Genomic DNA, 215,953 nt, shown 5'->3' with positions numbered 1-215,953 from the left:
TTTCCTCACTAGGAGGACCTGTTAGTAGGCAGAGATAAAATAGAAATTATCCCTTTAAAAACGCAGTGACATCAAAAAACGACTCTTTGTATATTTGAAAATTAGGACTTTCTTTATCAATACAACATAGGTCATTATCAAATAGAATTTTTCAACAACCCGTAGTCAATTATAAAAAACAAACAAGAATACTTTTTTTTATGAATATCAAAAACTAAACTCCAGGCAACTTTCCAATTCAAAAAATCTTCGAAAACAAGTAAGTATTTAAAGTACCTAAGCAACGACATCAAACAAACAGTATTTACCATATAAGGCTAGTCAGAATCAAAGAGAGTTGTACAATAACAACGCAGTAATAGCTTAACCTCTCGAGCGCCCCAACGTCAAAATTCAAATATACCGTTAAGCGTCCGGGCCAAAAATGGCGCGCGAAATTGAATTGGCGGTTGGCGTTTAAGCGTCGATTCCGTCATATTTTAATACTAACACCCTAGACATACCTTATATATTTGAAATCTACATAAAATTTGCTATAGATTAAAACAATAAACCACAAATAATATTTGATAGTGCTAGCACAATAGTCGGTTTAATCTGAATATTATGTGCTTTAGGCATGTGTTTGAAGAAAGTCTAATAAATATTTTTAGGCAAAAAAAATAATACGACGAAAGGTCTTATCGTGTAGTTAATGAATAATGACATTAAAATCCAACTGTAAAATATACTTAAATCTTTAAAATTAGTTAAAAAAAGTATTTACAATATTGGTCATAAAGGAACATGTCGTTGGGTCAGATGTTGTTTATGGTGCTCTCTGGCCTATATCAACCACTTATTCAAGTGTGTGCATTAGATCGTCGTCTCGTTTCATCAGCTTCAATGTCAAATATGTTTAAAAGGGATAAAGATAGTTTTAGTATTTCATTTCTACGTTTTTTAAATGTAAGATCGTTTTGCCGTACCACGGTGGCGGGGCGCTTGACGGGGGTAGAACATTCAACCGTGACACGGTGGCCGGGCGCTTGAGAGGTTAAGGCAATAGCGAATTAACAAGTCAAGTGAATTACAATTAATAGCCGACTGGTTTGCAGTTCTACGTCATACCGTCACTCAACCTTTGCATTCACTTGAAAACGTCTTTGTTGTAATAAATTAGTCAAATGATAAACGGTGTTGCAGACTTGTAACATGTCGAGAAAATTCAGAGTAGGTAATATGACCTAAAAATGACGAAAAAAAAGGTATCTCGGTTAAGCAACAGACACGATATTTTATTGATGGTTTAAACTTTACATAATTTATTGATACAGAGTAGATGAAGTTCTTTTGGTGGTTTACATGCAACAAAAGGGTATGCAAGGGATAAATTTTATCTAGGACAAAACTATTTGTTCCTTAGCAGTTAGGCATTTGTTCTAATCAGAAGAAGCCAAATACAAGATTTCCATGAAACGTCGAAACACATCGAAAATAATTATAGTAAGTCTATCTACTCATAGAGCACTACATCTAACCATTAGACCAAAATGATGCAACAGCTAACAAAATACAAGAAGATGACTAAAAATAATACAAATATAGCTCGCACTTGACCGCTGGCAATTGTCGTCAATTCCCAAACTGGTAAGACACATCCTTATTGTGTCCCAATCATCGTAATAGCCTCGTCGAGTGGTGATCGGCTTTTGGGAACATTATTTAATCTAGCACGTTTACGGTAACTACAATGATCTATAAATGGACACACCTACACCACTTATGGTTTGTTTACAAAAGAGTTTAGTAGAAGTATGTATTAGAAAACACTAAAAAAGAGCTAGACTTTTTTGAGTAGACTTCATGAAAACACATATTATGTCAAAGTAAACGTTATATCTATAGATACTTATAATAAATCTGTAGAGAGGTAAATTCTGAACATTAAATATTTAAAAAAAAAACAGTGGGTCATGTTAAGGAACAGATACTGATACTGATATTTTCTGTCTGTCGTTCGTCTGTATGTTATACATAAAAGTAAGTAATTATATTATTATAATTCACCAATTTAGTGGAAAGCCTCGGCATAATAATTTATCTAGATTTTCTACATTATAATTATAAGCAAGAATTAATTGTAGTAGGTATTTCCTAAATAAAGTTTCTGTGTCAGACAACCCGCCGCGCGCGTCGACGCGTCGGACCATTGATGTTCTAAATTCTGAATTTAGTACACCTCCGGCAGTAGATAACTTTGCATACAAGACTCTCTACTAATTTGTTGAACTATAACAGTTATAACATTGAGCATGTGGTCATTATTTTGACTCCTAATACACATAATATAGCTTCCAATCACATACATAATTCGATAATCCACAAGATATATGAATGTATAATATACTATTCAAAACTGGAAATACTATTACTAAACTACTATTTAAGTAAGTAGAAAAAATAAGGTATTATTAATTAATTTTCCTGTACAAAATTGAGGTTTGTTCAGTAGATGTGAGTCACGTTTAGAACAATAAAAACAATTGCAAAGGTACAAGTATATAATAGGTATGAGTATGTCATTTGTCATGCAGGAAGATGACTAAAGTAGATTAGCAATCGTTAATTCATTAAACGTTAGTAATGTAACCGCTAGAATTTATTGATGGTTCAATACTGTCATATACTAATATTATAAAGCTGAAGAGTTTGTTTGTTTATTTGTTTGTTTGTTTGTTTGAACGCACTAATCTTAGGAACTACTGGTCCGATTTGATAAATTCTTTCAGTGTTAGATAGCCCATTTATCGTGGGAGGCTATATATTATCACGCTACGGTCATTAGGAGCAGAGTACCAGTAAAAAAAATGACAAAAACGGGGAAAATTATGATCCATTCTCTCTTATGTGACGCAAGCGAAGTTGCGCGGGCTAGCTAGTACAAGATAAAATAATTTAGATGGTTTAGGAGGCTAGGCAGCAAAGAGAACATAGTATGATACCGTCGGCTTAATTTCAAAGACAGTCTACTCTTCGCAGTCATGATTCCTCAGAAATTATAACCAGTTGCCATCATCAGGTAAGTAGTTGTTATTGATGAGTATACTCTATTATTTGTATTAGAGAGCAGTGATAGCCGAGTGGTATAAGTTGACACCTTCCACTCAAGTGGTCGCAGGTTCGAACCCGAGGCAACACACCAATGACTTTTCGAAGTTATGTGTGTATTAGCAATAATTATCACAGTCATGCTCCAACGGTGAAGGAAAACATCGTGAGGAAACCTTGCATGCCTTAAATTTGTTTAATACATTTATTAAGGTCATGCAAAGTCCTCAACCCGCACTTGGCCAGCGTGGTGGACTTAAGGCCTAACCCCTCCCTCATTACGGGAGGAGACTCTTGCCCAGCAGTGGGACATAAATGGGTTAAATTTATTTATTATACTCTATTATGTACGGATAGATAACAGGGGTAAAATGATACGCCTTGCCTGTTATAACCATCAGCTTTTCGTGCCTTCGTGTTATAGGAGGTAACCCCTTTGCCCTTCTTGGCCGTAATACACTACAGTTTAGACCCCCGGTGCAGTCAATATAGGCGGATGAAATATAGCAGCTTAAGGTAGATTAATTGACCTATTAAACTCATAGGAGAGTAAGTAATAAAATCAAAATATAACCAGACATCTTATGAATAATGGTCAACGCGTAATGTAAACTAACTCATACAAGCAAGTAATGCCAACAATTTGAGCTCTACAAAACTTTGTAGATAAAGATATTTAATAAAAAGTATGTACTCAGATGGATGTCTTTAACGTACGTCGCTAAATTCGGCCTAGTTATAGAAAAATATTTTATCTATACTATTTACTTCATTTTTATAGTAAGAATAATGTAAAAGAAGGAAGAATAGGTTACTCTTGTTGTCAATAGAGACAGCAGCAGCCAGAATTATTCCGGGAAGTTAAATAGCAAAGGTTTCGACTCTACCTACGATTGATTGGTTGCCAATCACAACAAACGAAATATCACTGACCTCTTTAATAACTTTTCTCAAAATCTAAATGTAATCGAAACTTGAATTGTTTCAATTTGAAGTTGAGTTTGAAGTTTTTGATATTTTTCAAGTTTAATAGAATTTTGTTACAAGCCAATTTGTTTAATTCCCTTTTATTACACGACCATTTATTTCATTTTTGTAAATGTAGTTAATTCATTTAAATAACAATATGATTTTAGAAGTATATAAGTATGTATGTCAGTTATCTGGTTACCATAATACATGCATGCTTAGTTTGGGTTTGGTGACCGTATGTGAGTGGTCCAACGATATTTTTTATTAAGTCTTTTGCATGATCAATTAAATTATCTAATAATCCAGTCGTATAATTACTATACCTATACATAACTTTGAAACGTACACAAACAGATTAACTACCAAATAACTCAAGTAAACAGCATTGATAATTTCTCCATTAATGAAATGTGTCCTCCCAAATCACTAAAGTGGTCACGTCGCCGCGGTCACGTGTCGGTCACTCCGGTATTCCTTACGACTCATTTAGACGGTCATCTAGTTAATCCGGTGTAGTGGCCGAAGGTTTATTAACTGGCTCATACAATATTTAACCTCATAACTTGTATACGCTATGATAAAATAAGATGTAGGGGTACCATGACTGTCACTTTATTTAGGATCTTAATAAGCATAAAATAAAGCCTGTTTTGCTATTAATTACTGCTCATATAAATATGCAGAAGCAATGGAACTTTTACATTTAAACTCAAAAGTATTGAAACAATGGTATTTCATAGAAATGTATAAACTACTTCTAAAGCAAACCGTTGAGTGTAAGTAGAGCTGTGTTAAGGATTTTGTATCTCACAATTTTCTTTATACCTAAAAATCAACATTATTATGCTACTTTAGACTTAAACTGGCCGAGAAACCACGTTCAAAACGATTTTTTTTAATGTAGATTTTTTATTTATATTATTAGCGGCCAGGTTACATTTACAATAAATATATGAAAAAATATGTCAAGATTTGTCGAGAACAAGATTCTTTGTTATGCTATCCAGTAGTTGTTCAGGTGTAAATATTATAATCGCTTTTAGTATTTACAATCGGTAAAATAAGTTTAAATGCTTTAGTCTATAGCTTGCCTTCTAAATAAGGATTGTCGATAGAGACCTGTTACGAGAAACACCCCGGCTTTCACGAAAGCCTGGCGTTACAGCTATGAAGGAGCTTACAATATCTGCCTATACCAGTAGTGGTCAGGATTAAAATGTTATCTTACTGCTGACGGCCGATTTTAGTGTTTCAATATGTTAATCCTGGATTCTACTTTAAGCCAATAATAATAGGATTTATCTGTATTATTATGTGATATTATACCTTTATTTTGAACTTGGTTTCTTGTGGGACCTCTTGGAAGTGATTCAGTAAACGTATTACAAAAATTATTCATGTGCACTTTCTCTTATCAAGGTTGAGTTAAGATCCCTTATTTATAACGCATTAACGTAAGCTGTGGTTGTCCCAAAAATAATTTTATTCTTCTAAACACTGTTTTGTCATAAATAAAGTTCTAATTAAAGATTTAATTGTCTTAATGCTTAAGAAAAACATAAAAACAAATTGTAACAAACAATTACTAAGACACAAAGTGATTAACGTAATTAATTTACTAATTATGTCATAAAAGCAATTAAGTATTAATTTCTTTGACATTCAGTTTGAAAACAGAAATTAATGAGAAGTCTACATAAATACGTGTTTAACTTACAGGTGAAGTTAGAGAGAGATTTAAATCAAAAATGTGCTTACAAAATAATTCCTACGGCACCCGCTAGGGGCGCTGATCCGGTTTAGTACAATCTATACTAATATTATATAGTCAATATGTAGCAAGAAGTTCCTCCTCTATCCAAAATCATGGTGCAACCAGTATCAAAAATAGACGATGTCTAATAACACGCTTACACGGCTGTAAACCGGCCACTTGTTGTCTTAGGACGCAGGTACCCAGGCGCCATCTTGGCAACATATACGTATGTCCGATAATTGAATTATGACGACACCCTGACCGTGTTTTGAAATAGCTTTATGGGGTTAGATAAAACGTGGGGATGTTTTATGATTAGTAAGTGTAGGGTTAAAGGAATTGCAAAATGCAGGTTAAAGTCGTCCTCAGAACGCAAAGGTAGTGGTAATTTTAAGTGGCTTGGAGACATCTTTTGAAATAATGTCGAAAAATATTTTTATTTATTCAAAAGAACTAACAAATGTACACATTTTAAGGTGGACTAATTAATAATTAGGGCTACCTAAGTTATCATTTTTGTATGGATTCAAGCCGAAAAAGATAGAGCTTTGGAAAATTATTTATCATTCAGCAAATGTTAAATAACTGAAAATATGAAGTTAATAATCACCAATACAAAGTATTTATCAAAATCATTTTGTGAATCCTGCCATACAGGTCTTTTTTTTATATATTGTACCTAGAGTTTATCTTATTACGAAAAGTGGTAGTAGTGTACCGGTGTTCATAGACTATAATTTGTCTTTCGACTAAACTAAAGCAAAATATGTAGAAAAAGTCTTAGAAAATACCTAGGAAAGAAAATATTGAAGCTAGATCGACAGACTCATATCTCTGTATAGTTTTACGTAGTGTATCTGTTGCCAACTCATATATTATGTATAGAATAACCCTATATTACCTTTAGGAACGAAAAAGCAACATTTTTGGGAGCTAGCTTTTTTATTTTAGAAGTATACAGTTCCGACATGCAAACACTGACACAGACTTTCTGTTTACAATTTTTTATTTCTTAAATTGTGTGCATGTATCCTGTAAGTTGGTACTGTACCTAATTTTATGGTAACTTGTTCCAAACTTGCTTAATTATTGACAGCGGCTGAAAATTAAATGTTCTTGTTGTTTTATGATTTACAATTACGTAACACCTATGCTCTATGCTATATTTCTGTTTAAGAAATTTACCTTTTTAATAAATCAGTAAAACCACCAGTTTACAGTCGATAGTACCAGTTTCATGAACAAACATTCATTTTTTTAAATTTCAGCTCTTTAGTCTTAAACTATAACATATCTACTAAGAACCAAATTCACGATTTCCAAAGTATCATCATCTCTATATTTACCCCAAATAATTGTACCAAACACGCAAATACAACTAGACGTCTAATATAGAAGTAATATACTAAGTCCCATTGTTGAAGACCTCCTGCCGCGTCCATTGTACCTTTATAACGCCGTTATAATAATATTACTGCAAATTTAAATTATATTTAACACAACAAAAGCATTTTAGGGTTTATAAATGTCGTAAGTAATGAGTGAAAATTGACATTTGGTAAAAAGTCCTAGTAGTTTTTAAATGGAGATCAACGAAATATTAAACCAATTTTTTAAATTTCAATTCTTCTACCTCGTATTTTGAGAAAACCTTCCCTAAATTTGTCTTGCATACGTCAATTATAAATGTATTTGTTCTCTATCATATAAAAGTCTTAATTATAAATAAAGGTTTAGGTTAGCTTTTACTGACCACATAATCTCGTAACTTGTCTAAATTATTATCTTATCAACTTTGCCTGTAACATACATAATTTTAAATCAACAACTGTAAAATAACGTGTGCTATGTTTAAAAAAATCCTACGTTTTTGTAGCTAAGTGTATGAGTATGTAAAAAAGCAACTGTTTTGTTTCAATTAACTCTGTTACTTAATGCGTTTCCTAAAGCTTTTGTAATTAAATATTTTTAAAATTACACTTCTCACTTTACCCTTCCGCCTACGTAACGATATATTATATAATACCTAATATAATATCCTTTGTGTTAATCTAGGTAATAAACTATCTGTTGTCTGTGTACATTCATTTTCACAAACCTTTATAATATTAGTAGGGTATAAAAAGAAATGGATAATATTTTAGAATTGTTTCTATCAGAGCTTTAAATCTTTTTGAAAAGTCGTCTTGGCATAAAACAGACCCCGCTGAAAGCTTTCTGACACCCATATTGCACTTACAGGTTACATTTTAATTGTGTAAGTGCGACTGCGACGTTACCTAGAACATATACAATAAATAAGCTACGTACCTAAACAACCGATGGTTTGACCATACGTACCTACATACAATGAAGACTTTTTCCCATAAGGACAGGCAGACCCAAGAACACCACTTGCTACGATCCCTTCAATAATTTATGGCACTACATTTGCCCGCATGGCTTACCCAGAAATCTTAGTGCTCCTCCACACTTCCTCAGGAATCTTCATACCAAATTTAAACTTTCTACGATTCAGCTGTGCGTTGACCATAAGTCTGTCAGTCACTCAGTAATGAAAGAGTTTTATAAACATAGAAGATTGATTGATGATTACAGATATACACAGCATTAAGAAAAATACTCGCTCTAGGTATTTACAAAAGACCGATTTCATGTGAACAAAACCTAACACACTCTAGACCTCCGAACGGAATGCCTCATAATTGGAATCTAGTAATGCGATAATTGGTCAGTGCAATTAAGCGGGGCCTTCGACATCATGTCAAATGTTTCGCGATCGGTTAAAGCCACGGGAAAGCTAATAATCCCGGGAATAACCGAACACGGTCAAAGAGCATTTATGCATCGGTATTTCGTTTGTCTAACGTAATTCTGACTCATGGAATGCTTTGAAATGAGTTTTAAGTCGTAATACTAGTTACCGAGCGAAGAGCTGTGGTTTCTGATATGAATGATATGTTTAAGTATCGAAAACGTAACAAAACAGATTAATACAAATCAGGATTACGAAAAAAAAATTTTTTTTTCTGATATATATGATTTGACTCTCGTTACTTTAAACTTTAAATCATAACGTTAATTAGATACTTAATCCTCTGCTAAAATGATTTTGAATCACATGGACCCATAAATTAGGTTTCCATAATACATATTTTATTAGGATTCGTTAGTAGAGAACTTCGAAGAAATAATACCTATATTATGTGCAATTACGTACTAATGCGAGATATAAATGCTTTTTTTAATCCGTTACTGTTATACTGCTGGTCTAAGATCTCCTCCCAAACAAAATCTAAATTAATCGTATTTGCTTTTATTACAGTTTTTAAACGTAAACCACACCCTTAAGATCTTCTAAATGTATAGTTACTAATTTCAGTTAAAAACTGACTAACACTCATTTTATATAACGTCAAATACAAGTATTTTTAAGAAAAACGCCAGTGTAGATTACAATGTACCATAGTTTCCGGGGTAATTGAGAATATTATGCAACTGTCATCAAATACGTTATCATTATTATAATAATATCACGAAATTATGACGTCTTTCGGCAAGATTAGATCGACATAAACGCTGCTTTATCTAACCAAAAGAAATATAAATCTATTATAGTCTTGACCAGTAGTAAGACTTTTTCTTACTACTGGTCAAGGGTCTCCTCCCAGAATGCATTCCTTCAAGACCAGTTTAAAAAACTCTCGGGAGATGTTTAAGAATTTTCTTTTAAGTTAGAACTATTAATGACTAGCTGACCCGCGCAACTTCGCTCACGTAACCTAAGAGAATAAGTCAACATTTTCCCCGTTTTTGTAACATTTTTCTTTGCTACTCCGCTCCTAATGACCGTAGCGTGATGTTATATATCCCTAGGCCTATAGCCTTCCTCGATAAATGGGCTATCTAACATTGAAAGAATTTTTCAAATCTGACTAGTAGTTCCTGAGATTAGCGCGTTCAAACAAACAAACTCTTCAGTTTTATAATATTAGTATAGATTGTGTCTTATAGACACATAACTTCATCAAGTGGTAACTGAATGCGTATACTACTCGGTTATAATGGCTGACTTACTTAAGCTTGTAATAACAATATTATCATCTCTCGTAATCTGCAAGTGAAATGAGTATTAATGTGTGTAATTACATAATTTATTAATAACCTTTTCCCATTTAATTTAATCTACCAAATAATTTGTACATAAATCCCAAATAACAATGCCCAAATCCCACGTAACAATAATTTACAGGCCCAAAATAATGCAATATTTCAGTGTTCACAACTAAAACGACAAAGCGAAGAGGTAGGCTGTGTGTAGGTGTTTTTAAATCACTATTTACACCATAATGTCACTGGGAGCTGATAATACACCCTATTGTGATAAAACCTGTAGGTAGACTCGTGGGAGTAACACCTGGATATTAAAAGATGGCAGTATAATACAGTAAGAATGCGTTTGTAGAATGTTCAAAGCTTTGAGAAGCAACTGCAAGAGGGATTCAACATTTTGTCATGTCCTGCACCGATTGTACGTGTCGAAGAGGTGATATTTGATCTTTTAATATATAACTTTGGATATTACCTGCCTACGCTAATAGTCGTAGCTTTGACGAAGTAAAGAAAGATTTACATCGAAGAAAAAACAGATGGTACCGAAAAATCTGTACTAGATTGCAACCCAAAAAAACTGTTTTCAGAAAGAGTCAGCACCTAAATAGACAAGTATGCTACGGTAAAAGTCGTTGCTTAGAACTTATTCTAGATCCAGACTATGCAGTGCCGAGAAAAATCAGCATTACAATGCTGCCAAAAAAACTGGTTTTGAAAAAGGATTAACCAATAAATATAGAGATACTGTACATATACTTTTATACATGCTATTGTCATTTTTACATGCATATATTTATACGTCTCGCAGTGCAGTTAATTTTCATAGACATAAATAAAAAAGTAACTTGTATCTTTAAAGTACTGGTTAATTTTTTGCAATAAAGCTTGTTTACTTTGTGTTGTTACAAATATTCCCTTTGACTATCCATTGCAGTCATTAAAAAGAAGAGTCACATTTTAAAACGTACAAAAGATCATAAAAATAGAAGTAAGTTGATCACACACAGTCATTAACCGCAAACGTTGGAAGCGTCAGACCGCAACACCAATTACACAACACACTGCGATTTAAAAATCGCAATTGATTCTATTGAATAGTCTACTGGATATTACTAGAATATGTCTTTAACACGTCTGCAATCATGCGTAGAGATATTATGATTCAATTTAGATTAGCGTAACTGTAACCAATTTTTTCCATAGATATTTTCTTCTTGTACGGAACTAACGAAACTTTTCGATCTTCGTTGTAATATTATATTTCAGTACAAGTAAAGTTTTTTGGCGACATATTTCTTTAATTTTATAGATAACTAACTCCAACACCTTCAACCTGTAAGTAAATAAGTCTTCCCCAGTTATAAAGAATTTAGTAATGAAAATATACTTAAAGAAATACCCAATTTTTTTAAACAAACGAACTACTTCGACCCATTTTAGATGAACTTCTCTTCATAGTTCGCCATCTTCAACACCCTATCTATAAAAAACCGCATCAAAATACGTTGCATAGTTTAAAAAATCTAAGCATACAGACATAGGGACAGACGCGGGAAGCGACTTTGCTTTATACTATGTAGTGATAGAGTCCTATGACCCTAACTCCTGTATATCTATAAACTCAAACGACACTTATAATCCCATCGTTCAACGAGTAACAGCTCTGCCGAGCCCCGTAGTGATACAGCGTAATGGCACGCATCACGGCGATGTTTCTCAAGACCGGCCCATTGTCGCATTAACGTTGGATGACTTATAAACGCCGGCTTCCTGCGATCCTTGTTAGTACAAGGTATGAACGGAAAACGGAATATTTGTGGCGTAATTTATTGTATTACTGATTAGCAATTGTAATTGTTTAGAGGTATATAATTGTCTCATTATCCCTATTAAGTAGTTAAGTAAGGATTAAAACTTCTCTTTCTAAAAGTGATAGAAAAGACATTTATTGTATTCGTTAGGCAATTCCTGGATTCAGTTTCACTAATACCTAATGGTGATGTGTACACTACTGGTCGAAATTCGGCGATGGCTAGTTTCAATAAAACCAGGTAACTGTGCAGATCTTTGTTTAAAATGTGCACAATATACACAGGTCTCTATTCCCTTAATCTCATAGACCGAGGGACGGTTAAACTGATACGACCAATGACAGATGAGGTGTAGGACCGACGGCTTTAGGTGCTCTACGACACACATAATTATAAATGTGAAAGTTTGTATAGACGTTTGTTACAAAATCACCCCAAAATTACAGAACGGATTAAAATCAGAGACTGGAAGCCGACTCCAACATCGTTTGGAAGAAAGGCTAAACTGAGTTAGGTTATAGCCTGAAAAAAAATATCCTACGTGTTAACGTTGGATCCTCTTTACAACTGTTTAAAAGTCCCCGAGAAGGCCAAATTTTACCAATCACGGCCTAAAATTCCCATAATTTTAATTCCCGCTATATCTTAAAACTTAGTCCTTCCTAGTGACCGCGTGTCAGCCCACGTGTGTTATCTCATGCGTCGTGAATGTACCCGACACAGCACAATGTACACATCGACACCGGTCATTTCATTCACTCATCTGCTGCAATTAGCGTTCACTTTCAGTTGCCAGACAATTGGGGTAAACGAACTTAATTGCCGTTAACGAGATTATCTGATCAAAGATTGTTCTTGGGGTGAGTTGAGTTGCTTTTTGCTTTTTTGCGACGTGTGTGTCCAACTGCTGGTGTGAGTACTAAGTAAAAGATTGATTGATTCTTTTCCATTACTGAGTAGGTCTGCAAAGATTTATTAAAATTCTTAGTAGGGCAAAAACTTTAGCATTGTTTTTTAATATTTTTTTGCGGTACTTTATGGTTATTATTGTGACGACTTTGCACTTCGCATCAATTAGGCAATTGACAATTAAATAAATGTCGATTGATTCAGAAGACCCCGATGTCAAATACTCGATACCAAAGCGATACAGTCACAATTCGTAAACACGTTGTTTCCAAATTCATTCTTAGTCAAAGTGTTGTTGGGTTTTTCTGGTTAGGAAGTTCCCCAATATAAAAATTCATTAAAATTGATATGTTCGACCTCCGTTGCCTCTTACATTCTCAACTATGACGAATTCCCAACATCAGTTAACACTTTAAATGTGTTATAAATAAAGAACTTCGCACTTTCCTTGATAAAAAGAATAAAGGTATATTTATGGAATGTCTACTGGACTTCAGCTATCAGTCAAAAATTCAACCGTAATTTTAAGCAATACATTAAAATATCACAAAAGCCATAAAGATTACATATCATGAATAATTATAGAAAATATTTCTATAAAAATTAATAGCTAAAAAATAACTCTACGTAATCGTGTTTATTAAAATACGTGTGTACGTTTTTAAAGCGTAATCACCGAAACCTTTGTTTATTGTGCACGCACACACGCATGGACACGCACACAAACGCATGCCGTATGTAAGGTTTTCCTGAAACATGCGAGTGGCCCGATGCTCTTCCGGTCACGCGCAAAGAATATCTAATTGGAATTATCGTAGAAAGGCAGTTGCTTTGAATGTAATGTTTTGTTTTGAAATATTATTATACTTGTTATATCCATACCTCTTAAGTATTATACTGAGTCATCTAACTTTAGGTTATTTATTATTTTTATATAAACGTACATAATAAACCATGATCTTAATGTTAGTGTAATTTTTTTCATAAAAAAAATAATAATTACAGAGTAATAATAACAAAAATCTAATAATTTTATACCAAAGGAAGTAGAAAAATTTGCCTTCGAATCGCTCTCCTGTAAAATTCCTATTATTTCAGTTGACTCGAGTTAGGAGGTATCGATACATGGGCTACGCAATAGTGAGATTGCTCATTACTTGTCTTATTTTAAATCATAAATCTGTATTCGATCTGTTTCTATTTCTAGACATTACTTACAGATAGTATTTTCCTTTCTTTTGTTCTTATATTCAATGCCTTACAAATGATTCATTTAAATTAGTTATTATAGATGATACTGGTAATTTGACGCCACTTTTCACTAATGCTTGAAAATAACTACTGACCTACTATTAAAAGCCTCCGTGGCGCAGTGGTTTAAGTGGCCTCTCCGCTAACATTGCGTCGGGATGTCGTGGTTTCGATATCCACACGGTACCATTATTTATACCATCCACAAAAATTGTTTCGGGTCCGGTTGTACTTAGTGTCCATTGTTTTTATGTTTGTTAAAGTCCCCGCGGCTCAAGAACAATTCATAGTGCGGGAATCGTCTCTTTAAGAAGTAAAGAAAAATTATTTGTAAATAAAGTACTCTTTATTGTCAAAAGTACGCAAAGTTTTAAAAAAATACCTGGGCAACAAGCTTTTGTATTTCACACACGAATTGATTGACGTTCTAAAATTATTTTTTCGTTCAAAGTTTGTACCACGTGTCCAAATACACAATGTTTTCAATACAATAAGCTATTAAAACGATATATTTGGTCGTATAACCAATTTATCATCATTAGTCACCTTTTATCACTGAATTGACATTGTCGCAATACTTTAAAGAGGATTCGATTCGGTCAATGAGCTTCAGATTTAGCTAGAGTTAGTAGTTACACCGTAATATCTAATTTAATAACCATATTTTGACAACAACACTTAAGTAGTCATAGTTTTCGTATGAGAAATCAGACAATCTGTGATTAATTATTGAACAATTATATTTTTTTTTGTGATTAGGAAAGCGTGAGCCAGAATGTTATCCTCTTGCCAGATCCCGTTCTCGCTAGTAAAAAACCCAGGTAGGATCTAATGTGTAAATTAACGTCTTGAATTAGTCATAACATTTTACCTTATATTTATTTTTGCTCTTATCACAAACATTCGAAAAAGACTGATGAATAAAATCATCAAAAGAACTGTATCATTTTCCTAGATGGTCTCATACTCTACATTCAGTGCGTCATTCTGATGAATCAGTTGTCCCCCCCTCAAGCCTGCCTACTCTATGACCGGCGCCGGCGCGTTTTATAAACCAACAAAAGGTCGACACAATAGCTCATCCGTTCGGTCAGTCAGCCACAGACGCGCGAGTCGAGAACACGTTAGCGCGCGTTTTAAAACGAAACAAAAATCTTTTAATCTTCTAAAATGTTGTTCTACATTACTTTAACAGTGCTGCTGGCCAGTTCACAAGCCAAATTTTGGACGGATTGTGGTAATTATTTCATTTTTGTTATAATTTTAGGTGTTTGGTAACCACGTTATCTGAGAAGCGTTTAAGTTTTATTAGTAAATTGCGTATTGTATTACGGTAGGATTGTTCCTGTGCATGCTCCTGTATTGAGGTCGAAATCACTTCCTGGGAAGTTTTTTTTGGCTATATTAACTTTGCTGTGCTTATTGCTCTATTGTATTTGTAGAGGAGATATGGAGAAATATATAGACCCAAAATATCGTAATTTTCAGAACAAAAATATACATGAGTCCTACAAAATATGTCCCTCTATCATTCAGATATTAAAATCTAAGCGAAAGCAAGTAAATGGAAGTCTATAATACAAAGAGCGTACATAGTAATTTCAAAAATTGTAAAACTAATATTACAACCACTAAACTTAATAAAAAATAACATGCAAAATAAAATATTGCTTAATAAACACGTAGTTTACTAAAGTAAGCTCCATTTTACAAAACTACGTTCAGTATTAGACTTTAAATAAATCATTTATCTACAAGTAACAACAAAATGCCTACTATGTTATCGTATTTAAAACAATGACATTCTCTAAACTGTCATTAACAATAATAACAAACTATCTATCATTGTTAATACATGTAGTACCTAAGTAATAATACATATGTACGCACGTGCACATAGTAAAGACGACTATTGTTTACAACTACTACCAATACTATCTCGTTGAAATGCCATTCTAATAATATAACAATAGTCAGTTGACTATCGAGTGACTATCCAGAAATTTTATTGTGAACTTTGAAGATTACTCAACATTTGGTTGCAAGATATTTTAATATTTTTCGATTTTCGAGGAAAATATTTGCCTGCCCAAATATTGTTCTTTGAATAAATATCCGACATAACTCACTTTTGACGATAAGAAGTATCGGAGTTTATTACGATAGTCTAGTCTTTTTAAATACCTTTGATAATCTTATTTTACAAACTTGAAACTAGATGTTTCAGTTTAGTTAAATAGTTTTGTCCAATTAAATTACTTATGTACTCATTTTCATCGAATTAAAAGTTTTATTCACTTTTATACTAGGTCAGTAAAATTGGGGCTGGTTGATAAACGCGAAGAATTCAAATCTAATATATAAAATTCTAGCGTCACAGTTTTCGTTGCCATACTCCTCCGAAACGGCTTGACCGATTTTGATAAAATTTTTTGTGCTTATCTGGTATCTATGAGAATCGGCCAACATCTATTTTTCATACCCCTAAGTGACTCTATTTTTTTATTTATATGGCAAAACAACGTCTGCCGGGTCAGCTATTAAATTGTAAATATCGCTATCGTATGAAAGAACATTCGATACTTTTATGCTTTGTGTATATTTTCATATCATAACTGTTTATTAGCAATATCTAGTGGACCTCGGACCGTTAATAACGCAATCTGTATCAAAGTTCAACGAACTTTATCACCTCTATTATAACTACCCCACGTATCAACTCACTGCTAAATAAAACAGACGCTTCTTGAAGATAATAGTTTGGTTTATTACTTTAGAGTGAGAATAGAAGAATTGACATATGACAGATGACAAATTTCGTTTGAAGGGTGTCAATTTCCGACTAAAAGTTTCAACCTTACATATATATTTTTTGTTTTACATATAAACCCTTGCACCCTTTGCCATGTCGAAGTGAAACCAATAGCGATAATTATCAAAATTTCTCGAGGTAACTCAAGAGTATTTTTCGATCATTCAAATAAGAATACTGAAAATGCTTATCACAGTACGTTTGTGTAGATACTAAACTGTACACAGCAGTTATTACTTTTATAAGAATTGGTCTTATTTGTCTAAAATCAATTAAACAATGACTCCTTCCAATTTATAATTCTCTCGTTTTCCGCCCACGGTTATGCTCGCGTGGAAATTTATCTCCGATAAGAAATTTCCAAAAATCCTCTACACAGTATACACTTTCTAAGGAATATTCATGCCAAATTTCAGCTTCTCGCGTTTAGTAGTTTCGGCTGAACGTTGTCTGTCAGTTAGTAACTGTAGAATTTTATAAATAACATGTCTTTTTTGTACCAAATCAACATTTCAAACGAAAACAAAACTACGTAAATATGACTCAGTTACCAACAAATAAAGCACGTGCACAAATTACGTTACAAGCAATAAAATAGTTTATATAAGCAATAACTAGTAACAAGGCTGTTTAATACACTATTACAGCATTATTTATACTTCTTATATACTTGTCATTAAAATTTTACACGCGCAAAATTTTGAATCGATTTCCTACACTCCAAATCGAAAGTGGAAAAATTGGTTCCGTTAAATGAGGTGCATGTGGTTTCCGTTTTTCAAATAAAATGACTACATAGTTAGGTACTCGATATTTGTTAGTGGTATAGAATAATAACAAAGGTCTTGAAGCATGTAGTGTCTACTGCACTATATTTTTGCAAACTTTGCAATGATTAAGAACCCACTGAAGTGACCACGAAGATGTCTTTCTGTCTCGGGAAATGTTTACTAACGTTTTGTATAGTTATCAGGATATTGAAAATTGACACCTCTCTATTTCACTACTACATTTTTTTATTGTAAAAATACTCTGTCGGTTTACTCCCGTCTTATGAGCCCGTTTTAATAATTTCAATCTGACGTACCCTGTCGGCTTACACACGTCATAAGAGCCCGTTTTAACAATTTCAATCTCAACAAATACAATCGCACTCTAATAGTAGTAAGCCTACAGAACAGCGCCATTACATGCGCCTTTAAAAGCATACTAACACAATTAAAAGTCAGTGTTTGATAAATTTTATATCGGAGATATATCATACGCTTATGGGTCTCAGCACACATATGGGATCGGAAAGGGATCGTCATCGTATCGCCTCGAGCCGTTCAGAATGGTTTGTATTAAACTCCCTACTGCAACGCACACTAATCGGAATAATAACGTAATCGCCTCGCCTCGGAACAGGCTCCGAACTTGAATTCCCGCGCTTACGGCTCATCGTCCCCGCGCTTACGTTTCTCCGTCCCCGCGCTTACGTCTCTCCGTACCCGAGCTCACATCTCTTCGTCCACCCTTTCCCCTTTCCCCTCCCGCGACTTGCCTGCTAAAGACGCCGCCAAGTGCTATATGGCTATGATAGCCAACTCACGTATTGTAAACCAAGACATAACAGTGCGCTACACTTAACGTTTGGATTCAAACTGATCTGGTGCCAACCAGGTCAGCCAGGGGGCGGCGAGGCGTAAGCGCGGTGTCGCCTAGCCGTAGCCGAGTTGACGTACAGGCGCTGCTGATACGCTTTCGTTACGTGCATACGGTAGGTTGACGCCTGGTTGACACCGAGGCGAAAGGCGTTACGGTTACGATCCCTTTCCGATCCCATATGTGTGCGGAGACCCTATTTCTCCTTCGAGTTAAATAAGAATGAAGTAACCAACCACTCGCTGGCTCTACCTTTTAAATAGCTAATTGGATAAACAAATACTGCACATAACGTGTGCTCCATTCATATATAGTCTTATTTATCATAACTTTGTATCACAGACACAATCGTAGATTCCTAGTCATAACTGCTGTTACACCGCCCATTCATAATTCTACTTATACTTATCTACTTATGTAGCTCTTATTGTATGACGCAATGCATCTAGCTACTTTAACAGTACTACACAGTTAGATGATTATGAGTTATTTTACATTTGCATATAAGTGTAGGAGAACGAAGTCTCGATTGATAAATGTTAGATACCTAACTTATCCGAAACTGGTCATTAGCCACGAAATCTTGCGAGATGACGAAACTGAGCGGGGCAGTATAATAATGCATTACTTACCCCCAGTTTCTGAGGTACATTTAGCGGTAGTTTATCTATTTGATAGCGTTGAAACTCATATAAAAAACACTATGGAATAGATAAATTATTACCGCTAAATATACTTAGAAACCGGGGGTTAGTATAGCATAATATTGAATAATGAGTATTATATAAGAAAAGAACCTATTGCAGGTAATAATTATTAACACTGCAATTAGCGTGTTAAGTATTAGCATTTTGTAATGGCGGCAATATGGCGATAACCAAAATGAGATTGATGTGTGTGCAGAATTCTTGAGCCATTTTTTTTAATTAGTAATAGAATCGACGCTAGAAATGAAATTAAAATTAGACGTTTTTAGTTACAAAATTATTTAATTGTTATTATTCACAAATATTATGCATATTTCTGGGTATTTTGTCATGTAAGCTAGATTGTTGACAGGATAAAGTTTATTATTTTTAAATTATTTGAAATCCTTCCTTAATATGTATCGCAAAATTATAATTATCGTTATTGTTATTATATAGAACCAACATTGCTGAAATGTTATGATTATAATTTTTGAAATACACTGTACTATTAAGCATGTTCATTGCTCCAGTCACCAATATCTTCATATTCATAAGACAACATATTTATGTAGGTATATAACTATTTTTCAATGCGTTATGCTTTTGGCCATCGATGTATAACGAGTTGCATGGAGAAAACGTTTACGTACGTTTTTAGAAAAAAGCGATGTTTTATAGATTATGTATAAAATATATGTATGCATATAGGTTATAATAATATGCTATGATAGCAGCTAACTCTCTTAAACTTCACCATACATATAAAATAGTTATCACGCATAGATTAATAAAAAAATCTACATCATTTCCCAAAACCAGATTTCCGTAAATCATTTTACATTAAACAACGATGTTTTCCGTAACTCTACATTCGTAATCCATAGTATATAATAAGTATAATAACTATATTACCGCGGCTCATTAGTTTTTACCCAATAATAATGTATATTTAATAGTTTGTGCGACAAACAACTACAATCACGTTATTAAGCTGATACGAGATAACAAACATTTGAAATAATACTTTATGTTTAAATAATAACTGCTGGGTTTCGTTTTTGTATTATGATATATTTACTACGCTACGCAGTAAAATTAGAACTTGTTTGTCTGATTTCAGTCTTTATAAGACAAAATAATCTACAATCGATGTGTCGTATAAAATAGTAATAATGAATTTAGAAGTTTATTTTACCTACAAAAAAATCTAGACTATTTATACAAATTGATGAGTTATTATAGTAATAATGTATCGTCTGAAGAATTATAATATATATAAGAATGTAGTGCTACAAAATCGACTCTGCTCAAAGTCTGTTACTCCCAAATTATAGAAATAATTTGCTCACTTCAAATACCTGTAAATGTTTCATGAAACGTGTAGGCTACAATCTTACGATCAAGACAAAACAAGGACTTGTTCAACCAACTACGTTTATTGTTTACCAACAGTCTATGAAAACATGAGGTAGTAGACATCAAAACTGGTACATTTGTCGTGTTTACTACGATTTACGAACAAACTTTAGTCATCTGGATTTATGCTAAACCAAATTAACAAACCAACTCAAACTAAATATCATTATTTCATAGCCAGTTTCACGGTAGGGACACCTAGCTGACCACAAACAAGCTCTTGTATAGGTAAAGTGCCTATACAAGAGATAATTGAAAAAAGCAATAATATTTTCCAGACTACCTGTGTTTTAGGTCTAGGCAGTGGTTTAGGTCACCACGCCAACACCACTGCGTAGGGAGGTCGTGGGTTCGACTCCCACACGGAGCAATTATTTGTGCGATCCACAAATAATTGTTTCGGGTCTGGGTGTGCTTTGTGTCCGTTGTTTGTATGTTTGTAAAAGTCTCCGTGACACAAGAGCAATTCTTAGGGCGTGAATTGTCTATAAAACAATTAAAAAAAGTGTTGTTCTTTGCTTAGCTAGGAAGACTGTATTATCTAAATAGTCCTGTGAATTCTTTTTTCACGACTTTCACTTTTTTCTTTTTTCAAGACATGCATTTGACTTGCACAACAGATCAGACATCTGAAAGTTGGCATCAGGAAACTGGAGTAATGCACTCGACGTGATATTATACACACATTCGTAAAACCACGACTAACTCCCATAGGGGTAGGTAGAGACCAAACAATACCGCTTGGTACGATCCTTACAAACTTCCCTTGCTTCATCCACATCGATACATTTTGCCATACTTTATTGAAAAAGACAACAATTGAAAAAGCCTTAGCTAATAACAACAACACAAGATTGACAGCAAAAAGACTCTGTTTTTTAGATGATCATATTATATTTCTTTATTTCGCCATACAAGCTTTAAAAACCAGTGCAACAATACAGCAAGGCCCATTAACCTGTCGATGACCTTGCACGAGGGGTCGATGTCGATCACACAATGACCGTGCTTGATTGCACCTGTTTGTTTTCTACATCCGTCGCCCAATCTTTATGTATAATCTGATGCAAACGGACGGGACAATATCCCTGCTTTCAATATCATTGTTAATGTGGCGTTTAGGTCAAAAATGCAGTTCAAACCATCAATTGTCTTGAAAAGGTCTTGTCATACCTACTCTATATCGGAAGGTCGGCAAGGACTTGCTAGTATGGGTATCCAAGATCACCCCCAAATATAATAATAAGCCTTATCACAAAACGAGTTAAAAAGATAACAAATGTTAATGAGCACTGTTTTTCACAGTTGTTGAGAAGGTCATAATTTTCAATTACAACCTGATTTCAACTAACAAAGACTACAGCTCACCTTATCTCTTTTACTCGACTGCACGATGCAAAGGAGGGTGATGTGTTTAATAAGGATCCGTACCCAAAGAGCAAAAACAGGTCCCTAGAACTGAGACTTCACTGTCTGTATGTTTAACTTTTAATTAGTCTATTTCACTCTATTATTGTGCAATAATCAATTACTTAACCTCATATTATTTTTCTTGCAGGTTCAAAACTAGCGAGTGTACAAAGTGTGGGCGTGAGCGGGTGTGCCGAAGATGCCAAGGAGTGTGTACTCAAGAGAAACACTAATGCCACCATCAGTATTGACTTTACACCATGTAAGTATTAGAAAAGATCTTTATAATTGGTATCTAACGAGTAAATAGACACTAAGTGAAAATAATACAACGGATGTTGAATTTTGGAAAAAACTATTTTACCTGTTTATGATTTCGATTGTTTTAGTTTTACGATTGTTGTTAAAGTTTAATGTGTGTGTTAAGGAATCTCGGGCATCTCAATATCGTAATTTTTCTGAGTCATCATTTTAATATTATTTTACTAAATATTCAACAATAAATTATTGTTATTCAATTAATTATTAACAGTACCATACTTATTAATTCAGCTAACGTTTTATCAGAAACTTGTCCGCAACCTAGTTTTCCTGTTTTTAATTGCATACAATACATACTTACATTGCGTTAACGAATATATATTGAAACAGAATTACATAAAAAAATTACAATCACTGGCTTATTTCAGGGATTAGTCTATGTAGTTCAACGGTTATAAAAAAAACTATTAAGTTGATGTGCCTATTTTTTCGTATAGCTAATGTTACAATATTCCTTTAGATACAACTTATTAAGTTAATCAAAAACATACCTACACTGACATTAATTATATCAACGTGTAGAACGAAAAGGTAACTCAAAAACCTACCATAGAACGACGACCCATCTTTAAATTATCCGCGTCAAAGGTTCTAACCACAAATTATCAGCTGATCAGTGATCGCAACAAACATTTTATACTTCAAAATCTTAATTCTAATCAATACTATTTGTAATTCCAGCTCAAGACGTGAAAGGTCTTCAGACCATCGTCCATGGTGTGATCATGAACCTGCCTGTGCCGTTCCCCATGCCTCAGCCTGATGCCTGCAAAGACAACAACCTCTCCTGTCCGTTGCCTGTAAGTATCTTAACACTTATAGCAGATCTAGAGTAATTCGGTAGTGTATGCGACTGCCACGCAAAAATTTCGGGTTCGAATCCTGGGGGCGATGATCAGGGTAATAGAAAGTGTGCCTGTGTAATGTGTACCTATGTATTTGGACACTAAAACAGAGGTTTCTACAGTTTGCTGGTTTCAGTCAAACTGGCTGCCGTAGCCAGATATAAGCCAGGAGAACGTTAATACGTGCTTTCACTCAGTACCCAGTTCAAAACCAGAAGTATTTAAAGGTCAAAATTCGGCAATCATATAAAAAGCAGTCAAAGAATTGCAGTCAGACTCGTAGCAATTCGTAGCCAAATTTTGCTACGACGTAGAGGGTCTACGCAATTAATTTAAATCTTAGATATTGTTTGATAAAAGGCTTTTATTTTATTACGCATAGGATTACGAACTAACTAAGATAAATACATATATTATGACAGATACAAGTGCTTGCTTTAATGTTGCATAGTGCCACTCTCAGTATTGTCATTATTTTAAAACCTGTTTAGTAAACAAATAGGCTTGTTGTTTCACCCCTCGCCTGGAAGGTTGAACGAAAATTACCCTTCTAAAATACAGATCATTATTCACCCGATATTCTTCATAGCTAACGAGTACAATTTGTAACCAAACACCTTCTTTTTCAGGCGGGTAAAGAGGCCAGTTATAGAACCACCATGCCTGTCTTGAAATCTTACCCGAAAGTGAAAGTCGATGTCAAATGGGAACTTAAAAATGATGAAGAAGAAGACCTCGTCTGCGTCATGATCCCAGCAAGAATTAACTAATAACAAAAATACGTAAAAGCACTTACTTTTCCTCATATTTATTTTAATATTTTTCTTTTATACCAAAAACTATGGATGCTAGAGATGGGAAATTGATTTACGGTTTTTTACGAACGATAATCGATATCGATCTAAAATAACTACGAACGAATCAATTGTCATTATCGATTAGTGGAAACTAATTACTTACATAAAGATCTGTTGTATTTTACCCACTTTTAATTTCTCATACTTAAATTATCAGATTTCTCTTTAGTAGCCCATAAAAAAACGTATTTTTCTAAACTTTTATTGTCATTGCTGGGCTATTTGAGGCTGTGTTTTTTATATCATTTTTTCAATTGTTTTTCTAAAATGTTTTGCATAGATCTTAAGCAATATTACAAAGCAACAAAAAATCATTTGTTTACGATATTTCTTTGATTTATTTGAACACTTCGTTTTGTGACACGTTTTTTTTACACATTTTGTAAACTTTTTTCTTTTGTTCACATGTTTTCGTGAAACACATCTGTGCATCACCTTGTGATTTCCTTAATTTATAATAATTGTTTCAATTAAACATAATAATGTAGGTTAAGGATTGTGGTTTTGTACATTATAATAATTATGTAATTATTTGTTGTTTTATTTTTTACGTAGGTAGATACTTTTGAAACAAAAATCCTTTTTCATCCTTACGGTTGTGAAAATGTAATAGCAAAATAGGAACCTTAAATAGTAAAATATTCACCTACTGAATCAATGCTTCGCAGATAATAGCTTAGCCACGAAAAGTAAAATATTTAAGTTATTGCTGGCTAAGTCGTCAAAATTAAAACTTTAGCGGCTGATTTTTGTGTCTAACCAATGAAATAGATAAGACTAGAATAAAGAGCTTTACCTCTATACAATGAACATAGGTACCTATTTATAACGTAACACGAAGAGTTAAAGAGGCTGACATAGGTTAATGACCTGTGTCACTCTCGTATTATATAACCACTTCTTTAATACTGTGTGTAGGTACTGTTTATGTTCCTACAACTAGCATACAAATACATAATATTAAAATTAATTTAGGCCAGTTTTGTTTATTGTTGCTACCCAATTACGACTGCTAGTAGTCTTATTTATTTTGTCTTTACCAGCCGTCTGTAGACTTTGCTACCCTTTCAAGCCCGTCAGAAATGACTTATTGGACTAATAACTTAAGTTCGACTATCGGTGAGTTACACAGTTATATTTAGACGCTTATTATTTTACCAAATTAATAGCCTGTTTGAAAACTTCTGTATAACCATTAGTAAGCTACGAATCTGACTATACCATAATTTTAAATGCATTTAAGGGGACAAATGCAGTTTTAACGATAAAGACATCCTAGAATCGAATCTGAAACTTCTGCTATCATAAGTAATTGCACTCTACCACATTACTACTATAAACTTAGCATTCAATAATTTACTAGATGGCGTTACTATCAAGTAATGAGATTTAGGGAAAAGAAAATGAAACAAGTTTTTATCAAATCTATAAAAAATATTACTGTTACAAAAATATACATATCTTCATTGCTATATATTCAGACTGAAGTTTAAAATGTGGTCAAACGTATCAGTCTTGCGCGGTTTCAGCAGCTCCAGATAAGTGCCTACAACCTAATGGTTAGGTAATCAAAGATTTTAACTATGGTTTTCATAGTATTTGCTTCTTTAATTATCCAATAGACGGCACTTATCCAACCCGTGAAATCGGACTTCAAACTTAGAAAAACTGTTTTTTCTTGACTAGCATAAAGTTTTATTACTTTTGATTCAATCTTCTACATAAGCCATTGCAAATGCATCAGCTGTCATGATATTTGTCAGACTCTCTTGCTCGCACTTACATACAATATGTAAGGGGGCGGCTAAGGGAGTTTGATACATTCCTATGATTGGCCATAATTAGAAATAATCGACTTCATATTTCGCTGGACCCTATTCGTACTTCGTTCTTATTGAAGTGACTTTTTGCATAATTGCGATACACTCACTATTTAAGTTTACCTAGTAGGACGGTAGATCCCTCGACCAGCGAGAAGGCAAGCGTGCATCGAAATTATAAATTGGAATGCTACCTTTATCTTCCCTAGTGGCGCAAGTCATTGCCATATATGTAACTCTACTCAAAATACTGATTTAGTATAACAAAATTAAATTCTGTAAACATTGACATTTAATTTTGCACCGACATTTATTCTAAACTCATTATTTCTTCTTAATAGTCTCCTTACATCTATCACACAACTGAGATTCAGTTTTAACCTTTCTAAAACATATATTAAATTCAGTATTCACTATTTTTCTATACATCGATTCTTTTACAGGCACTGAATTCTCCCTACTACACTCACTTACATACATATTGTACATTTGTACCTTACTTAAACTTGGATCTAAGTACTGCTTTTTCTTACAATGTTGTATGATCGGTTTAGAGTCTACCGTAGTGAATGAACATATGTGTTTCCGAACTCTGTCTTTTACTTCTATTGGTAAGGCATGCGTACTGGCTTTGTTATGACCTCTGCCATCTGGTTTAGGAGTATTCACATCAGTTTTCTTCATATGAACGTTGTAAATAGGTTTCTGAGATATAGCTAACGTTCCTAGATAAAATTTCTTGCATACCGTATGTCTATCAGACTTTAATTGGAAGAAATATTTGAAACAATACTTTCTTTTGTGTATATCGCACCTATTCCGTCTAGTGTAGTATCGTTCTGTTGTACTGAGGAGGAAAAATCGTTTCTCATTGGCATTTAATGAGTAGAAAGCTTTGAATATCTGTTCTCTGTCGGCATCAGATATCTTTTCACTGCATTTATACTTGCAGCTCTTCAAGCAGTCTTTTGTCGTTCTTATTTGTCTCTCCGGGACGAACTTCCCGCGTCTGCTAATGTATGCCTCGCCTCGTTGATGTTGTAACTTGCGAACGTTTGACACCCATGCTGTCGGGTTGGCGGTTCGTCTACGCGTACCTTTTGTCTTTTTGATTTTCTCTGTGCTGTTTGTGTTGCAACTGGAATTAGAAATTAAACACATTATTATAAAATCAATTGCACCCATGCAAATTGTAATTTGTTACAATTATGAAGAGGGGTTGTGAATTCAATGCCCAAATGTATCAAACATTTAGTATAGGTAGTACTGGTTACTGAACCAATAAAATTCTTTTAATAATTCAGGTTCTAGACTAACCTGGAGACTAACTGCTAGTGCGATTTTTTTTGGTTCACAGTAAAAATTTGAGTAATAAAATAGAAAAGAATTACAGTACATTACTTACTTCATTTCTTTTTCAACTAACTGCATCTCAGGCTCAAGCTTAGCTAGCAGACTGTGTTCTTTCTGACTCTCACCCAAATGTTCTTTAGGATACTCATACTGTTTATAATACGGCGACATCCCATTCACAAGCATATGCTGCGGCAAGAGCACATGAGAAGCTATCTGTAAAGACTGCGTCATGTCCGAACTTTGTAAAATCTGAGACTGGTTTTGCAACGGTTGTAAGTTCTGCAAACCTTGTTGACAAGACATAACGATTTGATTCTGCGATATTTGTATTTGCGTTTGTATTTCTGTCACATGGTGGGAAGATACTGGTAGTGTGAGAGAGTCTGTCATTGACTGCTGGTAAGTCAGCTTGCCTTGAGAAGACGGTAACGGTGGATGAGATATGTGAATCGTATTTGATACAGATGGCTGGTAGACTTGTACTAAATGTGGTATGGCAGGCTGTTGCTGTAGTTGCTCCATTTTTAACTGGAAATTAATAAATTATTTATCAATTATATGCTGAGTAAAAAAGAATATTTGCTGTAATTGAATATTTTTGTTTTATATATTTTAGTTAGGTACATATTGTTAGCTTAATTAACTCCTCTCTTATTCTGTGAGGGAAGGGCATTAATGATACTTTTTTTAAATTTCCAGTACCTACCTATCCAGCTTTGAATTATGTCATAAAATGTATTCTTCGCAATTCAGGTGACAACTTTAAATTAAATTCAGATTTAGGTCTAATTATGCGGATGTTCGTGTTAAAAATAGCACAAATCTTTATTTGAAGATAAACTTACAAGAATTAAAACGTAAGTCGGTAATCAAATTAGATTTAAAAGGAAAACAAAAGCAGATTGTAAGCAGATCGTTAAAATGATAAATGATACATTATACAATGTAATACTAACTTTTTTTACCTTAAATATAATACAGATAAGAAACAAATAAATTTCAAAACTTGCGCGCACTTTGGTTAATTTATCCAAGTAGATAAATAAAATAACTATGACAGAGTTCTATCTTATTTTGAATTTTACGTAAACAACAACAAAATTAAATAGTTAGCCGATGCAACTTCGGCACACTAGGATAAACGTTCAAGCGTCAAGCGTAGCGTCTTTTTGTACTTTTGTTACGTCAAAACGAATAACTGATAGTGTTTTCTCCTTCACGCACATTATTAAAATTAGAGACAACAAATATTTTTTCTTATGCTGCAAATATAAAATAATACAGAGCAAGATGCCGTGGAACGCACGTAGTGCTGTACCCAAACGTAAATAAGTTACGGTAATTTTTAACCGTTTATTTTTAATCGAATTATTAAGTATTTTATTACGTACTGTCTTTAACTAAATTTGTTTAAAAATTGCAGAAACATCTGATCAGGTAAAAAAACATATCAAGAAATATACAATTTTTATTTTTCAAGTAACCTATTGTCCTAATCAGATGAGAATGTAGGTACTTCAATCGTTTAAAATATTTCCAATTTAATTATCCGGTGTAATGTTCATAGCGACGAAATGTAATCATAATCATCAGATAAATATTTAAAGTTATAAGTTCAGTCAACACACTCAACACTCATTAGTTTTATTTCTTGCGGACGAGTCTTGTGGTATCGAAATTATTGTGTAATTGCGTACCTATATAGCTGTTATGTCTCCTCTTTTTAGATATATCTACGTCATGTAGATTATTAAAGATAGGTATTCTTACTAGTCATCAGACATTTGCAAACTTCCATTCTGTTGGCTGCAGTTGAATAGAAACTGAATTTCACACTGCCAACATCGTTTTTTTGGTAGGTATAGTAAAACGAAAAGTAGAAGATCAATTTTTATTATAATAATTACTCGTTTATTTCTTTCATAACAAAAATAACATATGACCTTATAAAACTATTTAACAAAATTTATAAACGGCTCGCAAAATTATTATATTATACATGGTTTTTTATTAATTGTAAATAAGTAAATGCTTCTGCAATGTTTTACGTTTATATAGTTCTATTCTTACTACAATGTGCGTCAACAATTATATAAAATATATAAATGCTATATACTATGATATTCCGATATACGAATAACAATTCTTAAATACTCTTTAGTTCAAACTTTTTAGGCACTATGTTATCACAACAAGATTTATATTGGTAATACAAAAATACTAGTCACCAGTGCAATAGAATAATGAAATAACAAGTAAATATATCAAATAATTTACATTAATAGGTATATGGTATTATTACTAATCGTAATTATTTATTTTTAAAAATCTGATCGATGACAAGAACTCTTAAAACAAATTGGTATTAGGTCTCAAAACTATAGAAATGTACAAAAAATTGCGTAATTGTAGTTTTGCGCAAATGCATTCATGTAATATGCATTACCTTACTTGCGCAAAAAGTCTGTAAAATACTTAATAATTGTATATGAAAATAAACCATCAATGAAATATTAATAACAAATTTTAAAATGCTGAAAAAATTATATCAAATGCGTAACTCGATGAACGATTTAAAACGTTATCAGCATAAAACAAATTTTTGTGAAGTATTTTTTATATTATTTGCGTGTCATACATAATCATAAAATAAATGCAAGATATTTACTATCAACGAAAATGTATATAAAAGTGTAAATCAATATCCAATTATACTTAGGTATAATTAAAATACACTTATACTTCTACTTTGTGTTATAAATTCGTTTCATTGTGCGTAAGGGCTACACACATATTGGGTTCGACACGCTCGGTTCGACAATATTTATCGAAGAACAAAACCGACTCGACTCACGTGTTCGGCTTGTGCCGATCGGGTTCATCTACACGTATTCGGTTTTGCCACCCGGCTAAGCCGATTAATGCCGAACCGAGTTTGTGAGTAGCAAGCCTAACAACACTATTTTTTCTTTTAAAAATGCGTTGATTTCGTTTATTTTTGGACGTTATAATAAAGGCAGCTTATTTAAACTTATTTTCTAAGAAATGATACACGTAGTCGTAGACCACCAACATGATAGCACCGCCGGGACCTAACCGGAGAACTTTGGGTAATAAACCTTTGTATAGTGCCCGGAATCTGTAAATAAAAAAAACATATATAGTTCTTTTTCTCTCACCCTTCCATGCTTTGAAGCACATGTGGTAGTGGGGTCAGCCTTCCTGGTCTAAAAAAATTAGTTAACTCTCAGAAATCATTTTAACACTTAGGTATATGTACCTATCCGCTATACTCGTAACCGGTGGTTTCTTATATCGAGAGAAGTATGGATGTGAGTGAAGCATAGGAAGTTTGTAAGGATCGTACCAAGTGGCGTTCTTTAGTCTCAGCCTACCCATAAGGGGAAAAGACGTGGTTTTATGTATGTATGTATCCGTAAAATTAAAAACAAAACGAAGAGTGCTTTTTCTGTCCAAAAAAAGTTAAAAAAAAAGCTTAGCTAACTATTGTACTTAAAGAGGTTGGAGAATATCTATGAAACGATTAAACTAACCAATGCATAATCGTTCGTGAAGGGTTAATGTTCATGTGGATAATAAACCACATGGTTTACCTTAACATGAAATATTCACTATTGTTAGATGAAGGCTTCGAATCGGTTGTATCGGTCGAGGTCGAAGTCTTAGATATACCTACTGCATAATCGATTTAATTCCTTTGCTATAATAATTTATCATAGCCTTTATATTGTGTGTTCAATACCTATTTATTTGAATAAGAATCATGGATTTGCGAAAATCTATTAGCAAAGACATTAAATGACCAAGGATCTTCGGAACTTACAAATCATGGATATCAACGACCCCGCATCAAACAACATCCTATTAGAGCAGTGGTTCCCAAGCAGTGGTCCGCGGAAATCAAAATATGGTAATCGAATGATATTAAAATTTATAATGACTAGGACTTTTAGGATGACTATTACACTTTATTTTTAATATACTGACATAGTGGTCCCTCCTAAAAAGAATCGTATAAAAGTGGTCCCGGACTAAGAAAAGGTTGGGAACCCCCGTATTAGAGCAATCACGGTAAAGGCGGACAAAATCAAATGGCACAACTAGTAACATACATAAACTGAATGCACCATACGCATCATTTCTATTATAACCTAACCATGACTAAACTGACTGAACTAAATGAGGATAATTTGTAAGGCAAACAGTTACATACAAACACTAGCGACCGTCATTCATAGTTCAATGTGTAACAAACTCATTCATAATTTCATAACCCAACTAATTGTGCACGCAATTAAAATGGGAGATAATGACATTATGCATTCGTTGTATGAATGGACAGACACGGATTGAAGAGAACATTTTATGTATGATGTGAATTTAAAATTGTTGGAACCGTGCCAAAATATGTTGGTTACAAGACACTTGGACTTTTACTTTCTATACAAGGCTTTTTTTTAACCAATAACATCGTTTTTATAGGATATGTTCATTTTACGTTTGGATAACCCCCGGTTTCTGAGTACATTTAGCGGTAATTATCTATTCAATAGCGTTTTTTTTTGTATGAGTTTTAACGCTATTGAATAGATAAACTACGGCTAAATGTACCTCAGAAACCGGGGGTAAGACAAGTTAGTAAGCAAACGGACTAGGATTTGAAGTTGTCGCCGTGGCCTCAAGTTATCATCATCATCTGACTCAAATATTTAAAAGGATCGTACCAAGTGGCGTTCTTTTCTTTGGTTGCTGTCTACCTACATACGTACATACGTATTTACAATACAAGTTTTTCGGAGAAAGTAAGTAGGTATATTAAGAAATACCCAATTCAATTCTACTAATATAATAAATGCGATAGTTTGTGAGTACGTATGGATGTTTGTTACTCTTTCACGCAAATACTACTGAATCGATTACGATGAAGTTTGGTATGTAGGTCGCGGAAAACCCAGAATAACACATAGGCTAATTTTTATCTCAGTTTTCGAGGGATCGGGATTTACACGGGAAGGGTTTCCACGCGGACGAAGTCGCGGGCGGCCTCTAGTACGAGTACTAAATGAAGTAATTAATTTATACAGTTTAAAGCCGTCCATCTGAAAGTTTGGATGCAGTCCAGGTAAGATATAAGTATACGTTGAAAGCTTTCGAGTACACGTAATTCATGATGTTCGAGTAAAATTAAATTAGGTCAACCAACTGCAGAATCAGATGCATTTAGATCGAAAATAACTGAATGCCAAATATAATTTAAATTCAATACAGTTTTAAGAGCCTGGGTTTTGGTTTTGATGGAGCTAGTAATGTAAGTATAAAATATGGTACACTGCCATACTAGCCATACCATGGTACTGTAGTCTTTCTCGGAAGATTGTAATAAATAAAAAATAATTAAATAAGAGTGGATAATTCTTTTGGAGGAAGGATCTCCTTAACTGTTCTCGTTATGAAAACAGCAGCAAAGAACCGGTGTATTTTGTAGTCTGGTTGACGAATGGTTGGGGTCTGAAAAAGGTACGAATGCTGATATAATAACAGCGAAATTTCGAAATTCCTGTTTAATACTCGGCCGACTATGTCAGTACAACTGGAAACTAGTGGAAACCCGACCCAAATAGCTTTAAAATATCTCGTCAGTCGCGAATACTGTTTCGGAGAAATGCTCGCGAACAATGGACCGCAAATTATTCTTTGTTCCTTATTATCAACTTTCCTTGGCTTGGTGCCCGCTTGCTGCCCGTTTTGCGTGAACAGACAAAGTAAGAGAATATTAATAGATGTACTGGATTTAAAGTATTTGCTGTACGCTGGTTAATAATGAGGAAATATGTGGATTACAGAAATATTTATAAGACAGTCTATGCCTGTTACTACTGCCTTAAGTAATAAACTTGTTTTCAGGAGAGATTTTGTAAACGAGTGCATAATATTTACAAAAAACATGAGGCAATATTTGCACGTAACGAGCTATCAGGCAAACAATTTCAACTCAGATATACAACTCTGTATAATTATAAGCAACTCAGAGCCACAAATTTCATTTCATGGATGTCATCACCTAGGTATGCCCGGAAGAACTGATAGGTACAGGAAAACAAATATGCACTTTAAAAAAGTAACAAATAATGTTTACATAGCTTTCGTTAAGCAAATTAAATAGGTATAACATCTGATTAACTGGCTTCCAAAATATATTTTTCAGGTACAAAATTTATATTTAATCGGGGAAAAAGTCTTTTCGCATTATAGTATGTATGAACTTGTAATAAAATCTCTTTGGCTTTAAAAATCACAAATGAGTACGCGGTTCATTAGGTTTCTTTCAGTGAGCTGGGTACCTCACGTACCCAAATATCGAGCTTTTTTGTGTAGAGAAAAGATTTTATTACAAGTAGGTACATACATACTATAATGCGAAAAGACTTTTTCCCCGACCTAATATTTAAATTCAACATGAAGTGACTTACCCTTCTTCCTTATACACCAACACAATAGCTCCCGTAGTGGAACTGTACTTGACCACACCAGGCGTTGGTTGAGGACCCTGGATGCGACTCTTCGCCACATCAAACGGTATATTTACACAGGAGCCTAGCACGCCTGATGTGAATCCTATCGCCACTTTACGAGCGAACTCTAGGAAAGGATCCTGAAAGAAAAATGTGCTTTTTTGTTACTAGAGCCTGCTTTGGCTTTAGCTTTGTAGAAAGATTTTGCGGGGAGTAACCCTCTTATTCATAAAAATACATGAAGTTATGAAAGGCTTATAAAGGGATTTGTTCTTTTCACTCCTTAGCGAAATAAAAAAAGAGAAAACATATGACCTATAGCAGTTTTTTGACTAAAATAGGCTTATACTGTGTTTATGAATAAGAGGGTAAATGTTTTATTCCACGTTATAAAATATTCTGTATGTCTATATTTCTTCAAAACTTTTCAGCCATTTCTGTGTAAAATTGTATTAAATACAATCTTCACGAATTTTAGTATTATAGTATAGTACCTATATGTTAATTATTATCTTGAGACTTGTGAGTTTGAATGAAATAATGAAACAGGGGGGTCGAATAAGGCAACTAGCAGACATCCCATGCAGTACAATATTAATACTGGATTTGGCAAACAGTTCTGTAAAATTCTCGACCGAATTTCAAAGTTTGTTATCTATGTTATATAATTAATCCGTCTTAAAATATAACGGAAATGTATAATCACCGCCAATTGCTTTCCTCTCGATATTTATCGACAATTAGGTAATGAGTTCTTTTATACTTTTGAGTATCAGATACAAGCTGTATCTATGTGTGTCCTGATAAAAGAAGTGTGTTTCTTGTGTCAAGACAAAACTTATCTTTGATAATATTTATCAAATAAAAATATGTGCAAACAAAACAAACGGAAACATATCTATCTGATTGCAAAAGGAAAAATACTTAAGATACATCACAGTTCGCAAATTAGCGTAACAAAAATGCTTCAGTAGTTATTGAGATTATGGTGAAAATATAAACGAACAATCTTTTTGATGCAAAAAATATACTTCTTGGGCATAATAGGTACAAAATAACTTTATGCGCCTGAATCGAGGAGCTCGTGGCTTAGTTTACAACAGCCGCACGGATCGATCTCTGAGGTTAAGCTACGCTTGCCGAGGTTGTTCCGTGGATGGGTGACCATCCTAAACATATCGAGTTTCTCCGTGTTTCGGAAGGCACGTTAAATTGTGGGTCCCGGCTGTCATTTTCGAAGATCTTTGACAGTCGTTAACAGTAGTCAGAAGCTTGAAAGTCTGACAACCAGTCTTACCGAAGGGTATCGTGTTAATACCTAAGTAACTGGGTTGTGGAGGTCAGATAGGCAGTCGCTCCATGTAAAACACTGGTATTCAGCTGCATCCGGTGAGACTGGAAGCCGACTCCAACATAGTTTGGAACAAAGGCTAAGCGAATATATATATATAACTTTATGCGCCTGAATACAGCAGCTAACCGATGCGAGGGATCAAAAAAAAAGCAAGGAAACAGGAGAGCGGGTGGTGGAAACGGAACAACGACAGTATCCAAACGTTCCGGCTCGCTGCTATATTCAGGCACTTAAAGTAATATGACGCATTGGTACTAACCTCGTATTCAGGAACAATGCCTTTAACACTATGATAGAAGCCAAAGTACACCATATTGAAGACGCCATTCCTCATAATCGTTGCTGTCAGACCTTTATTGAGTCCTCTAGACCCCAGGCCATTTTCTCTCACAATTTCTCTAGTCACTGACCAAGTGCTCGGTATTTGTTTTGCTAAAGCCTTGTTGGACTGTAAAGTCACTTTGACGACTTCAAATGGATTGACTAAAATGGCTTCTGTTATACCTGCGCCTAGACCAGCTAGGGAGAATGTCTGGAAAAGAAGATGAAGAATAGATAAGGGTGTTAAGTTTGTTTTTTATATGAAACGAATGTTTGTGTATGAATGGTTAGCAGAGTAGGCATATTATGGATGTGAAATTTCGGATTAGGATACGGATTTCGTAATGTTTTGGACAAGATATTACTTCGGATTGTCTGTAATTTTTGGACAGTTTTGTTACAAGATATGACAATTTTATAATGAACTAGCTGACCCGCGCAACTTCGCTTGCGTCACCTAAGAGAATGGGTCATAATTTTTCCCCGTTTTTGTAACATTTTTCGTTGCTACTCGGCTCCTAATGGCCGTAGCGTGATGTTATATAGCCTATAACCTTCCTCAATAAATGGACTATCTAACACTGAAAGAATTTTTCAAATGCGACCAGTAGTTCCTGAGGTTAGCGCGTTCAAACAAACAAACAAACTCTTCAGCTTTATAATATTAGTATAGATTGTTCAAAAACGATTTAGACTCCGTCGCTATCTGCAATTTGTCCGATTTTATTATATCAGTTACGGTTAGGAGACCGCATTGACAAGTGTTAGCGATATTGTTTATGCCTGGAAATTGATTGATTTAGAAACAAAAAACAAAAGTAGAATGATGACTATGTAAATTGTAAACAGTTTGAAATATAATGATTAGCTGATTTGTAAAGCGATTTATTTAATCATGCGCCGTTTTGGCCATGCGTAATTTAATCGATTTTGGGCAAAGATATTATATGCAGTTTAAAATTTTTGGTTTGTTTAAATTCTTTTGAGATTAAATCTACCTACATGATTCTGGTAAACTACTATGAGGTGATCCAAGTGACCATGAATATCTTTCTATTTATACCAACATGAATCTTATTACATTTACTGATGCCAATATAGTATCATAAAATTGTAAGTATAAGTACATGTTTCCTTAGGGAAATGTTTCATATTAATATATTAATACACATATATACACATACACAGGTGTATATATTACATTACTCATATTATAGCAATTAATGACACAGTTTTTCCATGTTTATGTTATTTTACAAAACTATTTTATTGAAGTTTTTCCTGAGACAAGTTCTCAACAACACAAACTTCTTTTAATACTTATATGTGTACCACTACTGACCATAAGCCTGATTATTTATAAATGTCTTTTATTAAATCTAAAGAACTACCTACAGCAAAAATAAAATTTTCTTAAAGGTATTTATGCCATAAGTGATGATAAGACCTTAAAAATCTACATGCAATATTAGTTAGTTAAGTATCAAGGGCCATTCAGTTACATAAGTGTACCCAATTTAAATTTTCCCACTTAGTGATAAATGCAATTTGTATTGTTGCATGTTTGGTGCCACTTAGATATTCAGTTAGTTATAAATGTGTGTGTGTGAATTGAGTGAGCACCCTAAATAAAATTTAATAATATATACTAGTCATTTAGTAAAAGGTGTGAAACAATTGTAAAAACAATCTTACAATTTGTAAAAAGATAAAACATGAGATATATCAGTTAATGAATGCTCACTCAGTTCGCACATACGACCACCCTGAATCTCAGAACGTATGAAGAATTCATGTAAGATTTATGTACTAATCTTTAGTAAAACCTTTATAAAGTTGTCGTTTTAGATATCAATCGCCAAGGGCCGTATAAAAAAAAATTACAAATACTTTCATATGCTCACTCAATTCACACACTTTGAAAGGACCCGATTTCTTATGAACAAACCATAATTTCATTTTGTTATAAATCTTGTTTTATTAAAAGGTATACACGTGATTTTGTAAAATACAAAGCGAACCATAAATGTAGCTCGTTTTGTAATAGTTAATTAATATAAGTGCTCACTCAATCCACACAATTCTGAAAAGTTATAAACGTTAATATCTTTGAATTTATAAGGATTAGAAAGCTATAAATTGTGCTAGTTTTAGTAAAGAAAAGTTACTAAAGATTTGCCATTTTACATTTAGTACTCTCAGTTTACTCTAAAAGATATTCAACTGTTTGTGTTTCAATGAAAATCTGCCATACTGTAGGGTTGTCACGCTGGACATTTTTGCTGAACTAAAATTTTATTTATTTTATAATGACCTTTATCTACGAGGTCAGCAGTAGGACCTAACATGGGATGTTACAGTAAGGTCAATGATACACGAATTTGATTGAAACCATTTATTTACATAATGTAGTTTAATTAAAAAAATTACAAATTTAGATTTTTGGGTTAACAATCGTTGTCGATCAGGATGTAGCTTAAAGAGTGCAACAGAATATTTTGATCAGTACTTTCGTGGATATTAGTACAGTTGTCGTCGTAGCAAAAATATTTCTCGTTTGATAAATAATGACTCTTATAATGACCAATGCCTGTTAAATCTAAAGGTGCTACGAATTCGACCGCACCAATACTTCTATACAATTTATTTTTAAGTACAATTGTACGGGGCACTTTACTTAGCGCTACTGCGTTGGTGCCATTCAAATCAAAAGAAATCACATTTGAAATAATATAATAACTAGTTTCTACTCCCTCACATGACGCACATTTTGATTCACCTTCCGACAAAGAAATAGCTGTTTCTAATAGGCTGATATCAAAAATATTAATCATATCTATATTTAAAGGTAAGAACACGTTATTTCTCTTAATTACGTTTGCTGAACACAATACATTGGTACACGTTTTTGTAAAAATTGAGCTAGTGAAATAATCCAGAAGAAAATGTTCATAGATACGAGCAACATTACAGGCGACATCGTAAGTGCTAGTGGTTATTGGCTTTTGAACATATTTTATAATTATTTTTGCTCTTAGGCTATTTAAATCATCATCTTTGAAATTGGTGTCACTTAGACATTTTACATAATAGAGTAGCAACTAGTTATTATATTATTTCAAATGTGATTTCTTTTGATTTGAATGGCACCAACGCAGTAGCGCTAAGTAAAGTGCCCCGTACAATTATACTTAAAAATAAATTGTATAGAAGTATTGGTGCGGTCGAATTCGTAGCACCTTTAGATTTAACAGGCATTGGTCATTATAAGAGTCATTATTTATCAAACGAGAAATATTTTTGCTACGACGACAACTGTACTAATATCCACGAAAGTACTGATCAAAATATTCTGTTGCACTCTTTAAGCTACATCCTGATCGACAACGATTGTTAACCCAAAAATCTAAATTTGTAATTTTTTTAATTAAACTACATTATGTAAATAAATGGTTTCAATCAAATTCGTGTATCATTGACCTTACTGTAACATCCCATGTTAGGTCCTACTGCTGACCTCGTAGATAAAGGTCATTATAAAATAAATAAAATTTTAGTTCAGCAAAAATGTCCAGCGTGACAACCCTACAGTATGGCAGATTTTCATTGAAACACAAACAGTTGAATATCTTTTAGAGTAAACTGAGAGTACTAAATGTAAAATGGCAAATCTTTAGTAACTTTTCTTTACTAAAACTAGCACAATTTATAGCTTTCTAATCCTTATAAATTCAAAGATATTAACGTTTATAACTTTTCAGAATTGTGTGGATTGAGTGAGCACTTATATTAATTAACTATTACAAAACGAGCTACATTTATGGTTCGCTTTGTATTTTACAAAATCACGTGTATACCTTTTAATAAAACAAGATTTATAACAAAATGAAATTATGGTTTGTTCATAAGAAATCGGGTCCTTTCAAAGTGTGTGAATTGAGTGAGCATATGAAAGTATTTGTAATTTTTTTTTATACGGCCCTTGGCGATTGATATCTAAAACGACAACTTTATAAAGGTTTTACTAAAGATTAGTACATAAATCTTACATGAATTCTTCATACGTTCTGAGATTCAGGGTGGTCGTATGTGCGAACTGAGTGAGCATTCATTAACTGATATATCTCATGTTTTATCTTTTTACAAATTGTAAGATTGTTTTTACAATTGTTTCACACCTTTTACTAAATGACTAGTATATATTATTAAATTTTATTTAGGGTGCTCACTCAATTCACACACACACTTATAAATAGGTATTATTTATCTATGAGAATAATGCCAGGTGGAGACAAGAGTAAGGTAAATAGGTAGTTTGTAATATATGTTAAGTAGGTATATTATGGATTCCAAGCAACTATATTTTTTATTTGTTATCTGAATTATATTTTAATAAGATATTAAAGATGTATTTTTTATATGCAAAATACCTTTATGTCAGAATAAATAGATTTTTTTAATCAGGATATAATACGCTTTTATTGTATAGTTTCTATTTTAAAACACTGGTCAATTCATCAATAAAAACTATTAGGAAAGTAATGGCTCTGACTAGTTTAAGGTTAAAAGGTATTTTATTTTTCTATATATAAGTACTGCATGTTTAAAGTAATATCCATGGTTTAATTTAATTAAATAATATAATCCCAAGAAAAATAACTATATAATCATAATAAATATATGAATCTTATTAGAAAATGTGATAAGAAATTATGTGTGTATGTATGCTATTAGAAAATGTCTAGGTGGAATGCAAAAGGTATAGGTACTACTTAATAGGCTATTTGTTATAAATAACCCATTTATATAAAAAGGTAGTGTATAAATTATAGTCACATGTACAATTCAAATATTAGATAAAGTTTAACTGCAGAAGTATTGATAACAACTCTTATCAGTCACTTGACTTATTTGTTTATACAAATAGTACCTATACAGATAGGGAGATCAAGTTATAGGTAGAGCATATTTTTTTATTTAAACATTGTGTAATGTATTACGGTAATTTGAATTTATGACTCAATTACGTAAATGTTAATTTAAAAAACCGGTACAATGAGGTTCTATAGCTATGTCATCAATGAGTGATTAAATATTACTGAAATATTCTCACTAAAGGCGTCGGAGTGTCGGAGCCAAACATAAACAGCTTTTTGTACTGTTCAAACGTCGCAAATTTCACCGCTCTCTTAGGAGTTTCAGCAAGAATAGGCGGGAGAATACCCTTCCAAAATGATGTGAACCCTTCATACTTGTGCATTTTCTTCATACAGTCCACTATCCCCGTATAGTAGTGAGGATCAGAGCTAACGAGCGTTTTCCTGGTCGCTTGAAGCTGCAACCTCGTCTTCACAAGATCCAAGGGATGCATAATACACACTTCCACAAAACCAGCACTGCCTCCAGCTCCTATCTGCATAGCAGCCTGCTTTAATAGCCTCTCGACGTCACTCATATTGTCAACGCACTGTTCACGGAATATTAATAGCACACACCAGTTATGTACGAAGGTTTAATTGAGAATAACAACTTGTCGCCCCATTACCGGGTCCGACGTAAATAAATAATGACAGTACAGACAAAACAATTGTATTGCCAGATTTGACGTGATTGCGAATCGATGACAGTAGACGGTTTTTAATAATGTATACAACAATATCACTATCCAAGTCCACATGGCAACCCAGCCGTTTGCTGTCAAAGAGTCCCGATGGAAAGTGTTGTTTCGCTGATTTCATCCAAGTTTGTTAACTCAAATTAATGAATTTGTGTGTCCATTATTTAATTAGGCTAGTCCAACTGTTATTTACAAATGTTTCTTAAGATAAGGACTCGTTGCTAATGTAAGAAGAGTAGTGAATTCAACAAACAATCGATGTCTCTAAAGTCCATTTTCGCGTGTAATCTATCATTCAAAATGGCAGTGGTATTAACAATTTGCAGATGTGAAAAATGATTTCGTGAGTTATAAACAGTGTCGGTGTGGGTGGAAGGTGAATTAAACGCGGAAATGTGGACATAAAGTGTAAAATGGGTTCGCAGACACTAGAGATATTACGCCAAGGTGTTTGGGCGTCGTTAACAGGGGGTTGGTTTTATGATCCTCACCAAAATTTGTTTTGCAACACAGTGCACCTGTATGTGTGGTTGTTCCTGCTATGTTTGCCGTTTTCTATATATCTGGTGAGTTAAAGCGTGGAGCTGCATTCATAGTTTTTGAATTATTGTTTATGATGTGTTGGTAATAAAAAGCAGGTCAGTAGTAGTTGGGATCATTGTTATGCAGCATTGTGGCTTGAGTCATTATGGTCATTGCCCTTACGAAGCCTTACCAATAGTGTGAGGTTAATCTATTAAAGATATTGCACTTTAAAAAAGGTTTCATGTTTTGTTGAAAGTAGGACAAGTGTTTCTTTGAGTTGAAAATGAGTTCACTTATCAGGGCCACTTATCTTATTATAAATAAATTACGCCATAATTGGCTGTGATTATACACATGTATGGAATATTTGTTACTTTGTTTGTGAGTAAACAATATTGAAACTATTAATTCATACCTAGGTATTTCTTATTCCTTACAATACTATTTACAATATTTTATAACCCAATAATGGCCCCAGTAATCACCCTGGCTGTTTCCTCACTCAAGTCCTTGCTACTTTACTAACCAGTGTGCTAAACTTTAAATCCTGGCACCCATACATTTAATGCAGATAAAATAAGTTCATGATGTCCGAGTGGTTGTCATAATCCAATAATCAAAGGCTGGAGTTTAGTCCAGTTCTTTCTGTAGATTCAAATCCATACTAACATACTTACTGAGATAAACTTAGAAGCACAGTTTTAAAACCTAGCTAGGTATCTACTTAATTATGGGTTTAATTAGGCTCTTAAAACAATGTTTTTAAATTGATATCAGTTATTGTTGATATCATCCTATTAACATAGGATTAAGTAAGCATGTATATTCAAATGACAGATATAAATCAGTAAAATATATTAAATAAATTAAAATATGTGTTGTTTTACTGCAAAATTTATTACCACAATAGTTAATTTGATTCTATTTTAGGTATTTGTTTTAGAAACTGTGATTTCCTGTTTGTATAATAATATTAGGCATTTCCTATTGCAATAATATAAAGCATTTGCTTTTGTTATTTCACAAATTTGTATTATAGAAGTTTCTAATAGTAATAAACAAGCAACTATTATTTAGCCTTGATCAATCTTAATTGGTTTCCATTCACATGTTTCTAAGGCACAATAAAATTCTTAACTGTGTCTAAATTGAAACAATATGGCTAAACATGATTTAACCACTTTGGCAATCTTTTAGTTAATATTTTATGATCACAGGCAGGCAGAATAGGCATAGTACAATTAAACTGAATAAGGAATTAGCAAAGTACTTACCTATTTAACTTAAGTTTGCTTTAAGAGTGGCTACAGTAATAAGTAAATAAGTTTGGTTACAATTTGTGTATCTGGAAATTCCACTGTTATGTCTTGATGTTTCCTATGTTACTAGAAGTCTTTGTAGAATAATAGGGGAATTTCTATACTTTATATTAAAACAACATCAAATAGTCTTTCAAAAGATCTAAATATTAGTCATAATATGTTGATTATTGTGAGACTAGATATTACTGTTAATATTAGGTACAATGACTTATTTGTCATTACTAGGCCTTTTGATATATATAAGACTGAAATCTGTATTTTTTGCTACCAAGATAAGCGTTTTACTTAACTTAGATTGTATATTATTGAAAGAAGCTTGAAAGATATTATTGATCTTAGGAAGTAGTATTCTTAGGTCTCTGTCTACCCCTTGGGAAAAAGGCATGATTTTATGCATTTTATTATAACAATTGTTTTGCCAAACAGATAGTTCCTGTTTATAGATGATTCATAATAAATGATACTGTTTTTGCTGCAATATGTTAAATGTACTGAGTATGAAGTGTGAACACATGCATTTAAAATCACTGTTTTAATACATATTGGATTTTATATATCTAATACCTACTTATATGTAGCTTGTAGGTCATGTGTTTACTCAAAACAGTATTGGAATCAACAGGTTATCCTTAACCTAAATCTAAAACCTAGTTTTGGATATGTGGAACAGTATAGGTAGGTTATGGGTATTTAAAATAAACAATATGTAGGTTATTTTGATAGCTTTTGCCAATAAGTTCATCTTTTGTTGAGAATTTTTCAATATTTCTTTATCAGTCTATTATATCATTTAATCTAAAAGAAATACTTCTAATCTAGAAACCTGTAGTTTTTGGTACAGCTGACTAGATAGGTAGACTGTGGGACTAGGGTAACTGTGTTTATGTTGTGGTATTTTAGATATGCCTTTGTTAACACATGCTAAAGGGTCATCCAGTTCTTAAGGTTGTGTACCTAGTCTTATGAGAAGAGCCAGTTGGTAACTTATGACCATATTTTCATTTCTTCCTATGGTCTGACCATAAATACTATTCCTATTTATTCTTGCTACTCCTTGCTATGTGATTGTACAGGCTTCTCTTGTAATTGTTCATGATTAAAAAGCATAACTAAATTCTTAAAATCCTAGCAGCCATACTTACAATATACCAAGGTCCCTTAGAAGTTCGTATTTGTATTATTTATTTTTATTTATTGCTATTATTTAGTTAAAAGCTGTACAACAATTAAATCTCTGCAATATCCTGTTTACACCAAGTACTTAACTACCTACCTAAATGAATGCCAAATATTTTTACAATTTGCAATAAGATCATAATACTTAATAATGGAATAAGGAAAAAGATGTGTATCTTTTTATTAGTCTATCTATTTAAATCTGGTTATAATCCAAACACCTTTAAAGCATTATAGACCTTGCATACTGAGAAATACAGTCAAAATCACACTGCCTTCTAAAATTCTTACCTGTATCAAATGCCTTTTGAACTGGTTTCATATTGTGTGTGATTTTAAATTTAAATGTAACAAATATTTTGTAAAAACATTGAATGTTTTTGTATAAAATAACATGTGTGATAAACAAGTGTTATCTGATGCATTTATAAACAATATTCACCTTGAACTTCGATAGACTTGTCTTGAGTTAGTGCTTTGTAGGAAAATGTATCAAGTTTATTATGGTCACAACTACAAAAATATGTCTACTAGCTGTTTCTGCATTTTTGGCTTGTGTCGCGACATAAGTACCTAGATAATACAGTGCACAAAATGAGATACCATTTTGCAGACTCCAGTCTTGTAGCTAAGCAATGCCAAGCGTTGTTGGTCCGTTGTCAACTGTACATACTCCAGTTTATTGAATAGGATGCCTTTGCAAGTCAACTGATCATCCTCATACACTGTAACCGCATGCATTAGTGTGTATGTGTGTAATGGATGGTCAGTCAAACAGACTGAAGTTTTTTTTTTTGCACTGGCTGCCTGCACCTGTAGGATTCTCTGATATTTCTAAGTGTGTATGAACACCTCTATAAATAATGCTGAGAATAGGTAAACTTAACGTTTCAATTAATAATTTTGTTAAATGTATATGAGATAGAGGTTTATTTATTTAATTTGCATAGAAAATACAAATTCAATACCTGTTCAACAGCCTTTCTATCACTCAATCATAATTAGTAAACTATATTGTGCTATAAGTATCTTGTTATCAGTATAATCTAATATGCATGACTTGCAAATGTAATTAAAAATAAACCTTGTTGCATACAATGATGGATAAGACTTGCCTTATAAATAATTCAAAAGATGTCAGTACCAATCTCTCATTGATTTCTACCTGCACCATATTTATATTCATATTATAAACCTTTAGCATTGAGGATGTGTTTGACCAGAATAAGATTATATGTACTCACAAATTTAAACATTTGCAAGGGTCAGTATATGCAATGACTATATAAAACTACAAATAGACCTGGGAAAGCTCTAGTCGTTTATATCTGTTAAATTATATTTTATTATATTCTTTTACCAAAATACATGTACATTGAGCTTGCATATAAAATATTCTGATGAAAGCATATTTTTGAAAAAATACAATTTTCTTAGATCCCTACATGATTACTTAGTTTTACCAAGCGAATTAGAAACAAATACCTATTAATAAATCATAAAATAAGAACCAGTGGAAATAGAGCCATTTAAACACATTCACCATTAATACCATTATCTTTTTCTTCCAGTACTTTCCACCGGCAAGTCTCGGCTGGATAATATACTGTGGTCTGGTGGCGCTGGTGTTCACTGCGCTGAAGATGCTCAACCACAGGCTGCACCACATGTACGACACCACCGAGTGCATCATCGTGCAACCGCCGACTAGCCCCAATAACGCTAATGAGAACGCTGCGTGAGTGTTATTTAACTTTCATAATTATAATTATAAAAATTAAAGTAACTGGTCGTTTGTCGTGAAATTACGAACTGAGCCCTACAGCCTGTTCCGGTTCTTGTATAGGCATATACGGCCTGTTCCTCTGAGTATCTAGCTTAGAGGAACAGCCTGTATATGCCAGCCAATTTTCCTATTCCTATAACACAAAAGTGATTTTAAAAAGTGATTGTTTTAATTTCAAAGATTTGCATATTCAAACAATAAATATACTCACAAGTTTTTACACCACCACCATGGTCAAAATACATTGATTGTATATTTTGTTTTTCTTGTCCTATCCTTGATATGATATGATGATTGTCTTTTCACCAGACCTGACGAAGGTATGGAGATGCAAATGCTAAAACTCGGCGGCATGCCAGCCGCTGGGAGCGACAACGAGTCGGTCACCTCTTTGGAGTACCACAAGCCTAACAACAGCACCATAGGTAAGACAACTAAATTTTATTGAACCCCGTTACACCTTAAAAAAAATTTCCAAAGTCCTATTGGAGGATCGTTGTTCCCATTTTATTATAATACATACAATAAAAAAATAAGTAGTTACTTATTTTACTAAACATGGATCTACTAGTTTTTAAGCATTTTCACTTCAAAAATGCGTAAAAACTCATGGCTTTCGCAGTTTTTTTCGCTATTGTATCTGCTATATTCTAAATAATTTCTAATTCTACTGTCTTGGCCACGAAAGCTTATACCACTCACTTAATGAATGTCGTACAAAAAAGTAAATTTTAAAGCAATCTGATAGTCAAACATAAAATATTGTTCCAGATTTAAAGGTAGACGTCCACCGTAAGAACAGCTCTGAATCGAGCATAGAAGACAGCGCTATGTCTGCTAAGCAGGCAGAAGCTGTAGCCACAACCAAGTCTGACCTGTGCGTGGCGCAGACCACGGAGATGCCTGGGCCTTCCTTCCGTCCAGCCACCAGGAGCCGGTCCAAGTCCGGCCACAGAAGGGAACATAGGACTTCAAAACGTAGAACACATGGTACACGTATCGATGAGCTCATAGTAGAAGCTTCTAGAACGCCAAGGGCAGAGAACAACTTGCCCGGACATATGATGGTGGAAGACGGGCCGTTTGCGAAAGTCAGTAGGCGGTATCACGAATGTCCGCACCGTCGGGGCTCCAGTAATAAGGACTTTTTCAAGGAATGGCTGTATTTAGATGGGACGGAAGCTGCTGGGGAACCTTATCAATCTAAATTCGCAAGACAACTCAGTTCAGATTCGAGGGATAACTCCGAGCCTAGTGTAGGACCTCCGTCTCCTAAGAAGCGTCCAGCTCATCGCAGGAGATACGCTAACTATCCAGATGAAAGCTGTACCAAATCAGCTATGGCGTTAGCAACAGCCCAGTCTTCAAATATGAGGAGGAATTCGAACTCCACTATGTCGACGATACAGTTGCCGCTACTAAATTCAACCGCCCAATTAGTCTCTCATATGAGGCGACATTCAAACAACGCTGATACCGGTTTCTTTGCCAGTGTGGAACTCGGAGAGTACATGATGGTGAAGGCCGAAGCTCCTACAGGCGACGCAGACAAGAGCAAAGGAAAAAGCTCAGGGTTCAGGCGGATAAAAAGTGCCGCGCTTGAAATAGGCTGTCCACCTCCAAGTGTATCGAATTTATCCCCTCATCCAAACAGCGCGGAGACCATCGGTGGGCAAATGCTGAAAAACCCTAAAAATGCAGTCATTCCACCCCCTAGCAAAAGTTTAACACGTGGTCCCCATTTGAATCTGTACCCTAAGAATGACTCAGGGGAAGGGTGTAGCTACCCTTATTTAACTTATGGGTCGGAAATCGTATACCCAATAGCAGAAATATCGGATGAAATGCAAACATCGCAGAAAGAAACGGATTTGGATTCCAGTGGTGAAAGTTGCAGTGATTATGACGATGAGAAGCAGTTCCGGGGGTTTGACTGGGACGCGGAACAGTCGCCAGCGATGAGGTCCAGTGATTCTGATTACGAGAACAACGGTTCAAGGTCACCATTACTTGATAGACCTTCAGACGTTCGAGTGGTCCGTAGCAAGACTCACGATTGTAAAAACAAGTACTGCTGCGAAAGACACTCCAGCAAACACAACCCAGACTGTCCAAACGACAAAAGCAAACCTGTAAGACTGAAAAAGCTTAAACATGACCCTCAATTTGAAGCGAAACGCCCCGAAAGGCAGCCGCCCTCGTGTGAATGTAAACTAACTCCCAACGGTGATTACTTTGACAAGGCTAGTGCGAGTTCCAAAGATTTACTCATAGAAAAATCTAGTTTGGAATCTAACGAGAATCAGGAGCAGATGGAAAAGAAGCCGGAAGAGAAGAAAGTATTGGAGAAGAAACTTTGGGACCACGATATATCTAATTCTAGCAGTAGTAGTGACACTAACATTGACAAGCCAGTGGAAGAAGACAAGGATGACAAAGTCATAGCCGTAGATACAGAGGAATCACAACTGACGGGTGATAGTAAGAGCGCTGATGAACGAAGCGTGTACAGCTTAGACTGGCTGTTCGAAGAAAATGAACTGAACCGTGAAGACTTCAACAAAGAGGCAGGTGCCTGCGCTCTCCCCGAAGAAGTGTGTCAAAAGCTAGCCAACGCCCTCGGAGAATCGTCATCAAACGTTCCAAAAAACTTGGGCGCTATACCAAAGCAGATAAAAAACTTAGCACGTTCAAGAGCTTCCTCGCAGAAGGAGAACAAGAAGAGAGATTCTAAGAAGGAGAAGGACGAGAATCAGAACGAAGAAGGGATCCTCTTCGATGCGGTGGAAGCTCAGGCTGCTTTGGTACAAGGCTTGGAGTGCTTATTTGCGGCGACGAATGCGAACACTGTGGTCATGCCCCCTCCCAACAGAGAGGAGAGGTCTCGCAGTCAAAGACAAAGTATTAGAGGAGAGCGGGAGAATTCGCACAAAACGAGGAAACGATCTATAGAGGAAGTAGCACAAACATCGACTAACACCTTGCTCCCGACGTCGATGCCGTTGTTAGCGGCATTCTTGAACTCGAGAGTCGACTTCGGTCCTTGCTGCGTACCGGCCTATGTCGCGAACAACGAAGCGGTCTCTCCACAGAACACGCAAGCAGTGGAAGAGACGCCACGACTCAGGCCACTAATGGACCGAAACCACAGGAATCGAGTTAGGAAAATAAAACGCTCCACCCGCCAACGAAACAATCCTTCATTACAAAACAATACTGAGAAGAAAGATAAAACGCCGGTCCCTGATAGCTCAAACAGTTCAACTAGCGTTCATTTCGCCACGTCATTCGATGACACTACTGATGGAGCGATACATTGCTTCATGGACGAATATGGGAATTGGATGTCGTACACGTTCGATAAGAACAGTTCGGGACGCGCGCAGGCCCAACCGATACCCTTGCCAGAAAAAGAGGACGGAATGCGCATCAATAGGGTTAAACCCATTGACAATAACCCAGATAATTCGCAAGAAACAGCCGGAGAAGGAAGCTGTGGCTCTCTAGAATCGGAAGCAGGGAACAGTGAAAGTATAGCGAAAACGAAACGCGGAGACAGCATCGACCAAAGCTCCTCTAACCAAGGAAGCAATAACCCTCTTTTGTCGAGTAATAACAATGTATCGACAGTCGTTCCTATTAATATTAGTAATGCTAATAAACGGTTCTATGTGTTTGACGGTGGGACCGGCACTCACACTGACCAACCGAGATCTCCTGTAGCTTACGTGACTGATAGTTTGTTAGAGCAAATAGAGGCTGAGAGGCAGTCGAGAATGGGACTGCCTAGTATGCATATTAACTTCTTAATGAACCAACAGAGGGCGCAACAGTTGGCACAGCAACAAGTGGAAAATACTTACGCGAACATACCCAGTTTGATGCCCTCGATAGGAGAAGAGAGTGTAGAAATAAATATAAGGAGTAAATTCTCTAAACTCATGGACGAAATGGAGAAGGCGAATCAACCGAAACCAAAGAGCTATTACAAGTTTAAATTGTCTAAATGCTTCGAGTTGAAAGTGACTATGGATCGACTGCAGCTGATGGCTTTGTTTGATAGAAACTTGACGTGTAAGGAGACGTTTATAACTATCGTATTAGCTGTGATGGTGGCTGTGTTAGGGTCTATGGTGTTAAACCTTGGGTTCTATAGAGATATCTATGCGTTTTGGTTCTGTTTCATCATGGCGGGCAGTCAGTATTCGTTGCTGAAGAGTGTCCAACCGGATTCGGCGTCACCTGTACACGGTTTTAACAAAATGGTGGTATTTTCCCGACCAGTGTATTTTTGTCTATGTACAGCGATACTATGTGGGGTTCATAGTTACCTAGAACAGACAACGCCAGTGGCTGATGAACTACACACGCGACGAAAACGTAGTTTCGACGTTAGTAAACCTATAACAATATACGGATTTGAAATGAACGAGCGAGATTTTTTATACATCATTCAAGAAATATTATCAAAATTCTTGTTATTTTTCCCTTTGGCGTTCAGCTTGGGATTGTTTCCGCAAGTGAATACGTTTCTTATGTACTTGCTTGAACAGATTGACATGCATGTGTTCGGTGGGAATGCTACAAGCAGTTTAAGTGCTGCGGTTTACTGTGTAGTGCGTTCGTTAGCTGCTATAGGAGTGCTATACGGGTTTGCCTACAGCGGCCTCGTCGAAGGGAAGAAATCCCAACATCAGAAGCATAATATTCTATTCTCAATATTCTGTGGCCTCCTCGTTCCTATCGCGTATCATCTCAGTCGTAGTGCGAGTGATTACACGTTAATATGGAATCTAATCAAAAAGCACTTACTACCACCGGAATTATACGTCATACACAATCCAGAATGTTCGCCGGAGCTTGAGAAAGGAGACCCTAATACCTTAAGCGAGGAAAAGAAAAACAATTCGGAAAGTAACATTTCTAAGCAAAATTCCATAGGAAGTTCGGCCTCGAAGATAAACTTTAGCTCTGAGACGAACATCGCTAAGCAAAAGCGATCTCAGACTTCGAGTGTCAGTTCTTTGAAGATGGACCCTAGGGGCGGAGACACTATGAATTCAACAACTTCTCTAAAAGACCCTCCTACGGAAGAAGATAAGACCCAGGACACAAATACAAACGCATCGAATGCTAATGTAAAGTCTGAGTCGGAAAAGCCGGATGAGGATATGGAAGACCCATTGCCGAAGAAACTGCAAGCGACGGTGAATGCTAGGCTTAAGAATGACGTCATAGTGTGCACGTTTCTCGGTCTGTTCGTGTTCGGATTGCATTGTACTACTGTGTTCACGACGCTACGGCCGCAGTTGAATACGGTGAGTTGAATTTGTTGATTTTTCTTATAGATAGTATAGAAATATTGAACTTGTGCTTATAAATATGGCCATGATTCTACCCGAGACTTTAAAATCAAAATCAAAATCAAATCATTTATTCATTTAGGTCAAATATTGACACTTATGATAGTCGTTACAATTACTGAATCTACCACTAGCTCGGAAAGGGGGTAGAGCCTTATGAGAAGAGCTAGCGAGAAACTCACGGCCACTCTTTTCAATCGCCAAAAAGTTTTACAATGTGGTTGATACAATAATTGATCATGCGAGGAGCTGCCAACAATCAGCGATATAGACTAAACGTCAATTAAGTTAAATGAACATAGCTAGGTTATTTATTAGTCTCTGATCATACCGTATGTTGGGAGCACCTACTAGCATGTGATAATAAGAATATGGGCAGCAAGTGAGCACACTGGTTGTGAACATTATAAAAGAAAAAAGTGACAGTTTTATGAATAACATCAAATTGTACGTAACATCACCTATTTGCATCATTAATTGCCCATATTTTACAATATTTAGACCTACTGCTACTGAGTTTATACAATTTATAGCAAAGTTCCCTAATTTCAAAGAATCCTAATCAAGCGAGCGACTAATCCCAAGAGCTATTGTCGTTTAGATACTCATCAATTCTGTAATAGGCTTTCCTAACGAGATGTTCCTTAACAGCAACTTTGAATTTTGGCAGGGGTAAATCCATGATGTGCTTTGGAAGCTTGTTGAAGAAACGAATGCCGAGACCTACAAACGAATTGTGCACCTTGTGTAAACGATGATGGGGACCTACTAATTTGTGTCTGTTTCTAGTGTTGTAATTGTGTCTATCGCTATTTGTTGCGAAAGTCCCTAAATTTTGTTTTATATACAACAAGTTTGCAAGCACATACTGTGATGACACCGTCAGTATCCCTATCTGCCCAAAAAGCTCTCTCAAGGAGTCTCGCGCTCCTAAACTATAAATTGCACGGATAGCTCTTTTTTGAAGGACAAAAATAACATCTATATCAGCAGCCTTACCCCACAGTAATATACCGTAAGACATGACGCTGTGAAAATAACTAAAGTAAACCAGTCTTGCCGCATCCACACCAGCAAACTGTCTTACTTTTCTGATTGCGTACGCGGCGGAGCTGAGTCTCCCCGAGAGATGCGCTATCTGAGTGCCCCATTGGAGCTTGCTATCCAGACTGATACCTAAAAAAGTTGCCGAATCTACCAAATCGATAGTTTGCCCATTTACGACTATGTTAGTACCTGAATTCCTCGCGTTGGGCATAGTGAACCTAATGCACTTAGTTTTGTTAGAATTTAATAACAGATTATTACAAGTGAACCAGTTGTGGACCTGTTCAAGAATACTATTGATATCAATAAAACAAGACTTCGAACGATCTACTTTAAAAATGAGTGAAGTGTCATCTGCAAATAATATAATATCACATAAGCCCTGCACCTGAAAGGGGAGATCGTTTATATATACGAGAAAAAGAAACGGACCGAGTATCGAACCCTGAGGCACGCCGAGAGAAACAGCTGAACCTGAAGACCTTACACCATTGATATCTACTCGTTGAATCCTATTACTCAAATATGACGCAAGTAAATCGAGCGCTGTATCCCTAATTCCATAGTGGTTTAGTTTCCTAAGGAGCGTATTATGTTGGACACAGTCAAATGCTTTGGAGAGATCGCAGAACACCCCAATGGCGTCCTGGGATGTCTCCCAAGCATCATAGATATGCTTGATGAGCGAAATACCTGCATCGATTGTTGACCTACCCTTTGTGAAACCATACTGTTTACCATGAAATAGCTGATTCGAGTTAAAGTGACTTTCGAGCTGCTCTAAGATGACCTTTTCGAAGATTTTGCTAACCGCAGGCAAGATGGAAATGGGCCTGAAATTGCTGGGCTCACTCTTAGATCCCTTCTTAAAGAGTGGTACTACTTTACTGTGTTTCATTAAGTCCGGAAACACACCAGCATCTACGCACCTGTTAAATATTAAAGCCAAATGGGGGGCTATTTCCAGGATGATACTTTCTACTAATTTAACAGAGATGCCCCAGAGGTCAGGTGTTTTTTTGGAGTTGAGCGACCTAAAAGCCTTAACTACATCATTAGAGTTGATATGTTTGAAGAAAAAAACACTACCACACTCTTCTACACTATTTCGAAGTAAACATTCTGCCTTGGCAGGACAGGAATTCAAGGAGCTAGTTGTAGCTGTGGGAATATCAGCGAAGAAAGTATTAAACGTCTGAGCAACCTCTAAGTTGTTGGTGATAATCATGTCATTTACTTTCAGTTCAAAATTATTTTCGCGCTGGATAGCACGACCTGTTTCGTTGTTAATGATATTCCATGTGGTTTTGATCGTATTGTCTGAGCTTTTAATTTTGTTGCTTAAGTGTAAGGATTTAGCAGCAACACAAGTTCTCTTAAAAATTTTTGAATAGTTCCTAACGTATTCAAGAAATTTAGGATTAAAATTGAACTGTTTCATGGAATAAAGCTCATACAGCCTAGCTCTACTTTTATAAATACCTGCTGTCGCCCAATCGCAAAATTTGAGTTTCCTATTGTTATCTAGTATGGTTTTCTCTTTGAAGATAGTTTTGAACTTGGATTCAATAATGTTGAATAACGATGTGTAAAGGTTATCCGGGTGTTCTTCGGTGTCGTCTAACTTTGTCATAGCACTAGCTATCTCACTATTAAATAATACTAAACGATCCCTAGTAATAGGCCTACAAGTAATTTTCTTTAACCTATTATCTACCCTAACAGGAAATATAGCCTTCTGTCCACAATGGTCCGATGTTAATTCACTTAACATTTCCCTACCTAAGCATTCGCAGTTGCAGAATATATTGTCCAAGCATGTAGCAGAATGTGCAGTGATTCTAGTGGGCTCATTAAATAAAAAAACTAAATTAAATGATTTAAATAATGACTTAAGTCTCGTACTAGTCGAAGATTGCTCAAGTAAATTTACATTAAAATCACCACACACTACTACATACTTGTTGCTTATACTTAAATGCTTTAATATGTCCTCCATTATCGACTCAAATAAAGTAAACTCACTATTTGGTGGTCTATATATACAAACTACTATGTGTCGCTCTAACTCGACACAGGAAACCTCAGCCGTGCGTTCTATTGACAAATTAACTATGTCCCTACGTTCTTTACATTTAATACTGTTAGCTACCATAATCAGTGAACCACCATGTCTAGCTTTGTTCCTAATATACGCACTAATAATTGTATAAAACTCATTGTTTATTGCTATTTGTTCCGTGTGTAGCCAATGCTCAGTCACACAGAAAATACCTACATTATGTTTTTGTAAAAACAATTCTACTTCTAATTCCTTGCTGGATAAACCTTGTATGTTTTGATGAACTAAATTTAATGAGCCTAGCTGTTTGTTGCTGAAGAAGACATTCCTAATCTTTAAAACCTAATATATACGCTCAAAAAAAATATCTTACAAACCTCATATAATCGCGAGGTATAAAGTTTGCTAGTTTTTGAGTAGTATATTAGACTTTCTCACTAGATATGGCTTGATATTCTTATAAGAAAAAGCATATGCTATCGCTAAAGACAATACTTATAAAATTATTTATAAAAAATGGATTGTCTCCTACCAGGTGCTATGGATAATCGCTGGTATCCTAGGCTGGGTGCTCCACTACCTGACTCCTCAGCTACGCAAGCAACAGCCGTGGCTGTGTCTCGCCGGGCCCGTGTTGAAGCAGCACGAACACGCGCAGTACGAGGTCACTGAACCCGCCAGACTTATGTGCTTTGAAAAGGTAATGATTTTTTTTATACTAGCTGTGCTATGTGATTGATAAGGATTTTGTACATTTTAGACAGGTAGAACTAATTAAGGACTTATTCCGTATTTATGCAAAATGGGTTCACAATTTTTACTTTTTAGCGGAATACTAATATAAAAGTGGTCTAAAACCTTAAACAAAAAAGAACCACGCGATTTTCGCCTAAGAAATAGGATTTACAAAATGCAAAACCAAACCAACTGCTGAGCTGAACATGTTTTTGTAAAACCTTTGATATGTGGTTCATTTTTCCATAAATACGGTAATTTTTGTTGTATATTTAATTTTTGCTATTTTAAAATAACATTTGAATATTTTGTTACTCACATTGTTTTTATATGCGCCTTTACGAAATAGCTTAGAATGCAGATATTTATCTTTTGAAATAAAAGTATATTCCCATTCCGGGAAATAAAGTATCTTCAATGTGTCATTATTATTTCCCATGCCCATCCTTCTTTATACAAAAGAAAAGGCTAGATTCCTGTTACTTCTGAGTATTTAAAAATTAAAATTTCACTAAACCTGAACTACTTTGTGTAATACTTGAAATAACGTAATTGTTCAGTAATGTATGTGTTTGTGGTACAGATGTTCGTGTACCTATGTTTCGTGGAGCGCAACGTGCTGTACCCGGGCGTGGTGATCGCGGCCACGACGCAGGACGCGCCCGCCATCGCCGCCAAGTACGGAGACGCTATCGGCGCACTCATTATATGCGTGTGCGCACTTAAGTGTAAGTATGCCTCTATTTTTTAACCCCTTAAATTATGCTTTAAGACTTGTTTAAAAGCGAAATTTATTTGCTTATTATTAGTGCTAGTCCCTTAAATTATCTTACTTATTATAAATACATATCTTAATAATGATTAAAAAAAAATCGATTGAAAATTGAGTCTACTGAGTAGGTTATCGCGAGATAATGAATACATTAATAAGAACATGCTGAGATCTCACTAATGAAACTAAAACGAATATGTCAATATTGACGACCTCCGTGGCGCAGTGGTTAAGGTGATCGCCACGCTACTACAATATCGCGTATCAAGGTCGTGGGCTCTATTCTCATTCGGAGCAATTATTTGTGCGGTCCACAAATAGTTGTACGTTTGTAAAATTCCCCGCGACACAGAAGCGATTCATGGCGCATTTAAAAAAAGCCGGAACACAACTAAAAAAAATTACGTCGTCCTGAACTCTTGCAATTTCTGAATATTTATAAAACTTATTTAAAAGCGCATTTTTAATTCATTATTAGCAATTAAATAGACACTAATTTTATTTTATTTCCTCCAGGTCTAAGGAACGCATACTCGGAGCCCGACTCGCAGTACTTGATCCTGGTGTTCGCCGTGCTGCTGTTCCAACGTGACCTGAGCACTCAGAAGATATCGGAGACCTTCCTCGTGGACTACTTCATCACCGCCATCATATTCAGCAAGGTCTACGAGTTTCTACTCAAGGTATGAATGTTACGAATAGTCATTAGCTTAGCATTGTCATTTTGCGAGTACATTAACTAACGCACACACTTCTACATACATTAGCGGCGATTCAAAACCGAGAAGCGAGAAATTTTATAAATAGGCCTTGGTGGGACATAGGCCTTATGGGTTCACCCACCTTATGTAAGATTCTGGGCCCAGGGTTGTGAAAACTAAAACTGAGATTTGATCATTGGGTGTAAATTGACCCCCAATGCTTAAAAATATTCACCATTCATTCACGAAATGGTTACTAAGTTGAGATTTCAATAATTGAACTAGGTAAAGAAAAATATTCGCTGAAAGCTAGCTAAAATTGATTTTATTTGAGGTCCAGTTGCGTAACTTTACAAATGTACGTTCGTAGTTCTAAATAATGGCTACGCTGTAGACATTTTGTAGCACTAACCAAACACGTAGACTCTACGAAAATTACTCCGCCCACAAAACTACTAAGAGATAGTAATGGGTATAAGAATTAACCCGTTACGATCAAGTTACGATCAATATTTTGGTGTTTACATCAAATACTGTCTCTCCGGAATGAGGGAATTGGTGATTCCACCACGTTGATCAGGAGCTGTTTAGAGACGTCGCCGAAAATATATTAAAATTAGATCTAAACCGGACATCGCTCGGGTTAAATGTGACTGTCAATACATACATACTCATTGTTATCGCAATCGTCCAATCTCAAGTTTATAGAAAAAAATAAATAAAAAAAGGTCTTATACAATATTTTCACGAAACGTCAACGATTGAAGAAGCCAAGATGGAGACTGCGATTTGTTTGTCAGTGCTATTAGAATTTAACGAAATTCTCCATAATCGGATTTTTTTTTTGTTTTGTTACTCATATGTATATTGTTTGTATTGATATTGTTATTAATCACTACTATGACATTGTTATTAATTTGGAAATATTGACATTTAAATATAGCAAGCCGTGAGTTTCTTGCCGTTTCTTCTCACGAGCAACAGCTTTTCCGAAGCGGTGGTAGATAAAAAATATTTTGACGATTTTAAATACTTGTTAAAGTTTATGAAATAAAGAATATTTGACTTTGACATATAAGGTTTCGATCGAGTCTACCGTACTCCTTGACGAAATGATTAATATAAATACTGTTTCCCCGTGCAGATCCAGTTCGTGGTGACGTACATCGCGCCGTGGCAGATCACGTGGGGCAGCGCGTTCCACGCCTTCGCGCAGCCCTTCTCCGTGCCGCACAGCGCCATGCTGTTCCTGCAGGCCGCCGTGTCCGCGCTGCTCTCGTCGCCGCTCACGCCCGCGCTCGGTGAGTAGTTAAAGTAAAACTGAGACATTTTAACCCTGGGGTTGCCTTAAAAACTACTGATGAATAAGTCTATTTTCCATTTGAGATGTTTTGATTGCATCCATGTGGCTTAAATTACCTGTAAGAACGATTTTTATCTATCTCAGAAATTGCAACGTTCGAAGTTATTTTTTCATTGTTTTAAACCCTCAGTAATGTTCAAAGTATTATAACTGTTGTTGAAATTTGTAAAAAAAATAGGGCCTACTTCACTGGTAATGAAAAAGTACCGCATAACCTATCCAATAGATAAAATGACAGTAAATTAATGACAACAACTGCAAAAATTTTACCTGATAATATAACTAATTTTAATTAGAAAGTAAAGAAACCTGAGTTCAGTATTTCGAAATATTCAAGGTGAATACTAATTCAATCTTTGACGACAGGTAGTGCAATATTCATGACGTCGTACGTGCGCCCGGTCAAGTTCTGGGAGCGGGACTACAACACGAAGCGTGTGGATCAAAGCAACACTAGATTATCTTCACAACTTGAGAGAAACTTGGGAGCCGGTGAGTACACATTAGCCACAAATTAATTAAATAAAAAGTGTTTTATTTGGGATTCGAAAGTGTAGTCAGGATAATTCAGATCAATTGTATAAATTATAGCTAACCCGCGCAACTTCGCTTGCGTCACATAAGAGAGAATGGGTCATAATTATCCCCGTTTTTGTAACATTTTTCTCTGGTACTCGCCTCCTATTGGTCGTAGCGTGATGATATACAGGGTGTAAACGACGGTTAACCGAAAACTTCAGTGTTAATTTTGTGACACTAAATGCGCGAAATTTACTTCAACCATTTTTCTCGGAAATGATTGGTTCCCGAGTTAGTCATTTTTGAGCATTCAATGTATAGTGAACAACGCGATATATCTCCGCGCATGCCTACGAGATTTCTGGCGGCGGCGGCGCGCTGAGCGACGACATGTCGCGACGCGTCGTAGGTATCAAAATCAAAATCAAATCATTTATTCATTTAGGTCAAATGTTGACACTTACGATAGTCGTTACAATTACTGAATCTACCACTAGCTCGGAAAGGGGGTAGAGCCTTATGAGAAGAGCTAGCGAGAAACTCACGGCCACTCTTTTCAATCGCCAAAAGTTTTACAATGTGGTTGATACAATAATTGATCATGCGAGGAGCTGCCAACAATCAGCGGTACGTACGCGTACCACCACGTCTATGCGCTCACTAGTATGTATTATTAGATAACAATCTCATGTATCGTTTATGGTAGGTATCGTAAGTACGCTCGTATGTTACAATAGCTCATAGTAAAATTGTAAGTAGGTAGATACCTACTTGGCTTACGTGAAATCAAACAATAATAGCAAAATGTAACCAATAATAAGAAAGTGCTAAAACGAATTGTTATCAATGTCTATCAACACGCAATTACCTGGTGTATGGCGAGAGTTTGAGTAGGTACCTTTGGATCCGGACGTACAGGTGCAGAGCACGCCGTGCACTTCCACGTGCTTCACCATACATAGCACATCAACATTTCTTCCTATTTACGAACACAACTGCACTTCGAAAACAATAACAACAAAAATAATAACAATAAAAACACTAACAGCTCAAAACCGAAACAATAACAAGTAATAATAAACAACAGTTCACACACGACACGACGAATAGGACATAACGAACGACACCGGTGAAGAGCTTCCGTCTTCCGCGAGCGAATTGCTCGAACTATCAAATAGAGCCGCCGGCGCGGGCGCCTCTCCGCTCACTCGCGCCGCCCCTCGCCCGCGCCACCCGCTCCCTCCGCGCCGTCCGTGCGCGCGCCGCCGATTTGGTGACGAGCGACGAGTTAGGATCCCAGCGAGAGATTAGATTGAATAAAATATTGATGTGGCATTAGGTACTATTTTTACTTGTCACAGTTGTTACTCGTTGCATTGTAGTTTTATTCAAATACCGAATAACATTACAAACATTATTGATGTAAGTTTAAAATACCTACTTTGATATTTAATAACATAAAATCAGATTAAAGTAAATAAAATAAACACGAAACGTTTATTTAATTAAACCATAAAAAATGTAGGTACATAACAATGATAACAATCAATATCCATTAATATTCTTATCAGAGAAACTAACTTATCATAATTCATTATCCCCGGAGAATTACTTAGCATTCATTTTGTCGCATCCCATCTATGTAACATCCACGCGCGGTCGCGGCGTCACGCGTCACTACCGCCATCTACTTTTCGAGTCGCACCGCGCTTGTATGAATGAGCGTGTAAATATCGAATAGAATAATAAGTTTGCAAGAACAAATAGAACAAAGCGACAATACTTGTTAAATTGTTTATTAGAGATTTTTATAGCGCTAAAGAATATCAATAGTATTTTTTGTCGTTCTGTATGTATTTGTACGTGTAATAATAATAAGATATCACACATTTTAAATCTTATTAATGTACCTTTTATCGGAGAGCGGGATAATTATGTCATTTTCATTTTTAACATAGAAGAACAAATACTAAGTAACGCTGCATACTAGTGAGAGTGAGGCTGACAGCTGTGTGCGTAATCGTGTCTGTGTGGCGCGCGTAGGTACGTCGACCGTCGCGGCCGGCCGCCGCCGGCGCGGTGTCGTTGGCCGCGGACAGCTGATAGCGAATTTATACGTTGTTTTAATCCATTGCTGTTTTTTGTGAAAAACAGTAATATGACGGATTTTTTCTCATATTCATGTTGCACTGTGTAGTATTAACGAAATAATACCGAAAAAAAATAAAAAAAACGCATAAAAATTCGGAAAAATCAAGAAAAAAGCGATGAAAATTTTCAGCGCCATAAGCACCAGAATCGTGTCTAGAATCATTTTTTTTTCGTTTTCGGTAGGCTGTCATTTACACCCTGTATAGCCTATAGCCTTCCTCGATAAATGGGCTATCTAACAATGAAATAATTTTTCAAATTGGACCAGTAGTTCCTGAGATTAGCGCGTTCAAACAACCAAACAAACTCTTCAGCTTTATAATATTAGTATAGATTTATTTGTTTTCATATTGTATGTGTTTTCAGATGACAACAACTTGAACTCGATATTCTACGAGCATCTGACGCGGTCGTTACAACACTATCTGTGCGGTGATCTCATGTTAGGACGGTGGGGACAAGTGCAGCAAGGAGATTGTTTTGGTGAGTGTATGAACGTAATAAAAATGTACTGTTAACTAAAAAAACTACAATACAAATAGCTGTTTATATTAGGTCCGGGAAAAAGTCTTTTCGTTCCATAGTATGTATGAACTTGTAATAAAATCTTTTCTCTACATAAAAAAAAGCTCGATATTTATGTACTATCGAACCAACTGAATCATGACCCATTTTGCCGACAATTCGCTTGAAACCGTCAAAACAGTAAGAATATCATCTCTATTGTCATAGTTGCACTTAGGACGTTTTAAACATAAATACGACTGTGTTATGATGTATCTACGAGTACAGACAACTTTGACCTTAGTTAGCACAGTACTAGATACGTTTTCGATAAATCACTCTTAATTTGAATCTAGAATGTTAATAGTCTAAACTCTTTTCACAAAGAAAAAATATATTTGTGTCAAATGTCAAATAGCACGTCATTTAGAAATCTGTGAAACGTTTCGATTAGGGTAACCACTATAGTCATTGCCCAGCATACAGTGATTGCCAACGTTCAGCAATAATACGTTTATTTTAATTTCTACAGTAACCAGTTCAAATTAATTGCAATATATCTATATCACTTTTAGAATACTGGTTACTTCTTTCGTTAAGTTTTAAAATTAGGTGGACAATTACTGTGATTTAAGAAGTCGTTTTTTATTAGTAATTTATTTATATGTTTACAAAGTTATTGAAACAAATGATTGATGTTCCTTTAGAAAGAATATTTAAGTTGCGTTTATAAAAGAGTACTATTAGAATATTACTATTGACCATAATGGTGTATAAATTCCATAATCGGGTAATAACTATACTGGTTACCCTATATTATTTTAATTTTTATAGTTACTTTATTTCCTATAATGGACGCCCAAAGCTTTGTCGCAATAATGAGAGATAACAAATTAATTACCAAGGAAACGTAGGTTCAAGCGAATCTCGACCTACGTGTATATAGACGTATTTTAGAAAATGAGCACATGGTGGGTCATGATTCAGTTTGTTCGATAGTACCTCACGAGCTCACTGAAAGAACCTAATGAACCGTGTACTCACTTGTGATTCTTGAAGCCAAAGAGATTTGATTACAAGTTCATACATATAATAATGCGAAAAGTCTTTTTCCCCGATCTAATATTAATTTCTCTGCCTCTGGAGCCTCCGCCTCTTAATTAGAAATGTAAATAATATAATTCCGGTCTAGTGTCGCTTTTAATGTTTTCTAAAAAGAGTCTTGAAGGCCTTTGACATGGCTTAACGACTGATATCTTAGTAGATAACAGCCGGGACCGACTTTTCACATGCCCTCCGAAGCACGGAGACGCCTAGCTCAAATACCACTATGCGGTCACCCATCTATGGAATGACCGCGCCAACGGTTGCTTAACTCGCAGATCGTTTACCGACCAGTGAGCGCAACTGGGTGCCTCCGAACACTTGTTTAATAAATTTTCCTTCTTCAACAGTGCTAGCATCGGACTATCTAAACTGCCTAGTACACATAGTGGAGATGGGCAATGGTTTAGTGTCTTTCCAACTGCGAGGTCTCGAGTTCAGAGGCACGTATTGCCAGCAGAGGGAAGTGGAGGCCATCTCTGAAGGACCCGAGGAGAGTAGCGGTAAGTCTTTATATTTATTTAAACTAGCTTTTACCCGCGACTTCGTCCGCCAAACAGACTTTCGTGTTTATACGGATGATAAATTTGCGGACTGCCAAACATTATTCCGTCATTGTTCTTAAGTTTCTCGCGAATAAACCTATGATTCCAACTTCTTTTGTTCTCACTTCTTTCGCAAATATTTGTCAAGAAAGTGAGGCTCGATTTAAGTTGCATATCCGAGACCTTGAAAGGACTTAATTTGGGGTAGTCAAGCAACACGTGTTCATGAGACTGTGCCCCCCCCCCCCAGAGGGCGTGTGCACGGGCGTGTGGTGGTGCGGCGGGCGCGTGCTGGCGCCGGGCGCGGCGTGGGCGCTGCGCTGGCTGGCGTGGCAGCTGGTGGCGGCGCGCTACGTGCTGGAGGGGTACTCCGTGTCCGACAACAGCGCCGTGTCCATGCTGCAGGCCTTCGACTTCCGCAAGGTGCTGCTCACCTACTACGTCAAGGTACGACATACTTTAATACTTGGGCGCTGCGCTGGCTGGCGTGGCAGCTGGTGGCGGCGCGCTACGTGCTGGAGGGGTACTCCGTGTCCGACAACAGCGCCGTGTCCATGCTGCAGGCCTTCGACTTCCGCAAGGTGCTGCTCACCTACTACGTCAAGGTACGACATACTTTAATACTTGGGCGCTGCGCTGGCTGGCGTGGCAGCTGGTGGCGGCGCGCTACGTGCTGGAGGGGTACTCCGTGTCCGACAACAGCGCCGTGTCCATGCTGCAGGCCTTCGACTTCCGCAAGGTGCTGCTCACCTACTACGTCAAGGTACGACATACTTTAATACTTGGGCGCTGCGCTGGCTGGCGTGGCAGCTGGTGGCGGCGCGCTACGTGCTGGAGGGGTACTCCGTGTCCGACAACAGCGCCGTGTCCATGCTGCAGGCCTTCGACTTCCGCAAGGTGCTGCTCACCTACTACGTCAAGGTACGACATACTTTAATACTTGGGCGCTGCGCTGGCTGGCGTGGCAGCTGGTGGCGGCGCGCTACGTGCTGGAGGGGTACTCCGTGTCCGACAACAGCGCCGTGTCCATGCTGCAGGCCTTCGACTTCCGCAAGGTGCTGCTCACCTACTACGTCAAGGTACGACATACTTTAATACTTGGGCGCTGCGCTGGCTGGCGTGGCAGCTGGTGGCGGCGCGCTACGTGCTGGAGGGGTACTCCGTGTCCGACAACAGCGCCGTGTCCATGCTGCAGGCCTTCGACTTCCGCAAGGTGCTGCTCACCTACTACGTCAAGGTACGACATACTTTAATACTTGGGCGCTGCGCTGGCTGGCGTGGCAGCTGGTGGCGGCGCGCTACGTGCTGGAGGGGTACTCCGTGTCCGACAACAGCGCCGTGTCCATGCTGCAGGCCTTCGACTTCCGCAAGGTGCTGCTCACCTACTACGTCAAGGTACGACATACTTTAATACTTGGGCGCTGCGCTGGCTGGCGTGGCAGCTGGTGGCGGCGCGCTACGTGCTGGAGGGGTACTCCGTGTCCGACAACAGCGCCGTGTCCATGCTGCAGGCCTTCGACTTCCGCAAGGTGCTGCTCACCTACTACGTCAAGGTACGACATACTTTAATACTTGGGCGCTGCGCTGGCTGGCGTGGCAGCTGGTGGCGGCGCGCTACGTGCTGGAGGGGTACTCCGTGTCCGACAACAGCGCCGTGTCCATGCTGCAGGCCTTCGACTTCCGCAAGGTGCTGCTCACCTACTACGTCAAGGTACGACATACTTTAATACTTGGGCGCTGCGCTGGCTGGCGTGGCAGCTGGTGGCGGCGCGCTACGTGCTGGAGGGGTACTCCGTGTCCGACAACAGCGCCGTGTCCATGCTGCAGGCCTTCGACTTCCGCAAGGTGCTGCTCACCTACTACGTCAAGGTACGACATACTTTAATACTTGGGCGCTGCGCTGGCTGGCGTGGCAGCTGGTGGCGGCGCGCTACGTGCTGGAGGGGTACTCCGTGTCCGACAACAGCGCCGTGTCCATGCTGCAGGCCTTCGACTTCCGCAAGGTGCTGCTCACCTACTACGTCAAGGTACGACATACTTTAATACTTGGGCGCTGCGCTGGCTGGCGTGGCAGCTGGTGGCGGCGCGCTACGTGCTGGAGGGGTACTCCGTGTCCGACAACAGCGCCGTGTCCATGCTGCAGGCCTTCGACTTCCGCAAGGTGCTGCTCACCTACTACGTCAAGGTACGACATACTTTAATACTTGGGCGCTGCGCTGGCTGGCGTGGCAGCTGGTGGCGGCGCGCTACGTGCTGGAGGGGTACTCCGTGTCCGACAACAGCGCCGTGTCCATGCTGCAGGCCTTCGACTTCCGCAAGGTGCTGCTCACCTACTACGTCAAGGTACGACATACTTTAATACTTGGGCGCTGCGCTGGCTGGCGTGGCAGCTGGTGGCGGCGCGCTACGTGCTGGAGGGGTACTCCGTGTCCGACAACAGCGCCGTGTCCATGCTGCAGGCCTTCGACTTCCGCAAGGTGCTGCTCACCTACTACGTCAAGGTACGACATACTTTAATACTTGGGCGCTGCGCTGGCTGGCGTGGCAGCTGGTGGCGGCGCGCTACGTGCTGGAGGGGTACTCCGTGTCCGACAACAGCGCCGTGTCCATGCTGCAGGCCTTCGACTTCCGCAAGGTGCTGCTCACCTACTACGTCAAGGTACGACATACTTTAATACTTGGGCGCTGCGCTGGCTGGCGTGGCAGCTGGTGGCGGCGCGCTACGTGCTGGAGGGGTACTCCGTGTCCGACAACAGCGCCGTGTCCATGCTGCAGGCCTTCGACTTCCGCAAGGTGCTGCTCACCTACTACGTCAAGGTACGACATACTTTAATACTTGGGCGCTGCGCTGGCTGGCGTGGCAGCTGGTGGCGGCGCGCTACGTGCTGGAGGGGTACTCCGTGTCCGACAACAGCGCCGTGTCCATGCTGCAGGCCTTCGACTTCCGCAAGGTGCTGCTCACCTACTACGTCAAGGTACGACATACTTTAATACTTGGGCGCTGCGCTGGCTGGCGTGGCAGCTGGTGGCGGCGCGCTACGTGCTGGAGGGGTACTCCGTGTCCGACAACAGCGCCGTGTCCATGCTGCAGGCCTTCGACTTCCGCAAGGTGCTGCTCACCTACTACGTCAAGGTACGACATACTTTAATACTTGGGCGCTGCGCTGGCTGGCGTGGCAGCTGGTGGCGGCGCGCTACGTGCTGGAGGGGTACTCCGTGTCCGACAACAGCGCCGTGTCCATGCTGCAGGCCTTCGACTTCCGCAAGGTGCTGCTCACCTACTACGTCAAGGTACGCCACACTTTAATACTAGCTGACCCGAACTTCGTTCCGCCTAACAGTTGTCTATTTAATATCTTGTTGCATTTTTTAAAATTATTCTCTCCAGGTAAACCATCCTCGTACTTCAACAAATATTATAACAAATAATTACTGAAATCTTTTCAGTCGTTCTTAAGTTTAGAGCTTTTTTTTGTTTACGTTGTTAAAATTGTTAGATGTAATGATACATTCTGGTACGTCTTTCGATTATTGAATTTTTCTTACTAAAAATATTTTGTGTATTAATGAAATCAGCCAAAGATAAAAATTACTCTCAAATTAAGGCCTTATTATCAAAGCAGTGAAGTCAATCGATTACGACTAATACCTATATCCGCGTCCTCTAATCTCTTTTAAGATCTAGATATTATTTAGCCGCAATCGAGCAATAATTGAGCACCACTCTAAACCTTTCCTTTTCTCGCAGAGCATCATCTACTACACGATACAATCAAACAAGCTGGAAGAATGGCTAGCTTCCAGCACGATAGCCGAAGCGCTGAAGCCTATGAACGAGAAAAACTTTGTGGACCTCGATCCTATATTCAACGTGAATTTAGACGAAGATTACGACTTTAGAGCTTCGGGGATTACTAGGTTAGTCTTACAGTATTATTGTTGACTAGCTGACCCGCTCAGTGTTTCTTGTTTTTATTTAATACCGCGCATCTTCTTTATTCACTATTTTTCACATTTCCAGAACTAATTCAAGACTAAAATTAACCAATACAGTCCAGCTGTTCACGAGTTTTAGCAAGACTAACGGACAGCAATTCATTTTTATATACATACATAGATACTCCACTCGTTTCTGACGACCGTTATTTTGTTAAGGTTATAGCGTGAAATTTAAATATAACCTCAAAAAATGTAGCTATCTTACAAAAAATACTATTCATATGAGAAAAACCTTACCGTTAAAATTGTTTTTTTTTTAAAGTTTAGACATTAACGTGCGCAGTAGATCGTTGAAGATAAAGATACATTTATTGCATAACTGTGTTTATAGGATGTTATAATTAGTCGATAAACTCTTCATGAAATTCTAAAGACGGCTTCAATGGCGCAGTGGTTAGGTGGTCGCCACGCCACTACCATTGGGTCGGGGAGGTGCTTATAGGTCTTATAGGTCAGTTGTGGTCACCGGTCGGTTAAGCAACCGTTGGCACGGTCATTCTATAGGTGAGTGACCGCATAGTGGTATTTGAACTAAGCATCTCCGTGCTTCGGAGGGCATGTAAAAAGTCGGTCCCGGTTGTTGTCAATTAAGATAACAGTCGTTAAGCCACGTCAAAGGCCTTCGAGCGGCTTGAACAACTTTGACACTAGGTTGACAACTAACCATATGATAAGAAGAAGAAGAAGGTGGCTTTTAGATGTCGAACCAACAGTATATACATAGCGGGTAAGCTGCTGATTCAATTGCCAGTTGTTTATATGTGTGTGTGTCCGTGCAGGAGTCGTTTCTGCGCCACGTACGGCGAGTGGATCTTCCACTGCGGGGCGCGGCGCGGCGCCAGCTGGCGGCGGCTGGCGGCGCACTCGTCGTCGCCGCTCACCACGCTGTGCTTCGCGCTCAGCCTGCTGGGCCGCCGCGCGCTGGCTGCTGCACAGCACCTATCAGCTTCCAGGTATGTAGTCTTTACACGGGAAATTTTATTGATCTTATAGTTCACTGCAAGGTTTACTGCTCCCAAAGTTCTTTAATGCAAAAAAGACTTGGTGGTTTTGACGCATCCACCTTCATTTCATGTCATACGCTTTGGGGACTACAACGTTTAGATATTTACTTTAGTAAAAGGAACTAGTAATCTAAATATCGATTTCATAGAAAACTATCATTTTTAAATACACACTACCAAAGAATGCCACTCGTTACAAACCCTACAAACTTCCCTTTCATCATTGCATCCATACATCTTGTCACATAGAACCGCCGGTTACGAGTTCTACGAACCTGGCTGTTTTTACAAGACATCAATGATATAGCCGAGTGGTATAAGTTGACACCTCCCACGCCAGTGGCCGCAGGTTCGAATCCGAGGCAACATACCAATGACTTTTCGAAGTTATGTGTGTATTAGAAATAATTATCACATGCTCCAACGGTGAAGGAAAACATCGTGAGGAAACCTTGCATGCCTAAAATTTGTTTAATACATTTATTGAGGGCATGCAAAGTCCCCAACCCGCACTTGGCCAGCGTGGTGGACTTAAGGCCTAACCCCTCCCTCATTACGGGAGGAGACCCTTGCCCAGCAGTGGGACAGTAATGGGTTATTTTTTTTTTATTTATCACTGTTATCGTATGTTATTTTATTATCAGTTCAATAATAATTCATGTATTCTAGCGTGGAGTTCTTCCTGTACGGGCTGCACTCGCTGTTCAAGGGCGACTTCCGCATCACGTGCGCGCGCGACGAGTGGGTGTTCACCGACATGTCGCTGCTGCACGCCGTGCTCGCGCCCGCCATCCGCATGGCGCTCAAGCTGCACCAGGTGTGTAGCCATTCATACACGATATAATATTATTATTTACTCTTACTAAGGTCAATTTGGTTAACTTTGAATCATTTGGGTAACTTTCAATCATTTGGGTAACTTTCAATCAATTGGGTAACTTTCAATCATTTGGGTAACTTTCAATAATTTGGGTAACATTGACAGTGAGAATATGAACTAGTTTCGATAATTTCTTCATATGAAACCAACACAATTGATAAAAGTTTGTAAAACTAAAATAAACCTTTATTGCAAATCTAAAATAATATTTAATTTTATTAGCGTATTCTTCAATTTGTATAGCTTTGTCTCCTTGTTTTATAAAAAACTAGCTAATCCGCGCAACTGCGCTTGCGTCATATAAGAGAGAATGGGTCAAAATTTTCCCCGTTTTTGTATATTTTTTTACTGTTAGTCTGCTGTTGGTAGTAGCGTGATGATATATAGCCTACAGCCTACCTCGATAAATGGACTATCTAACACTGAAAGATTTTTTCAAATCGGACCAGTAGTTCCTGAGATTAGCGCGTTCAAACAAACAAACAATCAAACAAACAAACTCTTTAGCTTTATAATATTAGTATAGATTGTTAGTAAAACCTTTTTTTACATTTTGAAATTTTGCAGTTGTTGACTCTCACCATTCTACTCGTTAACTAACTTATTGCAGAAAAGCTGTGGGACAGTAATAAGCTTAAATAAATTTATTACAATCTTGTTTTTTTTGTGCAGGATCACTTCATGTTCCCGGAAGAATACTGCAGCAGTTCAGCTCTGTACTGCGCTATCGCGTCCCACGCTCAGCGACTAGTCATCTGTCACGAGGCAGCGCCCGCCTGGAGATATAACGTGTTGAGAGGAGCACCGCATTTATTGGCACTTAGGTAAGAAATACATTTATACAGATTTACTGTACTGAAGTTTATTGTAAAGAAAGTATATTTAAGAAAAGATTTTTGATCTAAAAATTTGAAACCTAAAAATTAGTTTAATACAATTATTGAGGGCACGCAAAGTCCCCAACCCGCACTTGGCCAGCGTGGTGAACTCAAGGCCTAACCCCTCCCCCTTTGTTTGGGAGGAGACCCTTGCCCTGCAGTACAGGGACAGTAACGGGTTAAAAAAACATTATAACATAGTCTAACATGAATTTAGAACTTAATTTACCCTTTGCTAAAACACACAAAGTCTACAACCACCCATATTCTCCACTCTCCATTCGTAAATTTTATTTTTGTTTTCCAGGCACGTGATGGACGAAGGTACGGACGACTACAAGATAATAATGTTGAACAAGCGTCACCTGGGCTTCCGAGTGATCAAGTTGAACCGCGAGTGTGTGCGCGGACTGTGGGCGGGCCAGCAGCAAGAACTTGTCTATCTAAGGAATAGGAACCCTGAGAGAGGCTCTATACAGAATGCTAAACAGGTAGGCGAAAAGTGCAATAATAAATAATATCGTTGGACAATTCACATACGATCATTTGATTCCAAACTAAGCAGAGCTTGTATTAAGACAAACAAATGGCTGACAAACATACTTATATACTTCTAAATACATAGTAATATGGATAAATTACCAAACACCAACCAGACTCAGAACAGATACTCATGACACTAATATGGAACCTACGAGTATCGACAATCGGTTAGCTAGCGAGACATTTTGTACAAAAAAATTATCAGCGCCCCTAGCGTATTTTTGCTTGAACTCTGTATTCAAATTTTAATTTTCTATCAAACACTAAAATAAATTAAATCTATCTATGCAGCTCATTTCTACCCGCTGTTGAGTATAAGCCTCCCCCTCAGTACGCCATTTTTAACGATATTACTATACATTTTACGATGTCATCAGACCTTCTAGATGGTGGCCTTCCTAAAAATGAATAAAAAAAAAATATATATTTCTTTGGAGCGCACTTTGGCGCAACTCGAAATTCAAATTTTGGAATGAAATATTAAAAAAGAAAATAGTTATTTAAATAATCCCTGTTGGATATCTTAGGAAGATGAGGCTGTATGAATATTGTTTCCTTTGCCTGCTTCAAAGAAGGCAAAAGAAATTGAAAGATTCTATTTTTGAGCTTAAGATTTCGTCGAACAATTTATGAGATTTTCATGTAATTCATGTATTTTTATTTTTACTAATACGGTTTTACGTAGATTCTTTTGCAATAAAGAGTTGCCATCACGTGTTGACTAGTCAAAAACTTCGATGTTTAGAGGCCAATGGCTATTAGTCTGTGGAGGGACGAGGTTTTATGTTCCTCCAACACATAGGGAGGATCCTCCGCCCAGGCGAGGTGATCATGCCTGGTGGCCCTAGGCCGCCCGTTCTAGTCAGGAACTTGTATACATAGTGAATTGAAGTGCAAACTTCGATAGCGCGATTCAGGACTTGTGACGTCAGTCACTCTGCGAGTAGTTGGTTGTGCGTTCGCTCCATTAAATGTCGCCGTATGCAGCTATCCGCTACAAGTCTCTATAGCAAATTGCTACATTTTTTGTATTTGTACAGGCTTTAAGGAACATAATCAACTCGTCGTGCGACCAGCCCATCGGCTACCCCATCTACGTGTCGCCGCTCACCACGTCGTACGCCGACACGTCGCCGGCGCTGGGCGCGCTGCTGGGCGGCGCGCTCACCGTGCCCGCCATCCGCGCGCGCCTGTCCGACCTGTGGCGCCGGTCAGTACCCTACCTAATGTAGCTCATGTACATACATGTACGTGTCGCCGCTCACCGTGCCCGCCATCCGCGCGCGCCTCTCCGACCTGTGGCGCCGGTCAGTACACCACCTAATGTAGCTCATGTACATACATGTACGTGTCGCCGCTCACCGTGCCCGCCATCCGCGCGCGCCTGTCCGACCTGTGGCGCCGGTCAGTACCCTACCTAATGTAGCTCATGTACATACATGTACGTGTCGCCGCTCACCGTGCCCGCCATCCGCGCGCGCCTCTCCGACCTGTGGCGCCGGTCAGTACACCACCTAATGTAGCTCATGTACATACATGTACGTGTCGCCGCTCACCGTGCCCGCCATCCGCGCGCGCCTGTCCGACCTGTGGCGCCGGTCAGTACCCTACCTAATGTAGCTCATGTACATACATGTACGTGTCGCCGCTCACCGTGCCCGCCATCCGCGCGCGCCTCTCCGACCTGTGGCGCCGGTCAGTACACCACCTAATGTAGCTCATGTACATACATGTACGTGTCGCCGCTCACCGTGCCCGCCATCCGCGCGCGCCTGTCCGACCTGTGGCGCCGGTCAGTACCCTACCTAATGTAGCTATGTACATACATGTACGTGTCGCCGCTCACCGTGCCCGCCATCCGCGCGCGCCTGTCCGACCTGTGGCGCCGGTCAGTACCCTACCTAATGTAGCTATGTACATACATGTACGTGTCGCCGCTCACCGTGCCCGCCATCCGCGCGCGCCTGTCCGACCTGTGGCGCCGGTCAGTACCCTACCTAATGTAGCTATGTACATACATGTACGTGTCGCCGCTCACCGTGCCCGCCATCCGCGCGCGCCTGTCCGACCTGTGGCGCCGGTCAGTACCCTACCTAATGTAGCTATGTACATACATGTACGTGTCGCCGCTCACCGTGCCCGCCATCCGCGCGCGCCTGTCCGACCTGTGGCGCCGGTCAGTCGCTAAAACTAACTTAAACTGACTGACACTAAAACCTTCCTCGAGAATTGCTCTTTTTATCGGTGAAAACCGCATAGAAATATCTTTAAATATGCAATTTCGGGGATATGGAGACTATAATTCAACAAAACACTCAGCACTCGCACATATGTTAGGATGACATTTTGACATCGGATTCATATCATGATTCCTTTCTTTTCAAATGATTTTGTCGAAAACAACATGAAAAAAAAAGCTATTTTATGCTCTTGATTGTTGACTGTCGAAATTGGCAACGAAATTTCGAATTGAAGACACATAACTTGAAACAACAAACTCGATTAGAATTAATATTAAACCTATTTTTTGTTTTTCAAATTGTTAACTTCTGATTTCGCATTGTATTATATGTATATCGTATTTCTTGCGCCAGAGATGTTTTTCAACTGAGATTTGGTATGTTGTTCAAACTTTCGTACACGGACATTCAAAAGTGGACAAAAAGATACTGAAACTCGACCCTTTGTAAATAAGTTATACATTCGATTAAAAAAATATTTACACGTACTCATAAGAACAACCGAAATATATTTTTTACAATGACTAAGTTAAATATGTAATTGCAGTATTCGTCGTCGTTGCGGCGAGGGTTGCTCGAGCGGCGGCGGCGGCGGGGCGCAGTGCTCGGCCGCCGCCGCTGAGGCGGGCGCCGCCAGGAACAACACGCCCCGCCATAACGCGCTGCATCTGTCCAGGACTTCACTGGGTTAGTCAACATTTTAGCTATAGTATTATATAAGCTTACAAACAGTATGGAAATTTAGAACGGACGTTTGAATCGTCACATACATATTGCACGTAAATTGTCGTTAATAAGAATCCAAACCAGTTTTGTGACTAACAGTTAAAGTTAAGGACCTTACGAAGTATTTATACTGATCTCCGTTTCTTGACTTCAAATCCTACATAAAGTATGTGTTTCTGTGATTTACACGAAAATAGTATTTATTTTATAAAATCTATAGATTTTTCTTGTCTGAAATGCCGTGGGTAAAATGACTTCTGTAAGTTGTATTGTTTATTCTCACCTTAAAAAACAACCAATTTGTAAAGTCTCATAAAGTAACAATTCGTAATAGTAACCTTAACTAAATTATTTTGTCTTGCACAGCGGGTACTCGCGGCAGTCTGGCGAGTGCTGGCAAGCCGACGTCGTCAACACTAGCGTCTCTAGCGGGACTACTGCGGGAACACTCACACGAACGTACCACTCACGAGGAAACCGGTAAGTGATACAATAATATATATTACTTTGCGAATTCCTTCACTTTACTAAACGATTCATTGAAAAGAAAATCTATTAGAAGTATTTCTATTATGACTAAAATTGAAAATCGTGCCAATCTTTACACTTAATCAATAGATCGTACACTGTTGTAAACTAAATTATTTTGAAAATAACACTTAAAGTTATCTTTATCTTTATTCAAAGGATAAAGATTGTGTCTTAAAAATGCTGCACTCACTTGTAAAACAAACTTTCAAAAACTTTATAATTATGTTGTCGGCCAGTCTATATAGCTATCCTATCTAGCTATACGGAATTATGTCGTATGAAATGCCTAAAGCATGCATAATAGACATATTTATACATAGAAATGTCTTGAAAATTACTCTTAAGTTTAGAATATTGTTATCCCTATAGGTTGAAGGGGTCATCGCAGTCGCGTCGTTGCACAATCTCGTACTGAACTTAAACTACACTAAACATTAGCGAATAGAAGAGAAATCTTTTTGACAAACAATTTGAGCATACACCGGGCGTATTTTACTATACAATATAATCTATACTTTATATTTTAAAGTGTAGTACTATTTACATAGTGAACATACAAACAATCATACAAAAAACGCAACGAATGCGGTAAATGAGTAACAAACTTTCCGAATGCAATATAAGTGGTTTTCGGTGTTCTCGGTTTTTAGTAAGGCGATAAATTTTTAATAATTCGGTCGTGAAAAAGGCTTTTCGCATTATAGTATGTATGAACTTGTAGTAATATCTATTTGGCTTCGAGAATCACAAATGAGTACACGGTTCATTAGGTTTCTTTCAGTGAGCTCGTGAGGTACCCAAATATCGAGCTTTTTTGTGTAGAGAAAAGATTTTATTACAAGTTCATACATATTGTAATGCGAAAAGACTTTTACCCCGACCTAATATTTTAAAAGTAACGTATACGGACTTATACGCTCTTACGTGTACGAATCTCAAAAATACGCTCGGTGTTTCCCTCCTAGTAATATTGTTACCACTCAATAAAAATAATGTATTAGTGATTCAATTTTAGTTTAATCTGCCTAACTTATTACTTTTGATAATGTTGTACCTCTTGTGTTTTTATTTTTGTTACGATTTTTTTTTTATTTTCAAATAAATTTATGACTTTTTTTCATTTTTTGTTTGATTTTTTATTACTTAAATGTATAAATATTAGTAAATTATGTATATTAATATGTATTAGTAATGTATTAACTGATTGGCTTTTCTACTTTTCCGCTCAAACGAAAGGATTAGACGTATTGAAGATATACAACTGTGAGTGGAATTATATATTTATTAGTGTTATCTATACTAATATTATAAAGCTGAAGAGTTTGTTTGTTTGTTTGTTTGTTTGTTTGTTTGTTTGTTTGAACGCGCTAATCTCAGGAACTACGGGTCCGATTCGAAAACTTCTTTCAGTGTTAGATAGCCCATTTATCGAGGAAGGTTATAGGCTATATATCATCACGCTACGACCAATAGGAGCAGAGCAGCAGTAAGAAATGTTACAAAAACGGGGAAAATGTTGACCCATTCTCTCTTATGTGACGCAAGCGAAGTTGCGCGGGTCGGCTAGTTGTAGAATATAGAACATTTTAGTAATTTTTTTTTAAAAAAAGGTCATCATTTTTAGTTTGGATTTCTTCCTAAGCTAACGTCGGTCAAGCGTACAAATAAAAATATTACTTTGGGAAATCAGTAGATGAAAAACATGCAACGGACTATGCCCTTGACGTAGCCGACCTTAGCGTAGGAAGAAATCATGTCTGAGTAATACAGAAAGGTTATTCAGATGAATTATTGTTATTTATTTTAAATTAGATTATACTGTTTGTGATAGATGTAGGTATTTTTTCTAGGGTAAGACAATGGTCTCTATGCCGCCACTACTGTAGGCACGGTACCTAGTGATTGTGTTTTTAAATCATTGTTTTAAAACGTCACTAGAGATAAGTGTTACATACAATGCCATTTCCTTACCCTGGAGATAGAATAGTGATGTTATTATTTTTTATAGAACTTGGTTAATATGCTTTACATATTATGATATGTATATACCTACCTAAAGTCATTATAATGTTTTATTGATCGACGACAAGTGAAAATCGATTTTGAACGGTCGGTAGACGGCCGAAGGTAAGGTAAGCGTTAAAGGCCCCGACCTTTTCATGCATAATAATATAGTTCATATAATGATTATGCATACAAAGGAATTCAGCTCCATATTTCTGATAACTGTCCTTTCTCATAGCTGTTACTTATACATAGATTGGAAACGAATAAATATATTGACTTGGGTTCGAGTCTCAGTTAAGACAATGTACTGCAAACTTATCTTATATCTACTAAAGTATTCGTGTATTGAACGGAAGTCAAAGTTATCCAAACACACGTCAGTTCGAGTTCATATAGTTTATTACTAAAGTAAAAGTTTGTTGGATGACATTTACAATCAGATATTTTGACAATATAAATTACTATTTAATTCTTAAAGTACAGCCGATTTTGACTGTACTATTGGTGCAGTGGTTAATGTGCTCGCTATAAACGCTGCCTCCGTATGGTTGGTTCAAATCCCACCGAGGATGTAATAAATATAAGTTTATATTGTAATATATTTGAGATGTTTGAATTAGATTATCGGTTACCTGTTTACCATAGTACAAGCTCTGCTCAAAATTAGGAATAAGACTACAGTGAGTGAACTGTCAAAAGCAAAAACAAAATATCGTTAGTATTCTAGTAGGCGCGTTATTTCACATAGCGTGTTGTTCCGCAGCGTGTGGCGGGTCGGACACGGGCGCGGTGCGGAGACGGAGCGAGGAGCGCGGGGCCACTGCCAGCGGGGCCGCCGCGCCTACCAGCGGACGACGGGAGAGGGGTGCGAGGGCACGGACGCCTGCTAAAGAGCCCGGGAGACAGGTACGGAAGTTATTTGTGTTTTAATATTTTTTATGATTCTGTCCCAATTCTCCTCTCAGTGTGAAATATGTCTATCATAATCCACGAAATGAAGAATAGTATAACACGGAATAATACATCTGGGAACATCAACGAGTAATATTAAGTTTCTTAAATAGGACCGGATAGGCTGGAAAATATGTTTCTAAATATTTTAATTTTTGTATTTTGCTAACTATATTAAAAGTAATGTCTTTAAATTTCGTGTCAACTTAAAATTCTGTCCAGTCATCAAAATACTATATGATAAAAAGTCATCTTAAATCTACAATTGAGATTTACATCAATGAATCTTTGTTTCAGGGTGGTAATCGCAGTCGTATGCGTCGCGCGGCGCCCGCGTCTTTCCGTCTACTAGCTGCATCAGACAACATGCGGTTAGAACCCACTGTGTGCGCTTCACATCCCGGTGACGATACTCAGGCATGTATTAAAATTTGAAAATTAATTATATTAGAAGCAATTCAAATTGAACAAGAATGGTTCTGTACCCTACTAAGGTACATATGGCTGATTTAATGAATATTTAGCAATCATTTTGACGTTATTTAGTTAATTTCTATCAATTTAACAACATTGTTCGCCGACCTCATGAAATATGTTTTGTTATCAGAGTGCGGCGGGTAGTGGATGGGAATGCGCGTGGCGGGACCAGCCCAGAAGAGCTGCCAGCGCAAAGGTAATTTTTAAACCTATTTCATTATTATTTTTCATAAAAGACAACTCCCACACTAAGAATTGCTCTTGTGTTGCGAGGACTTTTACAAACATACAAACAACGAACACTAAAGCACAACCAGAACCGAAACAATTATTTGTGGATCGCACAAATAATAATGAATTGTTCCGTGTGGCGATCAAAACCACTGCACCACGGAGACACTAAGTTTTTAAGAATATTATTTTCTTCTAGTATTCTTATTATAAGGTAATGCCACTCCTGTTAAAGTCGTCGGTTAGATTTTCACACGCAACAAAACAATTCCTAATTCGATGATTAGTGTCATTACTTTATTCTATTAAAAATTTAATTTGTTTATTTTGTCCTATACCGTGTAACAGTCGGTAGCCCCCTTTACACACACGCTCTATCGCTCAAGAAACAACAATCGCGCGTGTAAGGGGAGAGGATATAGCACGCGCCGCGCTCATCTGTCAAACCCGCGAAGAAAATCGCGAGTGAAGACCGCGCTGCCTTCCTATACGCTCCTAAGAACGTGCATAAAGTGTGTGTGTAAAGGCGACCATTGAATTTACCGCAAGTGTATCTGTACCTAGTATCCATTTTGTAGGCACATCATAAAACATAATACTACAATAAACATTTATATAACTAAACAATACACCTCTCCCATAACAAAACAATAAGAAATCACAAACAACCTACAATACCACACTATTTTTCCTTCAGGTGTCGAGTAGCCGCGGCGGTCCGAGCGCGGAATCCTCGCTCGAAGACCTGACGCTGACTCCCAGCGGGCTGGACCTCTCGCTGCCGGACTGCAAGATCATAGCCAATAGGAACGCCAGGCAAGACAGAGACTTTAAAAGGTACCCCCTACACCCTGCATCTCATTCATTATCCATATTTTGATTTGATGGTAATTTTACTTGTGTAGTGTTCGGTTGTAAAAAGAATTTGAAGATATTTTATTTGTGTAAAGTATTGTGTACAAGCTGCGATAGTTTAAAAAAGTTAATATTTTAGTTTGAAATCTTTACGATAAATATTTACATTATAAAGATTTAGAGAAGATTTAAAAAAACTTATATTAATAGCTGTATTTTGTGGCAAAAAAAGGAAAAAGAAATATGCTTCATCACCAAACGTTAAACCTGCTGAATATATTTCTTTTTTTTTTATTAAATGGTTTAAAGTTTCGCCTCTTACATCTCATAACAGTCCAATCATATAACTATCCCCTCAAAACTAAACATCATTAACTTACTTTACTAGAACCACAGGATACTCAAAAAAAAATCTGTAAATATTTTAATTTGAGGGAAAATACTTTTTGTTTATTATATTTTAGTCCGCTCAAAGAATACTCCAAAAGCGGGTGTAGAGTGCGTGAGAGGGATCCTAAGCAATTTCTCCAGAAATTGGTTCAGGATGCTTAGAGGATAACGCTGAAAATTTAGTTATCCAGTAAGCGACAACCACATAATTAAAATCCAAAATTTCAAGTCTGTAGGTCATTTAGTTCCGAAGTTAAGCGAAAGCAAAGTTTCGCATTTATGACACTCACTCACGATCTGAAAAACGTTCATATTAACTATTTCGGAGCGTGATGCTCGAAAACTGATGAGAATTTTGGTAAAGTGTGTAAAACAAAAGTTGTAGACAATTTTATCATCTTTCATTATGTAGAAGACACTTTTTCTCTACGACGAACCATTTTAAAGATATTAGTGAAAAACTAAAAAATGGGAACTTTAACCCCCTCCCCCCACTTCGGCGCCCGCCTTAGAGGTGGGGATTTTTAGTATGTTTATTCTCTAAGCATCCTGAACCAATTTCTGAAGAAATGGCTTAGGATCCCGCTCACGCACTCTACACTTGCTTTTTTGAGTGGACTATTTTGTGACATAAAAATTGTAAAGTTCGTTATTACTTTATTAGTGTTTATTCTAATAATCAATGTGATAATAATAATTGTTTCGATTTAAATATAATAATGTATTTATGTACATTTTTAAGCGTTATATATATGCGTTGGTAACACTGCTAAACTGTGGTTCTAGTAACACTAAACCATCCGAACTTTAATTAAAACATCATACTCTTTACAGGTACTACGTGAACGAGATGGCACCGAAGGACTTATCAAAGTTAAGCAAAGAGATACGTCACGAGCGAGAAAGTTACCGGGAGCTAACAGGCCGATACATAGAAAAGCCTGAAGCAATTCCCTTAAAAGAAACACACTACTCAGACCTGTCTAACAAAGAGTCTATACTCAAAAAAGAGAAAAAGGACGCTAAGAATAAGGAAATAAAGACTAAAATCAAACGGTCAGATTCTGGTCGTAGTGAGTTAAAAGTGAATGTGAGTGTTGGGAGTAAAGTACTGATTATTGAACCGCTAGGAGTGTATGATTGTATCAATTTGGGGAGGAGGATCGATGTGCAGTGGCCCTCGGAGTACGAGAGGGAGAGGGGCGGGAGGAACTTCTGGGGTAGTTGGGTACCTCAAGCTGGGATGGATGGATTGGTAAGTAAATTATTTTTTAATTGGGTTGTTTGTAGTTTAAATGCGATAGCGAAGTGTATACACATATTTTTTTAACTTATTACTGTCCCACTGCTGGCCAAGGTTCCGTAACGAGGGAGGGGTTAGGCCTTGTGTCCACCACGCTGGCCGAGTGCGGGTTGAGGACTTCGCATGCCCTCAATCATTTAAGATTAAGAATAAATATTTTCGTGATATACCTTTTTAATTGTTACATTAAGTCATTGAGTTACGCAAGCATTAAAGCTATGCGCTGCATTTATATTAATGCGAATTCTATTTAATGAAATATCGTTAATATAGTTAGTCTTTCACATTATAACGTTTACACTTTAAACTAAGTTTTGTACTATTTTCATCAGACTTTTTTGCTAATTGCTGCAAGTTTCAAATACATAAAAATACTTTTTACCAAAACTGTTTACCAAATATTTTCTATTACATATTCATATCGCATGCACATTAGAAACAATATAATATTACCTTACCTTCTTAATAAATAAAGCATATTTCCATCTTTTCACCCAGGTGGTACACAAATGGACACCAAACCACCGCGACCCGAAACTGCGATCGCACGTCGACAAAAGTATACTTCTCATACAAATTGATGATAAATTTGTACCAATAGCTGAGAACTGCGTGCAAGACCTCGGCGATGAAGTGTAAGCCTTATATCTATGTAGTTAGAGCTCATATTCGTAGAACATATAAAACTGAATTATTAATATAAAGCCTTGATATCATGAATTTAAGGTTGGAAATTAAAGGTTATTCGACTTTTGCTTGTTCCCGTGGAACAAATATTTGTATAATAAGAAAAACATATGGGAGTCTTTTGGATAGACATTTAACATCTTCATAGTCACTTACTCTCAGGTGAAAGGGGTGACAAATGCCTAAAACAAAAATTAGAAAGAAATGTTGTGTCGAGTCACTATGTGTATTGTGTTCGCAACTAGTGTACGTAGTTTTGATAGTTTCGCAGTGTATTGCTGCTTCGAAATGAAGTAATAATTATCATCAGTTTAGAGAAGAGGCAATGTATAGTCCCTATCAAATATTTGTCAACTAAGATACGCAATACACATGCTGGTGGTACCTGTTTTTGCTAAAAAGACGACTATTTCTGCGAACGGAGTTGTCTTTTAAAGAAAAATATCGTATATTGGAATCTAAAGTGTTTGTGTAAAGTCGGAAATTCAATGTACGAATAGCTAAAGGAATTTAAACCTTATGTCGATTTATTAAAGTCGATAACAATATCCTTTATAATTTAAGAATACTTAGTTCCTTAGCACACGTAAACGAAATGAATGAAATTGTCTCAGTTAATGTCCAAAGTCACAAAATGTGTAATACTTATGTTATCTAATAGCTGGAAAATGAAAAGAAAATTGAGATTTTAATAAAGTCGCCCGCACATTGGATACGTAGCTGTGCGCCGCAATTTGCGTGCACGTATCTTATGTGCAGTTGTCTTTATTAAAAACTATGTCTATTCAGCTAAAGTTACAAAATATTTAACAAAGATTTTTGTACGTTTGTTTTCTATGTTTGTTTGTTTGCGGTGGAACAAGGCAGGGAATTTTATTATCTTTGTTACATATTAATTAACGTGTCAGAAAATATAATGATTTTATACATTGCAAATTGTTTTGGAAGATAAAAGTTTAGTATGGTTTTCAAATAATTCCGATTTTCGATTGAAAAATATTTTGTAACTCTTGCTAAATAGAATAAACTAAGAATTTCAAAGCCGTTATCTCATGACAATCTTATGCGAATACTTATGAAATATAAACCTTATATGCCAATAAGGTTCAATATACAGTGGCAAAACAATGAAAACAAAAAAACGACTTTTGGAAATAAAATAAAAAGCCCTATAAATCAAGATCTCTCTTTGATACAATTAAGATATCACTATGTAGGATGCGTACACATCTACGTAATGAAAAAGCTATGCTGAATTTCAGGCGTATTAACTGATCAGTGATTCTTATAGTACTCACCGTTAATCTTTTTGTCTCGGAATATAGCAACAAGCCGTTTAGGCCAAAATTAAAAACAAAAGACACGCGAATCGTATAATATGAATCTTTTTACTTTGTGTGCCTGAATATAGCAACAAGCCGCAGCATAAATAATAAAAGCAATAGACGTACATACACAGCGTAGGGGGTAGAACACAGACGTGGTCGTTATTATGTCTCTGTTACCCGCACTAATTGTTTTTGTTTCTACATTCTGTGCAAAGACTTGTTGCTATGTTCAAATACACAAAGCTAGGCGCGTTGTATAAAGTCAACAAAGCGAGTGTTCGAACTATAGAAATTTGGGTACATTCAATGATGAGTTACTATCAATCAGGATAAAAGTTTTGCATTGCGTAAATCTGTACCATTATACAAGGAGTTAAAGATTTCGACGAATTGAGAACCTCCTTTTCGAAGTCGGTTAATAAAGTAAATAATAAAATTGTCTAAAATATATAAATAAGCTTATGTTTTACACAAATACATATAATTTGCACTTGGCCTTTTCATTTAGTTGTAATTTATAAATGTAACATAAATATTGTAATGTAACGTATTATTAATATAAGTTGCGGTTTGAAAGTTATGTAAATATTGTGAGTTTTGTGGAAGTATCGTTTGATGACAATCTCCGAGAAATATGTAGGAGAATAAGAATATAATATAATATCAGTATATAAATACGAAACTAATCTACGACACATGTGGCCCAATGGATAATCACAACTGCTATTTAAAGTCGTAGATTCGATTTCTTCTTGAAAATATTTAATACAAATATAGTCGTAATAAAGTGAAATAACGAAAAATACTGAAAATGTTTGATCTATGTAAAAGCATTTACATAATAAACAACATAATAAAATTCAAAACGTTAGTAATAAATAACGCTATTATACTGATTTGTTTCAAGTTCTATCTGCACCAACGCCATCTATGGCTGAAATTCGGAGTTGACATCAAACGTTTCACAAACAAGCTTCGTTGAATGGGTAGCTTTATTCTAGCTTTACTATGTAAATAAATGTAAATAATGTAAAAAACATATTACATAAAAACAAGTGTATATTCGTCTTTTTAATATATAAATAAACAACTTATAACAGTACATTCATAAGTAGAAAAAAACCTTTTTTTATTTTTGTTATTTTGTAATTTTTTTTCGTCCAAATTTTCTTAAGGTCGCTGTACACTTTAGTCTGACACCAAATGAACAATGTGTATTTAAATTATTTATTATAATATAATTATTGTGTTAGTCGATGTTTGTTATGTGTGGAGTCGATTATTCTTTGAATTTAGTACGAAATTTACTTATTTCTGTTGTAGAAAACTTGTTTTTCTAAAGGTTTTTTAAGGTCCTAATCAGTAGTTTGGATATTGAAGAATGTGCCTGATTAAATCCAGTTTACTAAAGTTAAAAATATTTGAAATTAAATAACCCATAAAATACCCACAAGCCATCTTGCTTATGGCAAAAATAATAGACTTTTACCTCCTTGAATACCAAGCTAAAAAAAAACACGTTTCAGTGCCAGTTTTGTTTAAAAGCTTACTATAAAACGAGATAAAAAATATCTGATCATTTCAAATAAATTCTAACAGTAGATTTTTTTATTTTGGCTTTGAAAAGAATTAGAAATGGTTTACAAAATACAGGTACATATTCTCAATAACTTTACTACTGAATAAGGTCCATTTAAATTCGGTCTTATACTCTCATAGGATTCTCGACTCTTTAACATTCACAATAAACATATGTTCACTGTTGTTATATACTAGTGCGTTTATATATAACTGTATATGTATTGTTTATTCATATTATAAGAACGTTGTGTTTTGCGAATTTAACGGGAGTGAAACTATCAATGTTGATCATTAATGTTGAATCATTTCTTGTATAAATGTATTTAGAAATAATACTGTGATTTATTTGTTTGGTACAGTCTAGTGAATATGAATTAGTAACGAAATCTTCGCGTCAAAGTCGCCAACAAGCTTACACCTGTCGGTGAGTTATGTTGGCGGTTTATTTGTTTTAAATTTAGTAGCGGATATAAAAGGCTTTTTAAATAAAAAGTCGCCTACATCAAGTTGCCAACGTCGGCGGGTCAGTGAACTCGTGATTGGTTAAAAGAAATTGAGATTCCGTGTACGGGTACGTATACGTAGTTTAATTGCGTATACGTGTAATGACATCATTATGTGATAACATATATTATGGGTGTAAAAATTGATTGTGGCGAAAAATTAAACATTTTCGAAATTATGGATTTAAAATATATTTAGTAGTAAAGTCAGAATAGATTTTTGTTGCTCTTTAAGCAAAGTATGATATAACAAAATATCGAAATTTTATTTGTAAATAAATAAATCACAGTGTTATTGAATATAATAAATTATATTTAAACAATAAAATGTTTGTAATCAGTATAATGAATTTCACGTAATCCCCGAAGCGTTGAAATAATTTAATATATTATAATCCGTTAGTTCACCTTCTATAACGCCACTATTTTAGTACTATTTGCTGATAAACAAACACTTTCACAGTCATTATTTTTTATATCGAATGTTGAAACCTTATTATATACCACTATGTCATAGATCCATAAAAAAAAATAAAAAAAAAGTTGGGAATTCCCAACTAAGGATAACTTAACCATTTTTTTTTTTATATTTTCGAATAATTTGTTTTTAAAGGTATGCAAGGAACGATAATTGATAATTTTATTTTCAACTTTTTAAACATTTTTTTTCCAATTCGTGGTACTGGTTGGACATAGGGACATAGACACTTTTCTCTTTGTGATGTGTTTTATTATCAGCAAATAGTATGAAATATGTTGTGTGGTTCTATACACTTTGCACTTAGACACTCTTAGTGTCCTTGTGGGGTCCGGTTGCGTTTTCCAACTTAATTATCTTATAATCTCATTAATATACTAGCCCTCTTAAAAACAAACACTATAAACCTATTTTAGTAAAAAAACTACTACTATATGTTTTCTCTTTTTCATTTCGCTAAGGAGTGAAATAAATAAAACTCTTTAAAAACCTTTCTTAACTTCATATATTTTTTTGAATATGGCGACAATTATTTAGGTTTCCTGTTTGGTCAATGATATTATCCTGCTAAATGTAATTTCTTGTCAAATACATAATACTCATTACGTATAAGATCTTTAGATCTGGATCTCAATAATTATGTGAAAGGTATTCATTTAAAGGTTGTTTTTCACAAAATAAAGACAGGTTTATTTATGATACTTTTTTTCACTTGGAGTGCAATCTACTCTACACTGTTATTTGCACCGAAGTATAACTTACATTATAATATAACTTGCGCTAAAATATTACTGGAAATGGATTTAATAATAAAAACCTGTCGAAATTTTAGATTTGAATGTCAAAAAAACTATTTTATTTGTTTCCATTGTTTTAATGAGAACGCAATCGGACATCACAAATATATGAATATATATTATATTCTCAAGTTGCCTTAATATATTTTAGACTGATTTTTTATAAAGTGCGTGTGTGTAAGCCGATATATAATATAATAATTGTTAAGGTGTCGTGTTGCTAAATCATTTAACTTTAAGAACAAAACGCAGTGTACTTAGTTGAACGTTTAACGGCGGTTTTACACTTTACGTTCGGTTATAATGATGTGAGCGGATATTTGTCGTATGGACACTCATATTTTGACACTATTTTGGTGTGAAAACTTAGTAACGTTGGGCATTGTTAAAAAAAATATTCACTAGACGGACATGCCCAGAGGCAAGTCTGCAGTCATGCCCGCCGGCTAATAATAACTATGTCCTAGCCGATATCCGGCTACGGTGGTCAGTTTCATTGAAACTGATCAACGGCGCAGGACTTTGTTTATAGTTTCATATTATTTTCCACGGTTTACTAACTACTCAAATCGGTGATTACAAATGCGAACTACATATTATGTCATAATCAAAAGAATAAAAATGTACCAGTGTTTAAGTGCAAGATAGTCCGATGAAATGACGTGACGTAGTTCGCACGTCTGTAATGACTCGAGAGAGATTGCAAAGTGGAGGTATCCTTGACGTAGATTTTGACACCAAAAAAGTGCTACAAAGTTTTATATTACGTGTTACAACTTTCGGAAGTATTATAGGGATTCCTTAAAATACGAGTATATTCAGTTTGTAAATATTAAACTATGTTTTAGATCATCTGGAATCCCTGAATTTGATCAACATGTTGGTAATTTGGTAATATTTTATTTGAATAATATAAAATTGATGAATACAGTACGACAGATATCTGCGTAAAAGAAAAAAATCCGAATTTATATTTGTTACTTTGCGGAAACGGTAGGATTTGTTTGAAAGCTTCGTGTCTATGTGTGTTTAGTCTAAATTGGACTCTATTGCAATGTAACATAGTAGATATTTGTACAGTAGGAAGGCACAATCCGTCCACATGTAATGCTTGCTGCATATGCAAACATCTTTTGTTATTGAGTCTATACTAGTTATTGTTCATTTCGACGTCGAACAAAATAAAAAAATATAATAAACAAAAAACAAACATTCCAGTTAATGCCAGTTATTATTCAAAACAATAGCACAAACCGAAATTTAAGTAAAACAGTTATTCATCCTTTGATGAACATTCCAATCAAAAAATAGTCCTGATGCATTTTGCACTTTTAGTGTAAGCTGCATATAAGTGTAATTTAATTTTCAATGTAAGTTGCATTTGCAATGTAACTTGCACTGCTTTCACTTAAATGTTGCATTTTCAGTTTAAGCGGCACTTGAGTGTAACTTTCAGTGTAAGCTACACTTAAATGTAACTGCACTTAAATGTAGCTTGCCCTTCAGTGTAATCTCTATATATTCTAAAATGTTTCTTACAGAAATTGTAACTAACTAACATTAAAATGTAACTACTTTCAGTAGTCGAAATAAACAATAGTTAGTTATTATTTGGCATATGCAGACAAGACGTTGTATGTATAGTGACGCTACAGAGTGTAAGCCGCCGCCGGGACCTCTATCTTGATTTGTGTCACATTTCCATATCTCAATAAATACTGAATTAAAATGGTACATGGATATAAATATTTGATTGTTTTATTTATTCCCTTTATTTGTCAAATAAATATAATTTTATTACCTCAAACCATCGCGATGAAACCTTGCATGCCTAAAAAATGTGTAATACATTTTTCGAGGGTGGGCAAAGTCCCTAACCCGCACTTGGCCAGCGTGGTGAACTGAAGGCCTAACCCCCTCCCTCTTTCGGAAGACTCTGCAGTGGGACAGTAACGTCTTAAAAAAGTGAAACTTGGAAAATTTGCCTAAAGAACTGTAACGTAAAATTTTGCACCTAAAAGAATGGACGTGCCTTTACACTTTCTTCAGAAAATATAAATTAAAAAAAATGTTAAATCAAACAAAATAATTATAAAAAAATCTACGCAAATCGAAGAAATTATACATAATGAAGGAATTGAGCCTGAAGCGATAATTTTATATAATTATTGACTATTAAAAATGCTGTGCTATTATTTCAACCTGAAGTTAAGTAATTATCTCAATTTGTACGCTAATTTATGTAGAAAGTTCAGCAAGTATTTCACTAAAGAATTTCGTGGACACAAGTCCCCTACCTTATTTAAACTAAAATTAATTAACATCCCCATCCCGCACTATCATCTACTATATACCATCCCTCATTACAGGAGGAGATCTTGGCCTAGCAGTTTGACATTAGAGGGTTAAAGTTGTTATAAATTAGACATTTTACCCTTCTGATCGAAGCAGAAAACCACAACCTTTATCTTCTTCATACTATATTCCTGTTACTTTACACCCATAACTCTTACTTTTTCGATCAAAAGAATCTTTATTCATTGTGTTTTAAGCAATCCCTAGTTCAAGATGTCGTGGTCCGAACTCCCATCAACTTACAAAAAGACGTTTAACCACTACCTAACATTATTTAAAATCGTTGGTATAGACTTCTTTGACAATTCTCCTACTTATTTAACTTGGAATAACACGAAGCATTTTCTTTTTCTCGTCTCTTTTTTCCCGTTTATCACTGGACAGTTTTATTTGGTGTCCAAAATCAGGCCTGACAATTTTCTGGAGACTGTCCGCCCGGTGCCTACTGATGTTATGTTCTTTATTGGTAAGTAGATAGTATAAAATTATGGAAAGTTTGCTTCTGCTTGCGATTTGTCCGCGTGAGAAGGTTTCTCGGGGTAAAAAGTTTCGTGTGCGTTAATTTGGGTTATAAGCTATTGGTGCATTTTATTATAATCCCTCCGGTAGATGTTTGTGAAATGGTAGCAAACATACATTCATCCGATAGATAGACAGATAGTCTGGATTGCATACAATACTGCAAACAGTAGTCATTACGCTAAAATCTTATTGATATCTCAGAAATCTTTCAGACTATGCTATTGGTGTCTAGCAAAGAGTTTGAAATCTATTTGTTTCTTATTCGCTTTCAGTAATTTCATGTTTGCACACTTTTATTACTAATTTGGCATTTTTTCTGATTAAAAGTATTTTTCCAGATCTTGTGAAGCTACTCACGTATATTCGGAAAAAGTCTGAAATAAGAGACATGTTTTTAGAGATCGGTGAACTGTGGCCAAAGGGACTGGGCAGTGATGACAAGAAGAATGTAATACTGAAAGCGTATCTCCGTCGGATCCGGCTACCTTCAGATAGTACACATACATATTTATTGCATTTATAACATTCCATAAATATTTTTTACAAAAACATACCTCTCAGTTTAGGAGCTAGCTATAATTACCGAATTTCATACATAAACCCCTGAATCTGAGGTTATTTTGCAAACGGTAAAATACCAAATACGCCTAAAATACCTCCTCCAGGGTGCTTTTGCTGCGGTTAAGGCAATTACGATGTGTTTTGGTATTTTCCCTGCTCTGAGTACTGGTCTATAATTGCCAAAATGAAATATGAATTTAGTGGATACCTACGCACCTAGCAGTAGCTACTTGTTATTGATCAAATTCGGATGTCAACCTGAACTCTGTCCAAACATTAGGTTTTCTGAAGCACAATTTAGTTTTAAACCGACCTATAAGAAATTTATCTTCTCATACAGAAATTTTATGAATTACCTTTTCCAGTATTCCTAGCCTTCAACTACGCAAACCTGACAATATTTGAGGTGATGCCGTTCATAATAACTGCTTACAACCTGATCACGGGCACCAACGAGTACGTGTTCCCTTTCCCTGCGATCAATGCGTGGGCACATTACAATATTGTGACATTTCTACTGACGTATATTGGGCAAGTTATTTGCAGTAAGTATATTTTAGAATTCTCAAGTTTCTAGTGAGGTGTCGTGAGGCTAAGTTAGTACCATTGGGAGTGCGTATCAACCGCTTACATGCCTAAAATTTGTGTAATACATTTATTGAGGGCATGCAAAGTCCTCAACCCGCACTTGGTGGACTCAAGGCCTAACCCCTCCACCTCGTTTGGGAGGAGACCCTTGCCCTGCGGTAGGACAGTAATGGGTTAAAAAAAAACAAATATACAATCTTTTAAGATGGATACTGCATGCCAGTGCATGCGCAATTAATGAGCAAGAAGAAAATGCAACTTATTTTGAATCGAAATAATAGGTTTAGAAACAAGTATGTACTTAATGAAAAAAAAAACAAAATAGAATGCAAGTGCTTGCCTCTAAGAGTGAGGGTAGACGTAAAAACTCACGCTACAAAGAGACGACGCTTGGCAGCCACATCAGTCAGTCCGTGACCACGGTCGATGACGTTCGATCGAAACGTTGGGTAGTAGATAAATAAGGTATCATAACATATAATTTCCAATCGCGTTTAAAACCCGTTGAAATATAATATTATGTTAATAATTCGCGAGAGTTTAAAATCTTCATTTTAGAGATATTTTTGATGAGCTTTGGTTTCAAGTAAGTATCATTATCACAATTATATTATGCACAAGTAGGTCGGTATACTTATGTTTTGTTTTGTCTTTTTTTTTTACAACTCCCGCACTAAGAATTGCTCTTGTGTCGCGGGGACTTTCACAAACATACAAACAGCGGACACAAAGCACAACCAGACCCGAAACAATTATTTGTGGATCGCACAAATAATTGCTCCGTGTGGGAATCGAACCCACGACCTCCCGGTGCAGTGGTATCGGCGTGGTGACCTAAACCACTGCGCCACGGAGGCAGTCTGTGATGTGAAATGTATAAATGTGAATGGAGCAAAAGAAGTTTATAATTTTCGGGAAGAAGCGTTTTGATTGCTGCCTATTCCCTTGTGCACAACGCGTGTTTTTATATGTGTATGTAAAGATGCTAAACTAACAGAGGGTAGTTAACTTTAGTATGGGGTAGCTGTCATCCCATCACGTACCACATTGTGCGAAAAACGCCATTAAGGACCGCTTCGGGGACGAGACGAAGCAATTATTTATGTACTTAATCTATAATTAGAACCGCTGGTTTTTGGGTCACGTTGGGCATTTTGTATTCGTATTTATTCAGTTCCACCCAACAGTAGCATAGATCTGATGGGAAAATTGTTTCTAACGTAAAAAGTGATTACCAGTCAAATCAGCTACTCTTTATGAAATGTCAAATACTTTTTAATAGAAATATGATGTAGTGACGTCACGTTTAAGTATTTTCGTTGGAATTAAACGAGTGCCTAATAAAATCTTTCAGTTTGCAACAATTATAATTTCAACATTATTTACGAAAAAAATAAAAGCCTGAGCATTTTAGATGAATCTTCTACGAGTACCTAGGTATAAGTTTAATATTTTTTTGTAAACCTCAACTACCAAATTCATAAATACTTGCGTTATGATTAAATCGTATTTGCAATGTAAATGTCTATTGTTAAAGAACGCAATTACAAAATATAAACCATGGATACAACTTACTGGATATAATTAATAATTCATGTCCCCAAAACCCTTTCTATTTTTGTCATTTCAGCGGTCCCAAGCCAGGCAGGTTTCTACCTACCTTTCGACCTAACTATAGCGACAATGACATCCAACGTGAGCGCTCTCCTTCACTTGCTACAAGAAGACTTGAAACACGCCATTAAAACACACGACACGAACAAAATAATGAAACAAAATATACATGAATGTGACTCGGAGAGTTATGAAGAGATTAAAAGAATTGTCGATGTCCATCAGAAACTGTTAAGGTAAGTTTTGTAAGTGTTATATTAGGTCGGGAAAAAGTCTTTTCGCATTATAGTATGTATGAACTTGTAATCAAATCTCCTTGGCTTCAAGAATCACAAATGAATACACGGTTCATTAGGTTTCTTTCAGTGAGCTCGTGAGGTACTCAAATATCGAGCTTTTTTTGTGTAGAGAGAAGATTTTATTACAAGTTCATACATAGGTACTATAATGCGAAAAGACTTTTCCCCAACCTAATATTAAGTCTTGGACCACAAGGACATATTTTCATAATGAAAAAATGATGAAGCTATGTTTTGAGAGAAAAAGTTTTCAGTGAACAGGTGTAGGAAATTATGTCTGGGAGTCATTTGAGCGTCTTACTTTCAGTGACCACAAAAGTAGCATAACAACTTTATATTTTTAAAATCTCTTTATTACGAAATCTTATTAATTTAAACGTATCTTAACAAAATCTAGTTCAACTTTCAATCGATGTCAAATGTTTTTTAGAAGTTATATGCTTAAGAATCATCTTTGAAAAAACATGTTAAGCGACTTTTGGAGCTGACTGTACCTAAAAGCTAGACGAAAAAGGTTAGTTAGGTTTCTAATATTACTTTGTCTTAATACTCTTAATTAATTATTAATGAATCCGTGCCTCGGAGAGCACGTAAAGCCGTCGGTCCTGCACCTGACCTCTCACTGGTCGTGTCGGTTATCCGTCCCACCAGACTATGAGAGTGATGGAATAGAGAGTGTAGCTGTGTATTGTGCACACACTTTTACACTATAAACAAAGTCCTGCACAGATGGCCAGTTTCAATGAAACTGACGGCCGTAGCCGTATATCGGCTAGGAGGACATTATAATGAAATCTAAAGAAATATGTTCTCATACTTATTATACGCCAGATATATCATGAGGCCGCATAAGATGTAGGTACATAAATAAAATAAAAAAGTTGCTGACTGTATCTTATATTTTCAGACTAGCAGACAAACTGAGCGATATCTTCGGGCTAGTGATATTCATTCATATGGCGTTTGCTTCTGTCGAAATATGCTTCTTCGGATTCTTAACACTGGTGAGTATCCAAAGCGTTACCTTAAAATACTTAGTTAAGTGGTTTAGGAGTCACGCCGCTACTATTGCGTTAAGAGGTCATGGGTTCGATTCCCACACGAAAAAAATATTTGTGCGATCCACAAATGTTTCGGGTTCGGTCGTACTTTGTGTCCGTTGTTTGTTTGTTTGTAAAAATCTTCAACACAAGAGCAATTCTTAGTGCGGGAGTTGTCTTTTTAAATAAGGAAATTGAGTGATTGGTTGTCAAAACTTTATCTACTAACGAAAGCAAGATAATAGAAATGATTTGAAGCGAGTAGATAAAGCGATAACCTTTCCCATTTAGCTGTGACCTTACGGAACAAACTTTCATTTCCGCTAATCCATTTTCCCCTCACTAGAGGAAATTGACCTATATTTTCGGCGTGAGTGACTTGTTCATAATTCAATAACAATCGCAATACGTACTAATGTACCTACGTATTGCGATATCACGCTTATTATACCCGAAGGTGTAAGCAGAAGTGTATGAAATACGCGTGCGTTACGCCATTGACAATGATAGTCCCATGTAATATGGGACGAGGTTATTGCCATATAGGTTAGGTACCTGCCGGTTACGATACCAAGCTCAGGACTACTTACTATTAAAAATAATCTATATATAAGATTGAGAGAGACCTGGGATTAGAACCCGGGACCTCGTGGTCAGCAGTTGGATACAATACCGACCACGTCACAGAGCCAGTCAATAGAATATCACAATTTTTATAGTTTGTTCATTTGTCAGGTTATTTTTAGCAATTGACGTTCTTTGTTCTTTGCCTACTTTTTTAGGTATGTGAAGGCTTAGCAGATACAGTAGCAAACCTGCTGACGGCTATGAGTGCGGTGGGGACTATCTTTCTGCTGTCACTCTCTGGACAGTGCCTTTATGATACGGTAATTATCTTAGTTTTTAACTCTTAATTTGGCACCGAGAAAAAGTGCATAGCTATTTTTGTATATGCATGTATGTATAGACCATGAAGAGCTATATAAATGAATTGCGCCGCTGTAAATAAATATGAGCAGTAACGATATAATTTTCCTTAATTTTTTTAATTAGTCTAGCGCTGTACCGGTACCGATCTAGCTATTTAATTATTATTGTTTTGCATATTATTTGAAACAAGCTTTGCCCGCGTGGAATTTCACCGTCTTCGGGATGGAATTTTTAAAAATCCTCTCAGTGCTTCCTCGACACTTCCTCAGGAATCTTCATACCATATTTCAACTTACTACGCTCAGTAGTTTCGCCTGCGCGATGTCCATCAGTCAGTCACTCAGTAACGGAAAAGTTTCATATGTATTGGTGATGATTATTTATTCTAGAGAGAATTTTAATACAATGCAGTAGCATTGTATTAAACTATACGAGGTAGTACTGATATGTATAAATCTTGAGGATTTGGACAGCAATATTCATATGATGTTATTCATAGATGCTATGTGTTTTCAGAGCTCTGAAGTAGCAGACGCGGCCTACCAAAGTTTATGGTATGAGAGCGACAACAACGTGAGAAAGTTGATGTTATACATCATAGTACGGTAAGATTTAATATTTATATCGAGTCGGAATTGAGTCCATAGCACTCTATACTTATAGCTGAATAACGACAGTGAGTCAAAAAAACCACTTTATTGCTAAACATAGGTTACCTACATAATGTTAGGCCTGTTATATCTGAAGGTGTAAGCTGATGTGTATGAAATACACCCGCGTCTCGCCATGGACAATGTTAATTTTATTAATCCCATGTAATCGGAAGCGAGCCTTTTGTGCACGTTACTTTTGAGAAATATACTAATGTAAATTAGAAAAGACCAATAGCTACTTTTCCCGACCGGGTAATCGAACTCGAGACAATATGATCAGCCTACACGCCATAAACATTACTTTAATAAATTATTATTTCAGTGCTCAGCAACCCAGTTATTTATCTGCGCTAGGATTCTCTCAACTTACACTAAAATCTTTTTCCAAGGTAACTCTTCTATGTATTTGTACCGTGTCGATTTAATTATCTGATTTGGTTATATGACTATATTTAGACAACATAATTTGATTCTTCTTTCAGATTATGAGTACTGCGTGGACGTATTTTTCCTTGTTAATTCAAATGTATGGAGACACATAAGTTTTGTAGGTACATTAGCACGATTTGCTACTGTTTGTAACATACTTAAAAATAATAAAACACCCTACACTATTTTAAGATATCAGTAAGCACAAGTTTCTGAGCATGCTTAATAATTTGTTTTGTTTGTAATTGTACCTACTTAATAAAATTGTACTTGATGCAAGGCAGTTTGTCTTATCTTCAATATGGTTGAAAAATTGCCAGTGAAAGTAGAGTTGCCAAATGCAGGCTGATCATTGCCTGGACATTTCTGGGGCCAATCTGGAATCAGAGTTTTTGGTCTCCGATTTAAGACTACATTAAGTAGGAATGGCCAAAAAAAACCGTCATTGCATCAAAGCTTAGTAAAAACAAGTATATATTTTTTTCGGGACAGCAAAGTAAAATTACGGGACATGGGACAGCTCGTAAAATTCCGGGACAATCCCGGAAATCTCAGCCATCTGGCAACCCAAAATGAGGGGTGCCCTTAGTTTGCATTTAAACTGAATCGGCGACTGGAATCCTATGACGGCATATTCTTCAGTTAAGTCTTGTAACGCAGCACTCACCTAACAATGAAAGGACAATCATGATTTAAATAACTACAATACTTAATAATTCATAATACTAAAGCTTGCGCTTTCGCTTCGCTTGTTTATAATATATTTAACTAACGACTAGGCATGTTATTTATCTACTTAACTAGTATTCATCTAAAGATTATATATTTTATTTGCCCAGAAGTCTTAAAAGCTATGCTCAAAACTACTAATATAAAAATTAAATAATGGCTAGATTTACTTGATACAGGGCCCCCGAGCTCAGGAAGTCCCAGGACTCCGAATATCAAGGCATTTTTTGGAAAAAGTGTCTTGTAGATTAGGTGTAGAGGGCCTGAGTTTAATTGCAATCTACCTAGCTACTCCATTGCATGGATGATCAGAAGAGCGGGGTTAATAAGAAAAACAAAATCAACATTATTCAAGAAAATATATTTCATTCTATAAACAACTCAGAATTGTTGTGTCGCTGTATATTTATTAAAATTTCAATTCCATATTCTATGACATTTAGGTACATGAATGAATACTGAACAATTATATTAAATTTTGGACGAGTTGGGGTTTACTAGCCACATAGACTATAACACTATGACCTTACCCAGAAGGGGCGAATTCGCCGCGAATCGATTTGCGCGTTTCTAAGATACTAGACGCCAATATATCGCGTCCACAAGCTTCGCGCGACTTCAAAATCCGCGCGAAGCTCACGCTCCTTGTGGACAGAACGTTCGCGCGAAATAATTGCGGCGAACTCACCTCTTTTAGACAAGGTTTATATTATGAACTTCTCTATAACGCTAATCGCCAATTACACAGCTTATGTCCAAGTCTCAGATAACCAATCTGCTAAATGTGACAGCTAATGTAATAACTGTCAAAACCAGCTGATAAGCTATCTAATGGTTATCCAGAAGCTGTATAACTGAGTTTAATTATCCTAGGGGTAGAGTATTAAAAGGGGTAAACTAATGGGGACGCGATAGAAATGACAGAGGCCACAGGTGCTCCCCTATTTTCCCATTGGTCATGTAAGATAAAATTCCTTCCTGATTGGTCCTTCGTGCAAATATTTAGTAACTGGTTCCAGCAATCGACAACGGATAGTTTGATTTCACTATCTAAGTTAGGTCCCTTGTAGAAATCTTATTACTGTTGACGTGTATTGAAATCCGGATAACTACATATTGTGTGTAAGGTATGACCATGTGCTTATGCCACTGGTAAATAAAGTTACGAAAACAGGCTGTTTATCATATACCATGTATTTACCAAATAATTTGATTAAATCCCTAGTAAGATTCATCCGAAAACCACACGGTAGGCTTGCCTTGCGAATAATTCCTAGAGAATTTAATACAATTCACATTCTTGTTAAAGAATGGCTGCCAAATTAAACATTCCATTCCAACGTTATATTAATTTTGATGCTGGACCCAGTTACAGTGCTTATTTATCATCCGATTTACGGCTATCATGCCTTCACCTGTTTCTATCACTAACTCTGGTCCTATCAGAGCTTGGCTACTTCGGTTACCAAATATATTTGGCCCTTACTACTTAATAAAAGTTGCCTGTTTTGATCCTAAAGTTACACTATTGAGGATTCTTTTGGCGAATTGTTGAGATGACCAAAAAACTTAATAGCTATTTTACACCAGACGTAAATTCAATGAAAATTAATAATCTAATGTTTCGTTTTAATTTTCCCTTTGTGACATTACGTACACGAGCGTGCACGCACGTTCGTTCCCGTACACGCAACGATTACAACAAGGGCTACGAAATAGACTGGTCATAAATTACACTTTACTAAGTATACAGTCAAAATTATGTAGATTTTGTTTTTCATTTTAGTAATTTATTTACCGAGAACTAGGTCTAGTCTAAGTCTTATCAAGTTTGAAAGTAACGATTGTAGTCAAATGACGTAGCAAATTTTAAATTACAGTTTTGTTTATTACTTTTATCGTGTCGCATGGAAGCGACCCAACGCTCGCATCGTACAAGGGTTAAGATTACTCAAAAAACGTTTTTTTCTGAGCTGAAAATATGTCTGGTGTAAAATAGCTTATTAATACTAGCAAATACAGTTTCTATTCTATAGAATGGACCCGATTGTGGTCTGTTATAATATCTAAGCTCGACATTTTAGCTACTATAATATGCGTATACGGGGTCAAAGCTCTGTGGACAGACCGTCGTACTAATGTTTACCGCTCATGTTTTAAGCTTTACTGCAAATATACTTAGAAAAGGTCACTTTACCCTTTTAAGTTTCTTACTCAATTATAAGGGACTATCCATTTAAGCTATCTGAAGAAAACTTGTGAGATACGTTCATTAACTTATGTAGGGCATGTCACAAGAAACGATAAAACGTTTATGAAAAAAGCTTGACTGGTAGAGAATGCCTTTAGTATCAAGTCCGAATTAATACAACTTTTGTATATTAATGAAAAAAAGGATATTTTTTATGTATCCCACATATGGAAGGAAGAATTCCCGAGAACATTTTATGTATTAAATAACTCACTATGATCATAAAACGTAGGTACCTTTAGTCCATACACAAGAACTATAGTACCTTTTACTACCTCTATCAAAGATCTTTTATCCCTAAGCCCATATTTTCTTCGTACAAGTACTTGATATTCATTCGGTACGCATTCCTCGGGTACCCAGAGAGATCTCACAAAGCCGCGTGTTTAAGGCGGTATTCGTGATCCAAATTTACCTTGACATCATAAATAATTTAGGATAAAATCAAGGTAACGTTCTATTTAAGGAAATAGAAAATACGTCGGCTTTTCTTCGTGAACTAATCACACTTTTAAGCCACAGTGCTTACTGACAATCACCGGTCGGTAAAAGATTAGTTAAGTAAAGCAACCTTTTATGCGGCTTGCCCATAGATGGGTAGACGATAGAACTATTTGGGGGAAGGAATTTTTGATTGAGAGTATACGTATAATTGTCTGTTTCTACAAAAATTGTTTTTAATTGTAACAACAGTCTTTAAGCATACTCAAAGACCATCAGATGACTTGAACAACTTTAATATCAAGTTGATTTATAAACGGTCTTAGATGTAGGCCAATCCTGCGGTAAACATTGTACTGCACGGCTGATTCCACATTTTAATATAACTAGGGGTCTAGGCATTAATAAAAAGCCTAAATGAACTAGGGATGGACTCACGAAGCTCCTAGGATAATCTACGTTCTACGGCTACAACTACAAATACTATTTAGTTCCAAAATTTGCCAAATTTTACGTATCTACGTTATTATTTTGTATTTTATAAGAAAATTGTAGTTTATAATCTTTACCAAACTTGAAGTAATCTATCGAAATGTTAAATTTTTTAGGCCTTCGCTTGCGTCTTATCTGCCGGCCCTTATTTTTCCAAAATGGCGGCCGGGGGACAACGGTTAAAACCGAAATGTATCTTTTCAATGGACTAAAGATTAGCCCATGAGATATTTTGGGTAACTATTTCAACATTTTGTAAGGAATTTTTCGGAGGCCGTCTTCATGAAAGTAAGACGGATTATTCCTTAATGACTTTCGGAGAAAATTCTTTACTATAGTTCAAGAAGGAATTCGGGGTTTTCAAACCGTACTTATAGCAAGCGTGGTAGGCTCAAGGTCTAACCTCTCCCTCCCTAGAGACCCTTGCTCAGCAGTGGGACAGTAATGGGTTACATTTTCTTTTACTATATTTGCTTGGATTTTTTAAGCGTTTTTTTTAGTTTTCTTTACAAAGTTGCCGAATCAAGTTCACATTTTTATAAATATTGACTAATGCAGTTGCAGCCGAAAACTACGGAATTATAAAAAGCTTAGGCGTTTAAGCGAAGTCTTTGTAAGCTAAGCAGTCAAGCGTGCGACAGTACAAATACTCGTTCAATTAAAAAAGGGCTTATGTATATACAAAGTTACGTCACTTAAGCCTTTTTTTAAATTGAAAATGTAATGCTAGGGAGGAAAATTAAGCATCTTCAGTAGAAAAAGGGCATAAGATCAACGATTCTTGAGTCGATTTTTGCCATTTTTATACTGAAAGTGCTTTCGAAAAATAGGTAGATTATTTCACATTTATATAGTACAAAATATATATTTTTATAAGGGACACAGTGGTAGAAATATTACATACAAAAGTTTCTAAGTGAAAAGTGAATCGTAAAAATAGTTATATTACTTTTAGTATGATAGGCGGTAGTTTTTGAGGTTATAGATAGAATGGGATAATTGTTACATTTATTATGATAGATAGAGCTGTATAGAGTTTGTATTTGATATGCAAGATTCTTTAATTAACTGTGTAGTAACTTTGGGCAGCATTGGAAATCCTGAATTTAAGATTATTTCGAATAATTTTTAGTTAGGCTTTTCTTTTGACCTGTGAGTAACGGGGAATGACAATATTTTGTTATTTCGAAAAATTACTAAAAGATGGATAAGGTTTTATTATCGTACCTTTGTTTGATCAATAATTCGGCATTTTTTGGCAAATAATATATGGATCAACTATCATACATATTAATATCACGCCTTATTCTCATAGGGGTAGGTAGCCATAAAATAATCCAAAATAAATACATTGACTAAAGGAGAGGTCGACAGGGTTCGCGATATTACAATTTCCAAACTATTACTTCGAAATTTCTGTTTTTCCAATATTACCCAAGTTATTTTATTATACCGGTCCGATAGTAACAGTGAATTCAGTGGACGCTACAGGCTTAAGGCGGGCTTAGAACGCGAAGCCAAGATATGTATAGTTGCTGAGAGAAAGCCACAACATTACACTTATATTACATTAACTGCCGGTTTTACCACTAACGGATACGCTATCTAGCAGATAAAGTAACGTATTATCTGTTAAAACTAGAATTCTACGATGGTTAAAGTAACATCGTATCAATTGTATGAACCTGTCGAATTATACTTTAGCACATTATACACTCAGCGGCAGAAAAAGTGGCCCAAAGCAAAACTACGATAAAACTTTTTAGAATATCAATATATGGTTATTATTTTGGCTATTACTATTAGTTAAACAGTTTATACACAAGTTTAGTTACAATTTACACTAAATAGTCGTAATTTTTAATCGAAAATGGGAAAAATTAAAAAATACAGCTTTTGTCGAAATCGCTTATTGAAAGTTTTTGCAAAAAACTAATTCTGCACCAAAGAAAAAATCTAGTTTATACCGTGTGTTAACTCCTCTAGCATTTATGGTGCTTTGGAGGATGTTTTAATTACTTCTTGAAGAACTTTATCCCACACTCGGACTAGAGCGGTTCTTCGCTCACCAAGTGATTCTGGTGGGTTGGGCAGTGCACATACACTGTTTTTTAGCATGTGCCAGACATGTGCTATGGGGTTGATGTCTGGACTGCGAGCAGGCTAAGCCAGTTTTTGAATCCCGATATCAGCAAGGTGCGATTCCACAACGCGGGCGCTATGAGCGCGCGCATTAAACTGCATTAGAGTTAATCCTCCCGACCAATGAAATCCATAAGTGGTACAACATGGTCTTGGAAGATTTCTTCAATGTACCCGGCTGCTGTTAGGCTCTGATCTACGATGACAAGCTCCGTACGTGCCTCCAAACATACACCTCTCCATACCATAACAGACCTACCTTTGTAACTGACCGTCTGACGTGTTGTGTTGGGAAAAAACCGTCCTTAATGGCGTCTTTACACTCTCTCACGACCATTTGGTGCTCTTAATGCTACTCAGCACTCATCGGTTAACAAGAACTTGCTCCATTGGTCGATAGCCAATTCACATGTTTACGAGCAAATCGTAATCGGGCAACTCGATGGTGTCTCTCGAGTTCTGGTACTCGGGTTGGTCTTCCTGCCCGTAAATTACGTTCTTTTATCCTTCGCCTAATGTTCCGTTCACTAAAAATGACTCCGCGTGCCGCTTGAAGCCTCTAGTGAATCTCAAACGCTGTCAGAAAGCGGTTTCTCAGCACCTCGAGGTTAACAAATCGGTCATCTCTTGCGGATGTACATCGTGTTCGTCCAATTCCTGGTCGCCGCGTGTAGAGACCAGTCTCACGATACCTCCTAATCGCAGACCTTAAAGTGGTACGCGATACATTGAAAAATGCAGCCACCTCTCAATGGTAATGGCCCTGATCGGACAACAAGACCACCTAAGCCACTTGTTCAGCAGTAAGTGGCATCTTCAAATCTTTTCTAAAATCTAAATAGACCAATAATCAATAAAAATCATAAAGAAAATCGTTTCCGTGCAGCAATATTTCAAAATACAGAATTCAACTGACCTCTCGAATCAACACTGAATTCAGTTCTAACACACATTGTTAGAAAAAGTCATCCGTCACTTAAATTAATCTGAAATTCAACACTTCATAACACTAAACAGATCACTTCGCAACTACTTACAACAATATATCTTTCATATATTACTTAATTTGTTTACAAATTCACGATAAGCGCTTGGGCCACTTTTTCTGCCGCTGAGTGTATATTATGTTAAAGTTATTTAAATTATTGCAATTTTCAGTTTGTGACTACGGCCAGTAAAACCTGCGCCGAAACGTCAAGCAATCCAATGTGGGTTCACGACTCACGTTAATTCTCTTATCTACATAATAACGTAACTGGTACGAAATGTAATAGCTATCAGGCAGTGTTGGGTCAATCAACTAATTTTTTCAATCAATTGATTAGTCATGACTAATTTAGTCATGAATTATTTAGTCATGATTGAATTAATCATGAGTAAAAATAATAATCATAATCATGATTAAATAAATTAGTCATCAATCATTTAATGATTAAATGACTGATGACTAATTTATTGTATTTTTGTATGATGATTAAACTAAAAAAATAATTCAGGTGACATAATTTTAGTTTAATTGAACACATCTATAAAACTTTAACGAATCACCACGTAAGTTGACTGAAAGTAGATAATTCCATTATTTATAAAATTTGATTTTCAAAACGCGTAGTTTTAAAAAGCAATTTAAATTATTTTAAACTAAATTAGCCCGAACTTATTTTTGCAAATGTGTACCTGTGTAAATTAAAAAAAAAATTAACTGATTCTGTTGTAAAACTAGCTTTAATTAAAAACCTGTGATTAACAAATCAACAGTCATGGAACGTAGACTTGAAAAGCTTAGTTTTATTTAACTATTATTTTTAGTCATTAAAATTTTAGTCATGATTGAATAACTAACACTAACACTAATTAATCATCAATCACGACTCATGATTGAATTTTTTTAGTCATTATTCATTAGTCATGATTAAATAATTTAATCTTAATCATCAATCATCAATCAAACTAAATTTTGCCCAACACTGCTATCAGGTGGTTAACCGATAGTTATCCAAAAGTGGTACAACTGGTGTAAATATTATATAATATATATTTATATACTTACACGAACATTGACAAAGGAAAACGTGAAAGAAGAACAGCGACAGTGACAAAAAAAACAATTTCATAGAAAAAATATATTTTTTAGACATACAAAATAAATCAGACAGAAAGACTAGGCCTATTTTAAACAATCAAATAAGCAAATAAACGTTAAAATAAAAACTCTTATTTTAATTTATTTACTAAGTTTTACATTTTTATAATTTGTTAGGTTGAGGCATATGTTGGCAACACTCGTAAAATTTTTAACTCACAACACTTTTTAGAGAATATTATTCGATCTTTTAGAGTCGCAGTGATATGATGAAATTGGAGTTTTGACAAATTACCACAATAGCTGCCAGGCAAGAGCTGATAAATCGAAAGTAATTATTTTGTGCAGTATTTTACATTGATTCCGATGTATCAGACATTATGTATCTTTAAATTTACTATTTTAATAACCTAGATGTGATAATCATCATAAAACTTTTCTAATATTCCTAGACGTTTTAGCAAACTCCCAAATTTTTCATATTACAGCGACATAATTCATAGCATCTGCAAATAGCTTTATTCATATCCAAGCAACGATATGCCGCAACCCTTTTACTAAATTAACGAGTGAATAAATATAACAGTGATTAACTAACATAGGAACGATAACACGTAGCCTTACAACTTAGTTTAAAGATTCAAAATATATTTGCTATTACACACTATTGGACATCTCTTCAAAACAATAACTTTTCACTTTAGCTGTAGCATACATTTTAGTTAATATAAAACTTTTGGTACAAAAAAAAAAAAAAAAAAAAAAAAAAAAAAAAAAAAAAAAAAAAAAAAAAAAAAAAAAAAAAAAAAGTACATAGAAATTTAGAAAATATATGTAGAAAATTAATTTATGTTTAGCTAGAAATTCTACAAACATACAAATCTTGCAAAAAGCGAATAGTTTTAATATAATGAGAATAATACAGATTACATCAAACTGAGAGTTATTAGAAAATAAATTATCAATGAAAAAATTAAGAAATGTATTTAACGAAATTAACTAAAATGTAGTTTTAGTTAATTTCGTTATTAATTCGCTGCAGTTAGTATGTAGTTTTCCGTATCTCGAAGAAATGCCTAGTTTTATCAGAGGTAAATATACAGTAACCTCGAAAATATATTTTTCGGAAATTTTCTAGATGTTTTTTCTTCAAAATGTCAAAATGGCACAATATTAAGGTACCTTTACAAACGTTGCGCTCATTTTTTTATACATTTTTAGATTTTTTACACAGAGTACATTTATTTATGTAAAATGTTGGTATAAAACTGATAACTTTACAAATTCCTGTTCTTGCAATAAACAAAATAAAATATTGATATTCGCGAACTTAAAAATAAAACATATTATTTTAAATACAGGCGCCATAACACTTCAAAAGTACCGCCATCTAGTTCTAAGATCGCGAATATCAAAAACAAAATTTTAAACTTGTAACACCAAACAAAATTATTGCTTCGGTCGTCAGTATTGCTATAGTAAAAAATAATTAATAAAAATACACATAAAAACGGATATTTACTAGTTATTATTTACAACTGAGATGTCAGCGAGTGTAATCTTTCCTTATGCCTAGGCACCGGTTTAACACCTTACTGATAAGTATCGGATAGCATATATTACAGATATTGACACAATAAGGACCAATTTTACGTCTTCTAGGAAAATGACCAATAAGCGAGCTTGTGGTAGACTCAATAATTGTAACGACTATCATAAGTGTCAATATTTGACCTAAATTAATAAATGATTTGTTTTTTTATTATGATAAAGATAACATAATATATATGAAAACCCTGCCAGTATTCCACTGGATATGATCTATGCTATACTTATTTAACCCCCGGTTTCTGAGGTACATTTGGCGGTAGTTTATCTATTCAATAGCATTTATAAACTAAATGTGCCTCAGAAACCTGGCATAAGAATAGTTAAACTTGGCATAAATCTCTCAACATCTCTTCAATAAACTAACCACTACTTATCTGGAGGTTAAAACCGTAGTCTTTCGATACCACAATACATTAGCGAACTATAAACTAAATCAATTACTTGGAGCACTTTTGAGCTAGTGTGTGAGATAAGTGAGATAATTGCTTCACGTTAAGAAAATTGAGAGCATTCTGAATATCTTTGATGTCTTGTGAAACCAACTTTGTTAATTTGCCAACTTCATTTATGAGTAACGGTCGAATACTGAAGGTCTCTTAACTTTTGAGTTATATCCTGTGTTTGTCACTTTGACGTTCTTGACCGAAATAATGAGTATGACTTAAAATCTATTGATGACTAACTAGCTTTTACCCGGGACTTCGTCCGCTACCTGGATTTTCTCATGGGAATGCGTCATTTTCCCAGGGTAAAAAGTAACCTATGTCCTTTCTCGGGTATCAAAATATCTCCATACCAAATTTCATGCAATTTGGTCCAGTAGTTTAGGCGTGATTGAGTAACAGATAGACAGACAGAGAGACAGACAGACAGAGTTACTTTCGCATTTATAATATTATTATGCGTATAATAATAGATTCTGCGTAAGATTTGTACGAGTGCTGGCTAAGGCCGTCTTAAACATAAACGTGCACATATACGTATAAATACGCAAAAACATGCTTAGTGTATTTATGCGTTCAAAAAGATTTGTGTTAAGTTCAAATCGTTCGCAAAAAATATCAAATGGACCATCATATCATTATGTTTCTTCCTATTGTTGATGATTGTTCAGTCAACAAAATATTCAGAAGCAATTTTATGATAATCACAATACTTAAATATCATTAAGACTTCAACCCGACCTTAAGCCTAGTTCACACTGCAGTATGTTAACAATTTTATTTACGTAATACACTGCAGTGTTTGTTAGACTCGACACACAAAACACCCATTCTTAATAAGAATTATATTCCTTTTAAAACAAAGAATATAAGTTTATATCCTACTTTTTCCGAAATATTATGTGGATTTTGAAAAATAGTCTTGAGAGACTGTATAGTAATTGTTATAATGCTTTCATGACGATAACACAACAATAGTTTAAACACAGATACGCCGTACGTAAAAAATATGGTCTCTTACGGCCGTTTGCTATAACCTATCAACAGTAAGAGATAAGCCTACCGTAGTTTAAAAAGCAGGACACAGCTACTATTTTAAAACGAACAAGAATATCCACACTAATAAACTATAGTATACCTATACCTTACTAAAGAAACGCTATAAAAACCGTTCATAGAAGCACTAAATTTTAAATTTTCTCAATACCCACATACTTTCCGAGTTTGAGCCTCCCACACAAGCTGACATCTCAAAACTAATTTAACTATGGTAGTATATTTACGCTCCCTCCTTCTTCTTACCGGACATACGGTCTATGAGACCGGTGATCATATCCGCGTCCACGAGACCAATGAATTTGTCTACTATTAAACCGTTCTTTATCGCTATTACTGCTGGCACTGCTTTTACCTGCGAAACAAGAATTCATTTAAGCTTTTGACAAATGGTTGACGGTACAATCCCAATGACTTTTTGAACTAATGTGTATTGGAAATAATGATCACTTATTTTAACGGTGAAGGAAATCGTGAATCAAACTTGCATTTGAGAGTTCTTTAGAACAGTCCTTGAAGGTGTATACAAATGCCTAACCCGCACTTGGCCATCGCAGTGGACTCAAGGATTAACCCTTCCCTCATAACGGGAGGAGTCCTAATATAAGTCCGTTGTTACCAATTTCCGGGAATTACCAGATCACAGGACAATAATTTTAGTTACAAAATTACATTCAGTTACATACATACTCCTTAGAGAAGAGAAGTATGATACAGATCGTGACTATCAATTCCCTAAGGACCTTCGTGGTTCCATACGAATTGCATGTGACTTCGCATCGTATTTCAATATTTGTCCCTTGCTACTGTAGAGGTTTCTAACTTTTTAGGGTAGTTATAATAGTGAAATGTATCCACTTCTATGCATTAACCATTTAGCAATTTAACATAGCATATGAGTTATTATTAATGAAACAAAATAAATATTAATCGAGAATACTAACATGAATTGAGAGAAAGTTCTGATACAATATGCATTTACATCTACTTGATCATAAGATTTTTATCTTTGTACAAGGGACTATATCTTCCACGCAATTGGCAACTTAATGGCGCGGAAAACGAATGAATATTTTCAGACCAGAATACAAGAGGATTAAAGTAAGCTACGTAAAATTGGCGCCACGAAGAAACTGCTTAGGCTACGTGGCCATTATGACGTAATGTTTTAATTTGTTATTGAACTATTATAACATATTATCGTATCAAAATGTCTAATTATAGTTTGTGCTTCTAGCTCATGTTATGTGTAGTGTTGCCTAGTTTTTAGTTAAATATTCTTGAAAATAATCTGAAGTATAAAAAATTATATACAACATGGAATGTCCACATAATTCGGTCTTTAGTTATGACAATTGACAATATGCATGCGTTTTACGTATCAGTTGAAAACTAGTACATCAAATTGGCGGTCTATTCAATACATTGCTGCTTAATCACTATAATCTTAGAGAGAAAACAATGTATAGCATCGTGATATCCAAAAATGTGTCAACTGAGATACATAACTGCACGTTTGGCGCAGTGGTTTAAGCGGTCACCTCGCCGCAACAACCGTAGCGCCGCGTGTGGTGGGTTCGAATCCCACCCGGAACAAAACTTTGTGTGATGAGCACGAGTATTTGTTCTGAGCCTGGATGTCAATTTATCTATATAAGTATGTATTTAGAAGTATATAAGTATGTTTATCAGTTATTTGGTTACCATAGTACAAGCTCTGCTTAGTTTGGAATCAAATGACCGTGTGTGAGTTGTCCAATGATATTTATTTATTTATTTATAATAGCCCTTCTTGTACTTTCCTTGACAACCACTATATGAACACAAAAATTACAAATGTTCACAATGAATTAGAAACGATTTAAATTATCCATCATCTATACAAAAGTAACAGCAAAAAGTGATTACCTCAAAGGTATGCACAAGATCAGCATTGTCCTCAACATCAACGACAGCCAGGTCCAAGTTGTTGAGCGGCTCGATCAGCTCCTTCAGCTTCGGAGTGAGGATCTTGCACGGCTCGCACCACTCCGCGTGGAAATTCACTATCACTGGCTTGTCGTTGTTCATTACCTGGGAAAATAAACCTTCATAAAGCAACAATATTGTATAATGAAGCGTATTTTTTATGTTTCATATTTCATGTTACATCGGAGTAAAATTTCTGTCATAATTTGCTTGAAAATATATCCGGTTATTAATTATTATAATTATTAAAAACCAGCTGACCCAGCGAACTAAGTCCAACTTTGCCTAGCAGTGGAGTCTGCAATTATGTATTCTTTTCTTAAAATTTTCTCTTTAAAATATTAAAAAAGAAAAAAATCAACTAAAGAAATCAGCTCAGCTGTTCTCGAGATCTAATCAGTAGTTTTTAGGACAACAATACAAAAAACTACTTATTTTATAAAGTGTTAAGGCAAAAACATCAACCTCATCAAAATAAGGCGTAATTTAATCCCTTTGTAATATTAAATATTCATATCTAACGCGAAGCGAAAATTCCATACATTTGAAGATGGCAAGAAACACGCCATACATTACGGTCTGAAAACACCCTTATATCCCGTGCAAGAGAGCGATTTTAATGACTATATTTAAGTTGTTATATTTTATCCATACTAATATTATAAATGCGAAAGTAACTCTGTCTGTCTGTCTGTCTGTCTGCTACTCAATCACGCCTAAACTACTGAACCAATTTGCATGAAATTTGGTATGGAGATATTTTGATACCCGAGAAAGGACATAGGCTACTTTTTACCCCGGGAAAATTACGCATTTCCCGGGAAAATTCAGGTGGTGAACGAAGTCGTGAATAATCAATATTATAATGACATTGAATTAACAAAATTCCGTTGTCATGGCAACTGTTTTAATGGCGTATATGCCTTAGCGCGACTTCGTTATATTAAGAGATATAAATAATTTTGAGAATATTTTTCGTGAAAAAAGAAAACATATTTTATATCATCACGCTACGACCAATAGGAGCAGAGTAACAGTAAAAAGTGTTACAAAAACGTGAAATATTCTGACCCATTCTCTCTTATGTGACGCAAGCGAAGTTGCGCGGGTCAGCTAGTTATTCATAAAACAATTATGATGTATAGTTTGTCGCGGACATAAAATATCATTATTAGTCATAACTTACGACTTTATGACTATTTATGAGTGATGTAGTACGAAGGACATTGTAGAGATTTTATTAAAACCGAACAATTGAAACTAAGTAGGTAGATAATCTTACTAAAATTGTTAATGCGAAAGTTTCTAGGTATGGATGTTTGTAACTCTTTCACGTTAACACTAGGTAAGGTAGGAAATTTGGTACACTGATAACTTAAAACCTGCATTAACACAGTATACTTTTTACCCCGGGGTTTTTCTTCACGCGTTCGATATCTTGGGCAGAAGCTAGTAATACAATAAATAGAGCGCCAATTGATTTTTCATGTCTGAATATTTCTACAAATCGCTACGCTGAACGTGAAAATAAATATAAGAGATGTAGGCAAGGGTAATAAAAAGGAAAGCCGCTGTTGTTAGCTGTCACCCTGCGCAGCTTGTTGCTATATTCCGACCGACAGAGAGAAGTGACACGCACTTCAGCGTTATTTAATTAAATACTTATCACTCCTTATCTATACGATATCTATGTAAAATGATTTTGTTTGAATTAACAATATGCCGACTGTTGTGTATTAGAAATAGTATAGCATTTTAGTACATACAAAAAATTGGCCTGATTCCAAAAAAATTGGAACATTTTCGACACGTGTATATCAACAAAGAAATTTCAATTTTGTTTGTCTTATAGCTAATTGTATCACCGTCTCATTGATTATGAAACTGGTACAACGGTAGCAATCTTCTTTAATATGAACGTACGTACGTGTTCGGTACCTAACCTTGCGGGCGTAAAACTACCGTTCACGTTACCCAAAAAATGTATATAAAAGACATTTGTTATATGTGATGTTGTGACTCAAAGCTTTCGAACACATCCTAACCACATCGAATGACCGAGTTTTTATTTTGACAACTAGCGGAAGAAAAAACACAATCTTAAGGTAATTGTTTGTTTGGTACGTGTGTTTGTTACTTCATTCCTAAACGGCAGGACCGATTTGGATCAAAATCTGTGTGTATATTCTAATGAGATTCTTTCTAGATGGTTTGATTGAATACACGATTGAATTTGATAGATGGCCCTGATATCACAATGAATTAGTTTTTCGGGTTTTAATAACTACAAAAATCCTACCTTTATCAAGACTGCATTATTATCTAAGGCTACAAATGGCAATATAACGTACAAAAAGATTATAGCTATTAGTTAAACGTTGTTGATAGGCTGTTATCAATATAATATACTACGGCAGCACAACTAAGATGTTAATCTAACTGAAAGATAAAAACGTACGTGATATATTCCCTTCCTTACTTATCAGTTGCGAATTGTATCAAATAACTACCTATATATGAATTTAACAGCTAGGCTTCTGTTACGTGAATAAGTAAAATCTATAGCCTCTCTATACTAATATTTGTTTGTAGCGAACTGGTTCAAAAAGTACTGGGCCGATTAAAAAAAATCTTTCACAAATTGAATGAAATATTACCACTGATTTACATAGAATAAATGATAGATACATTTTCAGAACACGTTTACAAAGATCTTTACATCAAGAAATCGGGCTTCAAAAGTAGCGTAGGTCTACTTGGAAACGGATTTTTATCGTGTCACCATGTCGACACGGCTCAACTACTGGTTTACGAATAGCCGTCAATAAAAGGCCGGTTATATGAGGCGACTAGCTGACCCGCGCAACTTCGCTTGCTTCACTTAAGAGAGAATGGGTCAAAATTTTCCCCGTTTTTGTAACATTTTTTGCTGCTACTCTGCTCCTATTGGTCTTAGCGTGATGATATATAGCCTATAGTCTTCCTCGATAAATGGACTATCTAACACTGAAAGATTTTTTTAAATCGGACCAGTAGTTCCTGAGATTAGCGCGTTCAAACAAACAAACAAACAAACTCTTCAGCTTTATAATATTAGTATAGATAGGTAGAATTACTACGCGGATTCCAAACCTTGTTTTTTACTAAGGACTCACTAGTATGTCTTAATGGACGTTTCTTGCTAAGAATAGCAAACTCGAGGTGAAGCGAAGACAATGTGTTAAACGTGCCGTAAATTTGCACGATCGATGTTTCAATTTTCAGCATTCAGTAGTTAACTGGGTTAACGCAATATAATTAATCTTGAACAAGTTTCATCTCAAATGCTCAGGCTTTGTAATATTTTCATTAAATTCGGTTTAAATTGTAATTATTAAAGACTGAAAAAAATTATCAGGCACTCATTTCATACTAACGAAAATACGAAACTGTGACGTCACTACCCCGTATTTCTATACTGTGTTTTTAACATACTGGTAGTCAAGTACTCAATTGGACTTACGAATATAAAGCCATAATTATTTACCTAGTATTTAAAGTTGCGTGAGTCTTGAATGACGTCACTAGTGAGGTCAGAATTCTTAATAGCATTATTTGTTTTTTTATGAGATCACTGTTATCATAACCCAAACAAGTTATTAGTAATGACGGTATAAATAGATAACTATGTATTGTGACTCATTGACAAAAAACAATACTGTCTGATCTTTCACGCGAACTAGTTAGGTCAACTCAAATATATTAATGAATTATCGAAATATACTTACGCGCATAACTTTTGAATGGCTTAATTAAAGTGGATATTTTTTTTTATAAGTTTGTAATTATCATAACATGGTTTGTATGGGATCGTTGCGATCTAAATTCCCACGGGATAAAATTGTTCTATAGTCCGCTAGTATTCTTATTAAAATAATTAATTAAAGCCAAATAGGATCAGTATCTTTTGACAAAATTGCAAACATAGACATAAGATCAAAAACAGAATTATCATATTTCTGACTTAGGTTGAAATAAAAATATAGCTTCTACGAAAATTAAAACGAATGCCGTATTTATAAAACCAGTGCAAATACTAACAGAACAGTTTTTAGTCACGTTTAAAGAATGCCTACAAAATAACTAGCACAGACTCATGTTTTATTCACGTTAATGACTCATAAAACTGAATAAAAAAAATTGGTGTTACTTCAAACATTTGGTTAGAGTTTTCATACCACACTACTCCCGACAGAATCGACTATGAATTAAATTGAATCAGCTTCAAGCTACTATTGGTGTAAGATTTTAAGACATAAGGAAAATAATAACAATCTACATTAAACAATCTAATTAGTTTTACACTAAACATGTGTTCAATCATGCCCGAGAAATTTGAGAGTTCCATTTTACAATAGCAAATTCTGATTCAGTCCACTTCGATTTTGATCCCGTGGGGAGAAAACTAACTGCATTATGTATCTCAGCTGGCAATAAGAGTATGTCAATCTTATAGATCATACATTGCTGCTTTGATGTTTCAAAGTAGAACACACACGAAACATTTATTTGCACGTTGATCGCACAAATAATTATTCCGTGTGCGAATCGAACACACGACCTCGCCGTCGCAATGGTAGCAGTAGCGTGGCGACTTAAACCCGGTGGTTTAAGTTAGTGGTTAATTTGACTGTCTCCATGAAGTACTGACCCCATGGAGATAGTCATACAAATTAATCACTGTCATTGTGAGAAAAAACAATGCATTGCAAAGTGGGTATAACTGTTATCAACTGAGATACATAATACACCTGCAGATTCTTATGTAGTAAGGGTGAATACATACCTTGTTAACAAATTCGTCATTATTTTTCACTAATATAGTTTCATTGTGTACTATTGATGTAGATATAGGATGTGCCCGTTTCAGACTGACCAGTCTTCTGATTGGTGACCGCAAACTTTGACATATTGCGTTCGACATTTTGACTGCAATAGAAAAATACAGTTAACATCTATCTCCTTTTAATGAAAAATATAATATTATGAATTTTAATACAATATTGTCAGTTTGTTCAACAATGTTCGACATTTATTCGAATATTATTATAATATTGTATTAGAGAGAGAAGAGAAATAACCCATTACTGTCCCACTGCTGGGCAAGGGTCTCCTCCCGTCATGAGGGAGGGGTTAGGCCTTGAGTCCACCACGCTGGCCAAGTGCGGGTTGGGGACTTTGCATGCCCTCAATAAATGTATTAAACAAATTTTTAGGCATGCAAGGTTTCCTCACGATGTTTTCCTTCACCGTTGGAGCACGTGACAATTATTTCTAATACACACATAACTTCGAAAAGTCATTGGTGTGTTGCCTCGGGTTCGAACCTGCGACCACTTGCGTAGGAGGTGTCAACTTATACCACTCGGCTGTCATAGAATTTTATAAAATTTATTTTGACATTTAACCTGATGTAGATACCCAAAAAGGTGGGTTTTAAGCCATAATATGGTGATTGCTCATAAAATACTGAAGCAAAATGGACTTGACTAATTTGTAAATAATAAATTTTTATACATCAAACTAGGCATCAATCAAAAATATTACTGTTTCATATCTTAACTTCAAGAACCAACAACAGAATTGATTAATTTTTTAGACGTTCTTTGCATGTGCTTTAAATATCAAGATATTATAGACATTTTTAGTAAAATGTTAAATCTTAAAAGACAAAACTTAATCAGTATTTTAGCAAACATACACATATTATAAGCTATAACAATTACGTTATTACAATAGGATGAGTAATTGAAGGCAAGCGTTGTATGTTCAGATAATGATAGTGAATGATAACATGCTGTTATGTAATATATGAAGTATGTGACATGAATTATGAAGAGGTGGATATTGTTTTATGATTGATCGGTACTAACCACTTGTATTTACGGTAATGGTTTTCTTAATAGGGTTTTTTTTATTGCGGTAGATGTGTTTATGAAAGATTTAAAATTGGAATGATAATAGAAGGGAAATTTATTATTACATTTTCTTGTTAGGTAGTCTGTCTAAAATGGAAGATAACTAACTAAAACTACAAACTTAACTAGGTAGGTATATGACCCTTTGTGGGACTTAACCTGTATATTATTAGGGCCAATTCGGAATAATCTTACCAATGCTTTATTTATCTACTTTTTTTAACAATCAACAGGATTTAGGAATCTACCTATGAGGGAGACAATGTCACCTGTCCATTTCATAAAAATACTATAATAAGAATTGAATTACAAGTACAATTTACATGAGATAAAGTAAGAAAAGGACTGTAGCAACTGAAGATAGAACTTACCGAAGCGATTAATTTACTGTACCGAAACTTCTAACTTTGCGGGTCTCAATCGGCGCCAGGCAAACGTGAACGAAACAGAATATACCACCCACTGCCGCACTTACTAACAAAAATGCAAGAATAACGTAACGAGGGATGTATAATCTGTCGTAAAAATTGGCACTCTCTGGACCGTACGTCTCGCCTTTTGGCAAAGACACCAACACCACAGTCAGTAATGAAGTTACGATCACCGAGATCTTACCGATACTATGACCCGTACGCACCGATACCCAACACAACATCAATGTTATAAACCATAGGACCGTCAAGAAATACACCCCCACACCGAAACTACTCATTTCTGTACGAATAAACAAAGCGGATAGTCGATAACCAGTAAAAATAGTTCAATGATCATGCATGTATGGGTAATGAAATTACTGTTGTCACAGAAGACGCCACATATATGTTAGTTACGATAGCTCTCCACAAAGCGGTTTAAACTCGTTTTTCTGTAAAAATAACAGCAATATAAACCTTGATAACTATTATAATGTTCACTATCACAACCACTCGCTACAACTGTTTGTCATGACATGACGTACGGCAAGCAGTCCATTGTCGGCCTGACAGCTCGTTTGACATTTGATGTCATAGTGTTGCACCCTCACGTCAGCAATGACGATTATAGAGCTAAGCGTTGGTGGATTTGACGTTTTGTTTAAATAGCAGGTGTAGATTATAACTTTTGAGTGTTTTTGGGCCCATTTATCTTAATTTTTACTCTAATATTTAACGAAGTGTAAGTTTAAAAAAAAAATGTTTAAAGATGAATAACTGTCGGTGTCTAAACTTTTGTACATTATTCATTACTTTGCTCTTTTCGGCAAATACTTGTAGCATTTAGAATCGAAGCTACATAAAGAGCAGATAAACTCAAATTCTTCAGACGCAGTAGTTAAAGCGTCGTGGGCCGAGACATAAACATTGACAGATAACGGAGCAAAATAACCAAGTTATGCATGGATTGGTGATCTTGAATTTCTAAATTCTAATAGTGTTGTACTTTCAAGTCATCATTTGCGTTTAGTTTATACATTAGTACAATCATGACACATTATTGTATCAATTGATCCATAAAAATAATAAATTAAAGGTTCACACAGAATGCTAAAATAAAATTAATAGTAATTTATTTCATTATAAATATCATAAAGGAAAGCTTGATTTCGAAACTTCGCATCTAATAGAGCACGTCACAATAAAACGTACACAAGCTTGCAACATAGAATTTTAATCATTGAGCTTGTAATGGTGGTAACATTGATAACAGTGAATTTTCTAGTGCTGTGTATTGCTGTCAATTATTAGAAAGGTGAGTGATTTTTATTCAATTTTCTAATCTATTTCCTATGATATTAGGATTTTCTACGAGTCTAATTCGTTGGCAACATAAATGTGTAAAATTTACACCGTTTAGGAGGAAGAAAACAACGATATAACCGTAAATTTGTAACGCCATTTTCCGCTTCGGAGATCTATTCTAATGTATTTTTTTGTAATGAGTCGCCGTGACTGAGCTATTCATTTTTATTGGTTCAAGTCAGTGTCACGAAGAGGTTTTATTTTCGCTTTGTAATAAGTTATGCAGTTTCCGGGGTTTGCAATATTTTGATTACTTATTCATTTCTGATGACTAATCTTTGCTAACAAGGTCCAATTTCGCGAGGGCATCAAAACGGCAGACCGCGTTTACATTGTAGTTACTGACCTACTATTGATTAGTGTTAATTATCCAGCCCTTTCGCAAATGCCAATTAGTTTTACGCCCTTTTCAAGTTAATAGTTCACAGCTTGTATATTTTGTTATTGTCGTTCCTGCATTGTTTTATGCCAGATTTGTTGCTAAATCAAAGGCGAAAGAGCTAAAAATATAATTTATTGCGTTTTATGAATATAAATATGTGAGGGTAATGAGGGTAATAAAAATAATTATAATTTCTAAATCTATAGACCAACATCAGAGGTGATCATTTTTATTTCACTTATATAGCAATCTACTTATTCTTATAAGATTCTTGAGTTCAATATACACACTCACAAAGGCACATTGTCAAACTTTTTACTTCTGTCGTTAAAATAAACTGTTACTAGGCTTGAGCCAGTTATAACTCATTAAAAACTTTCTAGTCATAATGGTTTATGTAGTTCCATAACTAACAAAGTAAGTGTAAAATAGGTTATTGTAGGTATATACACTTGGACAGTTTAAATTTCATTAAATACAATACATCAAAAAAATAATTTAGGTTCATTCCAATGGTCACATGTCTATTCTAAATGCATTTTTTTGTAAAAAAATATCGATGGATTAATATACATTACTAATTCATAGTACTGTACTAACATAAGATGTATTATGGCAACAATTAAAACATAATTAACATATCAGTTACTTTTATACAATAATTCTTTCCATGTATATTAAGTCTCTATGACAAGTTATTTCAAGCCAATTTAATCCACAACCATTGGTTTCTAAGTAAAAGTCCTTGAATGAGTTCCTAAGACTATTGCGTAGGTATTAACGGACCCATACGGATCTTCTTACATAAAAACAGTTTATACTGTAATCCAATGAGCCGGATAATGGTATTATCCTGTTACATTATTCTTGAATACTTAGTGTTTGATAACATTGTTGAATATAACTGTTTAAGGTGGCTTTTGTAGGTATTTCTTGTAATACTAAAAATTGGTAACAGATTGTACTTAATTTGCAATGAATATGTGCCCTAAAAAAGGCTTTCATCGAATATGTAAGATAATGTACAGTCATGATGGCTCGCACAGCAGTGTATGATTATAATAGAAAAGACTATTCTGTTACGGTTTGACACTTTTAAGCTTAAAATAAGAGTGTAAAGCCTAATTTAATATTGCAATAAGTAAACCTTTTATTAGCTTTCTCTTTGTCTCTGTGTATGAATTAGAATGAAGCAAGGAAAAGTTTGTGTTGATTGTAACATGGGTCTTTCTTTGGTCACTGCCTATCTCTATGGGGATAACGCAAGAGCTATTATATATGGAAAGAACTAAGTAAATCTGTAATTCAGCCAAGTATTATTTGCAAGAGAACTTATGATAAAACATGACATCATTAGGGGTGTGTCATGTGAAGGTCATATACATGTACATATATGTTTTAGGGTTCATGCTTGAGTTAACATAATGCAGATAGACATTATAGTCTAGGTGGAGTCTGTCTAGGAATAAACAGTACTAGTTTAGGTAAGATTCACGGTCAAATATGGTACTTAACAGTTTAAGTTTCAAGTGTTTGTTTTTTTCTTTAATCGTAGCTGTCCCATTACTGGGCTCATGTCTCCAAACTCTTTTACTGGGGCCCTTTCTATGGCTGTTAGTGGTTATTTCCTGCCACCGGTCCAGATAGATGTCCAAATGACACCTGTTATATAAATTGTTTTATTTTTGAAATGGTTTTATATTCAGATGAAATCACAACTCCTTATTATGTACCTACCTACTCTCTGAAATATTTATTTACTGATAGCTGATATTGGTTTATGCACTTGAGTCTGGGTCAAGGTCAAGGTCAAAGTCAAATGTTTGTAGTTAAATTAGTATTACATAATTAAACATGATGGTTAGATGTTTTTCCTAAGAAAAGTTTCATAAAAGCCTTTTTGTGTTCTTATAGATGTATTTTATAAATTATAATAATCTGCTAACGAATTTTTATGATAATAGTAGTATATCTTGTACCTACTAGCTTTCGCCTGTGACCTTAGTCTTAAAATTATTTGGACTGAAATCTGTTAAATCAGGTTATAAACTATCTATGTACATATCTAAATCTGTTTAGTAGGTTTTGCTTATAAGAGCTACAAGCATAACACACATCCTCACAAACTATCTTCGCAACATTAGTAAAGTAGAAAGTACAGCACTAGGCCCTGTCTGACATCACGCTACAACTCTCAGGAGCAGAGTAGTTTTTATAAGTTGACCTTGACCGAGTAACTAGATACTTACATATAAGGTCACATTTTATATCTCATTGCACATGGCTTTGATGTGGTAATATGATGACTCATTTATGTTATTACTACTTGTTTAATGGTTTTTTATTTGTTCCGCGTACGGTAGGAATCTAAACAACGTAATTGTTATAAATTATCTTTGAGATAGATTTTTTATAAATGCTGTAATTTGCCATCTGTTAAGGCGTGTTTCATAGCCTTTGGATAAGTGTTAGATTGCGTATTCGGTAGATATAGTGACAGCAAATGTCCTTATGAAAAAACTGCCATAATTCCTCCTTAAAAATGATCCGATACTATTTTAGAAGTGGTGAAACTGATCGTAATTGTTCGTTATTCATCTTATTTCTATGAATGTTTAATGGTTTGAATGAAGCAAGGGAAGTTTATAAGAATCGTAACAAGTTGCGTTCTCTGGTCGCTGCCTACCCCTAATGAAAGAAGCAGTGATTTTGTGTATATGAGTTTTTAATGCTATATTTTTAAGCGATTTTACCAAAAGGTCAACCAGACACGACGTTGTTAATATGACTAGAGCTTCATAAATACACCAATACGTTTTATTTGCGTCAAAAATTGTGGGAAAATAAAAACGAACAATGGTTTTGCAAAAATATATTTTTAGTGCTTATTATACTCAACGAAATTTAAATGCATCAACTAATTGTATTGTTTGTGGTGTATTTGTGAAGGAACACATTGTACTGCACATTGCAACGTTTGAAATATATTATGACCCAGTTACTTTTGTTATGTGTTATATTAGTATTGATTGGTTTATTGAACTTTATTGTGTAGAGGTAATGTCCGTTATTCAATGACTCAATGATTGCAAGGTATACATTATGTTCGATTAAAGTTGTTTGTATTTAAATACATTATATGTATCTGCATAGTACTTGTAACTGGTCCTATATAAAATGTATGAATGTGAACGATGCAAAAAGAGATTGGTTTTCTTGGGTCTCTACCTACCCTTATCGGAAAAAGGTGTGATTCTTTTGTATCTGAATGTATACTTTTATATTTGACACAAATTGCAATTGAAAAATTTGTGTTACGGAACACATATATTACATCATGGACTTATCTTCTATCCCTCTCTAATCTTCTTTAAATCGAGAGGGACGTACAGGAACATAAAACGATTGTTCTATAAACTAAATCGTTTCTATTTTTACAACACAACAGAATGATGTAGTACTGTATTTACCATTACATATATACAAATTAAAAACGTCAACACGTATTGTTACAACTGGCATGATATGAACTGCGCATAATACTTGTCATGTAATTTGTTTATGGACATAACAGAAAAACATATCTCTTACTCCCTTACTCGTATGCCCATATGTACTGAGAGAAAAAGATAATGTTTGTTTGTTAGTGTTTGACCAAAAAGACGTAGTTGCAACATTTTGTTCCCTTGCCCTTCCATCACTAAAGTAGAAGAAAATTTTCAGGTAAGCTGTCGAGAGGTCTTTGAAACAGTTCTTTATGGGTTTTCATTGTTTAAATTCAAAACCCTTTGTACATTGCCCTGTACATTGACTGAATTTAACTCCAGTGCAATTTGATCAGGATTCGCTAGTGTTGACGAGTTGTATCATTTTAGTTTGGTTGGTTGTTGGTACTAAATGTATATTTGGTCGTGAATAGTCACGATCCTTTTTAATAAGTTTCCCGGTACCTCATTTTAGAGTATCTATGCCCGGCTGTAGAACAATAATGGCTTGAATATACATCGATATAACACATGATGTTATGGCGTGCCAATATCCGCAAGTAATCAATAAGACGCAACACTACTTAACTCCGATAATCTTAGCCACGTAATACAAAAGGTCTATCGTGACCAATGTTTGATACGTGAAAACATTCTCGCAATGCACCACGACCTTGTGAAAAAACCTTTTATAAAATTGTTTTACATTGAAATAAGTGATGTCAATGTCGCTTTATTCTGCACCATTTCTAGTTTTTTGTTGAACTAATGCAGGGTATTGGTCTCTTTCGATTTACGTCAATCTTTTATGTTCTTTAACAATCTTAGTATTGCTTTTTGGAAATTTTCGTAAACATCACTGAACTTGCTTTTTCTAGCTAAATTAAACACAAAACGATCGCAAGCTGGATAGAGAAGTGACGCATGTTTTTACATACATACATAAAATCACGCCTTCTTCCCATAGGGGTAGGCGACCAGAGAACGCCACTTGGTACGATCCTTACAAACTTCTTTTGCTTCATTTACATCTATGCATCTTGTCATACAGAACCGCGACATGTTTTTCTGAAGATGTCTGCCCTTGGATACCAATTAATAGTCTTTTTACTTATGTATTATACAATCAATGACACGCATAATCAACTCCAAGGTTCATCATTCTTACTAAAACTCAATATTTTCGACAAAACTGACAAGTAAAACGGTTACTCGATAATAAAATGTAAAGTCTTGGATCATTGCCAATGTTTTTGGTTACCCAGTATACCTGAGTCATAGGCTCACTAGATTACCTAACAGCTGATGTACAGAAACTAAAACATTATGTAAATACGTATTTAAAATTTCGCCTTGACTTTGTTTAACATCGGGGACATGAAATAGGTTAATGTTCTGGCTAAAAAATCTTTAGAAATTGAAGTAGGAAAAATAACGATCTAATTAGACACATTCGCTCGAAAAGTTTGCTGAAAGAAGTAGATATTATAAAACCTTTGACATTGCTCTGCAATCAATTTGTTCCGTCTGTTACCGTCGATTCGTTATCGTTGTAATCGGCGCCATGACACTCTTTCACCTGCTACAAAACTAGTCTTAGCTTGTTCCTTTTTTATAGCTATTTACCGAAGTCCGTCAATAGCTTAGTATTCATAAAAACAGAAAATTATATTTTTTGGTTTCATGAATTCGACGTTTCATTAAAGCTATAACAAACATATTAGAACCAGCGCTACCTAGTTCCTTCCTCTATATTAGCAAATGGAAAGAAAGGCTATTAACCCGATTTGACATCTGTCAAACGCCTCCCAATTTTTTCATTATCGTCAGCCAATTCTATGTCCAAAATACCTTTTTACAAGCTTCTTCGTCATTCATAAGTAAGGCAGACTACTAGCATAGCACTTCTGATTTAATCTATAACACACCGTGAACTATAGACGCTGAAAAACTCGTTGCGATTTGATTTGCGATTTGTCGCGGGTGCAGCAGACAAAAGAATACCAACCGTTTTTATTACATAAAATTTTGATATGGTAAGGAACTTTTAAGGAACTAACGTCACTGTCAAAAGGGTAATTTCTCTATTAGTTCTGTTTGGATTCGTAGGATGGAAAGCTTTTTTGTCTTCTTGTCTTTCAACATGACTGGTTCATCCGTACAACTGCATTTGGGTCTTTACTTTGGTAAAGTTCCGCCTATGTTTGACACTACTGAAACATGGACATTGTGACAGAATAAAATCACTTATTAAAATACAAAAATACTTTTCTTTTGCGGGGGAAATATCCTTTCTGAGACTCGATTTTCCTGAGGAGGAAATCTTGGGTTATGTGGTGATTCCACAAAAAAACCACTGATGTAAAGGCCCTGGGTCCTTAAACTTCACCAGTGCAAAATAAAGCAATACCTCCCTGTTATTTCTTTAAGGAACTGTCCCGTATTAATATTCTCTTCTAGTACCGTAGTAAGTACTTTAAAATACAATCAGAATTCCAAAAAAGCGTTCGTTAAAACGCCACAATGGCGCCGACATAATATTTGCCTTGTAAATGTGCCCGTCTGCCATTGATTTTAACCTCTACCCTTGTTGTGTTGTTTCTGACAGCTTTTGTTGTCCGCCCCGGGCACTCGTACAATAGATGGACATAATACAATGACATGTTCACGTACCTACTTGATTAGAATTTCATTGGTTTGAATATTTTCTTCAACTTATCCCAAAATAACTGTTCCCTGTAGATTATTTTTCGGTTATGGTGATTTTTCTGATCTCGATAATTAGCGAGCCTGATGTTAACTTAAAGCATTCTTTATTAGTGTGACTACATATACACAACAGTAATTTAAATCGAACTGATCGTTCCAGAGCTACATTCAAACAAACTTTTCAGCTTTATATTTGTTTAGAAGATTCAAATTTGATAGATTCTAGACTCTATTATGATAATAGGGTCTAAAATCCTATCAAATCTTGATATTCCATGTCACATTTTTTTACTAAACCACATTTTAAGGGAGCTAGTCATATTACCTAAAACAGTATTTTACCTAAGTACTCCATTGTTGAAACTATACCTGCCGAAACTCCTATTAGTTAGGCTCTAGTAAGCTAGGATTATCAGCAAGGACATTGCAATCATTATGACTGTCGCTAACGTAATGCCTAGGGATTTCTAGATTACGTAAGAATTTATAGCTACGCTAAGTTACCTAGATTTTAGGACTTCAATCTTAGGTAAAATGGTATTAATTTATTTAAGTAAGTATGCGAATATTCCAAATATTACCTCCTGCGGTAAGTGCGAATATAGGTGTGTCTCACTGCAGAGTACCGAAGAATAAACCGAAAGTATTCTTTTTTGTTGTAATGAGAGTCAATTTCCTATAGGTACAGTTAAAATTTATAATTATACATTGATATTAAATATTTTTATATTTTTGCGTTAGATGAATTTAAATAGAGATTTCTGAGTGAAATTAGGTGATAAGTAAGATTTTCACCTATTAGCACTTTGTTCATTCCTATAGATATCGGTGATTATATACCACAGTTAAACAATTACAAGTTTATTGAATAATTTAACGTGACTCAAGCCTGGTGAGAAATAAAGCAAAAAATAAAAATGATGTAATTTGTTGAACGTACTTGAGTCATTTGCTGTCCACAGTTAACAGGTATTGACAAGAAATGAGACAAGAAATTTTAATATAAGAGCGGTACTTGCTCTTGGGAGTTTGTAGGAAATTAAAAAACGTGAGTGTATTTATACACGTAAATAATTTTAGGAAGTAACGAGTAGTTAAGGTCTGTTTTTGATGGTTAACTCGATGTTAACACGTCCTTTAATTGAAGGAACAAGCTTTTTACCAATTAATTTCGTTGTTATTCCAGTTACGAGTCGACTTAATAAGGGTTATATTAAAACTCATTAATTTAGATTTCTAAACCTTCAATAGTCGTTATTAAAGAAATTTTATTGCCCTGCCTCTTGTGATTAGGCCTTCTTTTCAACGGGACCAAATAGCAGAAAACTTCAAGCATATTGAAACTAAGACATTTCATAAAGTATGCGCAATTGTAACATAAATCAAGGCAGTTGAAATTACCATAGTATCCAATGAAGCGTGTTCCGTATCATAGGAACAATGCATATAGGCACAGTCGGTGCGCCGGCGCAGGGCCGCGGTGCCCTCGCGGCGAGTTCACGGTCGTGCGCGCATTGCCATCGTAACTTGTCGCGCGACAAGTGAACTAGATTGCTGATCAATGAATTGTGTTCATTAATCTTTTGTTATTCAAAACTTAATTTTAGTTTTGAGTTACTTTTGTTAGAAGAGAGCAAGTGATAGAGTAGAAATTATTGCCTAGCTATGGAACAGATATGTTGATTGGTCTTTTCTGACTATCTTTTATACAGTAGCCAGGAAAAGCCAACTAAAATAAACAAATAGGCCAAAGCATATAATAATTAAAAGCTTTAATTTATGCGAAGTGGTCCAAACATCTGTTAGGAAGTTGGTTGTTCTAGTTTTTCTGATTGTAATACCTTATGAGGTAGATTTTTGATTATTTTGATGACACTTGCAAACGTTTTTCTAATGACACATGACTTCGTGCGGAATAAAAATAAGTCATAGGTATTCAATTGGTTAGTAGAAGTAACAAACTACCCACGTGCCAAGTCTCATTAAAACGCATTCAATATTTTTTCGTGAACAAATAACAAACATCCTTACAAACTTTCGCTTTTAATATACAATAATAGTTTCGAACTATATTTTTAAAACACTTCCTATAATTAATTCTACAATAAATAATAACTATCTATTAGACTTTAATCAATAAAACTAAAACCAATTACTCATTTTAATAGCAAACTAATTGCTTACTGCAAAAACTAGACAGTTTGTTTGATACAGTTTGATACATAACTACATACTGAAGGGGGTATGTTGGGTTTAAATAATCTATACTAATATTATAAAGCTGAAGAGTTTGTTTGTTTGTTTGTTTGAACGCGCTAATCTCAGGAACTACGGGTCCGGTTTGAAAAAATCTTTCAGTGTTAGATAGCCTATTTATCGAGGAAGGCTATAGGCTATATAACATCACGCTACGGTCATTAGGAGCGGAGTAGCAACGAAAAATGTTACGAAAACGGGGAAAATTTTGACCCATTCTCTTCAGTGACGCAAGCGAAGTTGCGCGGGTCAGCTAGTGTGCTATAAAAACGCCATTAACGTCACCTTTAATTTATGGTGTAATGCATTGCGGTGTGCAGTGTTCACATAGAGAGAGAAGGGTACATAATGGAACATTATTCTTAATAATGAAGTTGTTTTTAGAAAGATTGATGGTATTTTTCAGTAATTAAGTATCTATGTATTGTATTTATTATGTAGGTAACTACCCAACCCGCACTTGGCCATCGTGGTAGACTCAAGGCCTAACCCCTCTTTTGTTTGGGAGGAGACCCTTGCCCAGCAGTGGGACAGTAATAGGTAAAAAAAACTACTTCATTTAAGTTGTAGGCAAGAAGCGACCTTAAAATGGGCAGAAGTTTAGCAAGATAGTTTTTTTTATATTTTGGGACAACTCACACACAGTTATCAGATTCCAATCTAAACAGAGCTTGTACTATTGTAACCAGATAACTGATAAACTACTCTAAATGCATACATTTACAACCAGACTCAGAACAAATACTCGTGCTCATCACACAAAATTGTGCCGGATGGGATTCGAACCCGCCACACACGGCACTACGGAGCAGATGATTGAAACAGAATCAGTTGCATGTATTTAACTTGCTATGTTAAATTTAATGTTGAAAAATGTACAAAAGTGCGCACACGACTCAAGCAATGCTATTTACGACCACAGACAATATTCTTCTTATTATCCCCGTCTGGCGCGGAGGGTCAGCCGCGTTCAGCCTATTGATCCGTTTTAAATTCGCAATTGTTATCGGCCTTGGGCGCTTCCAGTAGCAAAGGATACAGGGTATTGACTTAACTGTACATTTTCTTGTTTTTTTTTTAATAAATATAATGTACCGGAAATTTTTATTGGTTATTTATTTGTTTCAAATGATTTGTTAAGGAAGCTATTGTACGATTTATTTGTGCTGCTTTTGCGGTATTAGTTTATTATTTATGAATTTACACTTTTTGTACACGAAGAAGTAGACAGGGTGTATGAATGTCAACAGTCCCATACCGTTCAGACGGACAACAGAGGCAACTATAACTATGGTTGTTGGTTAAACCATGTTCTAGACTTCTAGAAAAGATCTGCATTACTTTATGTTAAACACTTCGTACCAATACATTATTTTTCTTATTGGACTTGTTTTAAACGCAATGTGAAAAGTAATATCGCTATATAATTACACTGGACGCCGGACACCTTCACCTTTGCACAATTGCATTTGGAAAATTACAATGCACTGCCATTTTGCTTTTAGCCAATTGTTTCATCTGAACTTTCTGCCAATTTGCGGCTAAGTACGACTTATTAGACTTTCAGATAAACGAGAAAGTTATGCCCCGTTTTAGTTTGACTCCAGTTGGCTGTACAAACTTTTATATTACTTAAATTAATATAATTTTCATGAGTTATGAGCCTGTGTTATAACGCTGCGTAACTAAAATGAGTAGGGAAAACTGCTATAAACTTAGAATATTAATTACTACAGAAATTTTGTAATTCTTACACTCATTTCATGACCTGAAATAATCTACTTATGTATCAAAGGACTTTTTTATTAACACGATGAGTTTTTTGCCTCCTGCAGTTTAAGTATCTTCCATAACATTTTTCGGCACCCCATTTGTCTATCTCCTTTGAGTAGCACCTGCTGTAAAGCTAATTCATGTAAACAATCTCCATAGAATTTCCGCTACATGTTTCCAAATATTTTCATAAACTTTCAAATAATAAGCCTTCTTTATTCCACTCGTATATCCCTTTATTCAGCAGTACACGATAAATAAAACTCATGCGGCAGTACTTATGTAAACTACACGAAACATGTTTTTGCCGCATACGACATTCCCGCGCCATTTGCGTTAATTCGCTCCCTCCGAGGAATGCTGCTCCATTCTTTTAGTTCCAGCTTTTGTTCCGTGACCTTGACATTAAGAAATCCCTAGTGGGTGGAATTTATCAGGAATTGTTTCGGATAATTCCGTACTTTTGCTGGAAATGGAATGTGACGCCGTCTGCTATTTCCAGGTGTTGTTTTGTGAAGAATAACTGGAATAAGTATGACAAAACTTCGTGTTTCTTAAAGGTCAGAAATTTGTGACCTTATGTAGGTACACCTGAAATGCTTGTGTAGGTAAAAATATGGAGCTGGAATTAATGTAAAGATAAGCATTTCCTTCGTGCTTCACTTATTTAAATAATTATACCACTCAGCTTGTTATCTCTTGATCGGTGACTTACTCTGAAATGATGATAATAAAGTAACTACTAGATACAAGATCAAAGCACTTACGGCTTGAAATAATTCCATTGTCACCTCTAAGACATTATACTACCTAAAATCTAAGTGCTTACACATTAGTAACAAAGCAAAGTCTAAAAGCTTATTTAAAAGGGAAAGTAATATCAAGATGGAATAGAAAGCCTTCAGCCTTCCAACCTCATTTACTCAGTGAGCCTCTAATTCAATTATTTTGTCCATTGGGGCCACCTGCCGCGTTGATTTAGCGAGATATATGGTAGACGAAAGTAAACTTTGATTGAATCATTGAACATTTGAATATGGTGAGAAGCAAAACGATTGTAAACTTTGGAAAAAATAGAGTGTGTATCAATAAGCAGAAGATTTTCATGGCGTATCACAATTAAGAATCGAATGCATAGAGATTAATTTCATGTGATAAAAAGAAAAACTGTTTAAAATCTCATTTCTTGTAAATTCAGTTCTTTATACAGTGTTAAATGTGTTTTTCAGTTGGATTCAATAAACCTTTGAAAGTTTTAAATTGAAAACACTTCAACTACTGTATAAAGATTCCCGTTTCATTTCAAAAATATACTCAATATTCGTCTAGGTTTTTGCTAAAATATAATCCTTCAAAGAGTTTCATTTCGAAGCATATTTCGTCGGTAATCCAACGTCGATGAATAAATTGAAGTCTTTTTTAAGTCTCTTTTTAATGGAAGTTTTCGATTCACATTAAGATTTAAAGCTCACGCTTCTTTGATATTTATGACTGAAAGAAATGAATCGAACGTCTTATTAAGTTGTTAAGTACTAGGGAAACCGCGTGGTTCCGTTCGCGTGAAATTTACTCTTTACTTAAATAAAATAAAATATAATATTTGGGGATAACATTTAAGAAACTAGCCCGTGTTTGATCCCGGGTGTTCTTTTTGCAAAATTTCTCCAAAATTGGTTTAGGTTATTTAGCCTTGAAAGCATCTCAGACGAACAGACTTTCGTATTTATAAGTGTCCTACGTATTGATTCGCAATTGAACTTAATGCTTGTATTAAAGTTTTAGACAGACGTATCATTATTTATTCGTGCAATAATTTTACTTCACTTTTATACCACTCGATATAATCTCTTCGCTTTTGTTCTCTTGACATTTTGTTATTATATTACTTTCTTACACTTTCAACATTGACATAGTATTGATAGAGTTAATGGCTCTATCCATATTGAGAGCTTGAACGATTCGAGACAATATGATTGCTTGAGAAATCTCGAGAGAATGCGCTAAAGCAAATTATACGTAATTTTTTCAAATATATTTTTTTCTTGTACTTGATTTCTTTGTAACTGTTTTATTAGCTTACTTTTTTGTTGACACATTGTTATTATTTTAGAACTGAACAGTTGTGGTTGTTATACGAAAAGGATTGTCTTAATTCTCACATGTTTGTTTGAACCATTGATAGTTATTTCTGATCTTGATGTACTCATTTGAGAATTGTATGTCTGTAAAGTCATTACGTATTATACTGAAACGCGGGAGTTTAACAAAAATACCAAGGTTTATTATCAGTTCTGTTTTTTATGAAATAACAAAAGTAATCTGAAAACAGTAACAAAATTATCTCAAGATAACAAAGTAGGTCGAATCACATTAGCTAATATGTTTAAACAATACGCACAATATGCTTGTGTTTATAAATAATTGAATGAAGTCCATGACCGCTTCAGCTATGACTCAGCTCAGTAAAGAAGCAAGATTCGCGAACGAACGGTACATTTTGTTATAAGAAAAAAACTTAGAAACGTGCATATTGTTGCTCTGTATTGAACTAGTGTGGAATTTTGACTGAAATGCAGGTTTTTGTTAGTGTTGAGTTTCGTTTTGTTACAAATTTTATAGAGTTTTAGGTACATTTTATTTTAAATTAAATGTTGCTCTAACTTTGATTTGTCATCAATAAAGTTAAGTTTACATATGTTAAATTAAGTGTATACTTCAACGTTTTCGTCTTTATGTGAATTTACGACTACAATAAATATTAGAAATATACATACAAACGTTTATGTACCTAAGTACCTAATATTTGGTCAAGGTTTTCATACAAATGCAATGATTATAGTAGCATTGCTTGTATAGAAAACATTCGTACCTCAATGTGGGATTCAATCTTAGAATCGTATACTTAAAATATTTAAGGGAACCCTTATATCTATAGAGCAAAAGTATTCCTTTTAACAGAGGGGTCTTATCTGTTGTCTGATTTGACCGAACAAGAGCGTTCAATAACCTGTGCTTCATTTAAACTGTCATTAAATTACTTTGACTTTGACACAGATCATAGTCGTTTGAAGTCCCCTGTACATGCGTTAACGCATTTAGCCCAAGAGATTTAACAAGTATTTGTTATCTTGTTATGAATTGCTTACTGTCTGTACCCTATGAGCCAGTTGCGCTCACCAGTTGGTAGACAATCTGCGGGTAAAGCAACCTTTGGCACGGTCATTCCATCAATGGGTCCCTACGTAGTGGTATTTTAATTGAGCGTGTTCGTGCTCCGGAGGGTTCGTAAAAAATCCTGATTCTGATTGTTGTAGCAGTAGTCAAAAGTATTTAGAGCGGCTTGAACAAACTTTGACACTAGGTTGACTGCTAACCATACGATACAATAAAATATTATACAGTACTTGCACGAACTTTCCTATGTCTGCTTTAACATTGTAAATTAAAGATAAGGATGGCAAAGTAGCCAACCTGCATATAGCCATAAGTACAGTAGACCTAAACAACTGTCTCATTCCGGTAGAAGACCAATGCCTAGCAGCGTTGCAGAAGACAGTTGAATTCACTTTGAAAGTCACAATCAACTTGTTCATCTCAAATATTCTGCACAGTAATGCAGAACAGCTACTCTGTACTTACCGAAATGAACGATTTCCGTTTTCACGAGACTAAGTGGATTTTTAATACATCTTTTGTACGGTCATTAAAATATGCGGTTGCTCTTATTTAGTACACTTGTACAGTTTTTATGTACATGCGACAAGAAATCTATTGAAGATTGTAGAAAATTTATTTACTTTTTAATTAATTAGAAGAATGTTATTTATAGCTATCATACTTATATTTATATTATATCGTTTTAATTTGCTGCCTTTAAACCTGAGTTTATAAATATTGTGATCGACAGATAGTTACTAAAAAAAAATTGACTGGATATGAAATTCTGCAGCCAAAATGTATGTCTATTTTCATTAACTTCTTCTCTCATCACTTCTCAGTCTCATTGTTTCAACGAAAGTTTATGCCAAAGTTATCCAGCTGCCATTAATTAAATTGTTGAGGCATCGAAAATAATGCCCTTTTTCACAATTGAACCAACTTATATATCATTATGATTTTTTCAAATAAAACAATGAAAAAGTTGATAAAGACTTACCCCCCCCTATATTTTACTTGTTTCAACGTCAATTTGAAAGGTAATAAACGAAGCAGCGGCACAAATTAAGTCTCATAAACGTTTGCTTTACGAGCTGCCTGAGTTTATTCCTAGTGATGTAGCATGCTGCATGCGAAATGGGGTTTAGACTGCAAAGTCAGAATAATGACGCCCCGGTATTAAGAGAATATTGAGGACAAACGATTACTATTAGTAGGTTTCTTTTTTTAAAACCGTTTATGTATGATACAGTTAGAAGAGAAGTGACGTCTTTGAAATGTGGATTGTCTAAAAACAGAAATGTAGATAGCCAATTGATTGGATGTTTTAAGATTACTAAATCTTAAAACATCCAATCAATTGTTCTTATTCGTTTCTTTGTCCTATTTGGGAGATCGACGAGAGCGTATCTCACTTAGTAAAAAAACGCTGTATTTTCTCTTGCCTAAATTGACGCTCATAACACAGAAAAATAGGGATCTTATTATGTATTTAGCGAAAGAAAAACAAAGAAAACGAGGTCTTTGTTTCCTCCCGTTTATTTAAGCAAAACCTCACAAAATATAACAAGAAACTAGGTCGAAATACGCTTCAAATTTCCTTTCGCATTGCCCTTAATTTGCAAATCGTCGATTTGCGTTGAGTTTATTCGATTTAGTTCTCGATTTGCTCATCACTAGTTTGATATTAGCAGATCGGAGGCAATCGTCGAGTGGAGCAAACTCAATCTGGTCGTATTATCGGTTTTTGCTATGAGTTTGTACTTGTTTATCTGAGATGTGAAGGTTTAGATAAGAGATTGTTCTTATTGGCTTAGTAATCTTACGATGATGTTGGTTTTTGTTGAAATCTGTGTAGTTAATAAATTTCAGTTCAGAAAATAATATTGCTGATACTGATAATCATCTATATCCCACTGATGGCCAGAACTCCAGTTATTTTTCTACTTCTTAAAATATAAATACTTAAGTTATATAAAGTTCTTGTGTTCGGCGTCGATTCGATTTCGAATACACACGTCACTAAATTGAAATCGGTATGTACCAGTAGTCGCTATCGCAGGTAATCTAATTGGGTTGTACAGGTCAGTGTGGAACTAGTGAAACCTGGATTACTCTATGGATCAATACACACTTGCTTTGAGGTATCACATAGTTCAAGCTGAACTATTTCACGTGTTGTATCTGTTTGAGGCAGTGTCATTTTTTATTTAGCTTATATCGACCCGTTACTATACTAAAATACCTCATATGCCTTCTGAACCTCCTTATCACCTAACATTAGCGACAGTTCGTCTGTTTTGAGACAAGCAAAAAAAATAAATTTGCGAAAAAAGTACATTTAAGGCAGCGAAATTTTACACCTTACACCTTTAGAATAGTATACAAATCTACTCTGTAGTAGGCGTTAATCGATATTATCTAATAGATAAATGTACAAATAATAAAAGTATTAAAGAAATTCAGTTTAAAAGGAAAGTGTTCTCACAGAAACGACGTAGCGAGTGAAACCAGTGTATCAGTCGGGCAGAACAATCACAATTTCATCTCCGATGAATAATCTATCTTATAATTACTTATTGTAATCGCACACGTTGTGTATTAAAAGGGAAAGCGGCGCTAACTTGATCGATATTGTAGATCTTGCGTATCATGGTGAAAGAACTGATTTTTGAAGAAGTTTTGTGTATCTTTTCGCTTTTTAAAGCAGTAGGTTTTGCCCGCGATTTCGTTGACATAAAAAAATCCCAGGTATATAAAGTTCTAGGTGTTAATGCATGTTATAAACTGTCTGTGTTCCAAATGTTTACGAAATCGATACAATAGTTCTTTTATGAAAAAGAATAAGCAAAAACCATGCTCATACGTCCATCCCTACGAACTTTCACATTTGTAACAATAAGTAGTAGAGTACGGGCCTTTTATGATTAAAATTCATGCAAAGACAAAAAGTATGCTGTAATAAATCAGGTATGCCAATTATTTTTTAAATCATATAAGCCGTTTTGACTAAAAAAAGTACAAACATCCATTTATACATTTTGCATCCATGGCAATCCAATTTTTCGTGCTTATTGCTTGCCATTTTTCTACCTACCTAAAAATTGCTACATAGTATTTTCTGATCAGGAAATTGTCAATAGTTAGCGAGTTGTTCAAATAGGGTTATTGACTGTTTGACTGTCTGTGACCTGATTCGGTGCAGCAGGATACTTTCATTTTAAAATGCGCAAGTCGAGAGGGGAGCCAATATGTTAACCCGGTTTGAATGACAGTTTGCGTCACTAAATTATTTCTGTTGCATTGTGGGCTTACGCTATCGAATTTTCAGGATAATGTGTTAAGATAAACAGTATTTTTTACTAATAAACAAATAAAAATACGTTAAAATTGAGAGAATATAAAAACTGCATTTGGTAGTCCCAAAAGGATCCACTAAAGAAAAATTGTTTTAACCCATTCTTGTCCCACTGCTGTGCAAGAGTCTCCTCCCACCACGAGGGAGGAGTTTGGCCTTAAGAACTTACCAACCTGCAAATTATGTTGTTCCCAATCATTTTGACGAAGAAACTTTTTCCAGCTTGAATAGGGGTTAAACGAAATCCGATACTCTCTATGATCGCAAGAAACTGATAAAGATAATGCGATTTCCTCATGCACGGTCCCTACCGCAGGGAAATGTTCTTACTAGGTCATTTTTATATGGAAAAATTTATTTTTGCAGCATATTTTCAAAACTATAAGAAACTAAAATTTGTTTAGTCTGGTACACATACATATCATTAAGTCTACGTAGAAACAAAACATAACCTGCCAAGTTATTATGAAGGAGAACCTTATTATTTATTCTGTATGTTATTTCTTTATTACAAATACGTTAATTAATTAAGTTAATTATAATAAAAGTAATAAAATAAAAACAAAATTACAGTAGGGGTCACTGCAGTCACTATTATTTGATAACAACTTTATTTACGGAAACAATTAAGATAAAACAAAAACTGTTGGTCTTAGAAGTATTCTATTGTTATCTACATACGCTCAGACAACGATCATCTGTCTACCGAATAAGTATGAGTCATTAGGATATACTTTATTACGGAACTCAGCGACCTTTTTACTTATACCGATTATACTTAATAAAAATTAAAGACCACAAACCTCTTCTATGATAATATAATAATATTTTAAATATGAAAGTAACTCTCTCTGTCTGTTACGCTTTCAAGTCTAAACTACTGAACCGATTTTAATGAAATTTAGTAAAGAGATAGAGCTGACTTTTAGAAAGAACATGGCTACTTTTATCGCAAAAAAGTGTTAGGAAGGAGATGAATGTTTGTATGGAAATTCTGTCTGTAACTAACGCGGACGAAGTCGCGGATATAAGCTAGTCTATTAATACTTAGTTTAAAAATATTCTACGAATATTCAGCTTACACCAATTCCTATCTTATCTCGTCATATTTCGAAATTTCGTTCTACCCTCACTTTCGGAAATAAGTTTCATATACATGTCTGGAGCGAGTGACGCAATTTCCCACGAAATGGCTGAACATAAAGATGTAACACGATACGAAGAACAATTAGCATATCATCTATAAAGACTGGGGTTTCGTTACAATTAGCTCTTATTACTTTCTCTGAAGAAGTACACTGTGGTTCTTTCATTACACAATTAGATAGATGACTGGGTTAACGAAAAAATATTATACTTGTACTTATAAAAGGTTTATCTAAAATGCTCAGGCTATGTAACTTTTAATAATGTTTAATTGTAAATTGTAATTATTTCAGACTGAAATAAGTTATTAGGTAGGTACACATTTGATACCAAAAAAATATGCAACTGTGACGTCACGACACCGTTTTTCTCAAAATTTGGTTTTGACGTTTTATAAAGAGTAGCTGATTTGACTGTAGTCAAGTACATAATTTATTTGTACGGTTGGTATTGAATTTGTTAGTAGTGGTAGGTCTTATGCTTAATGTATAGATTGTCCTTTAGCGATGGTAAAGGGTTAGGGAGAGTTGAATTACGACGCAATATCGCCCCTAGTTATATCAGTTTAATGAATTTGCAGATACTGATGAGGCGTATAACTTGCAACCACGATATTTCACGCAAATTGCTTCATAGATACTTAGTTTAATAATTTGATTGAGGTTTATATTTAAGGTTACATTATTAAGTTTCTATGAAGATAATTCGAAAAACAAACAAATTAAATAACCACATTATAATGAATTAAGGTGACAATACTTTTCTGTGTCTCGATTTTACAACCTAATTACATTGCAGTGTGTGTTTGCGACGTGATTTCTAACTACGTTTAAAATAAAACACATTTCTCTGAAGCTACATTGACTTTATATAAACACAACACACTAGAGAGAGATTAAGGCATCTAGACTACTAATTCCCGTCAAATTGCTCCATTTCAATCTATCAAATCGTCTGTAAATGATGTCCATTCACAACCTACGTCCACGGTATTGCGTAATCAACGGCTAATTACTACGGCTATACACTGATATACATCCTTGTGGTATACCGTGTTCTTATTGCCCCAGGTGCTAGCTTATTAAATGCAGCTCGCATATTGCCTTAACACTTTACGACCTCACCGGGAAATGTTATATCGTTTAAAGCTACAAGATTAAACTATAAACTTTCTTTTATGAAGTTTTTTAGTGCATAGTTCCTTTTAACATGCACTAAATTGCTGAATTTTCGTTTACCTGGATGCAATATTCTGCTTTGACGAGCCACTGCGTCGAATTGCGGTATCAGAATTACACGTTTCGCTGATCACACTGCATCGATATTTTGCTTCTGAAAAGCGACTAGGTCCCCGTGGTTTGAGTTTCAATGAGCTTGTAAATTGTCAATCGCTATGCGGTCGATATAAAGTACTATACTTGTGATTTCGAGAACCTTTTGGCTAAAATATTCATTAAAAAAAAACGGTCAAATTGAGAACCTCTTTGAATTCTGATAAAAAAGCATTTTCCTTTACTGAAATAACTTAAAGTTGCACACTGTTAGCCTTTATTGTACAGTGCACTTTTAGTACCACATTCCTTGCACAATATTAGAGTCTAAAAAGCAGGATTAAGGCCACAAGAAATGTTTTGGTAAAAGCTCTAATACTAGTGCAAAATTCACTAGAGTATAAAAGAAACATCTGGGTCTCTGGAAAACTAACTAGATTGCTCCTGGCGGAACATGTGCTTCTAATTCTACTTAACTCTAAGGTTCGTATTCATAAGTTGACCTTTTCTGCAAGACAATAATTCGTAGGCAGACCAATTCCAGTTCGTTCTGCTACAAATTTTACAATGTGCCAATCTGAAAGGTACCATTACATAACCTGGATGAGTGAAAGCCTTTTGGCATGTACAAGGGAATTTAATCAGCTGTTTGAGTTTAATTAAAATTTGTATCGAGCCTTTGTTCGATAGCTGTTTGTTGTGTAATTTTGTGATAGGTGGGCGTTCACAAAGAGATGGGATCTGTAATTGATTTTATTGAGAGGAACTGGTGAAAGAGAGAGGCTTAATCTGTAATACTTTGGGAAAGGGCTAATCGAAGTATTAATACAGTTTTAGTTGAAGTGAAAGGGTGGATTGTTTGTTTCAATATACAGCATTTTGTGTCATGTACCTTTTTCTATGAAATGGATGTTATTCTTGAAAGTCATTCGATGCAATTGAGTCACTATGGATATGTCTCATCTGATTCACAGGCTGTCTTAGCCGCTAGCTTCAGTCGGTGGCGACTGCAGGTTTTATAGTTTTATTGAGTGTCTACGCACGATGTCGCCAGTCAGTTTTCTAGGCGATTCACGTACCGCTTGACTCATCGAGACTCTGAGGCGACTGTCTATTATGCGTAATGATTATTTATTCTCTATAAGCGAATTATCGTAGTCATTTCATCCCCCAAGGTTTGGAGGGAGACCCTTGCCCAGCAATGGGATAGTAATGCGTAAAAAAAGTAATCTCAAAGTTAAAAACAAGAGCAAAGAAAAAAGAAAAATATGTTTCATATTTCAACGTACGTAAATCAATTTGCCTCGCCACGTAAACGTTCGTATTGCTACATCCACGCATGGAAAGGATTAGGTTTTCAATTTCCTACATGAATATTCACAACAATATTTCACCAAGGGCTTATATTAACATTTTAATTTGCAACATTCCTTCACTGAGAGATTGAAGCCGAGGTTTCCAGACGTAATTAATTTTTAAAAGAATAATTAGCATATTATTCACTTTCTTCGACAGATATATTTCACTCTGTATTCGTTCTACGCTCTAAATATTTTATGAACTGTGAATATGTGAACGGTTTTTACTTAGCTCATTGCAATTTGGATCGTAGTAAATGGTGAAATGTTGAATTTTCTCCCGTATGAACTGAAATATTTTTGATTCTGTTTTGCTCATGTAAATATGCTGTTAATGCATGTTTGCGGTCCGCGTTTGCTCTATGGTCCATTTGCTCTCATAATATATCATGCAATGAACCTTAAAACCACATTATGAACAACCACATTATACAGCCATGCGTTTGAATTAATCAGGGTTTCAAAAAGCTGTTTCTAGATTTTCCTAGAATTTATTCTGCCATCTGTCTTATCAGTGGTTTTCTCAAAACCTACTTTCCTCGCAGTAGGTAGTGGGGACAAAATTGCGCTGTCGTAGCTCTAATCTAGTTTATGGCACTAGAGATTACAGGAGGCTTCTGGAGGACGAAACACCCCCTTCCACCCTTCCCCCTCCTTCATGTAAATACTAATTAATCAGTCTCATTAGTCCGAAGTTAATGTATTTGGGGAATGGGACGGTACACTTAGTATATATTATGTAGGTGGTTATCATTTGTTCACGTCAAAAGGTAGTCTTTACTTTATAAGGGTTGAAAGTAGTGACGTCATTGTTTTGACGTTTTGTAATGTCACATTGGTATTGTCTTTGTGTAAAAACACGCCATAATCTAGAATAATTTAAAAATGTTGCTTTTTCCAAATGCATAAATCTAAAACGATAAACAAACATATTGCGTTAAGAGAGTGCTTTCATGTTTGCACCCAAGAGCCAAGATTCCAACATTTCAGTTGCGGTTTTCATCCAAGATTTCAGTTTGCTAATAAAAAGAGCGAGCATTTACCTTATAAATGTCATCTAGACATTTATTTTTGTCCATCAGTTTGATCGACGTCAATGTCACCATAATATAAAAAGAAAATATCAACCATACCTTTTGAAGAGGATTTCTTAACAAAATATCCACCCATAGCCAATCACTGCCTTTTCAAATAAAATTTCTATACAACGATTTCAAATAACGCAGTATAGAAATCCATACAACCAGTTATCGTATTAAACCATTAGTTTTGTAAAAAAGCCTAGGGTTTACACAGAAATTGGTGTTCGTATAATGGGTAAACAGAACCGCGGTATATGCACAAAGTGCTACCGGCCGCAAGGGGTGGCCATCATGTAGGTTTTTGCTGAACTACAAATAACTTTGAAGCAGAATAACTTCATACTTTTTGTACTGCTTTTTGCAGTCGTATTTTGAAATTGGCTTCATTAGTTGAAGCTTTTTTGTGTGTGGGGAAAAGTAGAAAAGAGATACTGTGTGGTTTTTTATTTTGGCGACATGTGAACATTTTCCCCGTCATTTTTTTAGTGCTGGAATGAAATAGAGACTTGCAGACTGAAAAATAGGACGTGTCTGAATTTGGGCTTATAAATAGCTTGTGGATTTTTGATCATAGTTCTCGAAATTATTTGAAATTGTTAACCTTTTTTCTAAGCTTATTGTTGTTCAAAATAATGAAGTCTTGAAAGAGAATAGACTTAATTCGTCAAGTCGAAATAACAAAGTTTCAAATTACATTTTCTATGAGATACCAAGAATTGTTTGTCATCCAAAGACAATTAAATGAAAATGAACCCCTTCTTTTACAAGGGCACTTTACAAATTCCCCGAAAATGTTAATATAGCTGAAATCATTTGAATTCTCCAACAAAATAAATCTGAGATAAGCACTTCAATTTAAATACAGATAAACGTCTACAAATTGCAGTGCGTTTTGGCGAATGTTTACTCGCAGACAATTCGGCGTCTCCGTATTGATTCTCGTGACCTTGGCTTATGTAACTCTTCATTCGAAGGTCTACCATCCCGCTCCTGGCCTGTTAAGTCTGCCAGTGGTTTTAGTGGGAATGTGTGTCAGATTCAGCAAGGTCATAGGGAGGGAAGAAGCGAATAACACTTATATAATAATATACGAACATTGACAGGTGATCTGATATTTCGGAATATTTCGATTGAAAATAGGATAGTAACTGAGAATGCTATATTTACGATGTTGAATAAATAAATTAAACTTAAAAAGACTCGTATTAACGTTAACTTCGTTAAATACGTAAATCGTTGTGTAATTTGTTTTGTGTATTTATTTATCTTTTGTTTGTTCACCAGGTACTTTTTTAAAGAAAGCTGCAGATCCGTTTAATAGTAAGTACTTATCTTTAAGATACACTAATACTTTTAATTTACATAATGATAAGATAGTTGATATAATGTGTTAATTTGGATACAAGTAATATATTAAATTGTAAAAAGTATACTAATGAAATAAAATGAAGCACTATACAAAATTAAAAAGATAGCGATCATAGTTTTATCATCCCATTGTTATTTATCCCTTTAGTTCACTCCCCATGATTCATGGTAACCCTGCATCGAACGCGTTTGTGTGCGTGTGTGTGTAAATGCATACGCGTAACTTGCACAAACTGTTCATGTAGTAGTGCGGGGCGTGGGTAGGGGTGCCCACCCTCCCTAACGCGATTGGAAAACTTTAGGGCGGTGCAATCGCTCGAAAAACGAGTATTTTTTTTACTCGTCTTCGTTTTTTACTTGAATTTGATTGTGGATGGAAGCGGCAGTCGAAGATTAAGAAAACTGTAGGGATGGTGTAGAGTAGTTCGTTTTATAGATATAGCATAAATTGGGTGGCTTTTTCTAACCCTGAAATAACATCAAAATTATTACAACTTGTATTCGAATTATTCCAAGTGTTTTGGTATAAAATATTTTTGTTGAATCAGACAAATTTTGTACTATGTGTTTGACATATCTGAAAACGCAAACGCAAACAAGTTGTAGGATCACGTAGCAGGACAATAAGCCGGAATCGTTTAGCAGACATTGAATCGATACGTCTTTAACGCATGTAACACATGTGACAGCACTCGCGTTTATTATCTTTATAGACCATAGTGGTGTAATCCACTTGTCATTATTTTTCTACATCTATCGACTCGATAATGCTAATCGAGTGGCGCCTGGCTGCGTGCGCCACACTACACTCGGCCACCATTCGATTTAGTTCAGTACGCGAAGAGCGACCGACGCGGACGTACGTCGCGACGCTCGCAACGTGCCGGCTTTATTATAAAAGCACTTTTCAAAAACATTCACGCGTCCTTCGGAACCGTCCTCAGTTTTCTACTGTAATTATTCAGTGTCAGTGTTTTTATGTTTATCAACACACCTTGGAAGGACTTTCCACACAAAATATGCCGGGAATCCCGCCGGCTTTCATACAATATTTTTACCCCTTTTTCCTATTATTACGTTCGCTATTTGTGCCCTATCGGTTTATTATTGGATTTGAATGTTAAAAATCGCGTGTTCGCTAACTAGGTCTCGTGTGTTTATTGATTAGTTTACGTGTTGTAACGTTTTCACATTTGTGATTTTTCGCTGTCTATTTTAAATTTAATCGCATTATTTTTCATAGTTGACGTTAATATTTCCTGAACATGGAACTCGTTTAGAAATGTGTTGTAACAGATGCGACTGAAGAGTGGTTTTTAATTGGTGTAGAAAACTTCAGTTTGATACAATTAAAATTCCAGACGACGCTTCGTTATTCACTTTGTATTACTCACTTTCTACCTGTGATTGATTGTCATTATCATTTATGTCTTGGTAATCAACAGGTCGGTTATCTATGTGACCCAATATTGAAATATGACCGTATCTATAGCGTTCATAATGAACGTATAAAGTAAGTTTATCGTCGCCATTTTATCACCAAGTTATTACTGCACTAGTGGTCGCTCGTTCAATGCATCGTCTAGAGCACCTTTTGAAAATCTATACTGAACTCTATGTTTATCAACCAAAAGTTGAAAATTGAACGTTAATTTACCAAATTGCGGTTAGTATTATTTATGGCCATACGTTTTAATGTTCTGAAAGAATGTTCACGCTTCGACTTGATGTCATTTTTGATATAGAAAATGGACGTAAAAGCTTGTACAGTCATTAGAAAGTTTTAAGGATTAATGTTTAGAGTTGGTACAAGTGGTCCGTTATTTGTCCATTATCTTGACTGGTGGGACGAATTGCTGAAGTTCATTGAATGCGATAACGTGACGTCTGTTGGGACGGCGAGAAATGAATTGCCGACTGTTGACCTATTTAACAAGAGACTCTTTTAGATATGATTGCAGATCTAACAGATGTGCACAGAGCACGAATTAATACCCCGGACTGCTCCACAGCAGCTATTTCTTTTTTGGAATGAGCGCTAATTTACTGCTCTTTGACACTACATGGCCTTTTCATCTGATTAATCTACTAATGCGTTCTCTAGTTGCCAGTTTTTCCCGAGGGATAAACGCTTTAATGGTTTTATCTCGCTAATCTCTCTGAAATACCTAAAGAACTAACTTTGATCAAAGAGCAAGAAAGCTCGAGTTCAAACACAAAGTTCAATAACTTTCCTAATTAACTGAATCAGCGTAATTTTAACATAAATATTTGCATGTAAATAGAAAGGCGAAGTTATCATACAATGAAGATTATTTATTCAAGGAGTGTCATCGAACCGGCACTCGATTTGAATTCATAATATCAAAGCGATCCTTTTTCTGCCACCTTTTCAAAGGCTCTTTTGCGTTCCTTGAGATTTCCCACAGGGATTACGTTGAGAAGTTGAGCGCACTTGATAGAGCTGTCAGGGAACTCTACCTAGGACTTGAGATACTAGGATTCAAGACTTTTATTGGAGAGAGAGGATACGTAAAGCCTTGGATTTTCTTTGCATATTTTTAAAGACTATCTTAAGTTTTTTAAGGACTGAAGTTGTGAAAATTCAAACATAGTTGAACAAAAGTATTTCTTAGGTCTTGGATCGTGACGGTAGTTGAAAGGTCTTCATTAAAACTTCTTTTATCTTGTCTGAGCCAGGATCGCCGGCGGCTACGTTATATTATTTCTTGTTCAGATGTTATTGTTATGTTCTGTATCTTGTAACTTAATTAAGTAGAACATGATACTTGCCTTAGGGACTAACATCACTAACAGGAGATAATGTAGGGTCCATAACAAACTTGAGAATAAGCGCGATGTATTCATAGTTTTCGAATTTAATTGCAGTATTTAATAGATTTAAAGTGTTAAAAATCGTAACATTTTATTTTATTTGTATTTTCGTCAATTACAGTCCCCATTTTAGCTGGTATACTAGTACTCTGAAGCCGATTATCCCGCTCAGTAATAGAACGACTTTCACAAATATGCGGCTCTAAATCACGAATATAATAAGGTAATAATTTCAAGTAACGTCAATTATTTCACAGATGTAGTATGACAAAAAGTAAATTCTAATAAGTTAATTATCGCAATCCTAGCGGTGAAAACATCGCATATTTCCTCATATAATTGATTTATTAACGTGCTATAACGGTTAGATGAGAGCTGTTACTTGCGTTACCGGAATCGCTTGCAGAACGCATCGCAATGCAATGATTGTTTTCGGTAACGCCTCAAAGATAATTACAATCTCGTTGTTAACAAACAATTTATAAATTGCCGTTTATTGTTGTAATTACTGCATTCAATGCAAAGATTTCTGTCGACTTTTTATTATTTTTCATTCGCGTAGTAAAATTGGGAGTAAAATATGACAAATATAGTATCTAACTTTACTTCTTTCGATTCTTGAAATAGTGATATAGTTAAATTCGAAGTAAAATATGACAATATCTAACTTAACTTCATTCGAGTATTAAAGTTTAAAGTAGTTGTTATTAGGGTTGAATTAATTCGAAAATAAGCAAATATCTAATGAAATGAGAAGAAACAAATATGAATACGCTTTAAAAACATGTCGTAGTCTAAAATACATACCTTTTCTTAAACTTAACAAGATAAAAACCACGAAAAAAGTAACAATCTTGAACAGTATTTACATAACAAATTTTCCTCAACATCACCTTACATTGTGGCAAGTCCTTCACGTGGATCGATACTCAAGCAGGACAAGCTGTTTCATATTGGCCATCTAAAAGTCGTTTGGCTCCGTACTCTGGTGTCCTTTGTGCCAAAACATGGACTTATGACAGCAAGAATTCTGATTTAAGAAGTAGGACAAAGTGGGTTTTGAAGAGCTGCTTTAGTAGCAACTGCTGGGTGGATCGATGTCTCAAGTCAAGCTACGACTATGGTAGTGTAGTATAGTAGTGATCAGTAGACCATAATAATATACATGCCATCAAAAACATTCTGTAAAAACCTCAAGTCTCGCCGTAAAAAGTTGTAAGATCTATATAATACCAAGTCGATTAATCTATTTAGTCTCTACTTAAAGGACCTTCTGTCTTAAGTTATTACGTATGTTATTATCATGCCAATTTAAAAAAAATACCTCTAAAACCAATAGACCGACCCGGCCATCGCATGATTTGATCATTATTAGTATGTATCACACTACACAGCATGGCGAGAAGTTAATGCTCCTGAAATGTTAATGGCGAATTTGTATTTTCTTGCGATGACCAAGTCGATCTATTTGTTTGAGTCAGTGAATCAGTGAGTGACAAAATTCAAAATTTTAACAAGTTGTCAATCTTAAACTACTGGTTCAAATTGACTGAAATTTGAAATATACCGTGTTTATACAATGACTGATTAGTTGCTGAAAATCCAGGCTTCTTGTTTTATCCACAACGAAATTACAGGGGTGTCAAAAATAGCCCGAATTGCTTCGAGAAAAGGATGTTACGGCCGTGCCGCTTTTTTTTTGCTCGACTTGCGGGGGCACTTCCGTGCCCCCAGATATAACATACAGAGGTCCGTGTTTCGGAAGGCACGTTAAATTGTGAGTCCCGGCAGATCTTTGACAGTCGTAACGAGTAGTCGGAAGCTTGAAAATCTGACAACCGATTCCAACATAGTTGGAGGAAAGGCTAGGCTTATGTATGATGAGATCTCTTTCCATTTGATGATCTTTTTCTAAAAGTCTGATAGAGACCGGAGGAACATTATAGCGACTAAATACTGTCACTCATAAGCATTGCTTACCCCCGGTTTCTGAGGTACATTTAGCAGCAGTTTATCTATTAAATAGCGTTAAAACTCATATAAAAAAAAAACTTGAAATCGAATAGATATACATATAGAATCGATAAACTACCGCTAAATGTACTCAGAAACCGAGTAAGTTACAGTAAGTTACGAGTAAGTTACAGTATCGAACATGTTTCACCTTGTTGAATATTGCAGTAGCGATAGAAAATGACTGCCTATTATGTGATAATTGCTTGCAACGACTGTATATTGCAATGACTGGACATTTTGATGTCACTATGATAAATAACAACATGCATACTGAATTCTACATTCGTTTCGAGACAATGTAATACAATAAGAAAATGAATCATCAATCAATACAATTATATAAAACTGTTCCATTACTGAATGGCTGATGGACAACGCACAGCCAAAACTACTGGGCGTAGAAAGTTGAAATTTGGTATGAAGATTTCTTAGAACATGTAGAGGAGCACTAAGAAGGGATTTTCCAATGTTCAGTAATTAAGTAGATAAACTTTTGATAAAAAGTATACAAGTAATTTAATTAATCAATAGGTAACCGATATACAATTAATTGGAGACAATACATTATCTGAACAATTCGTTGCCTTTGTTCTATTCCTATCTGGTAAAAGTAATCAACAATTAAAAGCTATTGGACTAAAACACTTCCTCAACCCTTTAGGTTGTTGACAAATACAAACTAAATGCTTTCAAGTAAATTAGCTTTTCGTCGTGCTCATTATTTTTTCTACAAAGCAACACTTTCTTGAGTTACATTTATTAAATATTCAAATAGTAGTTGCGCATTGCGGCCTTTTAATGAACTTTCTGAAACGTGCTTCTTTAATTTGTCTTCAGAATTTTCTTTTAAAATTTCGACTCCCGTGATATGAACTGTAATTAGTTCAGTCTTGTCAATGTCGCCATTTTCTTTAATTGATCGCTTTAAGACCTAGACAGACGTAAAGATATCAATGTCCTTGGCAACATCACAAATATTTTTATCATTATCGAAGCTGTAGACAGCGTTGATAGCTACGAAAACAAACAAAGGAAGCGATCCGAAGGGATCAACGACACAAACCCGACTCGCCGGGTTGCGTAGGAGTCTTCTATTTTCATCGTTCAGTTTGTATATCCATCTCGTTCTAACCTCTTACAAACGTCTTCTTCATATCTTGTGCAACAATTGGCAACATATTTATTTTTCCCACTTCTTCTGTGCCAAAAACACACGTGGATGACCCGAGCTAGATAGATAATATAATTTTGTGAGTGTGTTTCGTGCGTGAAGAGCGATTTGAAAAGTTAATCCGTTATAAATAAGCCGTATGTTTTAGTTACGCTCTGTAAATGTATACTGCAACTGCGTTTCGTAATTTGAACATTTTTATTCTACGAATTGCTGAAGAGTTTGTTTAGTAATGTCTGTGTTGGTCAAACAAGGGCTATTAAAGTAACTTTTATTTTGAGGTTAATAAATCCGGCAAGTATCGATAACGACTACTTTCGCGTCAATTTCAAGCAAAGTATCGGCAAAGATGTTAAATTATTTTTTATCAATGTGTATTCAAATAAAAATTGCATTAGCGTGTCAGATGTTGAAGAAATAAATATATATATTCCGTGTAGGTTTACATCATTTATATAGCGAAAGCCATTCTTATTCATAATAACATTACGTATTCCTTCCATGTCTCTATGAATATGAAAGAAATATGAAATATGTCAGGCCCAGACGCCGAGAGTCACTGCAAGGATTCTTTTAAAATTTTACTTGAAACAATGCCTTCCCTTTGCATATTTTCCGCTGCGAATTTTTACTCTCTAAAACTTTAATTCTTTTTCATATTTAAATGTAATGAATACTGAATAATAGCTGCCTCATATGTTATTCTTAAAACGCTTTCATTGCGGTTTTGACACGCAAATTGAACGATTTTACCATAATTATTATCGTCCATGTTTTATTTCACTTTTCATACAATGTTGCATTTCATTTTTTACACTATGGTTTTTAATATGACTCATTGATTCAACGTGAAATCGTCCATTTTCATTTTCTTTGTATTTTCTAATTAAAATCGAAAAGTCTGCAACGTTAATATTTGTGTCGTTGTGCCGATATCGGTCATCGTATCTCTATGCCGCGATAGGCCATCGATAGCGTAGTTGTAGATATTTATAAACAGTAAGGCCTCTCGGATACACACGTTTTTTACGCGGTGAAAATCTACATCTATTTGCTGTGTTTGCCGTAGTATTGCATGGATAACTTAAGCACCTTCTTAATTGTACGGAGCGGAAAAAACGTGCATGTAGATGAAGAGGTTTCACATGATTTCTACAAATTAATCAAAATCAAATTATTTATTCATATAGGTTGAATATTGACACTTATGATAGTCGTTAATGCTTCTTAACTTGATGGTATGATACAAATTTAGACATCAATATCTAAATATCACACGTCTCCTTTTAGCATTACTACACATTAGCAATTGTCAATAATATTGACAATTTCAATTAAGCTTCAGAACCTAACCTTACACCAACGTCCTTCCAAGGTCATATAAACATATCGTGACGAAACCAATTGTATTTCAGTGTTCAGTATTACGTAAAACTTTGCTTAGTATTTTTCTATACGTTTTATTCGACGTGTGTGATATGATTGCGTTGTGCTAGTGCTGTGTTATGAGTTCCAACTGTTAGTACATTAATCGTTGTATAATGTCGAAGACGCTCAACGCCTACAGAATGTAAGTATACATTGCGTGCCTTTTTGTTTTGTCGTATGGTTAGTGGTCAACCTAGTGTCAAAGTTGTTCAAGCGGTTCGAAAGGCCTTTGACATGGCTCAACAACTGTTATCTTAGTAGACAACAACAGGGATCGACTTTTTATGTGCCCGAAGCAGCTCAAATACCACCCATCTATGAAATAACCGCGCGAAAGGTTGCTTAACCCACAGATCGTTTACCGTGCGTGCCTAATTGTGCAGTTGTCTTAAAAGTCTATTTGTCTACCCTGAGTCGATTAACATTTGCGTGTATTTTTTTTTAAATATGTTACGATTTTTGTCATCGAGATGATTAAAAACTTAATTTCTCATTTTTTTATGCTTCTTGATTAGATCAAACTTAGCGAAAGTCTGTGATTTATAGCCTGATCGTTTAATAAAACGAAATTATTGTGTTCGAGGTAAACTTAATAGCAGATATTATTTTCATAAAGTATACTTAAAATTATACATTATGTCTGGTTAAGTAAGTCCAAAATTACCTTCGTAAAAACCGCTTATTACCCATAAATGCTATTATATAGACGAAACTTTGTACAAACATTACTTATCGATTGTAACTTTACGAGTCTACCAACTTCTTTGGTTCTCCTTTGAGATTTGTAGCAATTTTACAAGGTATTAAATAAATTACAATCTCTTTTTACATCCAGATTTTTAAAATAGTACTTGAGAGTATTGACTGTCTATCGGATGAAGCTAGTAAACTATCATTAGTTAGAGATAGTCTAACCATAGTTCCGTCGTAAGACATTTGCAGTGAATTGTACAGAACAAAAATATTCTTTGCAATCAACCTTTAGTAGTCCCTTACCGACGATTATGTTAACGCAACCGGTAATACGTTACAGAAAATAGGCAGACGTTTTAACTACAGTTCTAAAGAAAAATATAACAACTACTGGCTTACTGTTAAAAGCCAAATAAGCTATTATAAAAAATGATTGGAAGTGACAAAACTGTGTGTATACCAAATCAAGTGTAAGGTAAGGATAAAAAAATAAGACAGGGATGTTTTTTAAACCCACTGTCCCACTGCTGGGCAAGGGTCTCCTCCCAAACGAGGGAGAGGTTAGGCCTTGATTCTACACAGTAAGGATACACAAATAAATAATTGAACAAAAATCAATCCTCAACTTGAAGAAATAGGACAAAACAGTGTAGAATATCGCAATCTTCGGATGATGTTCTTCATTCTAGGTCGCGTGCAAAAGCTAAGTCATTATAATTTTCTCTCGTTCTATATAGTTTTTCTTCAACAGCTTTCTTTAATGGTATATAATATTGTAAAATCCTCGGTTTTCTATCGCTGCGGTGTTGTTAGAACTCGTAGGACTGGTTCTGTGTCGATGGAGTAAAAATGTGTCATTTTGTTTTTTGTCAGACGACAGATGATGCGTGTTGTGTTGTGGTTTATTACTTGATTTTGTGTTCAGTTTTGATATTTTTACGCATTTGTTCACAGTGATTGTTTGGATTAAAAATTAAGGTAAGATAGTAAGGCTATTCTTCTTTTTTTGCCAAATAAAAATCGGTTTTATGTAATTTACTACGATCTATTCAATCTTCTTTTGCTACTTCAATATTGATACTGGTTGTTATGACGTCAGAATGTTTAATTAAATTGTTACTCTAAGGTCATAGTTCTTTAGCTTCCTTAGTAACATTCATGACATTAAAAATCATACGTGTATCTTTTGTTTTCACATTCACCGTATTTTTTATGAAGTAAACAAAACCCTGCAAGGCCAATTCCTAATAATCTCCTCATCTTGAATCACTCTCAGACTACTTAATCAAGATCAGTCCCATCAAATAGCCTCGCTCAATAAACAAACTGTCACAGACTGAAACGACACAGTACTAATTAATTACTGTGAAAGCAACATGAATCTACCCTTAAATAACTATCAACTGATTTATAGACATGTTATGACTTGTTTCATGGTTTTGCTGTTGTTATTAACTACGGATTGGATGCATTTCGAATGTGAAATAACAACAAATTTGATTTATATTGGCGATTTCTTACTAGATAGTTCCTTGCCTGCCAAGGTATGTGATTGTAAAGCTAACATTTAAAATTGAATTGTTTTTTCAAATAATAAGTCGCTGAAAAAATCAACGCTGTAAAACCAATTTTTATTAGAAAAAGGATCAGATTTCATTTCGTAGTTTACTGATTATTTTATACATTGACATTCACTAACACACAAAATTCTTGCTGTCTATTTATAATAGTAATACAGGCGTGAAGATTACCTATCTAAGCACACGTTTAAATTAACGACTCGATAAATTCTCTTTACCTAACACGTTCATTACGCTGAAGTAAAAAATATTTCAATGATTAAAATCAAGATTATCTACTTATAACTAAAGCAATCTAGTATATAAATCAATATGCTTTCTAAGATCTATAATTACAATTCTATCCATCCACTCGTTACTTAAAAGCCTCTCAAGAATCGGATTCTTTACAATATAATGAAAGTACTTCAGTGAACAGCCACTTCAAACTGCGAGTGTTTCAGAACCAATTACATTTTGAAGCCGATTAATTGTCCGAAATTTTATGAGAGAATTTTCTAAGAGTATTAAATATTTTAGCGAATACGTTAAGCTTTTAGACGTGACCAAATTTTGACGGTCCATTTCCTCATTTCTATTTCATTATGATTTTTATTCGATCGAAGAATTTCCTTGTAGCGCTGCCGTCTTGAACAGTGAAAGAAAATTGTATTTCTTTTCGTATGTTGTTATTTACACTGAAACTGCCGAATTCAAATGTGCCTGGTTTAGTGACAGCTGGTATCTTTTGCTATCTAAATTTTATTTTAATATTCATACTGTTTGAATATAGTTTGCATCCAATTTTTAAAACTACCCACAATTTAGAATATTGACTTCTTCTCATTTTCTACTATACACAAAAAGAGATAGCATTAAGTACATAATTATCTTTTAAAATACGAAGAGAGCATCTCATTTATCACCTGGATAACGGTATTTGTAATAAACATAAAGTATGATTACCCTCATCAACATTCTTAGCTCAACGGACTGTTGACAAGTATAATCGTGACAAGTGCAAAGATATGAATAATTATTTGAAGAATGTAAATAATGTAATGAGTAACAAGAAACTCACATTTTACTTGTTAGAATCAGCGAGAAACCGGATGATAATCAATCATATAATGTTCTTATAATAATATGGTCAAAATTTCGCAGCCTTTTTCAGGCATTGCAATTTTTACAAGATAGGTAAAATTCCCTAACGTGCACTTAGGCAGCGCGTTGGACTCAAAGACTGACCCTGAAAGTAGACCCTTACCCAACAGTGGGACAAATGAGTTAAATTTATATTATAGTATAGTTAAAATTAGTTAGTTATAGGTAGTGTAACTTAGTATAATAGTTGTACTGAAATTCTAGTTTCCTATATATACAATTGATATCAATATTATTAGATCATTGAAACATTTACGGCTAGTTTGTAGTTCCTTTGACCTATCCAAAGGTACAATATAGACAGGATATTATAATAGAATAGGTGTTATTACCATTTGAATAGCCCTTAGACCATATAAAACTGTTCGCGATCGTTATAAGATGAAAATTTACACAAATCTTACATTTAAATGAAGCCAAATAAATCTTATCAAATGGCTTTATAGTGAAAGTAAAGCCATAAATTAGGTCGCAGTTGGTTTATACGGCTTAGGCCGAGAGACCTTAGCCGAGACTGGCTTAAGACAGGCTAGTCAAACAATCTTGTAGGTATTAGAGAATTATATTAGTTTGAAGTGGATGCTCTGTTCTTTAGATATTTTGTAAAGCAATATTCTATACATAATGTTACGTTTGTTATAATCGAAGGAGTAACCAGAGGTGTTTTTTGCCTACGTTTCACGTTTAAGAATGTTAGTCCCTTGTAATGCGAGGCGAGTCCTAATTACCGGCCACGTTACCAAAGTCTGGGGTACTATTGAGAAATATTCTAGTACTAGAGGCCGCCTGCGACTTCGTCCGCGTGGAAACCCTTCCGGTGTAAATCCCGATCCCTCGAAAACTCCGGAATAATCTGTTATTCTGGGTCTTCAGCTACCTACATACCAAATTACATTACAATCGGATCAGTCGTATTTGCGTGATTGAGTAACAAACATCCATACATACATATTCACAAACTTTCGCATTTATAATATTAGTAGGATAAATAAGAAAAGACCAGTAGTACTTTACCCGACCTGGAACACAGACCCGAGAATTAATATTCAACAGTAGGATTACTACCAACCGCACCTCAGAAGCAGTCAAAATTATAAAGGAATAGTCTGTCCTAAATCAGTTTTACATAGGTCTGCGTTCAGCCTACATAAATCCAAACAATCTGTACTAGTAACTTAGATCATATTTATTGCTATACTGACACTGCACATAAAATATTTATAACTGGAGATAAAACCGAGGCTAATGAATATTTAGTACTAGGTCGTATTATTGACAATATGGCTGTCACTGAATTAGGATCTTGTAATGTGATGGTTCTATTTTCTGTGTGTAATGAATCACTGTCGTTAATTTACTAATTGGGTTGAGATGGGATTCGGGGAAATGGATTACCAGCCTCGTGTGTATTGGACCATGAATTATAATTTAGAGGTTGGTAATGGTGTTCACCACTTTTTATTGCTTTTATGGTTTCAGCAGTTTGCTAAAAATCATAGAGTCATAAAGATCTAAGACCTCTTTTTTATAAATATAGAGTAAATAGATCTAAGACTTCTTTTTTACAATTGTTACAAATTAAAAGAGATCATTTTGAATGAAAGAAAAGAAAAATACAGCATCATTTTGTTTTTAGTATTTTGCTGTCATTGATCTACAAAAGATTTCTAAATAAATTGGTACCAAAATACTTACTTTTCATATTTTTAGCCTTAGATAATAATCTATTACAGTTCAAGTCAAGATAAATTGTCTTGGTAGTTCTAAAGTTAGTACTAACGTATTAGGTATTAAACTCACCGCACGCCGTGTCCAAAGTTCAACTAGTTTATTCTCAAGACGACTTGAACCTTGTTTGTTCTATAAAAGTTAGTACCTGCTGAATACTTTGTAACTCTAGCAATGTTCAGCTATAAGGCTTAGGAGGAGTTTTATAGGCGTGAATTTTAAGGTAGAGATAAATCCTTGTGATACTCTCTATCTATATAAGACGACATACTAAAACGAGTAAAGCTTCGGTTATGTTTTGCTACGCTGTGTATTTTATATAAAATATTTTGGATCACAAAATATCACCAACAGAAAATTGAAACATTCCATCCAGAATATACAAACTCAGCGATACCTATTCAATTTTCTCAGGCAAAGTTAGATATCATATTTATGTTGTTGTTCCGAGCCTTCGTCAAATATTGTCTTGTTCTCGCTTACATTGACAAATTCACAATCCTGCCGTCCTTCAGCAAACAATGGCCGCCCTTGACCTTTTCATCCTCAGCCGAGCTCATCTGGGCCCGGTGTCCTTGGTCCTTCAAATTGAACTTTAGGAAATATTTCATCCGTATTAAATAATCCCACCTACGCTCATTTCTGCCTGTGAAATTTCCTTTTTGTTCAGTGGAAAGGAACGTTATGTTTTGACGGTTTGTTTGAAGGCACTGTTTCTTCTGTAAATGCTTCAGTGTTATTTTTAGCCAAGGTTTCGTAAAGCTGTTGAGAAAATACGCAGTACTAAATTACCCAATTAGCTTTTTCCCTTTTTTCGACGGCAGTTAAGTATATTGACTTATGTTACCTTAAACGTTCCTAAGTAAATTGAAATTTTACTTTTATTTGCTGCACTCTGTACCAAGCCGGTGAGAGAACTGAGATGAGTAAGTCACTTGGGAGATAAAGGTCAGCAAAGCTCTATCATTTATGTATCATAACGCTCTTTTACCAACACGAAACTTCCTAACTTAGAATTCAGCTAATCCCCTAAGAGAAAACTGCTACAATAAATAAAATTGCAACCAGACACCCCTGTTCCCGACTGAGCACTAAAATATTTTACAATTTAAGTCTGAACCGTCGCGTCTGCATTACTTATTCGGTGGTCTGACTACACGGTGACATAAAACCTGAACGTAGAAGCTCGTTACATTTGGTCTTTGAACTACTCACGACAATGAAATCCACGTATGTCTGCCGTGTCTTGATTTGGATCAGGCTTTTGACTCAGTCATTCGAGTTAAAAGTTAGACTTTGTTCGATCAAAGCGTGTTAAATATAGAGCCTACAGGCTTAATCACCAGTTGACATAAGCGAAATGTTATATCCGTGTGTGCAGAAATTTTTAATGCCTTCACTGGCGCCCCCTAGCCGTTGTCTAGACGCATCGATTGCTAGGCTTTGTGTGGACGACAGTAATTGCATTATGGCCACGTAGCCCTTTGTTTTCATAGCCATTAGTGAAGGTGCGATGCATTTTTGGTCTTTCAAGAAACATTATATTCTTTGAAGCTTTAATATTTTTTCTTTTCTGTAGTCTTGTAGTTTGAATTTTAAATTTGAATGAGCAATGTATGGAAGTAGAACGTCGAATATATTACCTTTCAAACAAAGAGTCCATGTTTTTCTTTGCTTTTGACGCCGGTGTGATGAATTATTCAGCGGAGGAAATTGTCCACTTTCGTAGAATAGGAAAGCCTATCGGAAATTCAAAGTAAACGACGAACCGACTGTCATATTCTGTGAAATGATTGACTGTTCGTATTGCGAAATCTATACTTAGACTGGTATTTTCCATCATAAATATATACCTATTAATAAATGGATAGAGATTTAAAACGTTGTGCATATTCAATTGAATATCTTTATTACATTTACTGACAGATATTATGCAAATAAACTACTCTGAAACTGTGCATTTAATTTATGAAACGAAAAGGCATATTACAAACATTCAGCGGTTGGCTACTGTCCAAACAAGCCTGTTCGCAAGCACCCCTGTACCGACCGCAGTTTTACGCCATTTCATGTTAAGGAATTTACTTAAGAACTGTGCAGACTTCAGACTGAATTATGCGACTGTTTTGTCGCACTAATTTGCAGCTGTTCAGTCGATACTTCGTAATTGGATAACAAGAGATCGATAGTTATTGTATAATAGGGATGGAGAGAAAACATCGTGTGCATTGTGTGTTTTACATAGCGTAAATATGTAGTCAGGCGACACCTTGTTCAGAGCAAAGATTTCTGATTGTTCTGAATTTTCTTCTTTCTTTTGATAATTGGATGTCGTGTTGAATTTGAATACCAATTGGGTTAGAAACAAAATAAATATGATCTTGTTTGTTTCTGAACTTACCGTATTACCAATAGTGTCTTAAAAATCCGGAATAATCTGTGTCTGTTGCATTCACAACTAATAGCTGAACCGATTTTGTTGATAGGAACTTGGAATTGAGGGTTTTAAAAAAAGGATACCTTAAACCTTTTCTTATTATGTTTACCAGTGATTAATTTAAGATCGACTTTCTCACTTCCCAAATCGTAAGCCGTCAGACTGTACGGGCTTAAGTCTGACGACTACAAAATTAAAGTACTTGTGGCTTTTTATTATTGCTGGTGGGGCCCAAGCCGCACATAAAACCGTGTGTTGTGCGGTTCCTACTTTATGGACGGAAGTAAACCTCTAATTGGTGGTACTTTATTGCTGGGCATGGTTATTAAGATGGTGGATTTGGCTTGAGTTATCTGCATCTGATGTGAAGGTTTTGTTATGACGTCTTTTAAGTTAACTCTAGTAAGTAGTTAATCTGTATTTTATTGCTATATTATCATGATTATGGCTTTGTAAAAAGAATGTGAGCAACCTCCTTTGCGGTTCTCTAGTTTCAATTAGATTTTATTTGGATATATGAAAAAACGCGGCGAATTGAGAACCTCTTTCTTTTTTTTAATACAGTTAAACATACACATTGCTTTACGTCATAGCCACTGGTTAATAAATTCACAGAGATACAAATTCATAAATGATTAATTATTTGTTTGTATGTTCTGAAATACGTTTATTCATATTTGTATACAATTATTTCCATCAAATTACTAAAACATCAAAGAACACGTTTTATATACCGTAATTACGCGAAACATCACATAATAAAATTCCAATACATTTCCATTAGGCAAACATTTATTTGAATCATATCGACTCTCGTAATAACTCTAAAGCCCTTCTCCCATTACGATACGCCCGCGCGACTCTAGTCTCGGAGACTAGTCGCCACGAAGTATCTCACATACATTTGTATGGAGACTACCAGTATCGTAATGTGAGAGTCTCCATACAAATGTATGTGAGATACTTCGTGGCGACTAGTCTCCGAGACTAGAGTCGCGCGGGCGTATCGTAATGGGAGAAGGGCTTAACGGTAATTAGTTTCATAATAATCAGTCAAGTGGATTACGTTTCATTGAAGTATTTGTTACACATGTTTTCTTGTGTTATTATTTACTATGCTTTTATCAGGCGATAGATTGTGTTTTATCGAAGTTCAATAAACATGACTAACGGCTTGTCTCACGGGTTATAAATAACTGTCGGGTAACCTAGTCAATAGATAAGGATGCAGTAAGGACCAGTTTTACAGTTTACAAATAAGTAAAAGGTAACCAATCTGCTTGATGAAGTTATCGCTTCGCTATGCTAACTATCTAAGCTAAGAAGGTGATATTGAGGCTAAAATTAATGATTATTAGATGATACTATCACAATTTACATGTACATAAATCATACATTAGGTATGACATCACTGTTTTGGTCCGAAAACGCAGCAAAGAGTCTTGTGTGCAAGGATTGCGACTGGCGGTGGTACATAAAATTTAGAATAACAGTGACCTACATATATACCTATATACAGGGTGTCCCAAAACTCAACGATAATCTGTGACCGGAAGAAAGGCCCAGTTATACCAGTTCTGGGAAAAATAAAAAAAAAATTCCATATCACTTAGTTCAGCAATAATAGACATTTTTCAAAAAAGTTGAAATTCCCCACCCTTGGTCGCATTTTCAAGTCCTGTGACCACCAATGTCACAATTTGGCTGCGTTTTTTTAAATTTCGTTATCTTTATTAAATATGCTATCAATCGTAAAACAAATTATTGCACAAAACATTGTTAAATTACTAAAAAAAGTTAGGTTTTAGTGATTCATGTTTCACAAAAATATCGTTAGTTAACTTTAACGCTTCATACTGAAAAAAAAATGAACTACACTACCCTTGGCAAGTTATTTCAAAAGTTGGCGCATTTAATCAAGATGTCAAAATAGTGCAACACTTGCCACTTTTCTTGCCATTAAAAATGTTATTTTTATTTGAACGAAGTATATCCTCGCAGAGGGATCGGACGCAGTGGTTCTATTTTATGGCCTCCTCGTTCCCCCGATCTAAATCAAGCAGATATTTTTGACTGGGAATGCATAAAAGATAAGGTCTATTCGAAATCAATATAAAATCTATCAGAACTTCGCCAGAAAATTGACACAGCGTCAGAAAAAATTTTGCACTACTGGTAAAAGGTCTTAATTTTGTAAGGCGTTGAGAGCCTGTACTCGTGCCACAGGAAAACAATTCGGAATTGCTTTAGTTTATGGAGAAAAATTAAATAAGAACGATGGGTCGTTAATTTTTTTTTTTATTATTATTACCTATTATGTTTAATACATTAAATATTGGTTATGGACTAATTCAATTACCTCTTTACTAAAAATAATTGCTTTTCTCTGGCACGACTATAGGCTCTGTAACGCCTTACAAAAGACCTTTTCACCAGTCGTGCAAAATTCCTTGCATTTATTTTTTCTGACGCTGTGTCAATTTTCTGGCGAAGTTCTGATAGATTTTATATTGATTTCGAATAGACCTTATCTTTTATGCATTCCCAGTCAAAAATATCTACTTGATTTAGATCGAGGGAACGAGGAGGCCATAAAATAGAACCACTGCGTCCGATCCCTCTGCGAGGATATGCTTCGTTCAAATAAAAATAACATTTTTAATGGCAAGAAAAGTGGCAAGTGTTGCACCATTTTGAAATCTTGATTAAATGCGCCAACTTTTGAAATAACTTGCCAAGGGTAGTGTAGTACATTTTTTTTTCAGTATGAAGCGTTAAAGTTAACTAACGATATTTTTGTGAAACATGACTCACTAAAACCTAACTTTTTTTAGTAATTTAACAATGTTTTGTGCAATAATTTGTTTTACGATTGATAGCATATTTAATAAAGATAACGAAATTTAAAAAAACGCAGCCAAATTGTGACATTGGTGGTCACAGGACTTGAAAATGCGACCAAGGGTGGGGAATTTCAACTTTTTTGATAAATGTCTATTATTGCTGAACTAAGTGATATGGAATTTTTTTTTTATTTTTCCCAGAACTGGTATAACTGGGCCTTTCTTCCGGTCGCAGATTATCGTTGAGTTTTGGGACACCCTGTATACTATACGGATACTTTATTTTGGAAAAAACACAAAATTATTTATTATTATAATAATCTAGACAAATCGTGAACACCAGGCTCTACTAAGTTGTCACACTATAGAAATATTGTCATATTATAAGATTTCTATGCTGTTATCAATAGGCAATAGATAATATTTTATCTATCTAACTTCAATAAACAAGGCTTAAGTAAATAGGTCTTCGATATACAATTTACGTATGTATCAATCTATCCATACATATGACGTCACTCTTCTCTCCCTTGAGGTTACACAGCACGGAAATATTCAACCTATAATATAAAAAGAATATCATTGTATGAACATTCCCACACGCAAATCATTTCTTTTCGTAATACGTAAATGTGAACGATAATAATTGTTTTGTTACAGCTGTAATAATGCATTATGCATGTAAATTCATATTTATGACATGTGACAGTTGATGCATATGCATATATGACTACCATGCGAATGTTAGTTCCGTTGACGTCAAGCTATTAATCAAAGGGAGGGTTTCCTTAACAACTGTCTCAAAAAAAAGGACAAGTTTTTTATATGTAAAGTTTGATGGTGATCCTGACTTTAAGTCAAATTCTACCAATAACACAGTAAATAAAAAAATACAGCTAAAAAACTATGCTGAAACAAAAGTTCAGTGATGAAAAATGTCAATTAATCGAAATTAGATTTCATACGTCGTTCGTAGCATTGTTCGATACATTTTTGTTATTGTATAGAAACTAAGGCCACAAAATATTTTGGCTATTTTTAATTACGATAAAGTAGTCCTGATTCGTATCAACAACAGTATCAAAATCACTTAAATCAACTGAACATTGAACAGGCTCATGTCTTACAGGATTTCCTAATTTTCTCTGCAAACATTGCGTGGCTACGTTTCACCGGAGGGTTGTCGCCCTTGGTTGTCATGGCAACGGGTGTTTTATGCGCCCCACGTTGCCTTCCACCCGACTGGGGGCGATATGAATTTGGCAAGGTTACCCTCCCCAACACCCCCTTAGGGTCTACCAACCAATGAGTTGGACTTTATCGTTGTATATGTTATTCGTATTCGATTCTCCCGATCTGTCGTTTCGTGTTTATTATTTCGCGAGGTCTACCTCTTCGTATAACTATTTTGATTTCCTCCTTTCGCGATTGTTCTTTGATCGACTGTAGCTTGAAATTTTGAAACAAACTATTTATTTAAAAAGAAATCGTCACCTTAAAGCTTTATCCCTTCCCCTAACAAGCAAAGCAAAACAAGCTCACACTACAAAAACAGCTACACCTTCATAGAAACGAGATGTCGTGTCGCAGCCGCCTCAGGGATCAATTTGCCGACTTTAAAGGACTCCTGTAATTATGAATGGCTCCCTCTCTCTTAATACGTCTAAGTGCTCAGAGTTCCCCACGTATCCCCTTTTTCTCCTACAAATTCAACATTTTGCTTGTAAATTTTCCCTTTTTATAGTCTCTACGTGTTAAATGGATGTTTCCTTGTATGTATGTATGTTTGTGTTATGTTTGGATGTCTGTCGTGTGCTAATCAAGTTTGAAATGGCCTTCCTCAACGCGCAGCTGGTTGTGACTACTTTTTTAATTTATTCCGTATTTGACTTGATCTTGTAAACCTTGTTTTTGTACAGTGCAGGGTTATTTTGTCATGTGACGATTTTGTTGACCAACTGTCTAATATTAATTGCACATTTGCAATTTATTTTCCAGTACTAAGATAAAGCTAGAAGATTTGTGAACCAATACAAGAAACCCTGAAATAAGTCGATATTTCATTTCCCTTTATGGATAGCTATAACAAAAAACACCCAACTTTGATAAAATATCTCTTCAATTTAAAAATAACGGAGTAGATACCTCGTAAAACACAATAAAACGTAAAACTAGACGAGACGGGGATAAAATGGAAGGGGCGAATGAAATAATATCATCTTCCAAATTGACCTGTCTGCGGGACACTGTATGAATACCGATGGTACTCCTGTGACACTCGGAATATAAAAGAAATATACATTAGAGTTCTTTGTTTGTGACAGATTATTGATCTATGAAGGCAGGTCCCTTCTGACCCAGCGAATAGCGATGTAAGAATTTTCGTCTCTAATGTGTGTTTCATTGGCCAAGAAAACAAACGAATAGTGAATGCGAGAAGGTACACGATGTGATTGTACGCCTTTCGTAGAATAGCGTCAAGTGAAAAGGCTTTACATTTCAGTGTAACATTCGTTCACCTGTCTATTCGGTAAAGAATCAGTCGTTATTCTACCATGAACGACACCGTCGTATTTTGTGACAAATGTTGGAATATCATACGAATTTGGATCATGAAATACAGTCCAGATATTCTATTACTAACAAATGCTCCTATGTGTCCGCACCTGCTCGAGCTCGCAACCTAATACGCGGTAATAATTCAGTATTTCTAGACACGTACCCGACCCTCAGTCTGACTAGAATTGCTAGACAATACCTATAAATGAGGGTATAAAGATCAACTCGAGAACTGTTTTAACGGAGTGAGGGTAGATGGAAGTTTTTATTAGGAGTTTATTGGATAGCTCTGATTGGCTTGTTAATTCTTTGATTGATGAGTTTCTTGGCTTTGTTGATGAGTCACTTTATTAAGCAGCTATTTAATGTGTGACTGTGTGCAACGCATTGTTTTGGAATAGCAATTTTCCTAAAGTGTTAAGAAGTAGTCTTGAGTTCGTGATAAGGTTACACGTATTTAATTTAATCCTTTTTGTTTAAATATGACGTTAAAGTACGCAAAGCAATAACATATAAACACCACTCCCACATGAAAAACAGAATATTCCTATTTCAGCACCATTAACCTGTTTTAGTACCTTAGGCTTTAAGAAGGAAAGAAGAAATTGGTCAGGTGCTTAAAAAAATGGGGCTGACAGAAGAATACTTTTGAAGAACTGCTTATTACATGAAACGAATTACAATAACCGATTTTTTTATTGTATTTGTATCTGTCCATGAAAAATCACCACACTTAACTTACTTAACACAATGTATTATTACCATCTTAAAAGCCTACGAACGCTGTATTATTAAAATCAATCTTCTTTATTAGCGTTTCAAAACATGTGGTTAGTTTCTGACAGCCATTTACTTTACTAACTCGACGCGACAAGGCCGTAACGTTTAGACAATGTGGAATAACATTTTACACACATATTTAACAAGACAAACAAAGAACTCCAGTTTTGGATATTTTATCAGCAGATGAACTTATAAGGTAGTTTTGCGGTTTTGAGGGGCCTTTATAAAGATTTACCTAATATCTATGTACATACTTTTGGCTCCCTCCCTAAGATATAAATGCTAAACAAAATTGAAAACAAATATTATTTGATGCAACCATTGGCAATTGTAACACAATTGCCAATATTGTAATCTTTGTAAAACTGTTTTCACGACTGGCAATTCGCACAATTAACAACAAACAGATAAATAAAACTATTTATTCTGTTAAAATACAGAAGCAGTACTTTTGAAGCGAAAATTTAATTACAAAATGCGTAATGGAGATAGAATTTTTCGTTTTATCTCTGAACGCTACGATCCAATTAAGTAAACAAGCGACCCCAGACAGTGATGGGGAGATATCAAAACGTAAAAAAGAAAGAAAATGGTTTCCCATTGAAAAAGGCTTCGCGGAAAAAGAGAGTAATGTCAAACTGTCTGTCTGTAGTTTTTAATGCGTCGCACTTAGAGTTATGGAAATTACAGCGAAAATTTTATGAAACTGAATTAGTTGGATGAAAATCGTAATGCCAAGAAACAGTAGATAATGTTTTCTGAGTTATAAGCTAAATATTAAATTATAAATATTTTAGCCGTTTTGTAGACAGACTTTTTAATTACAGCAGGTCTTTCGCTTGGGGTGCCTCAGCGGTAAAGTTTCTGAACTGGAGTTATTTATATTATAATATTCTCTGCCGTCTTAAGACTGCAAAACGAATACATTATTATCATAGCATGAAACACCTAGACAACACACTTACTATAGAAATTCTGGAGTTGGAGACCTAAGGCTCTTCCATACACGTATCATAATATTAGTGATGCTTATTATTAGTGGACACACCACATATTTCACGAAATTTGTCGCCTTGGAAAATTGAGTATTCGAAGAGGTTCTTCCCACCAGAAAGAAAGATAACATAGTTTATTCTACGTACATTTTAAACAAGAGTTATATGATGATAGTTATCAATATCCCCATTGCTCTACAAATGCTTCCGTTAGATCCGCCTCGTCCTGAAGCCGTACCCTTGCTTCCGCATACATTGCATGCGTTCACTTGCTCACTTGTTTGTAATTGTGTTATCCGCATTGCGCCATTGTTGTCATTCATACCTTTTAAATAGCATTTTTCAACACGGCAGTTTATGTTCAAATTAGTCATATGTAGGGGGAATCCGGGAGACTTGCCCAGGTGGGAGAGTTGAACCACATTTAAAAATTCGATTTAAATTACACGCTAATGAAACGTCATTTCGGTCATTGGTAGCACACGTGAGACCATTGACAACCACGCAACCATTTTTTACAATAGTCTGTTTGTTTGGCTATCAGGTTCGAAAAGGTGTTTTAGTTATTGCAAAGTGGTTTTTACTTATTTTTAGCGTTTTGAGATTACGGAGGTGTTTATAGAGGTATGTATTGTGTATTGCTACTATAATGTGGCCTGATTATTATAGTTTGACGCACGCTTAGTGTTTTTTCGCTAAGATTTCATAGTTTTTTTATGAAACAAGATTTATGTCGATGTAGTATATGCGGGAGAGTTGCACCATGGTGAGGCAGGGAGACATGCTCAGGGGTTCTTTCATTCATCAAGTTTTTGCGTGAAAAGCGTATTTAAATCATATTTTTGGCTTCTCTTGGTTGTATGAAGATTCGTCTTAGTTTTTCTTTAATATCTATAATGTACAGACATGAGGTTGTTATAATTTTATTATATGTATAGATTAGGCAGTAAAGTGCATTGCGGCCTGACTAGAAAGCAAGCGATGCAATTAGCTTCTGATTTCGCCACAGTAAATTCAAAAAAGTTTCCTGAAAGCTGGTCAAGAAACCATGCCGCTGGAAAAGACTGGTTTTGTGGTTTTCTTTCCTGAAATCCAGGAGTTATCTTAAGAACACCTGAAGCCACCAAGCTTATCTCGTGCTAATAAAAGGATACAATACAATTATTATTTTGTCTTGAATTGTTTAAGAAGAAGTTTTTCTGTTAAATACACAGTAGATAACTGTGTTTCTTTATAATTTTAGTTTTATTTTGTTGTTTATTGAAATAAATATGCGATTTAAGCTGTTTATTTCTTATTATCTCCTATAAAAATCCATGATCAACTCTCCCCATACCCCTGGTCAAGTGTCCCTTGGGGTGGGGAGACTTGACTCATATTCCATTTTTCATTGAAGTATGTATAACATATTACAGTATTATAAAAGCCATAAAACTACTACGCGTAAGTAAACCCAAATAAATAAGCAAATTTTTAATACTATAATGGAATCCCTAAGTCTTATTTAAAGAAAATTACGATACTTTAAACAAAAAGTGGTTCAACTCTCCCGGACTTCCCCTACTGTTGAAATTTGACGAGAATTTATAAGACGAAATACTGATGGTTCATCTACAAAAGTATTTTGGAATAAAATCACACCAAAACATAACAACAGTTAGTCAAGAAGATTCTACTTACCGTAGTTAATTACTTTTATATACCACAGTTAAAATTGATATTAATGTTAGTAATTATAATAACGAAAACGAGACAAAACTTCATCTCTTTGTCAACTTAAATATCCAAGTTTCAACATGCACAAATAAAACCAAGTTACATATAAGTAGGTACTACAAAAGTATGATATAAGTACACGCAAAGTCCATTTCAACATTTTCAACTCTTCGCGTGTTCAATCTCTCACCTCTATTTCGCAAATTGCAAACATTCCCCAAATCGTCGACCTCTGGGGTCTGCAGAAGAAAAAGCACCCATTGTTTATTTTCCAACTGAATGAATTACATTGGGTTGCGTTCTTTACAAAGGTTTGGGTACTGAAACCCTTTTGTCCTGTTTTCATGGGTGAGTGAACTTGATTTTTAAAGGTTTTAAGTGTTAAATCCGTTGTTTGTCAACCCACAGTTAGTTGTTATGGTTAAACTATGTCCTATAAAACATTTACGCTTCATTTGTTGCAGAAAATGCATATTATTTGCCCATTCATTGTTTTTCTATTAATAAGAATTTTATAAAGACGGCAAAGATCAATTATGGCGTGCTTTACAGACCAAAATTTCCAAGTATCTAACATGATGTTTAAAAAAACCGCTTGTCAATCAGAAAATCCTTAAAAAGAGATATCATTGTCTCTAAATATAGAAGAAGAATATTTTTCACTGAGTAAAAATCTTACGAATTCTTTACAGAGTGAAAATATGCTACCAAAAGCAATTTTTAAGATATACGTAGATATTCTTTAATATAAAATATCTTATAATACAATGTGCTTTTGGATAGATATTTTAGCTTCAGAAATTCCATTTCTGGCACCCTTTGTGTCTGAACAAAACGACGTGTAAAACAAAGATTTATTATTGCGTCACTATTTTCAGGTCGGTCGCATTGCTTTCTGCATGGTAGCGAATTTATAGCTCCAAGTCTCGTTTTTACTCCAAATCAACTGTAGTACGGGAATTGAAATAAATTGTCTCGCTTGAATAGCCGTGACTCGGAGAAATTGAGAAATTAGATGTGCCTGCTTATTTTGCGTAGGATAATGGTGTTCAATCTTTCTTTTGTCGTGATTAGATTTTGTTGTAATAACTTTTAAACTTTCGCGTTGTATGATTTATTATCTAATTTTACACTAGGATAATCGCGATCACGCATTTTTATCCAAATTTTCTTGACATTTCGGTACAAGCGACAGTAGTCGTAACCGCATAGCTATTCAAGAGCTTTAAAAGTATTTTAACTTCATTAATTCTTTTTTATAAAGCTTGAATATGGCTTTTAAATCCGACTTGTAGTAGCGATCAATGCATTCACTCAAATAGAAAACTTCAGCTTTTCTCATAGATTCTATTCAATCATAAAGTTGATTCATAACCTAGTCATACATAACATGTAAGATCCTTTCAACCTTGTCAACCTATGCCAAGCTATACCGTGCTTAGAATCATAAACCCCACATTCCACACTCGATTACATACGGATGTTCCTCCATTAATATTCCTGTATCATCCTTTAATATACACAATACCATATAAGATATAGGTTTGTAGAATTAGTGCCCACTTCCTCTCACGAATTGCATTGGTCTTATCGGTGTTGTAGCCTAATTCTTTACGTGACTAGATTGAAAAGAATTAAAAGTAGGTGTTTGATTTTGTAATCAATAAGTATTGTTATTATTTACGTGATTTAGCGCTCATACTTACTTTTTATTGATCCATAGATTATTGGGAATGTGAAGCAACTTTTGGTATGACCGTTGCATTTACGTGTGAGACATTTCTTCCATTTCTCTAGACCATACATAAACACGAAAAATCAAGCCTTTTCCCCAACGGGCTAGCCAGACTCTAGATTCTCTTGGGCAGAAAATGCGGAACAACACAGAAAGAAAGAAAGAAAATATTTTATTTAAGGAGCAACGAGAGGCTATACAACAATATGTAACATCAAAACCGAAAAAGAAAAACAACATTTTAGCCAACGACTTTCAAAAAGTGCAGGCTATTGCCTGCTGGACATATTTCTTCTACGAGTCTTAAGGGAAGAATCATATAATTAAACGTATTTTATGATAAACAGATAGTTATTGTTCACTACTCTATCTGTGACAATCGTTAGGCACGTAATACAAATATTTTGTCGGAAAATTCTACAATGATATTTTATATTGCTTTTGTTACGTGCGAATTGTTCGAAGTTTTGTTCGTAACTGTTACTCTGATAATAAAATGTAATGTTATTGATAAATATTATGAGTTTTTGTATACTATGTTATTTTAATGGTTATTTCTCTTTGAAAACTGTTAGAACTACTATACCTACTGACATAATTTACCAGAATATTTTTGGATAGAAATTGCTTTAAAATAACCGATTACTTGGGTCACTGGGTTATCAAATATACTACTAATATTATAAATGCGATAGATTTATCAAAACGCTAATACTACTAAACGGATTTTCATGAAATTTGTAATACTGGCTAAGAGTAAGCAAACTAACTAAGATAAATACGACAGGGATAACCAAGTATTACTTAGGAATAAATATCAAATATAACACACCCTTCAATCAAGCCTAGCACAGACACGAGCCGAACTTACTAACAAGTCAGTCATTAGAATTCTAGTCAGTTTTCCATTAACTGTACTACGGGAAGGCCGTCTGTTTCGCCTGCCACCAAATTGGCTTAAGGACGGTCACGTAATAGCAAATAGGTCGTTGTACTGCTATATTTCAACGCTTTTAGATTTATGAAGACGTTTTTATTAAAAGCCTAAGTTATTGCGTTATAGAAATTATACTTAACTCTCTATTCCTCTTAGTAAGCAGCTCAAGGACTCTCTTTTTAGATTCCTATTTTATTCTAGCTTCGTAACCTATGCACTAAGCCAGCCCGAGGCTCTGCACAGACATGATACTCCAACCTCCGTAGCTTAAGGTTGCAGTAAAAGTCCATTAATCAATACGGTGAAAGGATGTTGGTAACATTTGGTCACGGCACTTGAGGCTTGAGGGATTACCCATACATTGTTTTCTTAACCATCTACATAGCAGTAATTTTAAACGTCGAATTCTATATATTATATAACTATTTTCTTCTTACAAAAGTTTTCGCTTTTCTTTTATAATCCTAGTTTCTGTAATTCTCCATGTAAGTTAGCACTGCTGAAAGACCTGCTCCAAAGTTCGTTAGTTATGTAAAAGCTAAGATATTCATTTCACACTGAGCTCCTTATATTTGTTAATCTTGTTTTCAAGTACTCGTAACGAGGAAATCTGAGCCAACTCTTATTAGATTATAATGGCACTTCCGAATTTCTGTTAGCTTTGTAAGGTTTCTGAAGCCTGTGCAATTTCGACTTTGAGCCACTCCAGATATTGCGTAATATTCTTTGATTCGCAATTCGTCTTAATTAGTACTTTTGATTTTGAGATTGCCGTTTTTCTGAAGATCAGAATTTTTATTCGTCATTGTTTCTTAAGATAAATTTCATTTTCCTTCTGCTAGCTTTCAAGGAAATTCAACTTCTAATACTGTTCTTTGGATCAGTTTTCTCTTATATATAATGAAGCTGATCGTATCCCTAGTTCGTTAATCACAAACTGATCCAATAAATCCACTCTACCCTTGTCCCATTTCTCAAGAACTCGACTGAAACAACTATTCATCATAGGGGATTCCAGACCACATCTTTTCTCCAAATCCACAAAGGATTTCTGGATCCAGTCCGACAAAATCTCTTCTATACCCAAGTAAGCTTCCTTAACGCATACCTCCGTCTAAAGAATAACACAAGGTGAATAACGAACAGTACAGAACATAGTTTACAAGGGTTATATTGCTACTATTTTACACTCAACGTGCTACTAGTTTCACTCGCGTTTTGGTGATTATTTTGCTTCAAAAAGACGTAACGTAATGATGACAGTCCACACCATTCCAGAAGAACGTGGTTAACCGTTATCACATAAACGCTTTTTTTAAAATTCACTGGCAGTTGTAGAGATCAGCACGGTAAAACAAACAATAAATTTCTTCACATTATAATCATGTAGATTCGCTGCTTGTTAGTTTAGAGGCAAATTACAGGCGGCACATTACCAAACTAGTATGGCATACAAACCTTAAGCTTCGACTCTTTGCCCGTAAACATAGACGAAAAAGATAGCAGAACCACTTTGCGAACTTGCAGCCGGTCCATCGTCCACTTTACATACTACAGTCACAAAGTAACTTTTATCTTTGAGTCTGAAATGCAAAACAACGCTTCAACAACGTTGGCAAGCGTAGTCACTTATTTAAACGCTAACTTATATACCGTCAACTAGTTTCCCGACCTTAGTAGAAGTCTCTTAACGCATACGTCTCGACCGCATAAAGACCTATATAAACTTAATGCTAACACTAACAGCGGCCCGCGACTTTGCCTGCGTAGGTCTTTTGATTCGTATTTTTTCGGTTTTTACATTTTTTTTCTATTTCTGCTCCAGTTCTTTTAGTCATAGCCGGATTTTATATGAGCCTATAGCCTTGTAAACATATAATTTACTTTGCTGAGTGACTGACTGACTGAGGGACAACGCACAGCCGAAACTACTGAGCGTAGAAAGCTTAAATTTGGTATGAAGATTCCTTAAGAATTGTACAAAAACACTACGAAAGGATTTTTGGAAATTTCCCTTGAAAGGATATTCTATGCGAGCAAAGCCTCGAGCTGTGAATAAATAGACTAAACCCATTTTTTTTCAATTCGAACTAGCTCTGGAGATACACACGTTCAAACACACAAACTCTTCAGCTTCATATTATTAGAATACACGTATATTTTCTTTAAAGAAAAGCGTTGGACGTGTGAATCGTCACGGTTTTATAGCCTCTACGTGGGCAAGTTAAAATCCTTACGGCACGGCACATACACCAGTAATGGGTCTTGTTCCCCGGATCATATTTCAACGGAATTGCGCGAGGAAAACCTTTTTACTTTATTCGATTTATTTAGGAAAAGCTTTGCATGTTATTTGTACGGTAATACGTACTTTTGTGAAGAATATTTTGTTATATGATTTGCTGATGCCGTGACTAGGGTCTTATGAGTGGCATTAGGATGAAATAAGATAGAAAAAAGATTTATTTTCGTCCTAAAATCAGTTTGCGAGAAAGACAGCTGCCTTATCTTAAATGGATAAACAATCATAGATTTTCGATTTTATTTTGCAAAGCTCGTAGCTCTATCATAAATTAGTATGACCGTGTTTTGTAAGTAAGACCATAATTTAGGTGAACTTTGAAACCAATTACTAAAAAATAAGGACTAATAAGTTTGTTGCAACTTTCTAATAAATTAAAACAATCTGCAAGACGTAAATCATTTCGTCGTAAAATGTTTTAAACAAGGACACATAAGAGTAGACAGTGACCTCAGAACGCCACCTTCCCTTGCCTTATTCACATCCATACTTCTTGCCATATAGTAACGCCTACTACGCACCTGTCCTAAGTTCCAATTATTTTTATTAATAACATGGAAAAGCATTCTACTTTTAGTACGAAAAATAAAGTTGTAAGTCTCACAAATTGGCGCGCCAGTTAATTTATTTACATACGAACTCATCGCCTACGGTAATAGTGAACGTTACTTAATTGAGAATACTACTCGCGTGGGATTTACTATGCGATTTTCATTGAGTGACGTCACTTCCGTTATACCAGACTGTTAGAACCATTATCGCAATTGATTATGATACAAAGAGATCTTTGGAAGGCGTATTTATACGACTTTATACGTCTTCAAATGAGTATTATAAAAGACTGCTATGCACCGTTTTATATCAGAGAAGAACGCGTGCATTCGTCGAATTACAGAGGCCATGTACAATTATACGTACGGGCCATGATACGTCTGAAGTGGATATTTTTGTTGATATAATGTCATAACATAAATTTATTATTGTGTATATCAATTTATAGCATTACTACTACTTATATCCCCAATATTAGAGCAACAGATGATCTTATAAGCTCATAATATCATCAATTTCCCATATTTCCTCATTATTGCACGATCCGTTTCTCGCATTGTTCCGGCAGGATCCCTTATTTCAACAGTACGTACATTTCGAAGTTGTGTTGAAACTGGGTGTGGTAATGTGACGTTTCCGTTCTGATAGCGAACATTGAAAAATCGTTTGGACGGAAAATTGTGTCGAGTATTCTTTAGGCTTGCTACACACATATTCGATAGATGAGAATATGTGTAGCACCGAATATGTGTAGGCACAAGCTGAAAAAGAGAGTCTAGTCGGTTTAGTTGTTTAATAAATATTGTACTGTTGAGTATCGAGAGTTTGAAATTTAAAATGTACTGCCGAAATAGTTCCAACGGAGCACGTTAGAGGCGCTGATTAGATTTTCGTGCAATATTTTTCGATAGCTAGCCGGTTGTCGGTAGTCGATAGAGGTAGAAAATCGATCTACAGACTGTACCGTGTGTAGCAAGCCTTAGTTTGTTGTATCCAGAATTGAACAGTTTTGTGTGTGGGTGTGTCTGTGTGTTTTTGGGTGGCGTTTTTTTGTTGTATTTGTTACGTTTGAATAGTGATAGGTTTTGTGGTTTGGTTATCAATTGTATAGTTTGGTTTGTTTACTGACTGACTATGCGTTTTCCACTCGCGGTCATTTTCGATCATGGTCCTACCTGAGACTATATGTTATGATGAAAAATACTAATAATATTTTATTTAATTGACGATTTAAATGAAGGCTGTCTATAATCTGTATTTACTTCCTTGCCGTTTATTTATTACATATACAAATGACAGTTACCTGATATTAGTGTCAATCAAATCCAACTGCAAACAATTATTAGTATTTTTATTATTTTTACCAAGTACGAATTTATCAAAGTAAATAAATATTGTAGTAATGTATCTTGATTACTGTCTTTGAAATATTTAATACTTATCCATAAATCAACAATTCGTTCTCATACTTTCACATTTCTTTCAAGCTGAATGCCTAAGATCAACGAACTCGGTACACGAGCGAAATGAGACATTTGAACAATATTTATATGCTCAATTAAGTTAATATTCAATGTAATAATGTACTATTCATACTTGTGAAACTATTATAAAGACAGCACCAATCAGCCTTTCGCTGTTAGGCTTTCTCGTGTCATATTATGCACTTCTTTTATTTTGCAATCTCATGGTGTTAACAATTTGATTTGAAATTATAATTGGAGAGCTCACTTTTATACGAGGTTATGTTTCTGGGTTTGATCTTCCCTTGTTTTACTCATGACTGTCCCTCTGCTCGGCAAGGATGTCCTCCCGAATGCCCTGTTATTAATACCACGAAAACGAAATAGTATAAGTCACGTAATAAAATAAAAATGTACTTAATTGTTTCATTTTCAAGTTCCGAAGTAAATACACAACTAAAACTATATTTTTATATCCCCAACCTTATCAAAATGCGTGACCATATACCACAAATGACCTTGAACAAAAGCTCAATGTTTACTAAACGCCATTCTATTAGAAGCATACAACTATGAATAATTTTAACACCCCACTGGGTAGCTTCATAGGTTAGTTTAACTACAAACTATATTTAGTTAAATCAATACGTCATTTCAAGTGAACTGTAGTCAGTAGTATTTGCGTGAAAGGGTTACAAACATCCATACATACATACTCACAAACTTTCGCATTCATAATATTAGTAGGATGCATGTTATGAATATTTCATAAATCAAGGTCCTCTACTGATGATCCCTGTACATATAATCTTGAGTCTATCACTCCTTTTACGTCCTTTTACTCAATCAAGGAAAACGGCTTAACGAACTTTAATTAAATATATTATCTTATAGGAAACGTTTTAACACGGGAAATGTAATCATAATTCTAATTTCCCCTACAGATAATCTTCATCAATTGATACTGCTAGGCTTCCAACTGATCCCACTGCTGGACAAAGACCTCCGCTCCCCAAGATCACTGTTTTTCTCGATCTTGGTCAACATAGTGATTGGATGAAATAGCTTTAAATAAAAACGTATTTTGTTGCATATTATCGTGTATTTTTTGCCCAAAATGTGAGTGAAATCGCAGGCTAGAACTAGCAAAAACCAATTATTCCTAAAAAAATATTATTTCATTTCTCCAGATAAAATATACAGCTAGGGTAAAATAAACGTAGTATTCTCTTGTAAAAATAACTCTTAAAAAAGTATTATACTCCGGGCTTCAAAAAATATACAAGGCTCGTTACTTTGTACGGTTGTTAGAAAAACACGTAGCCTTCCAAAAGAAAAGATAAGTTTTACAAATAAAAAAGCTTATCTACTAGGTATCAAAGTTGTACCGCCTGGGAAAGATAGTTTTGTTTTAGAAAAGTCTCGAAAATTTTCTTTTTGGTCCCTATAGTTCTTAGATAATATTTTATTTTGACCTATTTTTTTCATAGAAGTAGCCTTTGTCTGCGTCTCCCCCTGCCTGATAGACATTCTACATATAAATTCCATTAAAGCAATTTTAAAATGCTTTTAATTTATTATGTCATTCCATAGATGGGTGACCGCATAGTGGTATTTGAGCTGAGCTTCTCCGTGCTTCGGAAGGCACGTAAAAAGTCGGTCCCGGCTGTTGTCTATTAAGATAACAGTCGTTAAGCCATGTCAAAGGCGTCTCGGGCGGCTTGAACAATTTTGACACTAGGTTGACCAGTAACCACACGACAAACAAACATCGTTGTCTAGGAAACCTATTTTGTAAGATACTTAGGTATGCTGACTTGATTGAACAATACATACGTAAAATGACATTAAAAGTTTTGCAAAATTGCTTCATTACTTGTTTCAATTTCAACAATCAATTCAACATCACTACCCTCAGACACTCCCAAAAATTGATAAACACGGTTACGAAATTTCAATCTTGCTCATATTTGCCTAAAGACTCTCTGATATAATAAGGTCACATATGAGAGCGTTTTGATTGAATCAGTGCCATTGTGACATGTTCATTTACATGATTACTTTGTGAAATGTCATTGTTTATATGTAAGGCTTGCTACACACATATTCGGTGCGGCAAAACCGGATATATGTAGATGAATGTTCGGAAAAAATGCCGCTCGACATCGCTACGCCTGAACAAAAACCGAATTATGAGGATCCGACCTAAACGTCTCGACTCCAACTACCCGATTGACACAAGCCGAACTCAGTAATTGCTTAAAATCAGTTGGTTGTTCGGTAAATACTGCCGAAACGAACATTCCGAACCGAATATGTTTGAAGCAAGCCTTATATCACAACCTTTGTTATGAATGACTAAACAATTGAATTAGTTGTTTCAATGATCGGTTTGTTTGTTGACTAGTTAGGCAATATTTGATTACAAAGATGTATACACATTGTGTCGATTGATACAGTGTTGAGAAGACATTTTTGATCTAATAGATTGTGACGCATTACTGATTGCGACTTATTTGAAAGTAGAGCGTAATATGAAGGCAACGAACACTTCTCGTGCTAATACTTAATTTGAAACGAGTTAATTTACTACCTAATTAAGTGGTAAGAACTAAAAATTATATTTAAATCTCAAATATTTTACCAAGAATACAATCGGTGGAGTCTAAATATAAACAGTTAGTAATTGTACCATCTATATGGTCCTAGGGTTTGGAAGTTATGTGTGTAATAGAAATAATTATCACATGTTCCAACGGTGAAGGAAAACATCGTGATGTAACCTTGCCTTCCTGAGAGTTCTTTAGAACAGTTCTTGAAGGAATGCAAAGTCCCCAACCCGCAGTTGGCCAGCGTGGTGAACTCTAGGCCTAACCCCTCCCTAATACGGGAGGAGACCCTTGCCCAGCAATAGGACATTATTGGCTTATATTTATTTATTAATTCGTTTCTTTTTCTTTGTCAACAGAAAGAAGATCGAATCCCTAGGCAGGATGACGGCGATGACGCAGGAGGAAATGGTGGCGGGCGCGAGGACCGTCGCCGCGGGCCTCGAGGCACTGAGGGCGGAGCACGCGCAGCTCCTTGCGGGGCTCGCGGCCAACACCGAGCATGAACACGAGAAGGCCGCCCTCGTCAGAAAGAGTATTGATGCCATCGAACTCGGCCTGGGAGAAGCACAGGTTAGTACTTACCTACATTAATACATACATAGTATTAGGATCACGCCTATTTGATAGGGTTAAGCAGAGAATAAGGAACGCCACTCGGTACAATCCTTACAAACTTCCTTTGCCTTCCTCACAACCATATGTATCTTGTCTTACAGGACCGCCGCCGGTTACTAGGCAACTAACTTTATAATTGAATCATATTTTTGAATCTTGAAGTATTGTGAGAGGAACGCGTGATAGTGAAATTATATGATTGTTATTTGTTATTTTTTTAGTTTATTGTAAAGATTTATTACTGTAGGTTTTGAATTTTTGTTTTATAATAATTTTTATGTACATTGTTTATTTTTATTTTTTTTGTTTTTAGTATTACTTTGTAATTAGTGTAATTGGCCTGGCCGTTCTAATTATATAAATAAATAATAAATAAATAAAATCTGATGATACATAACTTGCTGATATAAAAGTAGATAAAAATGATTTGACGAAACCTTATTTATAAAACAAAGTAAAACTGACAAAGTATCGTTACGTAAATTTGGATAAGGCTACATTGAAATATCTTATACACAGTTGGGAAGACAGCTTTCGCTCTGTGAGAATAAGTTATATTCGGCTTAATCTTGATAGACTAGACGACGTCAAACCTGAATGTTTTTTAAATAATTCCATCCTTCATGTTTTGGTAAGAAAATAGAAAAAGATATAATTTACTCCATAGAATTATTTAGCGATAAAAAAGATTCTTATTCAGGAAGTAAAATAAGTGCAAAACAGATACTCAACAGCATTCACAAAGACCCAAAAGTGTTTTCATAATGTTCTTATAAATATTTCATCTCCTTTTTATCTGAATGTTGAGAGCCTCTTTCCTGTTTGTCCTTTTTCAATTCTTTGACATTCTTGAATTTTATATCGCCTTTCGTGATACATTATTCACAATTTAACATGAATATTTTAATTGCTGGATCTTTGATAATATTAAATACTGCTTAATGATCTGTCTCAGAATATGTCAAGCTTAGCTGACATGATCCTCGTCATGTGGTTTTGGCTTGACATTTTGTATTGTTGTTTTATCCCTTACATAATATCTCAGTAGCAGTTAAAATATGTCATTTTTCAGTACCCAAAACTTTACGTACCTCGACGAAAACTAGTTTGTATTCAGTATGAATCCTGTAAAGCATTTCTTTATGCCATTCATCAATAATATTTGTATAACACAGTATGTCCAACAAACTCAGTAGTAATTTGAACACATGTCGGTCATTCAAGCGAAACCATACGTAAATTGAACCTGTGAGCTTGAACACCGAAACGTTCCACGTGTATAAAGTTATAAACAAAACGTGATCGACAAGGGCTTCGGGTTCCCAAGCACATGCCGAGGCACGGAGACATGGTTGAGGTTTTGCGGTCTGTGGCGAACGTGTGTACGTACTTGTACAAACATCTGCGCCGCGTATGGAGTTACTCTGAATTTATGATTGATGCTGTCGAAAGCCTTTGACTGATCGACGAGTTTGGTGGCGAGATTTTGGAATATTTCACGTTGTTGATGCTTTTAGTGGTGGGATTATTTATTAATTGATTATGCAAGGAGAATGGTTGCGTGAAAATGCGAATTAATTTCTTGATATAGGAAAACTGTAATTATTGCAATGACCAGCAAATATACCGGTCTAGTCTTGACGTAATTCATTAGGAATGATTAGAAAGTAAGGCATTTCAGGTAAAAGCCAATGAACCTATTTAATTAGTCTATCCACTGAACCATCTAAATTTACGATGAAGTGAACAACCTATCCGACAATTGTTTTAGTGACTAATCTAATAAAATTCTTATAAGTGTTAGCATTTTACGTAGATAAGAAACACGCCTTCACGGCAGGTCGACACGCGATGCTTAAGGTGAAGAACTATTGATCAAACTTTATATAAAGCTTAGCAACAAGACTTCAAAACTGCAAATATGGGTCAAGAATTTGCTCTTTGAACAGCCTTTTGAGAAAAACATAAATGAAAAGCCTTCTTCGAGTGAGGTTGAAGACAAACAGCCTAGGGATAGCCTACATTCACTGAATGCCTTTAAGGACTTCCCGTTGAGCATCATTTAGGTCACACCTTGCCTTGCCTTGAGGGGGCGCTGGTGTGTAAACGGACGCCGTTTGAAAGAACCAAGTATTTTTAAACTGTTTCGGAAACATCGAAGAGAAAAGTGCTTTTGAAGTTTGCTTTTGACAGTTTGAGCGTTTTGTTTTTAGTAGGTCAGTCGTTTCGTTTGATGGAATTGAAAAGCAAATTGAATTGTCCCTTTATAGAAAAAATGTTTGTGGAAACGGATGGACTGTTGCAATGCTATCCGTATTCTATTCACATGAATATTTTGAACGTTTTTACAAGCTTCAACATTTTCTACTGAAAGGGTTCTAAAAATATTTTTCAACGTACAGTTTTGGAAAATTTTTAACAACGAATGCGGTACATATTTGCGTCAAGGGTATTATAAATTCCAGTTGAACATTGCTCAAAGGGCATCAAACCTATGGGTTCACATGCTTCTGTAATACATTGAACTTTGTATTTGTAAAGTCGTTACTAACTGTTGATCCTAATCAGTTGATCCATTAATTCACTACTAATGAAACGTTTCAAGCGTATCTCGATTGCAGTTTCTCGTTAGTTTCATCGATGTTTGGTATTGCGGTTTTCATGTTAAAGTTCAAATACTAAACGTAGCAGAGGTATAAAATTTTATGACCTGGATTTTCCGTATTTTCTCGAAGTAACGAACTGTTTCCGTTCACTTGTTACCTATCTCTTTGAGACTGTTGGTCTTGAATATATAATAATATGGCAGATGTTACTATTGGTTAAAGCGAGAATATCCTAACTTAAAGTTAGACTAAGGCTTTAGAATTTCAATCGTAAAGTTGGGTAAAGAGATTCTATTTTGTAGTACTGTAGCGCAATTTCGGTACTGTCCAGTAAAAATGGTTTAATATTTAAAATTACTTGTAAACTAGTTCTTAGTCTTGCTTACGCTAGGGTTGCTACAAAATTGAACGATAGTTATTGGGGGTTAGTAATCGTCCTAAACCTTAGTTAACATATTATTATAACAAACAGAGCCATTCGTTTATATTTCTAGTTACACACACAATCAAACAACAATATACGTAGACATAACACGTTTCATCACAATGACACCATAACACTTCATTACATAACTCCATACTAGGGTTGTAACGGAGCTTTGATCCGTATCAGCATAACTGCAGAATTACCTCTAGAACTTACGTTTCAGGGTGAGCAAAACTTGACTCCAGTTAAACAGGAATGTTCTTCCTATGATCTAGTTCTATGAATTCGCTCGAAAGTCCAGCGTAAGTTTCCTAAAATGTCAAAAAACTTCGGATGCAGCTCCGATAAAACATCCGATTTAATATAAAATTTTGTTTACGTTTCTGTATCCACAGAACGTCAATACCTAGTCCAAATTTAGTCTAGTTCAATGAATGTTTTTGAAGGCTAACCGCATGCTTTTAATATCTAAACTAGTCCCAAAAATTAAGGGATATTAAAAAAGAATCCACATTTTTGGGTGATTTTCAACAAGCTGTAACTCCGAGGAAAATGGTCGTACAGAAAAAATAAAAAAAACAAATTGTAGCTCCAAGTGTCTAGTTTTTAGATATGACCATGAATTTTTTTTGTCATGGCCAGGTCTGGAGAAATCCTACGAAAACTACCAATAAAAAAAAATTCCACATTTTTTTCCTCCTAAAAAAAGGTCCACGGGCTTCAAAAATTTTTTTTTTATTCTTTCGTTCTAAAGTTCTTTTAGAAAATTTAATCCTCTTTAATTTGCCGTATTTAAAAAGCCTGTACGACGATTTGCCACGGAGTTATCGTCAATCAAAGCAAAAAAGTTATTTTTGACTTTGATATTCAATAACTCCGGAAATAATGATCGTACAGGAAATCAAAGGAGGGTTTTGAAAACTGCACAATATTCTCTATAAGAAAATGTAAACATCTTCTAAGAAAAATTTTTTTTTTGAATTGAAACCTCGGACTGAAAAAAAGACAAAAATTCGCGAAATTAAGGATATTTGGATAACTTGGTATAACTTTTGATACTTTGGATGAACGAAGGATATCGTCGGTAATTTTTCAACCTCAAAGTGTCCCCTAAAGTCCCTCAAAAATTCAAAGCGCTGCGATTTTTTTTTCATTGTGCCCCGAAGCTTCAAATTCTTTGTTGTTGCAAAAATCACCATTGTGAGCAATGTTGTGATTTTTATTCATTTTTGTAATAAAAAAATTTTTTTCTCCCTAAAATCTTTATTTTTTCGATTAAAAAGCAAATCGCGTGCCTATGCTCACTCCACGACATCGTCGAGCCCGATTGGCTTATGCGCATGACCATCACGATTGGGGACGTAGACAGTGGACCAGTGTCTTATGGACTGACGAATCTCGATTTTGACTTCATGGCAGCGATAGACGATCTCTCGTTTTGCGATTTGCTTTTTAATCGAAAAAATAAAGATTTTAGAGAGAAAAAAAAATTGTTATTAAAAAAATGAATAAAAATCACAAAATTGCTCACAATGGTGATTTTTGCAACAACAAAGAATTTGAAGCTTCGGGGCACAATGAAAAAAAAATCGCAGCGCTTTGAATTTTTGAGGGATTTTAGGGGACACTTTGAGGTTGAAAAATTACCGACGATATCCTTCGTTCATCCATTTTATCCAAAGTTATACCAAGTTATCCAAATATCCTTAATTTCGCGAATTTTTGTCTTCTTTTCAGTCCGAGGTTTCAATAAAAAAAAAAAATTCTAAGAAGATGTTTACATTTTATTATAGAGAATATTGTGCAGTTTTCAAAACCCTCCTTTGATTTCCTGTACGATCATTATTTCCGGAGTTATTGAATATCAAAGTCAAAAATAACTTTTTTGCTTTGATTGACGATAACTCCGTGGCAAATCGTCGTACAGGCTTTTTAAATACGGCAAATTAAAGAGGATTAAATTTTCTAAAAGAACTTTAGAACGAAAGAATAAAAAAAAATTTTTTTAAGCCCGTGGACCTTTTTTTAGGAGGAAAAACATGTGGAAAAATTTTTTTTTGGTAGTTTTCGTAGGATTTCTCCAGACCTGGCCATGACAAAAAAAAATCATGGTCATATCTAAAAACTAGACACTTGGAGCTACAATTTGTTTTTTTTATTTTTTCTGTACGACCATTTTCCTCGGAGTTTCAGCTTGTTGAAAATCACCCAAAAATTTGGATTCTTTTTTTATATCCCTTAATTTTTGGGACTAGTGTATATCGAACACTAGCTGACCCGCGCAACTTCGCTTGCATCACATAAGAGAGAATGCGTCATAATTTTACCCGTTTTTGTAACACTTCTCGTTGCTACTCCGCTCCTAATGGCCGTAGCGTGATATTATATAGCCTATAGCCTTCCTCGATAAATGGGCTATCTAACACTGAAATATTTTCTCAAATCGGACCAGTAGTTCCTGAGATTAACGCGTTCAAACAAACAATCAAACAAACAAACTCTTCAGCTTTATAATATTAGTATAGATTTAAAAGTCCGATTCACATCCGATACAGCTCAGTTACAACCCTACTTCATACTAAGGCAGTTTATCTCAACGCACATTGTGTCGGGGGTAAAAATGAAATTGCGCGGGTGTATCAGCCTCTGACAAAGGACTTGGCACCCTCTCGGGAGGTTGTCGACGTTGGCACCAGGCTAAGTGGGGAGATTATGGCGATTAGAATGTAGGAAAAATGTTGGCTTTAGACACGTGTATGCGGATGTAGGACCTCTTGTATGTAAGTATTTGAAGGGGTTATAGCTCTAATGCAGCACTTATATTAAGTACGAAAGGGGTATCGTTCTGTGTATTTTATTTACACATAGGTACAACTTCTGTAACGAAGTATTGTGACTTTTGCTCTATTTGTGACATAAGTCTGTAGTTAGTATAGTATTAGTACATGTGAATAAATTTAGTTAAGCCTACTTAGAAACAAAGCATTAGGTAATATTAATTTGCTAATGATTCTTAAACACACTGAGAATTTTAAGGTTTAAGATACTTTATTTGATACTACTAGATACTTTGTAGTATTGCTAAGTCGTGATTTGGTGCACCATTGCAATTATTGGGCCACTGCATAAGCTAGTCTTCGTTTTACGTCACTCATCCCAATCCTGTGCCAATTTCGACAACCTCCACGAAGATTATACTGCCAACCGGTCGTCCAAAACTAGGTCCCTAAATACGACATCAATCTACCAGTTTCAGAGATCCTTCTAATAAATTTATATGGCTTACCAACCGAGACTAGTGATAGCAGTGAATTTTCCAATTTGCCTTTCATCTGACCTTCACCCATTTCTGCAAGCGTAATCAGACCCCATCCCGTGGCCGTCCTTTATAAACGTCTTCCGTAATGCGTCGCCCCACTGGCCCAAATTCTTTGAAGAGACATCAATTTTTATATGTTAAGTCACGTTGTTTTTTGGCAGAGCAGCCTGAACTTATGTAAGTTTTCGTACTACACTGTTCCTATGCATTCTATTTGGTATTCTCCTAAAGATTTTATAGCTATGCAGTAAGCTTAGCGTCTGTGCAATATTAAATCGTAACTTTTAGCAATTTCCGTAATACTCTCCGTATATACGAAGCTTTTATAAGCCTCCTTCTGGTAGAACCAACTAACTTTATTTAGTCTTTAATAAAATCGCTATTGATTTAGACCCATATATTTATGTCCTCAGGTAAATAAAAATAAACTAAGTTTTTCTGTTGACTAAATATCAGTTGTAGCCCTGAGTTGGAAACAAGCTCAATAAAGGACAATGAGAAGAGACCTCTTGTTTACCACGGAAATTGAATTGATTCTTGGCGAAATGTAGGTTCTACTACTCGTTAGTTTGAGAAAATGATATCTATATCTATATTTTTATTATTTTTTAAAATCATTTTCGCTAGATCCCTTGCACTTGCACCACTACAACCCCAACTCAAGTCCTTGACTCGACAAAATGCAGTGATGAACGTGGGAATGTTTATATTATAGACAAAAGGACGCGACGTGTTTAACTTAGGGTGACTACTCGCTATTCACTGCGCAGTACTTGTATGTCCTGAATACACGTAATAAGCTCCAAGAACTATTCATACTACTACTAAACGCAGATTTTTTTTCAATTAGCCCCTAAACAAGTAAAATAGGGAATAAAATTTTCTACACGTGTTTTTTCATGCGGATCAGCTAGTGTATTTGGATTTGTCTTTCAAATTGCTTGGAATTTATTTAAAAGAGATTTTGTGACTAATATTTTGTCAATAGCGATCAAACAGTCTTGGGACTGTCCTTACAATCAGATTGTAGTAAGTGAGAACTTGCCATTAATGACTTTTACCTATTCATTTTATTATTTGTTGTATTTAATCAAACACACATCATCTGTCTGGTTCAACTTCAAGTAATTCTTAAGTAACGAAGCCTTTCAATCTTTTTGATAGCAATAGTCACAAATTGATTACGTTGATCTAATTTTTTCCTTTCTTCCTTCCTAGACAGTACAAAAACATAAAACATCACCTGCCATCCATAAAGTAATAACGAAAATTAATTTACACTAAAACCAAAGCTTTTTAAACCCGGGGGCGGTACAGCGCGGCACTGAAGCAGCCTCATTAATCAACTCGGTTTATTTATGTCTGAGATTACCTACAGTCAGGGTGGGTCCCACGCACTCCCCTTGGCTTGTACCCTTGTCGACGACGGGGATAAAAAGTTGTGCCAATCTCGGAGTTATGAAGTTTCTGATTAGTTGTGACAATTAATAAAGTGGGTAGCTTTACTTTTACGAAAACATTCGCAATGAGAATAGTTGTACAATTTTTCCTGATTATTACCAACATTTCTATCGTTAAAGTCAGCTTTAAGAAAATTAATAAATTAAGTTGTTAAGCAAAACCCTTAGCCTAGTGTAGGCTAAGGGTTTTGCTTAACAACTTAATTGACTAAAACCTGATCATTTTTTTTTACGCAGACACTTCGAAAGCACTCAGTCATCTAACTGAAATTCCATTAATTCTTCGATAAAGGTTTTGAAAAAAAAAACCTGTTGGGGCTTATAATCTGTGGGATTGGGCTCTTTTTCTTGTTTACGACTTACGATCAATAACGACAATTAAAGACATTGAAAACACTGCAACAGTCGATTTACTAACAGACCACCCAAATACCTATAACTTCTGCAAACTGGTAGTAACAAATCATTGGTCAAAGTTAGAAAAGCAAGAGAGCTGTTCCCGTTTTGTCGCCTCGTAAAACACCCACTAAAGACCAACGGCTTTATTCTTAGAGTATGTGTAAGTTTAGCCGGCTTATTTGTGCTTGTAGGGATTGTTCTTGGTCGAATACCGAGTTCTTTTTGGCTTCAAGAATGAAATAAGTTAGGAGAACTAATGGGGTATTCGAATGTTGGTATACATTGCTACTGTCGTGATGGGATGTGATTTCTGATGCTAACTTTACACATAATATATATATATATTAATTTTTTGCTTGTATGACCAAAGGCTGATATTTATTAGGCATGTAGACTAGAGTATTAATAATCCCACAATACCGAATTAAAGATCGTGCTATAGACAACAGAGATGCTTACTTTTAAAAATACGAAAGTCTGATTCGTTTAGAACTTGCTTAGTATGACATTTTTTTATTCAATGTTGATGACAGTAGATAAAAGTGAAATAAGTAATTTCGTCTTCTTCAGCACTTAAATCTGTTTGGATTGGCACTCTTTTAATAGACTAAATAAAATACGAATTCACAACACTTTTCGTGGAAATACTTGTAGCATACAAAATGATTTCAGCTTTTTTGCCTACGCCAAAAGCACAATCCCAAATAGTTAAGTGCACTAACAAAAGTACAGTCTACAGCTAATGGACACATGGATCGATTGTTAAATGCATGCATTAAAAGCATATGCATACGAAGTGTTAAGCTTGAACAAAGGCTTTAATAACGCCCGTGGATTTCCATTTTGCTCGATAAAATGCACTTAGACAAAGATTGCCTTGTGTTGTTGAACGCACGCAGTATATGAAGCTTAAGGGAGGTTTTAATAGGTATTTGCAGTTATATCCATTAATAGTTATTTCCGCTTGTACGTTTTCTCTTCCACGATATTATGAGATGAAGAAATTGCAGCAGATTATATAATATCACTCGTCGTATATTGCATCGGGAAGCCGATGGCAGCGGGCGGCTCTAGACCACTCTGGACGTTGTAGATATCGTACAGCAGTGGACGTATACATGTTGATATGATGATGATGATACTCGTCATACGTTTTCTTTGGTAGGATATATCTTTTAGCAGCCTATACTGTCCCATGATAAAGCAAAGAACTATCTTTCCCCATTCCATTTACGTCGGAGTACGCATTGCGTACGAGTGACATTATTTGTGACTAATCCGTAAAAGATCTCACTTATACTTTTCTCGCTATCCCTTATTTGCCGCGCTGCAGTTTTATTGCGTTTTATCAACAAAGATTGTCCAGAGTTTCTTCTTAAACCCTGCACTCAAAAATGATCTGTCAATATCTTAGATTTACACGTACAAAACTTCTGAAACATATCAAAAATCGCACGTACAGCCAATTCTGAACGTGCCTTTTCCAATACCAAACGTCGATACATTCCTTCACAAGTTACGATAGTATTTGTTCAACGTTCCTGTCCAAATGCACTTGCACGCTGAATACGAATGGAATGAAGCTGCTTTATAAGAGCATGTTACAGCGCAAATAACTGTAAAAAAGCTTTAAACTTTTATTTTACAACGTTGTTTGACTTCTTCTTATACCTATATGTGGGTAGTACGATTTTCTTTAGAGTAGGTGGTTTTTAGATTCTCCAAAACAGCTGTTTCATTAAATTTAAGAGACGCCCATAGCCAGTTGCGCTCTCCGGTCGGCAAACGATATATGGGTGAGGGAACCCTTGGCACGGTCATTCCATAGATCGGTGATGGTATTTTATCTAGGCAGCTCCGTGCTTTGGAGGGCACGTTAAAAGTCGCCATGTCAGTCATGTCAAAGGCCTTCAGGCGCCTTGAACATCTTTGACACTAGGTAGACCACTACCTATACGATGAATGAAGGAATAATGAATTAGATTTGTTGTATAATTCTTTGCTTTAATTTTGTTTTTCTTGTATATCAAGAACAGAAAGCAAGGCAATTTTATCAATGTTCGTTAACTGTGACACTTATATCATAGCTAACTATCTTGCATATAAAATCCAAAACAACGCTATCCATTAGTATCTATATATAATCCGAAACAATCTAACAATAGCCATATAATGAAACAATCATCTGAGCGTTATTTTCTATGATTTTATTACGGCAACTTCCCTCTTAGCCGGCGAGTTGATGCAGTTAGCCACGACTGCGCGCTTCCGTTGCGCTCGCGCGAAATTGCCCAGGTTATTTCACGCCCCAGATCTTCGTCGTTGGAGTAACGACTAGGAAAATTGTACGATGTTATGTGAAGGTTAAGATGGAAGAGCTTATGTTTTTTCAATGATAAAATGTTATTAAGCCTAGCTTTTTAGTTGTTTATAAACTCTAGATTTTTTTTTTAAGAATGTTCGTCACTCTCATATTGTTTCACTCGACTTCAGTATTTCCCAATTTTATCTCGAGTTTTCGCAGGTCTTCCTTGCCTTACCTACTACATACGTCCTTTGTATTTTGCCTTACCGCAGAGGCACCTTAACTTTACTGTCAATTTTTCTTCCCACTTATACTCTAAAAATTAACTCAAAATCTCTCTTGCGTAACCCACCAAATAAAAAACAAACTTTAAACAGCGACTCGTCTACCAGCACGAACGGTAACATATCCCAAACACAATTATTAATTCCCATTTTTTCTTCCAGGTAATGATGGCCCTAGCCTCCCACCTACAATCAGTGGAGGCCGAGAAGCAGAAGCTCCGCACGCAGGTCAGGCGGCTGTGCCAGGAGAACGCGTGGCTGAGGGACGAGCTGGCGGCCGCACAGCAACACCTGCAGGCTTCGGAGCAGCGCGTCGCACAGCTCGAGGAGGAGAACAAGCACTTGGACTTTATGGCTTCTATTCGGTGAGTACACATTATCTTCATAACGATAATTATATTAAACGGGAATGAATGCGAAAAAACATTAAACTTTGGACTGCCTGATGTTTCGGCGCGAGCAAGTACATTATCTTGTTCAAATTAAAAATGAAGGAAAAGTGGTTATTCATCTTTTTAAAGACCCAGTTTTAGAGTAAAGCCAGAAGGGATAAATTTACAGTTCATTGCTTTAATGGAGCTCGTGTGCGTCTGCAAAAATAGTGGATACAAATGCCTACATACCTTTAATAATGCAACAACGCGAGTTCTAACTTACTAACGAGTCTACTTTCATTATTATTTACTTTCATTTGATGTATCTAAGATTCATTATCATCAGCTTTTAAAGTGAAATATAAATAATATATCATCAACGTTACCAATTTAAATAAGCCATAATTAGATGCATTGATACAAAGTTAGGACAATTTTTCGACCTTAAACTTTATTAAAATTACCTTTGATTATTTCTTCCATCTAAAGCAACAATATATTGTTTCCAGTAAATACGACAGCGACGTGAACGAAGAGTCGGACACAAACCGCAGCGGGCAGAGCGAGAAGAAGCGCGACGATCCCATGGTGGACTTGTTCCCAGATGATGACCACGAGGACAACAGGAACAACAAATGTAAGACAAACACTTATTTTACTTTCTTACAATCTTGTGTCCGGTCCAATGGTCCGTTCACCTCATCTTAAGTCAAAAGCAATCTAAAGTATTTACGGGTAAGTATAAAAAGGATTGCCACTCCCGCACAGGCCTCTTTAGCCGTGAACGAAAGTGCACTTATTCTACCTGACGCCACCTTAATCATCTGTAATAGATGTACAATAGCTACAGACCAATGATGATAGAAAGGGACTTTATTACGCTCACGAATTTGAATTAACGGTAATTGGGTTTATTGCATAGTTTGTTATATTTTTACTGTTGAGTAAAAGAGATTTTTACCTACTTTATTTATTTATTTATTTCCTTGAGGGTTCTTCACAGCTTACAATGATTTGTGCATAATTAAAAATAAAAAAACATTACGCCAATTACGAAGAACACATTAAGCAAAATCGTTATTATCACGAAGTAAACGTGGTAGGAGATAATAGTTTCTTATACAATGACATAATATACAAATGAGATTGATTTACAGCTAATTAACGTACATGTCATGTTAGTGTTTAAAATGTTATAGTTTTGAAATGATAGTTGATTTAACATTCGAATCACTTTTTAAATTGATTTATAATCTACTTCAACTTCACAATAAACACGTATTGGCCATCAAAAATTAAAAGACATTATGCTATAAAAATAACACTCATATTTCATATTAATAAAAGCTGTCCCCAGACAATTTCTAATTGCAGACAGATATTAACTATTCTTAACAGTAAAACATTTCAGCAGCTAGTTTCATACAAAAACTATTCTAGCTCATTCCATCACGCTTGGTTATTGCGTAGTTGTCACACCTGCGCACTCTTTAATACATTTATTATGCTAGTTACTACAGGTTTTTATAGTCTAGAAATATTTAATCCATTGAAAATAATCTCGAGAAGTATTTCTGCAGTACTTAAACATTCGTATTGTTGAACTAACTAATTATAATTGACTAGCTATATGTGTACCAAATTTCATAATTCGTTTAATCGTTTTTGCATGAAAAAGTAACAAACGTACATACACACATCCGTCCTTACAAACTGTGGCATTTATAAATACACCCATATTTAGCCATTTATAATATTAGTCCCATGTAATAGAGGCGAACATTGGGGAGCTGATTTCCATATACCATATACGTTTATAACCTCCGCGTTCCTATTGCGAAATAATAATAAGAAAAGAGCAATAGTGCTTTACCCGATCCGGGATCCTGCGATCTCATTATCAGCTTATAGATGCTTGAGGTGCTAAAGGCGATGAATAAACTGCTTCATGATACACGATATATATTTACTGGTACCAGATAATAACAAATATACTACTACTATATTAATTACTGAATATATGACCTAACTAAATGAGTGCGCGGAGACGACTGCTGCGCCGGACTTTCGCAGGCTGACTACACAATATTGTAGCGTCAGGAGTGTCCCTACACAGCTATCGATTTTTTAAATATTACTCAAAAATAACCTTTACCAACAAAACAATACTACAAAACATAATTTCCCGGTTCATTGTCTCTCTTTAAAGTCAAGGACTTAATTAATCTTTAACCTACTGACTTTCATCTTACACAATCTTCATACAAATATTACATGAGCGTTATCATTGAGTAAACGTGTAGTGTTATCTTTATAGTATTTCCTATGTGACGCATTATCTAACGTAGTACACAGTAATGTGGGTGGTAAATATTTAGTACCAGTATTGAACATATTGAATACATGAACATGAACCGGTGGCAAAAAATTGTAAAGGTCTTCTGGAAATGGGAAATATAAATTTTTATTTACATTTGATGTGTAAAGCGTAGAGAAACTATTTTTTGTATGGTCTCACAGTGACAGTATGTAGTCATTGATAAAGATGTATCTAAAAGATAAATATTATTATAAAGAGCTTGAAAAGTGTAAATCTTTATTATTTTTTTCTATAAAATCTGACTGAATTGAAAAAGCGATAATAGAAATGGCATGCTGTCACTCTAATCCAAAAAATTTACATATTTTATTTATCCGTAACACACAAAATTTGAATTACTGCTGTTTAGTATTGGCAACACCTTTACTTCAATTAGGTTTCTACATATTCTTATTCAAACATGTAATATACATTTTAACATGTCAATAACCGTGGTACCATCGGTGCAGCGATGTCGCCGACGCCGCCGCTGCACTTCGCGCAGCAGGTGAACGCGGGCTACGAGATCCCGGCGCGCCTGCGCACGCTGCACAACCTGGTGATCCAGTACGCGTCGCAGGGCCGCTACGAGGTGGCCGTGCCGCTCTGCAAGCAGGCGCTCGAGGACCTGGAGAAGACCTCGGGCCACGACCACCCCGACGTCGCCACCATGCTCAACATACTCGCCTTGGTCTACAGGTAGGTTCAACGTTTTCCATTGATTTACAGTGTTAGCACAGTATGGCGCGGTCTTCGTAGGTTCACTTTCGTGCTACGATACGTCGTCTCCACGTTATAGTTAAAGTTATCTTCAATAATGTAATCATACGTTAATCAAATTCGTTCGATAATTATTATTAACAAAAATATGTAATTTCGAACATTAGGCATCGTCTTACTTTAAAAATCAACAAAGTAAGACGAAATCACATATTTTTTCCAATTGAAATCGACCTTTTAGAAATCAGTTAGTTGTGAATGTTCTCTTGTAGGTTTTAAATAATAAAAAAAAAAATGAAATATTAGTTACTCCCCACATTAAAACTTGCAAATTTCTACCTCTTTTTAATATTAACTGAGATTTATTTTTGCTTCAGTGTTATAATCCCAGTGTTTATCGTTGTCCAGGGACCAGAACAAGTACAAAGAGGCGGCCAACCTGCTGAACGACGCGCTGTCCATCCGCGAGAAGACCCTGGGCGAGAACCACCCCGCCGTCGCCGCCACGCTCAACAACCTCGCCGTGCTCTACGGGAAGAGAGGTATGTACACTATACGCTCATTTTCAACATATACGATTACAGTGATAATAGGAATCCAATCAAATCATTCAACCTTGATTTTTAAAGGAATAAAAATTGTTACACATCAAAGATGACTTTCTAGTTAATTGCTTACTTGAATTTATATAATGAAACCAAATTTTCTTCTAAATCGATACAATGTACATATGATTTATTTACGAATATCGCACGAATTCACACCTACAAGTATAGATGACCACTTGCAAGGTTATGTAAAACAACATTTGAAATTTTAACATACTCAAGGACTCATACAAATATTTCTATGCACATGTGTGATTGGGATACTTTTTAACTACTATATTCTATTTAATATATATAAGTGATAAGTATAATAAGCTAGATAAAATAGTAATATGAAACATATTTATGTGATTAGGCAAGTACCGCGAGGCGGAGCCGCTGTGCAAGCGCGCGCTGTGCATCCGCGAGGCCGTGCTGGGCCGCGACCACCCCGACGTGGCCAAGCAGCTCAACAACCTGGCGCTGCTGTGCCAGAACCAGGTACTCACAACACGCCATTTTAATGTTCTTTATATTAAGTACTAGCTTTTACCCGCGACTTCGTCCGCCATCTGAATTTTCCCATGGGAATGCGTCATTTTCCCAGGGTAAAAAGTAGCCTATGTCCTTTCTCGGGTATCAAAATATCTCCATACAAAATTTTATGCAAATTGGTTCAGTAGTTAGTAGGCGTGATTGAGTAACAGACAGACAGACAGAGTTACTTACGAATTTATAATATTAGTATGGATTAATTTATAGGTTAACGACAAACGGTAAAGGCCTAGTTTAGACTTATCGAACTTCTTGATTTACATGAAAGTTGAATAACAATAAAACCGAATACCTTTGTATGTACTACAATAAAAAAAGTAATGCAGAAGTATAGCATGTACCAGAATAAGTTTCTTAATAAATAGTGGACGATTTAAACTTGCTTTTAACAACTATATCGGTATCATGAGATGTATCAATAATGTTGTTAACGTAAATCTTGATCAGTTTATTCTGAAAATGTATTGTTTACTTCAAAATCTTAAACTAATCCTATACTATTATTTATTGCAGAACAAATACGAGGAAGTAGAGCAGTACTACCAGCGCGCGCTCGAGATCTACGAGAGCAAGCTGGGACCCGACGACCCCAATGTCGCCAAGACTAAGAACAATCTCGCCTCTTGCTATCTCAAACAGGTCTGTCTACTGTCTCTTTGAAAACTAGAAATGAATCTAATATTGTGGGGACATTTTATCGTGCCTTAAACAAAACTAACGCACAGACAGACTTAAAGCAATTACTGTTACATTTAAGATGGTAAAATAAATAGATCACAACGATTACTCATTAATATATTGATCAATGAGTAAGTCGCCTAATCAATATAAAATTGTTCTTTACTTTTTTTTTGCTCATAATTGTACCTGTGGCTTGTCTAATTTCACCCCTATCGATTGCGCCATTTTAGAGTAAAAACGTATTTAAATACACAATATCTCATATAAATACAACGGAGAACTATTTATTCCGCTATTATTACCATGTTTACTATTTTAAATCAGTTGTTAATGAATAAAACGTTGTTTTTCCCAGGGCAAGTACAAAGAAGCCGAGACATTATACAAGCAGGTGCTCACGCGGGCACACGAACGAGAGTTCGGAACTATCGACGGTGAGTCACATATCAATTTGCATCATATCTTTGCGCTAACATTCTACTATTGGTAGATATTTTACGTAGTGTAGCGAATAAAGAAGTATAGCTCATTATAACATACAAAAATGTACCTTAATAATGATTCTAATTAAATATAAACTTTTTGGTGTGTAAGATTGAATTATTCAGTAATCAAGTCTTAAACTTTTGGTGTTGAAGTTAAGGAAGATATTCTACGATTTAATAAATGTTTTAGTTATCCAAATGAATAATAACAAGTAGAGACCAGTAACGTGATTCTGCACCACTGTTAACAACCGGCTGGCTATCAAGAATTTTTTTTATGAGAATCATCAGCGCTTCTAGCGGGCGCCGTTGGAACTATTTTTGCAGTAAATTTTAAATGTCAAACTCTCTTTGCTCTATACACACTCTATACAGTCGGTACTGTAGAGAATAGCGCTACGGCAGAACTGTGTCACGATTTTCTACAGTCAGTGGGCTAGCTAGCCGTTTGCCGATAGTGGTAGAATCAGTGAGCTGTTATAGTGAGCTATATTCTGGCTCTTATGTTGATTATGATACTTCCAATAAACTTCTTGTCTGCTGAAAGTGTTTTGCAGTTTCAGTATAAAAAAGGCTTAAGTGATGTTATGTTGAATGATCTCAGGCCTTTTTGAAGGTGGTATGAAAGTGTACTTTATTTTTATACATTCCAATTATTTCCTAAGACTGACAAATGTCTTCAGTAATATGTACATAGTAATTTTTTTATAACAGTTTTTGGTAATAATATTTTTTGTCAGTGTTGGGTAACTTGGAAAAGCATAGATCTTTTGTAGTTTTTATTTTCTTATACCTAATTTTATTTTTGGTATTAGGTTTATACAATTTGTTTTATTGGAGTAACATCTATTTGGTATTTGGTACATAACTACAATTTAATAATAATATTATTACTTAAAAACAATAATATTACACTTACATTTCTTAAAACTATTGGTTTTATTTCAATAAACAATGAATAATATATACTCTATATTTAACACAAACTGACCATATTTTATTTACATTTTCAGAGTATATAGCATCATTAAAAAAGCCTAAAAAATAACACAAACAGTCGCGCGCATAGTATATGAAATGAATTATAAGTGAACATTAATATTATAGCAGGAGACTGCGACATTCCTATAGCATAATAATTTAAAATGGCTGCTATAACTATACTATAAACTATAAATAAAGTTAGAGAAATGACAAAATGAACGTAATACACTAGTTACCAATGCCCCGCCGTTTTTAACTTGCGTTTAGACTTTCTATCCATCGGAGCGTAGTATCTATTCTAACTGTCATGTTTATATGAGCTTAAACGCTATTGAAAAGATAAACTTCCCCTAAATGTGATTGATTTATGTCTTAGTATCTTAGCAGCATCTCCGCTAGTATGAGTTGGGCCTTCCATAAAAAATCGCCAATTCATATACTACACAGTCTTTAGAAAATGTTTAGCAATTCTTATTTGTTACTTTGATAGATAATTCAATCGATATATGATTGTCTCTGCTGCACAACAACATGGGGTCTTTATTTTCTTTGTTTTTTGTTATAATATGTTTTAAAATATATTATTTTATAGTCGATTTATTTTGTCATTTCTCAACAGCAGGACGGTGGAGGCTAATTTTATTATATTCATTAAAAACGTTTCGACCAAAGCACAAAAGTATACTATGATTTTGTTTTCCGTATTAAAAAATAAATGTTGTTTTTCTAATATTAATTTCTCTATTCAATAAGTAGATGAAATTTGTAAATAGTCAATGAAAAATACAAAAAATATTGCATGTTAGTTTATTTTTTAATGTTTTATATTAGTGAGATTTTAGTTACTGCATTGTTTTACTTTTTGAATTGTCTTATGATTTTTTTTGTAGTATAGACAAATGTTATTTTTATTGTGTAATAATGAAGGTAATATTATAATGCAACTAGTCTTAAACGCGATTGAAAATTAAAGAGTCTGCCTGTGACCACGGTTGATGCAAATTCGATCGAAACGTCGGGTAAACGAATAAGGTATACCTTTAATTATCAGTATTTTAAGGCCTGTTGCATTATAGTATTGTAATAAAAATAGATAAAAAATATATTTAGATGCATGTAATTAGTGAGAATTAGTTTTTATTCGACGCAAAAATAAATCAATAACTTCGTCAATAAACAAAATATTATATTTTTATACAATTATTGTCTCGAATGCCATTTGCGTCCAGTAAAAAATAAAAATATTTTTCTTATATTGTTTTCTTTTAATAGATCTCTTTATGCATTTGATTTTCGAATAGGCTTTGATACTCTTATGTCTTGCCATTAAAAAAAATATGGTTACTATTAGATGTAATTGTCTAAAAGGTGTTTTTCTACCAGAGATGTGCTATGCTACATTGCTATGGTTGTGTTTAATATCCACCAATCATAGTCATTTATGCATATAGTATAGCACTGGTAGAAATCATTAACCCCCGGTTTCTGAGGTACATTTAGCGGTAATTTATCTATTCAATAGTGTCAAAACTCATATAAGAAAAATGCTATTTAATAGATAAACTACCGCTAAATATACTCAGCAACCGGGGGTAAGATAAGTTTTTTATGTGGAAGGAAGCGTGCTATGGATAGTCGCGTGGTGTAGCTATATGCTACTTCGCTGCGGCACATCTTCATAGCACATCTTTCTCGCACCGCTATATACCTTAGTATCGGTGGAAATGATCACATAGTTTTATAGCATAGCCAGTGGCGTAACTATACCGTTCATGGCAAATTCATCGGAAGGAGCCCCTTCCGACCGAGGGACCGTGGCATTTTACCGACTTGCCACACTGTAGTTACGCCATTGAGCATAGCTATTACATCCTCCTAGCATAGCTGCATAGCACATCTCTGGTGAAAAGCTCATGCTTTGATAGCAATACAGATAGGTGATAGGAATTGTCTTCAATCTTGACTGTGAATAAACGTTCACATATCAAGAAATATTGTCAATAATGACAATCTCGGTTGCCTTTGCTGCGAACTAAGGGAATTTAGACGATTGAAAGAGCTAATCTATTAAATATAAAGATTATTCCGAGTGAACGAGTTTAGATTTTTGTTTTGTCATAGAGTCTATTAACCGTAAGTACTGTTCATTTAGAAGTTGTTGAAAATCGTTTTTAGTAATGTATTAAATACATAAATAGAATTTGTTCATGAAAATTTTACAATATCCAGTCTAGCCGTTAAATGATATGAAGATAAATAAATAAATTTAAAAATGATTCTTTGTTGATAGATTAGGCTTCCATTATCTGTTTAAAATAAAAGTATTAACTATGAATTAGGAGAAATATATGAATGTTGGTGCAAATACATTTATGTATTTACACACTTGCAAAAAAAAAATGTTTATCATATCTTTGTAGCCGAAATTCAGCATGCTGATATACTACCAGTTTAATATATTATATAAATAAGGTTGAAACAGACTAAACCGCGCGAGGCTAATATTTAAATTACTTTTTTAAATTTATTTGCGCCCATATTAATAATTCGTTTCGTATTTTTAATGTCTTTGAGCTTTTGTAAAAGCGACACGGGGGAATTTTTATAGTTTTTCAGTAAGACTTTTTTTTAGTTTCTTTTTTTAGCTATGCGCACAATATCTTGCCTAGATCCTGACTCTCAAGAACTTCTTCCTATTGGAATTAAATCGTATGAAATGTAAATGATAAAAATGTATATGTTAGAATCATGTATATCTCAATTGCCTTGATTTTAAATGAGCGAAATTGTTAAATTATTTTAATTTAGCAAGTTTATTAAATAAAACTGACTAAAGGTTTTACTCCCACAAAGAATACTACACAAGGAAATAATATTGTGTATGAAACTTATACTTTGCAAGTAAAGATCTTTTTACTTTCAACTAACCCTGAAACATCTTTGAAGGTATTATTCTATAGTTTGAGGGAAAGGGGTCTGCAGTCTGCTCTTTATTTTTTATTATAGATTTATTATTTCTTTACTTTGTCGCTATTATAAAAGTTTTTATTGTTATGTTCCAATGTACGGCTGTAAATCGTGAAGTGTCCGTTTACTGGTAAAAATAATAATTAATTTGAAGTTTTATTTTGATTTGATTTTTAAACATAATTTATACGTTTTACTAGTAAATGGCGACTTTTTAACCAAAAATATTTTGTTATAATTATTACCAGTTTCTTGCCCTTCCAAAATTTATTATGCCAAATAATATGGCGTCGATTTTGATATATACTTATTTTATTTACGGAAAATTATGCAATACCTACTAAAATACTACCTACCAAGCCAAAGTTACAGTGACAATATTTACTTTTAGGGTAAACAAGATATTAAATATCTATCTTTGCCTTTTTTCTAGAGAAAATTTAGTGTATACAAAATCGTCGTCATTAACTAAATTGTATACCAAATAATAAAAACCAGCTGAATTTTATATAACATGGTTTATAAAAGTATATTTATATACTATTTATTTACATTAAATTGACATCGTAAAATGTTTGGTTTATTTTAATTTTTATTATTTATTCCACTTTGATTATAGAAACGGAAACGCTCTCAAAAGAAAAAACTGTTTTTATTATGCTTAAATTCTTCAATTTAATATCTACTTTCTCAAACTACAATGCTGTGAACCTTAACGCAACGAAACGGCTACTACTTATGAAGATATAAAATTAATCCATTAATGTCCCACTGCTGGCTAAGGATCTCCTCCCGTAATGGGAGAGGGGATTAGGCCTTGACTACTAAATTTAATTTTTACTAAAAAATAAATCTATTATGAATTTACCAATTGACTTTAAAGCTACTTAGTAGGTGATTGGTGCAATAACTGTACTCAATTTAACCTAAATACAAAGCCTTCCGTTTCTAAAATCAAAGTATACAATCCTAACCAGGTCCTTTATTTACCCAATTGGTGCATTGTGGAGGTTATTTAACGAAACTAAATTGGTGAGTGACACAAGTTTGGATTACGTGTGGCACAGGTAGGAAAGGCAAAGAACAAACACCTAACAACTTAACTTAGTTTATCGAAAACTTTGGCTTCATTCGTAGCCCTACGTTCAGCAGTAATAGCGTCAGAAATAGGTATATACTTAAAACTGTAACTTTAAAAAAAGAATAAAATCACTTGTGTATATAACATTGTAAGCAATTTTACTTTTGTCTTGAAAAAAAAAGACAACTCCCGCACTAAGAATTGCTCTTGTGTTGCGGAGACTTCTACAAACATACAAACAACAGACGCAAAGTACAACTACACCCGAAACAATGGTAGTGGCGTGGTGACCTAAACCACTGCGCCACGAAGGCAGTCAAAATATTAATACCACTTTGTTGTCTAATAGTTACTATTTTGACAGTTTTTTATACAAAAAGGTACGATTAAATATGTTGCAGTATAATATTTCTGACAATAAATACTGAATGCAAAGCTGAACTGAAGTAAGAGGCTTTAAAAGTTGACATCAAAATTTTGTAAACACTTTAGTTTACAACGTTTTGACGTAAGCTGGTTTTTGGTAGACTAAGTTTTGATTAGGTGATTTTAATTATAATTTGTATGTATTTTTTGTTTGTTATTCTTTCTTTTAATGTCAAGTTTCTTGCCAGTGTGTCACACCTTCCCGACTTGTGTCACATTTGTTTTTTTTATAATTTTGAATGGCTTTTTTATTATATTGTAATGCTTAGAAATATATTGTTAGTATAGAGTGCAAATACTGAAACGTTACTCAATTTTAATTCTATTTTATAAATTTCACCTATTTTTTGTCCAACTGCTGTGCATGGGTCACCTTCCATTATAAAGTCGTGAGACCACTATCTGGCCAATTTCAGTTTGAGCTATTAAATAACTTGAAATTGTGTGACGTTTCGGTGTTCAATATACCTTAAGCTAAAATTAAATTATAAACATATTATTTTGTAAGATTGTTTTATACAATATTATTAATGTAATGTCAATGTTGACAGGTGACAACAAACCCATCTGGCAGGTGGCTGAGGAGCGCGAGGAGAACAAACACTTGCAGAAGGAAAACGCGCCCTACGGTGAATACGGCGGATGGCATAAGGCTGCGAAGGTAAGAAAGACCATTCATTTTTACATACATACATAAGATTACACCTGCTTACCGTACGATATTTGATACAATCCTTACGAACTTCTCTTGCTCCATTCACATCCATAGATACATGTTGCCATACAGGACCGTCGATTACGAGTACTATACGCCTGACCTGTTTGCAAGACGTCATATACATATTCATTTATAATAAATAATAATTGATGATTTGCCCTTACTTTATCAGTTTAATAACTTTGTTGTATCACTAAACTTTACAATTTTGTACGAACTCGTGCAAAAAATTATGATTAATACTGACATTCAATTATTTTCAATACTCTTAACTAATTGCAGCTTTATATTTCTACATAATTGTGAACTGTTTAAACACCTACGTTTTATATGATTATACTCAAGTTTAATATTTCAGGTAGACCATCAATATTTTCCTTCTCGTCATAAATCGGACCATGACAAACGTGCGAATTTGTAACGGCCTGACTATGATAATATTTTCTCGTACAGGTGGACTCCCCAACAGTAACAACGACGCTAAAGAACCTGGGCGCGCTGTACCGGCGCCAGGGCAAGTACGAGGCCGCCGAGACCCTCGAGGACTGCGCGCTACGCAGCCGGAAGGAGGTAAACATACTTATTATACAACAGACTACACAATAAATATGTAGCATAGGAGATATCTATATAGGAAAGTAATATAATGATGATATTACTACAATATGAAATCAGGATCGAGAATAGTATTTAGTGAATTTTTAGGTCTAGATTTTCGCAATATAGGAGTATTTATGTCTGAAATAATAACGAAATCTATATAACGATTTATAAGCGTATTTTAGTAATAGCTAACTTTACCTATATCTAATGTTACGCTACAGTAGTCTCCGTTCGTTTTAACTAGATTTTATAAAATATTATTTCGAAATTAGACAGCCATACTCAGCGTTTTTTATAAGATCACACGTTTGGGCTTAGGTAATTCAAAACAATTCCTACTAAGAAATTCCGGGTCTAAAGAGTCGTCAGTATAACTTATAACGCCTCATTCTACATTTTGTGGTTTACCCTTATGATTTTAGAACAATAACCAATAAGTTTCTTACTTGAATTCATTTCAAGTAAGCTTAACTTCTTCAAATTAATGATTAATTCTTATTCTGAACGATTTTAGATATTACTAAAATCGTTGATAGAGTAAAGACTACAAAATATCTTTATTTAAAATATAGTTCAGCTAAAGAATGAGTATGGCTACTTTTAATTGAAGATTATGAGTTTATTCATAGTAAAATTATAGATATATATATAGGTAGCTAGACGCAATTAAATATAAGTATAGATTAGGTATTTTAAGATTTACGCATTTACAAACTAAATTAGGTTTAATAATATTAGCATTTTTAACGGTTTTCTCACTACACAAAGTGTTTTTGATATAATATTTCACTGGCGTGAGAGTTTCTGCACTTTTACTAGTAGTTTTTAATCATGTTTTTATACAAATAACCATCTGAATGGTTTGACTGATTTATAGAGATATTTTATACTATTTAGAAAGTTTTTATAGCGAGTGTATTATTGGTGCGAATAACCTCGGATTAAAAATGAATTAAATACATTTTTTGGCCCAATTTTATAAATATAGAAGTAAAACAATGACGGACTAACTAGGCATTGTTGGTCTCGAGACTTTTTGATACTAAACTGGTTAATTTTCTTTATCACCAAGTTTTTAAAAACCCTTTTTTTTCAACGAGTACACAGTCGCATGTTGATTAAATATATTAACGCATACGGGTTTATACGCGCTGATAATACATTCTATGTTTAGAAGATTAAGATTTAAAATTGAATTTACTTTTTCTCAAAGTATATTTCTAATATTTTTTGGAATATTTTCACAATCAAAACTTTTTGCTTTATAACGACACGCACACACGTACACACCTATCTACGTATACGTATAAAGTTTATTATAACAACTGCTCAGTTTTGACATTGCCCGGATACTCCAAATTACAAAAAAACCAATCTTATGACAGAAAAAATACTTTATTAACAAGAAGATCAGTAGCACGATTCTGTACGGTCGGTACTTCCGAGTATCGCGAGTTTGACATTTAAAATGTTCTGCAAAAATAGTTTCTACACCGCCCGCTAGAGGCGCTGAACCGATTATCATACATTTTCGACAGCTAGCCGGTTGTCGAAGTCGATAGTGGTAAAGACTTGAGGCACAGAACGGCTAGAGTAGGTTCCAGTTGAGGGCTTAGTATCTATATAGACTACCGGGCAATGTTATATCTTCAAAATTATCACTAAATATATTATTATTATATTGGCTATATACTGAGCACATAATTTAACGGAACAATTAATTTTGCACGCTGCCTAGCACGTACAGCAAGTAAGTCACGATACAGCTAATAATATGTAACAAACGCTTAGTTATTTAATATTACAGGTGACTGAACAATTGGCGAATAAATGAATATGTTTCTAAAATGTGTAATGTGAAAGCTAGTCTTCATCGTTCTCGTTTTCTAGGCTTAAATATAAATGTTAGTCGATTCTTGCCATTAAAGCCATTTCGCTCTTTTATTTCTTGATTTTGCAAGCTTTAGGCAGAGCAGAGGATTTTATATTTAGAAAAATATGTGTTTTAGAGAATTTTCATTTTCCTTTTTTACTTTTGGTGAGACAAGCGTATACGTGTATGTAAATTACGTGTTCTATCGTTCGGGTGCACGCGTATACCTATGCCCGTAGTTTTACGGGTATCTGTGAAAAATATTGAAAGCTACCTACCTAATAATAAGCTTAAAAAAAACTTTACGTTAAATAATTCTTAACAAGAAATAGCTTTCTAAATATAATATCCTAGTCGACCAATCAGCTTGCAAATTATTCTTTTATCACAATATTAAATAATAAATAAGTCAATTTTATCCATCAATATTATTCCTTCCAAACATACCAAAAAGTCACCACAATACAGTCCCATACTTTATTAGTAAGATTTAAAGAGTTCCTAATTGTTTCTTCCAAACATATCTAAAAATCATGACAATACCATAGTCCCATATATTGTCAGTAAGATTGAAACAGTTGCTAATTGTAATTGGGTGTTAGGCGTTGGACATCGTGAAGCAATCCCGCGCTAGGAGCGCGCGGCACGGCAGCCGCGAGGGTATGGAGCCGCATCAAGACAACCATGACGAGGTTAGGAAGTGAGATAGATACATGTTTGTCGCTTTGTCTTGTTCATTGATGACTTCGTTTCCGCATTCAGACTATTATATGTTTATTAATAGACAGTCTCTTAGAATACAGGAGAGATATGTCCGATATGTTGAGACTTGTTTAAAGTTGATAAGTAAAGAGTCTCCTCCTGGAATGAGGGAGAGGTTCGTCTTATGAGACTAGTTTGAAGTTAATTAGTAAAGAGTCCTCAGGGAATGAGGGAGAGGTCTCTTTGAGTAAAGAACAGGCAAAGATTTGCTATCGCAAAGTAAATAAGATTTAAAATGCACCATATAGCGATTCTAGGTTTGCCCAAGATGTGTGGTGTGAAATATATGAGTGTATTATAAGCAAAATAGTATAGAGTAAAAGAAATTACAAAATTAGCTTTTCAGGATTGTAAACAATTAGTAAATGTATTTGTTCTCAAACAGATTTTAATTGTATCTGAAAGTACTTAATTATTGTGAGTGTTTTATGTTAACTTAAATAACAAAACTGCTTGTAACTAAAAAATATTGTAACTGTCAAATAACTTCATATTTGTTTTTGTCTAAACAGACTAAAAGTGTTAAATAAGCCTTTTGTACTTAAAAAAAATAATAATTTAACCTATGAATGTCCGACAACTGGGCAAGGATCTCCTCCCGGAATGAAGGAGGAGTTAGGCCTTGAGTCCACCACACTGGCCAACTAATATAAAATAGCAGCTTAGCTTATAAAGTAAATATAGCTTATAAAAAGCACATAGGTACTTAAAAATAGTAGAAACGAAGTCATCACCGCCAAAATTGGGTTTTTGCACTGGTGTGTCAATGTGTAAGTAAATCGCGCACCATCCAAATTGTCACCTCACACTGGGAGCTTGCCACGGTGCATGTCCGTCGTTGTCGCACTAGGGTGTTGCACATTAGGCCATCTCACTTTGTATTATATGCTTCTTGAAATTATATTATGACGTGACTAGACTTCAGTTAACTTGCTATAAATTTCCATTATGGAGAGAGAACAAGCCAAAATTTTGTTGTAAGTATTTTAATTGACGGGGTTTCGTAGAAAATCTGCAATTACTTTTCGAGCTATGCATACTTAGGCTTGCATTAAGCACAAAGCTATTATAAATATGCTCCTATCACAATGCTATGCAAAAACAGTAAAGTAGCCAAAACAACCACAGCCATATTTAAAAGTAACTACACTTTTTCAATGATTATTTAAATAAAAGGCACCAATTGATTCTATCTTATGAATCAGTTAAAATATGTAAGAACCTTCTTTATATCGCACTAGATAACTTTTAATTGAGTAAGCTTGACTCTAACGTACATATGTTATTCTGGCGACGAGCGTACACGTATATGTGCGTGTACGTTTGAATCATACGTACGATAAAATACAGCCTTATATGCACATAAAAAAATAACTTTTTACATATAAATAAGTGCCTTATGTGTCTAGCTTGTTACAGTGGAATCTAGTCACGTCATAATATGAAAGGTAAACATTGATAGGAACAGCTATGACTGTTTCACGTGATCGTTCCCTCGTTTCTGTCACCACGTTGTGTTGTCTTTATGTTGGTGCTTGATATTACATGTTTTAGCTAAGGGAAAATATACTCATTTTCCTTTGAATTGTCGAATTACTACCAATTGCTAACTGAAGATAGATTTTTCACTTTCATTTCGGATAAATGTTTGAAGTTTGTAATAAACTGAATTAATTTGCAACAGTACAAATTTAAACTAATTTAAGATTGAATTAATGGGTAATAATTTTGAATCTGATGAAGAATTAGTTTAATAAGTTAAAATGAGTTCTCTTGCTATTGTTTGGTGTAAAATCATATCTGAATAATTTAATTTAGCAATAGTCATAAGTTTGTGTCCTTTGCCTAATCGCAGTAGCATTATGATTCGTATATTTTAAGCCATTCATATCCCATTGCTGGGTCTCCAAGAATGAGAAAGGGATTCATTTAATTTTCGGATTGAGGAGGCGATTGGTTTAGCTGGTCATAATATTAGGACCGAATGTCTTGGAAAGTTTCGTTCACAGATTTCATTCACTCATTCGTTCAGTGTACATACGGGTATATGATCGAGCAGCGTTGCAAACACATTCACATTCATAAACATTTTGTTTTGTTTCTTGTATATGTTTAATGTTTGTTTATTTTATTAATTGTACTTTATTTATTTGTACATATTTCTTTTTCTTTTTAGCTTACTTTACATAATAAAATGTTCACTAAGGTCCGATGGCACTAGAAATTATATTAAAAAATGCAATTTTCTTAATATAGAAGACCTTTTGTCAATATTTTCTTGTAGATTATATTTTATTTTGCCAAATCAAAGCTTATTACATCACCTAATTATAATTTGCACTTTATTTTTTTTATTTTTTTGTTTTGTTCCCATAGGGCGCGAATCAAGCGAGCGAACCACGTATGAACCTAAAGTCAAAGCTGTTTAATGCATTAGGAATCAACACTGGAGGCAGTCCGCACCAGTAGCTCTTATTTACTACACCATAGGGTTTAAGTTCACTTGCTTTAGGGAAGGTACATATCTGACGGAAGATACGTCGCGTATTATCGGTCACGTCACGTTAGAACAGACAAATGTATAGAAAAACCGATACACTCAATCGATGATGCGTCTCATACTGTTTAGGCTACGGCCGACGCATCTTCCGTCAGATGTGAACCGTCCCTTACGCACATGGTCTGTTGGTCGTGAGTACTGGCTTTGTAGGCGATGTTAGACATTGTTTTATAAGTAGTTCGCGTTTTAAAATGTATTTCTGAAACAACTAGTTATAGTTGAGGTTTTTGTGCTTAGTAATGTTATTAGAAAACTATATTTTAGGTATTTCTTCAAAACAAAATATTTCACTATTCAAAAAAAGATGAGTGTTCTATGTTTTTTTTTCTTGATGTTGTCACTTGTCAGTTGATTGTTAATGAAAATAATGTTTCAACTGTTTCTGAAGTACCTAAATTAAAAATTTGTTGTTTCATGAGTACATTCATAATATGCAACGGTTAATCAAATTGTTTGATTATAAACCATTACTGTGTTTTTCTCTCGTTTAAACTGATTTTAATCAATAATATCTATTTATATATTTTAGACCCAGCTAAAACGAGAGAGACTCAGTAATGGTTCTAATGAGATTATTGAGATTATATTTTGGTATTCAGCACAGCTCTACCGCTATTTCAATGCAAAATAAACATGTCTAACTTAGCTAGTGCAATAACAAATCCATTGCTTATCGAACCAAATATATACGCTCACTGTATTACAAGATCATGTGCGTCTCACACTTAATTTGCCTGCTATTTTGAATTTTGTGGGCAAAAAGTAATGCGCATATACAGGCCTAAAGCCTAACCTAGCTCTAATTAAGTTCAAAATTAATATTATTGCATTTTATCACAACAAAATTCAAAATGGACGATGTAGCTTAGTATTATTTATTAGCATGCGATATAATTTTAGTAAAAAAGTTTTCTAAAAAAAATATATAAAAAAATACAAATGATCGTGTGATAGGTAGCATGCCAGTGAACCGTCCGGTAGTATATATTATTTTGTTTATAAATAAATATAAAATCATGACGGTATGTGTGCTGTTTTATATGATGACGAACTGTCATTTGTTCCAGACATTTTATATAACTATGTTATTACATCTACTTATGTAGAACATTACTTATTATATTAGATCAGAAAATTATCAATTTCGGTGCAAATTTGTGCTATTAGTTCATAAAAATCATTCTAAAACAGTGTTTTAGTTTCAAATGTTCTGGTCTAGTACAATATTGTTTTCTAGTTATTTAGATAAAATATAATGGTTATATAAAATGTGTATATATTTTGAGAATTTATAAGCTGAATTTGCATTTATAATCATTGAATATTTATATTATTATCACTACAATAATTTTTATTTTATAATGAATAATTAATTCGAGCATGTTTAAACAACGATTTTATTCGCTTACAATATTCAATTTTAATTTACTGATTGTAATTTTTTATCAATGTATGTTCTTTGTTACGGAAGAATGCATGGATGTGAATTTTATTTTTATGAACGTTTAGCTTTACTCAACCTATAGAAAATATAGATTATAGACCCAATAAAATAAGTATAATTCATATTCTAATCTACTAAAATTATTTAGAAACTTTATAGTTTCATTTTTTGCTTTTAGATTTGGGTCTATCGTTATAATTTGTAAGTAGGTAATGTATACAAAATGTGTCAAAAAAACATAAGTTTTGTATACGGGAAGCGTGGTTGAGTTGAGCTATTTTATCTATTTACCAATAGTCATGTTTTATGGTCATTATCATCAGTAATTTTATGCTTAACTTTCATTCCAGTGTTAGCGTATATGTCGATCTAAGCTTTATGTGAGAGTAGGTAATAAATATTATTATATAGTATTTTTATATACACTGAATTTCTTTTGAACTATGGGGGTGCTTGAAATGTGAAATATTTTCTATGTACATTATAATACAATATCGGCATAACTTTCACAGTTTTTATAAAGAATCTCCATTTTAATAATCGCAACGTCACCGATAAGAAATATTTTTTTATTGTGTCGATAACAACGTCGAATGGTAATTATAAAAATTGTTAATAAATATAATTTATGTAACATTATTTTTGGTTTTATTTGTTATATTTATTTGAACAAGGTGAGTCTACAGTGTTATGCAATTTATAGCCCACGAAGCAAACATGTAGCATGACGATACAAACAGATACACACACATTTTGTTAATAACGGCTTTTGCTGTTAGAGTAGATGCATGGTGGCATCTCATTCACTTATAAATGGATGTATTGTATATTTTCATTTATCACTATACCCTAACATTCTTAGTTACACTTCTCCATAGTCCATCGTAGAGTTTTGTTTTATCTGTGGTTATTTCCCGCCATTTCTGTATTGTTGTTTAGACCGAGGTATCTACCCATACAGCCACGTTTATTTGTAAGATCTATTTATTTTGGTACCTAAATTCCTGCCTTTAAATTGATTTCAACTAAAATTCGTGATCAGATCATAACTTTTACAAAACATGACTTACATTTTATAAATTCTGAAATAAAAGTAGTTGTTTTTTGGTTATTATTGATCGGAATGGAGTGTAAATTGCATAACACGGGGGCAGGAAAGTGTCGCGGTGTCGCGGAGCGCGAGTTTCTCTAAACTGCGCGAGTCGCTGCGGCGCTCGTCCGCGCGACTGTTCAATCGGCTCGCGGGCCGCCACTCCGCCCACCTGCCAACCGACGTAGACTTCACTGACCCTGAAAGGTAAAAGCTACATTGCAGACAGCATACATATCTTGAGATAAAAAGTCGAGAAAATGCTCTACATTATGATGACATACAACTTTTAATGGTAGAGTCTTTAAGGCTTAGGCATACTTATCCTTAATAGTAGATACATAACATAAATTCATTAAGATATAAAATATGAAATCGTAGAGCTAAAGCTAAAATTAATAAACATACATTCACCAAATAAGGAAACGGAAGGTAAACCGACCACTGAACTATGTAAGTATAAAAACATGTTGCCTGCAAATGTGGCCTGATTTATTTTTCAACTATTTATTTCTCTTACATACTATTTTCTAACAATGTATACTAAACCTTCACCGTTGCAATACTAACATGAAACAGGCGTTTAACATATATTTTCCCCCACAGCATGAAGCGCGCAAGCTCCCTGTCCGCGCTCAGTAGCTCGAGCCCTGCAAGCCCTCGACACACACAACCTCGGTAGCTGACAACGAAAGCTAACACCATCATAAAATACACTACATACACATTTGTCAGGCTCTTGACACTACAGTCATGATCTTTGCCTACAAATGACGAAAAAAAACTAGAGTTGACTCTATGGTTTAAAAAATAAAGGCACAGGTATTGATGTCGATGAATTGTAAAACTATGGATTTGTAAGGGAAATACAGTGGATTGACTACGATTTAACACATAGGATTTAATATTAAATACACGCTTCTCCTATTTCTTGCTTCGATTTTACTTCGTTTTTTACACAAGCATGTTATCGTTTATACATAGTGGACATACATATCCTCATATAATCAACTTTCATACTCAAATACATAATAATAGGTAGTTTTATGCTCCAACAGGTTACCAAAAGCTTTATTTTCGTAGCTTTCAGTGTTACCAGTAACAATATTCCGACCGCAAGATAGTGCCTCCTTTTATATTAATTTATTTCATCTTTACATCTGAATCATGGCAATAAGCACTATTTATCAAAAAGAAATATTTATTTCACTACAAATTAGAGCCACATAGACTATGCAATTGCAATAGTTTTTATCTAAAGCAGCATTTCCCAACTTACTCACAAGACGGGATTTAAAATTAAGACAATATATTTAAGGGCTGCAAAAGTTTTGGATTTGCTGAATCTATGAACTCATCACCATAGACAAATAAAAACGAAAAAATATAGCATGCGTTTTTTCAAGTATAAAAAAAATAGAAAAATAACATCGGTATAAGGAAATAAAAATAATAACTTGGTAAATAAATTAAAAATATAATGAAATAACGGTTTTGACTCGGCATGTGCAATAATACGATCACTAGTGGCTTTATTCGTAGATATTTAAATAAGCATAATTTTTATAAGGCTTAGGCGGGAAAGGGCCTGTGTGGAAAAGAAAATAGTAATAAGTAGCTCCTGATAAATATTTAATTTTTTATTGAAAACCTTAGGTACACTGCAATTTTTTAACAACTGTGGGAATGTAAACAGATTTTCTTAACGTTAAATGCACGCGTATTCACGCGAAAGAGGGATATTTAAAATAAAAAAATGGCAGTAGGTACTGCTTAAAACTACTAGGACGAGTTTTACGCCTTATGATCATAGACACGGCAAACTTATTAAATGGAATTCTGACAGTAATTTTCATACGCTGTCGTTTTGCCTGTTGGATAGGTTATCCGACACTTATATTACACTTATATACATAAGCTGTAAAACTGCCGTTTAAACGATGAATTAATACAGTACAGTAACTGGAATTCTTACATGAATGAAAACTAAAACTAGTGTGGCATTTCAATCATTCATTCCACTTAAAAAATGCCTAGTAAATCTAGGTAGTCCTAACTTTTGTATTACAATTTAATTTTAAGAAGTTGCAGTGGATCTTAAGGCGTAGTATCAAGATTTTATTTAAGGTGTCTATGCTTTACTTTGTGCAAAGCTTTTATTGTCTAACTATCTCAAATATTTAGCTTGAGTTTGATTATTTGTGAAAGTTACCGTCGAAAAATATTTATTGTAAGCAAATGTGTTTTTGATGCAATTAAATGTCGCTATTATTATACATTCCAGTTTTTATTGCTATAAACGAAAGGTGCATTTGAGTGTTGATTCCGTTATAATTTCTATGTTAATATTAATTTATCTATTTTGGTTGAAACCCTGTAAGTTCACTTTTCTATTACACCACTAAAATTTTGAAAAAATTACTTGAGGAATAATCTCCAAAACTGAAAAAATATTCCTACACCTACTTTTATTATAGCTAAATATATTTTGAGCCTTTTACCTTTTTAAAATCATTTTTTTCTTTTTTAAATAAGTTTATGACAAAACAGAATCAACATTATATTTATGGTGCATATATTTTTATTTAAATTTCGACGGTAGCTATACTAGCTATTTATTTCTGTAAAAGCTTCGGCTATTGTAACGTATTTCTATTGTGATAAACTGTGGAAGCGAATGGGGCTTTGTACTTATAATATTTTATTATTAACTGACTGCGTTGGCGTGACGATTGATTTTAAATAAAAAATCATGTTGACATATTTTTTGAAGTTTTATTTGGTTATCAGAACTCCAACCTGCTCCAAGTTATGTTAAAAAAGATCCATTGGTGGATAAGAACTAGCCAATGTGGATTCTAAAAGAATATACTTAGTCCATACTTGGCTTTATCCTTACTTCTTAAGATATTTCTGCTACTTTTAACAAAATTCAATCCAAGGATTGTCTTTGTGGTCGTTATCTAGGTATACAATATCCAACGACAATATGAGATTAGCCTTACGCATTTTTTGAGTATTTTTTGTTTTACAGGCAGGTAAAAACATCCCATCCTCAGGTATAATAATCCATAGTAAGTATTTTAAGTCTACTGAAGCACCCTGTAGTTTAAAGAAATTCAGATGGAACACTTAACAACTTCGACTAGATATTAATGATTAAAAACGGTGATTAAACTACAGTTAAGGCAATGTGCGTAGAAACAGTAAGAAAAATACTTTATCATCAAATTTTAACCTTTTATTTCTATAAATAAATATAACAAGTATAAGTCTGTAAGTTATTCTATATAAGCAGTGTTAGACGGGTAGTATAAGTTGGCACTTTCAAACGCAGAGTGGTCGACGTTTCAAACCCGTGGCAAGATACCACTGACTTTTCGAAGTTATGTGTTTATTAGAAATACCTACTTAGTTATCACTTGCTCTAACGATGTAGGAAAAACATCGTGATGAAACTTTACGCGCCTAAAAATTGTTTAATACATTTCTTTCTACTATTAGATTACAATTATTCTAGTAGAATTAGACCACACTCAAAGATATCTGACCTAGTTTAGTCACAGCTATTATAAAACGAACTAACAATGAACCGTGCATGTAACGTCCAAAATGGTGGACAACACACATATAATGAAGTGTACACTATAAATAAAGAGTGTTATGGCTTTAATCGCGTCTGCAGAACTCATCAGATACGCTACTCGGATATTCGGATGTAGGGGTCACGCGGATAACTTTTATGAAATACGTACCGCCCTATCTACTAAAATTTAACAACTTTTACCTAACTACGTACTTATAACTTTTACCTTACACGATATGAGGCGCCCATAGCTAGTTGCGCTGACCGTTAGGTAAACGATCTGTGGGTTAAGCAAACCTTGACGCGTTCATTCCATAGATGGGTGACCGCATAGTGGTATTTGAACTGGGTGTCTCCGTGCTTCGGAGGGCACGCTAAAAGTCAGTCCCGGTTGTTGTCTATTAAGATAACAGTCGTTAACAGGCTTGAACAACTTTGACACTAGGTTGGCCACTAACCATACGATGAGAGAGAGAGGCCTTACACGATTTACCCAGAAGTAAGCTGATACTTCTGGGAATTTCCAAAAAAAATATCTTTATCAAACAAGCCACCGTCTGTTGTATATGCCTATTGGTCACTGATGACAAATTCTGAATTAAGATTACCTCCACTAGTCGCGGACCTTGTTGACAAGGCTCTTTTCGAAGTTGTCGACTATGTCTTAAATCGTGCCTGTATTTCTTTACAACAGTTGCATTTATCTATTCTATTTACATTTAACAGAAAAAATGTTTAAGAAGCAATGCAATTGAGATAGTACTTGTTTCAACAGATTTATGATTCTATAAAAACATGTCGTAAAAAGATATCTGTAAATTATATTAAAAGTAATAAAAGAGAAGCTTTTGATTTGGTTAGCATTAAATCTTAAAGAATAAATAAATCTGTGTCGACGTAGAGGTAAGGCAACCCTACGTCCCGCAAGCAGGACATGAAAGAAATAGCAATATGTCATATTATTATTAGGTACTTGTTCAGCCGCGCTGTCTCATCGCTGGTCACCTCTACATCCTCTACCAATAATGAAGTCATCAATTATTTGTTAAATTAAATATTACGTTATGGTGGCTTCATTAAACACACTAATGGCCGGTTTCTGAGTACATTTTACATCTATTCAAACTGTTTTTTATTAAATTTTTAAACGCTATGAAATAGATAAACTACCACTAAGTGTACTTCAGAAGCCGGGGGTTAGTCAGTTACAAAACTGCAAACCAAATGAATCTTTCATAATCCTACTTTTATTCTGAAGCATACTTAATATGCATATACACCATCAGGGAAACAATTGAGATTTTTATTAAAATTAATTAATTAAAATTGTAAATTGTGCCAGATTCTGTTTTGAATTTCCAAAAGCGAAAGGCTTTGTTTCGCTTAGAATTTTTCATTTACAAAGCTTTGGTAACGTGCCCGGTAAGTGCAGAAAGATAATATAAAATTAATCACAGAGCTCTATCACAGAAAAGTTTAAGTACCTACTACCTATCTCTGTATACCTCGGAGAAAAACAGACGAGAAGTTATACTCTCAATCAATACCAAATTAATCAATAAATATATCAAAACGTCATCACATAATTTTATCAACATAAACTTTGTTAAACAAGCAAAGGCAAGGGGCGTTCAGCCAATGACTCCTGAGAGTCAACTCTGTCATCAACGATCGACCGTAAAAAGGAACGTAAGAATACGAACAATATCGACAAGTTTCATCACTTACAGCTGACAAAACATTGAGGTGCGTGCCACGGAACGTTAATAAATGTTTTATGGTTATAAATTACCTTTTTTTTGTTGTTTTATTTATTACCACAACCTTTGTTTGATATGAGTTCGTAAAAGTGCTATTTTTTCAGTATTGTTCTTCTTATTCCAGTTTATTACTTAGCTACAGGTTTCAATAAAATCGTTATTTATGGTAGATCTTTGCGATCTAAGCCCAACTAATTGAGATATGAGCCACAGACAACAAAAGGCTTGAAAGATAAATAAAGAAAATTTAAACCACATGACTATGGTTCTATGGTTGAACCACATGACTAAGCTTAGAATCTATTGTAACTATAGAGATGCTAATTATCTTATGGAATTATCACTAATCATACGATCGAAGTGACTTTCAGGAAATGGCAACAGGGCATATAACCAGGCCTGTCCTGATTACTGGCGGTATCATCTCTATAACATTAATAATTAATTATCTAGATGTCTATCTCATCCGTTTGATTAGTACCAAATAGAAACTCAATGAACTATAAGTAGTATTTTATCGTGAAAGCGTAGTTGAATTTGTAAGAAATTAATTGTCGTTGAAATTCTAGGTTAAATAAGATTTTAAAAGTAGGTAAGGTACCTTTATTAAGTTCAAATAATCGTTAAATTAATACGCTACCTAGATTTTCACGATATAGTACTTAATTCCCTAAAACATACAAACACAAAACTTGCGAAACTGACAATAATTTCCCAAAAACACACACCATACTTAACTCTCGCAAAACTGTCAAAGTTAAAACAAAATAATAAATCTATCACCAATCACCACTAGCCAAGGGTGACTAACATCACGACACCGTGAGAAGAAAGGGCAGAGTTCGTTCAACACTGTCCCGAGGGAGCTGTAATGTCCTGAAACAACATGTACCGGGGCGCTCGCACATAAATCTATTAATTTTATTAATTGTTATATAAGTAGGAAGTAGATACGTAAAGTTATGGACGCAGTAGGGTATGAAAGTATGTAGGTTGAAGTAAAATGGATTAATCTTTGGATTTTAAAAATTAATGGGTAAGATGAACTAGACTAGTGACATAGTATCTTGGTGCTATGCTACGTAGCTACACACGCACGTACGAATAGGTAAAGTACCTATGTCTCTCTCTGATTGTATTGGTACTATTTGTACCTTAGTGTAATATTATCAAGAGGTTTGCCAAAATATAGAGTCGGTTAGTTTAAAGTTTAGTTTTTAGGCTTGCTTCTCACATATTCGGTTCGGCAATATTTATTGAACAACAAAACCGACTCGAAGTAATTACTGCACTTGTTCGGTTTGTGCCGATCGGATTCGTATACACATATTCGGTTTTAGCGTCCCGAATAAGTGTGTAGTAAGCCTAAGGTTGCAATTTAAACCTACAATTACAAAGAAGTACCTAATGGAGTTGTCGAAGGAAATTTTACTAACAACATAAACTCAAATCAGTTCGTTATATTCCTAAAAAGATGATATAAGGTAGAGCCAAGTAGTCTCAGATATTCTCCAGAGTAAGAAAAAAATATCTTATTAACATCATGATCTATGACTACAATTATATCGTAACAGTAACAAACTATGTAATGACATTAAAAATCGTTTCATCTAAACTAAACCCCGCCCTAAATCTGAAGCCCCGCCCAGCGCCGTGCGCGCGCGCTTACAGCTGAATATTCAGGATTCATCCATTCATACGCTCTCTGGAGCAGTCGTGTATTAGAAAATACATTTACGAAATATATCGAAAGTGAACATAGAATTTTAACTAAGTTTAAAAAGTTTTTTTAGATAGAGAGTTTCAAGTGAATCAAACTTTGTTAAGTTAACTAAATAACTACCTAGTTATATTTAAACTTCAGTGCACGTTAAAACTAAGAAAAGTTACTAAATTCCGCAATTTCTCTACATATTTAAAACATTACATATACTTTAGTATTGGCAAAAACTTTTCTATATAAATCCGCTGTGCAAAAAATCACTTTAAAATCGACAAAAAAACGTAACACAGCAAAACCTAAAGAAAATCAATAAAAAAGACGAAAAGAAATCGCACAAAGCAATATTCAGAAATCTACCGAAATATGGACTTCATAAAAACCAATTTTCAACAAGGAGACGACGGCGCCAAGTACCAAGAAGTTATCAACCAAACTCAATTTGAGCCTTTAAACCAAGAAGTGAACCAGGACATCTTTCACCAGGGTTACTTGCCATTCTTCTATGACTATAGAGCGGTAGACCGAGGGTTGTGTGGGGGGAGGGAGGCTTGTGAATGGGAGTGGGGGGAGTGGGAGAACCAAGTGGTGGTGAAAGAAGAGTCTGAGGGGAGAAGTGTCGTGGAAGAAGGTGAGTGGAATATTTTTTATTGAAAATGAAGTGTCTATATGTACCTTTTATGTGAAGATTAGCAAGCGTATTCAGTTTTGTTATGATAAAACTGCCGTTGACGGCCAGGCTGCGACGATACATTTAATTTATCCCAACCCACATTTGACCAGCGTGGTGGATTCAAAGCCTAACCCCTCCTGTATCTGGGAGGTAACCCTTATTCAGTGGACCCAATTTCTAAAAAATCACTTTGCAAGTCAAGTAATGAATATATTTACGTACCTACATTACCAAGTAGTTGTTTTTACAACGTACTACTTCTATAAACAACTGTTAATTTTATCGACAGATAAATAGACAGACACACATAAAGACAGTTTTCTAAATATGGAAAAACCCTAAAGAAATTGCTGTCACACATTTATTTAATAGTGAAAATATTTCCTTTACTACCTAGGTAAGACGTAAACAAGCAGGTTGTAACACAGAGCTATGTAAACAATAGACCGTCGGCGCCGGCGCCGCGTGTACAGCATCTGTTTCATATTAGACCACCTAGCGGACATAGGAAATAGCTGGCACTAATACTAGCTATCATATGATGTCCTGCCATTAAATATTGCTTATTTTTTATTGATGAAGGAGCTCGTGACTAAGTAACAACAGCCACGAGGATCGATCTCTCAGGTTAAGCTATGCTTGCCAACGTTAGTCTGTGCATGGGTGATACATATATACCGATTTTTTTCGTGTCGGAAGGCATCTTAAATTGTGGGTCCCGGCTGAAATTTTCGATTATCTTTGGCAGTGGTTACCAGTAGTCAGAGGCTTCAAGTCTTAACGAAGGGTATCGTGTTATAACCCAGGTAACTGCAGTTTATAAAGTGATCATCGTTCATAGTTCGATTACCATGCGGTACAATATGTTGTCAAAAAGGAGTCATTTAGGGTCTGACTTTACTTTATGACCATTCTTTGTATTTCTCTTATTTAAGTTGCCTAACTAGATCTATTCATTATGAGTATGTATGTGCGTTTTGTAAGTATAAAGAAAATCGAATTTGAGTCTTATAAAAATAACTTTTTGCAGATTCAGATAAAACTCAGAACGCATCATTTTATCAAACAGTTCGTAAAGAAAGAACAGCATTTACCAAGTCTCAGATCCGTAGCCTTGAGGCGGAGTTCGCACGAGCTAACTATCTGTCACGATTGAGGAGATATGAGATCGCTGTGGCACTACATCTTACTGAAAGACAGGTATTTTACATAACACATATTACAATAACACTTTGACTTTAAAAAAAATAGTTATTTATCAGCACTTGGCCATCCAGCTTCACTTGAAAAACTGACAATAAAATAATAACGTTCCGACCCACTTTTATTATTTTAAGTTAGACGGTATGACTTTCATCTAGGTGCCCGGTGTCAAAGATTTACCAACTACCAACAACTGCTAACTTTACTTACAAATATAATTTATTCAATTCAATTTGAAGCATGCTTATAAATACATCAAAAAAACAATTGACTTTAATTAAAATATTAAATTTCAATAAATTCCACTTATTTTTGTGCCTAATTACCTACTTATCTATTAACATTTCGTAACAAGGAGGTTTAGAATATATGAAATTGTTAAGCGACTTTTGTAGCTAACTACGTCGGTACGTTGAAGCACGAATGATGAGCAAAGAATCAAGTAGATTCTTGTCCTATTAGATATCTAAAATACTGATACTAACTAGTCCCAAACCTGGCGTTCAAAGACCAAACCTTCTTAATCTGTTTTCAGGTTAAGGTGTGGTTCCAAAACAGAAGAATGAAATGGAAAAGAACGAAAGGCGCTTCGAAACATACTAAGAGAAAGGAGCCAGCTAGTTAAGAGTAGAAATTAAGTGCTTTATTTTAATTTATTTTCGTAGCATTATCTTAGTTACTTAATAGGTAGGTAGATATTATTCCTTTGCTCTATTTTGTAGAAATAATGGTCGTTAGATAAAATGTACAATGGAATTAACATTTAGGAATAACTTAAACAGTAGTTTTAAAATTTGGTGTTAAATGTTATTGACGAATCTGATAATAGGTATAAACAAATTAATATCTTTACTATTATTTGTGTGCAACCGTTATCATCATAACCAATACTAGTTATATTATTATGTTTTAAGTAAGTTAATTACTATAAAACTTTAGAATATTGTATTAAATTGAACTTTTATATGATTATTTGAACTTTATTATTTTCCTACTAAGTATCAATTGTATTTTACTTGATAATATCAAGTATTTGTTAATCGACAGTTAAGGAAAAATCTCCGTCCAATTATTATTTAATCTATTTTTTTTTTCTTCACTCTACGAAAGTTTATATACATCCAAAATTACCTAAGCCATAAAGAAACGTTCTTTAGCCTGTTTTATTTTAATAAACATTTGTTTCAATCGATATCCTAGGTAGGTGTATTGTCACCTCGTATATAGAATAAACATGTCATTTACGACCTAGGACACAAACAAGGAGGGTGTAAAACTATTGTAAACATGACAGCCGGCGCCGGCGCCGCGTGTCCAGCATCTGGCAAACATTAGACCACCTAGCGCACAAACTTACCTAGGTACTACCAATAAACTAATAAAGGCAAAATTCAGTATGTAATATTAGGGCACATGTTCAGGTGAAGTAGAGTGCCGGATTACGAATTCACCTCCCATGCAAGAGGAGTCGTGTTGTGTCCTTAACTGTATTTATATTCATATAATAGGTATCTATTCTCGCCTATCAAACAAGATTATGTAGGGAGAGCAATCAATATATTTAAAACGTTTTAAATACTATCTTGCCTTCTGTCTTATATATTCTGATGGTGAATGTATAGGTATGATTTAAAAAATACAACGACCAGGCACGTTACCAAACTAGCAACTAAGAATTTGTCAAAAATGTCTTAACAAAATAAAACCTTGCCTATCCCGAGAATCAATACTCAGACCATATCTATCTAGGTGCTGTAAGTAGATAAATTGCTGTAGCGCGATTCTCTACAGTCGGTACTGTCGAGTATCTAAAGTTTGACAGTCAAAGTGTACTGCCAAAATAGTACCTAGGACAGACTGACAGAGAGAGACAGAATTTCATACAAAATTTATCGATAGCTAGCCGGTTGTCAGTAGTCGATAGTGGTAGAGAATCGAGCTACGGTAGCTCAATTCTCTATTTCTATCGACTACCGGCAACCGACCTGTCATCGAGAAATTTTGTATGAAAATCTAATCAGCGCCTCTGACGGGCGTCGTAGAAACATTTTTGGCAGTTCATTCTACATTTTACAAAATTCGATAGCTAGCCGGATGTGAGTAGTCGATGGTGGTAGAGAATCGAGCTACTGATCACTTTACTTAGAAACTGGTGTAATTGTACAATAGCTATCAGCACCAGCGGTGAGCAGCATGGACCTCAGGGGGTGGGGAGCTGGGCCAATGCCCGGCGCCTGCACGTGTCGCAAGTGCCAAGCACGATCACAACCAGAGGTAACAAAATTACTACGTTTTACTATAGGTATGACCTTCATATAGTAATAAAACTGAAGGGTTAAGGGTTGAAAACTATAAATCAAGTATCCCTCTTTATTATTTTTAAAACCGTGCCCACAGTTGGGCAAGGATCTCCACCCAAACGCGAGGGGTTTGGCCATATATACAGTAACGATTACTTAATCGCTATGATCATACCGGGGATGTCTTGCAAAAAGATTAGGTGCTTAGTTGGTACTCGTACAAGATGTGTGGATATGAATGAGGCAAGGGATGTTTGTAAGATCGTAGCAAGTGGCGTTCTTTGTCTCTCCCTCCTGAATTATGGATGTATGATTACTTATTTAAAAAAAACTTAATGTAGGTAAATAATTATGTAAAATGTTCGCAGAGAGTGATGGTGAACCCCGTGTTTCCTCAATGGGCACAAGACATAAGAAGACGCCGTGTCACGAGAAGATTGACTGCAGCGTTCAGGCCATCGTATGACGATTGAAAAGATAACAGTTATCTTAATGTTAAATTCCTATGTGTTATTAGGAAATACCTACCTAGGTAATAATATCTTTAGTCTCTGCCTACCTCTAAAGGAACAAAAGCGTAAAGTTATGTATGTATGTAATATCTATGTACGTCTAAGTACCAACTTAACTGTAAAATATGAAAGTAAATGAAGGCGAATAAATCATTATAATAAATTATAAATATCCCTGAAAAAATACTAAATACCAATGTAATCGTTGTAAATAAATGGTTTAATTTTTTCTGTATAGGTATATTAAGTATCTAGCTTATAAGTCACTTGTTACAGTCGTTAGGTACCTACCTACCTACTCTTTCTCCGTTTAATAAACTTAGGCACTCGTCATCAGCCTAGTCTTTCATTCTACTATGTTGGAGTCACCGGATGCCACTGGATACCAGTATTTTACATGGAGCGACTGCCTATCTGACTCCCACAGTTACCTGGGTTATAACACGATATCCCTTTTGTCCGACAGTATGCAGATGTTTATCTTTTTACTAGGTACCATAAGTATAGGTGCAACGTTACCATGGCTTAATTCCTTTAACGTATGCTAGGCCAGACGGTAATAGTCATGTGACAAACAGAAAAAAAGATGTAGCTGGCTAATTTAAAAAAATGTTACACGTACCTACTAGAAAAATAATGTGTAATCAAATCAGTACCACACTGTACAAACATGCATTTATACGTATCATCCCGCCATAACTACAAATTATTACTTACGTGTAGGTACGCTAGAGCACCAG

General features: G+C 35.1%; 8 protein-coding genes across 21 annotated transcripts; 5 read left to right on the top strand and 3 right to left on the bottom strand.

The window, feature by feature from the left end:
* The first annotated feature begins 14,964 nt into the window (after positions 1 to 14,964).
* On the top strand, positions 14,965 to 24,427 carry LOC142977120 (ecdysteroid-regulated 16 kDa protein-like). The gene is made up of 4 exons (XM_076120843.1): positions 14,965 to 15,139; positions 22,022 to 22,135; positions 22,876 to 22,994; positions 23,669 to 24,427. The coding sequence occupies exons 1-4, from the start codon at positions 15,073 to 15,075 to the stop codon at positions 23,807 to 23,809; spliced, it is 441 nt and encodes a 146-aa protein (XP_075976958.1). The 5' UTR covers positions 14,965 to 15,072; the 3' UTR covers positions 23,810 to 24,427.
* Positions 24,428 to 24,557: 130 nt separating this feature from the next.
* LOC142977119 (uncharacterized) lies at positions 24,558 to 28,202 on the bottom strand. 3 transcript variants are annotated; one of them, XM_076120840.1, is made up of 3 exons: positions 28,029 to 28,202; positions 27,122 to 27,600; positions 24,558 to 26,854 (listed from the first exon to the last, which is right to left on the bottom strand). In XM_076120840.1, the coding sequence occupies exons 2-3, from the start codon at positions 27,592 to 27,594 to the stop codon at positions 26,041 to 26,043; spliced, it is 1,287 nt and encodes a 428-aa protein (XP_075976955.1). In that variant the 5' UTR covers positions 27,595 to 27,600; positions 28,029 to 28,202; the 3' UTR covers positions 24,558 to 26,040. The 3 variants fall into 3 exon arrangements, with proteins under 3 accessions (XP_075976955.1, XP_075976956.1, XP_075976957.1); XM_076120841.1 differs by having other exon boundaries at positions 28,038 to 28,202; XM_076120842.1 differs by lacking the exon at positions 28,029 to 28,202 and adding an exon at positions 27,779 to 27,813.
* Positions 28,203 to 28,949: 747 nt separating this feature from the next.
* LOC142977227 (mitochondrial 2-oxodicarboxylate carrier) lies at positions 28,950 to 40,838 on the bottom strand. The gene is made up of 4 exons (XM_076120996.1): positions 40,394 to 40,838; positions 35,219 to 35,491; positions 33,564 to 33,745; positions 28,950 to 30,211 (listed from the first exon to the last, which is right to left on the bottom strand). Exons 1-4 carry the CDS (start codon positions 40,733 to 40,735, stop codon positions 30,094 to 30,096), a joined length of 915 nt encoding a protein of 304 aa, XP_075977111.1. The 5' UTR covers positions 40,736 to 40,838; the 3' UTR covers positions 28,950 to 30,093.
* Positions 40,839 to 40,982: 144 nt separating this feature from the next.
* pcx (pecanex) lies at positions 40,983 to 86,709 on the top strand. Its single transcript, XM_076120995.1, has 26 exons — positions 40,983 to 41,463; positions 45,492 to 45,658; positions 46,016 to 46,131; positions 46,478 to 51,024; positions 54,714 to 54,878; positions 55,497 to 55,641; positions 56,202 to 56,368; positions 57,531 to 57,687; positions 58,116 to 58,241; positions 60,786 to 60,902; positions 62,378 to 62,530; positions 62,823 to 63,019; positions 66,321 to 66,490; positions 67,351 to 67,524; positions 68,245 to 68,392; positions 69,128 to 69,279; positions 69,641 to 69,824; positions 70,917 to 71,086; positions 72,664 to 72,803; positions 73,209 to 73,322; positions 76,144 to 76,286; positions 76,629 to 76,748; positions 76,939 to 77,004; positions 77,737 to 77,855; positions 79,119 to 79,539; positions 80,086 to 86,709. Exons 1-26 carry the CDS (start codon positions 41,311 to 41,313, stop codon positions 80,224 to 80,226), a joined length of 8,472 nt encoding a protein of 2,823 aa, XP_075977110.1. The 5' UTR covers positions 40,983 to 41,310; the 3' UTR covers positions 80,227 to 86,709.
* An 820-nt stretch (positions 86,710 to 87,529) lies between these two features.
* Positions 87,530 to 94,065, top strand: LOC142977291 (odorant receptor 85c-like). The gene is made up of 9 exons (XM_076121103.1): positions 87,530 to 87,782; positions 88,177 to 88,332; positions 88,765 to 88,944; positions 90,618 to 90,837; positions 91,808 to 91,904; positions 92,723 to 92,827; positions 93,387 to 93,475; positions 93,846 to 93,912; positions 94,006 to 94,065. The coding sequence occupies exons 1-9, from the start codon at positions 87,530 to 87,532 to the stop codon at positions 94,063 to 94,065; spliced, it is 1,227 nt and encodes a 408-aa protein (XP_075977218.1).
* An 8,846-nt stretch (positions 94,066 to 102,911) lies between these two features.
* Positions 102,912 to 114,114, bottom strand: LOC142977219 (thioredoxin, mitochondrial). Of its 3 annotated transcripts, none has more exons than XM_076120981.1 (4): positions 114,016 to 114,114; positions 111,994 to 112,136; positions 107,109 to 107,273; positions 102,912 to 105,555 (listed from the first exon to the last, which is right to left on the bottom strand). In XM_076120981.1, exons 2-4 carry the CDS (start codon positions 112,129 to 112,131, stop codon positions 105,424 to 105,426), a joined length of 435 nt encoding a protein of 144 aa, XP_075977096.1. In that variant the 5' UTR covers positions 112,132 to 112,136; positions 114,016 to 114,114; the 3' UTR covers positions 102,912 to 105,423. The 3 variants fall into 3 exon arrangements, with proteins under 3 accessions (XP_075977096.1, XP_075977097.1, XP_075977098.1); XM_076120982.1 differs by having other exon boundaries at positions 113,920 to 114,077; XM_076120983.1 differs by lacking the exon at positions 114,016 to 114,114 and adding an exon at positions 113,497 to 113,852.
* Positions 114,115 to 114,761: 647 nt separating this feature from the next.
* On the top strand, positions 114,762 to 206,223 carry Klc (kinesin light chain). 10 transcript variants are annotated; one of them, XM_076121159.1, is made up of 15 exons: positions 114,762 to 114,853; positions 138,164 to 138,199; positions 172,132 to 172,345; positions 183,353 to 183,555; positions 184,074 to 184,201; positions 186,394 to 186,622; positions 187,052 to 187,185; positions 187,607 to 187,731; positions 188,299 to 188,424; positions 188,822 to 188,900; positions 194,961 to 195,070; positions 195,581 to 195,697; positions 197,469 to 197,480; positions 198,206 to 198,295; positions 200,742 to 203,008. In XM_076121159.1, exons 3-15 carry the CDS (start codon positions 172,157 to 172,159, stop codon positions 200,832 to 200,834), a joined length of 1,635 nt encoding a protein of 544 aa, XP_075977274.1. In that variant the 5' UTR covers positions 114,762 to 114,853; positions 138,164 to 138,199; positions 172,132 to 172,156; the 3' UTR covers positions 200,835 to 203,008. The 10 variants fall into 10 exon arrangements, with proteins under 10 accessions (XP_075977274.1, XP_075977275.1, XP_075977272.1 ...); XM_076121157.1 differs by lacking the exons at positions 114,762 to 114,853; positions 138,164 to 138,199 and adding exons at positions 139,057 to 139,200; positions 145,685 to 145,839; XM_076121161.1 differs by lacking the exons at positions 114,762 to 114,853; positions 138,164 to 138,199; positions 200,742 to 203,008 and adding exons at positions 139,065 to 139,213; positions 145,685 to 145,839; positions 204,066 to 206,223.
* Positions 206,224 to 210,891: 4,668 nt separating this feature from the next.
* Positions 210,892 to 213,225, top strand: LOC142977369 (homeobox protein MOX-2-like). Its single transcript, XM_076121248.1, has 3 exons — positions 210,892 to 211,156; positions 212,229 to 212,398; positions 212,937 to 213,225. Exons 1-3 carry the CDS (start codon positions 210,892 to 210,894, stop codon positions 213,024 to 213,026), a joined length of 525 nt encoding a protein of 174 aa, XP_075977363.1. The 3' UTR covers positions 213,027 to 213,225.
* The last annotated feature ends 2,728 nt before the right edge of the window (positions 213,226 to 215,953 follow it).

This window comes from Anticarsia gemmatalis, chromosome 12 (assembly GCF_050436995.1).
Source record: "Anticarsia gemmatalis isolate Benzon Research Colony breed Stoneville strain chromosome 12, ilAntGemm2 primary, whole genome shotgun sequence".
Taxonomy (NCBI): Eukaryota; Metazoa; Arthropoda; class Insecta; order Lepidoptera; family Erebidae; genus Anticarsia; species Anticarsia gemmatalis.
Note: the sequence above shows the minus strand (reverse complement) of the source record. Positions and strands in the feature narration are given on the sequence as shown.

Excerpts from the sequence above, each read along its gene's own strand:
- LOC142977120 (XM_076120843.1), top strand. The coding sequence starts at position 15,073 with ATGTTGTTCTACATTACTTTAACAGTGCTGCTGGCCAGTTCACAAGCC. Across the intron at positions 15,140-22,021 it reads CAAATTTTGGACGGATTGTG|GTTCAAAACTAGCGAGTGTA; the intron begins GTAATTATTTCA and ends TTTTTCTTGCAG. Across the intron at positions 22,995-23,668 it reads ACCTCTCCTGTCCGTTGCCT|GCGGGTAAAGAGGCCAGTTA; the intron begins GTAAGTATCTTA and ends CTTCTTTTTCAG.
- LOC142977227 (XM_076120996.1), bottom strand. The coding sequence starts at position 40,735 with ATGAGTGACGTCGAGAGGCTATTAAAGCAGGCTGCTATGCAGATAGGA. Across the intron at positions 33,746-35,218 it reads GCATTGTTCCTGAATACGAG|GATCCTTTCCTAGAGTTCGC; the intron begins GTTAGTACCAAT and ends TTTTTCTTTCAG. Across the intron at positions 30,212-33,563 it reads TTGGTGTATAAGGAAGAAGG|ATTCCGGGCACTATACAAAG; the intron begins GTAAGTCACTTC and ends TTTTATTTACAG.
- LOC142977119 (XM_076120840.1), bottom strand. The coding sequence starts at position 27,594 with ATGGAGCAACTACAGCAACAGCCTGCCATACCACATTTAGTACAAGTC. Across the intron at positions 26,855-27,121 it reads TTAGTTGAAAAAGAAATGAA|TTGCAACACAAACAGCACAG; the intron begins GTAAGTAATGTA and ends TTCTAATTCCAG.
- LOC142977369 (XM_076121248.1), top strand. The coding sequence starts at position 210,892 with ATGGACTTCATAAAAACCAATTTTCAACAAGGAGACGACGGCGCCAAG. Across the intron at positions 211,157-212,228 it reads GAGAAGTGTCGTGGAAGAAG|ATTCAGATAAAACTCAGAAC; the intron begins GTGAGTGGAATA and ends AACTTTTTGCAG. Across the intron at positions 212,399-212,936 it reads TACATCTTACTGAAAGACAG|GTTAAGGTGTGGTTCCAAAA; the intron begins GTATTTTACATA and ends ATCTGTTTTCAG.
- pcx (XM_076120995.1), top strand. The coding sequence starts at position 41,311 with ATGGGTTCGCAGACACTAGAGATATTACGCCAAGGTGTTTGGGCGTCG. Across the intron at positions 60,903-62,377 it reads GCAGCAAGGAGATTGTTTTG|TGCTAGCATCGGACTATCTA; the intron begins GTGAGTGTATGA and ends CTTCTTCAACAG. Across the intron at positions 69,825-70,916 it reads CTATACAGAATGCTAAACAG|GCTTTAAGGAACATAATCAA; the intron begins GTAGGCGAAAAG and ends GTATTTGTACAG.
- LOC142977291 (XM_076121103.1), top strand. The coding sequence starts at position 87,530 with ATGTCGTGGTCCGAACTCCCATCAACTTACAAAAAGACGTTTAACCAC. Across the intron at positions 87,783-88,176 it reads TGATGTTATGTTCTTTATTG|ATCTTGTGAAGCTACTCACG; the intron begins GTAAGTAGATAG and ends GTATTTTTCCAG. Across the intron at positions 90,838-91,807 it reads GTCCATCAGAAACTGTTAAG|ACTAGCAGACAAACTGAGCG; the intron begins GTAAGTTTTGTA and ends TTATATTTTCAG.
- LOC142977219 (XM_076120981.1), bottom strand. The coding sequence starts at position 112,131 with ATGTCGAACGCAATATGTCAAAGTTTGCGGTCACCAATCAGAAGACTG. Across the intron at positions 107,274-111,993 it reads ATGACGAATTTGTTAACAAG|GTAATGAACAACGACAAGCC; the intron begins GTATGTATTCAC and ends TTATTTTCCCAG. Across the intron at positions 105,556-107,108 it reads ATCTTGTGCATACCTTTGAG|GTAAAAGCAGTGCCAGCAGT; the intron begins GTAATCACTTTT and ends CTTGTTTCGCAG.
- Klc (XM_076121157.1), top strand. The coding sequence starts at position 145,811 with ATGTCGAAGACGCTCAACGCCTACAGAAT. Across the intron at positions 183,556-184,073 it reads GACTTTATGGCTTCTATTCG|TAAATACGACAGCGACGTGA; the intron begins GTGAGTACACAT and ends TATTGTTTCCAG. Across the intron at positions 184,202-186,393 it reads GGACAACAGGAACAACAAAT|CGATGTCGCCGACGCCGCCG; the intron begins GTAAGACAAACA and ends CCATCGGTGCAG.